The 240,888-nt window shown below is 37.9% G+C and overlaps 18 protein-coding genes, 5 long non-coding RNA genes, 2 other non-coding genes and 3 pseudogenes across 30 annotated transcripts; 16 read left to right on the top strand and 12 right to left on the bottom strand.

Annotated features, from left to right (window-relative positions):
• The first annotated feature begins 7,546 nt into the window (after nt 1-7,546).
• LOC131002900 (small nucleolar RNA R71) lies at nt 7,547-7,653 on the top strand. The gene has a single exon (XR_009094444.1). It is a non-coding gene; the product is annotated as a small nucleolar RNA R71 (small nucleolar RNA).
• Nucleotides 7,654-17,483: 9,830 nt separating this feature from the next.
• Nucleotides 17,484-21,421, top strand: LOC131002891 (mitochondrial carrier protein CoAc1-like). The gene is made up of 7 exons (XM_057929386.1): nt 17,484-18,369; nt 19,390-19,475; nt 19,582-19,789; nt 19,997-20,129; nt 20,310-20,494; nt 20,730-20,858; nt 21,148-21,421. Exons 1-7 carry the CDS (start codon nt 18,163-18,165, stop codon nt 21,247-21,249), a joined length of 1,050 nt encoding a protein of 349 aa, XP_057785369.1. The 5' UTR covers nt 17,484-18,162; the 3' UTR covers nt 21,250-21,421.
• Nucleotides 21,422-31,071: 9,650 nt separating this feature from the next.
• LOC131002898 (U5 spliceosomal RNA) lies at nt 31,072-31,192 on the top strand. The gene has a single exon (XR_009094443.1). It is a non-coding gene; the product is annotated as a U5 spliceosomal RNA (small nuclear RNA).
• Nucleotides 31,193-34,090: 2,898 nt separating this feature from the next.
• On the top strand, nt 34,091-52,832 carry LOC131002895 (uncharacterized). Its single transcript, XM_057929389.1, has 3 exons — nt 34,091-34,770; nt 51,922-52,173; nt 52,804-52,832. Exons 1-3 carry the CDS (start codon nt 34,170-34,172, stop codon nt 52,830-52,832), a joined length of 882 nt encoding a protein of 293 aa, XP_057785372.1. The 5' UTR covers nt 34,091-34,169.
• Nucleotides 52,113-52,752, top strand: LOC131002889 (uncharacterized). The gene is made up of 2 exons (XR_009094441.1): nt 52,113-52,173; nt 52,463-52,752. It is a non-coding gene; the product is annotated as an uncharacterized LOC131002889 (long non-coding RNA).
• Nucleotides 52,833-63,150: 10,318 nt separating the features above from the next.
• On the top strand, nt 63,151-63,868 carry LOC131002888 (uncharacterized). Its single transcript, XR_009094440.1, has 4 exons — nt 63,151-63,290; nt 63,342-63,543; nt 63,626-63,717; nt 63,800-63,868. It is a non-coding gene; the product is annotated as an uncharacterized LOC131002888 (long non-coding RNA).
• Nucleotides 63,869-70,194: 6,326 nt separating this feature from the next.
• LOC131002887 (uncharacterized) lies at nt 70,195-70,996 on the top strand. The gene is made up of 2 exons (XR_009094439.1): nt 70,195-70,468; nt 70,753-70,996. It is a non-coding gene; the product is annotated as an uncharacterized LOC131002887 (long non-coding RNA).
• An 8,130-nt stretch (nt 70,997-79,126) lies between these two features.
• On the top strand, nt 79,127-79,236 carry LOC131002899 (U5 spliceosomal RNA; annotated as a pseudogene).
• A 2,567-nt stretch (nt 79,237-81,803) lies between these two features.
• Nucleotides 81,804-84,883, top strand: LOC131002886 (putative late blight resistance protein homolog R1B-16). The gene is made up of 2 exons (XM_057929385.1): nt 81,804-84,481; nt 84,585-84,883. The coding sequence occupies exon 1, from the start codon at nt 81,889-81,891 to the stop codon at nt 84,478-84,480; it is 2,592 nt and encodes an 863-aa protein (XP_057785368.1). The 5' UTR covers nt 81,804-81,888; the 3' UTR covers nt 84,481; nt 84,585-84,883.
• Nucleotides 84,884-97,344: 12,461 nt separating this feature from the next.
• Nucleotides 97,345-99,646, top strand: LOC131002885 (uncharacterized). The gene is made up of 2 exons (XM_057929384.1): nt 97,345-97,831; nt 97,998-99,646. Exons 1-2 carry the CDS (start codon nt 97,760-97,762, stop codon nt 98,655-98,657), a joined length of 732 nt encoding a protein of 243 aa, XP_057785367.1. The 5' UTR covers nt 97,345-97,759; the 3' UTR covers nt 98,658-99,646.
• Nucleotides 99,647-104,656: 5,010 nt separating this feature from the next.
• LOC131002884 (probable disease resistance protein At1g58390) lies at nt 104,657-106,430 on the bottom strand. Of its 2 annotated transcripts, none has more exons than XM_057929382.1 (2): nt 105,909-106,430; nt 104,657-105,755 (listed from the first exon to the last, which is right to left on the bottom strand). In XM_057929382.1, exons 1-2 carry the CDS (start codon nt 106,366-106,368, stop codon nt 104,824-104,826), a joined length of 1,392 nt encoding a protein of 463 aa, XP_057785365.1. In that variant the 5' UTR covers nt 106,369-106,430; the 3' UTR covers nt 104,657-104,823. The 2 variants fall into 2 exon arrangements, with proteins under 2 accessions (XP_057785365.1, XP_057785366.1); XM_057929383.1 differs by having other exon boundaries at nt 104,658-105,710.
• A 1,230-nt stretch (nt 106,431-107,660) lies between these two features.
• On the bottom strand, nt 107,661-110,127 carry LOC131002883 (6,7,8-trihydroxycoumarin synthase-like). Its single transcript, XM_057929381.1, has 2 exons — nt 109,172-110,127; nt 107,661-108,453 (listed from the first exon to the last, which is right to left on the bottom strand). Exons 1-2 carry the CDS (start codon nt 110,066-110,068, stop codon nt 107,842-107,844), a joined length of 1,509 nt encoding a protein of 502 aa, XP_057785364.1. The 5' UTR covers nt 110,069-110,127; the 3' UTR covers nt 107,661-107,841.
• A 743-nt stretch (nt 110,128-110,870) lies between these two features.
• On the top strand, nt 110,871-112,362 carry LOC131002882 (disease susceptibility protein LOV1-like). Of its 2 annotated transcripts, none has more exons than XM_057929378.1 (3): nt 110,871-111,180; nt 111,258-111,392; nt 111,552-112,362. In XM_057929378.1, the coding sequence occupies exon 3, from the start codon at nt 111,570-111,572 to the stop codon at nt 112,302-112,304; it is 735 nt and encodes a 244-aa protein (XP_057785361.1). In that variant the 5' UTR covers nt 110,871-111,180; nt 111,258-111,392; nt 111,552-111,569; the 3' UTR covers nt 112,305-112,362. The 2 variants fall into 2 exon arrangements, with proteins under 2 accessions (XP_057785361.1, XP_057785360.1); XM_057929377.1 differs by having other exon boundaries at nt 110,871-111,184.
• Nucleotides 112,363-117,832: 5,470 nt separating this feature from the next.
• On the bottom strand, nt 117,833-120,268 carry LOC131002881 (6,7,8-trihydroxycoumarin synthase-like). Its single transcript, XM_057929376.1, has 2 exons — nt 119,368-120,268; nt 117,833-118,577 (listed from the first exon to the last, which is right to left on the bottom strand). The coding sequence occupies exons 1-2, from the start codon at nt 120,244-120,246 to the stop codon at nt 117,975-117,977; spliced, it is 1,482 nt and encodes a 493-aa protein (XP_057785359.1). The 5' UTR covers nt 120,247-120,268; the 3' UTR covers nt 117,833-117,974.
• A 6,391-nt stretch (nt 120,269-126,659) lies between these two features.
• Nucleotides 126,660-138,347, bottom strand: LOC131002880 (probable disease resistance protein At1g58602). Of its 2 annotated transcripts, XM_057929375.1 has the most exons (3): nt 137,052-138,347; nt 128,046-128,706; nt 127,802-127,929 (listed from the first exon to the last, which is right to left on the bottom strand). In XM_057929375.1, the coding sequence occupies exons 1-3, from the start codon at nt 138,097-138,099 to the stop codon at nt 127,926-127,928; spliced, it is 1,713 nt and encodes a 570-aa protein (XP_057785358.1). In that variant the 5' UTR covers nt 138,100-138,347; the 3' UTR covers nt 127,802-127,925. The 2 variants fall into 2 exon arrangements, with proteins under 2 accessions (XP_057785357.1, XP_057785358.1); XM_057929374.1 differs by having other exon boundaries at nt 126,660-128,706; nt 137,052-138,325.
• An 851-nt stretch (nt 138,348-139,198) lies between these two features.
• LOC131002894 (NDR1/HIN1-like protein 10) lies at nt 139,199-140,370 on the bottom strand (annotated as a pseudogene).
• A 2,517-nt stretch (nt 140,371-142,887) lies between these two features.
• Nucleotides 142,888-146,048, bottom strand: LOC131002879 (late blight resistance protein R1-A-like). The gene has a single exon (XM_057929373.1). It carries the CDS (start codon nt 145,831-145,833, stop codon nt 143,098-143,100), a length of 2,736 nt encoding a protein of 911 aa, XP_057785356.1. The 5' UTR covers nt 145,834-146,048; the 3' UTR covers nt 142,888-143,097.
• A 3,676-nt stretch (nt 146,049-149,724) lies between these two features.
• Nucleotides 149,725-151,404, top strand: LOC131002893 (uncharacterized). The gene is made up of 2 exons (XM_057929388.1): nt 149,725-150,091; nt 150,247-151,404. Exons 1-2 carry the CDS (start codon nt 149,993-149,995, stop codon nt 151,402-151,404), a joined length of 1,257 nt encoding a protein of 418 aa, XP_057785371.1. The 5' UTR covers nt 149,725-149,992.
• Nucleotides 151,405-153,110: 1,706 nt separating this feature from the next.
• Nucleotides 153,111-156,267, top strand: LOC131002878 (uncharacterized). The gene is made up of 2 exons (XM_057929372.1): nt 153,111-153,756; nt 156,111-156,267. The coding sequence occupies exons 1-2, from the start codon at nt 153,439-153,441 to the stop codon at nt 156,126-156,128; spliced, it is 336 nt and encodes a 111-aa protein (XP_057785355.1). The 5' UTR covers nt 153,111-153,438; the 3' UTR covers nt 156,129-156,267.
• LOC131002877 (uncharacterized) lies at nt 154,076-156,098 on the bottom strand. Its single transcript, XM_057929371.1, has 2 exons — nt 155,461-156,098; nt 154,076-154,913 (listed from the first exon to the last, which is right to left on the bottom strand). Exons 1-2 carry the CDS (start codon nt 156,067-156,069, stop codon nt 154,308-154,310), a joined length of 1,215 nt encoding a protein of 404 aa, XP_057785354.1. The 5' UTR covers nt 156,070-156,098; the 3' UTR covers nt 154,076-154,307.
• An 883-nt stretch (nt 156,268-157,150) lies between the features above and the next one.
• Nucleotides 157,151-158,095, bottom strand: LOC131002876 (uncharacterized). The gene is made up of 2 exons (XR_009094438.1): nt 157,793-158,095; nt 157,151-157,373 (listed from the first exon to the last, which is right to left on the bottom strand). It is a non-coding gene; the product is annotated as an uncharacterized LOC131002876 (long non-coding RNA).
• A 1,553-nt stretch (nt 158,096-159,648) lies between these two features.
• On the top strand, nt 159,649-200,530 carry LOC131002874 (uncharacterized). 3 transcript variants are annotated; one of them, XM_057929367.1, is made up of 3 exons: nt 159,649-159,909; nt 195,725-196,440; nt 199,303-200,530. In XM_057929367.1, the coding sequence occupies exon 3, from the start codon at nt 199,303-199,305 to the stop codon at nt 200,419-200,421; it is 1,119 nt and encodes a 372-aa protein (XP_057785350.1). In that variant the 5' UTR covers nt 159,649-159,909; nt 195,725-196,440; the 3' UTR covers nt 200,422-200,530. The 3 variants fall into 3 exon arrangements, with proteins under 3 accessions (XP_057785350.1, XP_057785351.1, XP_057785349.1); XM_057929368.1 differs by lacking the exon at nt 159,649-159,909 and adding an exon at nt 190,798-190,818; XM_057929366.1 differs by lacking the exon at nt 159,649-159,909 and having other exon boundaries at nt 195,625-196,440.
• On the top strand, nt 165,747-166,846 carry LOC131002875 (putative F-box protein At3g52320). Its single transcript, XM_057929369.1, has 2 exons — nt 165,747-165,807; nt 166,210-166,846. The coding sequence occupies exon 2, from the start codon at nt 166,210-166,212 to the stop codon at nt 166,810-166,812; it is 603 nt and encodes a 200-aa protein (XP_057785352.1). The 5' UTR covers nt 165,747-165,807; the 3' UTR covers nt 166,813-166,846.
• Nucleotides 169,693-171,714, bottom strand: LOC131002873 (F-box only protein 8-like). The gene is made up of 2 exons (XM_057929365.1): nt 171,093-171,714; nt 169,693-170,922 (listed from the first exon to the last, which is right to left on the bottom strand). Exons 1-2 carry the CDS (start codon nt 171,183-171,185, stop codon nt 169,801-169,803), a joined length of 1,215 nt encoding a protein of 404 aa, XP_057785348.1. The 5' UTR covers nt 171,186-171,714; the 3' UTR covers nt 169,693-169,800.
• Nucleotides 200,531-206,607: 6,077 nt separating the features above from the next.
• Nucleotides 206,608-207,819, bottom strand: LOC131002892 (heat shock factor protein HSF30-like; annotated as a pseudogene).
• A 218-nt stretch (nt 207,820-208,037) lies between these two features.
• Nucleotides 208,038-209,796, top strand: LOC131002896 (uncharacterized). The gene is made up of 2 exons (XM_057929390.1): nt 208,038-208,188; nt 208,546-209,796. Exons 1-2 carry the CDS (start codon nt 208,084-208,086, stop codon nt 209,704-209,706), a joined length of 1,266 nt encoding a protein of 421 aa, XP_057785373.1. The 5' UTR covers nt 208,038-208,083; the 3' UTR covers nt 209,707-209,796.
• Nucleotides 209,797-223,162: 13,366 nt separating this feature from the next.
• On the bottom strand, nt 223,163-225,000 carry LOC131002897 (uncharacterized). Its single transcript, XR_009094442.1, has 3 exons — nt 224,729-225,000; nt 223,850-223,916; nt 223,163-223,434 (listed from the first exon to the last, which is right to left on the bottom strand). It is a non-coding gene; the product is annotated as an uncharacterized LOC131002897 (long non-coding RNA).
• A 13,849-nt stretch (nt 225,001-238,849) lies between these two features.
• Nucleotides 238,850-239,357, bottom strand: LOC131002872 (uncharacterized). The gene is made up of 2 exons (XM_057929364.1): nt 239,202-239,357; nt 238,850-239,122 (listed from the first exon to the last, which is right to left on the bottom strand). The coding sequence occupies exons 1-2, from the start codon at nt 239,355-239,357 to the stop codon at nt 238,850-238,852; spliced, it is 429 nt and encodes a 142-aa protein (XP_057785347.1).
• Nucleotides 239,358-240,888: the final 1,531 nt, after the last annotated feature.

Here is a 240,888-nt window from a genome sequence, read left to right as displayed (position 1 = left end):
TGTTGGGGATATAGAACAGGGAGTTCAAGGACATTTTGAACTAGGTATGACCTTTGCAGGGGCAAAGGAGGTTAGAGATGCTCTTAACACTTATTCTGTGAATTTTGGCTATAAGCTTAAGTTCTAAAAGAATGAATCTAAGAGGTGAGGGTGAGGGTGGTTTGTATTGGTGACAGTACTTGTCCATTTCTTTTCTTGCATCAAAAGATGGGAATACAGAGGGTCTTATTGTTAAGACATTGGTGGCAGAGCACACATGTTGTAGGCAAAGACAAGTGCTTAGTGCTTCTCAGGCCTATCTTGCAAATTTTTTCAAAGATGCAATCTATAGAAATCCTAGGTTTACATCTAAGGATATACAGGGGCATGTGAAAGATCACCTAAAACTCCATGTCAGTCTTGGCAAATGCAAAAGAGCAAAGAGGACTATCCTCACTGCACTGCAGGGAAGCTATGTAGAGGAGTTCAAAAGCCTTGTTGGCTATATTGACAAGGTGAATGAGATCCAGGGAGCAAAGTGGAACTCCAACTATCCAAGGATGAGTTGTCTAATGGCAGGAGGGTGTTCAAGAGGATCTTTGTCATGCTTGATGCATGTAAGAAAATTGGCTAGGTGGGTGTAGGCCTTTGATCTCCCTGGATGGATGTCATTTTGAAAGGGGTTACTTCGGTTGCCTTCTCACAGCAGTTGGCAAAGATGGAAATGAAGGGATTGTTCCTATTGCTTGGGCAGTAGTGAACAAGGAGAATAAACAAAACTGGAATTGGTTCCTTAACTGGCTCAAGCATGAACTACAGCTTGGTGATGGATCAAGGGTGACTCTAATATCAGACATGCAAAAGGTTATGCACTGCTCCTATTCTTTTTGCATTTTCAGTGTTTTTTGATGGCATGATAGCATTAACATGTAAACAAACAGATAGTGTTTCCAGTATGCATTCTGCATTTTTTTGAGTGCAAATATGTATGATATGTACTCCAAAGATACTGCATTTCATTTCCAAAAAAGGGTGATCAAACAAATTACAATGGGCATTATGCTATTGCTAAATAGGCAAACACCAACCAAGAAGCAAGAAACAGAAATGAAACTAATCTAATTTTCTTCATCATTTTGTTTGAATCTTCCTTCATTTCTTGCACAACATCCCAAAGCATTCCAATTTCACACTCCATATCAATAGTTGCAGTTTTGGAGCTTTCATTCTTGGTCTTCATCAACTTCACATTCTCATTCTTCAAGTCATTGAACCTCCTTAGCTCTTTCAGTTATCGGTTCGTCAATCCAATCAAAATAGCCACAATTCTTCGACTGGGAAAAAGGAAAATTTCAAGCCAACAAATTCAAAAACAAAACAATAGAAAGTTATAAATATACCTTCCAATTCCTACATCCATAGAATCTCCGACCCGGATTCTCCTCCGTCCATGAGGTCATTATCGAAGCCTTCAACCTTTTACCTTCAAATTCGCAAGTACAAAACTTTGGATTGTCTGAACCCTCAAACTGCCGGCGACTACGCCACGAGCTCGACCCAGATGCTGAGCCGGAATTGAAACTCATGTCTCCACTCGAAAGATGATAACAAACGAAAACCCTACGCTAATTTGCAGAAACAACGAAAGAAGCTCTCAATTTTTTCGCCCCTGTTCGCGGTTTAGGGTTCTTGTGATTTGGAAATTTCCCAATTAAAAGGGGAATTTGAGCTTGCATATAAGGTGGGGCCCACCGCCGATTAAAAAAAGAAAAAGAAAAAAAAGACGGACGACGTTTACCAGCCGTTAGGGCTAGGGGCCCAATTATTCGATTTTTTGGACTACAGGGGTTTATTTGGCCCAACTTAGACTATAGGGAGCCCAACGTGAAAAGGGCCACTATGATAGGGGCCTATTTGATACTTAACCCTATATTATATAGACAAGAAGTGTTTTTAATATTGAAATATACGAACAATGTGTCAAACATATCTTAAAATGGAATGTAATATACTCTTTGTAAATGTCAAATAAATTAATTATTATATAACAAATAAAGCAGTATATACAATTACAAGTGTATCAACATTATTTGTAAGGGTATGTTCTCTTTGACTCATAAATTTATCATGAGAAGATGCCGTAAATAAAAGAGGTGTTTAAAGGAAAAAAATTTGTTAGCTTTTGTTTTGCTATATATATATATATATATATATTATATATATATATAGGGTGTGGTTCTAGAGAGAACTACATTATTTGTAGAGACGGGAGAACCATCAAATCTAATGCATCCACTGTAAAAATTAATGCATTCGCGACTGTTAAAATTAATGCATTAAAAATTTTTTTAAAAAAATGCTCCCTTCAGGATTCGAACCTAGGATCTGCATTCATCCAACAAGATGATGCATCCACCGTAGATCTTGATGATCGAATGGCTGAAAATGGTTCTCCGGTCTTCTTTTATTTATGGTTCTTTCTTGAACCTCTCTCTCTCTCTATATATATATATAGGGTGCGATTATAGTGAGAACCACACTTGTTGTGAGAACATAAGAACCATTAAAATCAATGCATCTATATAAATTAATGCATTCGCTATTGTTCGCTATTATTTTCACCACGCCGCAAGTATACGGTGTATTTGCAACATAGGGAAGCAAGGTCGTATTCCACAAGGATTAGTAGTCAAATTCTAGTGATTACCTTAAGTCATTATGCTAGAGCTATTTAGACTAAACAAGGAGGTGAGTGGTTTGATTAACTAACAAATTCAAAGACAAAATAAGAACAATCAAATAAAGTGGATTAATTAAGTGATGAAGGTGGTTTAGGGATTAGGCAACGGATGGATTAGCAATGGACTTCAATTAGCTCAATATTAGTTTGATATTCCTATTTATCTAGAGTGATCTCCCCACTAGTTCTAGCCCCCTCCCGGACGACTAAAACTGTAGATTACGGGTCATAGTTGCCGTCCCGTCAACTTCTAACCTAGTAACTCCCAAGAGCACAAATGATCGGTAAACTCTCACCCAACTCTCAACCTCCCGGTTATTGAGTCAATATGTTTCAAGCTCCTAATCTATTATGATTATCCTCTCCCGATTCAAATCACAAATTAGAAATGCATAGAAAGTGGCCAACAATCCATACAAGAATTAAAGCTAGGGCTTGAAAAGATAATAACAAGGAAATAATCAATACATATATTAAGCATAATAATCAATCCATCACATCATCCATGAGCCTAATCCCCAAACCAATGGGGGATTTTATCCAAACATGTTCACAAACAACAAACCAAAATCAAAGAAATACATAAATGAAAGAGAGAGTAAGAAGTGACAAATCCTATTAATGAGCTTCTTCAATCTTCTCTCCTCTTCAATGCCTTCAATCTTGGTAAAAAGATGTGGTAATGGAGGCTAGGGTTTGGTGTGAATGAATTGGGGAAGATGGAAATGGGTGAGTATGAGGTTGGGGAAGATGAATAATGTGAGGAAAAGGGGGAGAAAGGGGTTTAAGGGCTGAAAAACGCGACTCCGCTCTTTTCCCGCGGTCATGGCCCGCGCCCGTGGTGCTCAAACGTGGGCAAAACTCAGGGAACCCCGCGGTCCCGCCCCGCGGCCGCGGGTGGTGACCGCGGTACACCCCTGGAATTGGGAACAGCTGACCCGCGGGTCCCACCCCGCGGCCGCGGGTGGTGACCGCGGGGTACTGGGCGTTTTGCACAGTCCGCTCGTTTTGCTCCGTTCTCCCTCGTCCGGACTCGGATTTGGTCGCCGTTTGCGCTCACGGATTCCTCTCGAGACGTACTTCAATCTCATATCTTCAAAATGCTCCAATTAATCCTTTATTTTTCCTGAAATTACTCCAAAACTACACCAAGATATCAAATCTTCATAAAACTAAATATTCGGGCACAAACAAGCATTCACAAGCAAAACATGAAGGGAAATGACAACAAAACATGTGGAATTGAGGTATGAAAACCATGTTTGTCAACCCCCCAAACTTAAAGTGTTGTTTGTCCCCAAACGACGAAGAGAAGAGAAATAAAAGTAAACAAACATGTGAGCATGAATTGGTGTCATTTCAAGGGCTTCAACAATTTTATAAAAAATCTTTCAAAAGTGCATCACAAGTAGAAATGCATTCCAAGAAGTCACAAGTGATAATGAGTTCAATATTATAACCTCCAAGCTTGAATCCTAACAAAGTGGATGTTCAATGACGCACTCAACTCTCAAGTGTTTAGAATGGACGTGTTTGCACTCAAATTGAAACAAGTATGCAATCTACCATAAGCTTGCCATTTATCCTAACTCTCTATACTTCAATGTGTTACAAATAAAGATCAAAAAGGGCTTCTATTTAGGTTGCAATGAGAGCTCTTTGGTGAGGTGAGGTGTTTATAGGCAAAGTGACTCATATCCCATACAATTCCCAAATTGAATATGTCATATTCACCATTGTTCTTTTCTAATCAATCAACCAATATCCCCACTTTTCTTCCTTTTCACCCTATGAATACTTATCAAGACCATGATTCAAAAGGCAAATCACTCCCCTTTGTACTATTTTATTCACATGTCTCTTCATTTTTCTTTCTTTTTCTTTTTGAGCTTATAGGAGACTAGTGATTTTCACTCAATCGAAGTTTGACAAGCAATTTCAATCATTTTCCAACCATTTTCATCAAAGCAACCACTAACACTCTAAGTTCTACCCCTTTATCATTGGTTCATTAAAAGAAAGGCTACAAGGCACGAAAGGGGTAAACTAGGATCAAATGAGAATTTGGACACAATTTGAGTTAAGTGGCTAACAAAGATGGCCTTAAATCACTTCAATATTAACAACACATCTACTTTTATTTTCAAGAAAGGACTCATGGCAAGTTCTAGAGATCAACACACATGCTCAAATGATTTACACTCAAGAACAAAATGAGATTGTAAATGTATGACAATCAAAGGCTCAATTCTTACAAGCTCATTTTCAAGTTCTTGGAGGCAAAACATTTAACTCACTTGTCACAAGTTCAAACTTTTCATGCATAATCCACAAGTGATACACACAATTTTTCCAAGAAACGATTCATATCATAAGCCCAATGACATTCAATCAACATCACAAAGTTTGATACAATTATCCCAAGCAAAACAAAAACAAAAATATCAACCCAACTAACTCTCAAGCTTTCATTTATTCAACAATAACAAAAACAAGACAACAATACTAAAACAAACAAAAACAAGTAAAGCTTAAGATAGATGAGACAACTAATCCATCTCTCCCCTCCCCCCAAACTTATTTCACACAAAGTGAAAATGAGTTTGGAAGAAAAGAGAAGGAGAAGTTGTCTCGGACTCACAAAAAAAACTAACATATAAAAAAAAAAATAAAAATAAATAAACCATACAAAAATTAAAGGGTACCTTGTTGGGGTGCCTCCCAACTAGCGCTTAGTTTAACGTCATGAGCTAGACGTCTCCATGATGGTGTTATGGCTCGGGGGTGGTTCCAACGAACACTTCAACTTTTGGTTTCAAAGGCAAAAATGCCTTGATTCTTTCCTTCTCAACCACAAAGGTTCTTTCATCCTTCTTTCTCAATTCAATTGCTCCATTGTTGAAAACCTTGTTGATTTTGAAAGGACCCGTCCATTTTGATCTTGGCTTTTCCGGAGGTAGTGATTGACGAAAGGTGAGGAGAAGGACTTCATCATCGGGTGCAAACTCCCGTTTTTGCATCATCTCGTCATTAGCACTTGTTATCCTCTCCTTGTAGAGGCTTGACTTCTCAAATGCGTGATACTCATCTAACTCTTTGAGTTGGAGTACACGGTCTTGCCCCATTGGATGTATCTCATTCTCACCAAAGAATGCATACTTCAAGTGTGTGGGGAGAAGCTTCAACTCCAAGCCTTGGGCTTCCTCCTCTTTCCTTTCTCCCTTCAATTTTTCTTTCATGTTGATGCAAGGTTCAATCACTTGCATCAATTTGCATTCCTCCACTCTCATTCTTTCTTCCCCATCTTTGTGCTTGGGAGCTTTGTGGATTGAGAAGGTAACACTCTCATCATTCACTCTCAATGTGAGCTTGCCCTTTGCAACATCAATTAGGGCCCTCCCCGTCGCCAAGAATGGACGTCCAAGGATGAAAGGTACATCCTTGTCCTCAACCATATCCAACACCACAAAATCCACCGGAAAAATGAATTTGTCAACCTTCACCAAGACATCCTCCACTATCCCTTTTGGATATGAAACGGAACGGTCCGCCATTTGCAAAGCAATCGTGGTTGGCTTAATGGTTCCTATTTCAAGCTTGTTGAAGATGGAGAGAGGCATCAAATTTATGCTTGCTCCCAAATCACACAAGGCCTTTCCAAAACGACCATTTCCAACATCACATGGGATAGTAAAGCTCCCGGGATCCTTGATCTTGATGGGTAGCTTCTTTTGAAGAATGGCACAACATTCTTCGGTGAGGTTGACCGTCTCAAATTCTTCTAATTTCTTCTTCTTGGATAGAACTTCCTTGAGAAATTTTGCATACTTGGGCATTTGTTGCAAAGCTTCAACAAGGGGGATGTTGATGTGTACCTTCCGAAAGATCTCAAGGAATTTAGAGAACTCACTCTCCACATTTTTCTTTTGAAGTCTTTGAGGGAATGGAATTGGTGGGCAATAAGGTGGTGGTGCCTTGTACACATCTTTCTCCTTCTCCTTATCGCCTTGCATTTTTGAGGAAATGTTCTCATCATTGTTCTTGACTTCCGGAGGTATCTTGGACTCTTCAAGTATCTTCCCACTTCTTATAGTGATAGCCTTGCAATGTTCTTTTGGATTCACAACGGTGTTACTCGGAAATTGCCCCTTTTGATGTTGGTTGCTTAAGGATTCAGCAATTTGTCCCACTTTCATCTCAAGCATTTTCAATTGGGTTGCTTGAGCCTCTAACCTTTCGTCGGTTCTTGTCATGTGGGCTTGAGTGGCCGTCATGAATTTCATTAAGATCTCTTCAAGGTTGAGCTTCTTCTCTTCCTTGATCATGCCATCACTCACCGCAAATCCGGGCGGTGGTTGCAAGAAGTTATTGGGATTACCATAGGCAAGATTTGGGTGGCGATTTGTTTGAAATCCTTGATTGTATTGCCCTTGCCCTTGGCCTTGATAACCACCTTGATGTGAAGGCCGGAAATTCCCTTGGCCTCGGTTGTTGTTGTTGTTGATGTAGTTCACATCCTCGAAGCTAGTTTGTTCTTCAACCACGGGCTCTACCCTTGATATTGACATAGCATCAATCTTGTTATTCATGGCGGTCAATTGAGCTGTCAAAAGAGCTATCGGATCCGAGCTTGTTGTAGCCGCCACCTTCTTCAAAATAGTCCTCTCCCCCGGAAATTGGTAGCTATTGGCGGCCAAGTTCTCTATGATGTGGGTGGCCTCCTCGTGGCTCTTCTCCAACAATGCTCCATTGGCCGATGCATTCATGTCTCTTTGCATCTCACCACTACACCCGGTATAGAATGAGCAAATAATGGTGTTTTGATCCAAACCATGGTTGGGACACTTCCTTATCATCTCTTTGAATCTCTCCCAAGCTTCATAGAAGGTCTCTCCATCGAATTGATGAAATTGGACAATGTCCTTCTTCATCTTCATTGTCTTACTTGGAGGGAAGAACTTGATAAGGAACCTTTGAGCCATTTTCTCCCATGTAGTGATGGAACCAATCTCTAAAGATTGATACCATGTCTTGGCCATGCCCCTTAGTGAGAAGGGAAAGAGTCGGAGTCGAATGGCATCCTCCGGAACTCCATTTATCTTGATAGTATCGCATATCTCCAAGAAATTGCCGAGATGTCCATTCGGGTCATCTTGAGAAAGACCGGCGAATTGATTTTGTTGCACCATGTTGATGAGGGCCGGCTTGAGCTCAAAATTATTGGCATTGATTCTCGTGGCATGCACTCCCACTTGTTGGACCACGGGTTGGAACATATTGCTAATAGGTGGTGGTGGTGGTGCATTCCTTTGAGCCTCTTGCTCATTGATTTGCCCTTGCATGTCCTCCAATTGCCTTTGGAGTTGACGGATTAAATCGAAATTTTCCGCCATAGCTTCCTCCAACTCTCTATCTCTTCTTGTTCTTGCTTTGTTGTGTCGGCAAAAAGCTTCAACCTCAAGGTCTATAGGTATAAGAGGTGCACCTTTAGACCTTGTATTCATACACTACCTATCAACCAACAAGAACAAAGAGTCAAATCACAATCTTAAAATAGAAAACAAAAATTAAAGCAAGTAAAATGTCTAAAGTAGTTAAGCACAATGAAGCAAAATATCACAAGCAAAGAAACTAAACTAATCCCCGGCAACGGCGCCAAAAACTTGTTCGCTATTATTTTCACCACGCCGCAAGTATACGGTGTAGTTGCAACATAGGGAAGCAAGGTCGTATTCCACAAGGATTAGTAGTCAAATTCTAGTGATTACCTTAAGTCATTATGCTAGAGCTATTTAGACTAAACAAGGAGGTGAGTGGTTTGATTAACTAACAAATTCAAAGACAAAATAAGAACAATCAAATAAAGTGGATTAATTAAGTGATGAAGGTGGTTTAGGGATTAGGCAACGATGGATTAGCAATGGACTTCAATTAGCTCAATATTAGTTTTGATATTCCTATTTATCTAGAGTGATCTCCCCACTAGTTCTAGCCCCCTCCCGGACGACTAAAACTGTAGATTACGGGTCATAGTTGCCGTCCCCGGTCAACTTCTAACCTATAACTCCCAAGAGCACAAATGATCGGTAAACTCTCACCCAACTCTCAACCTCCCGGTTTATTGAGTCAATATGTTTCAAGCTCCTAATCTATTATGATTATCCTCTCCCGATTCAAATCACAAATTAGAAATGCATAGAAAGTGGCCAACAATCCATACAAGAATTAAAGCTATGGCTTGAAAAGATAATAACAAGGAAATAATCAATACATATATTAAGCATAATAATCAATCCATCACATCATCCATGAGCCTAATCCCCAAACCAATGGGGGATTTTATCCAAACATGTTCACAAACAACAAACCAAAATCAAAGAAATACATAAATGAAAGAGAGAGTAAGAAGTGACAAATCCTATTAATGAGCTTTCTTCAATCTTCTCTCCTCTTCAATGCCTTCAATCTTGGTAAAAAGATGTGGTAATGGAGGCTAGGGTTTGGTGTGAATGAATTGGGGAAGATGGAAATGGGTGAGTATGAGGTTGGGGAAGATGAATAATGTGAGGAAAAGGGGGAAGAAAGGGGTTTACGGGCTGAAAAACGCGACTCCGCTCTTTTCCCGCGGTCATGGCCCGCGCCCGTGGTGCTCAAACGTGGGCAAAACTCAGGGAACCCGCGGTCCCGCCCCGCGGCCGCGGGTGGTGACCGCGGTACACCCCTGGAATTGGGAACAGCTGACCCGCGGTCCCACCCCGCGGCCGCGGGTGGTGACCGCGGGGTACTGGGCGTTTTGCACAGTCCGCTCGTTTTGCTCCGTTCTCCCCTCGTCCGGACTCGGATTTGGTCGCCGTTTGCGCTCACGGATTCCTCTCGAGACGTACTTCAATCTCATATCTTCAAAATGCTCCAATTAATCCTTTATTTTTCCTGAAATACTCCAAACTACACCAAGATATCAAATCTTCATAAAACTAATATTCGGGCACAAACAAGCATTCACAAGCAAAACATGAAGGGAAATGACAACAAAACATGTGGAATTGAGGTATGAAAACCATGTTTGTCAGCTATTAAATTAATGCATCAGAAAATAATAAATTTTTTTGCTCCCTTCAGGATTCGAACCCAGGATCTGCATGACTGCATTCATCCACCAAGATGATGCATCCACCGTAAATCTTGATGATCGAATGGCTTAAAATGGTTCTCTGTTCTAATTTTATTAGTGGTTCTTATTTGAACCTCTCCCTATATATATATATAAATTTTTTGAGAATACGATGATAAATTTATAATTTTTTTTTTAAATTATAAGATATATCTGAATACAATCAATTATGCAACCCGCATGTGACACCAAATCTAATTAAAATTTATATGTATATTTGTGCGAAAAAACTATGAATATAAATAAATTTTAATGAGAAAATCATGAAATAAATTTTTATTTTAAAATACTTTACTCAAAATAACATCTTTAGGTAAAGCTAAATATAAATTATTTGATTCGCCATTCGACCTTCCACGCGCCTCCGACCTTGGAAACCTGGAAATGTTAAATATGAGATGAGCATACAGAGTACACTCAGTGTGGGAACATGCAATCATTGTCCACGTTAATAAAATGGTAACACATATGATCCAATATGATCCACTGTAACATTCATAACTGTAAGTCGCACGGTGGCATACCAAGGACCTTTCCGTCCTGGACCAATTATGCTGGCCCCTGACGACTAGTTGCAACCATAACTTTAACATGTATAATCGCATTGTGGTATACCAAGGACTTTTACCGTCATGGACCAATTATGCTGGCCCCTAGCAATATTTAATTTAACTCACATATTGTAAACACATAATATTAAAATGAACAATAATTAATCACAACATGCATTTAAATAAATCTCACACATTTAAATAAATCTCACACCTGAAACTTGAACTTGAAGGTTAACTTGAGAATTTCAATCGAAAGTTACGTCCTAGTCGCGCCACACCTAATTATATAGAATAGAACAATAGTTTATTAAGAATAATATAAAACTTAAATATAATTATTATATAATATATGATTTTAAAAAATATTTATATATACATACGTATGTGCGCGAAATTATATAATATGTGTATAAAATCTGTAACTACTTATCTTAATACAATCAGTTTGAATTGTTGTTGCAATTTATTTAATTAATTAAAATTTCAAACCCAAATCTATTTATACTTGTTTTTGAATCTGATGAATCATCTATCCTAGGTCGCTCTTTTTTTTTTTAGGCATGATGAATCATTCAAAAATTTGATTACTTGCCCTTTAAAAATAAATCCAGATGATAGATGATTAATCGAATTGATTTCTCGCCTTTTTCGAGCAAAAACAATTTTTTAATTCTTTAAAATTTAGTGGATTTATGTGTTTTTTACGTGATTTGACTGATTGTGACTAAAGAAGTTGGTATCTTTCATGTTAATTTCTTCCACTAGATTTTGTTTTTGCATGAATCTTAGTCCAACTCCAAGTCAGCCAAACTCTCTTTTCACCCAATAAAAGATAAGGTTTCACATTAAATTCATGGATTTAGGAAGTACGATTGCTGTCTCCAATTTAATTCGGTAGATATTGGAAATTGATTCGATAAAGAAATTACTCATCGTCCACAATTTAAAGCCCTACTTGCTCTTAATTTTTGTTCACAAACTAAAGCCCTACTCTATTTTGTATACTATTTTACTCTTCTTTTTTTTCCTATATTTACTTACCCTTTGCCACTAATAAACCCCACCTTAGACACCTTTATCATTTTTATCTTCTATATTTACTATGCACTTTAGTGATAATGGACTCACTCACAACACCTTTATCACTTTAGTCAACTATCATTATTACTTTAGTCAACTACCCTTATATTTCATCCACATCACCTTTTTTAGCTTTCTTAGTCTCCGTGCTCACATCAAAGTGGGGCTTTAAATTGTGGACGGAGGGAAGTAGAATATATGGAGTTTCCAATTTAAAATCAATTTTTAAATTAATTTCAAAACTGGGTGGGTAATTTTGTAATTATAATAAAATTGAAGGTTTATGTTTAAACTATATATTTTTCTTTTTATTTTCATTTTTCTTAACTTCTTATTTGTTGTTACATTTCTTTCCAAAATTATGAAATTCGATTAATTATAAAATATTTAATATGTATATCAAATTAAAGATCACGATAAAAGCTTTAATACGATATATTTTATGAAAATATTTGATTTAAAATTTAACAATTAAATTCGTTTAAATATTAAAGTTCTATAAATTTATCTCTCCTCTCTCATCTTTTTTGAATAAATAAAATTTTAATTCTTTTTAATTAGTATTTTATTTTTAATTTTTAAACTTATTTTTACTTTTTGTTTTTCATAATATCAAATTTTTAATTGTGAATTCTTTTTTATTTTTTAATATTCAATTCAAAATATTCAATTAAAATTAATTTTTTTATTATATATATAAGTATAATAATTGAATTAGTATTAATTTTATATAAATATAAAATTAAAAATATTTTTCCGTGCATTGCACGGGATGCAAATATTAGTAAACTTATAAACAAGGGGTTGAATGTCACATTTCCCAATGCGTTTGTTAACAACAACATGCCGACTCAAAATATGAATATGATGCTGCTTAATGTCGATTTGAGTCCATTTTCATGCAATTATTTTTAAATTTAATTATTTATTACTATATATGGGTGTATTTTAGTGAGATTGCTATTTTTCGTGAGATCATAAGTAAAATGAATAAGACAATATTTAGTGTTGAATGAGACAATATTAAAAAAATTAGTAAAATTTTCGCACTCTCCAAGATTCGAACCCTGATAAAAAATTTCGCCCTCCAGTATATATGTATGTGGTGAAATTTTAGATTGATTTGTACGTGTTGATTTAATGTATCTTACGGTTGATATTTTATTTGAAGGCAGAAAAATTTTTATGGGATTCGAATTTGAGAGGGAGTCGAAATTTTACTAATTTTTTTAATATCGTTATTTAACACTACATACTTCAGTATTCATCACTATATACTAGCTTATTCATTAGTCTCACAAAAAATATCAATCTCACTAAAATCAACTCCTATATATATAAACACACACACACAGAGAGAAGGAGAGATAAAGAGAGAGAGAGAGAGATAAAGAGAGATAAAGGGACTAAAATAAAATATTTTTTTAGCATATAATATAGAATTCAACAACATCATTTGAATTTAATTTATAGGATCTGATGGCTATCATTAATCCTAAAATTAAACTACAAAATAGATGACACTTTATAGTAGGATATGATTAAGGCCGATAAATCGGTTCAATTATCCAGTTAAAACTGTAACCGAACCGAAAATCGGTTAATCAATTAATCGATAACCGATTTTTACTGATTCGGTTTTGATTATCGATTATAGTATTTTCCGTTAATCGGTTAATCAGTTTAACCGATCGATTAATCGATTTAACACTATTAATTAATTTATTTATATTTTATTATATTAGAACTTAGAAAATAATCAAAATACCCAAAATCCCAAATTACTGTCTAGGGCAGATTTCAATTTTATTCACCGCAAATTCACAGCCTCCTGCCTCCCTCGCGTCGCGCCCCTCCCATATCGTCGCTATCGGCGACCGACGCCTCTTCCCACCGACCACCGGGGCGCTGCCTCTCCCCCCCCGTGCTCAGCCAGTAGAGCCTGCTGACCGCATTCATCTCTCCCAGCACCGCAAGCACGCTGCACGCACCTCGCAGGACCAGCTCTGCCCTGCGCTGCACCGGCGTCGCGCCTGACCCCGCCCTCACTCACAGACGCAGTATATTCTCGGACTTAGGTAGGTAGAATGAGATCTGCCATTGTTTAGTTGCCTGTAGCAGTTGTCGACTAAATTACTTGGTATGCTCTCTTAAATAAGTTTCGATGCAAGTTTGGATGAGACTTTTTTTTTTTCATCTTTAGCTTTTTGTTGGTTACCTGTAAGGATGTCAATCGGGCCAATCCACTCGGTTTCGGGCCAGCCCATTCGGTCTCGGGTTATTTTAGGTTCGGACTAGTCGATTTTTTTATTTTTCGGGCTAAAGTTTTTTGACCCTAACCCTAACCCACTCGGTTTCGGGCTAGCCCGTTCGGGCCCGCAAGTTTATGATTTTTTTATATGTTTTTTTTATAGATAATCATATTTTTGTAATAAAAATATGTCGTGTTTTTTAAATCGAGATTTTTTCACCTTATTTTAAATACAAAAATTAGTATATATATATATATATTTTTTTATCAAGAAAAAGGGAGTTTTATTAAAAGAAAAATAGCAAGGCACCAGAAGTACCCGAAAGGGGGATACATGCACGCCCCAAAGCCATGCAAAAGGAGAAAAAAAACTGAGAAAAGCAGTCACCCTAAGTGAAGATCAGGTTCAAGAGCTTTCTTGTAGCTAGATATTTTTCATCCAAGATTTGAAGTCCGAAGAAGGAACCTCTGTTTAACAGACATGCTTCCAACACCAAAGTCTTGTTTAATCTCAGCAACTAGCTTTCCTTTGTTCCACAAAAATTAGTATTATTTTAACGTAAGTTTACATAATATCTAAGTTTAACTTCGTTTTCGATAAAAATTGTATATAAATTTAACATAAATGACTATCTTTCTTTGACTTTTATATCATAAATGTTTGTTATTAATTGTTGAAAAAAATCAAAATATATTTTACAAGTATCAAAATGTTATTATTGAATTAAAAAGTAAAGTATTAAAGTTTGAAAACTAATTATTAAGAAACTGTTCGGTTAATAGGGCCAACCCACTCGGTTTTTCGGGCCAACCCTATTGGGCTCGGGCTATTTTCGGTTCGGTCCATTCGGGCTAAATTTTTTCCGGGCTAAAAATTTTCTACCCTAACCCTCTTTTTTTATCGATCTATTCGGGTCGACCCGTCGGTTTCGGACTTTTTTGACATCCTTAGTTACCTGCTATCAATTGTTTTTGGGTGTTTGCTCCTGATTTGTGTAGGTGGCTCGTTGGTTACCTATAGGTTATAAATAATTTTTTTGGGGTGTTTGCTCCTGATTTAATGGAGTGGATAAACATAAGTCATGTGTTGGTGGAGTGGATATGACCTCACCCTTTTTTTCATAGGGCAAGAGTTCGAATCCTATTGCTCACATCTCAAAAAAATTGAATTTTTTTGAATTTGATAATCTGCCTATTAACCGGATTTCTGAGTGCATTAGATATCTGTCTGATTAATCGGTTAATCAGTTAACCAGACCGAAAATTGATTCGGTTTTCACTTTTCAGTTATTACTTTGGCTCTTAATCGGTACCGTAAATCGATTCGATTATAACCGAACTGAATTGATTACCAGTCCTAGATATGATTATCATTTCAACATTTAAACAAATCGTGATTCCTCATTTATGGTGATTCCTCATTTTGGATACTTAAATCGAGTAGGCCTCAACATAAACGAGATAAATCTAAAAATCTTGTTTTATGAGAAAAAAGAAAAAACTTGAATTTGGTCATGTTCATACAAATACAACTAGTATTTTGCCCGTGCGATGCACGGGTATTATATTTTTTTAGATATTATAATTTTTATTTTTTCTTTAAAAAAAATTATTATATTTTTATTTTATATTAGTATTAAATTATATATTATATAAAAATAATGTGATTGTGATGAGTTAATATTATTTTTTGAAGTGGTATAAATTTAGGAATATATCTTTGTAAGTGACATGAAATCACCAATCATATACTATATCAATAGTTTGAAGTGAAATTGTCTAAAAAAAGTTTAAAGTGAAATTAACTAAACGATGAGTTGCGATCATATTTATTGAGCTTCACTATTATGTACACAACATTTATTTTATACACTTGTTTTAAAATTTAATAATAATTATGCAAACGATAATTTATTATTGAAATCCATAAAATTAAACATATTTTGTTGTTGATTTTATCATAGCCATTAAAAATAATGTATTTACAATTTTTTCAATGAACACATGATCTGCTTTTATATATAAATGTATCTTTCTGATTAGACGGTTGCACTCGCGTTCAAACTCTGACCCCGCGCTCAAATACAAACCCGCTTCCTGATTCGATCCTTGTAAATGACACTATTCAGTTATACAAATGACACTGTCTGTAATTGACTCTATTCTGTTATACAAATGACACCACGTATAATTGACATTATAATATTGTAAATGACACTTCCTGTCATTGACATCATAAAATTGTAAATGACACTATAATGTTTCAAAATGTTATAGTGTAATTTGTATAACTGAATAATGTCAATTATAGGCAGTGACATTTATATAACTAAATAGTGTCATTTACATGATTTAAATCAAAATGCAGGTTAAGGTCTGAGTGCGGGTATAACCCGATTCTACAGTGCACCCAATAACATCTAAGTTTTTGTGTTCTGTTTAATTGTTTACCTATTTTTATAAACGAAAAATTAGTGTTGCTGATTAATTAAGGTTAAAATTAATGCTACACTTTGGGCGGGAAAATAGTATAGGCATATTGGTTCCACTTTTATATATATATAGATTAATCAATTTACACAATTATATTCTTTAAACAAAATAATCAGCAACACTAATTTTTCGTTTATAAAAATAGGGTAAACAATTAAACAGAACACAAAAACTTAGGTGCTATTGGGTGCACTGTAGAATCGGGTTATACCCGCACTCAGACCTTAACCTGCATTTTGATTTAAATCATGTAAATGACACTATTTAGTTATATAAATGTCACTGCCTATAATTGACATTATTCAGTTATACAAATTACACTATAACATTTTGAAACATTATAGTGTCATTTACAATTTTATGATGTCAATGACAGGAAGTGTCATTTATAATATTATAATGTCAATTATACGTGGTGTCATTTGTATAACAGAATAGAGTCAATTACAGACAATGTCATTTGTATAACTGAATAGTGTCATTTACAAGGTTCGAATCAGGAAGCGGGTTTGTATTTGAGCGCGGGGTCAGAGTTTGAACGCGGAGTGCAACCGTCTAATCAGAAAGCTACATTTATATATAAAAGCAGATCATGTGTTCATTGAAAAAATTGTAAATACATTATTTTTAATGGCTATGATAAAATCAACAACAAAATATGTTTAATTTTATGGATTTCAATAATAAATTATCGTTTGCATAATTATTATTAAATTTTAAAACAAGTGTATAAATAAATGTTGTGTACATAATAGTGAAGCTCAATAAATATGATCGCAACTCATCGTTTAGTTAATTTCACTTTAAACTTTTTTTAGACAATTTCACTTCAAACTATTGATATAGTATATGATTGGTGATTTCATGTCACTTACAAAGATATATTCCTAAATTTATACCACTTCAAAAAATAATATTAACTCATCACAATCACATTATTTTTATATAATATATAATTTAATACTAATATAAAATAAAAAATATAATAATTTTTTTTAAAGAAAAAATAAAATTATAATATCTAAAAAAATATAATACCCGTGCATCGCACGGGCAAAATACTAGTTAAGGTTAAAATTAATGCTACACTTTGGGCGGGAAAATAGTATAGGCATATTGGTTCCACTTTTATATATATATAGATATAGATATAGATTCATTCTCATTCCTAAAATCGAAATCTAAATAATTAAAAAAAAAAAACCTTTTTATTTTGAATCACATGTCTCTTGTTTCGGCGGTTTGTTAGGCCTCAATTTTTCCGCCACCAATTTCAATTATTTTCTTTTACCAGTATTTCGCCTAAAATCTCTCTAGTCAAGCCAACGATACCTTCCAGGAACCGAGGAAATAGGAGGAAAATTAGAAATTCAATTTGTCATAAACAATTCCATTTTTGGAAGACCAATTCAAATTGGGTTTTTTATCTTTTCAAGAAAAGCCTCTTCATTCTCATCCCTTTCTTATAATTTGGAGGCTTTTCTTGATCTAGATTCTAGAGACTCAAATTTAGCTGGAGATTAGGATTTGTTTTTTTGTTTGAGAAAAAAAAGATTCGTTTTTGATTGAAACCCTATTGTGATTTGATGGCGGTTGTGTTTGAATCGTGAAGGGCGTCGATCGTTTCTCTGAATCTTGCTGTGAAATTTTGATGAATCTTGATTTTAGCGAAGAAGACTGGCTTGTGAACATAGATTTTGTTCCCAGGCCTTTGATTCTGCCTGTTGGGAATAAATCGTTTTGCTTCTCTATTCCAAGAGATAGATGGGATAAGGAGTTCTATAAATTGAAGGGTGGATAAATAATTTGTTCTTTGTTTTTTTCGATTTTGGTTGAAAATTGGGTGAAAAAGATTGGATCTTTGGGATTGAATTGTTGAAATTAGATTTCGAAGATGATGAATTCATCACAGGGTTCTACTCTGTCATCAAATGTGACTGGATTTGCAGGAGCAGCCTCTGCTCACAGGGAGGCTCACAGAGAGGCCAAATATATAGATACAGTTCCTGTGTATGTAAAGGAGCTGATTGCTGGTGGTGCAGCTGGTGGATTTGCTAAGACGGCCGTTGCCCCGTTGGAACGAACTAAGATACTTCTGCAGGTTGTTATTTGTTTGTTGATGCTGCTTTATGTGATGGAAAGTAGTTGATTGAATGTTTGTTTTGTGCATATTGAGTTGTGATTTCACGATTTAGCCAAGAGGTCTTTTCATTTGTGTTGTTGGATTTTGTTAATTTGTTTGTTTGTATGGTTGGGATCGAGTCTCTTGTGACCGCATTAAGTATTTTTGCCATTCTTAGAGAAATCAAAGGGTTGAAGGTTCATGTTGTTCTGTTTGTATGGTTGGGATCAATCTCGTGCGATTGCGTTAGGTAATTTTCTCCCATTCTTAGAGAGCTCAAAGGATTGAATGATCATGCCAATGAAAAGTTGTTGATGCAACATTGCCTTGTGATGTGTGTGACATCGTTTCATGTGCGTATAATCCCGAATCGTGGTGGTGAATTGAAACTTTTGTAGGGTTGAGAGCAAGTGTCATATGGTTGCATTATATACAAGTGTCGTTCTTAGAGGGTCTGAAGGATTGAATTGTTAATGTCTGCTTGTTAAAATTGAGCATTTGGGATTATCCTATAATTCAAGGATTCTTGACTGTACTTATAGTGCTCGAAATCGTGGTTGCTCCCCTTTTGGTTGATCGTTTCTTGCTTGTAGTCACTCAGTGGCACCATCTTCGTGACTCCCTCGTCCTTTTCTTGTCTTCTGGCCACTAGGTCTACTAATCTTGTTAATTATTTCGGAACATAAACTAGTCACGTTTGTCTGAAGCATTTATGCCCGAATACTTTCTCTTGTAAATAGAGAGAAAGCTTAAATATCTAATACTATTATGTAAAGAAAAAATAAGGGAAGCTTCACTACGATACCTGAATTGTGGCAATATTTTTGAACTTGGTTTGACTAATGTACAACGTCTCTTATTGTTTAATTTGACTGTTTTTCTAGATAGAGTTTATTGAATTATTAGATGAAGCTACATCTATTTTAGCTTCAGATTCAAATTGGAAATGTTGCTTGGATTATTATGCGTTTCTGATTTTGTTACTCGTTGCTTTTCTAGACTAGAACGCAAGGTTTTCAGTCTCTAGGGGTTTACCCCTCTTTGAAGAAGCTACTGAAGCATGAAGGTGTAGCAGGATTTTACAAGTAAGCTTCAAACCATTCATTTCGAGTCATTATCTATTTATCATCACCCAGATTGCCCGGTTGGCTTATTCTTCTTTGTTATTTTTCTATTTTTTCTGCGATCCAGAGGGAATGGAGCAAGTGTACTTCGGATTGTACCCTATGCAGCATTACATTTCATGGCCTACGAGCAGTACCGTTCACGAATCTTGGATAACTACTCGGCTTTGGGAACGGGTCCCGTTGTGGATCTCTTAGCCGGCTCGGCTGCTGGTGGTACTGCAGTTTTATGCACTTATCCACTAGATTTGGCTCGCACCAAACTCGCGTACCAGGTATGCATTTGGATTTCTCGCTTAAGAAGTTATACGAGATTCAAGAAAAACCCATTTTTCACAGTAGTCCTCATGTTTTTAACTGGAATCCTACCAAAAAATGATTGTCCAAATCTAATAAGCAGTGACACACATAAATACACAGAATTCTCTTGCCTAGTTATACTATATGTGGTTGAATTTTCGTTTGCTATTCCGATTTTTCAGGTTGTAGACACCAGAAGCAATTTGCAGCATGGAGCGAGACAATTTAATGCCAATCCTTCTTACAATGGAATTGGAGATGTATTCAAGAGAGTCTACAAAGAAGGGGGAGTCCGCGGTCTCTACCGTGGCATAGGTACACTTGAAATTCGATTAATCTATTTGATCGTATGTTATATTATTTCAGCGTCGTTTTGAAATTTTTAGAGGCATCTTGAAGCCAATGCATGGATTTGTACTACTTTGCTAATAATAATAACCTGAAGTTGCAAAATTTTACTATCAAAATTGATATTGACGATATTTCTTTGCGCAGGTCCGACACTTATAGGTATTCTTCCGTATGCTGGCCTGAAGTTTTATGTCTACGAGGAACTCAAGAGGCACGTCCCCGAAGAACACCAGAAGTCGATTGTAATGCGGCTATCCTGTGGAGCCATAGCCGGTGTACTTGGACAGACTTTGACGTACCCGTTAGATGTTGTGAGGAGGCAGATGCAGGTATTGCACTGTCGCTTACTTCTGTTGAGGGTGTTTACTTTGATCGATAGCTTAGATAGATAAAAATAATATCAGCTAATCCACCACATACATTGATGGATCGATCATTTCTTGTTTAATCGTCTCCCTTCAAAGCGGCCTTTCCTTCGATAATTTGTACATGTTACTTGGGAAATCTTGATGAACTTTTTCTGGGCCGACGTGTCTTTAAATTACTAATACCGAGTTATTCCAGGTCGAGCATTTGCAACCTTCATCGCAAGGTGGTCAAGTGTATAAGAGCACGTGGGAGGGGCTCGCTTTCATCGTCCGTAATCACGGTTGGAGACAGTTGTTCGCTGGCCTAAGCATCAATTACATCAAGGTAACTTACCATCTCGAGTCAATTCACTCGTCTCTTCCTTTATCGAATCACAACGCGTTAGTGAAACGAGGTAGACTTCCCGATAGGCACAAATATTGAAATTTGCACATTTTGATCGAACATGAGCCGTAAGTATTATAGCTTTCTAGTATATTTCACCTTTCTACGATGAATGATCGTGGTCCGACCCTAACTTCTTTGGGCATGAAGAGACGAGCTAATTTTATTTCTGCCATCGAAGAATTGTCAAGAATCCGTGATGCTTATGCTGTTTGATCCTTTCCTTCAGGTTGTACCTTCTGTTGCGATTGGATTCACGGTTTATGACGCGATGAAGGTTCAGTTGCGAATTCCTCCTCGTCAAAAATCGAACGCAACGGCATCCGCATAATGTATAGAGAGAGCAGAGCTCGACTTGATAGTAAACGAGTTATAGCTAAAATTCTTTTTATGAATAGTGCGATGAATGACTGTTGTGTGTAGGTTGTTAATTTAGGAATTCATTGGACGTTGAATTCATCATAAACGATCACTAATTAAGTTTTTGGTTTCAAAGATATCAATCTGGAATTTTGTTTTTATTTTTGTTTTTGTGTCTTGTTTTTATCTCATCTTCATATATATGCGTTGATAAACAGATGACATGGAAGATGGATTCAAGTTCTTTCTTGAAAAGATATATATTTATAATTTAATTTTGATATAGTTCATTCAATATATATGTAAGCAACAAGGTTAAAAACAAGGTTAAAAAAATACCTTAATCAAGAATGAATCCAATACATTGAGCAAAACAATCTACAAAACATTCAAAAGGGGAACATTTTTATTTACGCAAAAATTTGGGTACAATATACTCGTACAATCGGATTGATCCACACTTGTAATAATGTTATTTATATGATCCGGGTCAAAATGCGGGTTCAGGGTCTAGATGTGATTGCTATCCAATTATACGGTACACCTAATTATACCCAAGGCCACCTCTTTTATTAATATAAGGTCAACTAATTATTTGTTGTAGCCTATTGTTCGAATTAATTTTATACTTGACGATTTAATTACTAATAGTTAGTTTAGCAGTCTACTGTTAATTTAATGTAACATTTAGTTTTAGAGGTGATTTTGTGTACAACTAGGTGTATTGTACAATCGGGTTACACCTGCACTCAGACCCTGATTCACATCCTGATTCGTATCAGCATTTTGACCCGAACCGTGTAAATGACATTATTCTGAATGCGAATCAACTCGATTGTACGATACATCTGCCTGTACCTAAGTTTTTGTGTTAGTTTTATTTAGTAATCTTAAAAAGGTGGATTATGTTTTATACAAATTACTTATATTCATTAATTGTGAAGATGAGAGGAATTATTTGTTTGCGTTCACTACTATGGACTCCTCCTATCACCCATAAAGCTTAAAGCTATGCTACTTTATGTAAATCAGTGAGAATAGCTACTCCGAGTAGTTTGCGAGTAGCTATGTTTGTTTACAGCCCTACAGTTGATATAACATTAGAAGTCGACCTTATTATTTTCGGAGGTGTAAAAAGGAGAGGCCAACAAATATAGAGTCCCTCCCTCGAAAACTCCTCCGTTTGCCGGACGATCATCTCTACGACGGAGCGAGGCTCGTTTGCTGGCGGTGGTACCACATTATCCACTTCTCATGCCTTCGTCAACGCACAGATGCACGGGATCCTCCTATCACCCATAGAAATTAAAGCTCTGCCACTTTATGTAATAGCCAACACAGACGGCGAAATACACATATCTAAGTTAACTCACCTCTCCAAATCTCACGATAAGATCTTTAATTTGATATATGTAAATATTTGATTTGAAATGTAAAAATTATCCTTATTTAAAGACTAAAAATTAAAAAAAAATCTCTCTTCTGTCTCATTTTTTTCGAGCTTGCAATTTGTAAATGTAGGACAAATTATTTCGAACTTGCAATTACAGGACAAATTATTTTTTCAGACTTATTTTGTCATACTCATGTTGAATTTTCAAAAATTTGCCCTATAATTACGAACCCAAAAAAATTTGTCCTATAAAAAAACTTTGGCTCCATGTTCTACTATGACTTATCAATATTGCTATTGCCTGCAGCTTTTTTTCAGTACAACTTCTCAAAAAAAAAAATCATACATACTGCTTTGCTTAGCTGAATAATAAGATTAATGCGAATCTTAGCTAAAAGTATTTGCTTCTCATGTTTGTTGGATTGAGGCAAAGGAATTTGAAAAGCTTTGTGATTGAATTCTCTAGTAAATGATATGTTTAAATAAATAAATATAAATCTTAAATATAGGTAAATGCAAAAACTAAAATAGAATTAATTCATTTAAATTTCAGAATTAATTCATCCAAATCACTTTTAATTTAATCAAAAATAGAATTTGTATTAAAATTACCCTGATCAATAAGTTGTTGTATTTTTTGACACTTTTTAAAATTTGATGTATTAAAAATCAGAATTGCTTCAAAATTTATATATTTATCCATCAATAATCCAAAAAAAAAAAAAGAACTCGTATTGTTATTTGGGTTTGGGCGGGAAACTGCCGCATTTATTTGGGTCCACCGCTTGTAATTTATTTACTCTGCCGCCGCGTTTTAGACACTTCACCGGAAATAGAAAAGCTGAAATGCTTCGTTTGAAACCAGCCTTCCGCAAGCCACCGCCTCCGCGCCGCTGCTGCACCGACGGCGGCGTTTCGGATCCTCATTCCGACATTCTTAGTAGAGAATCGGTAAGCACTCTCCCTTGTTTGATATGCTGATGGCTGTCTTTCAAAATTACGTTAGACCCGAAATTCCGTTTGCATATATGTTTCATAAGAAAAAGGTTTTTAATTTGAAAATTAGGTTAGAGCTGAAATTTCTTATAAATATATGTTTCATAAGAAAAAGTTTTTTATTTGAAATTTAGGTTAGAGCTGAAATTCCTTATGAATATATGTTTCATAAGAAAAAGTTTTTTATTTGAAATTTAGGTCAGAGCTGAAATTCCGTATGCATATATGTTTCAAAAGAAAAGGTTTTTTTATTTGAAATTTAGGTTAGAGCTGAAATTCCTTATGAATATATGTTTCATAAGAAAAAGTTTTTTATTTGAAATTTAGGTCAGAGCTGAAATTCCGTATGCATATATGTTTCAAAAGAAAAGGTTTTTTTATTTGAAATTTAGGTTAGAGCTGAAATTCCTTATGAATATATGTTTCATAAGAAAAAGTTTTTTATTTGAAATTTAGGTTAGAGCTGAAATTCCTTATGAATATATGTTTCATAAGAAAAGGTTTTTTTATTTTAAATTTAGGTTAGAGCTGAAATTCCGTATGATATGTTTCATAAGAAAGGGTTTTTTATTTGAAATTTAGGGGTGTATTGGATTGAGCTTCTTTAGGATTTTAAAGGACTTTAAAAAGTCCATGAATTTTTAAGGACTTTAAAAAGTCATAGACTCCGCGTGGAATCACGTGAAATTTAGATGAATCAATCGAAATCTCAAGTCTGAAGCTCGGATTTCGTCCTTTGTATTTTTTTTAATAAATCCATTAGAATTCATGGATTGTTAAAATCCATGAAATGTTAAATACCACCTGATTTTAATAGACTTTAAAAAGTCTGGTTTGAATACCTCTAAATTTTAAAAGACTTTAAAGAATCTGGATTGAATATTTTGGATTTTAAAGAACTTTTAAAAGTCTGAATTGAATACACCTAAACTTTCGAAATCCTTTAATAATAGAAGACATTGGTATTGATATGCATATGGCTTTCTTATTCTCAGCATCTAAGGTTTGGGCAGATAAAGCACTTGTATAAAGATTAGTGAATTGGTTAGTCGATTGATTAGTAGAGTGATGACTGATGATGCTATTCCAAAACAAAAATTTGTAGATGATACACATTAGAAGTCGGGCTTATTATTCCCGGAGGTGTAAAGAGGGGATGCCAACAAACATAGAGTCCCTCCCCAAAGAGCTATTGTTCGAAATCCTCCTCCGTTTGCCGGCCGATCATCTCTACGAGAGAGCGAGGCTCGTGTGCCGGCGGTGGTACCGCATTATCCATTCTCATGCCTTCATCAACGAGAAGATGCACGGTGCTACCTATGGACTCCTCCTATCACCCGTAAAGGGTAATACACTGCCACTTTATGTAACAGCTGACGCAGATGGTGGAATCCTCAAATCTGAGCTAAATCACATCTCCAAATTGGGAGTTCTTGCTACCTGCAACGGTTTGGTTCTGGAGTTGGACGACAAACGCTTCCCTCGTCTTGCGAATCCTGCAACGAGGCAGTCATTCCTCCTCCCACCGTATCCTAAAGGGCGCATGTATTGCCAGTTCCACTGTGGTTTAGCATGCTCTGCAGCAGGCCCGGCCCTGGGCATAGGCGAGGGGTGCGACCGCCTAGGGCCCAGGGCAGAATGGGGCCCCAATTTTTTTATTTTTATTGCTATTATTATATGAAAATAATTTTTTTTAGTTGTACAATGGGCCTCAATCAGTAAAAAATACATACAAACCCAAAAGCTCCAATCTTATTCTATTAAAAAAAAGGGCCCACAAGCACACAAGCATATTCAATTAAAAGGGCCATTTTTTCTCATTTCGCCTAGGGCCCATGAAATCTCCGGAACGGGGCTGCTCTGCAGCTTCCTTGGCATATAAAGTGATTGCACCATCCGCTGTTTTCCACTCGGCACCACTCCGACAAATTGACGACGATCTTTCCGTGTTCACTGTTGGAGTCGATGATCTTTTCGTGTTCACTGTTGGAGTCGATGAGTCCTGGAGGCACGTCGAGGTTCACCACCTCCCCGACCATGTCAGGCCAATTTTCTTCGACAAGGCTCCCTTGACTAGTGAAGGTTTCGTGCACTGGGGAAAGGGGAGATACTGCATGACGTTGGATGTGGAGACGGAGATCATTACACTGAGTGAAGCCCCTTATGAGTACCATGAACGCGACTATAAATATCTGTCGACTGGGAGGTGTGTGTCGCTCCTGGTTGCGTGTGGGGATCTGTCGTGGGAGGTTTGGGAGATGAAGGCAGAGACGGGCGAGTGGAGGAAGGCGCTGCCCAACGTCGACTTGGGAGCTGAGAAATGGAGGATTCAACAGTTAGCTCCTGAAGATGGTGCAGTTCTTGAACCACTTGGTTGGGTTAAATATCCACATGTTTTAGCCTTCTATTTTGCCGCCTTCTATGGGAAGCAATGCCGGCATTGCATTTTGTACAATCTTGATACGCATCAACTCCACTCCATAAAGCTACCGCAAAACTATGCTAAAGCTTATGCGGCTTTTCCGCATAAGAATAGTCTGATGTGGTTAAGTTAAAAGAGTATTAGAATCGGTATTGTTTATCATCACTTTGCATGGACAGATTATGACCTCACAATTGCTATTCCATTGCAAATCAGCCTGTATTATGTTTGAGAATATTTTGAATGGAATTATTTTATTCCATTGCACTACTACATGGCCATCCAGAATCTACGTGGTGGGAGGAGAATACGTGAGCACCCCGACCACAGCTATCATCGAGTACGTCGGGAACTACACGGTGCCCTCGCCGCCGCCGCTCCCATCCTTCCCCGAATACAACGACACCGCGGCATCGGCCGATTTCACAAGCAGACTGAGAAGCCTCGCGGACAACGTGGACGTCCCAAAAAACGTGATGAAGAATCTATTCTTCACGCTCTCGGTGAATCTATCGCCCTGCACGAAGAGCGCGTGCGTGGGGACCACGAGGCTGATGGCCAGCATGAACAACCTGACGATGCTGCTGCCCATCACCACCGACATCCTTCACGCTTACTACGCAGGAATCGATGGAGTTTACGATTCCAATTTCCCCGAGTTTCCGCCTCTCGTTTTCAACTACACGGAAGATAGCATAGCCAAGAATGAGTCGGCGTCGGAGATGGCGACGGCGGTGAGTGTTTCAAATACAAATTCATTACTCCTTTGAGCGTTTGTAGATTCTCCATGATAACCATCTCACTCGGAGGATCTGGGAGACTCAATCCTGCTTGCACAAACTCGAGATGTTATTTTATTTGATAAAAATTAATCACTTTTTAATTTATAGAATGTTTTCTTAATTTTAAATCAAGTTAAAACATGTAAAAACAAATGAGAAATATTGGAGCTTCAACGATAGGCGCTCAGATTTTGCCAAAAGACCTTCTGTTATAGTCCCTCCGTCCCATTTGTATTGGCTTCTTTGCCATTTTGGGCTGTCCCAATTGTATTGATCCCCTTTTTAAAATAGCAAAAATAAGGAATGAGATTTAGTGTACCACACTTTATGTTCCACTTTGTGTTCCACTTTCAATTTTATTTATTTTCTTATATATATATTTTTTCAATTTCAACTTTATATGCTTTAGTTTAATTTTGTGACTATTAACTAGGGTTTATTCCATCAATCTAGGGTATATAATTATTTTTTCTCATTTAATTTCACTTTTATTAGTTCATAATAGGTTGATAAATTCAAAGTCATGGTATATATTTTTTAAAAATTTTAATTTTTTACATAAAAATTAAATATAATTCATAGTATCATAATAAATTTTATTTTAATAAAAAATATTTTTAAAATAATAGATATAAGAATGGGACACAGTGACACACATAAAATTATGGGACATTGGATCTCATCCCCAAAAATAAGGGCTCCTAAGTGGGCAAAAGTAAAGCACTCCACCTACTTAACTCATAAATAAAGATTTTCTTAATCTCCGTGTCCAAAAGTAAGAGGCCAATACAAATGGGACGAAGGGAATAGTAATTTATAAAGGAAGCCCTTTACAATTTGCTACAATATTCTTTTCAATATCCTCCAACTCATCAGCTCAATCTTATAGAGTTGAAGTAGCATGATTCCTCTACTATCTCTTTCGCACACATTTATAAAGTATTTCAACTGTGTGCCAAACTTGCTTATGAAAGTTGAAATGATGAATTAATTAATATAGCATACGTGATTGATGCTGATTTTCATTTTCCAGTTCATGCATCGGTGAATATACTATGATTAGTTGATTACTGATGATCAAGTTGGTCCCATTTCCTCAGAAAAAGAAATGATTAATTCAAGAAGAAACCTTTTTACAAGAATAATTAATTCTACTGGATTTGAAGGATGAACTATGTTCCAGCAACCCAACCCACTCCTCCTCGGCCCAATGTGCCCAACTAGGGATGGCAGTGGATCTTGGACCCGGTCCAGATCCGTGGATCAAGATCCGTTTTTACGGATCTGGATCTCAATTTTTTAGACCCGATGGATCTGGATCTGGATCTCAGTTTTGAAAACGGATCTGGATCTTGAAATTTTAGATCCGGATCCGGCCCAGATCCGACCCGTGGATCCGTTTTATTTTATATATATTTTTTATATTTTATATTTAGTTTACTAATAATATTAACTAAATTAAAAATAATAAATAAATTATATTCAAAAGAATAAAAACTAAAAGTAATTAGATAAAAGTATTTTGTGTTATATTTTTTATGATGAAAATTAGATGTTGTTGATTTTGTGAAATTTTTTTAATTTAATTTAAAAATAGTAGATCCATGGATCTGGACCCGTGGACCCGCGGATCTGGATCTGGATCCAAAATTTTCAGATCAACGGATACGGATCTGGATCTGGATCTGGATCTGGTATATGAAAACGGATCTGGATCTGGTATTGGCCAGACCCGGTCCAGATCCGGCCCGTTGCCATCCCTATGCCCAACCCATTTATACAAAAATACTTTTCAACATCGAAATTTCCCGGATACATCTATGCACGAAATTATATATTACTCCATCCGTCCCACTTATATTGGCACTTTTGAGTTGGGCACGAAAATTAAGAATAAATGGTTAAGAGTGTAAAGTAGGTATGGTCCAATTATTTTATGTGTGTAGAGAAAGTAGAGACCATAGAAAATTGCCAATTTAAGTGGGACAGACAAAAAATGCAAGTATGTCAATTTAAGTGGGACGGATGGAGTACATGTTATTTTCTTAATGTGAATTTAAAAATAGCTTTTTTTTTTTAATTTAGTATTGACTATTTGTATTTATACACATGTGCAATTTTTTTTTGTCTTTTTTTAATTTAATTTTTATAAATAATTACAAATTTTATATTGATAGATTTATTGAAAATTGTGTGATTAGTGAAAAATAAACGTGACATTAGAAAATAAGTTTTATTATATACAGATTTTAAGGTAGAACCACAATTGGGTATATTCATTATGCAATTTTGTAGTGTTGTTTAAAATGATGTACATATGTCTTTATGTATATGTGCACAGTGCACAGTGCACAGTGCACATATATGCAATTTATTTTTATATTTTCAACTAGTGGGAGATATGTTTTGGGGTAGTAGTCCACACGTGGACCCCGTTACCTACAACTTTAAGTTATTTATTTATTTTCCTTCAAAAAAAAAGTTATTTATTTATTTATTTATTTTTGAAAATTTCTTCAATTCTTCCATTTCCATCCTTTGTTCTTTTCGATCGTTTCTTATTCTTTTTTGTTTTTTCGTCTTCTTCTTCTTCTTCTTTTTTTGGCCCAAGTTTTTTTTTTTAATTTTCTTCCAATTCCTTTTTTTTGCCTTTATTTTTTGTGTCCCAAATTGTATGTATTTTTATTTTTAGTTGTGTGTTGTATCAATTTGCTTTTCAATATATGCACGTTTAAATTTTAAATTATATTTTATTATTTAAAAAAATTAATTTGATTCATGTTATTATATTAATTTTATTGAAGTAAAATATAATATAGAAATTAAAATACATTAATAACAGTGTTAATACTTGGAAACAACCATTTTAATTAACAAAAGGTTAATGTTAACCATGTAAATAAAAAATATTAAATCTAATCAATTTTTGAGTAAATAGACTATTATATCCTTAATGAAATTATAATAAAAATATAATTAAAAAAAAAAATGATACTCCCCACCACCCTTCCCACCCAAACCCTTTCTGTACCCAGGGGCGGATCCAAGATTTGTCGATAGGGGTGCTGAACTTGAAGGTATTGAATGGGGGTTTGGGGCGGTAGCCCCCGAGCCAAATTTTTCGGGCAGTATATACAATTCATTTTTATGTGTAAGTAGAATTTTGATGGATTTAGGATTGAAATTCGATCACCGACTAGAATAAATAATTATTCTCTTTCTATTGATTCAATAATATACTAGTGCTATCCCTACAAATTGTACCATTATAGTTGAAAAAATATAAAAAATTACATCTTTATATTTGTTTTTTAAAAAATAATTTATTTTTTAAAAGAATAAATTAATTTTATTCTTTTTTTAAAAGTTGGACTGAGCTACTCCGACTCCTCCTATCACCCATAAAGCTTAAAGCTCTGCCACTTTATGTAAATCAATGAGAGTAGCTACCCCGAGTAGTTCTGTTCGTTTACAGCCCTACAAATGATATACATTAGCCACCACGCCTACAAATTGACCTCGGTCTTGACGTGCTCACTGTTGGAGTCGATGAGTCCTGGAGGCACGTCGAGGTTCACCACCTCCCCCACCATGTAAGGCCATTCTTCTTCGATAAGGCTCCCTTGACTAGTGAAGGTTTCCTGCACTGGGGAAGGGGGAGGTACTGCGCAACAATGGATGTGGAGACGGAGATCATTACACTTAGTGAAGCCCGTTATCAGTACAATGAACGTGACTATAAATATGTGTCGACTGGGAGGCGTGTGTCGCCTCCTGGTTGCGTGTGGGGATCTGTCGTGGGAGATTTGGGAGATGAAGGCAGAGGAGAGAGAGAGGCGAAGAGAAGAGAAGAGAAGAGAAGCGGTTGTGAGATATATATGTTGTAGAATGCTGAGGCTCCAGAGAGAGAGAGGAAGAAGATGAGAGGGAGAGAGAGAGAGTATGTTGAAGCTCTTCAATGGCGAAACCGATATGAGATGCAACAAGAATGATGGCGATGATGCATGAGCTGTTGAAGCTTCTTGCTAGATGAAGAAAATTGCAGTTGGTTATAGTTTCATCGCATTTATGGATGAAAACCGCCGGTTGTGATTTGGTTTCAAGTAAAAAAGCTAAATATCCCACATCGACAATCAGAGAGATACGGTCTAACTATGTGCTACTATAAAACAATGGCCGACTACACTTGTGAAACCACGCAGCCGCGCGTTGAGCACATAGCGAACTATTCTTTCGCCTTTTACTAAAGAATACCGTGTGCTCGTCGCAACTTAAGCGGCATACACCATTTTTTGGATGGGTGTTTCCCTATAAGGAAGCCCCCCAACAATACATAATAATGTTAAATTTGTTTTATATGTTTTATGGTAGCTTTTCTTTCATCTTTTTTGATCTAGGTAAAATTTTATTTGTATAAGTTTTTTGGATTGATTAGCATCTTCAGGTGAAGTAGGTTAATGTAAAGGGATATTTGCCGTAAAATACACGAAGATTTAGTAAATTCTGATTTTTTAACCTTTAAAATTTGAAAAAAAATACACCACCTTTCGATTTTTTTTTATTTTTCCTTTATACCCCAAAATAAAAGTTGATTTTAAGACTTTTAACTTAGATTTTTTGATATATAAGCATGACGGATAATAAATGTGGCATAATAAAGTCGATGCATCGGTTTAGATATCAACAAATCTAAGCCAAAAGTTCTAAAATCAACTTCTACTTGGGGTTATATTTCATAATGATGGAAAAAATCAGAAAAAATTGAAAGGTTGTGTATTTTTTTTTTCAAATTTTAAAGGTTATGGGAAAAACTAGGATTTACTGAAAGTTCATGTATTTTACGACAAATATCCCTAATGTAAAATTGAGAATAATTTGCGTAATAAATTGTGTCGCTCCTGATTGTGTGTGGGGATATGTCATGGGAGGTTTGGGAGATGAAGGCCAAGTTACAAGAGTATTATTGTCTATACCCTTTGTATTTTTACTCTTATTCACACATAATATTTACAAAAAATACATCTCACGGACCATTTATTAATACCTAAAAAAATCAATTTTAGTGAATCCCTTCATTCACTTTATACATATCTCTCAATATTTTCTTAGAAATCGTGCCCTCTCCTCTTTACCATACTTATCGTAGACGGAGGGAGTACTATTCATCATTTTTCTTAAAATCTGTGTCGTCCACAATATGGAAGCGATATCGTGGACGGAGAGAGTATTTATTTTACACTACAAACTTATTTTACACCTCATCTTTACATGTTGTTTCTACTTATTTTACACTCTAAAATGCACATCTTTAATTCTCGTGCCCATATCAATAGGATAAAAGGAGTATTAGTATCGTTTTCTTGACAACTCAATTCTAAAAAGTATGTTTTCAAACATCATACCGTATGTAGTTCAGCATTTGGTAACTCATGCTCCAGTCCGTTCCAAAGTAAGAAATTATGTGGATAGTCCCCTTGGGATGGCCTAGTGGTTGGGGTGGTTGCCTGTTGTCCAAGAGGTCACAGGTTCGAGTACTCTCGGCCACAATAAGCACTAGGTGGGGTGTGTGTGTGAGATTTGTATTATTTATAATGTAATTTCATCAAAAAAAAAAAAAGAAATCATGTGGATAATCTAAGTTAATATATAACACAAATTTCTATTTATTTACATGGATGTGATTTTTACATTTATTAAGTTTCACACCAAATAATTAAATGAATGCTATTTGATATTCAATTACTTTTTTAAATCTATTATTTATGTTGACAGTTTAATCTCGTTGGAAAACATTACTCATCTAAGAGACTCTAAAAGTGAGAATAAACCACGAGAGAGTAAACGATACGTAACATAGAAACACTTTCTCTGAAATAAATGTTCCGATTAATTTTATTCCATCCAGTTAGAGTACATAAATACTATTTTTATTGATTAATAATCCATTATTATGATTTATAAATCCAAAATTTGGGTATATAAAAATTTAAAAATAATAAATAATTAAATACTAATTTATAATATTATAATAAAATATATTTGTATAAAAAAATTAAAATAATAAATGTTTATAGTACTCCCTCTATCCCGCTTCAAATGACCTTAGGGTGCCTCCAACAGTCCCAATTTCCAGTTTCCACTTTTTGGAACTACCGTTGGAGTGTGAAGGAACCAGTTTCAATTTGGAAACCAAGAAACTAGGCGCAAAATTGCACCCATCTTCACACACATGCGGGTCCCCCCTTGACCCTTTCCCTTTTTATATTCTTTTTCCTTTTTGTTTTGCGGCTAATTTGGAGCTTTTCACCATTTGTTGATTATTTTTTCTTTTCATTTATTTAATGTCTTCGGTGATTGTTTTTTATTATTTGTTACTCCCTCTCCGTCCACCAAAGATATGTCACTTCACTTTCATCACGGGTTTTAATAAAATGTGAGTGAAGTTGGTAGTGGAGTAAGAGTCCCACTTTAAATATGAGTGGAATGGTGTGGACCCTACTACTAATTAAAAATGGATGTGGCATATTTTTTGTGGACGGACGAAAAAAAATATTATAGCATATCTCTGGTGAACAGAGGGAGTACTTTTCATTTATTTGTTTTGCTTTGAAATAAAAGGCTAAACAATTAATTTCAATTGCTTTAATTGTGTAAATTGCTTTAATTTTTGTAATGTAATTTTAATTATTATTTATATTATAAAGCTGATGTAATTTATTATTTGGATAGTTAAAATATAGAATTTTAAATTAAAAATAAAATAAAAATATATAAATATTATATTAATAATAATGCAAATAAAATTACTTAGGAAACACATATATAGATATACAAAAAGAGTGTGTTCTATGGTGGAACCCTCAAAAAATAAGAAACTGATTTATTGTTGGAGGCACCCTTATTTCTATTTTGGGTTGTTCCGCATTAAATGCCAACTCAAATTTAGAAATATTTAACACTATTTTTTGGATGGTCCCACTATCATACACCTTTATCACGCATTCCTTAATCTTCGTGTCGAAAAATTTAGAGCCATTTGAAGCGGGACGGAGAGATTATATACAAAATTGAACGATAATTTGAATAGGAAAGAAAAAAATTGACAAAATTATTTGGAGATGATAATATAAGTGATTAAGTGAATGTCCAGTCGCTATCTTCCAGTCTGTAAAAAGAGAAATTAAAGTTATCAATAATTGAGGTAGATTGGAAACAATATGTGGCCAGACTTTGAGAATTCAGAATCATTAAGTCTCATCTTCATTCATACTGCTTCTGTCTGCAACTCCAAATCAACCATGGCGGCTTATGCAACTCTAGTTTCTGCTATGCATATCATTGATAACCTTCAGCTTCATCCTTGCCCTCCTATTCCTCTCCATATTAAACAAGTTGAGTCTCTCACTCAAAAAATCAGTTTCTTGCTAGAATTGCTCCAATCCTATAATCCTCATCGTGTCTACTCCAATGAAGCGGATCCCTTAGAGATTCGCATTGCAGATGCAGCTTATGCAGCCGAATACGCCATTGAATCTCATATTTTCGATGAGGAATGCTCCATTGTATCTCATATTTTTGATGAGGTAAAAAATGATGGAGAAAATATGAGCTTTGATGGCTTGTATAAAGCTCTCGAGAAGGTGATACAAGACATGGCTTCTGTCGAAGAGGAGGCCAAGCAAATTCAAGGGAGAGTTGGAGTCCAACATCAGCTGCTCAGAAACTCAACTCCTCCTCATTCCTTGAGATCTTCTTCGATTTTGCAGAAGAGATCTTCTTCGCTTACGCCTCAGAGTAGCATGGTGGGTGCTGATGATGTCAAGCTTCAAATGATGGATAAGCTCACTTCACATTGCCGTGATCTACTAATCATTCCCGTTGTAGGGATGGGCGGCTCGGGTAAGACCACTCTTGCTAGAACTGTTTATGAAGAACGTCTTATTAAGGAACATTTTGATATTTGTGCTTGGGCTACCATCTCTCAAGAATATAGCATTAGAGAAATTTTTGGAGTAGTTCTTCGTCAATTACATTATGAAATTGATGATAATTTGAGTGAGGATGAAGTAGGAGAAATATTGTATCAACACTTGTTTGGTAGAAGATACTTAATTGTAATGGATGATATGTGGAGCATTGATGCATGGTATAGGGTCAAGAATTATTTTTCGGGTAATAAAAATGGTAGCAGAATAGTGGTAACAACAAGACTCTCAGATTTGGCTTCTACATTGTCCAAGTCTGATAGCCTTGAGATGAAACTTTTGGATGAGGCTAATAGTTGGAAGCTTCTCTCCAAAATTGTGTTTGGAGAAGAAGGTTGTTGCCCTCTTGAATTGGAGGAAGTCGGAAAAGAGATTGGAAAAGGTTGCAGAGGACTTCCACTGTCAATAGTCGTGGTGGGAGGACTTTTGGCCAAGTCCAAACATACAAGAGAATTTTGGGAATACATAGAGAAAACTTGACTGCAAGTGTTAATTTAGAGGATGATGAGCGTTGCTTGAAAATATTATATGAGCTACATGCAATTGCCAGAATATTTGAAACCATGTTTTCTGTATATGGGAGTTTTCCCAGAAGATGTGGAGATTGACATTTCAAGGCTTGTTATATATTGGGTTATTGAAGGATTTTTAAAACCAGAAAGTGGGAAAAATTTGGAAGAGATAGCAAAAGAGTATTTGGAAGACCTTATTGGTAGAAATCTTGTTTTAAGGAATAATGCAAACAAGAAGTACTGTAAAATTCATGACTTGTTGAGAGATTTGTGTTGGAGAGAAGCTCAAAAAGAAAGATTTTATTATACCGCATCTGATAATGAAGCCATAAGCGCCTTGCCGTCTATGTCTCGAGCTCGTTCTTTGACGTGGCGTGTTCGACTAGAACTGTCAGCACTCAGTATGAGTCTGTTGGGGATACTGAAAATAGTTAGATTCCAACCGTTTGAAGATTTCACTAAAAACATGGATCAATTAGTGAACTCACGGTTCCTTGAAATCTTTGCTAAATGGGAGAATTTCCCTTATTCTATTTGGCGATTTTGGAATCTACAAACACTAATTGTTCATAACTACGGTGTGGTTACTGCGCCAACTGATTTTTGGTACATGCCTCACATCAGGCATGTTGAGTTCACAAAGCTTCGTCTCCCAAATCCTCCTAACGACCGAGATGACATTGTTTTAGGAAATCTGCAAAGGTTGGGGAACGTGTTAGATTTCAAGTGCAGCAAAGAAGTGGTCAAAAAAATTCCCAATATAAAAAAATTGGTTTTTTCTAACCGGGGAGAGCGTGACGATGACATGTATTGTCTCAGCAATCTTGATGCTCTAACTAAACTTAAGTCCTTGAATTGCTCTTTCTTAGCAACGGGTGCAATCAACTTTCCCCAATCGCTCAAGAGTTTGGTTCTTCGTAGTGAAGGATCGAGTTATTGCTGGCAAGACATATTGGATAAGGTAGGTGTGTTGCCCCATCTTCGGAAGCTCACACTCAACAATGGGAGATTCAACCAAGGGAAGTGGGAAACAACTGAAGGCCAATTCAGCAGTCTCATATTCTTGACTGTTAAGTGCTGTGATGGTATAGAAATATGGAATACTCAAAGCTCCCACTTTCCATGCCTTGAGTCCCTTCATCTTGTTGCAGTATGTAAGTTGGTGGAGATCCCTTTAGATTTCGCAGAAATATCCACACTTAGAGAAATTGATGTGAACCGTTGTAACTAAGCGGTTGTGGAATCTGCTAATAGAATATCAGAGGAACACGAGGTCTATTATGGGGAAGGAGCCCTTCAAGTTCGTATTGAGCTTGCTAGTCCTCACTCCGAGCTTGCTAGTCCTAACTTCGAACTTGCTAGTCCTCACTCCGAGCTTGCTAGTCCTAACTCCGAGCTTGCTAGTTCTAACTCCGAGGAGGAAGACGACTAAGGTAAGTAGGAATTGTAGATTTGGTTTAAATTGATTCCTTTCCTACTTTTTCTTTTGATTTCTTATTAATTCTATTCACAGTGGTTTTTCATTTTCATTGGCAGCATAACTGAAAAACAAGTGGGAGATAAAGAGAGACACCCATTGTTGTACTGAAAGACTATCCAAGAACTATATATTTCTGCAAAAAATTATATATTTCACAAAATCTTGGGTACACCTGGGTGTACCGTACAACCGGGTTGACCCGTATTCAGAATAAGATTATTTATATGGGTTGGATCATGATATGAGTTCAAATCAGGGTGCGAGCCAAAGTTTAAGTGAAGGTATAACCCGGTTGTGCGGCTATAACTTGAATTGTGGCAATATTTTTGAACTTGGTTTGACTAATGTACAACATCTCTTACTGTTTAATTTGACTGTTTTTCTAGATAGAGTTTATTGAATTATTAGATGAAGCTACATCTATTTTAGCTTCAGATTCAAATTGGAAATGTTGCTTGGATTATTATGCGTTTCTGATTTTGTTCCTCGTTGCTGTTCTAGACTAGAACGCAAGGTTTTCAGTCTCTAGGGGTTTACCCCTCGTTGAAGAAGCTACTGAAGCATGAAGGTGTAGCAGGATTTTACAAGTAAGCTTCAAACCATTCATTTCGAGTCATTATCTATTTATCATCACCCAGATTGCCCGGTTGGCTTATTCTTCTTCGTTATTTTTCTATTTTTTCTGTGATCCAGAGGGAATGGAGCAAGTGTACTTCGGATTGTACCCTATGCAGCATTACATTTCATGGCCTACGAGCAATACCGTTCACGAATCAGGTATGCATTTGAATTTCTCGATTAAGAAGTTATACGAGATTCAAGAAAAACCCATTTGAATCCTACCAAAAAATGATTGTCCAAATCTAATAAGCAGTGACACACATAAATACACAGAATTCTCTTGCCTAGTTATACTATATGTGGTTGAATTTTCATTTGCTATTCCGATTTTTCAGGTTGTAGATATTGGAAATATGGTTTTATGCCATATCTGAAAATTATTATTTAATTAAATATTTATTATTTAATTAAAATAATTATTGGATGTTAATCTACATCCCGAGTAGATCAACGTGATATACTTGAAGTTTCAAAACCGATTTCCGGTGAGTGAGATATTGCATGTCAAAGTTTGGATGTTGAAGAGGGAAAATAACATTTACTATGCTATGTTATTTATCCCACATTGGAAAACATAGAGATGTTTTTCATGTATAAGAATAGCAAAGCACATGGAGTTGATAAATTGACTTGTGGGCTTGCTAGTGGGCTTGATCTAAGTACTAGCCTCGCGCACACACACGCGCGACGACGACGACACCGGACGGGCTCGGACTTGGATCTTGGCAATTGGTGCTTTGGGGTGGTGTTTGGGACCCAAACTATTCTTTTGGACCAACTCCATTGGGCTTTTATTTTAGCCCAACAGAATTAATTCTAGGCCCAACACTTCAGCCCATCACCTACCTCACCTTCCAGAAGCTCTGCAGCAGCAGCAGAAACACTTCAGTTTCAAATTTTGCGTGCCACACTTGACAGCTTCAACCTTCAACGATTGAGGCCACCTACCGCCGCCGCCGGACCGGACTCCGCCGGAGTTGACTGCCGTCCGTTCACACCTTCCGTTCACACTTGGTTTAACACCTATAAATATGGGTGTGTTGTGAGCTTCAGAATACACTCACAACTCACAACATATTCTGCATTCTGCATTCCACCTCATCCTATACAACCTCTAGCTCAGTTTTCGATCCTTATTCAGTTCGCCGGAGCTCGCCGGATTGTGGTGCTACATCCGACGAGACGAAGTCGTTTTACCTTTGGGGAAGATACGCCTAAACAAAATAGCACTACCGGGGCGATAATCTTCTTGCGGGAAGAGATTCATCTCGACTCGACTTATTTTATACGTATAATTTATTTATACAGTATATTTCAGTTGTATAAAATTATTTGAGTTGTAATTTCTCAAATTATTTTCTTTTGTAATATTTTCAATTATTTTGAGTTGTAATATCTCAAAATATTTATTTTGTAATATCTCGATCGTGTACCCGGTAGTAACAATCGCAAGAAGATTATTTCTCTGCCGTTGATCGTTCGAGAAATGGCTCACACCGACATCAATATGGACGGCTCCACCACCTCTGCAACCATCGGTTCAACTACGTCATCAATGTTTTCCTCGTTTGCATCAATGAGGGCTTCTTCTTCAACCATGGCCCCATTGCAAACATCTAGAACTAATGGTCTTGCCGAGAAACCATCAACGTTCTCGGGCAAGAATTTCAAATATTGGCAAGAAAAGATGCTATTCTACCTCACAACCGTGGGGTTTGCCGGATTCTTGATGGAGGATAAACCTCCAACCCCGAGTGAAGGGGAGACGAGCCAAGAAATTCGTGCCGGATATTTGAACTGGTGCCACGGCAACTACTTGTGCCGTAACACCGTTCTCATGTCTCTGGACGAACGGCTCTACCGTGTTTTCAAGGTTCATGAAACCGCGAAACAATTGTGGGAGGCCCTTGATCTAAAGTATCAAGTGGACAAGGCGAATACTACCAAGTATGTCGTCGCCAAATGGTTGGAATATAAAATGGTCGACTCCCGGCCATTGATGGACCAAGTGGAAGAGTTCCAAAATCTTTCACATGAGGTTCAAGCCGAAGGGATGCCCTTGGCGGATGCATTGCTCGTTGCAATCATCATAGAGAAATTACCTCCTAGTTGGAGAAAATTTCAAAACCTTTTGAAGCATGAGCGCTCGGAGATGTCCGTGCCGATATTGATATCCAAGCTTCAAATGGAGGATCACGTGAGAAGCCGTGATCAAAAGGGAAAAGCTCCGATGGAGGCAAAGGCCAATCTCACCGAGAAAGGCGGTCCCTCCAACAAACGTGGTCGCCCTAACCCTAATAATAAGGGTAAAGGGAAGCAAGGCGGTAGTCAACCATCAAAGTTTGATGGTGTATGTTTTAATTGTGACAAACAAGGTCACATGGCTAAGGATTGCCGCAAGCCAAAGCGGAAGAAGGCAAAGAGCAACGTGAACAACGTCGAGAAGGACTTCGACGATTGGAACCAAGATGACTTTGCTGCCATGATCTCTGAGGTGAATCTTGTGGACAACCCTAACGCTTGGTTCGTCGACACCGGCGCTACCGTCCATATATGCATAAATCGTGAGTTGTTCCACAACTACAAGGAAGTGGAAAACAAAACGATAATGGAGGCTAGCGAGCGGACATCCCAAGTCCTTGGCATGGGAGATGTGATTCTTCAACTCACGTCGGGCGTGGAGATCACATTGAAAGATGTATTACACGTTCCAACTATCCGAAAGAATTTAATTTCGGGCTTTAGGCTTACGAAAAAGGATTTTGAATTGTTTTTCAAATCTGACTATGTTGTAATACGCAAGTGGGGAAAATTCCTAGGGAAAGGCTATGCCTCCGAAGGACTTTTCAAACTTGGAGTAAGAGCTTGTAAGCCTGCCAAGGCTAAAATCAATAAAGATGCATCAACTTCTTCTGCTTACTTGATTGAGTGTTCTGATTTATGGCATTGTAGACTTGGACATGTTAATCTAAATGCTATAAAGAGATTAGTAAAAATGAATTTACTAAAAGTTGATGAATACAACTCACAAGAAAAATGTGAAGTTTGTGTTGAAGCCAAAATGGCTAAGTTACCGTTTACATCGGTAGAAAGGAGCACTCAACCATTGGAACTTATTCACACCGATGTTTGTGATTTAAAGTTCGTGCAAACTAGAGGTGGCAAGAAGTACTTTATCACCTTTATAGACGATTGCACAAAGTATTGTTACCTTTACTTATTGAAAAGTAAAGATGAGGCTATTGAAACTTTTAGAAACTTCAAAAATGAAGCCGAGAATCAACTTGGATGTCGAATTAAGATGGTTCGAAGTGATAGAGGTGGAGAATATGTAGCTCTGTTTGCTGAATTATGCAACGAAAGTGGTATAATACATCAAATTACGGCACCTTATTCACCACAATCTAACGGCGTTGCTGAATGCAAGAACCGAACTCTTAAGGAGATGATGAACGCCTTGTTGATTAGTTTAGGATTACCCCAAAACATGTGGGGAGAAGCTGTATTAACAGCCAATTATATCTTGAACAAAATTCCTCTCAAAGGGAAAGATGTAACTCCCTATGAGCTATGGAAAGGAAGAAAACCATCGTATAAATACCTCAAAGTGTGGGGGTGTTTAGCCAAGGTAGAAGTGCCTTTACCAAAGCAAGTTACAATAGGACCTAAAACGGTGGATTGTATCTTCATTGGTTATGCACTTAATAGCAGTGCCTATCGTTTTATAGTGCACAGATCGGAGATACATGATATACATGTTGGGACAACGAAAGAATCAAGGAATGCTATATTCTTTGAAAATATCTATCCTAACAAGGATAAAGTTACATCGAACTCTAATGATGGAGTTGATGGTGATGCTACAGGTTCTAAACCTATGGAAGTAGTTAGTAATTCTACTCAAGTAGATGATGCCACGGGTTCTAATCCTGTACCACCTAATAGGAAAAGACCAAGGTCTAAACCTATGGATGTAGAACCGAGACGTGGGGAACGAGTTAGAAAAGCTAATGTCTATGGACCAGATTATGTTGTCTTGATGCTAGATGGCGAACCGGTGACGATTAAAGAAGCTATGTCTGGCTCAGATGCAGCTCTTTGGAAAGAAGCCATCGATATTGAGATTGAGTCCATTACACAGAATCATACTTGGGTGCTGGTAGATCTACCACCTGGTGCTAAAGCTTTAGCCATGTGACCTTGTTTGTCACAATTAAAACATACACCATCAAACTTTGATGGTTGACTACCGCCTTGCTTCCCTTTACCCTTATTATTAGGGTTAGGGCGACCACGTTTGTTGGAGGGACCGCCTTTCTCGGTGAGATTGGCCTTTGCCTCCATCGGAGCATTTCCCTTTTGATCACGACTTCTCACGTGATCCTCCATTTGAAGCTTGGATATCAATATCGGCACGGACATCTCCGAGCGCTCATGCTTCAAAAGGTTTTGAAATTTTCTCCAACTAGGAGGTAATTTCTCTATGATGATTGCAACGAGCAATGCATCCGCCAAGGGCATCCCTTCGGCTTGAACCTCATGTGAAAGATTTTGGAACTCTTCCACTTGGTCCATCAATGGCCGGGAGTCGACCATTTTATATTCCAACCATTTGGCGACGACATACTTGGTAGTATTCGCCTTGTCCACTTGATACTTTAGATCAAGGGCCTCCCACAATTGTTTCGCGGTTTCATGAACCTTGAAAATACGGTAGAGCCGTTCGTCCAGAGACATGAGAACGGTGTTACGGCACAAGTAGTCGCCGTGGCACCAGTTCAAATATCCGGCACGAATTTCTTGGCTCGTCTCCCCTTCACTCGGGGTTGGAGGTTTATCCTCCATCAAGAATCCGGCAAACCCCACGGTTGTGAGGTAGAATAGCATCTTTTCTTGCCAATATTTGAAATTCTTGCCCGAGAACGTTGATGGTTTCTCGGCAAGACCATTAGTTCTAGATGTTTGCAATGGGGCCATGGTTGAAGATGAAGCCCCCATTGATGCAAACGAGGAAAACATTGATGACGTAGTTGAACCGATGGTTGCAGAGGTGGTGGAGCCGTCCATATTGATGTCGGTGTGAGCCATTTCTCGAACGTGTATCAACGGCAGAGAAATAATCTTCTTGCGATTGTTACTACCGGGTACACGATCGAGATATTACAAAATAAATATTTTGAGATATTACAACTCAAAATAATTGAAAATATTACAAAAGAAAATAATTTGAGAAATTACAACTCAAATAATTTTATACAACTGAAATATACTGTATAAATAAATTATACGTATAAAATAAGTCGAGTCGAGATGAATCTCTTCCCGCAAGAAGATTATCGCCCCGGTAGTGCTCTTTTGTTTAGGCGTATCTTCCCCAAAGGTAAAACGACTTCGTCTCGTCGGATGTAGCACCACAATCCGGCGAGCTCCGGCGAACTGAATAAGGATCGAAAACTGAGCTAGAGGTTGTATAGGATGAGGTGGAATGCAGAATGCAGAATATGTTGTGAGTTGTGAGTGTATTCTGAAGCTCACAACACACCCATATTTATAGGTGTTAAACCAAGTGTGAACGGCCGGTGTGAACGGACGGCAGTCAACTCCGGCGGAGTTCGGTCCGGCGGCGGCGGTAGGTGGCCTCAATCGTTGAAGGTTGAAGCTGTCAAGTGTGGCACGCAGAAGTTGAAACTGGAGTGTTTCTGCTGCTGTTGCAGAGCTTCTGGAAGGTGAGGTAGGTGATGGGCTGAAGTGTTGGGCCTAGAATTAATTCTGTTGGGCCAAAATAATTAAATCCTGTTGGGCTAAAATAAAAGCCCAATGGTGTTGGTCCAAAAGAATAGTTTGGGCCCCAAACACCACCCCAAAGCACCAATTGCCAAGATCTGAGTCCGAGTCCGAGTCCGAGTCCGAGTCCGAGCCCAGCCCGTCCGACTCCGGCGTCGTCGCGCGCGCGTGTGTGTGTGTGCGCGAGGCTAGTACTTAGATCAAGCCCACTAGCAAGCCCACAAGTCAATTTATCAACTCCATGTGCTTTGCTATTCTTATACATGAAAAACATCTCTATGTTTTCCAATGTGGGATAAATAACATAGCATAATAAATGTTATTTTCCCTCTTCAACATCCAAACTTTGACATACAATATCTCACTCACCGGAAATCGGTTTTGAGACTTCAAGTATATCACGTTGATCTACTCGAGATGTAGATTATCTCAAAATATTTATTTTGTAATATCTCGATCGTGTACCCGGTAGTAACAATCGCAAGAAGATTATTTCTCTGCCGTTGATACACGTTCGAGAAATGGCTCACACCGACATCAATATGGACGGCTCCACCACCTCTGCAACCATCGGTTCAACTACGTCATCAATGTTTTCCTCGTTTGCATCAATGGGGGCTTCATCTTCAACCATGGCCCCATTGCAAACATCTAGAACTAATGGTCTTGCCGAGAAACCATCAACGTTCTCGGGCAAGAATTTCAAATATTGGCAAGAAAAGATGCTATTCTACCTCACAACCGTGGGGTTTGCCGGATTCTTGATGGAGGATAAACCTCCAACCCCGAGTGAAGGGGAGACGAGCCAAGAAATTCGTGCCGGATATTTGAACTGGTGCCACGGCGACTACTTGTGCCGTAACACCGTTCTCATGTCTCTGGACGAACGGCTCTACCGTGTTTTCAAGGTTCATGAAACCGCGAAACAATTGTGGGAGGCCCTTGATCTAAAGTATCAAGTGGACAAGGCGAATACTACCAAGTATGTCGTCGCCAAATGGTTGGAATATAAAATGATCGACTCCCGGCCATTGATGGACCAAGTGGAAGAGTTCCAAAATCTTTTACATGAGGTTCAAGCCGAAGGGATGCCCTTGGCGGATGCATTGCTCGTTGCAATCATCATAGAGAAATTACCTCCTAGTTGGAGAAAATTTCAAAACCTTTTGAAGCATGAGCGCTCGGAGATGTCCGTGCCGATATTGATATCCAAGTTTCAAATGGAGGATCACGTGAGAAGCCGTGATCAAAAGGGAAAAGCTCCGATGGAGGCAAAGGCCAATCTCACCGAGAAAGGCGGTCCCTCCAACAAACGTGGTCGCCCTAACCCTAATAATAAGGGTAAAGGGAAGCAAGGCGGGACTACCCATCAAAGTTTGATGGTGTATGTTTTAATTGTGACAAACAAGGTCACATGGCTAAGGATTGCCGCAAGCCAAAGCGGAAGAAGGCAAAGAGCAACGTGAACAACGTCGAGAAGGACTTCGACGATTGGAACCAAGATGACTTTGCTGCCATGATCTCCGAGGTGAATCATGTGGACAACCCTAACGCTTGGTTCGTCGACACCGGCGCTACCGTCCATATATGCATAAATCGTGAGTTGTTCCACAACTACAAGGAAGTGGAAAACAAAACGATAATGGAGGCTAGCGAGCGGACATCCCAAGTCCTTGGCATGGGAGATGTGATTCTTCAACTCACGTCGGGCGTGGAGATCACATTGAAAGACGTATTACACGTTCCAACTGTCCGAAAGAATTTAATTTCGGGCTTTAGGCTTACGAAAAAGGATTTTGAATTGTTTTTCAAATCTGACTATGTTGTAATACGCAAGTGGGGAAAGTTCCTAGGGAAAGGCTATGCCTCCGAAGGACTTTTCAAACTTGGAGTAAGAGCTTGTAAGCCTGCCAGGGCAAAAATCAATAAAGATGCATCAACTTCTTCTACTTACTTGATTGAGTGTTCTGATTTATGGCATTGTAGACTTGGACATGTTAATCTAAATGCTATAAAGAGATTAGTAAAAATGAATTTACTAAAAGTTGATGAATACAACTCACAAGAAAAATGTGAAGTTTGTGTTGAAGCCAAAATGGCTAAGTTACCGTTTAAATCGGTAGAAAGGAGCACTCAACCATTGGAACTTATTCACACCGATGTTTGTGATTTAAAGTTTGTGCAAACTAGAGGTGGCAAGAAGTACTTTATCACCTTTATAGACGATTGCACAAAGTATTGTTACCTTTACTTATTGAAAAGTAAAGATGAGGCTATTGAAGCTTTTAGAAACTTCAAAAATGAAGCCGAGAATCAACTTGGATGTCGAATTAAGATGGTTCGAAGTGATAGAGATGGAGAATATGTAGCTCCGTTTGCTAAATTATGCAACGAAAGTGGTATAATACATCAAATTACGGCACCTTATTCACCACAATCTAACGGCGTTGCTGAACGCAAGAACCGAACTCTTAAGGAGATGACGAACGCCTTGTTGATTAGTTCAGGATTACCCCAAAACATGTGGGGAGAAGCTGTATTAACGACCAATTATATGTTGAACAAAATTCCTCTCAAAGGGAAAGATGTAACTCCCTATGAGCTATGGAAAGGAAGAAAACCTTCGTATAAATACCTCAAAGTGTGGGGGTGTTTAGCCAAGGTAGAAGTGCCTTTACCAAAGCAAGTTACAATAGGACCTAAAACGGTGGATTGTATCTTCATTGGTTATGCACTTAATAGCAGTGCCTATCGTTTTATAGTGCATAGATCGGAGATACCTGATATACATGTTGGGACAACGATAGAATCAAGGAATGATATATTCTTTGAAAATATCTATCATAACAAGGATAAAGTTACATCGAACTCTAATGATGGAGTTGATGGTGATGCTACAGGTTCTAAACCTATGGAAGTAGCTAGTAATTCTACTCAAGTAGATGATGCCACGGGTTCTAATCCTGTACCACCTAATAGGAAAAGACCAAGGTCTAAACCTATGGATGTAGAACCGAGACGTGGGGAACGAGTTAGAAAAGCTAATGTCTATGGACCGGATTATGTTGTCTTGATGCTAGATGGCGAACCGGTGACGATTAAAGAAGCTATGTCTGGCTCAGATGCAGCTCTCTGGAAAGAAGCCATCGATATTGGGATTGAGTCCATTATGCAGAATCATACTTGGGTGCTAGTAGATCTACCACCTGGTGCTAAAGCTTTAGGATGCAAATGGATCCTAAAGAAGAAGTACAAATCTGATGGTACTATAGATAAGTACAAAGCCCGACTTGTCGTTCAAGGTTTCAGGCAGAAAGAAGGGTACGATTTCTTCGATACCTATTCACCTGTGACTAGACTAACATCTATTCGGATGCTTCTCGCTATTGCTGCCTTGCACAATCTCGAGATTCACCAAATGGATGTGAAAACTGCATTCTTGTATGGCGAGTTGGAAGATGAAATATATATGAAGCAACCTGAAGGGTTTGTAGTACCTGGGCAAGAACACAAAGTATGCAAACTTCAAAGGTCTTTATATGGGTTGAAGCAAGCACCGCTTCAATGGCATTTAAAATTTGACAGTGTAATGTTGTCAAATGGATTCAGAATCAATGAGTGCGATAAATGTATCTACATTAAGAATTCTAATAACGGATATGTTATTGTTTGTCTTTATGTAGATGACATGCTCATCATAGGAAGTAATTCCCGAGTGATTCAAGAAACCAAAGGCATGCTAAGTAAAAATTTTAGCATGAAAGATATGGGCTTAGCTGATGTTATCATTGGAAATAAAATTCTAAGAATACCTGATGGTATTGCTATAACACAATCTCACTACGTTGAGAAAGTGTTAAAGAAATTCAACGCTTTTGACAAGCCAATAGCTAAGACACCATGGAAACCTAGTGTGCATTTGAGTGTACACAAGGGAGAACCTGTTGACGCGATAGAATATGCGAAGATTATTGGGAGCTTGATGTATCTAACAAATTGCACTCGTCCCGATATAGCATGCTCGGTCAACAAGTTGAGCAGCTTTACAGCTAACCCTAGTAATGAACATTGGAAAGCTCTTGAAAGGGTTTTGAGATATTTGAAATATACTCAAAACTATGCGATTCATTATACTAGGGAGCCCTCTGTACTTGAAGGGTACTGTGATGCAAATTGGATATCTGATGCAAAAGACTCGTTTTCAACGAGCGGTTATGTATTCACTGTGGGGGGTGGTGCTGTGTCTTGGAAATCCAAGAAGCAAACATGTATTGCTAGATCGACCATGGAATCAGAATTCATAGCTTTGGATAAAGCTGGTGAAGAGGCCGAGTGGCTTAAAAATTTTCTCGAGGATATTCCATGTTGGTCGAAACCTGTGTCGTCCGTAATAATTCATTGTGATAGTCAAGCTGCTATCGGACGAGCACAAAACCATTTGTATAACGGTAAGTCGAGACATATTCGTCGACGTCATAATACCGTGAGACATCTGATCACTAGTGGAGTTATCAAAATTGATTATATAAGATCAATTGATAACATAGCGGATCCTTTAACAAAAAGTATCCATCGAGATCAGATGTATAAACTGTTAGGGGGAATGGGTTTGAAGTCCACAAATTAAGGATAATCATAGTGGAAACCCAACCATGATGACTGGAGGATCCCAAGAACTTGGTTCAATGGGACGACTAAGCTATGAAAATCCGTGTGTTGAACACTCGAATTGCCTATTCCTTGTAGAACAGTGAGTGTTCAGAAACCTGCACGTGGTGAGGTTAAGTCTTTGACTTTTAATGACTCTAGAACTCCTCGAAGAGGACAAGTATAGCAGGATACTTGAGTTAAGAGTCACCTATGTAAGTGTGAAGTGGGGCCGTTTCGATTGAAACACTTATGAATCCAAAGAGGTGTTCCAAGGCCTGTAATGGACACAAACGTGAGAACGAATAAGGATTGAAGCAATATTGTGTCAATATTGTTGACTCAGTATACACCGAGGAGGACTAGTTCAAGGAACACAATCCACTAGGCCGCCGATATACTCGATAACATTGACTATGGCAGGTTCAAAGCCACAAGCTACCTTTCCAAATGCAATGTTGTTTCTTAAGAGGACTGAGCTAAATGTCTGCATACATTCGCATACTGATTTCTCACTCATGTGGGGGATTGTTGAAAATATGGTTTTATGCCATATCTGAAAATTATTATTTAATTAAATATTTATTATTTAATTAAAATAATTATTGGATGTTAATCTACATCTCGAGTAGATCAACGTGATATACTTGAAGTCTCAAAACCGATTTCCGGTGAGTGAGATATTGTATGTCAAAGTTTGGATGTTGAAGAGGGAAAATAACATTTAGTATGCTATGTTATTTATCCCACATTGGAAAACATAGAGATGTTTTTCATGTATAAGAATAACAAAGCACATGGAGTTGATAAATTGACTTGTGGGCTTGCTAGTGGGCTTGATCTAAGTACTAGCCTCGCGCGCACACACACACACGCGCTCGGACTCGGACTTGGATCTTGGCAATTGGCAATTGGTGCTTTGGGGTGGTGTTTGGGGCCCAAACTATTCTTTTGGACCAACTCCATTGGGCTTTTATTTTAGCCCAACAGGATTTAATTATTTTGGCCCAACAGAATTAATTCTAGGCCCAACACTTCAGCCCATTACCTACCTCACCTTCCAGAAGCTCTGCAGCAGCAGCAGAAACACTTTAGTTTCAACTTTTGCGTGCCACACTTGACAGCTTCAACCTTCAACGATTGAGGCCACCTACCGCCGCCGCCGGATCGGACTCCGCCGGAGTTGACTGCCGTCCGTTCACACCGGCCGTTCACACCTTCCGTTCACACTTGGTTTAACACCTATAAATATGGGTGTGTTGTGCGCTTCAGAATACACTCACAACTCACAACATATTCTGCATTCTGCATTCCACCTCATCCTATACAACCTCTAGCTCAGTTTTCGATCCTTATTCAGTTCGCCGGAGCTCGCCGGATTGTGGTGCTACATCCGACGAGACGAAGTCGTTTTACCTTTGGGGAAGAAACGCCTAAACCAAATAGCACTACCGGGGCGATAATCTTCTTGCGGGAAGAGATTCATCTCGACTCGACTTATTTTATACGTATAATTTATTTATACAGTATATTTCAGTTGTATAAAATTATTTGAGTTGTAATTTCTCATATTATTTTCTTTTGTAATATTTTCAATTATTTTGAGTTGTAATATCTCAAAATATTTATTTTGTAATATCTCGATCATGTACCCGGTAGTAACAGTAGACACTTTAATGCCAATCCTTCTTACAATGGAATTGGAGATGTATTCAAGAGAGTCTACAAAGAAGGGGGAGTCCGCGGTCTCTACCGTGGCATAGGTGCACTTGAAATTCGATTAATCTATTTGATCTTGAGTTAGTCTTCTGTGCGGCGGTCGCATAGGATGCGACGGGTCGGATCCAACCCGACCCGCATCAAAGATTTATATTTTAAATTTCGTAAATAAGTTCAAAACTGTCCTGTGGTGTAGTGGTTGATGACTTCAAATGCGCACCTCTATTCAATAGGTCAAGGGTTCGAAACCACTTTTTACCATTTTCTTACTTTTTCGATTTTTTTGCTTATTTTTGGGTTTCTCTTTTTTTTCCTCAGTTTTTTGCTTTTGTTGTTTCTTTTTCGATATAACTTTTTTCCAGTTTTTTTTTCCAACTTTTCTGTCTTTTTTAATTTTCGCTTTTTGTTAGCTTACTTATTTTCTTCTATTTTTTTCAATCTTTTTCATATTACCTTTACTCATATCAATGGTTATTTTTTTTACAACCATAATTATTTAACCAAATAATTATAATTATAAGTTTTCGTGAGTAAAATTAACAATTTTCGTGAAAAAAGTAATAATTTTGAAATATTACATTTATTCTTATGAATAATAGTAACTTTTTTTATTAAGATTATGGTTACTTTTAATAAGTATAAAATGTACTTTTCTTAGCACAAATGTATACTTATGTTAATATAAGTATTTATCTTCATTCAATACAAAGTATTATATAAACTAAATCCTAAACCATAAAAACTAAACCCTAAACCTTGAAAACTAAACCCTAAATCCTGAATATTGAACCCTAATAGGAATATTTACTTTTCATAAGCATAAGATATACATTTGTTCGCACAAATGTATACTTATGATAATATAATTATTTACTTTTGTTCAATATAAGTATTACATTTTCTAGATGTAATTTTTACTTTTATTGAAAATAAGTATTACTTTTTCTATTATTAATTAAATATTTACTTTCAATCAGTATAAGATGTACATTTGTTAGCACAAATGTATATTCATATTAATATAAGGATTTAATTTCATTTGATATAAAGTATTATGTTTTCTAAACCCTAAACACTAAATTCTAAACCCTAAACCTTGAAAACTAAACCCTAAACACTTGATTGATTAAATATAATTAAATATTATTAATTAAATATTTTCTAGATATAAATATTTACTTTCAATCAGTATAAAATGTACACTTGTTAGCACAAATGTATATTCATATTAATATAAGGATTTAATTTCATTTGATATAAAGTATTATATTTTCTAAACCCTAAACACTTGATTGATTGAGTTTAGAGTATCAGATAAATGACTATTTTCATACATTATAACTAAAAGTAACAGTTTTTATGAATAAAAATAAACATTATTGTGAAAAAATGTAATGTTTCAAAAATATTACTCCACATTTCTTCATAATAATAATTAATTTTCTTTTTATCAATCAATATTTTTTTCTTACTAAAATAATTACTTGACCAAATAATTAAAAGAACAAGTTCCAATAAATAAAAGTAACAATTATAATAAACAAATATAATAATTTTGAAACATTTGTTTACGATAATTTCTATTTTTACTCACGAGAACCTATACTTTTAGTTATTTGTTCAAGTAATTATTGTCGTCAGAAAAAGTAATTAATGATATGAAGAAATATAATATTTTAAAAGTATTACATTTTTCACGAGAATATATAAAAAAGCAAAAGAAAAACAGTAAATACAAAAACAAACGAAAAATAAAGAAAATACTGAAAAGAAAAAAAAACCAAAATATATAAAAAAATATGTAAAAGAAAAACAGTAAAAAGAAATGCCAAAAAGAAAAAATAAAAAAAAAATGCAAAGAAAAAAAAAATAATAAAGAAAACATGAAAAAAAAAACGTAAAAACAAAACAAAAAAACTAAACAAAACCGCAAAAAGAAACAAAATAGAAAAAGAAAACAAAAAAATGTGAAGAAAAAGGAAAAAGAACATGGCAATTGCATGTAATGGGTTTCGTACCCTCGCCACCAAGGAGAAATGGCGTGCTATGGCCATTGCACCAAAGGCTCAATCTGTATTTATTTGTTTAAACATTTTATATAATATGTTGACGCGGGTCGGGTCAAAACAGATTTGACCCGTCGCATGCAAGATTTTGCGTTTGATCTTATATTATTTCAGCGTCGTTTTGAAATATTTAGAGGCATCAATGCATGCATTTGTACTTTCTTTGCTAATAATAATAACCTGAAGTTGCAAAATTTTACTATCAAAATTGATATCGAAGATGTTTCTTTGCGCAGGTCCGACACTTATAGGTATTCTTCCGTATGCTGGCCTGAAGTTTTACGTCTACGAGGAACTCAAGAGGCACGTCCCCGAAGAACACCAGAAGTCGATTGTAATGCGGCTATCCTGTGGAGCCATAGCCGGTGTACTTGGACAGACTTTGACGTACCCGTTAGATGTTGTGAGGAGGCAGATGCAGGTATTGCACCGTCTCGAGTCACGGTTGGAGACAGTTGTTCGCTGGCCTAAGCATCAATTACATCAAGGTAACTTACCATCTCGAGTCAATTCACTCGTCTCTTCTTTTATCGAATCACAACGCGTTAGTGAAATGAGGTAGACTTCCCGATAGGCACAAATATTGAAATCTGCACATTTTGATCGAACATGAGCCGTAAGTATTATAGCTTTCTAGTATATTTCACCTTTCTACGATGAATGATCGTGGTCCGACCCTAACTTCTTTGGGCATGAAGAGACGAGCTAATTTTATTTCTGCCATCGAAGAATTGTCAAGAATCCGTGATGCTTATACTGTTTGATCCTTTCCTTCAGGTTGTACCTTCTGTTGCGATTGGATTCACGGTTTATGACGCGATAAGGTTCAGTTGCGAATTCCTCCTCGTCAAAAATCGAACGCAACGGCATCCGCATAATGTATAGAGCGAGCAGAGCTCGACTTGATAGTAAACGAGTTATAGCTAAAATTCTTTTGATGAATAGTGCGATGAATGACTGTTGTGTGTAGGTTGTTAATTTAGGAATTCATTGAACGTTGAATTCATCATAAACGATCACTAATTAAGTTTTTGGTTTCAAAGATATCAATCTGGAATTTGTTTTTATTTTTGTGTCTTGTTTTTATCTCATTTTCATATATATGCGTTGATAAACAGATGAAATGGAAGATGGATTCAAGTTCTGATCTTGAAAAGATATATATTTATAATTTAATTTTGATATAGTTCATTCAATATATATGTATATAGTTTATTAGACCCGGTTTAAAGATCTAAGCAACAAGGTTAAAAAAATACCTTAATCAAGAATGAATCCAATACGTTGAGCAAAACAATCTAGAAAACATTCAAAAGGGAAACATTATTCTGATTTTGGGTACAACTAGGTGTATCGTACAATCGGGTTACACCTGCACTCAGACCCTGATCCACATCCTGATTTGAATCTGCATTTTGACCCGAATCGTGTAAATGACATTATTCTGAATGCGAATCAATTCGATTGTACGATACATCCGCCTGTACCTAAGTTTTTGTGTTAGTTTTATTTAGTAATCTTAAAAAGGTCGATTATGTTTTATACAAATTATTCATTATATTCATTAATTGTGAAGATGAGAGGAATTATTTGTTTGCGTTCACTACTATGGACTCCTCCTATCTCCCATAAAGCTTAAAGCTGTGCTACTTTATGTAAATCAATGAGAGTAGCTACTCCGAGTAGTTTGCGAGTAGCTATGTTTGTTTACAGTCCTACAAATGATATAACATTAGAAGTCGACCTCATTATTTTCGGAGGTGTAAAAAGGAGAGGCTGACAAATATAGAGTCCTCCCCACAGACTTATTGTTCGAAAACTCCTCCGTTTGACGGACGATCATCTCTACGACGGAGCGAGGCTCGTCTGCTGGCGGTGGTACCACATTATCCACTTCTCATGCCTTCATCAACGCACAGATGCACGAGATCCTCTTATCACCCATAGATATTAAAGCTCTGCCACTTTATGTAATAGCCAACGCAGACGGCGAAATCCACACATCTAAGTTAACTCACCTCTCCAAATCTCACGATACGATCTTTAATTTGATATATGTAAATATTTGATTTGAAATGTAAAAACTATATTTATTTAAAGACTAAAAATTAAAAAAAATCTCTCTTCTGTCTCATTTTTTTCGAGCTTGCAATTTGTAAATGTAGGACAAATTTTTTTGAACTTTCAATTACAGGACAAATTATTTTTTCAGACTTATTTTGTCCTACTCATGTTGAATTTTCAAAAATTTGCCCTATAATTACAAACCCGAAAAAATTTGTCCTATAAAAAAAACTTTGGCTCCATGTTCTACTGTGACTGATCAATATTGCTATTGCCTGCAGCTTTTTTTCAGTACAACTTCTCAACAAAAAAACATACATACTGCTTAGCTGAATAATAAGATTAATGCGAATCTTAGCCAAAAGTATTTACTTCTCATGTTTGTTGGATTGAGGCAAAGGAATTTGAAAAGCTTTGTGATTGAATTCTCTAGTAAATGATATGTTTAAATAAATAAATATGAATATTAAATATAGGTAAATGTAAAAACTAAAATAGAATTAATTCATTTAAATTTCAGAATTAATCAATATATAATACGATTAGCGATTCCTGGCCTCTCCTTAATTCACTCTCCTATGTGGCATATCTAAGAATTCACCATTCAAAATCCCTGCAATTCTAGAGCTTCTAGCTTTAAAATTTAAATCCCACGTGGCAATACACATCCACGTCATTTATTTTATTTCATTTACAGCAAACCCTAAGTCCCCAATCTTTGGACCTCTTTCACACTTTCACACACACAGCCGCCCAAGCCGTCCTCTGCCTCTGCGTGAATCCAGTCGCCCACCTCCCCGCCAAACACCGCTAGACGCCGTTCTGCCGCCACGATTCGGACGCCGTCTCCGCCTTATGCACGGATCCAGCCGCGCCGTCCTCCGCCCTGCCCGCCCAAAGCTCTACCTCTCCGCCAACCACCGCCAGCCGCTGTCCTGTCGCCGTGATTCAGATGTGGTCCACCGTCCCACGATTCAGACGTCATCTTGGCTTTCTATGCGAATCCAGCTGCGCCGTCCTCCGCCCAGCCCAACCCAAAGCTCAGCTGTCCGGCGCCGTCCTCCTTCCCCACCGCAATCCATCGAGCCTGGAGTGCCTCTCCTCTCTCTTTCCCTTGCCGCGATTCGCCGCACCCCATCGTTTCTCTAACCTTCCTCTCCCCACCGCTCCCCACCGCGTTCAGTCATGGTAAGAATTATATTAGGAAAAAAATTGAATGCGCTTGACTATTGTAAATATAGAATGATTGTTTTCATAGAATGAAAAGATTTACTGGAAAGTTTTGATCTTTTGCTTTTATTTTATTCTTTCGGATTAGTGTTCATATGGTGGTTGGAGGTAAAGTCTACCCTGCACTCAACTCATTACACTCCCATACTAAGATCTTGACAAGTGTCCACTATCTTTTTCCCCAATTTCATTTAATTTTGGTTTGACCTATTCAAAAATTTTATTTACACTTTGAACCCCTTACTTCGCAAAAAGGGCACAGAAAATCCAATTGTAACTCTGAAAATTTTGTAAAATCTTTTGCATCCCCGCGCTTGCCTAAAATGGTATCAGAGCGGGTTTTAATTGAGGAATTATATTATATTTATTTTATTTTATGATTTTACCTTTGGGATTAACCTATATGGAGGGAGACTTCATAAAAGTATATGGATCTGGACGAATGTCCGAGATGTCTTGTTTACAGGATTTCTCTCCAATCCATGGAGAGAGAAAACGGACGCCTACTAGGTGCATTACGAGTGTATTGTCGAGCCTTAGCGGTTCACATTAACGAAGACGAGGAAACTGTTCGTGAGTTAATCACGTACATCCAGGGATACCTTGATGCCCTATTGGAGAATGCCGAGGCCATATCGGCAAACCGACGAGCGAGAGACAACCTCCATCAACAATATCATACTTGATGGAACCAAAAAACAAGGCAGGAGTAGCTTATCCAAGCTACCACAAGATCGAGCCAGACTCTTCCGAGAATGTCAACCTACGGGAGATTCAAAAGACGGTGGAGTATTACGGCAACAAGCTGTATGAGCTACCGATGGAGATGAGCAAAATATCACTCAAACAAGAGGAAATACTAACCCTCTTGCGTGATATCCAGAAAAGAATGGAGGAGATCGAAAGGCGAAAACCATGTTCCGGAAAAATTCGGAATCAATGGTCTAAAGACCCAACGAATCTATCTCTATTTGATGCAACACCCAAGGAGTTGCAGCCGAAGGACATAATCCGAATCATGAAAGGCAAATATCATGAATAGCCTTGACAGAATCGGATTAGAAGATCTACAAGAGTTAGCAGAATCTTTTGCTAACCTCAATATGGTGGATCTAAAGATGAACCAAGGAGATGAGGTCCCCAAAACCGAGTCTCAAGAAGGAGAACCGTCGAAGAAGGGGTCAGCTCAAGACGATGCAGGCCAGTTCCAACGAACCAGACGACGGAGGCCCCAGATGCAGGATACTCCTGTAGGAAAGGTCACACTGGAACCAGTTCATCCATATGGATTGATTCTCAACCTCGACGAAGCCAGTTTCAAAGAATGGGAGGGTCTCATCGACGAATGGGCTTCATCATTAAAAGTTGTGATTGCCACAATTGATTACGACAAAAAAGAATTTGCCAGAGTCTTCGAAGCTAGCTTGGCAGGCATGGCAAAACAATACTGGGAAAAATTGGAAGTCATGACAAAGGAGGAGTTGTTTAGTAATCCGTCAATGTATGAAATCATTAAGGATACTACTAAGCAGATTAAAATCCATTTCTTGGGAATGAGTTTTTTCGAAGGATCCGCAGAGGAGAAGCGCAAGAAATATCAACAGGCACTTTACAATCTAAGATTGATGGTGCTAGAGCCAAAAGCTCTCGATGAATTTCTGCGCTTATACACCCTATATGTCCATATGGGGGATGTTGAAGATCAGAAGGCCATGGACCTTTTCTTCCCAAAGTTTCCAAGTCCATGGAGGGAAATGCTCATCAATGAGTATGTTTCACCAGGAGGATATCCACTTGATAGCGCTTCAAGGAGGATGTCTTATGTCCACAAGAAGCTGTCCGAATGGTGCCAGAAGGCGGCGGACCAGAGAAATCTCAAGAGATTGAGGAGACTCAACAAGAAATCCCCATTGATGTGCGACAACATTGATCTTCCAATAGAAATTGGTGCTGAGTTGCTGTATCAAAGGAGGAGCAGAAAGAAACATAGGTACCAACCCTATGAAAGAAGGTCTAGAAGAAGTTCTTGGAAGCCAAGAACTATGTGGACCAGACAGAAGGCACGCTCCTACAAATCAGGCCAACGGAGCGGACCATCAAGAAACCGATTCTCAAATCAAAAGAGAATCCCGGCGAGAAAAACTTTCAGGCGTACTCAAGCCAAAACAAATGAAAGTTTTAAAGATTGCAACTGCTGGACGTGCGGAGCAAAGGGGCATATTTCCACCAATTGTCCATACAACAAGATTAGGAAATTCGAATCCACACCGGATATCGAGGACGCCATCTACCACCAGGAACTGATACCCGTATATCAGTTCAAAGATATATCCTCTGATGAGAGTATATATGAGCAGGAAGAAGTCTTTAGTTCTGAAGATTCGGAGATGACCGATGGATCAACCGGAGACGAGTCAGACTAAAGAAGAACACGAGGTCCACCACATCCAGAAGGAGGATCAAAATGGATTCACTAGCCATTTTCTGATTCCACAAGAAGAAGTGGTGAAGAAGCTCGTGAAGAAACTCAATAGGGAAACTGGAGAGGTACATACATACCAAGGGTTTTCCAATGGAAGATTGAATCGAGTTTTAAATAGCTTGATTCCATCCAAGAGGAAGCATCATGTCTATTTTGGTGTCACAAACCGAGAAATGGCGCTTCCAATTGAGATCACAAGTAATCAGGTGGAGATCCAGCTGGTTCCTGCCGAAGATATTATGCAGGATCTTAAGAAAATAAAGCCAGAAGTCGCAAGCACGATGAAATGGATTCATATTGGAGCAATTCAATTGGTGATCAAATCCTCCCTTTCCCCAGGGACAGACCAACCAATTGATGTCGCACTTTGCGACAAAAGGATCAGAGATACTAGAGCATCAGTTCTGGGAGCCTTTTCGGGCAATCTCTATGCCAAGAGGATTATAACCGAGTTCTACCCACAAATCGCTTATAATCTGCAGGATTCATCCTTCAGCCGAGCCCTGACCCTCTATCAGGACTACAAAAAGAAGGAGCTTATGACAGGAGGAAATAGGCCATACTCACTGACTTATCAAGTCTCGTATGCCTTATCAAATTCCCATCACACAGAGTTATTTCTGGGAAAAGAATTTATTGAAATTCCAGAAATATTCAAAGAGGTAGCCAAAGCAGTCAATCCAAACCGAGTGGAGATTCCTCAGATCGGAGAAATCGACATCGATATTGGAGACAAGCAGGTGCTCAACCATACCCAGAGTCTCAGACTGGGAGCACCAAGGCTATCATTCCAAGGAAATAGGCTAACTTCAGGGCCTATTACAAGAAGTTTCTCTCATTCATATGAGAGAAGGGCGATCCAGGAAACACCAGTTCCGGACATGAAAATCAAACTTAAATGTCCCGAAGGATGGAGACAAGTTTTCACAAGATTTGATACAACAAGCAGGGAAAACAAGTTTCCTTGTAGCTCGTTGTATTATTTGGCAAATCCAGGAGACAACCGATACATCGGAACTCTGGAGGTCGGAGGCTTTGAAATTCAAACCGAAGGCCAAGCCGGACAAGAAGCAGACGTCCTTATATTAGGATGTGATTTCCTTGACAAATATAAACCATAGTCATGGAAATCAGGAGGAATGGAGATCACAATTAGACGCCAAAGAGTGATGATCCAATGACAAGTCCATTCTCGATTTACATCTCTGTAGGGATGTTATACGAGAAATACAAAGCAGAATATTTTGCTGCTTATGTGGATTCAGGAGCAGGAATCTGTACAGCAAAACGAGGAGTCTTTCCAGCAGAAGTGGAAGAAGATCTACCTCGAATTGCAGGAAGGGATTTTTCCAAAAAGATTTTACTTCTATCAAAAGGAGTAAAACAAACGGAAATATTGATCGGCGGAGCAGGACAGACACCTTAGTACAAGGTCAAGACTCCACCAATTTATTTCCATGATACCGGAGCAGATATATTATTCGGAAATAATTTTCTGCAAAGTTTCAAGCGGTATATACAAGACAATGAAGCCAGGAGGCTAGTGTTCACAACCAATTGTGATCACAAGATCATTGTGCAAAGGCTCAAAGGAGCTTTTCATCGCTCAATGCCAATCAAATTCCGCAGCAAGCGTGGTGATGATGGCAGACTCCGGAGACCCCAAATGAAGGATCAAAGGAGATTCAGAGAAGTTTTGCTTAAATGCAGAACTGAGGGATTCCCAGATCTCTCCGAGGAAGAAACTCAAATCCTCAAAGTATCCCTGATATCACACAAAGATATCAAGGAAGAAGAACAGGTGTCCATTGCCGACGTCAAAAGGAGAATCCAGAAGTGTTACCACGAGGATCCTTTGGCATGGTGGGACAAAAACCAGCTCAGAGCAACCTTGAAAGTTAAAACTGGAAAGGAGCATGAGTTTGTTAGGTTCAGACCTATCCTGATGAACATTCAAGATCAACAGGATATGAGGAGTATAATCAAGGAACACCTTGATTTGAAGTTGATCGAACCAGGGAAGTCGCCTTACAGCAGTCCTGGATTTCTAGTAAGAAATCATGGGGAGATCAAGCGAGGAAAGCCAAGATTGGTCATTAATTATAAAGGGATTAATGACATTCTTGAGTTCGATGGATATTTCATCCCGAGCAGAGAACACCTTATCAACTGCATCAGAAGTGCAAGGGTATTCTCAAAGTTCGATTGCAAATCAGGTTTCTACCAGATTCGCATGGAGGAAGGGAGTAAGAAGTTCACAGCCTTCTCAACTCCACAAGGACATTATGTCTGGAATGTCATGCCAATGGGGTTAGCCAACGCGCCTCAGATATTCCAAAGGAAGATGGATAATCTCTTCAAAGATTATTCTTCGTTTATGTTTGTTTATATTGATGATATTCTCATTGCATCAAAGAACATTCATGAACATGTCATGCATCTGGAGATCTTTGCGGATGTTTGTCAACAAGAAGGACTAGTGCTGTCTGAAAAGAAGGCAGTCATTGCTACCCAGAAGATGGAGTTTCTGGGGATTGAGATCGATGAAACTGGGATAATTCTACAAGATCATATTGTGGAAAAAGTCCAGGGATTTCCGGAGGATCTCAAGGAGAAGAAGCAGCTCCAAAGTTTTCTTGGGGTTGTCAATTTTGCAGGGATGTTTATCAAAAACCTTGCAGAACACAGAAAGGTCTTCAGTCCACTACTGAAGAAAGATGTTCCATTCATATGGAAGGAGGAACATCAGGAGGGTATGAAGAAGTTGAAAGAGATTTGCAAAAATCTCCCGAAACTTTCAATACCACAAGACGAGGATGACTTGGTCCTCTACACCGACGCGAGTGATTTCTGGTGGGCAGCTGTGCTTACAAAGATCACCCCTTATGGAGAAGAACCTTGCAGATATTGTAGCGGTCTTTTCTCCGACAACGAAGCTGTGCGGTGGCACATCAACGAGAAAGAATTCTTTGCAGTGCGAAAGGCGTTTAAAAAATGGCCGCTTTTCTTACTTGCTAAAAAATTCGTTTTGAAAGTTGATAACACTAACGTTAAAGCTTTCTTAACAAAAAAGATAGAATCTAAACCTGAAAAGGCTAGATTGCTTAGATGGCAAGCAGAATGCCAATATTATGATTATGATATTGTCATCTTGAAATCTGATCAAAATGTTCTTGCAGATTTCCTAACAAGGGATGGAGCTCCCTGAGGTGGAGGCCATCGAGGCAAAACAGGCGCAGCTCTTTGAAAGTCTAGAGCTGCTACAACAAGAATGGCAAAAGTGTGTTCTACACACTAAACAAGCAGGGAAGATACAAGCAGCTGACGAAGCTCAAGTATCTAACCAAATCGATGCATGCTTCATGAAGATGTTCAATCTTCAAGAAGCAATCAACAAGCCGCTCTTGCGCGTTATCCGAGATAATCGGATTAAAGCAACGCTTTCCGTACAAGGCGGATTACCTGTAGCAGGGGATTCAAGTACCCCTAGCACAAGTCCTGAGGCGATGGTTTCACAGCCAGACCCTCGAGGAAAAGATGTTGTTAAGGGGTCACACCCTGAATCAACATGTCAACCCTCCACCTCTGGGGTAAAAGAGGGAGAGATCAATCTTAGGCCCATGACAGGCCAAGTTAAGGTTGATACTGACTTTATTGAGATTTCTCCTTCTTGGCAGATGTACCAGGACAGGTGGGAGAAACTTCTTACAAGAAAAGGCATTAATCCGGGAAATTGCCGGGTTGATGTTGCCGAAAAATATCCAAGGGTTTGGACGACTCCAGGAGCCAATCCAAACGATGTCAAGGAATGGTATGAGTTAGGGGCTTTGGCCTCAGTTTATACCACCTCTCCAGCCTTCACCGAGATCAAGGGTCTACCCAAATGGATCCAGAAAACGGTGTTTGATACATGGGAGAACAACGAGTCCCTCAAAAGGGGAGATGTTCTGGAATTGTACTGTTTCAGTGCAGCACCAGAGCCAGTTGGAAAAGGAATCTGTGAAGCTTTCCACTTCATCAAGCTTCGGAGACCTGATACGGGAGCCCTTAACCGGATCAAAGTTCCCGACTTCCAGGCTGCAATCGTCTCAACATTCACGGAGGATCAAATCTCCACTAGACGAGCATGGGGTCTATGGGTCTGTCTCATAGAGATGGACAAAATGAAGTCCAGATTCAAGTTCTACCAAAGCTCGGATCTGGGAACGTTCCTAGTTAATACCATGACAGGAACAACGACTCCTTTTGCCGAACAATCCTTCGAGAATAAACGGCAAATGTTGTGGGAGAACAGGATAGCGGGGAGCAAGGAGACTCGTCGCAAGTTTTGCAATATGGCTCATCTGGGCCATTGGATCGAGAAAGTCTGCGATCAATGCTCATCGCAGAAGGAGCCGGAATTCGGCAAAGGATTCTTTCCAAAGCCGGACAAAAGGAGGTTCCGGTCTGATGAACATGATAAACATCAGACTCCAAAGGGAAGAACACCTCGGGCACCAAAAAATTAAGGTGGCCGACAAATCAAAGTGAATCATGTGATTCACAGCAAGGATCGCACCCACAAAAGAAACGACAAAAGTGGGTGGAATAACAGAAGGACCACTCACCAAACGCTCCAGGACAAACGTGAGTGGAAGGAAAAGCAGCCGGCCCCTACCAGCATTATCAAAACAATAAAGCAAGGGTCCAGCACCATGTGATGACACTAACAAATATTGGCAATCAAGGCCGACAAAAGAAGGTGGATGTCATATTCAAGAAAAGCTGGCCACAAAGATGGAATCCGAGGCCACCAACCGAGCAATGATAGAGGGGATCAAACCTCTATATAAACACAAGTGCTGGAGAGAAGAGATCATCCGGAAAAATCACAACACATTTTCACACACCACTTCCTCTCTCTAGAAAAATTATCTTTGTAACTTTTAAATTTTGTTTTCAAAGTTTTTTCGTTTTTAGTTTTAGTTCCTTTTTATTTTATGTACACAAGTATTAGCTACTATGAGTAGCTAAACAAGTTAGTCTCCTCCCTTAGGGAGATTATTATGAAATAAAATAAATATTTTATAATTCCTCTTTTAACGATTTGCTTTTAGCCCAATTTCCGGTTGAGTAAAAATATTTTCTTTTCATTTATCTACAAATATATTTGACGACGGAACACAGTGAAGGAGGAAGGTTGCAACCATCTCTTGCGAGTGCGTGGTTGGACAAGAACCTAGAGGGTGGAAGGTCCGTAAAACGCGACAAAGACTGACTCTTGAAGGTGACCATTCGTCGAAAGGTATACTGTTGATTTATGTTTTGAATTATTTTGAAGTGTTACGGAAGCATGTTGGGCCATATTTTGTTAATTGCATGATTTTACAGTTATAATGAAAAAAATGATTATTCTGCCTGAAATCGAAACATATATGGGGTTCTCGTGTTATTTGTTTTTAAGAAGGGCCAATTTGATATTTCATGAAAAAGGGTATTAAGAATGGACACTTGTCATCATCTTAACATGTGAAGTGTAATGAGTTGAGTGTAGGATATACTGAGCCGTGGTTGGATTAATTTTGTTGATCTGAAAAAATAGAGCATCTGATTATCATGGTTTTACTTCAAAAGTTGTGAATTGGGATTGAGATAACTTTGTTTATCTTTTTCTCCATTAAATCTTTTTTGTTGTTTTTGGATGGTTGTGTATCTGCTTAAAATTGGGATTGAGATAACTTTGCTGGGAAAATTAGCAGCTGTGAGTAGTAATCTTGATGAATCTTTGGTCATTTTGTGGTTGTGGGGTGTGTCAAGATTGAATAATCAGCCAATTTTTTTAGGGTTTAGGTTTAGGATTTGCATCTCGATCAATAATCAGCCAATTTTTGTAGGGTTTAGGTTTAGGATTTACCTCTCATTGAATTTGTCTGTATAAAAATTGAGTTGGACCAAGTTTTGAGCCTAAATTAACTCAGTTTCTGTGGCCTGTTGCAGATATATGCCATTCCAGTTTTTGACATGATGGAAAGTGTCCTTGTGAAGAAGATGAAGCTAAATCCAAGTTTGGGTTTGCGTATTATTACAAGGAATAGTTATGTTGGTATGATTCATGAACAATGGCCATTCATTTTGTCCAAGTTTAATCATCAATTTATGAATATAATTTGTTTTTGTTTTTGCAGCTTTTACAATGTTTATTGCCATCACATTCCCTTTCTTTGATGGTCTTCTTAGTTTTTTTGGAGGATTCGGTTTCGCCCCTACCACATACTTCGTAAGCAATTTGCAATTCCATACATGAAAATGCATATTAATTTGTTTCACTTCTCTAAATGAGTATATAATGCTTTCTGCAGCTTCCCTGTATCTTATGGCTCGCCATCTGCAAACGGAAGCGGTTCAACTCCTCTTGGTTTGCGAATTGGGTATATATATTTAGCCTACAAACACTACAAGAAAAATGAGTATACATGACACTGCATACATGACGGTTTTTCATAAAAAGCGTCATGTATGAGCGCATTTTCAGTATATATGACGTTCAAAAAAAGAAGCGTCATCTATGCAGTGTCATGTATATAATACATGACACTGTGCTGACACTTTTAGAAAAACGTCATGTATGAGCGTCATTTATTCATAGCATACATGACATTAACTACAAAGCGTCATCTATGTGCGTTATTTTAAATGCTATACATGACATTTATTCAAATTGTCATGTATGTGGTTAAACAAACTGTCATTAATCGTAATATTTTATTTCTTTTTAATTTTATACTATAATTTAAACTAGCATTCTAAACCAGAATATCAAATCCCTAAGTTCCTAACTCTCTCTCGATCGACCACCTCCTCCGCCCCCAGTCCGCTGCGCCGCCTCCCTCGGTCCGACTCACCTCCGGCAGCCTCCCTCTGGTCCGGCCGTCCCCCGATCTGAATCCGTCTGCCCCACCCCGTAATCCGCCTCTACCTCCCATCAAATCCTCCGCCCCATCAAATGGAGACTTAAATCGAGCCCTAATCTCCCAACCCTCTGCAATCGACCGTGGTCCGAGCATCCACCAATGCTGCCAGAAGCTGACGCCGTCGACCCCGTTGCACGTGCCGTCCGATGACTAAGTTGCATAGCTGCTGCCCTTATCCTTGGCAAATATACTGAAAATTCGAGGAGAATAGTTGTTTTGTGGTAGTAGTATTTGTGAGCTCTTTTTGTTCTTTTACTCCATACACCGTTGAGATTTTATTGTGTTGTTAATTTTTGTATTCTGTGTCTAAAGCGGTTGCTGAGAAATCTGCATGGCAATTTGCGGAGGAAAATAGCGTGGACATAGTCGTGCTGAATCCAGGAGTGGTGGCTGGTCCTATTATGGTGCAGCTTTTTAGATGTTGTAGGATTGTCATATGAAAAATACTATTATGGTGTAGCTTTTTAGATATTCATTATGGTGTTGGGACATGTTGTAAAACAATGGATCTTGTTTTGTGGATGTTGGATTATTAGTTGTTATCAATGTTTAAATGAGCATTTTCAGTATGTGTTAGTTTGTTATTTAATAGTACAATGTATTCATATTTATAAATATAAAAACAGGAAAAAGTAAATATAATAGGAAATATTATATTTAAATTTTGAAAAAGCATAGATGACGGTTTTCAACTGTCATATATATACCTAAATTGTCGTATATGTCAATATACATGACGCTTATAAAGTGTCAAGTATGACAAACATACTGTCATGTTTTTGATTTTACATGACGGTCAGAAAGCGTCAAGAAAAAAATATGAGTGTCATGTATTGTACAATACTTGACGGTTTCAAACCGTCAAGTATAGATACAGAACCGTCAAGCAAAGTGATCATACATGACGGTTATTAACCGTCATCTATACTAGGGACTATTCTTGACACCACCAGTCTTGACGGTTCTGGAAGGGCATAGATGACGGTTTTTAGCCGTCATGTATGAGCGTTTTTCTTGTAGTGAAATCAACAATTGAAACTAAAATAATGCTAGATTTTTTTATCTATAAATTCATTAGCTTGAATTATTAACACCACATCCTGTTTTTACAGTTACATAACTTTGCTTTGTATATATGATGCTCAACATTGCTAATTGTTTTTCAATTCACAGGTAAGCAAGAATTTTTTTTCCAGAGTTAGCTATTGGTTTTGAGGATCCTCGCGTGCACCTTCATGTTGGTGATGGTATGATTCTAAGTTCTACATCACATATTCATATGCTGTGCCTTTTCAAGTGTATGTTGAATTTAAAATACATTTACAAACTACGACCTGGACATGTTATTAAAAAAATTTTATTTCTTTTTCTGTTTCACTTTCCGATATTCAATTTGAATTTTATTTACAAATCTGAATGTGCAAATTGTTAATTGAGTTTCTCATTCTTGAATTTTAATTTGATTAATTATTGTATTCCAGTATTTGGAATTGCGTTGATTAATTTCTCTGCACTCCTTCCCGTTTCCGTCATCATTTTGGTATTTACTTTTCATCTTTGAGGTAATTTTGTTTTTTTATTGATTTGTGTGAAATTTTTGGCTATAGGAATTTGGTAGAGGGATCTGATGTATTTGGAGGTTTGTAGGTGAAGGGTATTTAAATTTTAAGATGATTAGGAAGATGGAGCGGAATTTGTCATCAGAATTTGGATATCTTCCTTTCGGGTTTTTACCTCTTCTTTTTGAATGGTGAGTTGTGATTGCTTTTGCTAAGGCTGATTCACACAACAACTTTGACTGTACGTAGCTGGTTATGATTCTGCATTCAATTAATCACAGTTATGATTCTGGATGCAGGATCTCATCAATTCAAGCCTTCAGGGCATAGTTTCTTAAGAACTAAGAAAACTTAAGGGATTATCACTGGATGAAAGTTCAACTCCAACGTGTTGTAATGCTACTGATGACATGATGGTCTTAAGACAACTTATACAGGCTACTGCGAAGAGATTCTATTAGAAATGCAAAACATAGTTTATTAGGATCTTGGGAGAAGAGAAAACGCAATTATTCTTTTCTATTATATTGTGTAAAAATAAATAAGCTCACACTACGACAAAATCTGGATAGGAGGACATTTATTTGAGGACTCTTACATTATGAGCGTTGCATTACTATTATAATAGGACTCTCTCTTTAATTTGTCAGGTATAATAAATTTAAAGCATCACATTTAATTGAAATTATTTAAATTTTATAACTAAATTACCGAAATCCCCAAAATCATACCTAAAACCCAAAAATCTATTACTCCTCACTCTTGTTACTCCTCACACTCTCTCACTTCGTCATTTCCATTTTCTCTCACTTCTCTCCTCGATTCATCAATTCACATCCCAAAATCCCTCTCTCACAAATTCACAAATTCACTTCTCTCACAAATCTGTCGCTCGTTGCTGCTGCTCTCTCCCTGGAGTTGCTCTCTCACAAATCATTGTACTTGAATCCAGGTAAATTCAATTCCTTGATTTTTGATAAATAGAAATAGCAAAGCAACTGATTATTATGCGGATGATTATAGATGCGAATTATAGAAAATTCCTCTGATTGCAGCAAAACGCGAGCTCCTCGATGCAGTACAACTGCTATAGATGCGAATTTGAGAAATTTTGATTATTATGCAGATGATTAAATGAGATAATTTCTGATTTTTTTTTATAACCTCTGGTGTGTGGTTTCTAAAACTATTGCACATGAGCATAGATTTCCCCAAATTAGTTACATAATTTACAGATAATTAATGGGGGGTTTCATTTTAGATAGATAATTAAGAAACAAAATATGAGGAATATGAGACTACCTATATATTTCACAAAGGCTGTTAGTTATATGTATTCATTGCACTTTGGTGTAACCTCTTGAGAAATGTTAGAGCCTTTCGGAAATACAGGAGAGAATTTTGGGGGTCTTTGGCATATGTGCACAGTAGCATTTATGTATTCAAATTTCTCATTTTAGTTTTATTAATTCTCTTATCTTAATATTTTAGTTGATAAAAAGTTGATGTAAAGGCATCATTATCTAGCTATCAAGTTCAGCAAAGTAATGGATACATGCATGACCGTTTAAAATGGGCATTATTATTCTTGTTTGGCAACTGTAATCCTTGCTGACTATGATCAATGATAGTGGTAGTGCAGGATAAGAACAATGACAGGTTCACTCCAGTAAAATTCTTATATACTCTGCTCATTGGTAACTGTCATCCTTGCTGATCTCTGCGCATAGCTAATATGCTCTGTTTTCACTTTCTTATATACCATAAGATGCCTACCTGTATCATACTGTCATCCTTGCTGATCTCTGCGCATAGCTAATATACTCTGTTTTCACTTTCTTATATACCATAAGATGCCTACCTGTATCATAATTCATATTTCTACAGACTTGATGGATCCTTGTTATTGCTGCAGACTTATCTTCAATTTCTGCAGACATAACTTATATTTGTATTTTTTTTTTCTTATGCAGAGCAGGGGAAAGATTTAGAAGAGATTTTTTAGTCAATTGCAGGTGCGCCCTATATCTTAACCACTAGCTGTTTTTAGTAATGATAATAACTGTGCAAATTTTATTATAAAATTTAATATGGATGCTTGCTTACATGTCGTAAAATAATTTATTTTATTCCAATTTGAAGGTAATAAGCATGGATAAGACTTGGATGAAATTTCCTAGGAATAGCAAAACGTATTTGGATGGACTGAAAATGTTCCTTGATTTTGCTTTCTCCAAAGAAAACACAAGTGTTAATGGAATGATATTGTGCCCTTGTAAGACATGTAAAAATGGGATTTGCCTACCAAGGGAAGATGTAGAAGTTCATTTAAGGTGTTTAGGATTTATTAGGGGCTACACTCAATGGATAGCTCAAGGTGAAACCTCTAATTTTACAACTCCCAATTCATTTTTTAATGAGCCTAGTGATGGGGACAATATGCAAGAAATGCTTAATGATGCATTTGGAGTACCATACGATGATGTTGAAATAGGTGAGAATGAGGCTGATGAAATTGAAGAACCAAACTCAGAAGCTAAGTCATTTTACAAGTTAGTTGATGATTCCCAGCAAGAATTGTGGCCGGGGTGTAAGAAGTTTTCAAAATTATCATTTCTGGTACGATTGTATCATATCAAGTGTCTAGGGAAAATTTCTAATAAGGCATTCACCATGTTGTTGGAGCTATTGAATGAGGCATTCCCCGAAGGTGTGAAATTACCTAAATCTAACTATGCAGCGAGAAGAGTCATCGAAGAATTAGGCCTAGGTTATAAAAAATATGATGCATGTCCAAATGATTGCACTCTTTTCTGGGGCAAAGATAAAAATAGTATACAATGTGAGACATGTAGCTCCACTAGATGGGTAGTTTCAGATGGAGATCCTACTGGTGAAAAAAGAAAAGTTCCACATAAGGTATTATGGCACTTTCCTCTAAAGGGAAGATTGCAGCGTTTATTCATGTCTTCGAAAACTGCATCTTTCATGAGATGGCATGCTGAAAATCGTACCAAAGATGGCAATATGAGACATCCAGCTGATTCTCCAGCATGGCAGTGCTTTGACTATAGGAATCCAGAGTCAAAGGTGGGTCTTTTGTTCCTACATTAGCGATCGAGAATCAGGCCCACAATAGACCTATTCGGGTACATGAAGATCAGTGGAAGAATTTGTTATCATATTGGGCAAAAGAAGATGTACAGGTATATAAATTTTGACGCATTAGTTTATTCACATATTATTCAACTAACTTCTAGTTTTCAGGAAATAAGTGATAAAAATAGAGATCATAGAAAGTGTTCTTCTATGCAACAAACTACTGGAAAGATAAGTTTTGCCGAAGTTGAGGAAGAGTTGGTATGATTTTATTTCTTTATTGTTGAGCTATTTTACATTACCAACAAATGAACGTATTGGCATGTTAATTTCTTTTTGCAGAAAGAAAAATTGGGTCGATCCCCATCACGTGTCGAGATGTTTGAAGCTTGTTACACTGATCTCAGTGGTAACCCATCATCCGATGAAGTTGGAGTTGCACTGGTAAGATTAAATTTTAAAGATAGTCATAAAAAGTCAAGTTTTATATGTTTTATAAGTTTTATATGTTAAAACTTACCAGTTAAATGTTTTTTATAAACTGACATGACAGGGAGAAATGAAAGAAATTCAATCTAAATTTTCAACTGATTTCCAAGATTCAGTTGGACCAAGTGACACATTTTCTAGAGTTATGGGCAAAGAACCCCGTGGTAGAGTACGAATGATTGGTTTAGGTGTTAACCCTTCTGACATATCAGGTGGTGTTCCTAGTCGTAGTGAGTGTTATCGAATGTTTTTGGAAAATCAAGAAGCACTGGTAAGAATGGAAGAAAAAGTAAACGCAGCGACAACTCTGATTGCAAGTTTAACAAAAAAAATGCAGCAGAATACTAGTTTTTCTACAGGACAGCAACCTACATCTCCGAGTCAATCGTCTAACTCAGTAAATATAGGACACTCTTTTCAGGTATATTCTTTTTATTTTGAGCCTGATTAATTTAGTCATCAATAATCAGTCGTTATATTATGGAAGAGAGTTGTGTGCCTGCTTTTATCATTATTTGCTCTCCTACCTCTGTCTTTGCTTTTACTGATTTTGTTTCCTCCTAAAACTGAGTTTCAGCCCAATATATTGTAGTGTTGGTTGTTGTAAAAGTCATGTAGCTATTGAGATAAAATAAACATTCTATTAGTGGCTAATTTAGGATATGCATTTCAGGTTGGGGATGAGGTGCTTTTGAAAAGCTTATTCAATTCTAGAAAAGCTGTGGCAAAAGGTCGTATTCGTAGTGTTGATCCAAATCAAGAAGTTGGAGGAAAACGACTTGGACTACAATGGTGTGAAGTTCAAGTTTCAGTTCCAATAGAATGGGATGAAGAACTGATTAGGCCGTATTCGAATTTGTCTACAATTGGAGACGCAATCGGAACATGCGTTGCATGGCCTCACCACTTGGTAATCATCTTTATTTGTCTATGTTGTTGATTATGTTGGTATGCTTGTTCTATTTTAAAATATAATTGATAGCATTGCCAAGAAAATGCACCTGTATTTTTTGTTGCAGCAGGTAGCAGTTAACATATTTCAACACCACAAAATTGACATTTAATATTTCAGTTTATACACCTCATCATCGACAGTCGATTGCATAACCATATCTCTGTCTCCTTCATCACAGCCACATACACTTCTCCCAATTTGTCTACAATTCTAATGATTTTTTCTCTTGCAAATTTTAGGTGAAAGCCGATGATTTGGATTGATGAGATGCTGAAATAGCTTTAAAAGTGAAGCCTAGCTAGAGGTCTCATTCTAAAAGAAAGTGAACTGATGAGCAGAAACTCATTCTAAAACAGTTGATATCAATATAGACAATATGTAATAAGTTTTTTACTCATGATTGAGTAGTTATTCCTTCAACAGAATATTCATTAGTGATGTTTGAAATTTTAGATTTGAAATAAAGCATTTTATATTGGGATTGATCTCATATTTTAAAAGCATTAGTTATAACATTATTTCCATATTATAATTGTATTTTAAAAGCCTCCTAGCATCCTAAAATAAGGGACTGCAATCATCCCAGAATAGGACAGAAAAAAAATGTCCTATTATGCATTTTGTGGTAAACCTTTAATAGGACTCTCCTGAGTGTCCTAAACTAAGTGTCCCAGAATAGGACATGCGCATGCGTCCTATTACACATATTGTGACTAGCGCAGATAGGACTCATTTCGGGAGAGTCCTATACAAGGGAAAGTCCTATTATATTGCATAATAGGACACTTATGAGAGTCCTATAAAGAGATTTTTGTTGTAGTGTCATTGTTTAGACAGAATAAATGAGTGGAATAAATATTGAGGTTCTACTTCCACCAATAGGTTCTTTATTTTTATTTTGACATGAGTGCAATGTTTTTATTTTGCCAAATATTTTTTTTTGCTATATTATTCCATCATTTAATAGGTGCAGTATATATATATATATATATATATATATATATATATATATATATATATATATATATATATATATAGGGAAGGGCTAAAATAAGAGCATTTCTTAACATATAAAATAAGAATCATTTTCAGCCTTTTAATCATCAAGATCTACGGTTGATTCGTAATCCTGTTAGATGGATTTATGGTCCTGAGTTCGAATCCCAAATGTAGCAAAAATTTATTTTTCACAATTCATACCTTTATACAGCGAATTCATACGTGTTCTACATAAAATTCATACATTAAAAATTGCTCTTATTTCTTATTTTAAGATGTGCTCTCACGGTAGCCCACCCCTATATATATATATATATATATATATTCATTTTTAAGTTTGCGGGTGGCGGATATCCGACGAATAGTGGATTGGCGGATACCTAACGGGTGACGGGTATCTGCGAGTGACGGGTGTGGGTGGCAGAGTGTACCCGTCGCGGTTCACGGGTCGAGTGACGGGTGTGGGTGGCAGAGAGTACCCATCGCGGATCACGGGTCTGGTGGCGGATATGAAGCGGATATCCAACGGATGGCGGGTATATTCATCAATTATAAATATATTATTTATGTTAATTTTTATATTTTTTTATAAATTATAACATCAAATGATACCCGTCGAAATTCGACGGGTTACACACTAGTTAATCTAAATCAGTTTTAATTTAATCAAAAATAGAATTTGTATTAAAATTACCCTCATCAATAAGTTGTTGTATTTTTTGACACTTTTTTAAATTTGTTAAAAATCAGAATTGCTTCAAAATTTATATATTTATCCATCAATAATAATCCAAAAAAAAGAACTCGTATTGTTATTTGGGTTTGGGCGGGAAACTGCCGCATTTATTTCGGTCCACCGCTTGTAATTCATTAACTCTGCCGCCGTGTTTTACACACTTCACCGGAAATAGAAAAGCTGAAATGCTTCGTTTGAAACCAGCCTTCCGCAAGCCACCGCCTCCGCGCCGCTGCTGCACCGACGGCGGCGTTTCGGATTCTCATTCCGACATTCTTAGTAGAGAATCGGTAAGCACTCTCCCTCGTATTTTCCCTTGTTTCATATGCTGATGGCTGTCTTTCAAAATTACGTGAGACCCGAAATTCCGTTTGCATATATGTTTCATAAGAAAAAGGTTTTTTATTTGAAAATTAGGCTAGAGCTCAAATTTCTTATAAATATATGTTTCATAAGAAAAAGTTTTTTATTTGAAATTTAGGTTAGAGCTGAAATTCCTTATGAATATATGTTTCATAAGAAAAGGTTTTTTTATTTTAAATTTAGGTTAGAGCTGAAATTCCGTATGCATATATGTTTCATAAGAAAGTGTTTTTTATTTGAAATTTAGGGTGTATTGGATTGAGATTCTGTAGGATTTTAAAGAATTTTAAAAAGTCCATGAATTTTAAAGGACTTTAAAAAGTCATAGACTCCGTGTGGAATCACGTGAAATTTAGATGAATCCATCGAAAATCTCAAGTCTGAAGCTCGGATTTCGTCCTTTGTATTTTTTTTAATAAATCCATCAGAATTCATGGATTGTTAAAATCGTTGAAATGTTGAATACCACCTGATTTTAAAAGACTTTAAAAAGTCTGGTTTGAATACCTCGGAATTTTAAAAGACTTTAAAGAATCTGGATTGAATATCTTTGGATTTTAAAGAACTTTTAAAAGTCTGAATTGAATACACCTAAACTTTCGAAATCCTTTGATAATAAAAGACATTGGTATTGATATGGAGTTAGAGGGTTTTTTAGGACAATAACTTAGATTGATTTGGAAATTAGGACAATAACTTTCGGACTTGTAAAAATAGGACACTAATTTTTTTTAGAGTAAAAATAGGACACTAATTAATAAATGTTGCATCCGCAAGACATTTTTCGGCCAATTATCGACTGAAAAATGTCCTATTTTTACGATGCTTATTAATTAGTGTCCTATTTTTACTCTAAAAAAAGTTATTGTCCTATTTTTACAAGTCCGAAAGTTATTGTCCTAATTTCCAAATCAATCTAAGTTACTGTCCTAAAAAATCCTCTGACTCTATTGATATGCATATGGCTTTCTTATTCTCAGCATTTAAGGTTTGAGCAGATAAAGCAGTTGTATACAAATTAGTGAATTGGTTAGTCGATGGTTTAGTAATTTAGTAGAGCGATGATGCTCTTCTGTTCCAAAAAAAAAAATTAATTGTTCAATAGCTGTCTTATTCAAATATTTGGCTTAAATTTTGTGCAGATAAAACACTTGTATAAAAATTAGTGAATTGGTTAGTCGATTGATTAGTAGAGTGATGACTGATGATGCTATTCCAAAACAAAAATTTGTAGATGATACACATTAGAAGTCGGGCTTATTATTCCCGGAGGTGTAAAGAGGGGATGCCAACAAACATAGAGTCCTTCCCCAAAGAGCTATTGTTCGAAATCCTCCTCCGTTTGCCGGCCGATCATCGAGGCTCGTGTGCCGGCGGTGGTACCACATTATCCATTCTCATGCCTTCATCAACGCGCAGATGCACGGTGCTACCTATGGACTCCTCCTATCACCCGTAAAGGGTAATACACTGCCACTTTATGTAACAGCCGATGCAAACGGTGGAATCCACAAATCTGAGCTAAATCACATCTCCAAATTGGGAGTTCTTGCTACCTGCAACGGTTTGGTTCTGGAGTTGGACGACAAACGCTTCCCTCGTCTTGCGAATCCTGCAACGAGGCAGTCATTCCTCCTCCCACCGTATCCAGTTCCACTGTGGTTTAGCATGCTCTGCAGCTTCCTTGGCATATAAAGTGATTGCACCATCCGGTTTTTTCCACTCGGCACCACTCCGACAAATTGACGACAATCTTTTCGTGTTCACTGTTGGAGTCGATGAATCCTGGAGGCACGTCGAGGTTCACCACCTCCCCGACCATGTCAGGTCATTTTTCTTGTGTAAGGCTCCCTTGACTAGTGAAGGGTTCTTGCATTGGGGAGGGGGGAGATACTGTGTGACGTTGGATGTGGAGACGGAGATCATTACACTGAGTGAAGCCCCTTATGAGTACAATGAAGGCGACTATTATTATCTGTCGACTGGGAGGTGTGTGTCGCTCCTGGTTGCATGTGGGGATCTGTCGTGGGAGGTTTGGGAGATGAAGGCAGAGACGGGCGAGTGGAGGAAGGCGCTGCCCAACGTCGACTTGGGAGCTGAGAAATGCAGGATTCAACAGTTAGCTCCTGAAGATGGTGCAGTTCTTGAGCCACTTGGTTGGGTTAAATATCCACATGTTTTGGCCTTCTATTTTGTCGCCTTCTATGGGTTAAAGATGGTGCATTGCATTTTCTACAATCTTGATACGCATCAACTCCACTCCATAAAGCTACCGCAAAACTATACTAGACGTTATGCGGCTTTTCCGCATAAGAATAGTCTGATGTGGTTAAGTTAAAAGAGTATTAGAATCGGTATTGTTTATCATCACTTTGCATGGACAGATTATGACCTCACAATTGCTATTCCATTGCAAATCAGCGTGTATTCTGTTTGAGAATATTTTGAATGGAATTATGTAATACAAGCTTGAAAAGTAAGGCAAAATCAGTATCTCATCCAACTCCACATTATTAAGAAAAAACTTTAACTTCTTGAGGGAGTGTGGGAAACTAATCCTCTGCAAATTATGTACTCCTCTGAGCGTTTGTAGATTCTCCATGATAACCATCTCACTCGGAGGATCTGGTAGAATCAATCCTGCTGTATCCTCAAACTCGAGATGTTATTTTATTTGATAAAAATTAATCACTTTTTAATTTATAGAATGTTTTCTTAATTTTAAATCAAGTTATAATGTGTAAAAACAAATGAGAAATATTGGAGCTTCAACGATAGGCGCTTAGATTTTCAAACACTATCGATAGGCGCTCAGATTTTGCCAAAAGACCTTCTGTTATACTCCCTCCGTCCCATTTGTATTGGCTTCCTTGCCATTTTGGGCTGTTCCAATTGTATTGGCCCCTTTTTTAAAATAGCAAAAATAAGGGCTCCTAAGTGGGCAAAAGTAAAACACTTCACCTACTTAACTCATAAATAAAGACTTTCTTAATCTTCGTGCCCAAAATAAGGGGCCAATACAAATGGGACGGAAAGCAGGGGCGTAGCCGGGGGAGGGGGGGGGGGGACTGAAGCCCCCTCCCAAATTTTGAGTTATTATTATTATTATTATTATTATTATTATTATTATTATTATTATTATTATTATTATTATTATTATTATTATAGATATATGTTTATATTATAAAAGAAATTTGTTTTACAAAAGTTGATTAGCTTGTTAAATTCTTTCATTTATAATTAATTTAAAGATAATTGTGTTATTTAAAACTATATAATCTATAAATATATTATACATTATTATCACTATTATGCTTGTCTTTTAATAGAAAATGCCTAAAATGGATGGAATGCCCAAAAAAAATTTGTTTGCTATTATTACTATGCTTGTCTATTATTATTATTATTGATTCAAGCTTGTAATTTATTGAAAATATACTAATTTATGAAAATATTGTTCGTTATTATTATTAGAGTCAGGGGATTTTTTAGGGCATTAACTTAGATTGATTTGAAAATTAGGACAATAACTTTTGGACTTGTAAAAATAGGACACTAATTATTTTTTTAGAGTAAAATAGGACACTAATTAATAAGCGTCGTAAAAATAGGACATTTCTCAGCCAATAATTGGTTAAAAAATGTCCTGCGGATGCAACACTTATTAATTAGTGTCCTATTTTATTCTAAAAAAGAATTAGTGTCCTATTTTTACAAGTTCGAAAGTTATTGTCCTAATTTCCAAATCAATCTAAGTTATTGTCCTAAAAAACCCTCAAACTCTTATTATTATTATGCTTGTCTATTAATAAAAAATGCCTAAAATGTACGAAATGACAAAAAAAAAGTTTGTAATGTATTGAAATTAATTTGTAATATATTAAAACTATATAGTATATGAAAATGTTGTTCTTTATAATTACTATTATGCTCGTCTTTTAATAAAAAACGCTTTAAAAATATAGAATGTCTCAAAAAAATTTGTAATGTATTGAAACTAATTTGTTATATATTTAAATTATATAATCTATGAAAATGTTGTTCTTTATTATTACTATTATGCTTGTCTTTTAATAAAATAATGCCTTAAATATACGGAATGTCCAAAAAAATATTCTCGGGTTCAAATTAATTCCTGGCTCCGCCACTGACGGAGAGAGTAGTAATTTATAAAGGAAGCCCTTTACAATTTGCTACGTGATTGATGCTGATTTTCATTTTCCAGTTCATGCATCGGTGAATATACTATGATTAGTTGATTACTGATGATCAAGTTGGTCCCATTTGCTCAGAAAAAGAAATGATTAATTCAAGAAGAAACCTTGAACATATTTTTACAACAATAATTAATTCTATTTTCCAGCAACCCAACCCACTCCTCCTCGGCCCAATGTGCCCAACCCATTTATACAACAATACTTTTCAACATCGAAATTTCACCGGATGCATATATGCACGAAATTATATATTAGTACGTGTTATTTTCTTAATGTGAATTTAAAAATAGCTTTTTTTTTTTTTTGAATTTAGTATTGAATATTTGAATTTATACACACGTGCAATTTTTTTTTGTCTTTTTATAATTTATTTTTTATAAATAATTACAAATTTTATATTGATAGATTTATTGAAAATTGTGTGATTAGTGAAAAATAAACGTGACATTAGAAAATAAGTTTTATTATATACAGATATTAAGGTAGAACCACAATTGGGTATATTCATTATGCAATTTTGTAGTGTTGTTTAAAATGATGTACATATGATCCCTAAAAAAAATGATGTACATATGTCTTTATATATATGTGCACATATATATGCAATTTATTTTTATATTTTCAACTAGTGGGAGATATGTTTTGGGGTAGTAGTCCAAACGTGAACCCCGCTACCTACAACTTTAAGTTATTTATTTTTTTGAAAATTTCTTCAATTCTTCCATTTTCCATCCTTTGCTCTTTTCGATCGTTTCTTATTCTTTTTTGTTTTTTCGTCTTCTTCTTCTTTTTTTTTGTCTTCCAATTCTTTTTTTTTTTGCCTTTATTTTTTGTTTCCCAAGTTGTATGTATTTTCAATATATGCACGTTTAAATTTTAAAGTATATTTTATTATTTAAAAAAATTAATTTGATTCATGCTATTATATTAATTTTATTGAAATAAAATATAATATAGAAACTAAAATACATTAACAACAGTGTTAATACTTGGAAATAACCATTTTAATTAACAAAAGGTTAATGTTAACCATGAAAATAAAAAAATATTAAATCTAATCAATTTTTGAGTGAATAGACTATTATATCCTTAATGAAATTATAATACAAATAATTAAATTACAAAATATAATTAAAAAAAATAACGGTACTCCCCACCCAAACCCCTTTTGTACCCAGGGGTGGATCCAAGATTTGTCGATGCGAGGAAGGGAGACTGAATTTGAAGGTATTGAATGGGGGCCCCGAGCCAAATTTTTCGAGCAGTCTATACAATTCATTTTTATGTGTAAGTAGAATTTTAATGAATTTAGGATTAAAATTCGATCACCGACTATAATAAATAATTATTCTCTTTCTATTGATTTAATAATATATTAGTGTTATCCCTGCAAATTGTACCATTATAGTTGAAAGAATATAAAAAATTACATCTTTATATTTGTTTTTTAAAAAATAATTTATTTTTTAAAAGAATAAATTAATTTGATTCTTTTTTTAAAAGTTGGACTGAGCTACTTCGACTCCTATCAACCATAAAGCTAAAAGCTCTGCCACTTTATGTAAATCAATGAGAGTAGCTACTCCGAGTAGTTCTGTTCGTTTACAGCCCTGCAAATGATATACATTAGCCACCACGCCTACAAATTGACCTCGGTCTTGACGTGCTCACTGTTGGAGTCGATGAGTCCTGGAGGCACATCGAGGTTCACCACCTCCCCCACCATGTAAGGCCATTCTTCTTCGATAAGGCTCCCTTGACTAGTGAAGGTTTCCTGCACTGGGGAAGGGGGAGGTACTGCGCAACGATGGATGTGGAGACGGAGATCATTACACTGAGTGAAGCCCCTTATCAGTACAATGAACGCGACTATAAATATGTGTCGACTGGGAGGCGCGTGTCGCCTCCTGGTTGCGTGTGGGGATTTGTCGTGGGAGGTTTGGGAGATGAAGGCAGAGGAGAGAGAGGCGAAGAGAAGAGAAGAGAAGCGGTTGTGAGATATATATGTTGTAGAATGCTGAGGCTCCAGAGAGAGAGAGAGTATGTTGAAGCTCTTCAATGGCGAAACCGATATGAGATGCAACAAGAATGATGGCGATGATGCATGAGCTGTTGAAGCTTCTTGCTAGATGAAGAAAATTGCAGTTGGTTAGTTTCATCGCATTTATGGATGAAAACCGCCGGTTGTGATTTGATTTCAAGTAAAAAAGCTAAATATCCCACATCGACAATCAGAGAGATACGGTCTAACTATGTGCTACTATAAAACAATGGCCGACTACACTTATGAAATCACGCAGCCGCCCGTTGAGCACATAGCGAACTATTCTTTCGCCTTTTACTAAAGAATACCGTGTGCTCGTCGCAACTTAAGCGGCATACGCCATTTTTTGGAGGGGTAAGCCCCCAACAATGCATAATAATGTTAAATTTGTTTTATACATGTTTTATTGTAGCATTTCTTTCATCTATTTTGTTCTAGGTAAAATTGTATTTGTATAAGTTTTCTGCATAATAATGTTAAATTTGTTTTATATGTTTTATGGTAGCATTTCTTTCATCTATTTTGATCTAGGTAAAATTGTATTTGTACAAGTTTTCTTGATTGATTAGCATCTTCAGGTGAAGTAGGTTAATGTAAAATTGAGAATAATTTGCGTAATAAATTGTGTCGCTCATGATTGTGTGTGGGGATATGTCGTGGGAGGTTTGGGAGATGAAGGCCAAGTTACAAGAGTATTATTGTAATATTGTCTATACCCTTTGTATTTTTACTCTTATTCACACACAATATTTACAAAAAATACATCTCACGGACCATTTATTAATACCTAAAAAAATCAATTTTAGTGAATCCCTTCATTCACTTTATACATATCTCCCAATATTTTGTTAGAACTCGTGCCCTCTCCTCTATACCATACTTATCGTGGACGGAGGGAGTACTATTAGTCATTTTTCTTAAAATCTGTGTCGTCCACAATATGGAAACGATACCATGGACGGAGGGAGTACTATTCGTCATTTTTCTTAAAATCTGTGTCGTCCACAATATGGAAACGATATCGTGGACAGAGAGAGTATTTATTTTACACTACAAACTTATTTTACACCTCATCTTTACATGTTGTTTCTACTTATTTTACACTCTAAAATGCACATCTTTAATTCTCGTGCCCATATCAATAGGATAAAAGGAGTATTAGTATCGTTTTCTTGACAACTCAATTCTAAAAAGTATGTTTTCAAACATCATACCGTATGTAGTTCAGCACTTGGTAACTCATGCTCCAGTCCGTTCCAAAGTAAGAAATCATGTGGATAATCTAAGTTAATAACACAAATTTCTATTTATTTACATCGATGTGATTTTACATTTATTAAGTTTCACACCAAATAATTAAATGAATACTATTTGATATTCAATTACTTTTTTAAATCTATTATTTACGTTGACAGTTTAATCTCGTTGGAAAACATTACTCATCTAAGAGACTCTAAAAGTGAGAATAAACCACGAGAGAGTAAACGATACGTAACATAGAAACACTTTCTCTGAAATAAATGTTCCGATTAATTTTATTCCATCCAGTTAGAGTACATAAATACTATTTTTATTGATTAATAATCCATTATTATGATTTATAAATCCAAAATTTGGGTATATAAAAATTTAAAAATAATATAAATAATTAAATACTAATTTATAATATTATAATAAAATATATTTGTATAAAAAAATATTAAAATAATAAATGTAAATAGTACTCTCTCTATCCCGCTTCAAATGACCTTAGAGTGCCTTCAACGGTCCCAATTTCCAGTTTCCGCTTTTTGGAACTACCGTTGGAGTGTTAAGGAACCAGTTTCAATTTGGAAACCAAGAAACTAGGCGCAAAATTGCACCCATCTTCACACACATGCGGGTCCCCCCTTGACCTTTTCTCTTTTTATTTTCTTTTTCCTTTTTGTTTTGCAGCTAATTTGGAGCTTTTCACCATTTGTTGATTATTTTTTATTTTCATTTATCTAATGTCTTTGGTGATTGTTTTTTATTTGTTACTCCCTCCGTCCACCAAAGATATGTCACTTCACGGGTTTTAATAAAATGTGAGTGAAGTTGGTAGTGGAGTAATGATTCCACTTTAAATGTGAGTGGAATAGTGTGAACCCTACTACTAAAAATAGATGTGGCATATTTTTTGTGGACGGACGAAAAAAGAAATTGTGGCATATCTTTGATGGACGGAGGCAGTGCTTTTCATTTATTTGTTTTGCTTTGAAATAAAAGGCTAAACAATTAATTTCAATTGCTTTAATTGTATAAATTGCTTTAATTTTTGTAATATAATTTTAATTATTATTTATATTATAAAGCTGATGTAATTTATTATTTAGGTAATTAAAATATAGAATTTTAAATTTAAAATAAAATAAAAATATATAAATATTATAATAATAATAATGCAAATAAAATTACTTAGGAAACATATATATAGATATACAAAAAGAGTGTGTTTTATGGTGGAACCTCAAAAAATAAGAAATTGATTTATTGTTGGAGCATGGAGGAGATGTTAGATAAAAAAGTAGGTGGGTTTCTAAAGTTGACGTGTCAATTTGAAAGCTATAAATTGGGATCATTGTTGGAGGCACCCTTATTTCTATTTTGGGTTGTTCCACATTAAATGCCAACTCAAATTTAGAAATATTTAACACTACTTTTTAAATGATCCCACTATCACTTTACACCTTTATCACGCATTCCTTAATCTTCGTGTCGAAATATTTAGGGTCATTTGAAGCGGGACGGAGGGATTATATACAAAATTGAACGATAATTTGAATAGGAAAGAAAAAAATTGACAAAATTATTTGGAGATGATAATATAAGTGATGAAGTGAATGTCCAGTCGCTATCTTCCAGTCTGTAAAAAGAGAAATTAAAGTCATCAATAATTGAGGTAGATTGGAAACAATATGTGGCCAGACTTTGAGAATTCAGAATCATTAGTCTCATCTTCATTCATACTGCTTCTGTCTGCAACTCCAAATCAACCATGGCGGCTTATGCAACTCTAGTTTCTGCTATGCATATCATTGATAACCTTCAACTTCATCCTTGCCCTCCTATTCCTCTCCATATTAAACAAGTTGAGTCTCTCACTCAAAAAATCAGTTTCTTGCTAGAATTTCTCCAATCCTATAATCCTCATCGTGTCTACTCCAATGAAGCGGATCCCTTAGAGATTCGCATTGCAGATGCAGCTTATGCAGCCGAATACGCCATTGAATCTCATATTTTCGATGAGGAATGCTCCATTGTATCTCATATTTTTGATGAGGTAAAAAATGATGGAGAAAATATGATCTTTGATGGCTTGTATAAAGCTCTCGAGAAGGTGATACAAGATATGGCTTCTGTCGAAGAGGAGGCCAAGCAAATTCAAGGGAGAGTTGGAGTCCAACATCAGCTGCTCAGAAACTCAACTCCTCCTCATTCCTTGAGATCTTCTTCGATTTTGCAGAAGAGATCTTCTTCGCTTACGCCTCAGAGTAGCATGGTGGGTGCTGATGATGTCAAGCTTCAAATGAAGGATAAGCTCACTTCTCGTTGCAGTGATCTACTAATCATTCCCGTTGTAGGGATGGGCGGCTCGGGTAAGACCACTCTTGCTAGAACTGTTTATGAAGAACGTCTTATTAAGGAGCATTTTGATATTTGTGCTTGGGCTACCATCTCTCAAGAATATAGCATTAGAGAAATTTTTGGAGTAGTTCTTCGTCAATTACATTATGCAATTGATGATAATTTGAGTGAGGATGAAGTAGGAGAAATATTGTATAAACACTTGTTTGGTAGAAGATACTTAATTGTAATGGATGATATGTGGAGCATTGATGCATGGTATAGGGTCAAGAATTATTTTCCGGATAATAAAATGGGTAGCAGAATAGTGGTAACAACAAGGCTCTCAGATTTGGCTTCTACATTGTCCAAGTCTGATAACCTTGAGATGAAACTTTTGAATGAGGCTGATAGTTGGGAGCTTCTCTCCGAAACAGTGTTTGGGGAAGAAGGTTGCCCTCTTGAATTGAAGGAAATTGGAAAAAAGATTGGAAAAGGTTGCAAAGGACTTCCATTGTCAATTGTCGTGGTGGGAGGACTTTTGGCCAAGTCCAAACATACAAGAGAATTTTGGGAATACATAGAGAAAAACTTGAATGCTGCAAGTGTTAATTTAGAGGATGATGAGCGTTGCTTGAAAATATTATACATGAGCTACAAGCAATTGCCAGTATATTTGAAACCATGTTTTCTGTATATGGGAGTTTTCCCGGAAGATGTGGAGATTGACATTTCAAGGCTTGTTATATATTGGGGTGTTGAAGGATTTTTAAAACCAGAAAGTGGGAAAAGCTTGGAAGAGATAGCAAAAAAGTATTTGGAAGACCTTATTGGTAGAAATCTTGTTATAAGGAATAATGGAACCAAGAAGTACTGTAAAATTCATGACTTGTTGAGAGACTTGTGCCGGAGAGAAGCTCAAAAAGAAAGGTTTTATGATACCGCATCTGATAATGAAGCCATAAGCGCCTTGTCGTCTATGTCTCAAGCTCGTTCATTGACGTGGCGTGTTCGACTAAAACTGTCAGCGCTCAGTACGAGTTTGTTGAGGATACTGAAAATAGTTAGATTCCAACCATTTGAAGATTTCACTGAAAACATGGATCAATTAGTGAACTCACGGTTCCTTGAAATCTTTGCTAAAGGGGGGAATTTCCCTTATTCTATTTGGCGATTTTGGAATCTACAAACACTAATTGTTCATAACTACAATGTGGTTACTGCGCCAACTGATTTTTGGTGCATGCCTCACATCAGGCATGTTGAGTTCTTCACTCTTCGTCTCGTAGATCCTCCTAACGACCGAGATGACATTGTTTTGGGAAATCTGCAAAGGTTGGGGAAAGTGTTAGATTTCAAGTGCAGCAAAGAAGTGGTCAAAAAAATTCCCAATATAAAAAAATTGGCTTTTTCTAACGGGGGAGAGGGTGACGATGACATGTATTGTCTCAGCAATCTTGATGCTCTAACTAAACTTAAGTCCTTGAATTGCTCTTTTTTAGCAACGGGTGCAATCAACTTTCCCCAATCGCTCAAGAGTTTGGTTCTTCGTAGCGAAGGATCGAGTTATTGCTGGCAAGACATATTGGATAAGGTAGGTGTGTTGCCCCATCTTCGGAAGCTCACACTCAACAATGGGAGATTCAACCAAGGGAAGTGGGAAACAACTGAAGGCCAATTTTGCAGTCTCAGATTCTTAAGTGTAAAGTGGTGTGATGGTATAGAAATATGGAAAACTCAAAGCTCCCACTTTCCATGCCTTGAGTCCCTTCATCTTGTTGAAGTATGTAAGTTGGTGGAGATCCCTTTAGATTTCGCAGAAATATCCACACTTAGAGAAATTGATGTGAAACGTTGTAGCGATGCGGTTGTGGAATCTGCTAAAAGAATATCAGAGGAACACGAGGACTATTATGGGGAAGGAGCCCTTCAAGTTCGTATTGAGCTTGCTAGTCCTAACTCCGAGCTTGCTAGTCCTCACTCCGAGCTTGCTAGTTCTAACTCCGAGGAGGAAGACGACTAAGGTACATAGGAATTGTAGATTTGGTTTAAATTGATTCCTTTCCTACTTTTTCTTTTGATTTCTTATTAATTCTATTCAAAGTGGTTTTTCATTTTCATTGGCAGCATAGCTGAAAAACAAGTGGGAGATAAAGAGAGACACCCATTGTTGAGCTGAAAGAGACTATCCAAGAACTATATATTTCTGAAAAAATTTATATATTTCACAAAATCTTGGGTACACCTGGGTGTACCGTACAACCGGGTTGACCCGTATTCAGAATAGTATTATTTAAATGGGTTGGATCAGGATATGAGTTTAAATCAGGGTGCGGGTCAAAGTTGAAATGAAGGTATAACCCGATTGTACGACTATATATTTTCATTCACAATTATCAATGATATGTTTTTGAGTTATGGTTAAATATTTTGAGTGAGATGTTATTGTACTGGGAGGCAGATTCGGCCTTGCATTTTCTACAATCTTGATACGTATCAACTCCACTCCATAGAGCTACCACAATCCTATAATTGTGGTTATTGTGAAGCTTTTCCGCATAAGATTAATAATCTGATAGGGCTAAGTTAAAAGAGTATTAGAATCGTTATTGTTTACCTTGTTTCTTAGTGTTATTGTTGAGTTGTGTGATACACTTTCGAGAATGCTTTGTGCTTTTTCGTGCCGTGTTATTCTTGTCCGAGTGCTGTTTGCTGCTTTTTCTTGTGGGTGCAGGATTCCGGAGTTTGGGAAGTCTTTCGTGAAGCTTTGAGCATTTCTGGATAAAGAAGCAGATGCCGCTGCCAGACTAGGCCACCGCCTCCGGGTAGGCGGCCGCCTACTCTTGCGGCCACCGCCTACTTCTAGGCCACCGCCTACTTCTAGGCGGCCGCCTACCGCGTGTTCTGGCAGTTACGAATTTTTTAGTTTAAAACCCATCTTTAGGGTTTCACTTTATCATTCTCGTCTCCAGCAGCCTCCATAGGCGATTTTCACCTCTTTCTTAAGGTTTTTAGAGTTTCACAACACTTACTTTCGATCTTGGATTCATTGGATTGCTTTGGATGTCAATTAACATTTCATCCGATTGGATTTCCTTGGATTGCTACGTTTTGTAAGAACTCTTTTGATTCTCTTTGTTTTATGAATCCTTTGGTTATTTGAGTTTTTGTTGCTTGTCTTTAATGAATATGATGATTGAAGATCATTGTTGTTGATTCTATATTCTCTTGGTTATATGAATCTTTTGATTAATTGAGTTTTATGTTTTATGCTTTGATGAATGTGATGATTGGAGATTATTATTGTTGAGTTTAGATAATCTTGATTTTATGAATCCTTTGGTTAATTGAATCTTTGTTTTATGCCTTTGATGGATGTAATGATTAGAGATTATTGTCGTTGAGTTTAGATAATCTACGTGATTCATAGTTCGTTGCTATTGCTTACGTTTTTCCCTTCTTGTTGGTGAAGGTTTAGAGATTTCTTTTTATGGAGATTAAGATTTTCTTTGCATTAGAATCTTATGCTTGATTTAGTTTATTGCCTAGGTAGTAATTAATCTTTGATGTTTATGAGTTTATGATTGTTTGGTTTAGTGTTTGAGTTTGAAACTCTAGTTGATTTCATTAATGTTCAAATGTCATGTTTTAGTCCTTATATGTTTTCTACCTTAGTTAATGTTTATTGTTCCTTTCTGTTTATGCCTTGGTGATTAGAGAGCGAGTTAGTGACAGACCCAATTACCTGATTAGAGTGTTTAGGTTTATTTCTTGTTTTCTGTGCGTAGCATGATCAAAGCCCTGTTTAGCCTTCCTTGAGAGACGACTTGGGTTAGCTTATTACACTAGGACGACCTCGTACGATTGCGAGTCAATCCATTAGGTGTTTTGGGTTGAGTCAAATTTTGGCGCCGTTGCCGGGGAACGCTTTAGGCATTTGATTGTGTTGCATTGTTTTCTGTGTTTATTTTTGTTTATTTCTTTTGACTCGGTTATTTTCTCCCTCCGGTGCGTTTGATTTGTTTGTTCGTGTTGTGTATGCAAGGACGTAGAAGCTTGAAGAGAAAGCTTGCACCTTACTACGACAACATTCATCGACCTCGGGAGGTTCTTTCAAGCCTGGAGAAGGAGTCCGAGTCCAGTTCGAGAAGTTTTGTGGAATCACAGTTTCGAGAGAAAAATTGTGAAGAGAGAATTGCTTCCAATCCCATTCTGGAAGCTTTTGAGGAGACACTTTCAGTGCATTCTGAAAAAGAAGAAGAAGCTTGGCCCAATCTTGACCAAGAAGCAATGGCGGAGCAGAATGTCCAGTACATGGGAGATTTTTCCAGGCCAGTCATTGGAACCACCAGCACGTCAGCGATAGTGCTCCCCACGGCAGTCCGGAATTACAATCTGAAGCCCAACGATTCAAACCTGTTGCCGCTCTTTTATGGGATGCCGAGTGAGGACGCCTTACAGTTCATCCGTGACTTCTGCACTCAAGTGCAAACCTTCCCACTACTGGAGCTCACCGAGGATCAGTTGAGACTCAAGTGCTTACCTTATGCACTCAAGGACCGGGCTAGAACGTGGTTACTATCCTTGCCACCAAACTCCATCACCACATGGGCAGAGGCGAGTGAGAAGTTCATGCTCAAATACTACCCTAATCACAAGACGCAAGAGATTAGGACACAGATAATGAACTTCATGCAAGGAGCTGACGAGCCCCTTCACGAGGCTTGGGAGAGATTCCAAGAGCTTCTCCGCCAGTGCCCGCAGCACCAGTTGGCCCCCGTCATGTTGATGCAGTTCTTCTATGACGGATTGATTCAGACGGCACAGTTTATGGTGGATAGTACCGCTGGGGGCAACATTGCCCGAAAGACAGCTGATCAGCTCAAGGAGATCTTCAACACTCTTGCCGCGAGTTCTCAACAAAAATCAGTCAGAGGAAGGAGGATCGAAGCCAATGCTGTAGCCCCAAACAATGAGCTGCAGAAGCAAGTAGCGGACCTGATGAGGCAAGTTCAGCATTTAAGAATGAATCAGGTGGAGCCTCAAACCGTTCAACCACCGCCAGCTCAAGCACCACCAGCTCAGGCGCCGCCAGCAGAAGGATGTGGCATATGTGGCGATTTTAGCCACGGAACCAACGAGTGCCACCGAATGGGGGAGTTCACACCTGAAGGGGAAGCAGAGGTCTATGCTGCCCAGGGATACCAGGGGAGACCTCAATTTGAACAGAGGCCCATGTTTAATCAAGGGCAACAGAATCCCAACTCGGGGTGGAGAACTCAGCAGAATTCTGGATGGAGGAACCAAGCGCCTGGCCAAGGGTCGGGACCAAATCAAGGCAATCAATTCCGCCGCCCTCCTCAGCAATTTGGGTATCAGAATCAGCAGCAGTTTTACCCACTTCAGCAGCAGTTCCCCTTTCCTCAGCAGCAGAACTACCCGCAAGCTTATCAGCAGCAGCAGCAGCCCCTGTAGTATCAGCAGTATCAACAGTTCCCTATGCAGCAAGGGAACTTCCAGCAGCAGCAGCAAGGGAACTTTCAGCAGCAGCAGCAATACCAGAATGCGCCCCAGCAGTTTCAGAAGCAAGCCCAACCATAGAAACCGTCTCTCGAGGACACCATGCAATCATTTATGGAGATGACAAAGCAGAGCATAGAGTCCCAGTCGGCTACAATCAAGCATCTCGAGACAACCGTTGGGCAACTCTCTGGGACATTGAATCAGATGCAGCAGCAGCAACAACCAGGGAAGCTACATGGACAAGGATTGCAGCCCCACCAAGCCCAAGCAGTTACTGTTTTACGCAATGGGAAGGTGGTGAACAACAAAGTGGAAGCCCCTGTAGAAGAACCCCCCAAAGAAGCTCACATGGAAGAGCAAGTAAAGGAGCCGCTGCAGCCAAGAGAGGAGGAGAAGGAGAAAGAGAAAGAGCCCGAAGTGAAGCTCCACAAGGCCGCCCAGCCATACAAGCCACCGGTTCCTTACCCAAGCCGGTTGAAGAATGAAAAGCTAGACCAACAGTTCACCGATTTCTACAACATGTTGGCAAAGGTGAACGTGAACCTGCCACTTCTGGACGTGATCAGAAATGTCCCGGCTTACGTGAAGTTCTTCAAGGAGCTGGCGTCCAAGAAGAGGAAGTTTGTTGACAACGAGAAGATCCTTGTGTCCGAGGTTGCCCATTCCATCATGCAACAACCCTTGCCACCCAAGCAACGAGATCCAGGTAGTTTTGTTATCAATATTGCGTTGGGGAATGGTAAGGAGGCCTCGGGTATGCTTGACTTGGGGGCAGGGATTAATTTGATGCCGTACTCTATTTTTAAACAACTAGAGTTAGGCGACTTAAAACCCACTCGAATGTGCTTACAATTGGCAGATAGATCAGTTAGATACCCTCGCGGGGTTATTGAGGATATCCTAGTTAAAGTGGGTGGTTTGATTGTGCCTGTCGATTTTGTTGTGCTTGAGATAGGAGAAGTTCATGAGAATGGCAAGGAACACACTTTACTGCTAGGAAGACCATTCATGGCCACCACTAACACGTTGATTGATGTGAAAAATGGAACAATAAAAATGACCGTGTTAGGAGAGTCCATGTCTTCTTTCACTAATGAATGCTCTTATATAGATGCTATTGATGGCCTCGCCGAGATGGTTTATGTGCAGGAACAAGAGATAGTGGAGGTCTTTGCAGGATCGGCGGACATGGAGGAGTTTGCTCGGGAAGCCGAGGAAAGAGAGAGAGAACGAAGAGACAAACTCCCCATTGATGAGCCTGTGGTGCTTGAAGATGCCACGAAATGCAAAAAGCCCAAATTGGAACTGAAGGATCTCCCAAAGCATCTCAAATACGTGTACCTGGAAGAAGGAGAGGAGAAGCCCGTGATAATATCCGCCGAGCTCACGCATGAGCAAGAAATGGCGTTGATGGAGGTGCTAAGGAGCAACAAGTTGGCATTTGGTTGGGGTCTTGCTGATATCTGTGGCATTAGCCCCGCCACATGCATGCATCGGATTTACCTCGAGGATGGAGCAACACCAAAGAGGGATGGTCAACGACGATTAAACCCCGTCCTCATGGAGGTAGTACGAAAGGAGATACTCAAACTATTAGCAGAAGGTATCATTTACCCTATCGCCGATAGTGAGTGGGTAAGCCCGGTGCATGTGGTGCCTAAGAAGGGAGGAATCACGGTTATCCTCAATGACAACAAGGAGTTGGTGCCGACCCGTCCGGTTACGGGTTGGCGTATGTGTATTGACTACAGGAAACTAAATGCCGTAACAAAAAAGGATCATTTTCCTCTTCCTTTCATTGATCAAATGTTGGATCGTTTAGCTGGACATGATTTTTACTGTTTCCTTGATGGTTTGTCAGGATATTACCAAATAGCAATCGCGCCGGAGGACCAGGATAAGACGGCGTTCACCACCCCATTTGGTACCTTTGCGTGGAAGAGGATGCCATTTGGGTTGTGTAATGCACCGGGGACTTTCCAACGGTGCATGATGTCGATCTTCGCGGAAATGATAGGTGATTTTGTTGAAATTTTCATGGATGACTTTTCCGTGTTTGGAAATTCGTTTAATGATTGCTTGGGTAAAATTAACTTGGTTTTAAAAAGGTGTATAGAGAATGGGCTAACTCTTAGTTGGGAGAAGAGTCATTTCATGGTAACTAGTGGCATCGTTCTTGGCCACGTTGTGTCAAAAGATGGTATAGAGGTTGATAAGGCTAAGGTGGAAGTGATTGAAAAATTACCTCCACCAAACGATGTGAAAGGCATTAGGAGTTTCCTAGGTCATGCCGGGTTTTACCGGCGTTTCATTAAGGATTTCTCTAAGATTACCCAACCTTTATGTCGTCTGCTTGCTCAAGATGTGGATTTTGATTTTAATGAAACTTGTATGCATGCTTTTGAATTGCTGAAGCTCAAGTTAAGCACTGCACCCATTGTTGTTACACCTGATTGGTCTTTACCTTTTGAGATTATGTGTGATGCTTCAAATTCCGCTGTGGGGGCCGTTCTTGGTCAACGTGTTGACAAAATGTTGCGTGTGATTTACTATGCTAGCTTGACCTTGAACAGTGCACAAGTGAATTACACCACCACTGAAAAAGAGTTGCTTGCTGTGGTTTTTGCTTTAGATAAGTTTCGTGCGTATATTATTGGGTCTAAAGTAATTGTCCATAGTGATCATGTGGCACTAAGGTATCTGTTGACTAAGTCCCAAGCTAAGCCACGCCTTATCCGTTGGATTTTATTATTGCAAGAGTTTGATCTTGAGATTAAGGATAGAAAGGGGAGTGAAAACTCCGTTGTAGATCATTTATCTAGACTTGAGCATAATGTGGTTGAATCGAGTCAAGATGCCATACATGAGTCATTCCCGTTTGAACATACTTATGAAATTGCCTCTGTGCCTTGGTTTACTGATATTGTCAATTACCTTGCTTGTGGGGAATTAAGACCCGATCTAACATCCCAAGAGAGGAAAAGGTTTTTGGCTACTTGCAGGCAATATTATTGGGAAGATCCTTACCTTTTCAAGTTGGGAAAAGACGAGGTGATTCGGAGATGCATCCCGGATGTGGAGCAACAACAAGTGTTGAGGTTTTGCCATGAAGCCCATTGTGGTGGGCATTTTGGTGGACAAAAGACGGCTCATAAGGTCCTCCAATCCGGTTTGTTTTGGCCAACTCTTTTCAAAGATGCTCATTCTTTTTATCTTGCTTGTGATAAGTGCCAAAGAGTTGGTAACATTGGGCGCAGGAATGAAATGCCTCTCACGAGCATTCTTGTGGTTGAGATTTTTGATGTGTGGGGGATCGATTTCATGGGCCCCTTTCCTATGTCTTACGGTTTTGAGTATATCTTACTCGCCGTCGACTATGTGTCCAAGTGGGTTGAAGCCATCCCCACAAGGACATGTGATGCTAATGTCGTCTTGAAGTTTGTGCAGGAGAACATACTTTGTAGGTTTGGATTTCCCAAGGCCATCATCAGTGATGGAGGCAAACACTTCTGCAACAAGCTTTTTGAGAAGCTTATGAAGAAAAACGGCATCACTCACAAGGTGGCCACACCCTACCATCCTCAGACCTCAGGGCAAGCCGAAACCAGTAATCGGCAAATCAAGGGCATACTGGAAAAGACAGTCCAACCTTCACGTAAGGATTGGTCACTTAAGCTTAATGATGCCTTGTGGGCGTATCGTACTGCCTTCAAAGGAGTCCTGGGAATGAGTCCCTACCGCCTTGTCTACGGGAAATCATGCCACTTACCGGTAGAGGTTGAGCACCGAGCTTATTGGGCAATCAAGGCCACAAATTGCGACCTTACAACTGCAGGGAAGCATAGAGCCTTGCAAATGGAAGAACTTGATGAATTGCGCAACGAAGCGTACGAGAATGCAAGGATCTATAAAGATAAAGTCAAGAGGTTGCATGATAGCCGTATTGTGCCCAAGAACCTCCAACCCGGAATGAAGGTTCTTTTGTTCAATTCAAGGTTGAAACTTTTTCCGGGCAAGCTCAAATCTCGTTGGAGTGGTCCTTTCATCCTTAAAGAAATTCTCCCTCATGGCGTCGTAATTTTAAGCAAGGAGAACGCCGATGAACAATTCACGGTGAATGGACATAGGGTGAAGCCCTACTTAGAGCATGGTTCTTCTCCAGTCATGGTGGAGTCCCAAGCACTCCATGATCCCGTTTCTTAAACGACCTATCTCGAGTCAAGCTCTCGACCTTAACTAGAGCGCTTTGTGGGAGGCAACCCACACTTGCTTTCCCTTTCCTTTCCTCTTGTTTATTTTCTTTTTATCTTGGTGTTGTTGGTTGTTTAGTTTATTTAATGTTTTACCCGTTGTTTGTGTCGGTTTGATCTTATTCGTGATGTTGTCTTTATGGCGTGTTGTAGGAAATCAGCTTGGTGGACCCTGAACGAGCGAAAAATGGCGCGAAAAATGATCAAGGATGAGCAAAAAAAAAAAAAAAAAAAAAAAAAAGGGTCTGCACGCCCAGGGGTAGGCCGCCGCCTACCCACGGCGCCCGCCTACCGCGGCGTCCGCCTACACACGGCGCCCGCCTTGTTCCATTTTGCGAAGGGGCCTGTAGGCGGCCGCCTACCTACGGCGCCGCCTACCCCTGCGTCCGCCTCCAACTAGGCGCCCGCCCACCCCCCAGCCCGGTCAGCCAAAAAAAACGCCCAGCCCGCCCACCCCCCAGCCCGGTCAGCCAAGCCCACCCAGCCCGCCAGCCCAGCCCAGCCCGACCCCTCCCAATCAAACTAAACCCTATTTCCTCTTCCCCCCATCAGCCCCCCCCCCCCGCGCCGCACCATCCCTCTTCCCCCCTCCCAAACTACTCAGCTCGCCACCACCGCCAACAGCCACCTCCACCACCGAAGCCACCAATTCACGCCACCAAACCACCACTCACCTCGCCACCACCGCGCCGCGACCAGCCGCCTCCCAATTCCAGCCACCTCACCACCACCACTCCATCCAACGCCACCATTTCACGCCACCACCCCACCACTCAGCTCGCCACCACCGCGACCAACCACCTGCCTCAAGAACCCACCGCGCCCAGCCACCACCTCAAGACCCCACCGCGACCAGCCACCACCTCTCTCCACCACCGCAACCACCATCTCTCTCCACCAACGAACCAGCCACCATCTTCCTCAATCTCCATCACCGCCAACCACCAACGGCCGCCGCCTACCCACGGCGCCCGCCTATTCCACGGCCACTGCCTACTTCTAGGCGGCCGCCTCCTTCCACCGCCTGTTCACGCCGCAGCCTGCTACCATGAGTCGCCGCACCCATCGTCGTACTGTTGTTTCCGACCATGACGACACTATGGAGGACGTCCCAAGTCCTCGTGCCTCCCCTAGGCCACAGCCCCGTCGCTTGCCACCACCGGAGCCACCGAAGGATGAACGGGCCCTCTATGGCGCCCCCTTTTCAATCCTGGAGTCCGTTGAGGGGGCTCGTTTCTTGAAGCTCACTGACAAGGCCATCTCGCCGCCCCGTTTCCTTCAGTGGCCCCTCCTTCGCGCCCTCAACATTGACAAAGACGTGGAAAGCTATTTGACTAATCTAGGCGTTCTCAAATACGCCGCAATGTCGCATCCGGGACTCACTCCCCTCTTGTATGAGTTTCTCTGCACCATGGCTTTCACCCCGGACAATCAGGAACTTCATTGTCGCCTCTGCGATCGCCCTGTTGTCGTCACCTATAACGTCATGAAGGAGTGTTTTGGTTTTCATTATAAACCTCTACGTGGCCGCCCGTTTGACTTTGATACTGCAGCAGCTTGGACAGAGCTCACCGGTTTTAACAACTGGACATCCCAGGGCGCCCGCAGTGGTTTCCTTAGCGACCCGGCATTGGGTATTGTCCACAAGTTCTTGGGGTTTTGTATATTTGGAAAGGAGCAAGCAAACAAGGTAAATTCCTCAGAGGTATACATACTCCATTGTGCCAAAAACAAGAAGAAGATCGATGCCACCTCCTATATTTGGACTCAGATGCAGAACATGGCAATGAAGGATGGTTACATGCCGTCCTTGAGCTCTGTCGTCACGGCCTTGGCACTGCACTTCAATATATTTACTGCCCAGGCCATTCCTCAGGGGCAGACTACCATTCGTCCTCGGCCTATCGACAGTTCTGAGCTCAAGGTCTTCATCACCCGAGACAACACCATCATTCCCTTTAAGCAGCGAGCTTGTGTGCGCTCTTATCTTCAAAAGCGCAATCTGGGTGCACCATCATCCTCCCGTGTTGTACGTGATGAGGACGAGGATGAAGACGCCGATGATGCAGCGGAAGTCCATACAGAGGTTCCTACATATTCATATGAAACCCGATCCGACATCTCCACCCAAATTGCCCGCTTGCAGGACCACTTCGACCAGTCTTTTGGTCAGTTTCGAGAGGATGTCTACCAGCGATTTGATTTTGTCCAGGATACTATGACTGGCATTTACAGCAGGATGGACGATTTCTACGGGCATCTCGACTCATTGGATGGACGTGTCCACCCGATGCAGCAGCAAATGGGCCACATTTACGGCCAGGTCAACACAATGGCTGGAGATATGACGCGCCTGCGTGAGCAAGTGTCGGCGTATGATGCTCGCCTTGCCTCTTACAACCACCATCTCGCCAACAATGACACCAGTCTTCAGGCCCTCCAGGCACAGTGGGCCGCTTTCTCCTTGCAGCATCGTGACCAATTCGCCTCACCCCCGCCCCCACCTCCGGGACCACAGTGAGCTATTCCTTTTCTTTCTCTTTTTCTTTTTTTTGTCTTTTTCTGTTTTTTCCTTTTTATTTATGTCTGCCTTGTTTTCTTTTTGTTTTCTTGTGTTTGCTGTTATTGCCCTGAGGACAGTGCTCGTTTTTGTGTGGGGAGGGGTGTGTGTGTTTTTGTTGGGATGCTTGTTTTGAAATGTATGCTGTTGGGTTCTGGATTGTTGGTTTTGGGCAAATGATCTCCTTGCGCTGATTAATTACTTGTCTTTGAGTTCACCCTTGGTCTTGACATTGGGTTGCCAGTGATTCTGGAACTGCGTTGGTTTTGGTTGTTGTCCTTGTTTGTCGCGATTGACATTTACCTAAGTAGTGTTATGGATTTAATATCTTAGATGCAACAACTTTATGAGCAATTCTTGACGTGATTTGTCCGGTAGATGCTAGGGGGAGTGTTTTCATTGTAATTGCCTAATTTCTTATCTCTTGTTGAAACGTGGTTTGTTTTTTGAGTTTTTATGGCTCTGGGTCTCTGCTCCTCTGATGGTGACATTATGAGCATGGGAAACCACGCGGGAACATTTTGGTTTTCCTCCAAAAATTGCAAATCTCGTGAATTTCGACCTATTTGTCATAAAAAAAAAATATATATATATATATAATAATGAGATTTGATTGTAAAGGCGGTTACATTAGGAAATTCACCCCTAGCGGAGAACTGGGTTTGATCGGATTGAGTTGTATCATTTTGTTGTTACCTCTTAAGACCTTAGCCTAAGACACTTCGTGGGAAAGTGGACTTCTAGACGGACTTGGATGGGTTTGAGATCTGATGGCGAGCAGGATCACTTGTAAACCCTCTTGAGATATTGTAGGTGTTGCTTGAGGACAAGCAATGGATTAAGTGTGGGGGGGTTGTTTACCTTGTTTCTTAGTGTTATTGTTGAGTTGTGTGATACACTTTCGAGAATGCTTTGTGCTTTTTCGTGCCGTGTTATTCTTGTCCGAGTGCTGTTTGCTGCTTTTTCTTGTGGGTGCAGGATTCCGGAGTTTGGGAAGTCTTTCGTGAAGCTTTGAGCATTTCTGGATAAAGAAGCAGATGCCGCTGCCAGACTAGGCCACCGCCTCCGGGTAGGCGGCCGCCTACTCTTGCGGCCACCGCCTACTTCTAGGCCACCGCCTACTTCTAGGCGGCCGCCTACTTCTAGGCGGCCGCCTACCGCGTGTTCTGGCAGTTACGAATTTTTTAGTTTAAAACCCATCTTTAGGGTTTCACTTTATCATTCTCGTCTCCAGCAGCCTCCATAGGCGATTTTCACCTCTTTCTTAAGGTTTTTAGAGTTTCACAACACTTACTTTCGATCTTGGATTCATTGGATTGCTTTGGATGTCAATTAACATTTCATCCGATTGGATTTCCTTGGATTGCTACGTTTTGTAAGAACTCTTTTGATTCTCTTTGTTTTATGAATCCTTTGGTTATTTGAGTTTTTGTTGCTTGTCTTTAATGAATATGATGATTGAAGATCATTGTTGTTGATTCTATATTCTCTTGGTTATATGAATCTTTTGATTAATTGAGTTTTATGTTTTATGCTTTGATGAATGTGATGATTGGAGATTATTATTGTTGAGTTTAGATAATCTTGATTTTATGAATCCTTTGGTTAATTGAATCTTTGTTTTATGCCTTTGATGGATGTAATTATTAGAGATTATTGTCGTTGAGTTTAGATAATCTACGTGATTCGTAGTTCGTTGCTATTGCTTACGTTTTTCCCTTCTTGTTGGTGAAGGTTTAGAGATTTCTTTTTATGGAGATTAAGATTTTCTTTGCATTAGAATCTTATGCTTGATTTAGTTTATTGCCTAGGTAGTAATTAATCTTTGATGTTTATGAGTTTATGATTGTTTGGTTTAGTGTTTGAGTTTGAAACTCTAGTTGATTTCATTAATGTTCAAATGTCATGTTTTAGTCCTTATATGTTTTCTACCTTAGTTAATGTTTATTGTTCCTTTCTGTTTATGCCTTGGTGATTAGAGAGCGAGTTAGTGACAGACCCAATTACCTGATTAGAGTGTTTAGGTTTATTTCTTGTTTTCTGTGCGTAGCATGATCAAAGCCCTGTTTAGCCTTCCTTGAGAGACGACTTGGGTTAGCTTATTACACTAGGACGACCTCGTACGATTGCGAGTCAATCCATTAGGTGTTTTGGGTTGAGTCAGTTATTGTTTATGTTTGGTTTAGTTAAAAGAGTTTTTATATCATATATATATAAATAAATTTAATTATAAAAATTACTCCATTTTTTGAAATAAAAAAACAAAGATTAAAAGAGAAGAAACAATGACAAAGATGTTAAGCATATAAATTAAATCTTTTTTGGGATGCGACATTGTAAATGGGACGTTATTATTGAGACGGAGGTAGTAATATATTTCTCTTGAGGATATAATATTTGGACAAAATAAATACACGCATAAATATGTAATATTTCAACATCGACTTACATAACTTAATATGCCAGTCTTAGAGATATAAAGATGCAATTTTTTTTATTAAATAAGTATCAATTTTTAATTTTTACATCTGAATATTTTATGTTAAGTATTGGATTAAAAAGTATAACTTTTTAATATTAAATTTCTAACATTGAATCAAAATATATTTCACAAACTTTTGAAAAAAATAATCTTATTATACTAATTTTCATAAGTAAAGTAATGAAGTTGAAAATCAAATAACGAGAAAAATTTCATAGAAACCAACTAACACATTATTTTCGAGCAGCCACATAAAATTCCGGGTTCATTTTGGGCCGACTCTAACGGGTGTCGGGCTATTCTGGTTGTAATTTTTATTAAAATTGACGAGGCAATTGGGTGAGCCCATGGATTTCGGACCGGATTGAGATGCATTTCGGTTTGGGCGGGAAACTGCTACATTTATTTGGGCCCACCGCCTGTAATTCATTCATTTACTTGGCCGTCGCCGCGTTTTACACAATTCACAGAAAATAGAAAAACTGAAATGCCTCGGCGGCGCTGCTGCAACGATGGCAACGTTTCGGATCCCCATTCCGATATTCTTAGTAGAGAATCGGTAAGCACTCTCCCTCGTATTTTCTCTTCTCTTGTTTGATACGCTGATGGCTGTCTTTCAAAATTAGGTTTTCGTATGCATACATGTTTCATAAGACAAGATTTTTGTCATTGAAAAAAAATTGTAGATAAGAAATGTTTATGACAATATGTTATTCAATAAGCAGATGACATACATTCGAAGTCGGCCTTATTATTCCCGGAGGTGTAAAAAGGAGATGCCAACAAATATAGAGTCCCTCCCCACAGACCTATTGTTCGAAATCCTCCTCCGTTTGCCGGCCAATCATCTCTACGAGAGAGCGAGGCTCGTGTGCCGGCGGTGGTACCACATTATCCATTCTCATGCCTTCATCAACGCCCAGATGCACGGTGCTACCTATGGACTCCTCCTATCACCCATATATGATAATACTCCACTTTATGTAACAGCCGACGCAGAGGGTGGAATCCACATATATGAGCTGACTTACATCTTCAAATTGGGAGTTCTTGCTACCTGCAACGGTTTGGTTCTAGAGTTGGAAGACACATGTTTCCGCCTCCCTCGTCTTGTGATTGTGAATCCTGCAACGAAGAAGTCATTGTTCCTCCCACCATTCCCCAGAGGCGTACGCTATCGCTTCTTCTGTAGTTTAGCATACTCTGCAGCTTCCTTGGCGTATAAAGTGATTGCACCGTACACTGTTCGCGACTGTGCACCGTACACTTTTCCCGACTGGCCACTACGCTTAGATACTGACTACGGTCTTGACGTGCTCACTGTTGGAGTCGATGAGTCCTGGAGGCACGTGGAGGTTCACCACCTCCCCGACCATGTCAGGTGATTTGTCTTCGACAAGGCTCCCTTGACTAGTGAAGGTTTCTTGCATTGGGGAAGGGGGAAGTGCTGCGCGACGCTGGATGTGGAGACAGAGATCATTACATTGAGTGAAGCCCCTTATGAGTACAATGAACACGACTATATATATCTGTCGACTGGGAGGTGTCTGTCGCTCCTGGTTGCGTGTGGGGATCTGTCGTGGGAGGTTTGGGAGATGAAGGCAGAGACGGGCGAGTGGAGGAAGGCGCTGCCCAACGTCGACTTGGGGGCTGAGAAATACAGGATTCGACAGTTTTCTTATCGAGCTCTTGAGCCACTTGGTTGGGTTAAATATCCACAGGTTTTGGCCTTTTATTTTGGCAATTATTATTCTGAGAAGCCAAAATGTCATTGCATTTTGTACAATCTTGATACGCATCAACTCGGCCCCATAGAGCTACCACAATCCTATGCTTGCCCGCATAAGAATAATCTGACATGGCTAAGTTAAAGGAGTATTTATTGTTTATATTTGGCTTAGTTAAGATCGTTGTGAATGAGTAACGTGAGAGAGCAAGCGCGGTGCTGGTCTGGATTGTAGAGTCACCGGCGGCGGAGGTTTTGATCCACCGGAGGAATCGCAGAGTAAAGGCGGCGGGCAAGGGTTTTGTAGATCATCAACATCCTCACCCCAATCCGGTGTCTTAGCTACCAACTCTTCCACCTCTACATCTGACAAGTGATCAGCTGCAAGGACTTCTTCTTCTGCCTCGTCTCCAACAATGAGATCATCCTCCATCAAAGAAGAGAAAAGACGACCTTTGGCCTTATCATTAATCACTCGACTTTGTGCTTGATATTTCCTTGATATTTGTGCTTACTCGACTTTATCAATTCTATTTGGAGGAAATTTACTGTTTATTTCATTATCTCGTGACTACTAGCTGGTATCTATACTATATTAAAATGAGAGTTTTCAATTTAAAATCGATTTCAAATCAATTTCAAAATTGAGTGACAATTTTGTAGTTATAATAAAATTAAAGGTTTATTTATAAGTTACACATATTTTTTTTCTTTTTCTTTAACTTCTTATTTTTCTATTTTATTTCTTTTCTAAAATTATGAAATTCAACTAATTATAAAATATTTTATATGCATATCAAATTAAAGATCATGACAAAAGCTTATGTAAATATTAGATTTAAAATATAAAAAATATATTTATTTAAAGATTAAAACTTAAGAAAATTCTCTCTCCTCTCTCCTTTTTTTTGAATAAATCTATTTTTTTTTTCAATTGTCTTTTAACTTATATTGTTTTCTTTTTTCACAATATCATTTTTATTAATATGAATTATTCTTTATTATTTTAATATTAAACTAAAATATATTTATCTTAAATTATAGTATTTTTAATTATATTTAGAATTTTTATATAATATCAAATGATAATTAATTTTTATATAATAAAATATAAAAATATTTTTCGTGCGTTGCACGAGTGCAAATGCTAGTTGATTATTAATTCATGAGATTATCTAATTGGAGGAGCGGCTTGTTGATCCTAATCTGTAATTTGTATTGATGATATATTCCTGTTCATGAGTTTTTTTACATGATATGTTCTTTTTCCTTGTTTTTGTTTAAAGTTTATCAAATTAATTAATTGAAAAAATCAAATCTGTAAATGTATTATACGTAGTTGCTCGACTCAAATTCAAAGTAGGTTATGGAGTGGGGTTGGTCTCTTGTGCGGTTGACCCCATGGCATGCTGAGGGTTTGTTTTGGTGTTTGTTTTCCTCCCCCTAATTGAAAATGGCAACAACTGAAATAGAAAGTGTGGAGTGTGTGTATGCATCAGATGGAGTTGAAGATGAAGAGATTTCAATTTCATCAATTGAAATTGAAATAGTACAAATGTGTATGCCTAAAAAAAAAATAATACAAATGTGTAATTGCAAAAAAGTGTAACAGTGTAAAATACACTATTACACACTTTTTAGAACTGTTACACATTAAAAGAGTATTTTGGTCAGAAATATTATTATTTCCATATTTTTATTTGTATAACTAAAAGGTTTTGGCTTTAAAATTCATATTAAAAATAACATGCACAAACAAAAATAGTATATTTTTATACTCCATCCGTCCACGAAAAAGAGTCCTGTTTGCCCTCTTTTTTTGTTCACAAAAAAGAGTCCTGTTTCACTTTTTTGACAAAATTACCCTTATTTTATTTCACTATTTACTTTAGTTGCCATAGATGGCCCCACCATTAATATTTTTAAACACCTCAATTATGGAGACAATTATTCCTTAATTAAACCATTTTTCAGATTAATTAATCCTGCCACCTACCTAATTATATTTGCTGAACTTTATCTTCCATTTCATCAAAACCCTAGAAATTTCCTAAGGTTGCGCCGCTCTTTGCGTCTCCTATCTCGGCCCACTTTTCTCCGGCGATTACCACTCCTGCCTCCGATTACTCACCGTCGCTCACTCCTACACGATGGATGATGTGCCATTTCTCAGTTCTCTCTGTAAATCCGGTGCTTCTACCGAAGAATCACCGGATCTGTTGCCATCTCCGATGAATCTCTGTAAATCCGGTGATTCTTCGTCTGAAAGCGCCGTCTCGCCCCTTCTTCTTCACCCTAAAGCGTCGCCTCCCTCAAAGCAAACCTCCCTCAAATCGCAGCCTCCCGCATCCCTCTGAGCCCGAAACCCCAAATCGTTGCTTCCCTCTGAGCCTGAAACCCAAAATCGCCGCTTGCCTTAAATCGGCGCCTCCTTCTTAAGGTGAGGAGCCACATGCCGGCGAAGGTGACAACAGCGAGGGCTGCGGCCGCCGTGGTTCCCTATCCGGCGAAGCCGCGCCTGAGCGCCGCTCCCCTGGCTTCATCTCTCTCTCTCCCCCGGTGCGATTCCCTGCCTCCACTGCCTCTGAGTTCAGCGTCGTCGTCCCCTCCACCTCCACCATAGCGCCATCGACCGCCCCCTCGAGTTCCGGATTCTCTCTGGGTTTGGGATGATTAATTTTGGGTTTGTGAGAAATTTTAATTTTTGTTTTGTTAATTTGATTTTAGAAATTTTGAATTTCGATCTTGCTTGGAATTTGGTTGTGGAATCTTATTTAGTGAATTTAGTTCTTGAATTTCGTTCTTGGATATCTGAATCTGGTTCTTGAATTTGTTGATTTTAATGAATTTGTTCTTGAATTTTGTTCTGAAATTTGTTGATTTTTGTTGAATTGTGGTTCTGTAATTTTCGTTGAATTTAGTTCTGGAATGTTGGTTTTAAATTATGAATTGTCATCAAAAGTTAATTGAGAATTAGGGACTTTAAAAGTCATATTAACACTAGGGCTGGTAAACCGGTGCCGATTTTTCGGTTAAAACCGTAACCGAACCGGAAAAACCGGTTATCGGTTAACCGAAAACCGGTTTTTGTCGGTCCGGTTCGGTTACCGGTTAGCATTCTCACAGTAAACCGGTTAATCGGTTTAACCGGTCCGTTAATCGGTTAAACCGATTAACCAGTTTTTTTTAAATTAATTAATTAATTAATTAAACATTAGTTAGTCATTTAGGGTATCCACAGCCACTTCCAATTTCCAAACCGTTCCATCCACAGCCGCTCTCAGCCTCTCGCCTCCCTTCCTATCCTGTTCGGCTGTTCCCATCCCCGCCTCCCACCGGCACCGGCGCCGGCGCCGCTGCCTCTCCCACCGGCAGGCGGCAGACCCAGACTCCCAGCAGCGCTCGACCAGCAGCAGCAGCTCGTCCCAGCAGCAGTAGCGCTCGAGCTCGTCCGGTCGTCCCAGCAGCAGCAGCGCTCGAGCTCGAGCCGCCTGAGCTCAGTTCAAGTTCCGGCGTCTCGCCTCCAGATCAGATCTGGCGTCTCGCCTCCGCCCCTCAGATCAGATCAGCTCTCGCCCTCTCTCACACCAACAGCCTTTCTCCCTCTCTGTCTCCTTGCCGTCGCATATGCAGCCGCGACCCCGCCGCCGCCGCTGCCACTTTTCAGTCCCGGCGTCGGCTCGTGAACAGCCACCGGCCCTTCTTCAACAGTCATCAAAAACCCCAAAATTCCTCCAATTTCAGAAAACCCCTCTCCCTAAATCAAATCCCTAATTTACTTCTTCTTCTACCCTCACTGTGAACAGCCAGCGGCCCTTCTTCTCTCGGCGAACGGTGAGAATCGCCGGCGCCTTCTCCTCTCCTCCCCACGGCCGTCGCCTTCTTCCATCTTCTCTCTTTCCCCACCTACCAACTCCCGCTCCCTTCCCCCACTTTCTTGGCAGATAACCCACAACAGCATGTAATTAACCGGTTAATTCGGTTAACCGATTAACCGGTCCGATTAACCGGACCGGTTAATCGGTTAACCGAATCAAAAATCGGTTTGGTTTTCGGTTAGTAATTTTGATGTTAATCGGTTCCGGTTAACCGGTAAACCGGTTCGGTTAAAACCGAACCGACCGGTTTACCAGCCCTAATTAACACTACCCCTATAACTATAAATTTATTTCTCTCTCCACTTACACCTACTTTAACAATTTTCTTCAAACCCGTGCCGAGTCCCAAATGGGACTCTTTTTCATGGACGGAGGGAGTATATTTTTTAAAATTCATATTAAAAATTAGAATGTATTTATGCACAAACATAGAGTCCCTCCCCACAGACCTATTGTTTGAAATCCTCCTCCGTTTGCCGGCCGATCATCTCTACGAGAGAGCGAGGCTCGTGTGCCGGCGGTGGTACCTCATTATCCATTCTCATGCCTTCATCAACGCGCAGATGCACGGTGCTACCTGTGGACTCCTCCTATCACCCCTAAATCATAATACTCTGCCACTTTATGTAACAACCGATGCAGACGGTCGAATCCACACATCTCCAAATCGCGAGTTCTTGCTACCTGCAACGGTTTGACTCTGGAGATGGCTCCATCTCCTCCGGCAGACTCCCTTGACTAGTGAAGGTTTCGTGCACTGGGGAAGGGGGAGATACTGCATGACGATGGATGTGGAGACGGAGATCATTTCACTGAGTGAAGCCCCTTATGAGTATCATGAACGCAACTATAAATATCTGTCAGCTGGGAGGTGTCTGTCGCTCCTGGTTGCGTGTGGGGATCTGTCGTGGGACTCAGGGGCGGAGCCAGGGGGGCTAGAGCCCCCCCCCAAATTTTGAATTTTTTTTTTTTTTTTTTTTTTTTATATGTCTAAAAATGTTGTTATTATTGTTATTATATTTGTATTTTAGTAAAAAAATATCTAAAATGTATTGAATGCCCCAAAAAAAAATTTAGTAAATGTTGAACTATATTATCTATGAAAATGTTATTATTATTATTATTATATTTGTATTTTAGTAAAAAATGCCTAAATGTATTGAATGCCCCCAAAAAAAAATTTAGTAAATGTTTTGAACTATATTATCTATGAAAATGTTGTTGTTATTATTATTATTATTATTATTATTATTATTATTATTATTATTATTATTATTATTATTATTATTATTATTATATTTGTATTTTAGTAAAAAATGTCTAAAATGTATTGAATGCCCCCAAAAAAAATTTTAGTAAATGTTTTGAACTATATTATCTTTGAAAATGTTGTTATTATTATTATTATTATTATATTTGTATTTTAGTAAAAAAATGTCTAAAATGTATTGAATGCCCCCAAAAATAATTTTAGTAAATGTTTTGAACTATATTATCTATGAAAATGTTGTTATTATTATTATTATATTTGAATTTTAGTAAAAAAATGTCTAAAATGTATTGAATGCCCTCAAAAAAAATTTTAGTAAATGTTTTGAACTATAATATCTATGAAAATGTTGTTATTATTATTATTATATTTGTAATTTAGTAAAAAATGTCTAAAATGTATTGAATGCCCCCAAAAAAAAATATTCGGGGGCTACCGCCCCCGAACCCCCGTAACAGTTCAGCCCCCCCCCCCCAAAAAAAATCCTGGCTCCGCCACTGCGTGGGAGGTTTGGGTGATGAAGGCAGAGACGGGCGAGTGGAGGAAGGCGCTGCCCAACGTCGACTTGAGAGCTGAGAAATGCAGGATTCAACAGTTTGCTCCTGATGCTGGTCGAGTTCTTGAGCCACTTGGTTGGGTTAAATATCCACAGGTTTTGGCCTTCTATTTTGGCGCCTTTACTTCTGGGTATCCATGTATACCAAATTCCTTATGGACGATGGTAGCTTATCAAAATCACATCTTTTTAAATACAAACGTCTAAGGTGAACAAGACTAGCGATTCCTTTCGATAGCTTTCTTCCTTCAAATTTGAATCCCACCATAACTAGATCTCTCGGCAATTTGAATTTATGAAAATCAACGATACCTTGCGGGGGAAACTCAAAAATAACACCCGAACCTATGTGATTGAACATTTGAAGAGACCTTAAATGTTCGCTACTATCTTTTCCCCAAGTGACTGTAAGCTTGTCAGGTTCCACTTGAACTTCTTTCCTGAAATGTATAGCCAAATGCCGTATTTTCCTATGCGAGGAAGCTTTCCCACTTTGATACTCCAAACTCTGCACACCATAATCCTCACTTCTCCCCAATTTCAAACATAGTTCTCTTACTACATCATGAAGTTTGCAGCTCGAATATCTTCTTCCAGGTGTGACACCATCGAGAATTTTGACTTGGACGATGGACCTGGAGGCCAACTCACCCAAGTAGAGCTCTGCAATTTCAATCAAAGTTTTGTCCTTGTCTCCAATAGAAATCATGCCTTGTGCTATCCACATCATATATAGATCGTCAGCATATATATCTTCATCCTCTTGAAATATACCCATATAGAGAAAGCATGACTTCAAATAATAGGGTAGACTTTCATAGCTTAAATTTAGCACTCCATCAATCTCCTTTCCATCTCTATTAATGAATTCTTTGACTAACTTCCACTCCATCATCGAATTTGTCTTTCTCAAGACCCCACCGAGTAAACAAATTGCCAACGGCAAATACCCACATTTCTTCACCATTTCTTTCCCAATTTTCTCAACATTTTCTTCCAATGCAAACTCTGCATCTTTCCCAATTTTCTCAACATTTTCTTCCAATGCAAACTCTGCATTGAAAAACAAATGACAATTACTTGAATAGTAACTTTATAACTTAATCATATCCTCTCATCTAATTTGGGACCGATGATGCAAAAAAGAAACTACAAGCAGGTAAATCTAGAATATTATTTGTAGACTAGAAGTCAAATCCAACTAACCTGGAATGTTGGTGTGGGGAAATGCTTTCTTCTTGAGTAGTTCCAAAGCATCTTCCTCTTTTAGAAACCCAAGTTTGACAGGGCATCCAATCTCCGCGACTTCCTGTTCGCGCGTGGTGATCAAGATTTTGCTCTGCAAATCTTGGACAAGGAAGGGATGCCTGAAGCCATCCCAATGAGAAGTTTCCCAAAGATCGTCAAAAACAATGAGGCATCGCTTCTCTCTTTGTATCTTGCATAGTCGCTCCTTCAACTCCCACTCGCTCAAACTTGTAACATCCTCCCTTATTTTTGGCCCATCCTTCGTGTTTTGATGTTGTAGCTGCATGAGAACATCATTCCAAACTGATTGAAAACTCTGACATTGCTGACTAATGCAAACCCATGCGCAAAGATCAAAGCTGGTGTTGTTATCGTTGTAGAGCTTTTTGGCAATGGTGGTCTTGCCTGATCCCCCCATTCCCCACACTGAAATTACTCGATGCTTTTCGTCTTCCACTAGGAGATGGCAGCTTCGGCTCTGTACACAAGATCTTTGATCTCTGAGATCCAATTCAAAATGGTTTCGCTTCCATGTCGTCTTCTGTCGGCATCTTTGAGAAGACACTTCATCTCTTTGAGCTGGATCTCGAGCTCCTTCACTTCATCGCCCACACCATATAAAAACTTTGCCTCTTCCAACAACAAATCGCGCAAGGTTTCTAGAGCAGTCGACACCACTGCTTCTGCCATCGCCACAATTCAAAGCTTTGATGGTTTGGTCTAATTGATTGGCGAATACTCTGATTTGATACTGGTGGGAAAGGACAGATATTTGTCAAAAAAGAAAAAGGAAAGAAAAGATAATAATGGTTGCCCCACTAATACAAATTTTTCTAAATTTCATGATTACTTACCGCGTAGCCAAACAATGGCCATATTTTAAGAAAAACGTTTATCTTTAAATAAATATTATTCCTTCGGTCACATAAACCGTCCACGAATTAAGTACGTATTTGATGTTCGGAACAAAAATTAAGAAACCAAAAAAATGTGTTGTGAATGAAAAAAAAAGGGAGGTGGTCTCCTGTACACCTGGGTGTACTGTACACCCGAATATAAATAACATTAACACTAACAGTCTAACACTAAATGACACTAACACTATCTTAGAATGCCACTAATACTATTTTATTTTACAAATGATGCTATCATGTTTTATAAATATCACATCTTGAAATGACACTAACACTAAATGACACTATCATGTTATCGAAATGACACAGTACACCCAGGTGTACCGGAGATTTTGTGATAAAATGGTAACTGACCAAAATGATAAAGGTGTTGTGTGGTAGATCCATTAGAGGTAATTAAAGTGTAATTAAAGTGGTAGATCCATTAGAGGTAACAACCATGTGTATCGTGTTGACCCGCATCCGGATTCAAACCTGCATCCTGACATAAATTGTGTAAATAATACTATTTGATTATACAAATGACACTGCCTATATTTAACATTATTCAGTTATATAAATGACACCGTGACATTTTAAAATGTTATAGTATCATTAAAATATTACAGTCATTTACAATCTTATACTATTATCAATTACAGGAAGTGTCGTTTAGGTGTTTCACAATATATCACTTGAGCTAGATTTCGTTGGCTACATGAATTATATCCTTAAGTACTCACTTCGTTTTCGAATAAGTGTCTCCTGTCGTTAAAAATGTATATCAAGAAAGTAGACAAATATACTCATTTTACCCTAATAATTTTTATTTTTATATAAATATTATAAATTGATAAATCAATGATAGGACACAACAACACATAAAAATTGTAGGACATAGCATCCGAACTAATATCCTTCTTATTGTTTACAAGAACATTACCCACACACTAATTAATTAAACACCATAAACTTTACAAAACACGTACACACAATAATTAAAAACCATAAATTTTAGGCACAAGTAGTAGGGCATTTTTCTTATGCACTGCAAGTCCAAGCGTTGGATTTGTATCCACATCTTCTACATGAATTCCTTTAGGCAATTCCCAATCAAAACTGTAGAGCAAATTTGCAACCATAAGCTCCATCGACAAATGTCCTATATTCATGCCGGGGCACATTCTTCGCCCCGACCCGAATGGAATGAGCCCGAAATCTTGCCCTTTGAAGTCAATATTACTATTCAAGAATCTCTCGGGAATAAACTCATCTGGATTTTTCCAGTACTCGGGATCTCTCCCTACAGCGTACGCGTTAACATAAACCATCGTTTTGGGCGCAATTTCGTAGCCGTCTAGAATGCTTGTCTCCATTGATTCTCTTGGTAGGAGCAATGGCCCTGGAGGGTACATTCTAAAACTCTCATTTATTACTGCTTTTAGATATGGAAGTTTGGGCAAATCATCTTCATCTACTTTGCCCTTTTCTCCTACCAAACTTCTGATTTCATTTTGCAGTTTCTTCATGACTTTGGGAGCTTTGATTAGAGCTGTCATCGTCCAAATAGTTGAAGCTGGAATTGTTTCTGATGAAGCTGAAATCATATCCTACAAAATGTTTACCAATATCAGAAATTTTCACGTGTGTTGCAATTAAAACACCATCGATCTTCCAATTATTTACTACAATATTTTTAATTTATTTTTCCATCAAAGTTCGTCCTTTGTGATCTGTGGCGGATCTAGAATTTTTATTTTACCAGCGGTATGAAAAATATCTGATAAACATATATAAATATAAAAAAATACTTTAATGTTAAAATAATATATTCCAAAATATTGTTAAAAAATACATAAGAAAATCAGTTAGAATATGTTTCCAACAATTTAAAAATAGTGTAATATTATCATTTTCCAGATTAAGATTAACACAAGAAATCGTCTATTAATTAAAAAATATGCTACATACCTTATGAAAGCAGTACTGTTCATGTTTGGCCTATGTTAGTTTGCTTTATTTTATTTTATATTATTCTAGTGTGTCATAAATTGCTACCGAGATCATTGATTTTATAAACTACATAAAAATTGATTTCATTTTTAACTTTTTCCCTATAACTTCAAATAATTAATAAAAAAATACCTCGAGCTCAGATTTTTCATGAAATTAATAATCGCAAAAATAATTCATGATGTATTAGAATCAAAATAAATTTGTAAAACAAAAGGATAGCCCTAATTAACATCTAGATTAACCGTAAGCTGTGCTCACATAAAGTATGTAACATAACCGTTTCATGAATCAATTAAGTGAAACAAAGCTCACCGTTAGAAGGGCTTTGATGTTATCCCAAGTGAGATGATTGGAAGAAGACTTGTCTTCTATAAGCTTTATCAACACACTAAGCATATCCTTCTTCTCCTCCTCCTCCACCTCCGCCCTCGCCCTCGAATCGAGGCGCTCGTCGATGAGCTCTTGATAGAAAGAATCCATGTCCTTGCACATCCTATCAGCATCTCTCATTTTCCCACTGATTTTATCCACCCAACTCAACGCAGGAAAGTAATCGGAAACAAAGAAAGCCGTTGTGAGCGCGTCGAATCCTCTCACAATCCGGCGACATCTCCTCGTCTCCGATCCGCCCTCCTCGTACCTCTTCCCAAAACAAATTGCGCTTGTCAAGCGGCTGGCGGCGGCCATGGTCGCCTCGCTCAAATTCACGGCTTGATTTTGGGAGCAAGAGCTTCGAATCTTGTTGATCATGCGAGAGATCTCCTCTTCTCGAAGGGGGCGAAAGGATTGGACTTTTTTAGGGCTTAAGAGGTGAATGTGTGTCACCTTCTTCATCTCCCTCCACCTCTCGTTGTATGGTGTGAAGGCTAAATCGGAGCTGTTGTAGGAAAGCTTCTGCAGCCCTAGTAATTTGGGCCTGCTGCAAAATGATGAATCTTGAATTTTCAAGACTTGTTTAGCTAGTTTTGATGAGGAGATTACTAGGAGAGGAGCGGAGCCGAGTTTCATGTGGATTATCGGGCCGTATTTTCTTGAGAGCTCGTGGAGATAGATGTGTGGGTCCGCCGCCCCCGCGAGCTGGTGGAGGTTTCCGATCAGCGGTAGCGGGGGTGGGCCCGGTGGTAGAGTGGTTTTTGGCTGATGTTTGGTTTTGAGGAGGATGTAAAGGAGCAAGATTATTGGGAGAGTTATTGAGAGTATAAGTATCATTGTGAGTGAATTTTTGAAGGATAATTGGATGTGTTTGGATTTGATGCTTGTTTTCTTGATCCAACATTTATAGTGTTTTTTTTAGCTACTATGTAGTATACTAGTACTTAATAATTGCATTACAAGTAATTATATATAGTGTGATAGATAGTAATTTGTTACATATGTTTCATGCATGGGACATAATTAACTTGTCCATGCACATATAATTGAATAATGGAAACTTCTTTCACCGTATTTACTTTAATTTGGCATATCGTGTAGAAGCATTAATGGGCAACATTAATTTATTGATCATGAAAACGACCACGAAAGGTTACCTAAGAACTACCATTTTTGTGAGCACACTATATTGAGTATAAAAAATTACTCCCTCCGTCCGCCAAAATTATGTAAAATTGCTTGGGCACGAGATTTAATAAAATTGGTGATGATTTTGATGTAGTGGAGAAAAGGTCCCACCACTTTATGAAATGTGTGGTTGAGATTGAATTTTGAGTGAGTTTTTTGTAAATAAATAGTGTTAGTAAGGATAAAATATTAAAGAGGATGGTGGGACCATTTCCATAAAAGGAAAGTGACATAATCTTGGCGAACGCCAAATATAGTAATTTTTACATAATCTTGGCGGACGGAGGGAGTATTACATTCGTCGTCAAATTAACTGCATTAAAAAAAATACTAGAAATTTTCACCCTTTATGTGATCCAACAGAGGTGACGCGTTCACCAAAGATCTATATATAGAGAGAGAGAGTGAATCATATATTATCCAAACAAAGGTAGTATACTAGTATATTTAACAATCTTAATAAGAGAGAACTTGGCTACTATTGATAGGAATAGTACTGTAGAAAAAATAGTGCCCATGGTATTTTCGTAATTGTTGTTTCATTTGTGGGTTTTTGCAAAAAAAAAAAAATATATGTTTTATCTTTAACACCTCTGCAAATTTTTCTTCTTCACTTTCACTTTTTACTTTCTATGTTTTCAGTTTCGCAACAAAAAAAAAAACGAGATTTCCTGTCAATCTTTGCCCGGTGAAAGTGGATAATCTGATCATAATCCAACAAAAAAATCACACTAGACTAATCCACTACATCAACAACGCAAGTAGGTGAGTTTGATTTCTGCACCCTGCTTTTTATCATTAATTTTGTAAATAACCCTAGAATTTTTACAAAAAACAGAGCTCAGCATAACACAATCGAATTAGAGTCTTGTGGTTGGGTTTCTTGCATTGTTGTTTGCTTTGAGGGCGCCGATCGGGAACAGAGAGTCTTGGCTGAGTTTCTTGTGTCGTTGGTCCATCGCCAGAAGCACAGGTATGTTATCTTAATTCTGGTTTACGGAATCCAATACGTCTATTCTCTTTCTTGTGGAATACAGATTTACAATTTTTGCTATTGTCAAAATAGAATCAGAATTAGTTGTATCAATTGAAAATATCACAAGATAAATAACAAAACTTGCTATTAGGGCAGTTTGGTCGAAGCAGAAACATGTCGGAGGCCCTCCTCTTATCACTGATACAGAAGCTCGACACTAATTATCGAAGGCATGAACCAAATGACGAAAAGGTAATTAAAGAGATGCGAGAGATTGTGGATATTGTGAGGGATAAGAAATTGGTAGAGGGGAGAATCCTAAATTTTTTGGTATGTGACCTTGTCGACGTGGATGATGATGCTCTCTACCTTTTCAAACAAGACGTAACCTATCCTTGGAACTTTGACTCCGTGCATAGTTGGATGGGAGAGGTAAAAAAACGCATGCTTAAACTGGGATATGATGGGGCAGAGACAGAGTCCAACATGAGATCATCACAAAAGGTTGAAGATGATGTAGATGTGGTTGGCTTGGACGAAGATGTGGAAATGCTGCTTCGCAAAAGGATTTTTGGTGAGGGAGAACACCGCCCGCCTGTTCTTATCAAAGGGATGGGTGGTAGTGGAAAGACAACTCTTGCCAGAGAGATATACAACCATCCAACCGTCGTTGAGCGATTCGAGCTTCGTCTTTGGGTATCTAATTCTATTGACCTCACTATGAAAGAGCTACTCATCAAACTCGTACAACAAGTAGTTCCTGAGAATCTCCATATATATATCTTCCTTATTGGAGAATATGGACAACCGAAGCCTCCGAGATATGCTTCGCCAACACCTGCAAGGAAAGAGATATCTTATAGTTCTCGACGACATGCCCAAACAAATGCCCTTGAGGTCTTTAGGTGAAGCTCTTCCAGCAGGATGTATGTACTTCATCTTTCTGCTTATAAACAAGTCGTGTTGCTCTAACTTAGATTTTAACATGACACTGGTTCAAAATTTTAAACTAATTTTGTGATTAAACTTAAAATAATTCCAAAGATTATTAGTTTGAGGGTCAAGTTCAACTGAGAATTATCTTTTTCGAGAGAATGAACAAATCTATATATTTTACGAACATATCAACATAATTAATGAACAGACGTATTTAGTAAAAACAGAGAAAAACTCGCCACCATCATCCAAGGCAAAATGCTATTCAGGCGGTACATTGATTTGTTCATCAAAATTGATATGTTCATTTTTGTTTCACGAAATATAGGGTCGCATTCAATGGAGACCATTTCTTATATAGAAAATGAAGACCAAATCAAGGCCATTCATCTCAATCCAATCAATGATCCAGATTATTTCATGATTTGATTTTTCATGTAATTAAATAATGGTTAATTACATTTATTTAATCCAGAAAGGGCAAAAACGTCCACTCAAATCTACTGAAATATGGGATCCCATTGAACAAATCCCAAAAATTCATCTTTTTCCATTCTGGTACCTAATCCGTCAATGAACATAATAGATGAACATTAGTATGTTCATTGTTTTCCTACGAACATTTCGACGAACATCAGTATGTTCATTGGTTTTTCTACGAACATATCGACGAATATCAGTATGTTCATTGGTTTTCTACGAACACTTCATTGACGATATGCAGATCTGAAAATCCGGCGACGGCGCGGCACGGCGGTCGCCACTACGAGCGTTCTACTATTGTCGTCTTCATCGGCTTCACCCTGACGACGCCGGGGCAGCACAGCCTCGAGAATCCTCCGCCTGCGACGCCGACGGAGCAGCAGAAGGAGGAGGAGATGGAGGCGATAGGGGAGGAAGGCGGTGGAAGGGAGAATGGAGGGGATGGCAGTGGAGCAGAAGCGGCGGAACAGCAGAGATGGGGAGGCGGCGGAGCAACAGGGGATTGGGGGAGGCGGCGGGAGAGGGGGGAGAGTGATTGAGAGAGAGAGATAGAGAGAGAGCGTGAATGAGAGAGAGTGAGTGAGATTAGGGTTAAATAGAAAATGACATGCTTAACCTTTTGATTATAAAATAAATTAAAATTAATAAATTTAATCAATTAAATTACCACCATTAGATTAAGTTAGATCAAGGAACCAGATTTGGTCTTCATTCTCTATATAGGGGAGTGGTCTCCATTGAACTCTCCCCTATATATATATATATATATATATATATATAGGGTGCGGTTATAGTGAGAACCACACTTATCGTGAGAACATAAGAACCATTAAAATCAATGCATCTACTATATAAATTAATGCATTCGCTATTAAATTTAATGCATCCGAAAATAATAAATTTTTTGCTCCCTTCAGGATTCGAACCCAGGATCTGCATTCATCCACCAAGATGATGCATCCACCGTAGATCTTGATGATCGAATGATCTAATTTTATTTAGTGGTTCTTATTTGAACCTCTCCCTATATATATATATATATATATATATATATATATATATTCTTTTAATATATAACTGAATCAAGTAATCTAACCATTCAAATTTCCAGACTGAATAAGCTTCCTTTTTGTATTGTTCTTACGCAAGCAGACAAGGAAAGTACATTGCTGCTCACAAGTCACACGACACGTCCCGACTTAGGTGTACGCGATGAAGATGTTCATAAGATGAAACTTTTGGATTCTAAGCAGAGTTGGCAATTGTTTCTGAAACAATAAATCATGGCAATAAATTGACGGGTGAGCACAAATTCCCTATGTCCTTGAAGCATATGGCAGAACAAATGTTGAGAAAATGTGGCGGTCTGCCATTAGGTATAAAAGAGGTAGGAAAGCAGTTAGCGGAAAAGAAAGTCTCGAGAGGGAGTGAATGGGAACAACTTCTTGAATTAGTTGACTTTGGTTCAACGTTGAAGTTATTAGAACCATTTTATCATAAGTTGGATCCCAAACTGGGCTCATGTTTCTTGTCTATGGCCTTCTTTAAGGAAAATATAACTTTGAGGAAAGAAAAGTTGATACAGATTTGGGTTGCTGGAGGAGTAGTAGTACAGGCTTCAGAATATGACCGTGGACTATATTTAGATGGTTTAGTCAATGAATCCTTAATTGAAGTTGGGGACAAGAGCACGGAGTATCACTTGAATGCTCTACTACACATGCTATCCATTCAAAAAGCAGAGCAGAAACTATGTTTTGAGATCCTAAGGAACAACGGAAATAATCGACCCTCTGAGAGTCCTCGTCATCACCGTGTTATCATTTGTAGCAGAGATAAGTTCAACTAGTCCACGGATCAAGATAAGTATATATGGATTACTATTATGATATACTCAAAACTCAATCGATGATGGCTTTAACTAATATTGTACATTTCTTATGTAATCATGTATTTTGGTCCAATCTCAAGTTCATTAATATTTTTTTAACTTTCAATTTTCTAAATTAATTCATTGGTTTGAGAAAATCTTTTGTGTGGAGTTATACATTCATTTTTAGCCTTCACACTTTAGTATTTCTGAATAATTATAAGCTCTTGGATGATTCGTTTTGAAGATTTATTACATATGTGTAATGGATTTAGTGAGTATGAATAAGTAGGAGTTTTCTAAATTTTACGTTCAGGAGACCCTTGCTACCTTATAGCTTCGCCAAGTTACAGGAATATATATGCATAACATTTGTTAGGAATAAGACAATTCATAAAAATATTCATGACAATGGTTGGAAAGAAGACATTAATGCATAGTTCTACTTCTAAGGGTGCGTTCTTTTTGTAAATTTATCATGGGAGAAGGAGGGATAAACAAAATTTAACCCTTTAAATCATTCCTTTCTTTTCCCTCATTTCCTACAAAATAGAATTTGACCCTTACTCATTCCTCATTTTCACTACAAAGAAGAGATTATATTATCACACTAAAAATGGAGGGATAATATTATTCCTCCTTTGTAGTGAAAATGAAGAATCTTGAATATCATTCAAAAAAATTTCAGATGTAAAGGTCAAATTCTATTTTGTAGGAAATGAGGGAAAAGAAAAGAATGATTTAAATGGTGAAATTTTGTTTATCCCTCATTTTCCCATAAAAAATTTACAACCAAAGAGAACGCACTCTAGAATTGAAACATAGATTAATTCATTGTTTATTAAGATGGATTGAAACTTTGGAATATCCCCCAAGGTTTTTGATAATTAATTTCTATAGTTTGAGCTAATTTGCTTGATTCTTATCCAATTGAAAGGTGAAAGATTGGAGAAATCCTAATAGTGAGGATTACTAAATATACTCAATCGTGTATATTATCAATATGAAAAGTAAATGTTCTTAATTATATATTATACTTTTATTCACATAATTTTTTAAGGTAGACTAACATCAGTTCATTATTTTGCGACTTCATGAAATATTATCAAGATAAGTCATGACAATTAATTAATCCACGTTGTACATGTAGCTAGATTTGCTTGAGTTGTTTTCTATTCAATAGATGCTTTTATGCCCTGAAACTCAAATTTGAAGATTACCCCAAGAGATCTTTAAAAAACTTAACATTATATATGCAAAAATAGCGATCTATCCATCCATTGAAATTTATCTTTTACATATAACAGAATCCATCATAAGTTATTATTGTTGTTTCTTTAGATGATTCTTGTCATAAATATTTGGGTTAAAGCGTAATAACAAAGGTCTTAGAGATGAAAGTAGGAAAACTAAAAATGCAAGAAAAAAAAACTATTCTTTTATTGTAGGATGGAAAAAAGCTTGACATAAGATAAAAGTTGAAAATAAATTTGACAAAAAGGACCACTTGTTGTGGAACTCATGTTGAGCAAAATAATTGATATTAATTTTAATATTTGTATAATTTCATCTTGGTGGATAGACCGGTGTAAGATACTTAAGATTTGACATGTGATATGAGAATAGAATGATATCGTGTGTCTAAAATACAATATAGTGTAAAAAATAAAATTATTTAGGTTTAAGTATGAGACTTAGTCAATAGCTTTAGGACACAATCAATGTAAATGTGGAAATGAGCGAAGAATACAATAAGAAGAATCTAATGTTAAAAAGGCGTACAAAGGTGTTCTCTCTAATTTTACTGATTTGACTACATTATTGATTATGTTGTTTGTTTACTTACGAAAAGACATTGAGGTCTATAGTGCAATTGAGTGGAAAGTAATGAATAACAATATACAAGAGAATCAAGAATTGAATTCTAAAAAAGACTTTCCTAATAATATTATTCCTCTTCACTTCTGAAGAAGGAACGACATATAATGAACTCTCTTTTTGGATGATATGCAACTATAATAATTGTAGCTAGCCATAATAACAATCAGCTTTATGATTTAGAATTTTTTTTAAAGAATTAGTAAGGCTATATAAGATGAGAGCAATGTGTCTTTGGTTATTCTTATCTTTCTCAAGCAGATTAGTTATATATAATGAGTATCGTACATATATAATTTTGAGGGTCCTAATTGTACATATGTTAACTTTTGTTTCATTTTTTTTGTATACTTTCTTATACGTACTTGCAAATATTTATTAAAATCAATTATTAACAATTAATAGTGTTATCATTTTTTTTTTCAAATATATTACTGTTTAGATGCTAAATAAGAGATTATACGTGCAACACACGTAATCTCAGCTAGTATTCATTAAAAGTATTTTTTCAACACTTTATGTCAGGCACATATATATAAAAAATGAAATTGAAGTACTGTTGGGCCTGATTTATTGGATCTTTTAATTTAATTGGGTTAATTTGATGAATGCATAGAAGAAGTGAAAGAGAGGGACAAATTGAGTTGGGCTCATTTTTACAATTAAAGTAATCGGGCTTCGGCTTCATTAATGCATTAATGGTCCGAGAAGATCATCACCCAAATTAAACGGACTAATAATACAATACAACCATGAAAGGTTCAACAAGAATTACCATTTTCGTGAGAATGAAAGAACACTGTATTAAAATCATAGAAATTTCACCCTTCATGCGATCCAACCGAGGTGATGCGTTCACCATAGATCTATGTGTATATATATATATAGAGAGAATCATATAGTTTCCAAACATAGGTAGTATATATATGTATACATTAGAAATGTATGCTATATATTAAACACAATAATGAATATATACGTTGAACAAAAAAAAATTCATAAAACTCGTATTTTTTCTTCTTTTTGGCAATATTCTAGAACTCACTTAATTATAACCCTCAATATATTACCAATATTGTTATTATTGGACCCGTCACTTAACTAAATTAATCAATTTGAAACTACCATAAAAGCTGTGTGATCTTTAATTCCACTCACAACACACTAAATCAATTTATTAAAACCCGTGTCATTCTCAAATGTATGAGAATTTTGTGGATGAATGGAACTATATATATTTTTTATTTTTGAATAATTATAAAATAGTGAATTAATTAATAATGAAAAATCGGTGTTATGCAATAAAATATGGGGCATGAGATCTCATCTGTAACATCATATATACATGACGTAAGCACCCTAGTGAGCAACCCTCGTATCAAAATCAACACCATTAATAACATTATTCCAAACTAAACATCATAATTTTTAGGCACAACAAGAAGCGGAGTTTTCTTCTGCATGGCCAGGCCAGGCGAAGGAGTCGTATCCACATCATCTACCTGAACTCCGATGGGCAATCCCCAGTCGAAATTGTAGAGCAAATTTGCAAGTGTGAGCTCCACATTTAGAAGCCCCATAGCCATTCCGGGGCACATTCTTCGCCCCGCTCCAAATGGAAGAAACTCAAAATCTTTCCCTTTTACACTGTTCAAGAACCTCTCAGGCACGAACTTATCTGGATTCTCCCAGTACTCGGGATCTCTTGCAATTGCCCACGCGTTCACAAAAACCATTGTTTTTGGTTGAATTTGGTAGCCCTCTAAGGTGCATCTTTCTATTGTTTGTCTAGGTACAAGCAGTGGACCTGGAGGATACAATCTCATGCTTTCATTTACTACTGCTCTTAGATATTCAAGTTTGGGCAAATCATCTTCATATACTCTACCTTTTTTGCCTATCAAACTTCTGATTTCATTTTGCAATTTCTCCATAATGTTGGGTGATTTCATTAGAGCTGTCATCGTCCAAATAATTACGGATGAACTTGTTTCTGCTCCAGCTATAAATATATCCTACAAAGGGATAATCAAACCAAATTATTATTTAATTATGAGAGTGTCTAAGCTCACAAATTTTTCACTATAAGGTTTAATATAAAATAAGAATTAATATAGTGTCCGTCTCAAAAATAAAAAGAATTGATAATTATGTAACAATTTAAAAAGAAATTTACAAGTTAAATACAAATTTAATTGGTGTATAGTAATAAAACTACATTGAAGCATGCATGCATGTTATGTTACTCGTACTCCTCATGCTTTGAAATACTTGACTCCTAAATAGCAATCATAAAAATTTCTCACTCTCCAAATAAAATACAATATTAATTAACTAGAAATATGTGCTAAAGATCCCTCAAATAAAAAATAAAAAATTATGTGCTTGCTAGAAACAAACAATATATATAATATACTCTCTCCGATTCGAATTCACGGACTAAATCTAGGCAGAATCACAACCTGAAAAATCAAAATCCAGATTCGAATTCCAAATCTAAGGTAAGGCTCTAGATTCAACCTGCCAAAATTTTGAAAATCAAAATCCTAACAACTAGATTTTTTAAATTTTTTAAAAAGAGAATTAATAATTAATGATTTAATTCTCCCTTTACTACATCATCAATTTATTATACAATATCTCCTATATTGCATTTATGGATCATCTCCACAATATTAATAAAAAAAACAAAAAAAAAATAACAAATTTTGTTAATGAAAATTCAAGAAAGTGGTAAAAAAATTCACATATATATAGAAAGTAATAATAATAAAAATCTATGAGCAAAAGTAAATTCAATCATACCATTAGCATGGCTTTAATGTTATCCCATCCAAAATCAATGGTAGGAAGCTTGTGTTGCAGTTTGAGCTGAATCAACACATCAAGAACATCACCATCCTCTTCTTCCACCTCCTTCACTCTTTTCCGATCAAGATGCTCGTCGATGAGCTCCTGATAAAAAGAATCCATCTTCTTCACCGCCGAATCCAGCCTTCCTATCATTCCGGTGAGCTTATCCACCCAGCCGAAGGCTGGAAAATAATCCGACACGTAGAAAGCCACGGCCACGGCCTGAACTTCTTCTAGAAGCTCATCGAACCTTCTAGAACATTCCTTGCCGAAGGCAATCTTGCATATCAAGTTAATGCCGAGTGAGACAGCCATCTCACTCATATTCACAGCTAGATTTTCATCGGAAGCTTCCCGAATCTTCGAGATCATACGAGAGATCTCGCCTTCGCGGATGGGGTGAAAGGATTGGACTTTTTTAGGGCTTAGGAGATGAATGGTCGTGATTTTTCTCATCTCCTTGCAATACTCATTGTACGGAGAGAAGATTATGTCGGAGTTGTTGTAGGAAATTTTTTGCTGCCCTAGAGATTTTGGGCGGCTGCAAAATGTTGAATCTTGATTTTTCAACACTTCTTTGGCTAATTTTGGTGAGGAAACTACTAGGAGAGGAATTGGACCTAATTTCATGTGGATAATGGGACCGTATTTTTTGGTGAGTTGGTGGAGGTAGAGGTGTAGGTTTGGGGCGGCGGCGAGGTGGTGGAGGTTTCCGATCAACGGCAGGGGAGGCGGGCCCGGTGGGAGAGGGGTTTTTGGTGGGGTTTTGGTTTTGTGGAGAAGATAAAAGATCAAGATTATTGGGAGAATTATTGAGAATAGGAGTATCATTGTGAATGAATGCTGTGATAAATGTTGAAGAATTAGGTTGTGGTAATTGATAGTTGAAAGTCTAGATATATATGGTGAGAATGAAATTGTTATAGGTGCTTTATTTTTTTAGTTTGAGGAATCGAGCTTAACTAATAATAAATCATACACTAATGGGTGTGAGTTGTATTTGATGAATTGTATCATTATTTTATTTGGAAATAATTTTATTTAAACTAATTCAGCTATTGTATGATTTGTTAAAACTCTAATATTATTATTAAAATTTACAATTTCATATATATATCGTATAATAAAAATATTATTACACGCGCACGCAGAAAGAGAAATATTTAATACACTCGTCATTTTGTCTTTAATCAATTTAAATCTATTGTTTTTTAGAGGGATTTACATCTATTATTATTATTATTATTATTATTATTATTATTATTATTATTATTATTATTATTATTATTATTATTATTATTATTATTATTATTTATAATTTATATTTATTTTTATTGTTTAATTAAGTTATAGCCCCAAGAAAAAAAATTGGACATATGTCAGATCAAATGTACAGATGAACGAAACTCACGTGGCAAGAATTTAATCAAATGATAAATCAAATGCCCAGATGTCGGTTGATAAGACACTTCTCCTCCAATCAATAGGTCGAGAGTTCGAGTCACCTAAAAGGCTAGAGTGTGTATTTTTCTTTTCTTTCAGTATAATAATTTTTTTTTTTTAAATGGCCATATGTCTAGCTAGATATATAGAATGCAGTCAAATGATCAACTTCAATTTGTCCGAAATATTTGATTCAAATTATAAACTCAATAACTGAGATAAGTATATAGTATCAACTATATTTTTAATAATTATAAATTTGGACAAAAAAAAATCATACACTATTAAACAATATACCGTGATATGCGGGCATATAATAGATCCAATTGTCGATAAAAATTTCAATAGTTAATTAAAGGTGCCACAGGGTTTAAATTTCAAATAAATATGTTTTTCGAGATACTAACATGGCCTACCTACTTTTACCTGTTTTAATGAACCAGATCCCTAATCTAAATTTTAAAATACAATCTCTGCTTGTTTTACTATTATGTAATACCAGTTATAGTGGCATAAAATATTTAACTTTTTTTGTTTTATTATTGAGCTCGACAAATTAATCACGTGATTTCTTTTTCTGGAGAGAGTAAGGACAAAATTTTAATTAACTCTGCCATCTCCCTCGAATTAAGGATTAATTATATTTTTAATTACGCTTTCCGTTGTATATAGAATAAAGAGATAATAGGGCCGAATGGCCCTACTGGGCATACAAAATCAAATTTTAGCCTCAAATCTTAAAACATCAAATTTTAGCCATTAATTAGGCGGAATGCCTAATTTGCCCTTTCTACCCATCGCACTGCAGCTCTTCGATCTGGCCCAATCGCTCTGGCGCTCCTCGATTTGTTCCGGCGTAGTTTCGCAGACACAGACGGAGGGCACTCACATAGAGCGGCCGTGGCTGCTAGCGCGGTGGAGAAAGCGAGCTGCGTCGCGGAGGCCGAGGAAGCGGGAGCGATTGCTGGGGCTCTGGTCGCCAAGCAAAGGCGTAGTGTTGACGGTGGCTGCCGCCGTGGGCGACGATGGGCTGTCGTTGTTCGACGACATCGTTTCGATTGGGGGAATTTCGAGTTTCTGATTTTTTTCTAATTTTTTTGGGCGTGTCTGTGATGATTTTTTGGATCTGATTTGATGAGGCGGCGGCGGTGGATCTGATTTGATCGTTGCGCCGCCTCCTCCATCGGCAGATCTGATCTCCGCCTCCTTCGATTTCAGCCATCGACAGATCTGATCTGATCTGATCTGATCTGATCTGTGTTGCACGTATGGCACTTATGGCACTTTTTTTTGATCGGGCACTTATGGCACTATTAGTGCCATAAGTGCCATAAGTGCACACTTTCCCCTAGGGTTTAGATATTCCATTTAGAGTTTAGATTATCCATTTAGGGTTTAGATGTTCCATTTAGGGTTTAAATGATGTTGTTGTTTCTGTATTTGTGCTGCACGTATGACACTTATGGCACTATTAGTGCCATAAGTGCCCAAATGACCATTTTACTTAGTTTTATTTTGAATTTGCGTTGGCACTTTTGGCACTATTAGTGCCATAAGTGCCAAAATGACTATTTTACTTGATTTTATTTTGGATTTCCGATGGCACTTATGGCACTAATAGTGCCTAACCCGACCCGGCACGCGACCCGCGTGCCTGATCCTACCCAGTCCGCCTCATTAAGGGCAAAAACGTCCAAATCAATAAAAATGGCCAAAATTTGTGTTTTTTCAATGTGTGGCCATAAATTGTGTTTTATGCTTCATTTTGGCTACTTCAAAATTTTACTCTAGAATAAAATACTTCAAACCTAATAGTGCTCTCGTGAACAAACTAGCAATATATTCATAAAATTGTTCAGTGTAGACTGCTTTATTTTATCAATGATTTAGACCTATTTTATTATTTATTTGTGGTATGAATGACCACTTTTTTTCACTTGGGATCCTCTATTTCGATTTTTTTTTTTGCTTTCCACTATTAATTTTTTAAAATTATTCTTCATTTTTTTAATTTTAATAAATTTTGATTTTTACAATTAATGCAATTAAAATTTATAATTAAAAATAATAATTATTGATGTTGATTATTCCAAAATTGTGGTATATAATTTTAAAAAAAAATCAATTTTTACAATAATAATTAGGATTCCTTATATAATATTTGTGGTTTTGTAATAAATATTATTAAATTAATGAATTTAATAGTGAATCACAGATGATAGATGAACATAACCTAATCCATACATTCTTGAACAGAGAATCTCATCTGATATTTTGGACATGCATGCATGTCTCTTTTACAATCCCAAATCTGAGTAGTTGAACATAACCTAATCCATACTTATTTTTTTTATTTTTTTTAAATTGATTTATATAAAATCTGATCTACCTTATTGTAACCGTCCCCTGCGGTGGATTCTCCATATACATACTTCACTTATTTAAGTACATACATTAGAATTTTAATTGTTTTGATTTTTCATACGATTTTGCCCTCAAAATTAATGTTGAGGTGAAGGCCTAAAATATCTGCAAAGTTTAAATAAACCGATAAACTAAACGACTTAGTTGGACGTCAACATCACTTCAACTAATTATGATTTACATTAATTTGTCACTTCAGCTAGCCATGATTCGCCGAAAATTAACAAACGTGTGAAAAATTAGAACACTTGAAAATTTATATATTTGAAGGCCGCGTTTGTAGTTCATGTGCAAAATCAAAACTTGGTGAAAGTTAATATAATTAGACACAATTACCCCTAAATTAAAACTAGTGTTGATATGATCAGTAGGAAAGGAGACCAACTGTATGCAGCTGGTGCTGCAGCTTCAATTCCTTCAATTATATATTCAACATAAACTAATCAGCGGTAAATTAAACCATCTACAAATACTTGAGATAGAAGTGAAGTCGAATAATTTTGAGCTAAGAATTACGTGTACCAATCGTGATTTTAAATCCATCAATTCAAACCACAACACTATCATGATTATAGTATATTCATATTCAACCAACGCAAATTTCAGTTTATTGGATTCTAATCAATCAAGCAACACAAATCACAATTCAAGAAGATAAATAAAGCTTAAAATCTCCAGAAATTACAAACAGAGCTTTTGGGGCCAAATCACATCAAAACAACTCCATATGGAGAAATCCCTAAGGGTGTGCGTTATCTTTGGTTGTAAATTTACTATGAGAAAAAGAGGGATAAACAAAATTTCACCCTTTAAATCATTCATTTTTTTTCCCACATTTCCTACTTGACCATTACTCATTACTCATTCCTCATTTATACTACAAAGGAGAGATAATATTATCACACCATTTTTGGAGAGATAATATTATCCCTCATTTGTAGTGTAAATGAGGAATGAGTAATGGTCAAGTAGGAAATATGGGAAAAGAAAAGAAGAATTTAAATGGTGAAATTTTGTTTATCCTTCATTTTCCCATGATAAATTTACAACCAAAGAGAACGCACCCTAATAGAAAAAAGAGTGCCCAATACAACTATTGCATTAATCAAATTTTAGAACAAATATCCAGAATCATCAAATTCTACCAGATTAAAATACAAGGAATGGAATATGGCCACCACCCCAATGTCAGGCTTCCAAATAATTAAAGAGGAACGCTTACCTGCAGCAAAAACAAGGGTCGAGCTTTATTAAAACCTTATTGAAGTACCTACTTTTAGAGAAAAACTACAATTCATGATAGCTGACAAGCTTTCATTGTCGTATATGTATGCTGAGAAACGTTGCAGATTCTTCATTCTATCCATAAATTTTAATTCATGCACTCTACTATCCAACCTTTTTAGGCTTTCCAAATCAACCACTCCCTCGTCCAATGTTAATCGATAACTTCCAATTTTTTCTTCATCATAACAGGGAAGAGTCAAGTGTTTTAAACGTAGCATCTCCTTAAAAACATTTGGAACTTCCACATTATTCGAAACAGCTAAATTAAGGATATCCATGTAGACCAAATTCCTTATGGACGACGGAAGCTTATCAAATTCACAACTTTGTATACGCAAACACCTCAGGTGAATAAGATTAGTGATTCCTCTCGGTAACTTTCTTCCAACGAATTTGAATCCCAAGATAGTTAGATCTCTCAGTAATTTGAATTTCTGAAAATCAACAAAACTTTGTGGGGGAAACTCATCAGAATTACTGCTATTGAACATTTGAAGAGACCTTAATTGTTTGCTACTATCTTCTCCACAAGTGATTGTAAGCTCGTCAAGTTCCACTTGGACTTCTTTTCTCAAATAGATAATCGTATTTTCATATGCCGTAGTAAGGTAGTAAGTTTCCCAGTTTGATACTGCAAACTCAGCACACCAAAATCCTCCATTTTCCCCATTTTCAAACATAGTTCTCTTACTACGTCGTGAAGTTTGCAGCTCGAATATTTTCCTGTAGGTATGACAGCATCGTCAATTTGAACTTGGACGATGGATCTGGAGGCCAACTCACCCAAGTAGAGCTCCTCGTTTTCAATCAAAGTTTTGTCCTTGTCTCCAATATTCTCATATGAAATCATGCCTTGTGCTATCCACGTCCTATATAGATAATCAACAGGTATATCTTCGTCCTCTTCAAATATACCCATATAGAGAAAGCAAGGCTTCAAATAATAGGGTAGACTTTCATAGCTTAAATTTAGCACTCCATCAATCTCACTTTCATCTTTATATATGAATTCTTTGATATCCCTATTTACTAACTCCCACTCTTTTATCGAATTTTTCTTTCTCAAGACCCCACCGAGTAAAGAAATTGCCAACGGCAAACACCCACATTTCTGCACCATTTCTTTCCCAATTTTCTCAAAATTTTCATCTAATGCAAACTCTGCATTAAATTGAAATAATGAGCATATATTTTATTTATCAGGTGGTCCCCTATGAAACCGGTTTCACGGTGAAATCGGGTTTCAAATGACACTACTTCGACACGTTAAAGTGTCATTTGTATGTTGAAATAGTGTCATTTAAAATCCGGTTTCACAGGAGTTTTTGTGTTTACTTAGTATAGTCCATTTTTAAAATGAGTATATGTATACAAAAGTATATTTTCTGGGATGTCACATAAATGCTTATTTTTCTTGCTTCAACATAAGCCAATTTTTCTTGCTTAATCAGCAGTATTAAAACCATCTCCAGACACCAAATACTTGGGATACAGATGTTTGTAGTCGAACAACTTTGAGCTAAGAATTATATATACATCAATCATGATTTTAAACCCATCATTTTCTTGCTTAATCGGCAGTGAATCAATCTCCTCCAATAGTTCTATTCATAGCACTTGTTTTACTTATTTCGCTAACATAATTATAAGTAGTTGAAAAAACTAATTATGAGTACTTACTGAAAAAACTTTTAATATATAAAATTCGATTCGCCGTATTATATAAATTACACAAATAAATACAGAAATTTTTAAATACCGCACTACGGTGGACTCGAACCCAAGACCTCAGGCCTTGACATTAACTACCTACCCTTAAACCAACTCACACACACAAATTCGCCATATTAACCATCCCCCGCCGTGGATTCTCAATACATCACTTATTTAAGTAGATACATTTCATTTCAATTTTATACAAATGAACTTGAACTAAATTCTAATTTTGCTTATTAACATTAGTATACTATATTCATATTAAGCAACTCAGGTTTCGATTTATTGGATTCTAAACAATCAAGCAACAAAAATCACAATTCAAGAACAGAAGTAAAGCTATGTGGCCCGAATCTTACCAAAATAACTCCATATGGAACTAAGCAAGTCTAGAATAAATTGTCTAGATTAATAATACAAGGAATGGAATATGGCCACCATGTCGACGTTAGGTTTGGAGCTACGTACAAAAGAAATATACACATTTATTTCAAAAAAGGTGAATTATGCGAAGCAAGGTTGCAGAGAAAAGAATGCAAATAATTAAAGAGAAACACTTGGGACATGGAACAACAAGAATGTAGCTCTCTTTTAGAGAAAAACTAGAATTGAAACAAAATAAAAATTGGGAATTGAGAATGGGATTGTTGCAAGCATTACCTGGGTGGAGACTAGACTAGTCTTGGATGATAATTTCAGGGACATGGGTGACTTTGTGGAAATCCTCTCCTAATGCCGATACCCTCTTCCCCATTTCTGGCATTCTATTAATCCACAGTTCCCGAAGAGTAGAAATGCCTCTCAATCCATCTGGAAGCATCTCCAGACTAGAACAATCATGGATCACTAATTGACAGAGAAGGGGCATAGCTCCCGCCTCCACTCTCCACTCTCTCAGGTTCGGTAATTTAGATAGAAAAAGCATCTTGAGGCGAGGAAAACTGTTTGATGGACACGTCATCTTTTTCCCAACAAATGATTCTGTGAATAAACTCAAATATGTCAAGCAAGGAAGCTTCCCCAATATCCCCATTGGATCATCCTCAATCTCACATTTCAACAAGATCAAACTTGTAAGTTTAGAGCTGATGAAGGCACTCCCGCACTCTGATATCACATTCCCCAACTTAACTGCAATCCACAAGGAATGAAGATTGGGACATGTGAATGCCTTTTTCAACACACCCTCATTTGTTCCTAACTCGCAACCCGAATTGATTTCAACCATACAACGCACTAACTTGTTCCAGTTTGTAGCAATGGCATTCATGATAGCTGACAAGCTTTCATTATCGTGTATGCTTGCTGAAAAACGTCGCAAATTCTTCATTTTGTTCAGACATTTTAATTCATGCACTCTACTATCCAATCCCACCAGACTCTCCAAGTCAACCACTCCCTCGTCCAATGTTAATCGATAACTTCCAATTTTTGCCTCCTTATACTTCGGAAGAAACAAGTGCTTTAAACATAGCATCTCCTTAAAAACATTTGGGACTTCGATATTCCTCGAACCATTTAAATCAAGGGTATCCATGTATACCAAATTCCTTATGGACGACGGTACCTTATCAAATTCACATTCTTCTAAACGTAAATATCTAAGGTGAACAAGATTAGTGATTCCTTTCGGTAACTTTCTACCTGCAAATTTGAATCCGATGATAACAAGATCTCTGAGCAATTTGAATTTCTGAAAATCAAAGATGCTTTGCGAGGGAAACTCAAGGCTACTGAAGTGATTGAATATATGAAGAGACCTTAAGTGTTTGCTAGCATCTTCTCCAAGTTCGACAGGTTCCAGTTCGACTTCACTTGTTCTGATATGGATAGCCAAATGTCGTAGTATTTTCATATGCGAGGAAGCTTGTTGCAGTAAAGTACTAAGTTTCCCACTTTTATACTCCAAACATAGCACACCAAAATCCTCCTTTTCCCCCATTTTCAGACATAGTTCTCTTACTACATCATGAAGTTTGCAGCTCCCATATTTTCTTCCAGTTTTGCCATCATTGTAAATTTCAACATCGACGATGGACCTTGAGGCCAACTCACCCAAGTAGAGCTCCGCAATTTCAGTCAAAGTTTTGTCTTTGTCTTTAATATTCTCATACGAAATCGTGCCTTGTGCAATCCACATCCAATACAGATAGTCAACATCTATCTCTTCATCCTCTTCAAATAAACCCATATGGAGAAAGCAAGGCTTCAAATAATAGGGTAGACTTTCATAGCTTAAATATAGTACTCCATCAATTTCACTTTCATCTCTATATATTATTTCTTTTACTAACTCCCACTCCATCATTAAATTTTTCTTTCTCAAGACCCCACCGAGTAAAGAAATTGCCAGCGGCAAATACCCACATTTCTGCACCATTTCTTTCCCAATTTTCTCAAAATTTCCTTCCAATGCAAAGTCTGTATTGAAATAACAAATGACTATATATTAATTGAATAGTACTACAACTTTATAACTTAATTAGACCCTCTCATCTAATATAGAAACTAAAGCACCATATTATACATACTGATGTGTGTATTTTAGCTACCTAGTTTAGTGTGCGTTTTGCCGTGGTTTCATGTGATATTACATGTTTTGTTATGTTTTGGCGCAGGAATGAGAAGAATTGGAGATGGAGCTGCTAATTGGAAGAAAGTGGAGAAAGACGAATTTGCAATGGGATTTGACGTGAAGATGGAATAAAATAGAGATTGGGCTTTTAATTTAATTGTTATATTTTTATAAAGCTCAAAACTCTTAGTTTTATTTTATTTTGGGTTTAATATTATGTAAGGGCCGAAAGCCCAATTATTTGGAGTAGGCGGCTACTTAAGGGATAATCCCTTAAGTTTATTTGATTCCCACTCAGCCGCATAGTTAGAATTCTAATTAGGTTATAATTCTTATTCTATTACTATTAGATAGAGCCGCGTAGATAGTTAGTTTAAATTAGGTCATCTTCTTATTTTTATTATCATTGATACAGCCGCACTTTATAATTTTTGATAGCCAGTTGACTTTGTTAGAAACAATTTAGAATTCCTTTCAATTTAGTACATCACGTTTTGATTGCTTAGCTTGATTAGGTGGATTTTATTTTGTTTAGCTTTTGCTTGATTGGAGAAGTTGGCGGCTGGAACCAAACTGTGGCAGAAGAATTGTTTTCGATTTTGGTTTCATTGATATTTCAATTTCATTTAATTTGCTTAGCATAATTTTCGTTGTTTTCTTTTATTGCAATTCATTCGTTAATTTTGTGTTTGGTTACTTCATGTTTGATTTTATTTATTTTATTGTTCTTAATTTAAGCATGAGTAGCTAATTCTTTTAATTCGGCGAGAATAATGAAACTCTAATTTAATGATCTGTGAGACCTAATTGGTTTAAAATTGATTCCTATTGATTCCGATTAATTCCTAGGTTCCAAGATAATTCTGATTTTATTTAAGCCTGATCAACTTAGATTAAATTGGATTACAGTCAATTAGTTCCTGCCAATCCGTAATTGTTGGAATTGGACTAATTAGTGATACAACTACCGTGTTCGTAGGGGGAATTAATTGGTATATTAATTATTACTAGCGTCTCTAGGATAATTGATATAAATTGGGTTCCTTTATCTTAATGCTATTAGAATATTAAATCTAGGTCTGGCGTCTCCAGCTAGGTTATATTTTAATAAGGGAAATAAGCAGGTCTGGCGTCTCCAGCTGTTTATCGACACAGTAAGTAGGAATTGGGGTACGTCCGTTGCGTTTCACGGTATCCTATAACTGGTTGGTTGGTAGGGATTAATTAATTATTGCGTCGAGGATCAGAGTTGAATTAGAGTGGATTTATTTGAGCCGAATTACCTCTTTAATTGATTTAATTCAAAAGTATTTTATTTGATTTAATTTGCTTTTCTTAGTTAATTAATCTTTTCTCCAAGTTAAGGCGTGGTGGCATCACCAAAATTTAATAGATTTAGGGAATTGAATGATTTTATCTGCTCTCTGTGGGATCGACCCTGCTTATCACGATACTAATATATTTTGATAATTCTGCAGGAATTATTTTGGTGGGATACGACGTCCACCAAATTGGCGCCGTTGCCGGGGAGCGGTGTTAATTAATTCTTTTCCCTTTGTCTATTTTTTTTTTCTTTGTTTATGAGCAGATCGTCCCAGCCGAACCTCCTCTTCGATAGTGAAATTGAGAAGACCGCGAAGAAGCTAAGGAAGGAGGCAAAGGCAAGGAAGCTACTGGATCTGCTGAATTCGCAGTCTGACCTTCCCGTTCGACCAGAACAGTTCGTCGAGGAGAAGCCCAGTACTGTTGCTGCTACAGAGGTTCTGTTTGCCCAAACAGACCACGACTCAGAGACAGAATCAGACTGTGAAGAAGAAACCGACTCAATTTCGGTTGCAAGTACAGAGAGCGACATGGCTGACGATCCTAGATTGTGTGATCTCTCCAGCCACGAGGCCGATGACCCACCCACTCCCATTCAGATGCCGGCAGCTGCTACCGGTATTGAGATCAAGCTTGGACTGCTTAATGTTCTCCCGAAATACTATGGCAAGAAGGGAGAAGATCCGTACAATTTTTTGAGCGAATTCATCAAGATTTGCAAAGTCCAGAAACGCCCCACAGGGATTACGGAGGAGTACTTTAGATTGGCGGCATTCCCCTTCACCATGACAGCAGAGGCGAACTCTTGGTTCGCGAGTCTTCCTCCCAATTCTATCACTACGTGGGCAGAGATGAAAAAGTTATTCTTGGAACATTTTTTTCCTCCCACCAAGACGAATGCGCTGAAGAAAGAAATTAGTGGAGTGAAGCAGGAGTACGACGAGTCATTGAGCACCTACTGGACTCGATTCAGGAAATTGGTGGACAGTTGCCCCAACCATAAGTTTTCGGATGGGGATTTGCTGCAGTACTTCTATCAGGGGATGACCGTGGATACTAAAAACCTTGTGAATTCATCGAGTGGATGAGGGTTTTCCCAGAATACTGTGAGTGAAGCCAAACGATTGATTCAGCACTTGGTGGATGCAACGAGGGAGTATGATGAGCCACGCATTCAAATGCTCAAGAAAGCTGCGCAAGCAAGCTCCTCAAAATTGGATGACAAGTTCGAAGAAAGATTGGGAAGGATAGAGAGAATGCTAAGCACTGTGGTGGAGAAAGTGGCGAGCGCTGGACAACCGACGGAAAAACCATGTGGAGCGTGTGGAAACTTTGGCCATACGAGCTTGCAGTGCACAGGGGGTGAAGAAGAATATCAAGCTCAAGCGAATTCTTCCCATAATTTTTACAGCTGTGACGCGCCACTGCCCCATTTGCCCAAACGGGACCAGTACGCGAACAATCATAATGCTCCATGGAGAAACCATCCCAATTTCCGATGGAGAGATCCCGAGCCGAAGCAGCCGCCAGCGATGCAGCAGCCACAGCAGCAAAACTACCGTCCTCCACATCAAAGGACGGGGTATCAAGCTCCACAAGCTCAGCAACATCCTCCCGAGAAGCAAGGCAAGTCGCTTGAGGAGATGATGGCGGATTTGATCGGCAACCAGCAATTTCTGCAAAATAATGTGCAACAGCTTCAACAATCCCAAGCCGAGCAAAAGGTGCAGATTGAGGGGCTAGCCCGTCAGATGTCTCAGCTTGCGACATCCGTGAACCAACTCAAGGGCTATCAAGGTAAATTACCATCACAAGTCCAATTGAATCCAATGGAGAACGTTAGCATGATTACTTTGAGGAGTGGAAAGGAGTTGAGTGAGCCCACAACCCAGAATTCAAAGGGGTGTCCGAGCAAGGATTCTGGAGTCGAATTCAGCTTGGAAAAATTCGAAAATTCTGGAGCCGAGGTGGATTCTGCAATCCAGAATGCAGAACAGTCCGGTTTGGCCAAACAGAAGCAATTGAATCCAACGAAGAGGAGCAGACCAAGGTCTCTAAACCGTTGAGCTTACATGATCCCAATGTTGCAACATCATTCCCTTTTCCAGGAAGATTGGCGAGGAAGAAGCCGGAAGAGGAACTCATCGATTTTGTGAAGATCTTCGGCAAACTTGAAGTGAATCTTCCATTCTTGCAAGCACTGAAAATTCCTCCCTTTGGGAAATTTGTGAAGGACTTCATAGCTGGAAAGTCCAAGGCAACTGGAAAGATTGTGATGGGCGAGAACGTTTCAGCTGCACTCAAGAAGGAGTTACCAGCCAAGTGCAAAGATCCTGGTATGTTTTCTTTTCCCATTTACATTGGTGATACTAGGATCGAGCATGCTATGTGTGACTTAGGAGCGTCTATCAATGTTATGCCTCTCACTGTTTATAATAGATTGTCGGGTGTAGAATTGGTAGACACTAGAGTGGTCATTCAGTTAGCTGATGGGTCATATGTTCATCCCGTGGGTCTTCTAGAGAACGTTCTTGTAAAGGTGCATGATTTTGTTTATCCTGCTGACTTTTATGTGGTGAAGATGAGTGGTATGCAATCGAAAGAGTCAGCTGGTGTTCTGTTAGGCCGTCCTTTCTTAAGGACCACTAGGGCACTCATTGATGTTTATAGTGGTACTATTTGTTTGGATTATCATGGAGAGAAGTTCACTTTCAATATTGATGATACCATGAAAAATCCTCTTGTTGTTAAAACTGTTTGTGCCACTAACATTACTGACCCTTCTGTCCAAGAACATCTTGAGACTAAATCTGTGCAGGACAAGTTGGAACCGACCTTGATCAAAAGAGCAACTGGTCTTGATGCTCGTGGGATGAACAATGAAGAAGTCAAAGAATCTACCAAGTCTCTTCATGCTCACTCGAAATTGGCAGATTCTGGAAATACGTTCTGTTTGCCCAAACAGGACAAAATTCTTCATGATGACCCGAAATTCACAGGTTCTGGACATACGGTTCGTTTGCCCAGACGGAAGCCACGTTACAGAACTCTGCATTTTAATGTGGAACCACCCGACTTAAAAGATAAGTGTGAGGAGGAGCTCCGTTTGGAAGCCTATAATACCAACATGGGGTATGCAGATCTAATAGCGATAGCTTATCACAAGCATCGATTCTGGAGAACATTTGAAGTTGGTGAAAAGGTTCGATTCATGCTTGGAAGGCAATGGATAGGTCCTTTTGAGATACAGTCTGTTTGGCCAGGTGGACCAGTGGAGATTAAGAGTTTGGCTACGGCAAGACGTTTGTAGTCAACTATCACAAGTTGGAGCCATATTGCGATGCATCTCATATGACAACAGTGGAAGAAATTCCATTGTCACCTCAGACGAGATTCTGATTGCATCAACAGTCGAGCCGACGACGTTAAATAATGGCGCTTATCGGGAGGCAACCCGATTTTCTTTCACTATGTTTCTCCCGTTTTGTTTTTCTTTTTCTTTATTTCCGTTTCGTTCAGTTTTAATTCCCTTTCTTTAGATTTAATTTTTGTTTCAGTTTATTAAAAAAAAAAAAAAAAAAAAAAAACAGATCAACGGGAACGTGGATGCACTACAGGAAAGCCTCACGAATTTGAACGCCACGATCAGACAGGAGCTACGGTGGCAGCGCGCACGGTGATTCCCTTCCTTTTTCTTGCTTTGTTTTGCTTGTTCTTGCGTTGTTTTTGCTGTTTTGTGTTTTGTTGTGTTTCCTCGTTGTCCCTTTCTTATACTTTATTTTGTTTGCTTGAGGGCAAGCAAAATTTAAGTGTGAGGGGGGCGTCTTTGAGTTTGTTTTTTGTTGAGTCAGTTTATGTTGAGTTTTGTGAGTCTTCTGGCCAAGTAATTGATAAGTTCAGTTGTTGGAGCATGCTATTAGATTTGAATATGTGTGATAACTTGATCTTTCCCTACTTAAGAATTGAGAGTTTGTGATTGACAGTGTGTGTTTTGATTACATGATGTCTGGAATGACAAAATAAGGGCGATGAGTGAATCTAAACTACACATAAGTGAGGTATTGAGCCTAATAGAGTAGAGCACTCTCTACTATTTTTTGTTTTGAGAGATTTGATGATCCATGAAGTCGTGATATTAAGTGTGTCATATGTGGTGAATGATAAGAGGCACTAGGGTAGCCGTTTGGCCTGCTTTTGAATTCCTACCCGTACACTAACCCCTAGTGAGCCATGTTTGAGCCTTGCCGTGATTGTTCATATTAGTCACTATATATATATATAGCCAAGGCCTGTTTTTTGTGAACCTTCTCTTTGGTCCCATTGTGCATGTTAGAATTGAATTACATCTTAAGTGAATTTTGAGGAATGTGCATAAGGATGTTTGTTTGCCCAAACAGAACCAAGCCGAAATTGCATTCTGAATCTAGGACAGATGTTCTGTTTGGCCAAACAGAGGAAGATGTTGACAGTTGGGTAGATTGTTTTTGATGTACTCTTTGCATGATTGTGTTGTCTTAATGAAGTGGTGCAGCAAAAAATTGAAAAAAAAAAAAATCGAAAAAGAAAAAAAAAAAGAAAAAAAAAAGAACAGAAAAAAGAAAAAAAAAAGAGAGAAAATAAAGGTTGCACCAAGGTTGAATGAGTATATATGCATTGAGTTGTTTGATGGTTGTTGCCCATAGTTGAGTTGGAAGTTGCTTTTCATATGTTCAGAATTCTTTTGGTGTGATTTGATTCAAGCATGCACGATATTTGATCTTCAATGTTTGAGCTTAGGACCCCTAGGATCTTGCCTACATCATTGATAGTCCTCAGCCCCATTACAACCAAAGAAGAAAGACCTTTTTGAGCCATAATGTGACTGCGAAATATCATGACTAATTGGAGTTTCTTCTTGTGTGAGAATTACCTTATCTTATGGAGAGATTGAATGAGCGTGAGAGTTGCACTCATTGTTGCCTAATTTGGACTAGATTGATAATGAAAACACACTTTGGAGGTTCATGTTTTTAGTTCGAGAGTTGGGAAGTGATGGTGAATTGCATGATTCGATTTGATAGACTGTTGCATTCCTGATGCTTTGATGTTGCTTGGCTAGTCGTTTGGTTAGTTCGTGTCTTGTCTCGTTTCCCTTTCTACTTTCCTGTTCTTTGCGTGTGTTGTTGTGTCTGTTTTCAGTTCGTTCGTTTCTAGAGTCTTCGTGTCAAGGAAGGGAGTTGCTTCTAGGGGCTGAATTTCACCATTAATTCTTCTCTTATTTCATACTTGAGGACAAGTATGATCTAAGTGTGAGGGGATTTGATGTGTGTATTTTAGCTACCTAGTTTAGTGTGCGTTTTGCCGTGGTTTCATGTGATATTACATGTTTTGTTATGTTTTGGCGCAGGAATGAGAAGAATTGGAGATGGAGCTGCTAATTGGAAGAAAGTGGAGAAAGACGAATTTGCAATGGGATTTGACGTGAAGATGGAAGAAAATAGAGATTGGGCTTTTAATTTAATTGTTATATTTTTATAAAGCTCAAAACTCTTAGTTTTATTTTATTTTGGGTTTAATATTATGTAAGGGCCGAAAGCCCAATTATTTGGAGTAGGCGGCTACTTAAGGGATAATCCCTTAAGTTTATTTGATTCCCACTCAGCCGCATAGTTAGAATTCTAATTAGGTTATAATTCTTATTCTATTACTATTAGATAGAGCCGCGTAGATAGTTAGTTTAAATTAGGTCATCTTCTTATTTTTATTATCATTGATACAGCCGCACTTTATAATTTTTGATAGCCAGTTGACTTTGTTAGAAACAATTTAGAATTCCTTTCAATTTAGTACATCACGTTTTGATTGCTTAGCTTGATTAGGTGGATTTTATTTTGTTTAGCTTTTGCTTGATTGGAGAAGTTGGCGGCTGGAACCAAACTGTGGCAGAAGAATTGTTTTCGATTTTGGTTTCATTGATATTTCAATTTCATTTAATTTGCTTAGCATAATTTTCGTTGTTTTCTTTTATTGCAATTCATTCGTTAATTTTGTGTTTGGTTACTTCATGTTTGATTTTATTTATTTTATTGTTCTTAATTTAAGCATGAGTAGCTAATTCTTTTAATTCGGCGAGAATAATGAAACTCTAATTTAATGATCTGTGAGACCTAATTGGTTTAAAATTGATTCCTATTGATTCCGATTAATTCCTAGGTTCCAAGATAATTCTGATTTTATTTAAGCCTGATCAACTTAGATTAAATTGGATTACAGTCAATTAGTTCCTGCCAATCCGTAATTGTTGGAATTGGACTAATTAGTGATACAACTACCGTGTTCGTAGGGGGAATTAATTGGTATATTAATTATTACTAGCGTCTCTAGGATAATTGATATAAATTGGGTTCCTTTATCTTAATGCTATTAGAATATTAAATCTAGGTCTGACGTCTCCAGCTAGGTTATATTTTAATAAGGGAAATAAGCAGGTCTGGCGTCTCCAGCTGTTTATCGACACAGTAAGTAGGAATTGGGGTACGTCCGTTGCGTTTCACGGTATCCTATAACTGGTTGGTTGGTAGGGATTAATTAATTATTGCGTCGAGGATCAGAGTTGAATTAGAGTGGATTTATTTGAGCCGAATTACCTCTTTAATTGATTTAATTCAAAAGTATTTTATTTGATTTAATTTGCTTTTCTTAGTTAATTAATCTTTTCTCCAAGTTAAGGCGTGGTGGCATCACCAAAATTTAATAGATTTAGGGAATTGAATGATTTTATCTGCTCTCTGTGGGATCGACCCTGCTTATCACGATACTAATATATTTTGATAATTCTGCAGGAATTATTTTGGTGGGATACGACGTCCACCACATACACACAACTGACCTGGAATGTTGGTATGTGGAAAGGCTTTCATCTTGAGTAGTTCCAAAGCATCTCCCTCTTTTAGAAGCCCAACTTTTACCGGGCATCCAATCTCTGCAACTTCCTCCTCGCGCGTGGTGATCAATATTTTGCTTTTCAAATCATGAACAAGGAAGGGATGCTTCAATTCATTCCAATCAGCAACTTTCCAAAGATCGTCCAAAACAATGAGGCAACGCTTGTCCCTTTGTATCTTGCATAGTCGCTCCTTCAACTCCCAGTCGCTTACATTTGGAACAACGTCCTCCCTTATTTTTTGTGGCTCATCGCTTACACCCTTCCTGCTTTGATGCTCTAGCTGCTTGAGAACATCATTCCAAACTGATTGAAAACTCTGACATTGCTGAGTGATGCAAACCCATGCGCAAAGATCAAAGCTGGTTTTGGTCTCGTTGTAGAGCTTTTTGGCAATGGTAGTCTTGCCTGATCCCCCCATTCCCCACACTGATATAACTCGTTCCTCGTTGTCTTGCCTGAGGAGATTACCAACCTGCATCAACTCTTCCTCCATCCCCACAAAACACTCTCCGATCTCGAATTCAGGGAAGCTCTTCCGTGCCCTGTCATTGGTGGACGAGCTCTCCCCGCGATCGATGATGTTCTTTATTCCGTAGGCTCGCATGGCTTCGGTGACTCTTCCAAGATCGGATTTGATTTGTGAAATCTCGGAGCCTAGTTGGTGGAGAGAGTAGCCTTCTTCCAAAATACAAGAATATCTGCGGATGAGCTGCCTGAGACCTCGTCTTCTCCTTGCCAACACTTGATAAGCTGCGTGTCTTTCAATGGCAGCTTCGGCTCTGTACACAAGATCTTTGATCTCTGAGATCCAATTCAAAATGGTTTTGCTTCCATGTCGTCTTCTATCAGCATCTTTGAGAAGACACTTCATCTCTTTGAGCTGCATCTCGAGCTCCCTCACTTTGTCACCCACGCCATACAAAAACATTGCTTCTTCCACCAACAAATTGCGCAAGGTTGCTAGAGCAGTCGACACCACTGCTTCTGCCATCGCAACAATTCCAAACTCGATCGATTTACTATTGGTGAGAGTATATAAAGAGAGGAATAAGGAACTCGTTGTGGTGAATACAAATTCTTCAATCGAGATTGCGAAGAATTTGGATTCTGGAAGAGAGAAATTAGGATTTGGAGATTTCTATGAGAAAAGAGTAACTTTCTGAGAAAGCACATAATCTTGATTCATTCGATAATTCTAATTTTGTTTGTTTGTTATTATTCTAATTCTTCATTCAATAATTCAACCTTGTCATAAGCGTGTGTTTGTTTCTACTTTGTCTCCTTCTTCTTCACCCAATAATTCTCGCTCGTCAATCAAAGGGAATATGCATTAAAAATACTTATTCAGACAATTTCTCAACCACGAAAACTGAATAATATAGTTTAAAAAATGATAAGGTGATTCATCATTAGCCGCATGATGAATTTGATACTATCCGTATCAATGGTGGAGCATTTCAAGCAGCTCAAACTCCAGAAATCAAGATAGAAGAGAGAGATTTGATAAACATCAACCAAAATATTCATTTCATAAAGAGTAAGCTTAGAGATTATATTATTTATATCTAATAATGAAAACCTAATGGGTTAATGGGCTGGAGCATAATTGAGCCATGCTAGAGATTGGACTGGGCGTATCAGAATGGTAGTGAGTAATTAAGTCCAGCCCAATTCATACTTTCATTTTAGAACCTATTTTATTTAGTATAGTCCATTTTTAAAATATATGTTTACAGAGGTATATTTGGGGCATTTTCGTTAATCTTTTGGACCTTAAATCTGATTCCAGTGCTCAAATATGTCCTTAATATTCTGAGCTTATTACAGCATAATATTTATTTTGTTTTATAATAAATATTAAATCTGATTCTCTTCTGTGGATTCTCAATACATTCTCCACTTATTTAAGTTGCTAGATACATTTCAACGGTAAAATCATTAACCTAAGCCAATTTTTCTTGCTTAATCAACGGGGATTACGTATACATGCACCAATCGTGATTTTAAATCCATTAATTCAAACCACAAACTAACATTATTATAGGTGAAACGGGCGTTTTAACGCCGTTCACTTAATATTTTTTTAAAATTTATAGTGGGCTCCACCCCCAACCAGCAACAGAACGGACCGGAGCAGATCTGCAGCGGCGGCTTTTTTTTGCCGACCGCTGCCGGAAACGCGAGAGAGGGATGAGGGGGAGGCGCTCCATCCTTGGCCGTCTGCTATCGGAGATGCGAGAGAGAGAGAGGGAGGACAGATGGGAGGCGGTGGCGAGAGCGGAGGGATGTGAGGGGTACGACGGATGGCAATTCTCACCGGAGAAGTGAGCAATGGCGGAGAGAGAGAGAGAGAGCGGTGAGAAACAGAGAGAGATGAGCGATGAGAGTGGAGAGAATGGGGAGGGGAATCGATTTTGATGATTGAGTGAGAGAGCGAAGGCCTCGACGCGGCACTGCCTCGGTCCGCCGGTTAACACCCCCGATCTCCCACTAGTCGGCAGTCCAAGAACTAGATCCCCACAGAACACCTTCAGAAACCTCCTTCGAGTCCTCCACACCTTGGCCTCAAACCTAACCCTAGAAAGCATCCTCAAATTGAAATTCACAATATCATTCTTCCCCCTCTCGCCAGTAATCTCGTCCACCGCCACCTTCTCCAGAAAACTCCCCGCCGCAGCGAATCTCGCCGTCAGAGAGGTCTCGTTCTTCGTGCCTTGATAGAAGGGCGCGACGGTGGTCTCGGAGAGGGAATACGATTGGTAGTAAATCGCGGTCTCAATGTGATCGTAGCCGAGCTTCATCTTCTTGTTAGGGTTTTTGGCGGTTGATCTCGGAGGTGAAGGAGATGAGCAAGTCGTTGCCGAGCGTGAAATTGGAGATAGACAAGGAGTCGACTCGAAGCTCGGGGAGCTGGGGTGGAGGATGAGCCAGACGATGAAGGTGACTGCGCCGAAGATGACGATGAGGCCGATCACGAAAGCGAAGATGCGGCGGAGGCAGGTGGCGCGGCGGACGGACTCAGCGTCGTATTGGTAGTTCTGCTGCTGGTTGGGGATGGAGCCCACTAGAAAATTAAAAAAAAATTAAGTTAACGGCGTGTAACAGCCGTTTAACGCAGGGGGCAATCTGCACCCTTCTTCCGAGACTTTGGGGAGGTCAACGCGCCTTGACCGAGAATGGGGGGCTAAAAGCTCTAGGGGGTGTAGTTCAGGGGGCAATCTGCACCTTTGCCCTTAAATTTATAGACCCTTTCTCCACTCATTAAATAAACAATACAAGTTTTCTGAAAACTTGTGTCATCGTCCTTTAGGCCATATTTTCGTTGACGGAGGGAGTAATTTTTAAATGATTTGTTAGATAATTTTTTTTAAAAATATTAAGTGTGAAAGAGATTGATAATATCAGAAAAGATTGATAATATCAGAAAATAATGTGTACAAAAATATAAACACCACATCCATATTAATCTATATCTATACTAACAGAAAAAGTGTTTTGGGCACAAAATTTAGATTGTCTATTTTACCCCATTACATAATTTATTTCAAGGATATTTTCCATATTACATATTGCATATTTACAAAAAAAAATATATAAATTTATCTGATATATACATATTGATGTTTGAATTGAATTAGGAATATCCTCGCATGTATAAACAATTATAAAAAAATATTTCAATCATAAGAAATCAGATCATACTATACATTGCTTATAAACGAATCAAAATTACAAAAATACCATATTTTTGGGCGAGGGGAGTACTAGTACTTGATGGTGCAATATATGTGTTTTTTTTTAATTATTATTTTAATATATGTGACCAAATATAAACCTCTTTATTAGGTGCAGTCATGATATTTCGAGGGCCTTAAGTGAAAAAGAAAAGGTTTGCTCTTTAACACCGTTGATATTGAGCACATATCAACGGTGTAACACCAAGACCAAACATGCCCCATCCTTAATCAGTAATGAACTCTAGATACTATAACTTTGATGAGGTATGTTTTGTTTGGCTTTTTAGCTTAGAGATGGATATTTGGGGATTAAACTACATCTCTCAATAACACACAAGTCACTTGATATTAAAGTGGATCATCAATATTCTCGACATTGTCTTCCTCGACTATATTTAATTTCTCGATATCATCATATTATGTGATTTTTTTCAAATGGATTAAATTTGCATAAGCTAAGTTAATCAGATTGGGGCTTTTGAGTTTGATTATGTAACATGAAATTAAAGTGGTGTTAAGCCTTGTAATTTGTGGGCCGAATTTATGTTTGTTGGATCTCTTAATTAAAGAATGGGTCCATTTTAGAGGGAGTGGAAGAGAGGGAATGAAATTGGGCTGGACTCATCTTTGCTATTGGGCTGATAAATGAAAGTATGACTAATTCTGTAGCACCTATTTTACTTAGGGTACGTTTATTTCGGTTGTAAAAGACGAAAAAATATTATATTTTTCTCCTATTTTTTATTATATGTTTATTAGATATGAAAAGATAAAAAAAAAAGTTAAAAAATATTTTCACACCCCTATTATAGGATAATATAATCCAACATTAAAGTATAAAGGAGTTAAAAGAAGCCGCCCGAAAAAATATTCCACCATACTAAACATGTGAAAAATGATAGAAAATGGGTGAAAATATATTTTCTCTCTCATTTTCCATCAACGTAAACGCAGCTTAAGTACTATGTTTACAGAAGTATATTCTCTGGGATGTGTCGTATAAACATCGAGTACTGATACAATATTTGGGGCATTTTCGTTAATCTTTTGGACCTTAACTTTCTCATTCCATTGCTCAAATAATGGTGAAGGTATATGCTGAATTGGCATTATTAAGAATTTTATGTTTCTTTTTATTAGCAGTCTTGAGAAACACTTAATTTGTTGACATGGAAAATTGAGTCTATTGTTCGCCCTCTCTCTCTTCAACTGCAATTCCCTATATGTTGACCGGAAAAGAGTCCAACTAAAGCAGCTTCAAATCCTTCAACAATAGCTTCAACATATATAACCCAATTTTTCTTGCTTAATCAATGGTAAATTAAACCATCAACAACCAAGCAACAAAAATCACAATTCAAGAACAGAATTATATAGCTTAAATCTTCAGAGTCGAATCTCACCAAAACGGCTACATGAAGATGGTGCAGTTCTTGAGCCACTTGGTTGGGTTAAATATCCACAGGTTTTGGCCTTCTATTTTGGCGAGATTCATTTTTGGAGGCATTGCATTTTGTACAATCTTGAAACGCATCAACTCCACTCCATAGAGCTACCGTAATCCTATGAATCTTTTTCCGCATAAGAATAGTCTAATATGGCTAAGTTAAAAGAGTATTAATTAGTAACGTTATTGTTTCTATTTAGAAAATCATACTCTTAACAATAAGAATATTCAATTACTCATCTTATCAATCATGTAAAGTAAATGCTCAAAATAGTGGTAGTTCGAAGGATAACTCATGTACACCATAACATTACAAGCTTAAAAGTAAGACGCTCATTTTTCCAATAACTCATGTACACCATAACATTATCAAACAAGCAAAATATTGGCTTAGATCAATGAAGAGGGTAAACAAACACCAATCATATAATCAGTTGAGCTATGCACATATATAACTCAATCATGAAGTAATATACAAAGAAGATTGTTTGAGGTCTCCAACAATTGGTTCCTCGTTAACGACTGGTTGGCTTTCAAACAGAGATTATACCATGAAATGCGATGAAAGGTCTAGTTCTAGCATGTTCTACTCAAATTTGGAATAAGAGAACTTTTTTTTTTTAAATACTTGGAATAGGAGTTGATAAAGCAAATTATATCAAAACAAAAAACAATTGTTTGTTTAAGCACATGCCTTTCCCAACGTGTACTCATTGTTTGTGGTCAACAAGGGGCAATTGGTGATCTAATGTAAGAAAGTTTAAGCACATGACTTTCCCAAAGGATCCAACAGAAACTAAACGAGTTATTCAAATAGAAAGACTTGTGGATACTGTATACTGGATGATTCTAATAACTTGGCATTGAAAATCCCTGTAACTTCAAAGTTGGGACTTGCCAACCTCTGCAGTCTTCTATTCCAAACTTCAGCTCGAACACGAAGCTCTAGTTGGTCTCCTTGCAATTCCTCTTGTTCTTCTACTATCTTTTTCGCTGACACTACCGCTGATTCACTGCAATATTTCAAAGTAATTGATTTCAGCGTCGCTATTTCTCCAACTTCTGAAGGGATCTCCTCCAATTCATCTAATCCTAGAAGACGAAGCTCCTGGAGAAGTGGAAAGTGGGAGCTCTCTGCCATCGTCCAATTTTTTAGACCATTACAATAGTCCAATTGTAGTAGCTTGAGGCTCCGGAATTGGCCCTCAATAGTGTCCCACTTGCCTCTTTTGAATGTACCACCCCATAATTCTAACTTCTGAAGAAGGGGCAACCACCCTATCTTTTGTAGTATCTCATCCAACTCCACACTATTGAGAATTAACTTCAACTTCTTGAGGGAGTGTGGGAAACTAATCCTCTGCAAATACTCATCATATCCGCGATAGATGCTGCAGTAGAAGTTTTCCAATTTACTCAGACACTCAAGATTGCTTAAACAGTTTGCTCTCTCCATATATTCGGAATTGTAAATTAGATGCAATTTCTGGACATTGGGAATTCTTTGAACAACCTCCTCATTCAAATACAAATTATGTACTCCTCTGAGCGTTTGTAGATTCTCCATGATAACCATCTCACTCGGAGGATCTGGTAGAATCAATCCTCCTCTGTCCGTTTGTAAACTCATACACTCGAGATGCCTAAGTTGATGCAATTTCCAAATCTCAATCGGTGCAACAACTTCATGCCGAGGCTCAACATGAACAATTAACGTAGATAGATTCCAAAGCAAATTGATTGAAGACGGGAATGATTGGTACTCAGAATGAAGTCTAACAGCAATGTGCCGTGAGTTCACCAATTGAAAAACATTGCCTAGGAAATGAACACCACCTTCGATAGTCTTATCTCGTCGATGTGTATCTCTATCATATGCTTTGACTGTTCTCAACAATCTAAGGTTGTGAGGCCTTTCAAAGTTTATCCCCTCATAACATATTATAGAACGAACATGTGACAAGGATCTCGAGACTTCACGTATTACCCTTCTTCCAGCATTTTGAAAAACAACCCGACGTTCGTTATCTTTGACTAAAGGAAACTCTCCTATGATACCATAAAACCTCTCCTTTTCAACTTCTTTCAAGCACACGTCCCTCAACAAATCATGAAGCTTACAAAACTTTACATTTCCACTCAACCCCAACTCATCAACCAAAATCAGATTTCTATCTACCAACTCCTTCAAGTACTCTTCTGCCATTGTTTCCAAACATTTTCCACTCACGGGTTTCAAAAATCCTTCAGAAACCCATAGCTTCTTCAACATTGAGGCACGGATTGAACGATCTTCCTCAAAAACACCCATATACAAAAAACATGGCTTCAAATAGTTGGGCAGATACGTATAGCTCATTCGCAATATTTTCAAGCAAAATTCATCATTATTCGTAATGACTATTGAATTTAAATTTTGCTCTATGCGCACCCAATATTCTCTAGTGCGCTCAGATTTTGCCAAAAGACCTCCAATTGTAGCAATTGATAAAGGAAGCCCTTTACAATTTGCTACAATTTTCTTTCCAATATCTTCCAACTCAGGAGGAAAACTTTCTCCCCCAAACACAGTGTTGGTGAACAAATCCCAACAACTAGCCTCATCTAGAAATTTCATACCAACGCCATAAGACTCACCCAACTGCAAATTCAAGTTTGACATCCTAGTTGTTACTATTATTCGACTCCCATCATTGCAATCAGGAAAGGAAGACCTGATCTTGTCCCACACCTCTATACTCCACATATCATCCATAATTATGAGATACCTCCTACCCCATAAATACTGGTATAGTTTTAATCCCAATTCTCCCTCACTCAGATCATCACTACCTGAATTTCCACTTACTTGGGAAAGAAATTCTCTAAGGGCTTCTCTAACATTATAAGTTTGAGAAATTGTAGTCCAAGCACAAATATCAAAATGCTCTTTAACAAGCGCATGCTGGAATACATGTCGGGCAAGAGTGGTCTTACCAATCCCGCCCATCCCCATAATTGGGATGATTTGGCGACTGAGTTGACCTCCGGTGAGCTTATCCAGCACTTCAAGTAACACCTCATCGAAGCCCACCATCATGCTTTCCTTCACAGTGGAAGAGGAACCAGCATGAGTTGAGGAGACCTTTCTCTGCATTTGATCAGCTCCGGTTGCAATCTCCATGGCTTCCTTCTTGATCAAATTCATTTCTTCTATCACTTGTTGTAAATCGTGATAGAAGTCCTCCTCAATAGTTGCAACCCCCAGCGTGATGATTATATCTCCAATAATTGTGTATCGGTTATGAATTTGAAGCACAATTTGGGATTCGATGACATCCTCAGCTGCATAAACTGCATCAGCAATGCGACACTCCAATGGATCCGCCTCATGGTCATCGACAGCTGGGGGAATATAAGCATCAAGAAAATCCTGCAAGAAGGTAACGTTTTCAGTGAGAGATTCAAGTTGCTGTTTGTAGATAGAGATTGGAGGGGAAGGATGTTTTTCAAGGCGATCTATGATATGCATAAGAGAAACCAGAGCTCCATAAGCCGCCATGATTAACACTTTGAATAATGTATATATCTATGGGAAGTGTGAATGAAAATATCTGATACTAATATTTGAGAGGTGAAAGAAGGCAATTAGCTAATCAGGTATTATGATTCCACAATTGAGATTTGAAACTTTTGATAGCAGATACAGATGAACAAGTCATGTGCAACATTATTGAAATCAATAAAATAAGCTGCAGTTGTTGGATTCAAAATTTTTTATATGTGCACCTAACGTGGCTTGCTTATAATTATAGAGGTTAAGTCAACATGGAATATTTAAATGTGCTGCAGTTGTCTGAATAAGCACGTCGCTCTTAAAATATAACCACTGCCATTAATTAATTCAATTAATTACATGTTTGCTGCTAATCAAACTTATTGCTGGTGTTTGATGTTGACTTTCACCAGCATCGATGAAAAATCGATGATTGAATTAGTTTATGATGCGAAGCAGTCCTAGCATTGATGAAATAATGGAAAGATTAAGATATTTTGATAAACTAGCAGAAAGAAATATAAATATAGATACAATATTAGCATATTTAAATTTTTTATTATCAATTGGTCTACTTGCGATTGTTTACTTGCCATTTTCTAGCTTATTATAATGGAAAATTAAGATATTTTGATCAACTTGGATGAGAGCTTATATTGTACGCATTCATAGACTATACTAAGGATATGTTTGATAACCCTAGATAAAATAAGATAGATAAATAATCATGTCTTATCTAAACATTTGATAGCAATATTGGTTAATAAGAAGATCGGCGCGCATTAAGCAAGAGATCCGCTCTTATATCACTGTTCCACTGAAAACTTTAATATCTCTCCTCTCCCCTGCTATTATTTATCTAAGTTTTATTTATCACTCTTTATCTCAATTTATATATCAAACACATCAAGGGTATCCACTATAGAGAGCCAAGGTGGGCTCTTAAAAGTGCTCCCCACCATTTAAGAGCCCACCTTCCACTATGGGATAACCAACACTCACCACTTAAATTTTGTATTTAATTTTAGTGTTGTTTATAATTAAAATTAATATTAAATTTAACAACTTAAATTCATTAAAATAAAAATTTAAAACTACATTTATTGAAAAATAAAAATGCATTACAATAAAAATAATAATGAAAAATTACAATGAAAATTAATTCAACAGGATCGATGATGACTAAACTTTTAAATCAAATATAAAGTTGTGAAAGAAAGAAGCTTTAAATTAGCTTTACTTATTATATCCCCTCTAAATACTTGTTTTAACGGAGATGTGTAATTATAAAGATATTCGTTTAATAATTTGATTTTTCTTGATAATTATCTTAGTAGAAATACTTAATTTAACCATATAGTAATTTATGCAATTATAATATTTGTAGTCTCTAACTTTGATCCAAATTAATTTGATCAGCTTTAAAGCATTATGTCACTTAAAAATAAATCGAAAAATATGAAAAAACAATTAGAATTTTTTTTTGAAAGGCCAAGATAAAATTATATACTCTCTCCGTCCCACGAATCTTGACACGTATTCCATTTTGGGCCGTCCCACGAATCTTGACATGCTTCTAAATATAGTAACAACTATTACATCATCTCTCCTACTTTATCACATTCTCTCTTCTACTTTATCACTTTATTACATTTTCTCTCATACTTAATAATTTTTTCTCTCCTACTTTATCACTTGTATTTTTTATTACCTACACACTTAAAACACTAATAATCTACAACTTTTTAATTTTTGTGCCAAAACCAAACGTGTCAAGATTTTTGGGACGGAGGGAGTATAAATGAAGAGTACAAGGGCTACTCAATCCTATTTATCAATTCTATTTGGAGGATCTACTGTTAATTTCATGATCTATAGTATTGATTATTAATTCATGAGATTATCTAATTGGAGGAGCGGCTTGTTTTAAGAGAGAGTATTAGGTTAGTGGTGAATAATTATTCATGAAATTGTGTTGGAGATGATAAAATTGTTGATCCTAATCTGCAATTTGTTTTGATGATATATTCCTGTTGATGATTTTTTTTCTTCTTCCATGATATCTTCTTTTTTCTTGTTTTTGTTTAAAGTTTATCGAATTAATTAATTGAAAAAATCAAATATGTAATTGTATTATACGCAGTTGCTCGACTCAGATTCAAAGTGGGTTGAAGGTGTAAGAAATGAAACTATAAACATTATACCAAAAAATGTTGCAACCTACTCAAATTCGAAGTAGGTCGAAGGAGTATTATAATTTATACATGATACGAATTAGGAAGCACACTAGTTCTACTTATTACGCTCAAGTTATAAATAGAGGGTTTCTTTTTCAAATTAGAGAAAGAAGAAAAAGAGAGCATATATAAAAATATACATGATTAGGAGATGATAAGATTGTTCATATATATACTACAGTAAATACTCAATAAACATATACTACCTCTTTGATCTTTCAAACAACCAACCAATGAATCGATCGAATAATGCACCAAACAGAAACAAAACTCTCAAGAAGAAGCACATATAAAAGGTAATTTAAAGAATCCAACCACTTATTTTGATTTTGAACCATGATCCTATATATATGGTACTCTTAAACAATCCATCTCATAAAAAGTTGAGAATCATCCTTGAAAATGGTTTCAAACTCTAAGTGGACTGTTTAACCTAGGGTTATAGGCGTGTATTATTCCTATAAGAATAGGAATATATTTCTTTTGTCTACCAGACGTATCACACGAAAACCCACAAAAACACAAGAGAGAAAACACTATAGAATTCAATCGAAGATTTCCTAGCTTTCGATGATTGAATGGTGCATCGGGAATTATTCCTGCATTGAATCTACAATATACGTAGATACCATAGTAGTGGATTCAACTGCATCGAATCTGCAATATACGTGAATACTATAGTAGTGAATTCAACTGCAGGATTGCCTAGAAGAATTGCTACAAGAGTAACAAGATACATGCACTATATATGATAAACATTCTACACCAAATAATCTAATCTTAACCTAAGCATACCAGGCTATTCTTATGCACAAACCCAATGTACCATGAAGAGGAGTATGGTAATTCAGTGGAGTTGATTTCATGTGTATCAAGATTGTAGAAAATACAAGTGCGACTCTCACCACGAAAACGCAAGGCCAGAACCTCAGGGTATATAACCCAACCAATAGGCTCCAAGATTTGATTTTTACCTGCTGAAGCAAGCTGTTGAAGCCTGCACTTTTGAGATCCCATCTTAATGTTGGGAAGCACCTTCCTCCATTCACCAGTTTCCGATTTCATCCCCCAAACATCCCACGAGAAATCTTTGTTGTCGCGATCGAGCCAACATTGATAGGAACGTCCCCGTTGACAGATTAAGCTGTAGAAAAGGAACTATACTCTTTGTAAGGATCTCAGTCTCAATTAATATCCAATGTCAAGACGATTCTTCGATATTCACACATCCAATTAATGTATGAAACCTTCTGTAACGAACGGACGTGTAGACAAAAGAAATTCCACATTACATCCATGCACGCTGTCAATCGCAACATGTCTCCAAGAGTTATCGACTCCAAAAGTCAGTATGCCGATCGAGATGAATCTGTTTGAACTTCCAAAATGGTGAAGTCAATTTATACTTCATGGAACGTGGAGCAATGAAGGGGGATAATGAATGATTGCTTTGTTGCGGGATTTATAATGTATGGATATTTAAGAATGTCGTGTACCTCTAAGCACAAACTAATCACTACAACATAAAATGCAGGAATCAAATGGAAAGGAACAGCATTTGTTATACTTCATCCATCCCCAAATAACTTCATAACTTTAATTTTTGAATAATGTGGCTAATATGTAAAAAATGCGATTGGTAAAAGAAGATACAAAAAAATTTCCTTGTTCGTCTTCACTAAGCAAGCTTCCATCGCTGCAGCGGCGGGGAGGCGGCGGGCCGATTCCTGAAAAAAACGAGTTTTATGTATAAGGGGCGCCATTTTCCGGTGAGTTGGCGGCGTGAATGATGGAGAATAGGGCTATAGTTATTAATTAAAATTGAATGGGCCATTTTTGGATTTTAGGTTTATTTCGGTTTGGGCCATTTATTTAGGTTTACTCCGCCGCCGCGTTCTAGACATTTCACCGGAAATAGAAAAGCTGAAATGCTTCGTTCGAAACCCGCCTTCCGCAAGCCACCGCCTCCGCCGGTGCGTCGCTGCTGCGTTTCGGATCCCTATTCCGACATTCTTAGTAGAGAATCGGTAAGCACTCACTCTCCCTCATATTTTGCGTTGTTTCATATGCACATGCCTCTCTTTCAAAATTCCATATGCATATATGTTTCACCAGAAAATATATTGTCTTTGAAATTTAGGTAAGAGTATAACACATGTTTCTGACAATGACATATCTGTAGGAGAGGCCAACAAACATAGAGTCCCTCCCCACAGACCTACTGTTGGAAATTCTCCTCCGATTGCCGGCCGATCATCTCTACGAGAGAGCGAGGCTCGTCTGCCGGCAGTGGTACCACATTATCCATTCTCATGCCTTCATCAACGCGCAGATGCACGGTGCTACCTATGGACTCCTTTTGTCATTCCTAGACAATAATGCTCTGCCACTTTATGTAACAGCCGACAAAGACGGTGGAATCCACACATCTGAGATAAATCACACCTCCAAATCGGGAGTTCTTGCTACCTGCAACGGTTTGGTTCTGGAGTTGGAAGCCAAAGGTTACTACTTCCCTCGTCTTGTGGTTGTGAATCCTGCAACGAAGCAATCATTCCTCCTCCCACCATTCCCTCTTCTTGAGGTTGTGAATCCTGCAACGAAGCAGTCATTCTTCCTCCCACCATTCCCTCGAGGCGTAGCCTATGACCGGCTCCTGTATGGTTTTGCATACTCTGCAGCTTCCTTGGCGTATAAAGCGATTGCACCGTGCACTGTTCGCCAATCGCCACGACGCCTAGAAACTGACTACGGTCTTCACGTGCTCACTGTTGGAATCGATGAATCGTGGAGGGACGTCGAGGTTCACCACCTCCCCGACCATGTCAGGTCATTTTTCTTCCATCAGTCTCCCTTGACTAGTGAAGGTTTCTTGCATTGGGGAAGCGGGAGGTACTGCGTGACGATGGATGTGGAGACGGAGATCATTACACTGAGTGAAGCCCCTCATCAGTACCATGAAAACGACTATTATTATTATCTGTCAACTGGGAGGTGTGTGTCGCTCCTGGTTGCGTGTGGGGATCTGTCGTGGGAGGTTTGGGAGATGAAGGCAGAGACGGGCGAGTGGAGGAAGGCGCTGCCCAACGTCGAGTTGGGGGCTGAGAAATGCAGGATTCAACAGTTTTCTGATGGAGCTCTTGAGCCACTTGGTTGGGTTAAATATCCACAGGTTTTGGCCTTTTATTTTGGCGCTTATTATTGTCATGAGAAGCAAATATGTCATTGCATTTTGTACAATCTTGATACGCATCAACTCGACTCCATAGAACTACCACATTCCTATAGTAGAGATCATGATGTTTTTCCTCATAAGAATAATCTGATATGGCTAAGTTAAAAGAGTATATTTTAATTGTTAATGTTTATATTTGGTTTAGTTAAAAGAGTTTGTTTATAAATTATTTGCAGATATTTGATTTTGGCCAAATATTTTGACTTGTCATGTTACCCTTTTGTGTATTGAAGGATGATATAACACTTTGTGAGAGAGAATATTTATGATCACTTTGAATGGACAGATTGTGACCTCACAAATGAGCGTGTATTTTGTTTGAGAATATTTTGAATGGAATTATGTAATACAAGCTCAAAAGCAAAGCAAAACTCAATTTTGTTTGTTCCTTTATATGCTATAACAAAATTTTCATGGAATATATGTCAAGCTAGATTGCACGGGTGCGAGGGGCGGGTGCGGGAGCGATACGATTCGGGTGCAGGGATACGGATTTTTAAAAATTATAGGGTGCGATTCGTGAAGGATACGTCTATTATATTATATATTTTTATTATATATAACCAATCAAATATATATATATATATATATATATATATATATATATATATATATATTTGTAATAAGAAGGTGCTTAAATCCTCATTTTCATTTAATCTCATTTATACGATTCTATTTTAAATTTTTTAAAAAAAAGAAACAAAAATTTAAATAAAAATACTTTAAAAATCAAAACCAAAAAAAAAATTAAAACCCTACCTACCCCACCCCCACTCAGCCGACAAACTCTCTCTCTCCCTCCCCCCTTCTTTCTTTTTCTTCTTTCTTCCTTACCCAACCCCACCGACTCCCCCACCCCCCTCTTTTCTTTCTTTTTCTTCCTTCTTTCTCTTCCAGGCGCTCCACCAACTCCCTCCCCCCCCCCCCCTTTTCTTTCCCCAATCACGGTGGATGAGCTGGGGCAGGCGCTCCACCGCTCCCTCGACGACTTCCAGGCGCTCCAACTCCGGGCTGAGCTTCGACGACTTCCAGACGCTCCCTCGACGAAGTCCATCTTCAGACGCCGCCGCGCTCCAGACGCCGCCGCGCTCAACCTCCATCTTCAGACACAGTCGCGCTCCCTCGCCACCGCCGGATTCGTGAGATTGGCGCACCGGATTCGCGCACCCATTTTTTTTTTTTTTTTTTTTTTTTGAGGGATTCGCCATGTGGCGAATCCCGTGCGTATCCCACGCGAATCGCACGCGAATCGCACCCTTGAGCGAATCGGATACTGCAATGTGGTGATTTCCGGCGAATCCGTGCATTATAGATGTCAAGTTAGCACACTGTCACAGATGATACCAACATGATACATTAATCACAACCTACCTTATCTATAATATACTATTTGTTATTAAATAAAGTTGAGATATTAGATTTATCTATAAATATCTATTGGGTAGAGATTTTAATAAGTAAGTTTCTATAGAATTAATTGACTAGATAAGGTATATAAAGTTTTTCTTTTTATACTATAGAGCCCAATAATAATGTTGTTGGGCCAGTGATTTTATTGGGTAATCAAAGCCCAAATTTTTAATTTGAGATTATAGGGTAAAATAGTACATATATAAATATTTTTTATTATTTATTATTATATACTCCCTCCGTCCCATTATTCATGACACGTATTCCTTTTTGGGTTGTCCCAACCTATATGACACATTTCCTTTTTTGGAAAAAATCAGGGGTCATTTAAGTATTAAAAAAATTGCTAATTACAGATTTACACTTAAAACACACCCTTAATTATTTGTACTTTTTCGGACCTCAAAGAATTTTATTCCATTTTTGCTCCCTCTTCACTTCCGCCGCATCGTGAACCCTAATTTTACCTCCTCTCTCTCTCTCTCGAATGTTCCGCCTGAAACCTCAACTCTTCATCATCCTCCTCTCCCTCGTCGGCTTTCTTGGGTTCCGGCAGCCGACCTCTCTGCATTCGTCTCTCACCGTGCCCGAAAATACCTTCGCCATATCCCCCCAAATCCCTATGATTTAAACCATTCGTCTCTCACCGTGCCCTAGTTCTTTTCTGAAAATATTATCTGAGGGATTTGGGTTTCTTTTGGCCGTGATTTGTTTGATTTCGCCGGTTAAATGTCGAGATTTTACCCTGATCTGTTCGATTTTGACTGGATGGCGTCTTTGCAAACGTGGGTTGAATTGACGGTGATAGAAGATAGATGCAGAGAAGAGGCGGCTCGCCGAGCTTCAACCCAAGAAGGTAAACGGTCGATTTCTCCATCTTCTCCCTGTCCTTTGACGAATTCCGGTGAACAGCCGGTGTCCGCTTCAAGTTTCATTTCTGATGCTTACCCTGATTCATTCTTCTTTTGTGAGGAAAATTGGGAGCATCGAAACATGAGCGATGCTGTTGAATCTATGATGCGGATCCTGCTTCCTGCGTTCTTTTTGGTGAGATCTGCCCTATTTTGGATCTTTTCTTTATGGTGATCTGTGATATGTGGGATTATGTTGCAATTGTACTGTGGGAAGTGATAATCTGTGGCTGAAATGATAGTATTATGCTCATTCTATAAATGTATTCTGTCCGAAAATTTGTAACATCGATGATTACAATTTCAGATTGTATGAGATGATCTGAAAACTTGATCTTGCATGTTCCCTTGTTGATTATGGTTTGGTTTTCTATGGTCTAGTTGATTTGGATGGCATTCTTAAATGTTGGATCTGCTTGAAGCAGTGTGCATTTCATTCCCTGTGTTGGATCTGCTTGAAGCAGTGTGCATTTCACTCCCTGTGTTGGATCTGCTTGAAGCAGTGTGCATTTGTGCATTTCAAACTTGTGCATCTGAATTTCATTAGAACTTTGCAAGCATAACATACATTACAAAAACAACAAAAAGTGTGCAGCTGTGCATCTGTGCATATGTGCATCTGTGCATTACAAAAATATGTGCATTCACTTTACAAAAACAACAAAAAGTTTGAAATCCTTGAAATCTTCAATATCCACTTGTGCCCCCTTGAATTTGTAGCTGCTGCATGCTACAAGCCAGCCCATCTGTTGTGCCTCCAATCATGCCTATAGGCAGATGCCTTAAGAAACCTTCACTCCCATTAATATTCCCCTGCTCAATTAGGTAAGCTATGCATTCCCTAACAAGCCTTGAATCAACTTCAAGGTTTGAAGGAAGCATATCCTGCCTAATCAAGGCATCCTTCTTCAAATGGGGAATTTTGTAACAGTTTTGACCTTTTACCTTGAAAATTTCAATCATGCAACTTTGTAGGCTAAGAAAAACCTTATTCAAGGTTTGTGCACTTAACTGTTCAAATGAATTTTTAACAGCCATAAGTAAGTCACTGACATTGTTGCAAACTGATTCAGTTTGTAGCGATTGTATCGCCCTGAACCACCCCAAATCATTTATGTTGGTGTCGGGTGAGTTTGGTGGTTGATGCACCAGGTGTATGTCAAAGCCATCACTAGAGGCAGCTGCCCTGAAATCAGGGTCGTTGTCTTTAATGTGTGGCCGCGCATTATCCTGCTGTATGTAGATGACTTTGCTAGCAAAACTAGGCCACTTTGCCTTTATAGCAGGAATAATCTGAAATTACAATAAAACATGTATACTAAGCATCTCACATTACATGAAAATATGGATTATAAGCAACTGAAATTACATGTATACTGAAATTACATGAAAATATGGATTCAAATCATCTGAAATTACATGAAATTATGGATTATAAGCAACTGAAATTCCATGTATACTGAAATTACATGAAAATATGGATTATAAGCAACTGAAATTCCATGTATACTGAAATTACATGAAAATATGGATTCAAATCATCTGAAATTACATGAAATTATGGATTATAAGCAACTGAAATTCCATGTATACTGAAATTACATGGGAATATGGATTCAAATCATCTGAAATTACATGAAATTATGGATTATAAGCAACTGAAATTCCATGTATACTGAAATTACATGAAAATATGGATTCAAATCATCTGAAATTACATGCAAGCATGGATTATGAGCAACTGAAATTACATGTATACATACTACTCATAAACTGAAATGATTTGGACCCCAAGCATTTTATTTGAACATTCCTTGCATAAATCATTCACTTGCCATACCTTGTTAATTAGGCAATCCTTCACCACTTCTTTGGTGATACTTTGAATGGGTTTCCACTCCATTGTGCCTGCTGCCCTGTTCTTACTCTTCCTCTTTGCTGGAACCAGTTCAGTAAATGGAAAAATGCCTATTTTTCCATCAAATATGCATTCTCCATCAGGGCCAAAGATAGGCCTACACACTGCACACATAAACATCACCTTCGTGATGAATTTTTTGCTTTTACAGGTTCTATGAGGCTCACTCTCTGCAGGGGTTAAGTAAAACCTTTGGTTGGTTTTGGTTATGTAGAACCATTTTTCATCAATGTGGATTGTGTTGTGCATGTTTTTAAATGTCACACTCCTCATAATCCTATCATACTCTAGGGCCTCTAATGAAAACCGTAGCCTAAGCAACTTGTTAGGAGCCGTAAGATCGGGTTTAATAGCATTGGAATGAGCTTTGATCAGCCCTAGCTTAATCCATCTTCCTACGGTACTTTTGCTACATTGAATCCCACATGCAAGCCTTCGAATGGTAGATCTTTTGGACAAATCTAAGTTGGCAATTAACTGTAAATCTAATTGCACTCTCTTTTGTCTTGGTCTTTGTATTTTTCGACTCATGGAACATATTACCTCACCCTTCTGTATTTGCTTTTTTGCAGCTGCCCATACCCGATTGATAGTGCTTCGTGAGCTGCTCCATTTTGTAATAGCTGCTGCAATCTTCCCCCTAGAAGGCTTCCCCTTCTTGCTGTCTTCAAGGAGAAACTGGATTATGGCTGCTCTCTCAAATGTAGAGAGATCTTTTCTCCTAGCCATTCTGCCGTTTTGTAGTTTTTGTGCCTTTGTGGCTGTTAATTTTGTGTCTTTGAAACTGAATCTGTCCTTATTTATAAAGGGGAGGAAGATGTAAAGTGTGGGAAATTTGAAGATTTCCCAAAATTTCAATGAAAAGGGCAGTCTGCCGCCATTTTTTGATCCACTGAAAGTGCACAACTTTTATTCATTTTTTACTCAGTTTATGCTCCATTACATTAGGTAAATGAATGTTTAATTGAAATTGCAATGAATTTAAATGAAATGGCAGGTTGTATTCCTTTTTACAGGTTTTATTTTATTTATTGAAATTGATTTCGAAAATTAAATTCTGAAATAAATTATGGTAATTAATTTAAATTTCAGAATTTAAATTAATTAAATAAAGATTTCGAAAATTAAATTAAATTACAGTAATTTAAATTAAATTACAAAATTTAAATAACTTTAATAAAGAATATCTACACACAAACCTAATCAAGTGGACCACACACCTTTACTCCTTAATCTACTACTCCTTAATCTCCGTGCCCAAAAGTTTTGTCCCATAAATAGTGGGACGGAGGGAGTAGTAGGCTATAAAGAACAAAAAGAGGGCTATGAATAGAATCTCCCTTTGATATGAATTTAGTTTTAAATGAGCCCAATAACTGTAGTTGGGCCAGAAGAGTAGGAAGCCCAATTCATCAAGTCTATTATTACTATTAGTAACCCTATTAACCTCTAATTATCTGTAATTAGATTCATACCACAGAAGAGCACGTATCTCTCAACTTTACACTCAGCTACTTCACTCAACCGACTCAAACCTCTATAAATTTAGGCAGCTCTCATTCTGCAAATTCCAAACAACAAAGCAAATATCCATCCAATATATAGCCAGCAGTTATCACACCACGCAATGCAGGTACTATTCTTCCTACTACTCAATAATCCACTCATACATAGTAATCAAGATAACATCAATTTTCTTTAACATCTACAGTATACATCTATTCACAGAGTTTATAAATCAGAAAATTCAATAATAGAAGGCTGAGTCTTTAAAAAAAATGGAGTCTTGGGTTGCCACGATGAAACCATTTCAAACCTTCTCGAATCACCGATTCCTGGAGCAGAAAATAGTTTGAGATCTATTAGTTTGTGATGTTAAGATTGGAAGTTTGTTAGAATAAGATTTTGAATTGGGAAATACAGAAGAGGGAAGGAAGAAGGAGGAGAGGGAATTAGCAGTAGCAGCCGCAGCCGCAGCCGAGAGCCACCGCAGCGGAGGCATGGCTGGCGGCCGCGGTGGCTACTGACAGCAGAGAGAGAGGGAGGTTGAGCGAGAGATTAAACAAGGGAGATAGAGAGTGAAATAGAGAGAGACGGACAGAACGAGATGGAGGGAGAGAGGGGCGAGCAGGGCGGCGGCGACCACCGGCGCTGCATGCGCCGTCGCAGCTCGCAGCGGCCGCCGCGGCCTGACCAGAAGAGAGAGAGAGAGAGAGAGAGAGAGGGATTTCGAGGGAGAGAGACAGGGGCTTACCTGAGTCAGAGGAGGCCGCGGTGCGACGGGGACGACGGCGGTGGCGGCAGGCTTCGTCGGAGAGATGAATTCCAGAGGGGAAGAAGGGCGGTAGAAACCCTAGGAATTAGATTCTATAATTTGGGGATTTAGACATAGGGAAGTGGGAAGAGAAAAGAAGGAGAGAGAAGAGATAGAGCCGGCCTCGCCGCACCGGAGGCGGCGAGAACCGGCGATGAGAGACGACTAAGAGAGAGAGAGAGCGAAGAGAGGGAGAAATTGAGCGTGTCTGCGTTTCAGGACAAGAAGAGGAGAGAGATTAGTGTAAAAGAAAATTCTAGATTTTAATATAACTTTAATTTATTAAAATAGAAAATGGGTAATTGGGCTTAATTTAGTATTTGGGCCTATTAATTTCTTATGGGCCTATTTATTTCCTAATAGCTTAAGTATAATAGAATATTGTTGGGCTTTGAGTTAGTTAGCCTAATAAAGGTTTTATTCTAAAGTTATTAATTATTAGATTAAGCCCTTAATTTATTTAATTTAACTGAGTTTATTTTAAATTAAACTTATAATTATATATAAAGGATTATTAGTTACAACTAATAATTAAGTTGATTTATTATATGGCCTAGATAATTATATATTAACCTTACTACTTGGATCTAGTTAATTTTAATGGGTTTAGATATAATAAAATTATTATTGAGCATTTTAGTTATTTAATTAGGCTAAATTATTAAATTAGAGCCTAATAGTTATATAAAGAATTATTAGCTATTAGCTAATAATTAGAATGGTTAATTAGATTGCCTAAACATATAGAATTATTTTAATCTATTAATAATTTATTATCCTAATTAGTTATGCATAAATTAGATACTAGATTATTAGGGAATTAAGTTCAATAGAGAGAGTAAAAGATGAATTATATCATTTCTGAGTTCATATTTATTTATTAAATTAGTGTGAGTTGAGTTATGATTAACGTCAGAGTTATGATTACCGCAATTTAAGTCTATGTTGGTATTTATTGATAAGTTTGCCAAATAGCAGTTAGCCTTCATTCTATAAATTCCTATAAGAATATCACCTTAAAACCAACATAAGTATTCTTTTAGTTAAATCCATATTATTTTCTCGTTATTTATTTAGTTAGTTAATCTACACTGAAGGTCATATACAAGAGAAGGTGAAGCCATAGTTCATAATCACCTAGATCATCGGACCACGATCAGGTAGGCTTTCTTATATAAAAATCAAATTTTAAATTATGCCGCAGTTAAATAAAATCTTGTGAACTATTATCATTGCCTATCAATTTTAAGATTTATGTATAATACCTATTTGGCATCAGTAGTTAATCGAATTCGGATCCTGCTCTATCTAGATGTTAGATCAGACGAACTTTTATACAAGTACATGACTAGTGGGTGCAGACTTTTACTAAAATCTCTGTACGTCATGAGAAAAGGCATGATAATTTACAGTTTTAGTATGCATGTATATAGCTTTGGCTCGTGCCCACTGAGTATTTTATACTCAGCCATGTATGTATTTATAAACGTGCAGGTTGAGCAGAGATGGTGTTGAGATGGTGTCGAGCGGTCTTTTGTTTTGTTTGAATGTATATAGCGAGACGCGTGTCTTGAACATGCCTCTCAACACAAATTGTATAACTGTTGTTGTGTTTATACAAGTTTTTGTAAATTCTTCTTGTTCTAATGCAATGCAACCTAATTAGAGGTGTTCAAAAGAATTTGAAAAACTTTGTGATTGAATTCTATAGTAAATGACATATTTAAATAAATAAATAAAAATAATAAATATAGGGTAATGCAATTAACTTAAAATAGAATTAATTCATAAAAATTTCAGAATTAATTCATCTAAATCAGTGTTAATTAAAAGAGTATTTGTCTAATCTTATTTTAAAGAGCTTATAAGCTCTTGGAGCTGAAATGCTGAAATGCTTCGTTTACTCTGCCGCCGCGTTCTACACAGTTCACCGGATATAGAAAAGCTGAAACGCTTCGTTCGAAACCCGCCTTCCGCAAGCCACAGCCTCCGTCGGTGCGTCGCTGCGTCGCTGCTGCGTTTCGGATCCCCATTCCGACATTCTTAGTAGAGAATCGGTAAGCACTCTCCCTCATATTTTCCCATTTTGATATGCAGATCGCTGTCTTTCAAAATTATGTTAGAGCTGAAATTCCATATGCATATATGTTTCATAAGGAAAGGTTTTTTATTTGAAATTTAGGTTAGAGCTTAAATTTCGTATGCATATATGTTTCATAAGAAAAGGCTTTTTATTTGAAATTTAGGTTAGAGATTAATATAAAAAGACTTTGATATTGATATGCATATGGCTGTCTTATTCTCAGCATTTAAGTTTTGGGCAGATAAAGCACTTGTATACAAATTAGTGAATTGGTTAGTCGATGGATTAGTAATTTAGTAGAGTGATGATTCTGTTCTGTTCCAAATTAAAAGAAAAAATTGTTCAATAGCTGTCTTACTCCAAAACAAAAATTTGTAGATAAGACATGTTTATGACAATATCTGTATTCAATAAGCAGATGATACACATTAGAAGTCGGCCTTATTATTTCCGGAGGTGTAAAAAGGAGAGGCCAACAAATATAGAGGCCCTCCCCACAGACCTATTGTTCGAAATCCTCCTCCGTCTCCCTGCCGATCATCTCTACGACAGAGCGATGCACGTCTGCCAGCGGTGGTACCACATGATCCATTCTCATGCCTTCATCTACTCGCAGATGCACGGTTCTACCTATGGACTCCTCCTATCACCCATAAAGGCTAAAGCTCTGCCACTTTATGTAACAGCCGACGCAGACGGCGGAATCCACACATCTGAGCTAAATCACATCCCCAGATTGGGAGTTCTTGCTACCTGCAACGGTTTAGTTCTGGAGTTGGATGACAAACGCTACCCTCGTCTTGCGAATCCTGCAACGAAGCAGTCATTCCTCCTCCCACCGTATCCTAAAGGGTGTATGTATTACCAGTTCTACTGTGGTTTAGCATGCTCTGCAGCTTCCTTAGCGTATAAAGTGATTGTACCATCCCCTGTTTACCACTCGGCACCACCCCGACAAATTGACCACGGTCTTGTCGTGCTCACTGTTGGAGTCAATGAATCCTGGAGGAATGTCGAGGTTCACCACCTCCCCGACCATGTCAGGCGATTTTTCTTGGACAAGGCTCCCTTGACTAGTGAAGGTTTCTTGCATTGGGGAAGGGGGAGATACTGCGCGACGATGGATGTGGAGATGAAGGTCATTACACTGAGTGAAGCCCCTTATCAGTACCATGAAAGCAACTATTATTATCTGTCGACTGGGAGGTGTGTGTCGCTCCTGGTAGCGTATGGGGATCTGTCGTGGGAGGTTTGGGAGATGAAGGCAGAGACAGGCGAGTGGAGGAAGGCGCTGCCCAACGTCGACTTGAGAGCTGAGAAATGCAGGATTCAACAGTTAGCTCCTGAAGATGGTGCAGTTCTTGAGCCACTTGGTTGGGTTAAATATCCACATGTTTTGGCCTTCTATTTTGTTGCCTTTTATGGGAAGCAATGCCGGCATTGCATTTTGTATAATCTTGATACGCATCAACTCCACTCCATAGAGCTACCGCAAAACTATACTAAACGTTATGCGGCTTTTCCGCATAAGAATAGTCTGATGTGGTTACGTTAAAAGAGTATTAGAATCGGTATTGTTTATCATCACTTTGTATGGACAGATTATGACCTCACAATTGCTATTCCATTGCAAATCAGCGTGTATTCTGTTTGAGAATAGTTTGAATGGAATTATATATGTAATATACTAAGGCAAAATCAATTTGAGTTGAGCTATATATATATACTAGAAATTTCACACCACGTAGGACGCGGTGTTTTTATAATTGCTCCGTGAAATATAGGATTAATAATGATGCTAGTCCAATCATTTCCAAGTGCAGCCATATTATACTATGACTTGTAAGAGAATTTCTATAAGTCACTAACTCATAAAAATTGCAGCAATCCACAAGTATATTTTATATACAAACTACTTAAATATTTTAAGACATTATGCATCATATATACACTGTGCATTCAATCGGAAGCTACATTGAGGCATATACACACAAAAGACAACCTCAAAATGTTAATAAAATATCATCGACATGGTGTAATAGACCAAAAGTCATAGATAGAATTGTACAAGTACATTTGAAGAAGATTTGATTTCTTGGAGTAGAATTTCAAAAGAGAAACCATAGAAAGTAGAAAGGGAGAAAAAGAAAGCTGATCTCTCATCGGCTATGAGGAGAAATAGGTGAGATAAATCAATAGTTTCAAAAATCAGCCTCCAAATAACAGAAAATTACAAAAATATCAGCACATCACTATTCTTTCTACAGTACTATTCCTCTTCCCACTTCTCTCTTATTAAGATTGTTAAATATATAACTCAATCATGAAGTAATATACAAAGAATGTGATAAAATATGAGATGATGCATGATCTTGTGTGTGAGTTTGGTTTTAGTGCAAGGTATGGTGATTTAAGTGCCAAATAGCAATGGCAATCATGAAGTGACATACTACAATAAATCAAAGAAGACTGTTTGGGGTCTGCAGCAATTGGTCACTAAAGTGATGAAAGTACTTCTAGCATATCACTCCCTCTGTTTGATTTATTAATTAATTTAAATTTATTAATTAATTTAATATAAGGTTATTATGGTAATTTGATTACTTAATTTAGATTTTTAATTTGAACTATCAAACAATTAATTCATAGTATCTTTGTTTTAATCTTGGTCTACCAAACACTAAGATACACCAAATAAAAATACTTGGTTTAAACTCCACTACAAAAAAAATCGCATTTCTCGACGGAAATTTCCGTCGGCAAAATTAAAAATGCCGTCGTTAATTTTTTTCTCAACGGATTGCCGACGGAAAACGAGAGCCACTAAATTAATCGTGAGGAAATAATTCTCGACGGAAATTCCCGTCGAGAAAATATTTATTTACCGTCGTTAATGCGTGGGAAAATTCTGCCGAATTTCACAGATTTACGACGGATTCTCGACGGAAAATTCAGTCGTTAATTTCTCGACGGAAATTTCTGTCGAGAATTTGTTTTTCACCCTGAAAGTGGATTCCGTCGAGAATTTGATAATTTTTCATTTCCGTCGACAATTATTATTATTATTATTATTATTATTATTATTATTATTATTATTATTATTATTATTATTATTATTATTATTATTATTATTTTTGAAAATTTAATATCCTGTAAAAATCAATCTAAAATATTCAAATTCAAATATACTTATAATAAAGATCCAAATTCAAACATACTTAATGTAATAAACATCCAAATTCAATATACCTACAAATTTAAATTAAGTTAAATATCAAGTATCATAAATCCTAACTCCATAGTAACTACATAAATCCAAACTCAACACAACATAAATTCAAACGACATAACTGCTGTGGTCACATGGGATTCGCCATGATCCAGCAGCTTTGCAAGCCCGAAATCACCCACAATGGCCTCATAGTGCTCATCTAGCAGCACGTTTGCAGCCTTCACATTCCTGTGGATTATCTTGGGAACACAGTGCTCATGGAGATACAGCAGCCCCCTTGCAGCTCCCACTGCAATCTTCTTCCTCGTCGTCCAATCTAGAGTCGGTTCCCCTGTATCAAAAATGATAAACAATTCTTCAACACATCAAGTTTCAAACAACAATCTTACATATGATCCTTTAAAAATCTCAAAAGTCTGATTTACATGACCAATCCATTACATCATATTAAAGAAGATAATATGATATCATGAAACAGATTCACTGCACTTGAAATGGGCCCTATAAAGATCACAGATGATGATTTTCTTCTGTCATATCACAGCCAAAAACCGTTTATTTCCTTTGCAATTCTTATTTGAAAATTATTAAAGTTTCCAGTTATTAATATATATATATATATATAGGGTTGGGTTCATGTCGATCCCTATGCTTATAATAGATCCGTAGATCCAAATCTAGATCACACATTTATAACATGTGGCGCATCAAGATGGTGACACGTGGCAAGGCATTTCAAGGCAAAATCTGGAGAGGGGTAAAATTGGAATGTAATTTTCGAAATTAAAAAAAAAATTAGATTTTCTCAAAATAGGTATATTTTAGATGCATAAAGTTTCATACGAGAATGCATGAACTTTCATATAAAAATGCATAAAGTTTCATATAAAAATGCATAAGATTTCACCCCACCCCAACCCCACCCCCCACACCCCAGAACCCCCACCCCACCCCCCAATTTTTTTTTTTTTTTTTTGAAAAACTGATTTTTACATGCATAAAAAAATTACATGTTTTACATGCATATACTTTCGCACAGAAATACATATACTTTCACACAAAAATGCATTACATTTTTTGAAAAAATATAATTTTTTTTTTCAAAAATTGATTTTCGACCACCGAAATGCATACACTAAAACACTACACACTAAAACCTAAAAACTAAACCCTAAACACGAAAACACTAAAATCTAAACATCATTAAACCCTAAATACTAAAATTCAAACCCTAAAATAAATACTAAACACTAAAACCTATACACTAATACTAAACCCTAAAAACTAAACCCTAAACCCTAAAAACTAAACCCTAAACACTAAACCCTAAACACTAAAACACTAAACCCTAAACCCTAAACCCTATACCCTAAACCCTAAAAACTAAACCCTAAACACTAAAACACTACACACTAAACCCTAAAAACTAAATTCTAAACACTAAAAACCTAAACACTAAACCCTAACCCTATACCCTAAAATAAAATATTATAAAACATGTGTATATAAAAAAGAAAAATGCATAATCAAGAACAATAAAATGCATATATTATTACATGAAAATGCATAAAACATTAACTACAAATAAATTTTTGAAAAAAAAAACATTTTTTTGGGGGGGGGGGGTGGGGGGGGGGGGTGGTGGGTCAGCAATCAGAAAATCAGTTTTTGAAAAAAAAAAAAAAAATTTTTTGGGGGGTTGGTGGGGGTCAGTGGTCAGAAAATCAGTTTAAAAAAAAAAAAAAATTTGGGTGGGGGGGGGGTGGGGGGTGGGGTGGAGGTGGGGCAGGGGTGGGGTGGCGAAACTACCAGATTTATTAAAATGAAATGCATTTTTTGTATAATTTAATGCATTGTTATGTGAAAACTTTATGCATTTTTATTTGATTTTATATGCATATGAAACATGCCTATTTTTGGGGGTGGTAATGGGGAGGGTTAATTGGGGGGTGGTGTGGGCTGGATTAGGGGTGTGTGTCGCTCCTAGTTGCGTGTGGGGCTTCACTCAGTGTAATGATCACCGTCTCCACATCCATCATCCCGCAGTATCTCCACGTTCCCCAATGCATTAAACCTTCACTACTCTTTAAAATAAGCTTAGCCAAACACCCAAGACAGCCATATGCATACCAATGCTTCTTTATATTAAACTGTTACCTAACTTTCAAAGACAATATATTTTGTTATGAAACATATATGCATAGGGAATTTGAGGTGTAACCTAATTTTGAAAGAGAGGCATCTGCATATCAAACAAGGGAAAATATGAGGGAGAGTGCTTACCGATGCTCTACTAAGATTGTCGGAATGGGGATCCGAATCGCTGCAGAAGCGGCGGCTTGCAGAAGACTGGTTTCGTACGGTGCATTTCAGCTTTTCTATTTCCGGTGAAGTGTGTAGAATGCCGCGGCGGAGTAAACCTAAATAAATACAGCAGTTTCCCGCCCTAACCGAAATAAACCTAAAACCCAAAACATGGCCCATTCTATTCTAATTAGATAACTATAGCCCTATTCTCCATCATTCACGCCGCCACACACTCTGCCCATTTCCTAGAAACTCACCTGAAAATGGCCTTCCCGCCGCTGCAGCGATGGAAGCTTGCTTAGTGTAGACGAACAAGGAAATTCAAATAGATTGGTATGCGAACCCTTCTTTATATTTTTTCTTCAATTTGCCCATTTGAAACAAATGCAGATGAAGATCTGAAAGTTATTGCTTCTTCTTTGCTTGTGTTTTTAAGTTTTGATCTGTGGATTGTAACCGCTTCATTTCTCCAATTGAGATATCTAACCTTAATTTTCTGTATCTACTTTTACCAATCGCATTTTTTACATATTAGCCACATTATTCGAAAATAAAAGTTATGAAGTTAACAAATGTTGTTCCTGCATTTAAAAACGCCGATTTGCGTATAACTCTATGCTTTGTAGTGAAATAATGAACTCAAAAAATCCTTTCCATTTGATTCCTGCATTTTATGTTGTAGTGATTAGTTTTGCTAAACCTACAATCTCACATCCATGTTTTTTTCATATGCAGATGGTCGTGTACAAAAACTCTAGAAGTCGGCCTTATTATTTGAGGAGGTGTAAAAGGGTGAGGCCGACGAACATAGAGTCCCTCCCCAGCGAGCTCTTATCCGACATCCTCGTGCGTCTGCCGGCTGATCATCTCTACGACAGAGTAAGGCTTGCGTGCCGCAGATGGTACCACATTATCCATTCTTATGATTTTGTCGACACACAAATTCAGCATTCTACATATGGACTTCTTCTCTACTGCATCTGTGTGTGGGGCGGCCATCATCCAATTCTCATCACTGCAACGCAAGGCGGCCGAATTGAGACATCTGAGTACACTTACTTATACAGAGGCAAGTTAATAAACTGTTGCAATGGTTTGTGCATAGAGGCATACTGCCGTAGTGGATATCCATACATTATAAATCCCTCAACAAAGCAATCATTCATTATCCCTTCATTGCCTCAAACTCCATATCGTCTTGATCTATTTGGTATGGTATTTGCTCCACGTTCCATGAAGTATAAATTGACTTCACCATTTTGGAAGTTCAAACAGATTCATCTCGGCATACTGACTTTTGGAGTCGATAACTCGTGGAGACATGCATGTTGCGATTGACAGTGTGCATGGATGTAATGTGGAATCTCTTTTGTCTACGCTTCCGTTGGTTACAAAAGGTTTCATACATTGGATGTGTGATTATCGAAGAATCGTCTTGACATTGGATATTGAGACTGAAATCCTTACAAAGAGTATAATTCCAATTTCTACAGCTTATTTAGGGGGAAAGAGACGGTATTTTCTGTCAATGGGGACGTTCCTATCAATGTTGGCTGGCGACAACAATGATTTCTCATGGGATATTTGGGGGATGAAATCGGAAACTGGTGAATGGAGGAAGGTGCTTCCCAACATTAAGATGGGATCTCAAAAGTGCAGGCTTCAACAGCTTGCTTCAGCAGGTAAAAATCAAATCTTGGAGCCTATTGGTTGGGTTAAATACCCTGAGGTTCTGGCCTTGTGTTTTCGTGGTGAGATTCGCACTTGTATTTTCTACAATCTTGATACACATGAAATCAACTCCACTGAATTACCATACTCCTCTTCATGGTACATTGGGTTTGTGCATAAGAATAGCTTGGTATGGTTAAGTTAAGATTAGATTATTTGGTGTAGAATGTTTATCATAGTCATGTTGCTTTTCCTAGTATATATGCACAAATATGGAGTTTAAAATTATTTAAGGCCATTATCTTAGGTCTATTTGCAAAAATAGGCCACTATTTTTCGGACTTGCAAAAATAGGCCAATTATTTTAATTTTTGGCATTTTTAGGCCACATTTGAGCTCAATTCAGCATTTATAGGCCATTTTTTGGGGTCAAAATGTGGTCCAAAATAGCCTGATTGGGTACACATGTGGCCTAAAAATACCAAAAACTAAAATAATTGGCCTATTTTTGCAAGTCCGAAAAATAGTGGCCTATTTTTGCATATAGCCCTAAGATAATGACCTTAAATAAATTTAAACTCCTCAAATATGTGTATTTGAGAGATTTTTTATTTGTGAAAGAGTTGTACTACTAGCTTAGAGTTTAAACCGTTTTCAAGGATGCATGATTCAATTTTTTATTACATGGATTGTTTAAGACCATATATAGGATCATGGGTTCAAAGTTTCAAAATAAGTGATTGGATTCTTTGAAATACCTTTTATATGTGCTTCTTCTTGAGAGTTTTGTTTCTGTTTGGTGCATTATTAATTCGATTCTTTGGTTGATTGTTTGAAAGATCAAGAGGTAGCTAGTATGTTATATTGAGTATTTACTGTAGTATATGAACAATCTTATCATCTCTTGATCATGTATATTTTTATATATGCTCTCTTTTTCTTCTTTCTCTAATTTGAAAAAGAAACCCTCTATTTATAACTTGAGTGTGGTGAGTAGAACAAGTACGCCTTCCCAAGCCATGCATGAGTGATATACATTTATATCTTTTTAAAATTTTAAAATACATACGAAAAATTAAAATATCATCATTTATGAGTTGGTTAATTGATAAATAAAAACTATTTTCAATTGAATTAAATTATTTAAATATTATTTAATTTAAAATAGTATTAGATCAATATCTATTTTAAATGTTTTAACTTTTAAAGTATTTGTTAAAACTATTTTTATAATATACTAGCAGTAAGAACGTGTGATGCACATTTAACGCATGTGATTTTATACTATGAAGATAAAATACATAAATATTATTATATAACTTTGAATATTTTTATTAATTAATAATTATATTTATTAAATTGACTTATTCATTTGATTATAATTGAAATTTAAAAAATGAATTGATGAAACTATTAATGAATAAATTTAAATATAAGAAAGTAATATTCATAATATATGTCAAAATAAAAAAGCAAAAAGACCTATGAAAAATATCCTAAATTATCTAAGTACAGAGCATGACGAATTTTAAATCTTTTCTTGTTTGATTTTGACGATTGGGGATTTTTCTTCTTTTATCTTTCTCCTTTCTTTGCAACTTACCCAATTAGTGTTCCCAACGAGTTTCACCAAATCAAAGTGGAGATCTCAAAATTCATACTAATTTATAAAATTAAATCTTTTTTTGTCTTACATAGTAGTAATGATTCGAGAAATATATATATAAGAACGTTACTCCTTCGGTTTACAAGCAAAATTGATGGATAAAATGAAATTAAAAAATCATCTATTTTTTGGTGTTAAATTGATGCATAAATAAAGCAACAATGGTTGCTTGATTCTCTTACTTGTGAATTTGGATAGTTTCAACTGCTTCGCAAACTACGAGAGAAGAGAGTAGTACACAAAGAATTCAAGCATCTCATTATTAATTTTCGTCAATATTAATTCATGTTTAATTTAAAATCCAAGTAAAAAATGAAATGATCTGAATTCACGTAGAGAGGTCCGATGGAGAGACAATTGGGAGCAAGGAAACAAAAATCAAGAAGAAGAAAAAGAGAGTTGGGAAAAACAATTGAGGTAAGTTGCAGTAAAGGAGAAAAGAGAGAGGAGAAAGATAAGAGAATGAAAAAAAATAATTAAAAGGTGGATTAGATTAGGGCTTTCATCATTACATGGTATAATCTCTGTTTGAAAATCAACTCGTCAACGAGGAACCAATTGTTGCAGACCTCAAACAATCTTCTTTGTATGTTACTTCATGATTGAGTTATATATATAAACCATTAATGATATGATTGGTGTTTGTTTACACTCTTCTTTGATCTAAGCCAATTTTTGGCTCGTTTGATAACGTGTAATGTGCATGAGTTATTGGAAAAATAATTGACTTACTGTTAAGCTTGTATTTGCAATCGAATAACAATGTGACTGTTAAGGTAACATGATAAAAAATATTGGGCCAACATAAACTGATGTGTCTTGAAAAAGCAATATCATATATCTGTAGATAATCTGAAACGCTATAAACAATAATGTATCTATAATATATAAACTCTTTTAACTAAACCAAACAATAATGTATCTCTATATATGATATATAAGCTATTTCAACTAAACCAAATAGAAACAATAACGATTCTAATACTCTTTTAGCTTAGCCATATCAGATTATTTTTATGCGGAAAAGCACGATAGTGCATACTATAGGATTTTGGTAGCTCTATGGAGTGGAGTTGATGCGTATCAAGATTGTAGAAAATGCAATGCCGCCATTCCTCCCCATAAAAGGCGGTAAAATAGAAGGCCAAAACATGTGGATATTTAACCCAACCAAGTGGCTCAAGAACTCGACCAAACGGTTGAATCCTGCATTTCTCAGCTCCCAAGTCGACGTTGGGCAGCGCCTTCCTCCACTCGCCCGTCTCTGCCTTCATCTCCCAAACCTCCCACGACAGATCCCCACACACAACCAGGAGCGACACACACCTCCCAGTTGACAGATATCTATACTTGCTTTCATGGTACTCATAAGGGGCTTCACTCAGTGTAATGATCTCCGTCTCCACATCCATCGTCGCACAGTACCTCCCCCTTGCCCAATGCAAGAAACCTTCACTATTCATCGGAGTCTGGGGGAGGAGACATCGCCTGACATGGTCGGGGAGGTGGTGAACCTCGACGTTCCTCCAGGATTCATCGACTCCAACAGTGAGCACGACAAGACCGTGGTCAATTTGTCGGAGTGGCGCCGGGTAAACAGGGGATGGTGCAATCACTTTATACGCTAAGGAAGCTGCAGAGCATGCTAAACCATAGTAGAGCGGGTAATACATACCCCCTTTAGGATACGGTGGGAGGAGGAATGACTGCTTCGTTGCAGGATTCGCAAGACGAGGGAAGCGTTTGTTATCCAACTCCAGAACTAAACCGTTGCAGGTAGCAAGAACTCCCCATTTGGAGATGTGATTTAGCTCAGATGTGTGGATTCCGCCGTCTGCGTCGGCTGTTACATAAAGTGGCAGAGCTTTAGCCTTTCTGGGTGATAGGAGGAGTCCATAGGTAGAACCGTGCATCTGCGAGTTGATGAAGGCATGAGAATGGATAATGTGGTACCACCGCCGGCACACGAGCCTCACTCTCTCGTAGAGATGATCGGTCGGCAAACGGAGGAGGATTTCGAACAATAGGTCTTTGGGGAGGCACTCTATGTTTGCTGGCATCTCCTTTTTACACCTCCGGAAATAATAAGCCCGACTTCTAATGTGTCTCATCTGCAAATTTTTGTATATGTGTTTTATCAATGTTTCTTTATATTAATCTCTAACCTAAATTTCCAAGACAAATTCTTTACTTATGAAATGTATACGCATAAGGAATTTCAGCTCTAACCTAATTTTGAAAGACATCCATCTGCACATGAAACAAGGGAAAATCTGCTTACCGATTGTCTACTAAGAATGTCGGAAACGCTGTCGTCGGTGCAGCAGCGGCGCGGAGGTGGCGGCTTGCGGATGACTGGTTTCGTACAAGGCATTTCAGCTTTTCTATTTCCGGGCACAAAGTGTGGCGGAGTAAACCTAAATAAATACAGCAGTTTCCCGCCCAAACCGAAACAAACCTAAAACCCAACAATGGCCCATTCTAATTCTAATTAAATAATTCTCCCTCATTCACGCCGCCACACACTCTGCCCAATCATTCATTATCCCTTCAACGCCTCAATCTCCATCGCCTGCTGATCGATTTGGTATAAATTGACTTCATCATATCGGAAGCTTCATCTCGCCATACTCATCTCTCTATGAATGTACAAACAAATTAGTTGATTGAACCCTAATTTGCAAACAGAACCACGTTGCCTAAACTCAGTTTTTTTGTAGCGGATGGATAATGTGTAATGCACATGAGTTATTTGATTTTCTTTCTAATAGAAAATCAAATAAAATTAGTTTCTTCGTTCTGCACCCCGTGTGTTCGACGAATTTTCTGAGAGATAATTTTTTCATTCTTCAAGCAATTTCTTTGATTTCACGTGTTTCTTCTTTTTCTCCAAGCTATCAAGTGTCAACCAAGCTTTATTTTTTTGTTTTGCAGAGTTATTTGATCATTTGATCAGAATAAGAGCTTTATTTTCTATTCGGACTCGAGGAGGCTATTGAGATGGTTGGCGAAGCTGCTATTAAACTCGTAAGCAACATTCTTAGGATCACAGCCTCCCCAAAGGAAAAGAATGTCATAAAACTTCATCATAAGAATACACATAAAAATCTCGCAGCAACCCAAGTTAATACCAAGCGAGATACCAAATCACGGTGATAGAACACCTACGTCTGGGGCCTTGCCCAGGGAAACGATTCACTATGGGAGATTAAATTACAGTAGGACTTACACAAGACTTGATCTTCAACGCCTCTATAATTTCCCAAAACCTCAACACTAGTAATCGTTGAAAGCTAGATAACATTAACCTTCTAAGTGTGAAATACCTTGCTATCAACAATAGTAAAAGCAAAGTAAAAGAAACAAGAACATGAACTCGACCAACAATGTTCTCTCACAGACTAGTGCTGCGCTTATAAACTGCTTGAAAGAATGCACGAAAAAACCAAACCCTCGACCAACAATGTTCTCTCACAGACTAGTGCTGCGCTTATAAACTGCTTGAAAGAATGCACGAAAAAACCAAACCCTAACTCCAGGAAGATATCGGCTTTTATATGGGCGAAACCAAAGTTTCCTTCTATGATGAAGACTCTTCTATGAAAGCTTGCAAGAAAATCCAAAATATACACAAGGATCTTCTACGAAAATCACACAAAACCGAAAACAAAATCTTCAAGATTTGTGCTTATCTGCAAGGGGATCTCCAAAGAATATTTTGATGCAGTCGTGGTAACAACTCTGGTAACATAGATAGTATTTAATGACCGTAAATAAAGCAATGGGGTAATTTGTTTTAAATCCATAAACTTTACACAATTTTTGGTTTTTCCCAAAACAAATAAAATATATTCTAAATACACAAACTTTCACACTTTTCTTTCACATTTTTTGGAATTTCCCATGAAAGTCAATTCTGATATAATTAAATCTGTCGTAGAGTCGGATTTTGTTGTCGTGCAATATCTTAAGGCCGTGTTTGCTGCTATGTATTATGCAGTATTAGCATAATAATATAGCCTATTATTGGAGTTTGGTGGTCTTGATACAGACGGCCCGGACCATGCAAAGGCCCGGACCAGAATTACTACCAATTATGTGTTGATATGCATATGGCTGTCTTATTCTCAGCATTTAAGTTTTGGGCTGTTAAAACACATATATGTATACAAAACAAAAATTTGTAGAAAAGATACATGTTTCTGACAATATATATGACATATCTGTATTCAATAAAAGCAGATGATATACAATAGAAGTCGTCCTTATTATTTCCGGAGGTGTAAAAAGGAGAGGCCAACAAGCATAGAGTAGTAGTCATTGCCTACAGGCATAGCCTATAGGCTCAAGTATGGTTTTGCATACTCTGCAGCTTCCTTGGTGTATAAAGTGTTTGCATCGTACACTTTTTGCCACTCGCCACCACGCCAACAAACTGACTTCGGTCTTCACGTGCTCACTGTTGGAGTCGATGAATCCTGGAGGCACATCGAGATGCGCCACTTCCCCGACCATCTCAGGGAATTTCTCCTCGGCAAGACTCCGTTGACTAGTGAAGGTTTCGTGCACTGGGGAAGGGGGAGGTACTGTGTGACGATGGATGTGGAGACGGAGATCATTACGCTGAGTGAAGCCCCTTGTGAGTACCATGAACGCGACTATTATTATCTGTCAGCAGGGAGGTGTCTGTCGCTCCTGGTTGCGTGTGGGGATCTGTCGTGGGAGGTTTGGGAGATGAAGGCAGAATCGGGCGAGTGGGGGAAAGCGCTGCCCAACGTCGATTTGGGAGCTCAGAAATGCAGGATTCAACAGTTTTCCCGTGATGCTGGTCGAGTTCTTGAGCCACTTGGTTGGGTTAAATATCCACATGTTTTGGCCTTCTATTTTGTACAATCTTGAAACGCATCAACTCGACTCCATAGAGCTATCACAATCATATAGCAGTGGTTATGAAGCTTTTCCGCATAAGAATAGTCTGATATGGCTAAGTTAAAAGAGTATTAGTAACGTTATTGTTTCTATTTGGTCAAGTTCAAAGAGTTGATATATCATATAGATTCAGTATTGCTTATAATATTTTAGATTACTTGCAGATATATGATGTTTATTTTCCCAAAATTCATCAGCTTATATTGCCCGACTCTTATTTACTTTGATGGATGAAAATTTGGAATATATGAAGACCCTTAATTATTTATATAATTTGAGTTGGTTATGATTGATTCTTATCTCATCAAAAACATGAGATTGAAAAATCATACTCTTGAGAATAAAAATATTCAATTACTCATCTTATCAATCTTGTAAAGTAAATGCTCAAAAGAGTAGTAGCATGGAAGGATGATATAAGATGAATATTTATGCTCATTTTGAATGGACAGATTGTGACCACACAATCACATTGCTATTCGATTGCAAATCAACATATATTCTGTCTGAATATTTTGAATGAAATTACAATTAAAAGTAAGACGATTATTTTTCCAATAACTCATGTACACCATAACATTATCAAACGAGCCAAAAATTGGCTTAGATCAATGAAGAGGGTAAACAAACACCAATCATATCATTAGTTGAGCTATGAACATATATATAACTCAATCGTGAAGTAATATACAAAGAAGATTGTTTGAGGTCTGCTACAATTGGTTCCTCGTTAACGACTGGTTGGCTTTCAAACATAGATTATACCATGAAATGTGATGAAAGCCCTAGTTCTAGCAAGTTATACATAATAAGCAAACTCAAATTTGGAGTAAGAGAACTTTTTTTTTAAAATACTTGGAATAGGAGTTGATGATAAAGCAAATTATATCAAAACAAAAAACAATTGTATGATATATAGGAAAACTCAAATTTGTCTTTTTTTTTTCTTCGGGTTTTCAATATGGTTCGATTTTTATTCTAAAAACAAGATACCTGGATTAATTTGTGTCTATGAACTCATCAAGTATTTGGTTGCTGAGGGATTTTTAAACCAAATAAATCTGCAAGTTTGGAAGAGGTTGCTGAAGATTATCTTAATGATCTGATTGACAAGAATCTCATCATAGTTCGTCAAAGAAGGTGGAATGGAAAAGTTTTACACAAAATCTTGTGTACACCCGGGTCGTACCCGACCCGGATCCTGACCCAACAAGATTATCCTATCCGAATGTCAAGTGTTAGTGTTATTTCGATATAGTGTTAGTGTAATTTTACAAGTAGTGTTAGTGTTATTTCAGTATAGTGTTAGTGTCATTTGTAAAATAAAATAGTGTTAATGTTGTTTTTGAAATAGTATCATTTGTAAAACAAATTAGTGTTAGTGTTAGTGTCATTTGGACTGGTATTAGTGTTAGTGTCATTTCAAGAAAAAATTGGTCAGGATATTCTAATTGGATCAGGATCCGGGTCGGGTACAACCCGGGTGTACGGTACACCCGGGTGCACGGAGATCACCTCAACGTTTTATATGTGTGCGTTAAACACATATGGAGTTGTGGAATCCGGATCGTGCCTAGAGTGATCCGTGTACGCATTGCACACAAGAGAAACGACGATGAAGATGCCAAAGAGGAGCTCTACACTTTGGTCACTGTTGCAGAAATTTTAGATAAAGGATTGAAGGGATTGGGAAATATTTTGCAAATTTTATTAACGTCAGTTTTGTTGTTACTTTTTTTTAGGGGAAATTTTGTTGTTACTTGTGAGGTCTTGAGTGTTGGAAATTCAAAACAAAACGGATGCATTTTTGATTTATTTTAATTTGTATATTAAGTATTATTTTTTTATAGATATTTTTTATTATAACAATTTATAGACTTATCAAATTTATAAAAATAGAGATTTATCAAATTTATAATAATAGAGGTAAATCAATTTAACAGAATTTGCTAAACTCCATGTTGAATTAAGACAATTCATGAAATTAGCATAATCCTGAATTATTGAAAATCTATCAAAATCTTTTAAATTCTTAATTGAATACACCCACATCATCTACATTAATTTGTTTGAAATGGGCAAATTGAAGAAAAAATAGAAAGGAGGGTTGGGTCACCAATCTATTTGAATTTCCTTGTTCGTCTTCAATCAGCAAGCTTCCATCGACTGCCGCGGTGGGGAGGAGGCGGCAGGCCGATTCTGGAAATAAACGAGTTTTAAGCATAATGCCCTTCATTTTCAGGTGAGTTTCTCTGTAGGAAATGGGCACAGTGCGTGGCCGCGCGAATGAGGGAGAATAGTTATTTAGAATTAGAATAGAATGGGCCATTTTTGGGTTTTAGGTTTATTTGTTGGCTAAGTTATAAATTGAATTTCTAGAGTCATAAGTTACATGGGTGAATATGAATCATCTACCTAGTATTGAATGTATTTATGAGTTTTCATTTACTCTTAGATGCTTCGTATGCCTAGCTTACTAGTATAAATAAAGTCTAGTTGCAAGTCCATGTAACTAATGAAAGATATTGTGGACTAGATTAGGATATATTTGATATATTCTAATACTAAGTAAGACAGTTCAAGTGTGAATTACTTAGTCGTAATTGTTGACTCAAGTGTGAATTCCTTAGTCGTAATTGTTGACTAAGGAAGACAAGACAATTTAGAATTGTCTTCTTCGCTTATAAATAAGGAAGCTTGGTCTTACGAATTACATACGAAAACATTAGCTTAGAGCTTTTGGTTTGCAAACACTAAGAGAGCACTATAGTTTCAATCGGAGATTTCCTAGCTGTCAACGATTGAATCGTGCACTTGGAATAGTTCCTGCATCGAATCGACATACACGTGGATACCTTAGTAGTGGATTCACGGCACGAATCTAGACGCACGTTTACCACATAACAAGTAAGTTATTCTTATTGTTGTGTGTCTATCTCTACACATGATGCATTTGTAAATCTAGATCTAATCCTTGAATATATATTCCGCTGCATATCATTAGATGATGTCAAGGATAACCAACAGTGGTATCAGAGCCCGAGGCTCGATTTACAATTGCTATTGTGTTCTAATTGTTTATGGGTTAAGAGTATGTGATTTTAGAAATCTGAAACTGAAAATTTGGGATTGAAATGTTCGAAACCATTTTCTGAATTTGGGTGAAAATTGCTGGGCTATATTCGAACCTACTTTGCTGGTTCACTGCTGCTGCCATCGATCACCGCCGATGCAGAGGGCGTAGGTGATTGACGAGGCGGCGCAGGTGGGTCGGGGCTCGCCGGTGCGCCGCGCCCGACCACTCGCCACCGTTTGCGTCGCACCTCGATTCAGAGAGGCCGCTGTCCCTCTGCAACGCGTCCATATCGCGGGCTTGGAGTCCGGAAATGGAGGGTGACTGATGGTGGAGGTCTTGCACGCCTCCGGGCGGTGAACGGCGACAAAGGAGCTTCGAGCTCCTGCCGGAATGGCCGAGAAACCGTGAGGACGCAGGGAGGCGTCTGGAGAAGTCGCCGCCTTCCTCCGACGCAGCTTTGAGTTACGGCCGACGAGGGTACGTCCGGCGAGGCCGAGCGACGTCGTCTGCGTCGTTGCTTCGCGCGCGGCGGCGGCGGGCTGACTGGCGAAAAGGCGGCAGCAGGGCTCCGATCGCGGCTGACGGGAATCGAAAGGGGGCGCTGCTGTTGCAGCTGTAAACCCTTATTTCTGGTCTGGAACATGGAATTTGGGCTTTGGTCTGGGCCTGGGGCTGCTGGGCTGAGGTCTCTAAGGTGTTTGGGCCCGGTCTGGGTCTGATTCTATGGGCTGCTGTTATTGACCATTTGTGGGCTGCAATATGATTTATTAAAGGGGCTGGGCTTGTTTTAATAAATGGCCCAAATTAGGCGGTAACAGTTTATATATAAAAAAAAAATCTTTTATTAATTTAGAATTAATAATTGAACCCCAATTTCAGAATTAATTTATTAATTGGATTAATAGATTTAAATTATTGTTATTAATTTTGAATTAATAATAATATAAATAAATTTATATTAATTTAGAATTAATATAAATTGATTAACCCATATTTAATTAGAGAATAAAATATTAATTTGATTAATGATTTTATTCGTAGAGTTTTATGTCTTTATGTGATAAGCATGTTATTTGATTTTATGCTTATTATTTAACTATAGTAGTTAAAGACCGCTTTTATCTTGGGTAGGCGGCGCCCAATATATGTAGTCCGCTTTGCTATGTATGGGTAGGCGGCGCCCAATATGTGTGGTCCGCATTTTATATGCCTGGGTAGGCGGCACCCAGTAATTGTTTTGCTATTTAATATTAGATATTAAATATAAGCAATTAGTATCACATGCTAAATCCCCATTAAATATAAGTCTTTGTGTAAGCACAAAACGCGTCGTCCATCATAATTGTCTGAGCAACCCATCCTTTTCGATCAAGAGTATTTACACCCAAGTGTTTGCTCTAGTCTACAAGGCCAAGGCTCATTCATAGGTTGGCACCGTGTGATGGGGTTGACTTGCTTGATCATTTGTGGCGTGAAACTCGACCAAAGTGATTTAAGGACGCAGATTAATTAGATTAATCAACCGAGAGTTGCAAAATTGTTGTTGCAATTGGCTTAGAGGCCTATTAAGTAATATTATTGCAGTCATCAGCCCAAGCAGAGGCTGCATAATATTGACTTGGATCTCGGACCACTAAGATTTATATAACATATAAATCCGTATTTTACGTTGGGGGCGTAAAATATGTCAAAAATTAGTGGGAGCTAATCAATACGATAGCCCATTGTTTGATTAGTGATACAATGTGATCATAGTTTATTCTTTCTAATTTGCTTTTCTTTATTTATTGATCAGATAATATGTCGAATTTGTCATTGAAAAGGGGCACTGGAAGAGAGACTGCCCGAAATACAAGGCACAAGGTGCATCGGGTATGAGCTCGGGTATGTTTGTCATTGAGATAAACATGTCTATTGATAATTCACAATCTTGGGTATTAGATACAGCTTGTGGCTCACACATTTGCAATAATGTGCAGGGCCTAAGTGAAACCAAGAAAGTGATGCCTGGGGAAGTCGATCTACGCGTGGGAAATGGAGCAAGAGTTGCTGCTGAACGCGTGGGGACTTATAGATTAGATCTTCCTTCGGGAAATAGACTTGTTTTAAGTAATTGTTACTTCGTTCCTTCTATTTCTAAGAATATTATTTCCATTCCGATGTTGGACATTGAAGGTTTTTCCTTCCATTTTGGAAACAGTCGATGCTCGTTTTCCCTTAATGGATTGTTTTATAGAAGTGCCTCTCTTTTGAATGGTTTATATTATCTTGAATGTGAAAGGAGTATTCTCAATGTACAAAACAAACGACCTAAGCTGAGTAATGCGAATAATACTACCTATCTTTGGCATTGTAGACTTGGTCATATCAATGAGAACATGATAGCAAGATTGAGAAAGTTAGACTATCTCAAATCATTTGACCTTGAGTCATATGGTGCTTGTGAATCCTGTCTCAAAGGTAAGATGACTAAGAAACCTTTTTCTGGGAAGGGGTTACGAGCCAAAGACTTGCTAGAATTGATTCACACAGATGTGTGTGGACCGTTTCCAACAGAAGCAAGAGGTGGATATTCGTACTTCATAACTTTTACTGATGATTTTTCGAGGTATGGATATGTGTATCTCATGAAGCACAAATCTGAGGCCTTTGAGAAATTTAAGGAGTTCAAGTTAGAAGTCGAGAAACAACTTGGAAAAAGTATAAAGGCTCTTCGATCAGATCGAGGAGGAGAATACTTAAGCCATGAGTTTCTTGATTACTTAAAATCACATGGAATTCGGTCAGACTGGACTCCTCCGGGGACACCTCAAATGAATGGGGTATCCGAAAGGAGGAATCGGACTTTATTAGATATGGTTCGATCCATGATGAGTTTTGCAAGTCTCCCTTTATTTCTTTGGGGTCATGCCTTACAGACCGCTGTTTATATTCTGAATAGAGTTTCTTCGAAATCAGTCGAGAAAACACCATATGAGTTATGGTGTGGCCAAAAGGCGATTCTTAAACATATACGGACCTGGGGTTGTCCTGCGTATGTTAAAAAGATGATGACTGATAAATTGGAATCTAAAAGTGAGAAATGTTATCTTGTGGGATATCCTAAGGAAACAAGAGGGTATTATTTATACGTTCCCGGTGATCACAAGGTGATCGTTTCACGGAATGTGACGTTCCTAGAAGACATTTATGTCTCTAAAGAACAAGGTCACAATACGATAGAACTTGAAGAAATTCAAGAACCACAAAATAACATAGAGGATGAAAACTTGTCTAATGGTGTGGACAAGAATTCAGTGGGAGTATTTGATGATCTATTGGGAAGGGGAATATCTCTTAGAGAGACACCTCAAAACAATGAGATGCATCAAAGACATGATGATACAATAGTTGTATTACCACCACCTCAAGAAAATCTTGAGGAAATCCCTGAAAATTCTGAAACTGTTGAAACATTCAACACAGAGGAACCTCCTCACGATCAGAATGTACAACCTGAACAAACGCAAGAACAACTCCATAGGCCTCGTAGGAATCGTCGAGCACCTGAAAGACTTAATCTATTGGTTGAGAACCAAGATGATGAAGTTGATCTGGATGATGATGAACCTAAGACCTATACTGAAGCGGTGTCGGGCACCGACTCGGAGAAGTGGCTTGAAGCCTTAATTTCCGAAATGGACTCGATGTACTTCAATCTAGTCTGGGAACTAGTTGATTTGCCAGATGGGAAATATCCCATAGGCTGCAAATGGATCTTCAAAAAGAAGAGAGATGCAGATGGCATAGTACGAACCTACAAGGCTAGGTTGGTGGCAAAAGGTTATAGTCAACGCGAGGGCATTGATTATGACGAAACCTTTTCACCAGTCGCAAAGATCAAGTCCATTAGGATTTTACTTGCTATAGCTGCATACTATAACTTTGACATTTGGCAAATGGATGTCAAAACCGCATTTCTCAATGGAGAACTTGAAGAGGAAGTCTATATGACTCAACCTGAAGGTTTTGTATCCAAAGAAAGGCCGAATGCAGTATGTAGGCTAAAGAAGTCCATTTATGGACTTAAGCAAGCTTCTAGGAGTTGGAATATTTGCTTTGACAGAGCTATCAAATCGTTTGATTTTGTCAGAAGCAAAGAGGATCCATGTGTTTATAGTAAACGCAAAGATGGGAACATTGTCTACCTTATCATATATGTTGATGACATTTTGATTATGGGTAGTGATCGTTCTATAATGCAATCCGTGAAAGATTGGTTGGCTAGTTCCTTCATGATGAAGGACCTGGGTGATGCTTCCTATATCCTTGGGATAAAGATCTATCGGGATAGACCTAATAGATTGTTGGGATTATCACAATCCACCTACATAGACAAATTGCTAAAGCGCTTCTCAATGGAAAATTCTAAGAAAGGATTTCTTCCTATGGGACATGGTATAATCTTGTCTAAGAAGGGTTGCCCTTCTAGTGACCAAGAGATTGAATACATGAAAAGGATCCCATATGCTTCTGCTATAGGATCGATAATGTATGCCATGACATCTACTAGGCCAGATGTGGCATATGCGCTTAGCATGACAGGCAGATTTCAGCAAAATCCCGGTGAGGTACATTGGAGAACTGTCAAGACTATTCTAAAGTACCTTAGAAGGACTAAAGAATACTTCTTAGTCTATGGTGGACAGCCAGAGTTATCAGTTACTGGGTATACTGATGCTAGCTTCCAAACAGACCATGATGACTATAAGTCACAGTCTGGCTATGTCTTCATCCTCAATGGTGGAGCAGTTAGTTGGAATAGTTCCAAACAAAGCACTACTGCCGACTCCACCACCGAAGCCGAGTATATTGCTGCATCTGAAGCTGCCAAGGAGGTTGTGGCTCTGTTAGAATTCGTGAAAGAACTGGGTGTCATTCCAAGTACCAATTGTGCAATACCATTGTATTGTGACAACACTGGTGCAGTTGCGCAAGCAAAGGAACCAAGACCCACGAATAGAAACAAGCACATTCCTCGAAGATATCATCTGATCAGAGAAATAATTGAAAGAGGCGATGTGAAATTAGAAAGAGTACCCACTGATGATAACTTAGCTGATCCTTTCACCAAGCCATTGTGTATAGCAAAACACAACAAACATTTTGAGAGCTTGGGTGTTAGACATGTTGGAAGTTGGCTTTAATTTAGTGGGAGTTTTGTTTGAATGTCTTAGAAACAATTTATAATGAGACATCCTTACTTGATCACATTTATATATATGTTATTTGATTTCATGGGCTTGTGCATTTATTGGAATAATTTGTTTTATTGTTTGACATTATTCTTTTATCTGTTCCCTTGAATTATCACTGTTATTAATGATGTGAGACATTAATGATATAAGTGTAATTCTAAAAGTGCCCTAACCAATGGTCATCAAGAATGGGATATTGATGACATGCGATAGGTTAGCATGTGGTTTGCATCATATTCTTAGAGAATGTAGTTGATCTCACAACTACGAGTAATTTGATTCTCGTGATGGACACATGGATATTTTGGAGAATATTGGTATACCCTGCTATTAAATCATTTGTTCTAGTGTCTATGATTTAATAGTGTATGGAGTATGTAATAGTCCTTTGACTTGAGGTCAATACTCATTTTGTTTGTTGAGTGGTGTGCTTTGACCAAGTACAATGCTTGCACTCCATCAAAGGGGTAGATACGGCTTGTGTTGGGTACATCATGAGGCAAATGGAAATGGTAGTTGAGCCAAGAATAGGATTCATTCCTCGATTTGAATTTCGAGAGAACACTTCAAATTCTCTATATTATTTGACCGTTAGTCATTGGCCAATGCAAAGATATATTCAATTAGAATAATTGAATATGATCGGAATGAGATAAAATGATTGAGCTATTGGGATAGACACATGGCAGATCCTAGGCTCAATCGAGTGGTTCGTGAATGAAGGGATATTACATAAACTTCATATAAAGGTTTGTTTACAGAATCCACGTAAACGTTCTTCATATATCGAGTTCGCTACACAACGCAGTCTAGGAGTTTTGTGTAGACTTTAATTTGATTATCGTCGATAATGGAGGCCTAAAGGGTCACACTTTATGTGTATTGTTGATTCGCTTAAGAGTGCAAAGTTAGTGCTTGGTGTTTAATCTAATGCTAGTCCAAGTGGGAGATTGAAAGATATTGTGGACTAGATTAGGATATATTTGATATATTCTAATACTAAGTAAGACAGTTCAAGTGTGAATTACTTAGTCGTAATTGTTGACTCAAGTGTGAATTCCTTAGTCGTAATTGTTGACTAAGGAAGACAAGACAATTTAGAATTGTCTTCTTCGCTTATAAATAAGGAAGCTTGGTCTTACGAATTACATACGAAAACATACGAAAACATTAGCTTAGAGCTTTTGGTTTGCAAACACTAAGAGAGCACTATAGTTTCAATCGGAGATTTCCTAGCTGTCAACGATTGAATCGTGCACTTGGAATAGTTCCTGCATCGAATCGACATACACGTGGATACCTTAGTAGTGGATTCACGGCACGAATCGATACGTTTACCACATAACAAGTAAGTTATTCTTATTGTTGTGTGTCTATCTCTACACATGATGCATTTGTAAATCTAGATCTAATCCTTGAATATATATTCCGCTGCATATCATTAGATGATGTCAAGGATAACCAACAACTAACTCCAAAAATAATACAATCATCTCTTTCTCCAAAATATTCTCTCTCTCATTTTCCTACACTATTTCGGTTTGGGCGGGAAACTGCTGTATTTATTAGGGCACACACTGCTTGTAATTCAGTTACTCCGCCGCGGCATTCTACACACTTCACCGGAAATAGAAAAGCCGAAATGCTTCGTATGAAACCAGTCTACCGCAAGCCGCCGCCTCCTCCGCGCCGCTGCTGCACCGACGGCAGCGTTTTGGATCCCCATTCCGACATTCTTAGTAGAGAATCGGTAAGTCATATTTTCCCTTGTTTCATATGCACATGCCTCTCTTTCAAAATTAGGTTACACCTCAAAATTCCGTATGCATATATGTTTCATAACAAAATATTTTTATCTTTGAAATTTAGGATAGTCATTGATATGCATATGGCTGTCTTATTCTCAGCATTTAAGTTTTGGGCTGATAAAACACATATATGTATACAAAACAAAAATTTGTAGATAAGATACATGTTTCTGACAATATATATGACATATCTGTATTCAATAAAAGCAGATGATATACAATAGAAGTCGGCCTTATTATTTCCGGAGGTGTAAAAAGGAGAGGCCAATGCCACCAAGCATAGAGTCCCTCCCCACGGACCTATTGTTCGAAATCCTCCTCTGTTTGCCGGCCGATCATCTCTACGAGAGAGCGAGGCTCGTGTGCCGGCGGTGGTACCACATTATCCATTCTCATGCCTTCATCAACGCGCAGATGCACGGTGCTATCTATGGACTCCTCCTATCACCCCAAAGTTATAATCATACTGTGCCACTTTATGTAACAACCGACGCATACGGTGGAATCCACACATCTGAGATAACTCACGTCTCCAAATTGGGAACTCTTGCTACCTGCAACGGTTTAGTTCTGCAGATGGCTCGGCTGTTGGATGCCAAAGGTTACCTCCTCCCTTGTCATGTGAATCCTGCAACGAAGCAGTCGTTCCTCCTCCCACCATTGCCTACAGGCATAGCCTATATGCTCAAGTATGGTTTTGCATACTCTGCAGCTTCCTTGGTGTATAAAGTGTTTGCACCGTACACTTTTTGCCACTCGCCACCACGCCAACAAACTGACCTCGGTCTTTACGTGCTCACTGTTGGAGTCGATGAATCCTGGAGGCACATCGAGATGCACCACTTCCCCGACCATCTCAGGGAATTTCTCCTCGGCAAGACTCCGTTGACTAGTGAAGGTTTCGTGCATTGGGGAAGGGCGAGATACTGCATGACAATGGATGTGGAGACGGAGATCATTACACTGAGTGAAGCCCCTTATGAGTACAATGAATGCGACTATAAATATCTGTCAACTGGGAGGTGTGTGTCGCTCCTGGTTGTGTGTGGGGATCTGTCGTGGGAGGTTTGGGAGATGAAGGCAGAGACGGGCGAGTGGAGGAAGGCGCTGCCCAACGTCGACTTGGGAGCTCAGAAATGCAGGATTCAACAGTTCGATGATGGAGCTCTTGAGCCACTTGGTTGGGTTAAATATCCACAGGTTTTGGCCTTTCATTTTGGCGCTTTTAAGAGGCATTGCATTTTGTACAATCTTGATACGCATCATCTCCACTACACAAAGCTACCACAATCCTGTACATGTGGTTATCAAGCTTTTCCGCATAAGAATAGTCTGATATGGCTAAATTAAAAGAGTATTAGTGTTATTGTTTATATTTGGTCAAGTTAAAAGAGTATTAGTATCGTTATTGTTTATATTTGGTCAAGTTAAAAGAGTTGATATATCATATAGATTCAGTAGTGCTTATAACGTTTTGGATTATTTGCACATATATGATCTTTATTTTCTTAAGATACATTAGCTTATGTTGGCCGAATATTTTGACTTGTCATGTTACCTTTTATTAGTGAAAGGGGTATTTATTATAAAAGATTAGCCTAGATAAGAGTCTTGTTTACTTTGATAGACTACCAGTAAGAACGTGCGATGCAAGTTGAACACGTGTGTTTTTTACTATGTAAATAAAATTCATAGATATTTTTATATAGTTTTGAATATTTGTATTAATTAATTTTTTTTATTAAATTGATTTATTCATTTGACTATAATTGTAATTTAAAAAAGGAACCAATGCAACTATTAATGAATAAGTTTAAATGTAATAAAGTAATATCCATAATATACCTCTAAATAAAAATGCAAAAAAATCTATGAAATATCCTAAATTATCTAAGTACGGAGCAAGACGAATTTTAAATCTTTTCTTGTTTGATTTTGACGATTGAGGATCTTTTGTTCTTATTTTTGGTTTGCAACAGAATGTTGTTCAGCGTCAGATCGTCGTCACTTGTAATCTCAATGTAGTCATCAAACTTTTTCTTGGTTACCCTTATTTTTTTCTCTGTGGGCTGCAACTCCATCGTAGATTTTTCTAGACGAGAATTTTTTTTATTTCTCGGGTGAATGTTTCTTTTCTTCCACTTGAGTCGGCTCTTCTTTAATATCTCCAACATCGATGCTTTCCATTGGTTGTGTTTTTTGGATTGCATTTTCTACGATATTGAGATTTCCTCGTTGATCGAATTTTATAGACTTGAGCATCATCATGAAGCACATTTATGTGTACACTTGTGTGCTTAATCCTCTATAGTATGTGGAGTCTGTTTCACCCTGTGAAAGTATATAATTGTTATAATTACGTAATATCGAATTTTGTAATATTAACAATTTAAATTATAGTAAGTATTTAAGTAAGAAATCTTAATTTACCTCTTTGATTGAAGAAAAATATTCATCCACATAGCATCCTACTTACTTTTTGTTTATGAGAGTTATGTTTCTCACAACCTTGATCACATAGTAAGAAAAATTGTCTTTTAGACATAAGGGTCAGAACGAAGAAACCCTCAACTCATATAGCTGCAACATGATCTGCATGTGGAGAATTATATACCCGTTGATCTAAGTTGATATCTTTGGAAATATGAACCCAATTAACCCAGCCCCAACTCGCTCTAACTCAACCAAGACTCGCCGTTCCCCATCGTCTACCATCCTTCTCCGATAACCAGAAGCCAAGAAAGCCACCTCCGATCGGCACCATCAACACCAGAAACCTAGCCGCAGGTCACTCAAACTCTAGTCAAGACATGATTTTCTGTAAAACAGGGAGCACCCTTTCCTCTTTGATTTCTCTTTGATTTCTTAAAATCATTCATTATAATTTGATTTCTCTTTGACTTCTTAAAATTATACTCGTTTCAAGCTTTCGTGATCACTATATAGTTCTAGGGTTAATCAAAAAAAGTAATCATAAAAGTAGGTCTACGAAGATAAGCTCACCTTTGGTTTTGTTGCTGTAATGGCTTTCTGTGGGTTGATTTTGATTTGACTTTGCACCGATCATTTGAAGAAGATTTTAATAAAATATCATCGACATGGTGTAATAGACCAAAAGTCATAGATAGAATTGTACAAGTACATTTGAATAAGATTTGATTTCTTGGAGTAGAATTTCAAAAGAGAGAAACCATAGAAAGTAGAAAGGGAGAAAAAGAAAGCTGATCTCTCATCGGCTATGAGGAGAAAGAGGTGAGATAAATCAATAGTTTCAAAAATCAGCCTCCAAATAACAGAAAACTACATAAATGCCAGCACATCACTATTCTTTTTACAGTACTATTCCTCTTCCTGCTTCTCTTTTATTAAGATTGTTAAATATATGCTAGAATTAGGGCTTTCATCATTTCATGGTATAATCTCTGTTTGAAAGCCAACCAGTCATCAACGAGGAACCAATTGTTGGAGACCTCGAGCAGACTTCTTTGTATGTTATTTCATGATTAAGTTATATATATAAACCATTAATGATATGATTGGTGTTTGTTTACGATCTTTGATATAAGCCAGTTTTTGGCTCGTTAATTTGATAATGTGTAGTGTGCATGAGTTATTGGAAAAATAGTTGTCTTACTTATAAGCTTGTATTTGCAATCTAATAACATGTGACTGTTAAGGTAACATGATCAAAAATATTCGACCAACATAAACTGATGTGTCTTGAAAAAATAAATATCGTATATCTGTAAATAATACTCTTTTAACTTAGCCATATCAGATTATTCTTATGCGGAAAAGCATCATAATCTCTACAATAGGATTGTGGTAGTTCTATGGAGTGGAGTTGATGCGTATCAAGATTGTAGAAAATGCAATGCCTCCCAGAAGTAAAGGGGCCAAAATAAAAGGCCAAAACCTTTGGATATTTAACCCAACCAAGTGGCTCAAGAAATCGATCAGAAAACTGTTGAATCCTGCATTTCTGAGCTCCCATGTCGACGTTGGGCAGCGCCTTCCTCCACTCGCCCGTCTCTGCCTTCATCTCCCAAACCTCCCACGACAGATCCCCACACGCAACCAGGAGCAACAGACACCTCCCAGTCGACAGATAATAATAGTCGCAGTAGCATTCAAGGTACTGGTAAGGGACTTCACTCAGTGTAATGATCTCCGTCTCCACATCCATCGTAGCGCAGCACTTCCCCCATCCCCAGTGCAAGAAACCTTCAGTAGTCAAGGGAGCCTTGTTGAAGAAAAATAGCCTGAGATGGTCGGGGAGGTGGTGAACCTCGACGTGCCTCCAGGATTCATCGACTCCAACAGTGAGCACATCAAGACTGTAGTCAGTTTGTGGGCGTGGTGCGGAGGGGCAAACAGTGTACTGTGCAATCACTTTATACGCCGAGGAAGCTGCAGAGTATGCAAAACCATGTCCGCGCAGGCCATAGGATAGGCCTCGAGGGAATGGTGGGAGGTGGAATAACTGCTTCGTTGCAGGATTCACAAGATGAAGGAGGCAGTCATATCCCCAATCCTTCCCAAGAGCCACCTCCAGAGCCAAACCGTTGCTGGTAGCAAGAACTCCCATATCGGAGCGGTAAGCTAGCACAGATGTGTGGATTCCGCCGTCAGCGGTGGCTGTTATATAAATAGGCCGAGCTTTTTCATATGGGGCTGATAGGAGGAGTCCATAGGTAGCACCGTGCATCTGCACGTGCACGTTGATGAAGGTACGAGAATGGATAATGTGGTACCACCGCCGGCAGACGAGCATCGCTCTGTCGTAGAGATGATTGGCCGGAAAACGGAGGAGGATTTCGAACAATAGGTCTGTGGGGAGGCAATCTATGTTTGTTGGCATCCCTTTTTACACCTCCGGAAATAATAAGGCTGACTTATCATCTGCTTTTACTGAATGCAGAAACGCTGTCGTTTGTGCAGCAGCGGCGCGGAGGCGGCTGCTTGCGGATGACTGGTTTCGTACGCTGCGGCGGAGTAAACCTAAATAAATACAGCAGTTTCCCACCCAAACCCAAATAAACCTAAAACCCAAAAATTGGCCCATTCTAATTCTAATTAAATAAGTATAGCCCTATTCTCCTTCATTCACGCCGCCACAATCATTCATTATCCCTTCAACGCTCCATCGCGTGCTGAACGATTTGGTATGGCATTTGCTCCACATTCCATGAGGTATAAATTGACTTCATCATATCAGAAGTTCAAGCAGCTTCCTCTCGCCATACTGATCTCTCTATGAATGTACAAAGAAATTAGTTGATTGAACCCTAATTTGCGAACAAAACCACGTTGCTTAAACTCAGTTTTTGTAGCGGATAGATAATGTGTAATGCACATGAGTTATTTGATTTTCTTTCTAATAGAAAATCAAATAAAATTAGTTTCTTCGTTCTGCACCCCGTGTGTTCGACTAATTTTCTGAGATACAATTTTTCTCCTCTTCAAGCAATTTCTTTGATTTCACGTGTTTCTTCTTTTTCTCCAAGATATCAAGTGTCAGCCAAGCTTTATTTTGTTGATTTGCAGAGTTATTTGATCAGAATAAGAGCTTTGTTTTCCATTCGATTTGAGGAGGCTGTTGAGGAACATAACATTGTTAGGATCACAGCCTCCCCAACGATATTTCTTCGTTTGTTCGGACAAAGAATGTCAGCATGTAATCTGATGTAGCTACATGTGAGTGTGGGAGATCCTTGAACAGAAAAATAAGCGGTGGGGAATGTCTATATGGAGCTTTCGTAACCAATCCTTCGTCTATCTTCGTCACCGATGATCTGATATATATGAGATATACTCTTGAGTTCCATCTCTTAATTATTTAACATTTGTTCTATATTGATGTGCTAAAATTTAGTATTACAAATTTTTGCTGCTCTTTGGAGTAACTGCAAGATTAATAATTTAATCTAATCCTTCAAATCGAACATCCCCTTACTATACTTTGAACAATTTATAATATAAAATAAATATTACGTAATTTTAACAAATTTATATATTTTCACAAGGTGAAACAGATTCCATATAGAGAATTAAGAACACAAACGTATACAGAAATATGCTTTAGACAATGCTCAAGTCTGTAAAATTCGAACAGAATAAAAGTACAATAACATCTCACTCAAAATATTTAACCATAACTCAAAACATATCAATGATATTTGTGAATGAAAAACTAAAATTTTGCAGAAATATATAGTTCTTGGATTGTCTCTTTCAGCTCAACAATGGCTGTTTCTCTTTATCTCCCACTTGTTTTTCAGTTGTGCTGCCAATGAAAAATGAAAAACCACTGTGAATAGTAGTAATACAATTCCTACCTTACTCGTTGTCCTACTCCTCCTTCTTGACGTTCCTCCTTCTTGACGTGAAAGTTAGGACTAGCCATGCTCTACTGTCCTCGTGTTTCTCTAATATTCTTTTAGTAGATTCCACAACCACATCACTGCAACGGTTCACATCAATTTCTCTAAGTGTGGATGTTTTTGCGAAATCTAAAGGGATCTCAACCAACTCAAGTACTTCAATAAGATGAAGGGACTCAAGGCATGGAAAGTGGGAGCTTTGTGTTTTCCAGATTTCTATACCATCACACCACTTAACACTCAAGAATCTGAGAGTACTGCAGAATTGGCCTTCAGTTGTTTCCCACTGTGAATCTCCCATTGTTGAGTGCGAGCTTCCGAAGATGGGGCAACACACCTACCTTATCCAATATGTCTTGCCAGCAATAACTCGATGTAAGTATTTATTTCGGCTAGGGCGGGAAACTGCTGCAGGTATTTGGATCCACCCCCACTGCTTGTAATTCATTTAATTACTTCGCCGCCGCGTTTTACACAATTCACAGAAAATAGAAAAGCTGAAATGCCTCCGCGCCACTACTGCACCGACGGCAGCGTTTCGGATCCCCATTCTGACATTCTTAGTAGAGAATCGGTAAGCACTCTCCCTCGTATTTTCCCTTGTTTGATATGCTGATTTACGTATGCATATATGTTTCATAAGACAAGATTTTTGTCTTTGAAATTTAGGTTAGATTAATATAAAAAGACATTGATATCAACGATATGCATATGGCTGTCTTATTCTCTGCATATAAGTTTTGACAAAACACATGTATACAAATTAATGAATTGGTTAGTTCGATTGATTAGTAGAGTGATGATGCTGTTTCAAAACAAAAAATTGTAGATAAGACATGTTTATGACAATATCTGTATTCAATAAGCAGATAATAAACATTAGAAGTCGGCCTTATTATTTCCGGGGGTGCAAAAAGGAGAGGCAAGCATATATAGAGTCCCTCCCCACAGACCTATTATGACATCGAGATGCACCACTACCCAGACCATCTCAAGCGATGTCTCCTCAAAGGCGCAGCCCAACATCGAGTTGGGTGCTGAGAAATGTAGGATTCAACAGTTTGCTCCTGAAGCTGGTGGAGTTCTTGAGCCACTTGGTTGGGTTAAATATCCACACGTTTTGGCACGCGTTTCGTTTTGACATCTATTTTCATAGGAAGCAATGGCGGCCTTGCATTTTGTACAATCTTGATACGCATCAACTCCACTCCATAGAGCTACCGCAAAACTATACTGGTGGTTATCAAGCTTTTCCGCATAAGAATAATCTGATATGGCTCAGTTAAATTAAAGAGTATTAGTATCGTTATTGTTTATATTTGGTCAAATTAAAAGAGTTTATATATCATATAGATTCAGCAGTCCTTATAACGTTAACGTTTTAGTGCTCCTTTGGTTCAAGTGGAGGAATGGAAAGAGAATGAAATCAAATAAAGGAGTGGAATGGTAATATTAACCATTACTTTTATTGAGTGTTTGGTTAAATAATGGAAATGAATCATTAGTAAGGGATTCTCTTTCTTTTGTTTCCCCTCTATTTTGAAGGGTAATAAATTGGATTCAATTAATTGAATCCATTTCCAACCTCTAAAAACACTCAATCAAACGTGGGCTTAAATTATTTGCAGATGTACGATGTTTATTTTGTCAAGATACATTAGCTTATGTTGCCCGAATATTTTGACTTGTCATGTTACCTTTTATTAGTGAAAGCTGCGTTTGTTTTGAAAGAATACATCAACTTATGTTTTGACTTGTCATGTTACCTTGATAGATAAAAATCTTATCTATCAATAGGTTTGTGGGGAGGGACTCTAGGTTTGTTGGCATCTCTTTTTCACTCCTCCGGAAATAATCAGGCTGACTTATATCTACAAATTTTTGGGAATTTGAGGTGTAACCTAATTTGGGGTCTGCAGCAATTGGTCACTAAAGTGATGAAAGCACTTCTAGCATATCACTCTCTCTCTCCTGCGAAATATGAGTCGTTTTCAGGGCCAGCTGGTTTGGGATGATGAGAAGTGGAACGACCTTCATTTGAAAACGTGAGATTGTAGCAAAAACAAAACAAAAAAAAAAAACTCATAAAAAACATGAGATTGTAAATGCAGGATTCTAAATATAAAATAAATTTGATTTGATTTGATTTTAGCAAAAGTCAAATGCATATCCCTATTTACAAATCACAATAATAATTCTACTGGATTCGAATGATGGGCTATTTTTTTTTTTAAGCGACTCAACCCACTCCCTTTTTATTGTTGCAAGGGCTTTGGGCCCCCCTGCCCAACCTGATTTTACAACAATACTTTTGAAAATCGAAATTTCAAAATTATTTTTTTAATATTTATAATTGCTACTCCCTCCGTCTCATTCAAAGTGGCGGGTTGCTTTATTACACACCCATTCTAGTTTTATATCAAAGAAACAGGAATTAGAAAACATCATTTGATAAAAGCATTTACGTTTGCCAAGGTGTTATTGTTTGTGGTCAATAATATAGATCTAATGTAAGAAAGTAAACGAGTTATTTAAATAGAAAGACTTGTGGAGCTAGCTAGCTAGCTTACAGTAATGAAGCAACAAAAGCTCAAAGTTTTATAAGCTTACAAAACAAAAGGTCTAAACTCGTAACTAACAATCTTGGACTGTAACTTCAAAGTTGGGACTTGCCAACCTCTGCAATCTTTCGTGTGCTTTTAGAACTTGAGCTCGAACATGAAGGTCTAGTTGGTCTCCTTGTAAATCCACTTGTTCTTCTACTATCTCTTTAGCTGACACTACCGCCAGTGGTGGAGCCAGGATTTTTTTGGGGGGGAGGGGTTGAACTGTTACGGGGGTTCGGGGGCAGTAGCCCCCAGAATTTTTTTTTGGGGACATTCAATACATTTTAGACATTTTTTACTAAAATACAAATATAATAATAATAATAACAACATTTTCATAGATAATATAGTTCTAATACATTCCAAATAACATAACTAAAAAAGTTTGAATACATTACAAATAACCTAAGAATAAATACTTGGTGAACTACTTGATTCTGTTTGAGAAAGTGATGACAACTGATTGCGACGAGTACTCATCGATTAAAAACGTTGCAATATCTTCTCTTTATCAATCGTTGAGAAAATATTCTTTTCAATGTATACGATCAAACTGTCATTCATCCACTCGTCCTGCATACGATTTCGCAAATCACTTTTGACAATCTTCATTGCAGAAAATGCTCTCTCAACAGAAGCAGTGGCTACAGGTAATACTAATGTCAACTCAATCATGCGATAAACCAATTGAAAAATTAAATGATTGCCACTTTGAACCATTTCTTGAGCAAAACTTCCCAAATCAGTGATCATAGCCAAGCCAAGGGTTTACTTCTAATTTCTTTTTTTCGATTCAACGGTCTATCCCCAGTTATGTGTCCTTTAAAATATAAATAATATATGTATATTATATAAAATTAATATTTTTTTTTCAAAATTGGGGGGGGCTTTAGCCCCCCCGGCTACGCCCCTGACTACCGCTGATTCACTGCAATTTTCCAAATTAATTAATTTCAGCGTTGCTATTTCTCCGACTTCGGAAGGGATCTCCTCCAATTCCGTAGCTCGAGGCTACGGAATTGGCCCTCGATAGTGTCCCACTTGCCTGTTTGGAAGGTACCACGATGTAATACTAACTTGTGAAGAAGGGGCAACCACCCTAACTTTTCCAATATCTCTTCCAACTCCACATGATGAAAGGTATTAAGAGATAACTTCAACTTCTTGGGGGAGTGTGGGAAACTAATCCTCTGCAAATACTCATCATATGATGATGAGGTTGTACGCTCTGTCATACAAGTTTCCGAGCAGGTGCGAAGCAGTCCTTGCATCGATGAAATATTATAATTGAAAGATTAAGATATTTTGATAAACTAGCATAAAGAAGTATAAATATAAATATAATATTATTATATTTAAATTTTTAATTTGCAATTGGTCTACTTGCTATTTTCCCGGCATATTATAATGGAAAAATTAAGATATTTTGATCAACAAGCATCAGTGCGTACGTATGTTGTACGCATTAATAGACTATACAAAAACCACTCTAAAATAATACTTAAATAAATTAATAGACTCTGCAAATTAATAAATTTCTTTGTCCCTATTTAAATAAATTTAAAAAATTATCAATTTTAACAAAATATTAAAATAATACTCCAATAATATTATATAGGTCTTGTTAATATTACAAATTAGGGTTAAATTTCTTTTTCATTTTTTGATTTTTTTTCCCATGACAAATTTTTTTTACCAGATAATACATGAATTGGAAATTAAATTAAAAGGAAATTTCCCCGTCCACATTCCCCCCCCCCCCAAAATTAAATTCGAGCTGGCAGTCGGAAAGTCAGCGTGGCTATATCGTTTGATGACTTAAACGACGCCGTTTCACATAAACATAAAACGACATCGTTTTACTAGTCGAAGTTCAGAAACTGGAATTTAGTTGAAAATTAGGGTTTACTGCATTTTACCCTCTTTATTCGAGATTTAGGGTTCTTCCTTCCTATAAATACATATCGGAAGCGGCGCGGAGGCGGCGGCTTGCGGATGACTGGTTTCGTACGCTGCGGCGGAGTAAACCTAAATAAATACAGCAGTTTCCCGCCCACCGAAATAAACCTAAAACCCAACAATGGCCCATTCTAATTCAAATTAAATAACTATAGCCCTATTCTCCATCATTCACGCCGCCACACACTCTGCCCAATCATTCATTATCCCTTCAACGTCTCAATCTCCATCGCCTGCTGATCGATTTGGTATAAATTGACTTCATCATATCGGAAGCTTCATCTCGCCATACTCATCTCTCTATGAATGTACAAACAAATTAGTTGATTGAACCCTAATTTGCAAACAGAACCACGTTGCCTAAACTCAGTTTTTTTGTAGCGGATGGATAATGTGTAATGCACATGACTTATTTGATTTTCTTTCTAATAGAAAATCAAATAAAATTAGTTTCTTCGTTCCGCACCCTGTGTGTTCGACGAATTTTCTGAGAGACAATTTTTCCCCTCTTCACGCAATTTCTTTGATTTCACGTGTTTCTTTTTTTTTTTTTTCTCCGCCGCAGAGTTCTACATAGTTCATCGGAAATAGAAAAGCTGAAAAGCTTCGTATGAAACCAGTCTTCCACAAGAAGCTGCCTCTGCGCCGCTGCCAGTGATCCGGATCCCCATTCCGACATTCTTAGTAGAGAATCCGTAAGCACTCTCCCTCATATTGTCCCTTGTTTCATATGCACATGCCTCTCTTTCAAAATTAGGTCACACCTCAAATTCCGTATGCATGTAAGTTTCATAACAAAATATTGTTATATTTGAAATTAGGGCTGATAAAACACATGTATACAGAACAAAAATTTGTAGATAAGATACATGTTTCTGACAATACATATGACATATCTGTATTCAATAAAAGCAGATGATATACGTTGGAAAGGAGAGGCCAACAACATAGAGTCCCTCCCCAAAGAGCTATTGTTTGAAATTCTCCTACGTCTTCCGGCCGATCATCTCTACGAGAGAGCGAGGCTCGTGTGCCGGTGGTGGTGCCACATTATCCATTCTCATGCCTTCATCAACGCGCAGATACACGGTGCTACCTATGGACTCCTTTTATGCCCCCTAAAGCGTTATACTCTGCCACTTCATCCACTTTATGTAACAGCCGACGCAGATGGTGGAATCCACTCATCTGAGCTAAATCACTTCTCCAAATGGGGAGTTCGTGCTACCTGCAACGGTTTGGTTCTGGATGCCAAAGATTACTGGCCCCTTCGCCTCGTGAATCCTGCAACGAAGCAGTCATTCCTCCTCCCAGCATTACCTAGACACCTATCCTATGCCCGGTTCGAGTATGGTTTTGCATATTCTGCAGCTTCCTCGGCATATAAAGTGATTCAACTGTGCGCTCTTTTCCATTCGCCACCACGCTTAGCAGCTGACGTGCTCACTGTTGGAGTCGATGAATCCTGGAGGCACGTCGAGGTTCACCACCTCCCCGACCATGTCAGGTCATTCTTTTTCTGTAAGGCTCCCTTGACTAGTGAAGGGTTCTTGCATTGGGGAGGGGGGGAGATACTGCGCAACGATGGATGTGGAGACGGAGATCATTACACTGAGTGAAGCCCCTTATGAGTACAATGCATGCGACTATTATTATCTGTCGACTGGTAGGTGTCTGTCGCTCATGGTTGCGTGTGGTGATCTGTCGTGGGAGGTTTGGGAGATGAAGGCAGAGATGGGCGAGTGGAGGAAGGCGCTGCCCAATGTCGATTTAAGAGCTGAGAAATGCAGGATTCAACAGTTAGCTCCTAAAGATGGTGCAGTTCTTGAGCCACTTGGTTGGGTTAAATATCCACATGTTTTGGCGTTTTATTTTGACGGATATTATTATTATGGGAGCCAATGGCGGCATTGCATTTTGTACAATCTTGATACGCATCAACTCCACTCCATAGAGCTACCAAAATCCTATACTACTGGTGGTTATCAAGCTCTTCCGCATAAGAATAATCTGATATGGCTAAGTTAAAAGTGTATTATTGTTATTATTGTTTATATTTGGTTTAAGTTAAGAGAGTTTAGAAACATTATTATTTATAACATTCTTCTTAAATTATCGTGTTCATATTTGTTGTTTATTTGATAGCTTGAGTTATTTTCTTGGGGCAATTTAAATGGGATTTCGGTTGTTTTTTTTGGCATTTGTAACACCCTAAAATTTACTAACTAAAATAAGAGTTTCAACCAATCAAAACATCAAATAAGCAAAAATAGGTTCATTTTCCGAAAAATTCACCATTTCAGAAAAATCATCTACCAAACTTTAAAAGTACAATAACATCTCACTCAAAATATTTAACCATAACTCAAAACATATCAGTGATATTTGTGAATGGAAAATAGTTCTTGAATTGTCTCTTTCAGCTCAACAATGGTTGTCTCTCTTTATCTCCTCCTTCTTGACGCGAAAGTTAGGACTGGCCAAGCTCTCCAGTCGTGCTTCGTTCTCATCCCCAAGTTCAACATTAACTTGAAATCCCCAAGCTCAACATTAACTTGAAGGGTACCTTTGGGGATTTCCCAAAACAATGTCATCTTGGTCGTTAGGAGGGTCTGGGAGATGAAGCTTTGTGAACTCAACATGCCTCCAGTCGTGCTTCGTTCTCATCCCCAAGCTCAACATTAACTTGAAGGAGATGAAGCTTTGTGAACTCAACATGCCTCCAGTCGTGCTTCGTTCTCATCCCCAAGCTCAACATTAACTTGAAGGGTACCTTTGGGGATTTCCCAAAACAATGTCATCTTGGTCGTTAGGAGGATATGGGAGATGAAGCTTTGTGAACTCAACATGCCTGATGTTAGGCATGTACCAAAAATCAGTTGGCGCAGTAACTACATTGTAGTTGTGAACAATTAGAGTTTGCTACTTCTCCCAAAAAAATACTCCGTACAAAGGAGGGTTCGCTCACCAATATATTTGAATTTCATTGTTCGTATTCACTAAGCAAGCTTCCATCGCTGCAGCTGCGGCGGGCCGACTTTGCAGAAAAAACGAGTTTAAAGTAGAATGAACTTCATTTTCAGGTGAGTTTCTCAATAGGAAATGGGCACAACGTGCGGTGGCGTGAGTAGGGATGTCAATTTAACCTGAAATTCGTGGGTTAGCCCAATTAATCTGTCAATTCGAGAGGGTTCGGCTCAAAATTTTAAACCCAATAAAAATTAAAACCTGATTAGCTCGTAACCGAATAGCTCAACACCCGATAGGGTCGGCCCGAAATCATGTAGGGCTTACCCGAAAATAATGTGTTCGCTTGATTATATTGCAAATTTTCTCGTTATTTGATTTTCAACTTCATTACTTTGCTTATGAAAATTTGTATAATAAGATATTTTTTCCAATAGTTTGGGAAATATATTTTGATTCAATAATAGAAATTCAATATCAGATGTTATACTCATCATTTCACTTCTATGTATTTTTTATCCAATACTTAACATAAAAAGTTTAGATGTAAAAAATTAAAAAATGATACTTATCTAATAAAAATATTGCATTTTTATGTATCCAAGACTTACATATATCTAATGACCACTTCTAAATAAATACACAGTTTCCGCCCTATTCTCCCTCATTCACGCCGCCACCATTCTGCCCAATCATTCATTATCCCTTCAACGCCTCAATCTCCATCGCCTGCTGATCGATTTGGTATAAATTGACTTCATCATATCGGAAGCTCAAGCAGCTTCATCTCGCAATACTAATCTCTCTATGAATGTATAAAGAAATTAGTTGATTGAACCCTAATTTGCGAACAAAACCACGTTTCCTAAACTCATTTTTTGTAGCGGATGAATAATGTGTAATGCACATGAGTTATTTGATTTTCTTTCTAATAGAAAATCAAATAAAATTAGTTTCTTCGTTCTGCACCCCGTGTGTTCGACGAATTTTCTGAGAGACAATTTTTTCCCGCTTCAAGCAATTTCTTTGATTTCACGTGTTTCTTCTTTTTCTCCAAGCTATCAAGTGTCAACCAAGCTGCTTGTAATTCATTTACGCCGCCGCGGTGTTCTACACAGTTCACCGGAAATAGAAAAGCTGAAATGCTTCGTACGAAACCAGTCTTCCACAAGAAGCCGGTAAGCACTCTCCCTCGTATTTTCTCTTCTCTGCATTTAAGTTTTGATATAAAAAGACATTGATATCAACGATATGTATATGGCTGTCTTATTCTCTGTATTTAAGTTTGGATAAAACACATTTATTCATAAGCACTCTCTCCCTCATATTTTGCCTTGTTTCATATGCACATGCCGGTCTTTCAAAATTAGGTTACACCTCAAATTCCGTAAGCATATATGTTTTATAACAAAATATTTTTATATTTGAAATTTGGGCTGATAAAACACATGTATACACAGCAAAAATTTGTAGATAAGACATGTTTCTGAAAATATATATGACATATCCGTATTCAATAAAAGCAGATGATATACGTTGGAAAAGAGAGGCCAACAAACATAGAGACCCTCCCCACAGACCTACTGTTCGAAATTCTCCTCCGATTGCCGGCCGATCATCTCTACGAGAGAGCGAGGCTCGTGTGCCGGCGGTGGTACCACATTATCCATTCTCATGCCTTCATCAACGCGCAGATGCATGGTGCTATCTATGGACTCCTTTTATGGCCCCTAAATGATAATACTCTGCCACTTCATCTGCCACTTTATGTAACAGCCGACACAGACGGTGGAATCCACACATCTGAGCTAAATCACACCCCCAAATTGGGATTTCCTGCTACCTGCAACGGTTTGGTTCTGGAGATGGCTCTGGTGATGGATACCAAACATGACTGCCCCCTTCGCCTTGTGAATCCTGCAACGAAGCAGTCATTCCTCCTCCCGGCATTACCTAGACGCATATCCTATGGCCAGCTCGTGTATGGTTTTGCATACTCTGCAGCTTCCTTGGCGTATAAAGTGATTCAAAAGTACACTGTTTGCACCTCGCCACCACGCCTACCAGCTGCTGACTACGGTCTTGACGTGCTCACTGTTGGAGTCGATGAATCCTGGAGGCACGTCGAGGTTCACCACCTCTCCGACCATGTCAGGTCATTTTTCTTCAGTAAGGCTCCCTTGACTAGTGAAGGTTTCTTGCATTGGGGAAGGGGGAGACACTGCGCGACGATGGATGTGGAGACGGAGATCATTACACTGAGTGAAGCCCCTTACCAATACAAGTATTATTATTATCTGTCAACTGGGAGGTGTCTGTCGCTCCTGGTTGGGTGTGGGGATCTGTCGTGGGAGGTTTGGGAGTTGAAGGCAGAAACGGGCGAGTGGAGGAAGGCGCTGCCCAACATCGAGTTGGGAGCTGAGAGATGCAGGATTCAACAGTTCTCTGATCGATTTCTTGAGCCACTTGGTTGGGTTAAATATCCACAGGTTTTGGCCTTTTATTTTGGCGCCTATACTTCTGGGAGGCATTGCATTTTCTACAATCTTGATACGCATCAACTCGATTCCATAGAGCTACCACAATCCTATATTGGTGGTTATCAAGCTTTTCCGCATAAGAATAATCTGATATGGCTATGTTAAAAGAGTATTAGAATTGTTATTGTTTATATTTGGTTTAGTTAAAACAGTTCGTATATAGATTATTTGCAGATATTTTGATGTTGGTTTAGTATATTGAAGGATGATATAACTTTTTGTGAGAGAATATTTATGATCACTTTGAATGGACAGATTGTGACCTCACAATCACATTGCTATTCCATTGCAGATTGTGACCTCACAATCACATTGCTATTCCATTGCAAATCAGTTTGAGAATATTTTGAATGGAATTATGTAATACAAGCTCAAAAGCAAGGCAAAATCATTTTTCCTATTGTTTGTTCCTTTATTTGTTATAACAAAATTTTCATGGAGTGTATGTCAAGTCAGCACACTACAAAATTTTCATGGAGTGTATGTCAAGTCAGCACACTGTCACAGATGATACCAGCATGATACATTCAAAACCTATATATATTTTCATGGAGTAATATATAATTTGTCATTGAATGAGAAATCTATGCAAGTGCTAAAGATATAGATTGATAAAACAAATTAAGATTTGTGAAACTTGAAGAAGATATGTTGATGCTTCAGTGGCATCTGGTTTGGGATGATGAGAAGTGGTCTAAACTATGCTTTGCTGCTCTGAGAGAAAAGATTGAGTGAAACGGCCTTCATTTGAAAACTGATGAACTGCTCTTTGGAGTAAGTGCAAGATGGGATTTTTTTGCATCTCTTGTTCTTAACTACCACATTACTTTTGGTTAAATTTTCTATGCGAGTATGCATGTGTTGGCCAAGTGATAAGATGTTAATGCCTAAGCCGCGGCCTTTAAATTTCTTTATTCAATACAATTAATTTATCAAAAAGAAATATAACTTTCCTATGCGATGATGTTGTCCAGCTCATCAAGAATTATTTTGTAGGGAATAGTTGGCTGATGACTTTAAATGACTTTAGGGAATAATTTTAATTTTATAGTGTCATTTATACGCAGTGTCATTTACAATATTATAGTGTCAATTATAAGCAGTGTCATTTAAAATGTTATAGTGTCATTTGTATAATAAAATAGTGTCAGATTCAATCTTATAGTGTCATTTTTCAACATTTATAGTGTCATTTAAAATGTTATAGTGTTAATTTCAATCTTGTAGTGTTCATTTATAATAAATTGTTTTTAATTATAAAAATTACTCCATTTTTAGAAATAAAGAAACAAAGATTAAAAGAGAAGAAACAAAAAATGACAAAGATGTTAAGAATATATCAAATTAAAGGCACAAACTTTCGAGTATTTTGGTTTAAAATTCTTATCGAAATTGTGTCAAAATTTATGTACTTATTTATCACTAACCAAGAAAAACTCTATTCTTTTTTTTAGGGTTAAGGTGTAGATAGGTCCCTCAAGTGGAGGCCCTTAGAGCGTTTCAGTCCCCTTACTAACTGTGTGTGCAAATTGGCCCCCGAACTCAAAAAAATGGTGCAGATCGGCCCCTCTGACTTAACACCGTTATGGGCCGTTAGTCAAGGGGGCGATCTGCACCGTTTTTTCGGAGTTTAGGGGCTAATCTGCACCTTTTAACTTTTTAATTAATTCATCTCTCTCGCTCAAAATTTGATCGTCGTTGTCGCTGATTCAAGCTTCGGCGAGGCCGGCTGAGGGCGCCGCCCCTTTCATTTTCTCTTGGGCCCTAAACCTCGGAGCTCGCTCGACTGCACACGCTTAGCGTCAAGGACGAGCCATAATTCTCCCATTCTGTCGGAAATCGCCGCCGCAATATCCGGTGAACCCGCCGCCTGGCTTTTCTCGATGAGGAGTCGCCTAGCTTTTCTCGATAAGGAGTCGCCTCTCTCTCTCAAATCCGGCGAAATCCGGTGATAAAGGCCGACGATGCCCGTCGCCATCTACACTATCGGCGTGCTGTTGAAGAAGGACGCCTTCAAATCAGAGACTATCGGCGAGGCGAAGTTCGATTCGTTGGGGGTGATTCTGCAATTGGGGGCAGTGACATTCGTGGGAGAATTCGAGTTTCCATTTCGATTATATGATTTTCGGGAGCAATGACGCCGATTTGAAATTCCCGATTTGGGGCTTAAGAACTTAATTTCGTGATTTTCCTCATCTGACGGCGATTGACGCCGGAAAAGTTGGTCGGAGAAGATGAGATGTGATTTTTTTTAATAAACGGTGTGCAGATTAGCCCCCGAACTCCAAAAAGGGAAAAGGTGCATGTTAGCCCCTGAACTCCGAAAAAACGGTGCAGATCGCCCCCTCTGACTAACGACCCATAACGGTGTTAAGTCAGAGGGGGCGATCTGCACCATTTTTTTGAGTTCGAGGGCCAATCTGCACACACAGTTAGTAAGAGGACTGAAATGCTCTAAGGGCCTTCATTTGAGGGGCCTATCTGCACCTTAACCTTTTTTTTATAGTAAGGACGTCAATCGAGCCAACCCACCATATTTTAAGCTAGTTCTATTGAGTTACGGGTTCAGGTGCGGCCTAATCAGGTTAAAACAAATTTCGGGTTAGAAATTTCAATCACAACCCAAATTATTCGGATTTCGGGTTAACTCATCGGGCCAGTTGGACTCAAAAAGTTATTTTCAAAAAATTAACTAATATATTTTTCTTGATAATATTATATTTATAATAAATAAATATACGCATAAATAAGTAACATTACATCGACTTACATAACTTAATATGCAAGTCTTTGAGATATAAAGATACAATATTTTTATTAAATAAGTATCATTTTTTAATTTTTAAATCTAAATATTTCATGTTAAATACTGGACTAAAAATACAGAGAAGTGAAATGATGAATATAATTTTCTAATATTGAATTTCTAACATTGAATCAACATACATTTCACAAACTATTGAAGAAAAATATCTTATTATACTAATTTTCATAAGTAAATTAATGAAGTTGAAAATCAAATAACAAGAAAATTCTTATATAGTATAGGGAACACATTATTTTCGAGTCAGACTTATATAATTTCGGGTCGGCGCTATCGGATGTCGGGCTATTCGAACGGTAATTTTTGTTGGATTGAAAATTTTTAATTTTAACTCTTTGGAATTGATGGTTTAATTGGGCCACCCCACACATTTTTGCTTGGATTGAAGCCCTACTAATAAGTATATATTTGTGCCGACCGCTTTGTAATTCATTTACTTCGCCGCCGCATTTTACACCGTTGACAGATAATAGAAAAGCTGAAATGCCTCGGCGGCGCTGCTGCAACGACGGCACCGTTTCGGATCCCCATTCCGCGACATTCTTAGTAGAGAATCGGTAAGCACTCTCCCTCGATCATATTTTGCCTTGTTTGATATGCACATGCCTAAATTAGGTTACACCTCAAATTCCCTATGCATATATGTTTCATAACAAAATGTTTTTATCTTTGAAATTTAGGTAAGAGTATAATATAAAGAAGCATTGATATGTATATGGCTGTCTTATTCTCAGCATTTAAATTTTGGAATGATAAAACACATGTATACAAAACAAAAATTTGTAGACATGTTTATATGACATATCTTTATTCAATAAAAGCAGATGATATACAATAGAAGTCGGGCTTATTATTTCCGGAGGTGTAAAAAGGAGAGGCCAACAAATATAGAGTCCCTCCCCACAGACCTATTGTTCCAAATCCTCCTCCGTTTGCCGGCCGATCATCTCTACGAGAGAGCGAGGCTCGTGTGCCGGCGGTGGTACCACATTATCCATTCTCATGCCTTCATCAACGCGCAGATGCACGGTGCTACCTATGGACTCCTCCTATCACGCCTATATGATAATACTATTCTGCCACTTTATGTAACAGCCGACGCAGATGGTGGAATCCACACATCTGAGCTAAATCGCATCTCCATATTGAGAGTTGTTGCTACCTGCAACGGTTTAGTTCTGGAGTTGAAAGCCAAAGGTTGCTGCTTCCCTCGTCTTGTGATTGTGAATCCTGCAACGAAGCAGTCATTCCGCCTCCCACCATTCCCTAGAGGCGTATACTATCTCCAGCGCTACTGTAGTTTAGCATACTCTGCAGCTTCCTTGGCGTATAAAGTGATTGCACCGTACACTGTTCACCACTCGCCACCACACCTAGAATACTACGGTCTTGACGTGCTCACTGTTGGAGTCGATGAATCCTGGAGGCACGTCCAGGTACAGCACTTACCCGACCTTCTCAGGCCACGTCTCCTCGCCAAGACTCCATTGACTAGTGAAGGTTTCCTGCACTGGGGACGGGGGAGATACTGCGCGACCATGGATGTGGAGACGGAGATCATTACACTGAGTGAAGCCCCTTATCAGTACAATGAAAGCAAGTATAAATATCTGTCAACTGGGAGGTGTGTGTCGCTCCTGGTTGCGTGTGGGGATCTGTCGTGGGAGGTTTGGGAGATGAAGGCAGAGACGGGCGAGTGGAGGAAGGTGCTGCCCAACGTCGACTTGGGAGCTCACAAAGGCAGGATTCAACAGTTTGCTCCTAAAGATGCTCGTCGTGTTCTTGCGCCACTTGGCTGGGTTAAATATCCACAGGTTTTGGCCTTTCATTTTGGGATGCATTGGCGGCATTGCATTTTCTACAATCTTGACACGCATCAACTCGACTCCATAGAGCTACCAGAATTCTATACTAGTGGTTATTATGAAGCTTTTCCGCATAAGAATAATCTGATATGGCTAAGTTAAAAGAGTATTAGAAACGTTATTGTTTCTATTTGGTCAAGTTCAAAGAGTTGATATATCATATAGATTCTTAAAACGTATCAACGTTTAAGATTATTTGCAGATATATGATGCTTATTTTCTCAAGAGACTCTTTCAAAGAGTAGTAGTATTGAAGGATGATATAACATGGAATATTTATGATCACTTTGAATGGACAAATTGTGACCTCACAGTCACGTTGCTATTGGATTGCAAATCAACGTATATTCTATTCAAGAATATTTTTAATGAAATTAAGTACTCCCTCCGCCCACAAAGTATTGCCCCATTTACTGTATAAGTTGTTGTATGGTGGGTCCATTAGTGGTAATTGAAGTATTGCCCCATTTGCCCCATTTACTGTATAAGTTGTTGTATGGTGGGTCCATTAGTGGTAATTGAAGTATTGCCCCATTTACTGTTTGGCACAGGTTTTAATAAGTACTGCCCGTTGACTAAAGTATAGTACTGCCCGTTGACTAAAGTATTAAAGGCGTTGTGTGGTGGGTCCACTAGTAATAAAGTGTAATAAAGTAAAATATAAAAATAAAATAAGTTGTTGTATGGTGGGTCCATTAGTGACAATTGATGATAAATAAATGAAAGAATAACTCATATACACAACAACATTATCAAACGAGCTAGCAAAAAATTGGCTTAGATCAAAGAAGCTTAGATCAAAGAAGAGTGTAAACAAACACCAATCATATCATTAGTTGAGCTATGAACATATGTATAACTCAATCATGAAGTAATATACAAAGAAGATTGTTTGAGGTCTCCAACAATTGGTTCCTCTCCAGCAGCACAACTCGAGCTCCAACACTTATCCTTCCTTCCTTAACGACTGGTTGGCTTTTAAACAGAGGATATGCCATGAAATGAAATGAAAGCACTAATTCTAGCATATTATATAATAAACAAAATCAAATTTGGAATAAGAAGTGACAAAGAATATTATATCAGAATAACTCAATTTTGTTTGTTCCTTCATTTGGTATAATAGAAGCTTCATTGAATATATGTTAAGTCAGCTCCAAAACTAGGATTAATATGTGACAGATGATTCCAACATGATACATTCAAACCTATCTTTCATACAAATATAGACTCTATATCTACATATATAATAAAAATAATGAAAAGGGTAGACGTTGCGAACACACCACATTCTAAGACTGAAAGGAGGGTTAAACCCCTTCTGATACGTCTTCAGCTTAATCCATTCCATCTGCAGATAATAAGCAAAGAAATGATTGTGAAAAGAGAGGTGAAGCTAAGACACATGCAATTCATTGTACTCCACCAAGAATACATAACAGTACGCTTTAACTCTTGGCCTCCAACTAAACTGGCGTAAGAACAAGACTGGCTTCAACATAAATGAATCGAATCAAATCAAATAAGAAAAGATTATGCAAGAAGGTGAATACGAGGAGGCCAAGAAGACGAGGAATTCAGTTAGGATTGTTATGGGCACGCCTAAAGGATTCCTAACTGGTGTACAATGTCTTGTAGATAGATCCTCACCCCAATCCGGTGTCTTAGCCACCAACTCTTCGACTTCTATATCCGACAAGTGATCAGCTGCAATACATCTTCTGCTACCTCATCTCCAATAATGAGATCATTGCTGAGGAACTCCTCCCACAAGTTAGTCATATCACTCAAATTGGTGTAACCAACAGAGGTGTCAGGGTCTGTCTCAGTCGAGAGGCCCTTCAAATCCGTGCTCGATCCATCCTCCATCACACAAGAGAAAAGACTCTCCACCTTCAGTTGGGCTCATATTTATTCTCCTCTTCTGACCTATTTCAATGTTCTTCTTCTCATTCGAGTATTTATCCACATACTGCTGAACAAAACTCGGGCTCTTGAAAGCCTTAGCAAGGAAACTCAGCATCTGCTGCTGCTTCCTCTCTGTATGTAGAAGCCTATTGTCAGTATGTTAGAAGAAATTAGGTTATTGTGTATGAAGAGGATTACAGATAGGAAATCTGCATTGTTGGCTTGGAAGAGTGAATCGGCTCCAAATGCTATAAAGTTGTTTGAGGCCAACAAATCTGATTCAATGGAATGTAAAGTTGTCTGGAATGGTGAGTATGGGTATGAAGTGACTGAGGGAGAAGATAGACATATTGTATTTATAGATACAAAGAAGTGTACCTGTAGAGTTTGGGATCTTACTGGTGTCCCCTGTTGTCATGCTATTGCTGCGTTTCATTCAAGCTCAATTGATCCAATGCTTGTTATTAGTAAGTGGTACCATAAGGAACCATGCATCTGCCAAGGATTATGAACATGTTATTCATCATTCCCTAGAGGCGATGTTTGGTGGCGGCGAACGCTGGCGGAACTGCAGTGATGTTATAGAGATGCGAAAAGGCTTTCGGGGGCGGCGGTGGCCGCGGAGGGGTGGAATGTGGCGGAAGTGCAGTGATGTTCTCTCCCCCATTTCTTTTCTAGTTAAAAAATGGCATCGTTTTTAACTAAGTAAAACGACCGTGTTTAACTATTATTCCGACGTGTTCACGTAAGATTTCGATCCAGTTGTCCATGTCATCAATTTTTCGCCGAAAAATTGGCCGGAGTATCTAAATCAGACAAATTGAAAGTTTACTATTATTCATTACAGACCTTGAAATTGGGTACCCAAACCAGAACTTGGAAATAGTTGGGTAATTTAGGCACCATTAACCCTAAAAATTACTCCATTTCTAGAAATAAAAGAGAATAAACAAAAAATGACAAAGATGTTAAGCATATATCAAATTAAAGGCACAAACTTTTGAGTATTTAGGTTTAAAATTCTAATTAAAACTGTTCCAAAATTTATTATTTATGCATCGATTTAACAAAAAAAAAAGAGTATTTAGTAGTACTTCAGTTTGGGCGAGAAACTGAGCATTTATTGGGGCCCGCCGCTCGTAATTCATTTGCATCGATAGAGAAGTTGGAATGCTTCGTCCCAAACTAGCCTCCCAGAAGCCGCCACCTCCACGGCGCTGCTGCACCGACGGCAGCGTTTCGGATCCCCATTCCCACATTCTTAGTAGAGAATCCGTAAGCACTCTCCCTCATATTTTGCCTTTTTGATATGCAAATGCCTCTCTTTCAAAATTAGGTTATATATACTTCAAATTCCCATATGCATATATGTTTCACAAGAAAAGGTTTTCTTTTTCAAAATTTATGTTTTGGGCTTATAAAGCAGTTGTATACAAATTTAGTGAATTGGTTAGTCGATGGATTAGTAATTTAGTAGAGTGATGATGCTCTTCTGTTCCAAACAAAAATTAATTGTTCAATTGCTGTCTTACTCTCTGCATTTCAATTATTTGGCTCAAATTAGTGAATTGGTTAGTCGATTGATTAGTAGAGTGATGACTGATGATGCTATTTCAAAACAAAAATTTGTAGATGATATGCATTAGAAGTCGGCCTTATTATTCCCGGAGGTGTAAAAAGGAGAGGCCAACAAACATAGAGTCCCTCCCCACAGACCTATTGTTTGAAATCCTCCTCCGATTGCCGGCCGATCATCTCTACGAGAGAGCGAGGCTCGTCTGCCGGAGGTGGTACCACATTGTCCATTCTCATGCCTTCATCAACGCGCAGATGCACGGTGCTACCTATGGACTCCTCCTATCACCACCCACAGAGAATAAGTCTCTGCCAATTTATGTAACAGCCGATGCAGACGGTGGAATCCACACATCTGAGCTAACTTACCTCTTCGAAATTGGAATTCTTGCTACCTGCAACGGTTTGATTCTGGAGATGAAAGACAACCCTTACGACCTCCGTCGTCTTGTGATTGTGAATCGTGTAACGAAGCAGTCATTCCTCCTCCCACCATTCCCCAAAGACGTATCCTATCACCAGTACTACAGTAGTTTAGCATACTCTGCAGCTTCCTTGGCGTATAAAGTGATTGCACCAGCCACTAATCGCCTCGGGTTTCCACGCCTACAAACTGACTACGATCTTGACGTGTTCACTGTTGGCGTCGATGAATCCTGGAGGCATGTCGAGGTTCACCACCTCCCTGATCATGTCTGGCGATTTTGCTTTGACGACAAGGCTCCCTTGACTAGTGAAGGTTTCTTGCATTGGGCAAGGGGGAGGTACTGTGCGACGATGGATGTGGAGACGGAGATCATTACACTGAGTGAAGCCCCTTATGAGTACCATGAAAGCAAGTATAAATATCTGTCAACTGGGAGGTGTCTGTCGCTCCTGGTTGCGTGTGGGGATCTGTCGTGGGAGGTTTGGGAGATGAAGGCAGAGACGGGCGAGTGGAGGAAGGCGCTGCCCAACGTCGACTTGGGAGCTGAGAAATTCAGGATTCAACAGTTTGCTCCTCCTGAAGCTGGTGGAGTTCTCGAGCCACTTGGTTGGGTTAAATATCCACAGGTTTTGGCCTTCTATTTTGACGACTTTTATTGGGATAAAAAACGGCATTGCATTTTGTACAATCTTGTTACGCATCAACTCGACACCATAGAGCTACCGCGAAACTATACTAGAGGGTATTGGGCTTTTGTGCATAAGAATGCATCTCTGATGTGGTTAAGTTAGAAGGGTATTAGAATCGGTATTAATTGTTTATATTTGATCAAGTTAAAACAGTTGATATATTATTGCTTATAACGTTTCAGATTTTGTGCAGATATATATATCTGATGTTTATTTTCTCAAGATACATGATCAGCTTATGTTGGCAGAATATTTTGACTTGTCATGTTACCTTTTATTAGTGAAAGAGTAGTAGTATAGTGAAGGATGGTATAACTTTTTGTGAGAGAGAATATTCATTTTGACTGGTCATGTTACACCAATCATATAATTAGTTGAGCTATGAACATATATATAACTCAATCATGAAGTAATAAACAAAGAAGATTGATTGTTTGAGGTATGCAACAATTGGTTCAACATATCCAATTAGAATTGTTGTGGCTACACCTAAAGGAATCCTAACTGGTCTACCTGCAACGGTATGGCTCTGGGAGATGACTACGTACCTTCTTCAACTTGCGAATCCTGCAACGAAGCAGTTATTCCGACAGCCACGACCCCGTAAAGGCGTATGCTATCACATGTTCCGCTGTGGTTTAGCATACTCTGCACCTTCATTGGCGTATAAAGCGATTGCACCGTACACTGTCTGCCACTTGTCACCACGCCTACAACATGACTACGGTCTTGATGTTCTCACTGTAGGAGTCGATGAATCCTGGAGGCACGTGGAGGTATGCCACTTACCCGACCTTCTCAGGCGACGTCTCCTCCGGAAGGCTCCCTTGACTAGTGAAGGTTTCCAGCGCTGGGAATGGGGGAAGTACTGCGCAACGCTGGATGTGGAGACGGAGATCATTTCACTGAGTGAAGCCCCTTATAATTCATATTATCGCAACTATAAATATCTGTCAGCTGGGAGGTGTCTGTCGCTCCTGGTTGCGTGTGGGGATCTCTCGTGGGAGGTTTGGGTGATGAAGGCAGAGACGGGCGAGTGGAGGAAGGCGCTGCCCAACGTCGACTTGAGAGCTGAGAAATGCAGGATTCAACAGTTAGCTCCTGAAGATGGTGCAGTTCTTGAGCCACTTGGTTGGGTTAAATATCCACATGTATTGGCCTTCTATTTTGTCGCCTTTTATGGGAAGCAATGCCTTCTATTTAAATCTTCTCCTTTCTCCTTTGTAGTATCCGAAAAAAAAGAGATATTAATTCTGTTATTAAGTCAACTACTGAAGAAGATAAAATCAAAAATTTATTCAAAAATATGAATAAATATAGTTATTAGAGTTAAAATACATATCCTATTTTAGCATCATATTCAAAATGGAAATTTGGTTGAAATTTTGTTTGTTTTTCCGATCAATTTGAGTTGAGCTATGCATATATATATACTAGATTAATAATAATAATAATAATAATAAATTAAAAAATAAATATTTTTTCGACATAAAAATAAGGGCGGAAACAAGACCGATCCGTAATTAACATCACTTGGATATCATTTCGTCATATTCTAATGTTATGAATATATGATATATATTGTATATTGAAATAGACTTTAAATGAATTAATAGGTAATAGATATATCAACAATACGAGTGTTCTCTACTGGTGACCATTCGAAAGAAACTTCAGGGTTAAGCGTGCTTGACTTAGAGCACAACTAAGATGGGTGACCGACGTGTGTATATGTTGGCCTAGCGGTAGGAAGTTAATGTCCAAGACCTAAGGTCATGGGTTCGAGTTCTCCGTCTTGCGGTCTTTGAATTTCTTTATTTATTTATGTAATTCATCAAAAAAAAAAAGATGGGTGACCGATTGGGAAGTTCGTCTAAGATTTGAAATACTGTATAAATACAGAAATACTTGTGGATATAAATAAACAAATAAATAAAATAAATAAATAAATAAAAATGAAATTAAAAAATTAGCGGCGACAGAAGCCGTCGGTAATCACTGGCGGCGGCCGCCGCCAGTAACCGTCCGGCATCGGCAAGCCATCGCAGGCCGATCAGGTTATCGGCGGCACAAACAATGCCGCTAATTGTCGGCAGCATCGGTGGATTGCCTGCAGCGTCCGCAGTCGGTAAAAGTCCGGCCAACCACCAACTTCGCCGACAATGTTTACCGGCGGTTAGTGCCGCTGGCATATACCGGCGGCCTCATTTTGCCGTCGCGGATCAGATCTTCGACGATAGGATCGCTGGCGGCAAGTTGCTGCCGGTAACGCCGCCGCTAATCCTATCGCTGGAAGCCGCCTCTTTTTAGCAACGGGAATTGCCGCCGGCAATTCTTATTATTATTTTTTTGTAGTGGAAATTGGTGATGCAATGACAAATTGGACGAAAATATAAGAAAAGATAACATTTCTTAGGATCATATATCGAATAATGTTTTATTATCATAATAGTTAAGAGTTCTCATTTGAATCCTTCCCTGTGTATATGCGAAACAAAGGTCCATTCTATTATTTTTTGATAAAAATATTTAAATCATTAAATCAATTGGCGTAAGCCTTTGACCGCCGGGATGTCAGGTGGCGGCGCATTAATGCGGTTCTCAACCCGATGACAGTAGTCTTCACAGGCTATTCCACATTCAGTGCCTCCACAATTGTCTCTACATCCAAAGATACAACTATTATAATAATCGAGATCATATGCAACTGCATAATTAGCAGCAAATATTAGGACCATCAAAATTGCACCCACAACTCCGATTCTTGAGGATTTCATGTCTAGTAACTATTAGTATTTGATTTCCTATGAAAAAAGAGAAAAATTTGAGGGTAGATTTTATCATCAAGGGGTACTACACTATTTATAGTTTCAATTTTACATATACTTGTCTACATTTATTGGAGTTAACGTAAGTAATTAATTCGGAAGGTTGCAAACAAGTCTGTTAATTAATGGTCTTATAATGACTGAAAATATTACAACTCTACTTAAAGACAAATAATTATCATCTTATTTAACAGTTTTTTTTAATTGGATTTATATCTAGGAAACCACGTTTGTTGTCGTGCGATTTATATATTAGAAACCGAAAGAACTACTCCCTTCGTCCCACTTCAATAGACTCATTTTTCTTTTTGGGATGTCTCACTCTAATAGGCTCATTTTCTTTTTTGGGTAAAAAAATTGTACTTAATTGGTGTGGACCACACCACTTTACTATCATTTTCCTACTAAAAAGTAAGTTTTCTTAATCTCCGTGCCCAAAAGAAGTGAGCCTATTGGAGTGGGACGGAGGGAGTAATGTATATCATAAATAATTATTTATGATATATATTAGAAACCGAAATAAACTTCAAGGTTAAGCGTGCTTGGCTTTGAATAATTCCAGGAGCAATTCCAGGATGGATGACCCCCTAGAAAGTTTCTCAGGGAACGTATGAGCGAGGGCAAAATGTTGGAAATTGGTTGTGAGTAACCAATGTTTGATATTTTTTCGAGTACCGAAAACATTTAATTTAGCATAATTAAATGGGACAAGATCGATCTACGTTCCGAGTAGATGATCGTAGTATATTTATTTACTCAAAACCGATTTCTGGTGAGTGAGAAATAATTGTTTAAAGTTGGGTACTTGAAACATTGAGCTGTGAGAAAAGATAAGCATTAAATAAGGTTTAATGCTTATCCCACATCGGAATGTGGATAACATTTATTACAGTATAAAAGTTATTACATCACAGGATGTAATAAAACTGTGTGCACACGTGACGGGTTGCACAGCCCACACGCGCGCGCCGCCGCCGCCGCCCGCCCGGCCCGGCCCCGGCCCCGGCCCCGTCGCCCGACGCCCGACGCCCGGCCCCATCCCCGTCACCCGACGCGCGGCCGTGGACTTGGATCTTGGCAATTGGTCTTTGGGCGGTCTTTGGGCTGGCCTTTGGGCCTACCCTTACGTCCGTTTCTGTCTGTAACTCCCGACACCCTTGAATTCCATCAATGGAATTAACTCCCCCTATTGATGTGGACTATTGATGTGGACTGCAGCCTCCATGCATCATAATACACCTGAAAATCATCACAAGCAACATCACTCTGATACTCTGCATACTGCATCTGTCGAGTTCTGTTCTCGCCTCGTTCCAGTTCGCCGGAGCTCGTTGGTGTGCGGTGCTGCTACCTACGAGACGAAGCCGTTTCATCTTTGGGGACGACACGCCAAACCGAGAGCACTACCGGGGCGTATCTCGTCTTGCGGACAGAGGACCCTCCTCGACTCGGCTATTTTCTAGTTCTGTTAAATTGTATTTTCAATTCAGTTTTCACCTTGTAATCTCATCTCCTACATTTCTGGTTTCATTGTAACTACGCCCGCAATCGCAAGACGAGATAAGCTTGCAACGTGGGAGTTTTGAACTTGTAAACTGAACTTAAAACTTTTGAAACCTAATCACCTTTGCTGGAGATGTCGACCGGTCCTACGAACTCCACCGAGGCTGCCAACGCCGTTGCCGCTGCTTCTGCTGCCGCCGCCTCCGCCGCGGCCGCATCAACCGTGGCACCCGCCACCTCTGCCGCTGTTGCCTCCACTTTTAGTGGTGGTCCTTTTGGTGGTTCAACACCACTTCCGTTCATGTTTGGTGCTAACCAAACAACTTTTGGAGGAGATAGTTCCGTGCAAGGAACGGTTGGCCAAACTTTGTTTGGGTCAACGATTGGTTCCACTTCGAGTGGTTCCGTGGGGTCCACTTTTGGACGAACGGTTGGGGCCTTCGGGACCAACGTGGTGAGCTATGGCAACATAGCGGGTTCGGTGCCAATGCAGCCCCCGAGGGCGAATGCAATAGCCGAAAAGCCACCTAAGTTTGGTGGGTCACACTTCAAAATGTGGCAGCACAAGATGATGTTCTACATCACGACTTTGGGCTTAGTCGATTTCATGTGGGAAGACGAGCCACCTGCGCCGACGGACAACGAGACCAATTTCTGGGTGCATGCCGCGTATGACGATTGGCGCTATGGTGACTATCTTTGTAAACATTTCATTTTAGAAGGTTTAGAAGATAGTTTATACAATGTATACGCCAATGTAAAGACCTCCAAACCACTTTGGGAGGCACTAGAGAACAAGTATCGTAGTGATGATGTAATAGCTAAGTTCTTAGACTTTAAGATGATCGATGGTAGATCGATCATGAATCAAGTGCAAGAATTCCAACTTATCTTGCATGAGTTGGAATCCGAAGGGATGAAAATGCCCTAAGCTTTCATCACTGCGGCGGTCATCGAGATGCTACCGCCAAGCTGGATTGACTTCAAGAGCTACCTTATGCAAAACAAAGAGGAGATGACTCTTGAAGATCTCATGGTTAAGCTGCGCCTAGAATTTGACGTGAGGGAATGTATGACCAAGGTCGAAAACTCACCTCAAATCAAAGGCAACTTGTTGGAGAAAGGCGGTCCCTCCAACAACAAGCGTGCTCGCTCAAATACCAAGGACAAGGGCAAGGCAAAAATGAAGGATTGCTACAACTGTGGCGAACCGGGTCACTTGGCAAAGGATTGCTACAAGCTCAAAAAGAAGAAGGTGAGACGTGATATCATTATCATTGAGTAGAAGTTGATCAAGACAACTTGGCGGCTTAGACTAGAGTTTGAGTCCAAGTTGCTATAATCATTGTTTAGATAGCACTTTGGTAGAGCATAGCCAATGAGCTTATCTAACTCAATAATAATAAGAATGAGTTTATTTCTTATCTATTTGAGTGTTGTGATTTATAGCATTGTAGACATGTGAATCTAAATGCGATAAAAAGATTAGTAAATATGAATTTACTAAAAATAAACGAGTTTAACACTCAAAACAAATGTCAAATTTGTGTTGAAGGAAAAATGACGAAGTCTCCGTTTCATTCTGTGGAAAGGAGCACTAAACCTTTAGAACTAATTCACACCGATGTGTGTGATCTAAAGTTTGTGCAAACTCGAGGTGGTAAGAAGTACTTTATCACTTTTATCGATGATTGCACAAGGTATTGCTATCTTTTATCTTCTAAGAAGTAAAGATGAGGCTATTGAAGCTTTCAAGAACTTCAAAACAGAAGCCGAGAATCAACTTGGTAGTCGAATTAAGATGGTTCGAAGTGATAGAGGAGGAGAATATGTTGCTCCGTTTGAGGAATTATGCAACGCTAGTGGTATAATACATCAAACAACTGCTCCATATTCACCTCAATCTAATGGTGTTGCTGAACGCAAGAATCGAACTCTTAAAGAGATGATGAATGCCATGTTGATTAGTTCTAGATTACCCCAGAACATGTGGGGGGAGGCTGTTCTATCAGCCAACTATATCCTCAATAAAATACCACTCAAGGGAAGGGACGTCACTCCCTATGAGTTGTGGAAAGGCAGAAAGCCCTCATACAAATACCTTAAAGTGTGGGGGTGTTTAGCCAAGGTGCAAGTGCCTCCACCCAAACAAGTCACAATCGGTCCTAAAACAATTGATTGTATCTTTATTGGGTATGCACTAAACAGCAATGCACATCGCTTTTTGGTTCACAAGTCAGACATTCCAACGATGACTGTAGGAATGACGATGGAATCAAATAACGCTGTCTACTTTGAGAATATCTTTTCTTGTAAAGACAAGGAAAAAGAAGAAGCTAGTACAAGCAACAATATTAGAGAAGAAGCTACTAGTTCTGGCCCTGTTGAGATAGTGCCCGAATCGCAAAAGCGACCAGGCTCTGACCTTGAAGTGTCAGAACCAAGACGTAGTAAACGAGGCAGGATAGCCAAGGACTTTGGTCCAGAATATATCGCCTTCATGCTAGATGAAGAACCTTCATCTATCAAAGTGGCATTCTCTAGACCAGACGGACTACTCTGGAGGGAAGCAGTCCAGAGTGAAATTGATTCAATCATGCAAAACCATACTTGGGTGTTGGTTGATTTACCTGAAGGTTGTAAACCCTTAGGATGTAAATGGATCCTAAAAAGGAAATATAAAGCTGATGGATCAATAGACAAGTATAAAGCGCGCTTAGTCGTTAAAGGATTTAAGCAGCGTGAGGGGTACGATTTTTTCGATACCTATTCACCAGTGACGAGGATTACATCTATTCGAGTGCTTCTCGCGATTGCTGCTCTGCACAATCTTGAGATTCATCAAATGGATGTTAAAACTGCGTTCTTAAACGGTGATCTAGAAGAAGAAGAAGTCTATATGGAACAACCTGAAGGGTTTGTAGTACCTGGACAAGAGAAAAAGGTATGCAAACTAGTAAAGTCTCTTTATGGACTAAAACAAGCGCCACTGCAATGGCACTTGAAATTTGACAATGTCATGTTGTCAAATGGCTTCAAAATCAACGAATGTGACAAATGTGTCTACATCAAGAGCACTAGTAATGGGTACGTTATGGTGTGTCTCTATGTAGACGACATGTTGATTATGGGAAGCAACAATCGTATCATTGTTGATACAAAGAACATGTTAAAAATGAATTTTGACATGAAAGACATGGGGTTAGCTGACGTGATCCTTGGAATGAAAATTCTCAGGACCACCGATGGAATAACTTTGACACAATCTCATTACATTGAGAAAGTGCTCAAAAGGTTTAATGCGTTTGACAAATCGCCTGTAAAATCCCCATTAGAACTCAACGTTCACATGAAGAAGAACACAGGTGAACCTGTTGCACAGGAAGAATATGCAAGAATCATCGGGTGCCTTATGTATATTACAAATTGCACTCGACCTGATCTTGCATGCCCAGTGAACAAATTGAGTCGCTATACAAGCAATCCAAGTAAAGAACATTGGAAAGCACTTGAGAGAGTTTTGAGATACTTAAAGTATACTCTAAACTTTGGAATACACTACACGAGATACCCCCGGTACTTGAAGGGTACTGTGATGCTAACTGGAAATCCGACGCGAAAGATTCGTTATCAACGAGTGGTTACGTGTTCACTATAGAGGGAGGAGCAATCTCGTGGAGATCTACAAAACAAACATGTATTGCTAGATCCACCATGGAATCAGAATTCATCGCTTTAAACAAAGCAGGTGAAGAAGCCGAGTGGCTTCGAAACTTTTTGGAAGACATTCCATGTTGGTCAAAACCCGTGCCGCCTGTCATGATAAACTGCGACAACCAAGCAGCTATTGGGAGGGCGAAAAGTGGGTTGTATAACGGTAAGTCTCGACACATACGTCGATGACATAATACCGTAAGACATTTGATCGAAAGTGGAGTTATCTCAATTGACTACATAAAGTCAATAGATAATCTGGCCGATCCGCTCACTAAAGCTTTGAATCGAGATCAAATGTATAAATTGCTAGAGGGAATGGGTGTAAAATCCACAAAATAAGGATGATTATAGTGGTAACCCAACCATGATGACTGGAGATCCCAAGAACGTGGTTCAATGGGAAAACTAAGCTATAAGATTCCAAGTAGAACATTCAACTACTTGCATTCCCTAGAGAGCAACTGAGTGTTGAAACCTGCTTAGTGGTAAGGTTAAGTCTTTGACTTTTAATGATTCCTAAACACCTCGGGGAGGTTGAGTATAGCAGGATATTCGGGAAAGAATCACCTATATAAGTGAGATGTGGGGGCCGCATCGACCTAACACTTATGAATCCAAAGAGCTGTCCAAGGCCCGCAAAGGACAAAAACGTGAGAACGAAATGAGGTTGAGGCGTTAGTGTGTTAATACTGTTGTCTCGGTATACACGAAGGAGAAATGGTTCAAAGACATCAAGTTCTACCAATTCACCAGTATATCCGATAGTATTAACTAAGGATGGTTCAAGGCCGCATTTGGCTATTTCCACTCATGTGGGGGATTGTTGGAAATTGGTTGTGAGTAACCAATGTTTGATATTTTTTCGAGTACCGAAAATATTTAATTTAGCATAATTAAATGGGACAGGATCGATCTACGTTCCGAGTAGATGATCGTAGTATATTTATTTACTCAAAACCGATTTCCGGTGAGTTAGAAATAATTGTTTAAAGTTGGGTACTTGAAACATTGAGCTATGGGAAAAGATAAGCATTAAATAAGGTTTAATGCTTATCCCACATCGGAATGTGGATAACATTTATTACAGTATAAAAGCTATTACATCACAGGATGTAATAAAACTGTGTCCACACGTGACGGGTTGCACAGCCCACACGCGCGCGCCGCCGCAGCCGCCGCCCGCCCGGCCCAGCCCCGGCCCCGTCGCCCGGCGCTCGGCCCCGGCCCCGTCGCCCGACGCCCGATGCCCGGCCCCGGCCCCGTCCCCGTCACCCGACGCGCGGCCGTGGACTTGGATCTTGGCAATTGGTCTTTGGGTGGTCTTTGGGCTGGCCTTTGGGCCTACCTTTACGTCCGTTTCTGTCTGTAACTCCCGACACCCTTGAATTCCATCAATGGAATTAACTCCCCCTATTGATGTGGACTGCAGCCTCCATGCATCATAATACACCTGAAAATCATCACAAGCAACATCACTCTGATACTCTGCATACTGCATCTGTTGAGTTCTGTTCTCGCCTCGTTCCAGTTCACCGGAGCTCGTTGGTGTGCGGTGCTGCTACCTACGAGATGAAGCCGTTTCATCTTTGGGGACGACACGCCAAACCGAGAGCACTACCGGGGCGTATCTCGTCTTGCGGACAGAGGACCCTCCTCGACTCGACTATTTTCTGGTTTTGTTAAATTGTATTTTCAATTCAGTTTTCACCTTGTAATCTCATCTCCTACATTTCTGGTTTCATTGTAACTACGCCCGCGAGCTTATATTCCAACACAAAACACGCTAGAAAAGACTCGTGTTGTTCTGTGGGATCAGCCGTCAACTCTAGAGCCGAGCTGTTACATCCCCATCAACAACATTATCACAGAGTGTCTCCCAATTTACCCAATGGATCTTTCTCGCCTCCGAAACCCCCCCTCCCCAAAGGAAATTACTCATCAACGATCTCATATCTGACAAGACGCACTTAGGTAAAATGGAAAAGGACAGTTGGTAAATCGGGATAGAGAGAAGTACCGAGCGAAGCAATGTGGTTCTACCGGTGAAAGATAGCTTACGGTTGGTCCACCTAGTGATTCTCCTCTTGATTTTTTCCACCACATACTTCCACTCATTCGCCCGAGACATCCGAGCCCCAATCATAATTCCCAGATATTTTGTTAGAAAAACACCGACTTGACAATTGAGAATTGTCGCAAGCTGAACTCTAGTGTGGTCTTGGATGCCTACCCCGAAAATGTTGCTTTTATCGAAGTTGACCTTCTAACCCGAAAGTGCTTCGAAAAGTTTAAGGATACTTTTTAGTGCCCATGCGTTTTCACTTTTTTCGGAGGCAACGAACACTGTGTCATTGGCATATTGTAGATGAGAGATTCTTGTTCCATTTCTCCCAACTTCGGCCGGTTCGAGAAGTCTTTTGTGGATAGCTCTCTCGGTGAGTAGGTTAAGACCCTCTGCCACAATAAGAAAAAGGAACGGAGATAGGGGATCTCCTTGCCTTAGTCCTCTTTTCAACAGATTAAGTTGCTTAGCTTAACTGATCAATGTCTTTGTTGAGAGGAATTTGTGGAACTCGCAACTTGGAGTTGTTCTAAAACTTAGTCCACCAGCAAGTATCGAATCATTTGGTTCTTCATTCACCAAAGTATCTTTTCTGAATGTCCATTGGTAATTACACGTCACAATTGGATTCATGTATTGCTTTGGATCAGAAACATAGGCTCCTTTCACCATGTAAACATTACCCTCTTGAAGCACATGTTTGAACCTAACTATATTATCATGGAATATCACAGCATCAAGAGTGTGGCCCTGAAAAGAACAAAAAAATTAATATATGTCACCTTTTGAAGGTAAGAAAAACTCACAACAACAGCTTAAATGTAAGGGATGCTCATTAACTTACCAAGCCAGCTTAAACAAAGTACAACTGTTAATAAATTAATAAGGTAATCAACAGACATAAACACATACCTTTTGAGCGCCTCTGTCCACAAGAAGCTTTACATAAACGTTTAGACCGTGAAACACTAGCATTATTATACAAAGGCAGTTGCGTCACATCGAAACCCAACCGGCGCAAGCAGCCTGCGAACCATCAAAATGCAAGAGTAGTAACATAGTCAAGATGAGTAAATAAACAATAACACTAAATAAAATTAATTATAACAATACATTTTGACAATATGGAATTAGGGATCACATTTGTTGGGCCAAGGTAAACTTGACCATTTTTAGAAGAAGAGCCGAGCAAATGAAAACAAAAGGATTGTTAATATAAAAGAAATCAGTTATTCAAGTATATGCTAAATTCTTAAAAGCTCTAAAGAAATTTAAAACAAAACCAAGAGAAATCATAACCTGTCACATGTGAGATTGGAGCATTCACCGGTGTCAACAATGAGAACATGCCTCTTTCTATTTTTTGAAGTCTTTATCTGAAAATTACAAACCATAGTCAATAAAAAAAATAATAGCAGCATAACTTGCTAAGCGGTCCCACATAATGTTAAATTAAATTGTGCAAATCTAGACACAATTCAACAAATATTATGCACCTCGCGAACTTCTCGACTAAGCAGTTAGAGCATGTGAACACTCAGGGCCAAAGATAATTGGCATAGCCATATCATATGCAGACGGAGGAGGTAAACTAAAAAATAAACGTCTTGAAGTTGTCACAGGGCTGTCTGAGCCATCTAAACACAAAAATAATATAAAATTTGCATCAAAACAAATAAAAGCAACATAGAATTGGAAAGTAAATAGTAGGTGTGACTACACAGCTAGCAACATGCATTATATAATAATTAAAATTCTCATACACCATACTTTAAAACAAAAACACAAAATAAATAAAGGTAAATGTGCAAGTGATACAAATGAGTTAAAAAATAAAATAAAATAAAAATACAGAAAGCTCATCAGTAAGTAACCTTCCGTTGAAAGCACACATCTTTTTGCCATCATAAAATATCTGAAAAATGCGGTCAAAGTCCCGACACATAAAAAGTCAGTAATTTAGCTGGTGATATAATAACATATGAAAAGAAAATGAAACTCGAAAATACTATTATGAGATCAAAGTAGGGCAGCGACTCACCGAAGCTGCAATAAACGAATGAAAGTGTTCCAGCAAAGAAATCAATGGGAGCAAAGACAAGTGGACCCTGAGGGCGCCCGTCGAAAAATAGAAACCAAAAATAATAATTCCGTATAACACAAACCAACGAATCCTTAAAAAACCTACAGTCTAAAGGCAATAACCCAATCTGCTCCTAGTCCTAGAATAATGAACCTCATTCACTTCAAAACAATAACAATAACGAAGAAACATTGCGACATGACTTTTAAATACAATGAAAGAGCCAAAACACATGAAGAGAAAGATCACAACACAAATAAAAAATAGAACAAAAGCAAACGCACCATTGAATTTGGAGAGGCGGAATAGCTTTCTTGGAGTAGAAACACAAAGGGAGAAAAAAAAAAACAAAATTAAAAAGTAAAAAAATGTTGGAGATCATAAGAAAGCAAAAAACCAAACAAAATATATGAACAAGTCACCTAATAGGAATCAGCTATCGTACTCCTTATTTAATGATGAAGGTCTTGATAGTATACATTTAATTCTCAAGAGCTATAGTTCTATATTTATGATGGTGCATTAGTACATAATATGTGGGTGCGTTGGAAAAAATGATGTTTCATAGGCAAGCTCAAGTTGTTTATACTTTTTAACATTGAGCCTGAAAACTAATACATTTTAATTTACAGGGATTTGAACACATAAGAGAGAAAATCCATGTTGTGGAGATTTACTCAAGTGCCAGACAATACTCACTACTCTTGAAGAAGTGAATGTCAATAAACAAGCATGTGACCGAGAATAATTTAGAGAGAAAAAAAATAGAATGAATAGTTAAATTACACACACGAGAAAACAAAATAAATCATATTAATACTATTCTATATAAAAATTAGTCCATGACAAAAAATGAATGTAAAAGTTTAATCAAAATCCTACTTATTTACTGTATTTAAATTTAAATTTTCAAATAAGACACAACAAATTAAATCGAAATTCAAATTAGTTTGAAAAAAAAATGCATTGAAGCTTGCCTAAAAATCATAATGTTATTCTAAATATATGGCATCGTAAAAAAAATAAAGCTAAACCAAACCATCTCATAAAATTGATCTTTTTTATAAATTTCATATTTTGAAGTTGTTGCATTATATCTTCATCAGTGACAATAATATACTACAAGATTAGTGAAATATCAATATATGTAGAGGCCTCAAAATAAAATAAAAGTACCTAACTTACATATAGAATAGAACAATTAATACTGACTATACATAATTATATTAAATCAGTTATATTCAATTAATCAATTAATGTAACACCCTAAATATAAACTTTGATCTAATTAAATATCGTATAGTATTTTCGTAAAAATATTGAAAACTCAAATAATCTAATTTCAAAACCCTGTAGAGAACCTAATAATCGAAGGTAAAACAACCAAATATCATTTTTAGAAAAATACCATACACACTAGATTGAAAACATAACACTAATTTATCAAAGTACCTAACATTATATAAGAAAGTCAAATATGATTCACTAGAAATTCTTAAACTTTACCATCAAAATAAACTTACTTCAAATCCTAAATTTTTCTTAACCAACAAAGAGTCTTTAATAATACTATAGAAAGCATGATTAAAATATCCTAAGCACCACACACATCCATCACGCATCTCCCTGCTCCTCGCCTGAAAAGGTTTTAAACAAATTGGGGTGAGTATTTTAAATATACTCAGTGAGGGGGAATTCATAACTAACTTTTACTTTGTCCAAACGTGAAACATAGCATATGAAATATAAAATCATAACTTCAACCATAAACCAACAACTTGCTCAAATAACAAGAGAGGAAATATGGGACATAACTTCAACCACATTTCAATACAACACTTAAGGAAGTATGAACACATGGGACATATCACTTCAACTGTGCACAGGAACATAAACTTGGCATATTGCTATATGCTCACATCATAATCTCATTCATAAATCATAGCATATGTAATCACGTTGGACATAAAATAACTTTCTCAATAAATAACTTTAACATTTTCTTGCGGAATTTAAACTTGAAATAAAGGAATTTTCATTATTTTTACCCACCTCAAATCCTTGGTAGTAAACTTGACTAATGCTTAACTCGGGGATAGAGATCCTAATTGCGCCGCACCTAGTCACATAAATACGATTATTTTAATATAGGTCTTACTAAAACTTTAACTAAAATTCTATAGAACAATCAAACTAATATAATTACTTCAATATCTTTGAGCAAAACTAATACAGTAACTAACCATTACTCTAATCAGAATAGTTATGAAATTAAATCAATTCTGAAACAATAAATCTAACGTACTGAGTTCTTTAAAAAAAACATGAAGTCTGCTATGCAATAAATTAAAAGAATTATAACTTGTTAACAAATAAAATTTTTAATCATTTCTTTTTTAAAAAAAAAAAACGATAATGAAAATTATAAAGTAAAATAAAAATAAAAATATAGAAACACAAGGAATAATTTTCTTTTTAGATCATCCAGTACAATCACCTTTAATCAATCTTTCAAAACCTTAAAAAAATAATCTTAACAATCATAGAGAATAAAGAAAATAACCTTAAAAGCAAGAATTTCATGTACTGTTTTGACTTTTGTTTTATAAAAGCAACAACTTCAACTAACGACAACTTTATTGCATATATAAAACTTTTCAAACAATTCAAACCAATATGGCTATTCCCAAAACAAAAATATCCGAACTCAAAATTTTAACATAACTAAAATCTTTTGACAGCCGCAATTTTGAAACAGAAACAGATCAATCATTCACGATATTCGAACTTAAACTTAAAATCTGTACTCAACGATTTGATATATATAAATACGCTAAATCAAAACCTATAATTCGAAATAATAAATAAACTTAAAATCGTACTAAATCCGAGAAAACTCACAAACTAAATAAAGTTAGAATTTAATCTTACAAGAATTCTTGATTTCTTGGCAGCAACTAAAACTTGAATACTTGAAGAACTTTAACAGAGAAGGTTTTTAGAGTTTTTTTGAATGGTTGTGAAACGAAAGGAGAAAATAGCAGAATATAAAGTTTGAGAATGAGAATTTTCAGATGATCAGTTCCTGAAAACCGTCTGTGCAAGTCTTCAGAAAAGAAGAGGGAATAGCGGAACGGTTTCTACACGTTTCATTCGTAGAAACCGCTAGGTTGGACGAATTTTATAAAAGATTTTCGGAACTGTTTCTGTGAACACGCTACTATAGTTATTTATCAGATAAGTTAAATAGATCTTATACCTAGCCCTCTAACACATACTTAAGCCCAATATTTTAAATACTGCAAATTAATACATCCTAAGGCCCAAATAAAAATAATACGTAAATATTTATTATCAACTCAATTATAAAAATCTGATCTAGGCGCAATTTCAAACTTCCTGAAATCCCCTACACATAAAATCAAGAATAAATATAAAGAGACTATTTTCTCGAATTTTTATTAAATCATTAAATCACAAAATAGTAATAATAATAAAATGTGGGATGTTACAATTAAAACTCTAGCCCATTCGTCCAATCATATTTCATTACCATCACGTGCACTCATGAGCAAGCCCAACCATATTATCAATTAAAAATAGAGCCCTAGTCAAAATCCACACAATTAATATACTCCATCTGCGTTCTCTCTTATGCACACTTGCACCCACAATTTCCTCTCTCTACCCTGTAACTCTTTCTCTTTCTCGCTACTCTCTCTCACACCTTCATCTCTCTCTTTACTTCACATTTGCAATAAAGAGTAAATCTCAACCCCAAATCCCTCTTCTTCTTCTTCCCCTTTTTTCTTAATTTCCAATGAATAACTAGCAAACACAGCTTGTTCTCTCGTAGACCTCACTGTCATTCCCCATCGTCGACCCACTCTTCTCACCTCGGCCCGACTATGAGCAGCTAAGAAAGCTGCTGCTGATGCCGATGCCGATGCCGATGCCGACTCCAGCCAGTACTCTCAACGCAGACAACGACACAAGAAGCTGATGCCGACGCCGAGAGCGGCCAGTACTCTCAATGCAGACAACGACACAAGATAGTGAGCCACAAGTCAGCTAAAACTCAGCCAAGACTCTTTGTTCCTGATCGACGCCCTCAAAGCAAACAACAAAGCAAGAAATCCAACCACAAGACTCTAATTCGATTGTGTTATGCTGAGCACTGTTTTTTGTAAAAATTCTAGGGTTATTTAAAAAATTAATGATAAAAAGCAGGGTGCAAAAATCAAACTCGCCTCCTTGCTTTGTTGATGTAGTGGATTTGTCTAGCGTGATTTTTTTATTGGATTATGATCAGATTCACCGGGCAAAGATTGACAGGAAATCTCTTTCTTTTTTTGTTGTGAAACTATAAACATAGAAAGTAAAAATTGAAAATGTAAAAGAAAAATCTGCAGAGCAGTTAAAGATAAAACAGATAATTTTATTTTTGCAAAAACCCACAAATGAAACAAAAATTACCAAAATACCATAGGCACTATTTTTTTCTACAGTACTATTCCTATCAATAGTAGTCAAGTTCTCTCTTATTAAGATTGTTAAATATATATATATATATATATATATATATATATATATATAGGGGTGGGCTAGAATAAAAACACTCTTAAGTGTATAAAATATAAACGTTTATTAATGTACGAATTGTATGTAGAACACGTATGAATTTATCCAACAGAGTTACGAATTGCGAAAAATAAATTTTTGTTACCTTTGAGATTCGAACTCAGGACCACAAATTCATCAAACAGGGTTACGAATCAACAGTAGATCTTGTTGATCTAAGGGCTGAAAATCATTTATATTTTATACACTTAAGAGTGTTTTTATTCTAGCCCTCTCACATATATATATATATATATATATATATATATATAACTCAATCATGAAGTAATATACAAAGAAGATTGTTTGAGGTCTCCAACAGTGGTAGTCGTTAGCTGGGGCAGACATATGACCACTATAAAAAATAATGTACAATAATAATTACAAAAGTGATTTTTCATTGAATTTCGACGGATTACACACTAGTCTCAGCTAAAAGTATTTGCTTCCCATGTTTGTTGGATTGAGGCAAAGGAATTTGAAAAACTTTGTGATTGAATTCTCTAGTAAATGACACTATCTCCGTCCCACTCCAATAGGCTCACTTCTTTTGGGTGCGGAGATTAAGAAAAAAGAAAGTGGTAGTAAAGTGGTGTGATCCACACCAATTAAGTACAATTTTTTTACCCAAAAAGAAAAATGAGCTTATTGGAGTGGGACATCCCAAAAAGAAAAATGAGTCTATTGGAGTGAGACGGAGGGAGTATGTTTAAATAAATAGATACAAATTTATACTATATAAAAAATGGAACTCTTAATTTCAAATTGATTCAAATCAATTTTAAAATTGAATAATAAAATTGAAGGTTTATTTTAAAATTATATTTTAAAATATAAAAAACCACCGCCTCCGTATTGTTCCCTTGTAAGTATTTAGGAGGTGATTGGTATGATGGAATGGAGGTGGGAATGGAATGGTGATTCCTACCTCCATTCCATTCCTATGCTTGGTATAGTTTTATTTTAGGAATCATCATTCTTAAAGGAATCATCATTCCTTTACATACAGGAATCACCATTCCTTCCCTCCCACATGGTATTACCCATTCCATTCCATTTCTAATTCACCTAAATTTAGGTTTTGACAAAATTATCCTTATATATTTTGCACCCCCACCCCACCCCACCCCTACTTACACCCCTTCCACCCAACCCCACCCCACCCAAAAAAAATATTTTTATTTTTTTTTATTTTTCTCGTCATCCCACCCTCCAATTTTATTTTATTTTTTTATTTTTTTTTAAGTTTTCTCGCCACCCCCACACCTCACCTACCTTTCCCTCTCCCCCCAATTTTTTTTTTGTTTTTCTCCCCACCCCACCCCACCTGCCACCCACCCACCCCCACCCTCCAAAATTTTATTTTTTTATTTTTAAAAAAAAAATTCTCCCCAGCCCCACAATTTTTTTTTAATTTTACTCGCCACCCACACCCACACCCACACCCATCAATCATAATGCAAAAATGCCACAAAGACACATGTCCCATTGGTATTCCAACTCAAGATCCAGTTATTAGGGAAAAGTTTGCTGGTGAACGTGAACATGTAATAAAAAAATGGTAAATTTGGTATAAAATCATAATAAATTTCTAAATTTTGATTTTTTCCGCAATCTTTCATTCTTGTTTCAAAATTCATAATAAATCATTTTTTTGGAATTTCCCACGATGACAGATTTTGATCAAAAATTTAAATGATGTGGCAATACAATGTAATTACATGGAAATTATGTGACATGACAATCTAATTACCCCTACGTTTTAACGGTGATTGATCCCGTTAGAGCTGCGCTTGGGGTGGCCGTTAAAACATGGAGGCATTTTGCTTTAATTTTGAAACGCTGAGGTAGTAAACAACGTCAACCCTGACGTTAGGGTGTTAAAGGCGATAGGGGTGTCAAAGTTGAGGGGGAAAGTGGTACCTAACCCTTAAATATGCCACATCATTCAAGTTCGGCGTCACGTCATTTAAAAAATTCGCCAAAAAATCACACTATGGGAAATTTCGAAAAAAGTGATTTATTATGTATTTTGAAACAAGAATGAAAGTTTGTGGGTAGGGGTGAGCAAAAAACCGAACCGAACCAAAAAAACCGACCGAACCAATGATTTTCTATTCGGTTCGATCTAGGAAAAAATGGTTTGATTTTCGGTTCTCTGCCAATGGGTCGGTCGGGAACCAAACCGAACCGACCCATATATATATATATATATATATATATTATTTAAATATTTTATATATAATATATTTTATAAAATTTAAAACTAAATGCATGTATTTCAAACAAAATAAAAGATTTCAAACTCAAACCCTAGAGAACTACCGCTGCGCCGCACACCCATATTCTAGAATCTGAACTTTCAAAGTGAAACCCTAGAGAACTACTCCTTCTCCGCTCCGGCCTCCCCTCCGTCGCCAGGCCAGAAGACCTGCGCCATCTCGCCAGATCCACGCAACAGCAGTAGCCCAGTGTTAGGTCCGAAGGGTCTCGAATAGCCCTGTTCAAAGACTCGGTGTATGAGAGTCCACCATGACTAGCTAGAGTCATCCGAATCTCGTGCCTCAGACCAGCACAAAATTTCTCCGCCATTTTCTCATCAGTATCCACCTGTTGCGGAGCATAACGCGATAGATCGCAGAACTCTCTGTCATATTCTGTCACCGTCTTCTTCCCTTGTTTCAGGCTATAGAACTCAGCCTCCTTCTTCTTTCTGTAGCTTTTGGGAATATACTTATCATATAATCCCGTCTTAAAGTCTTCCCAAGTGTATGCTGCCCATTGTTCGGGAGTCAGAGTCTTTCGGCGGGCTTCCCACCAAAAGTCAGCCGATCCGGCTAGTTAGAAAGACATACACGAGAGTCGCTCCTCTTCTGTGCAGTGTAGGAAAGTGAAGATACGCTCCAAGGCGCGTATCCAAGCTTCGGCCTCGGCTGGGTCGCCTGTCCCAGTAAATGTGGGCGGATTCTGTCGAAGAAATAGTTCTTCAGTCCTTCTAGCAGGGGGTGGAGGGGGTGGGGTAGGTTCCCTGTCGTTTCGTCGTCCTTCAGGTATTTCATCGCGATTTCCATCATTGTTAACGTTTCTCCTAGCGGGGCGACCTCGTTTAGGCGGCATTCTGTACAATACAAACACCCATTTTAACGCATTCTATACAGGAGTCTCTAAGGCAATTAATAAAGAACTGTTTGTCAAATTTAACTTATCATAACTCCAAAACTAAAATATAACAGGAACCGTTGCATGCACAAGTCACATTTTTTTTTAAAATTACTATATTCTTAATTGACTCGTGAAGAATAAAACCCGTAGAGAAACATAAAACATATACGAGATCGTCGCAGAAAGCCCATGCTAGGGTCATATATATATCATGGAAAATTGTCTCATCGAGGCTTTTACATCGTCAACCAAAATGTAAGTAAGGTCTATCCAGTACTTCCTATGATGTACCGGCTTATTAGCTAAGCAATCACAAAAGGGTACTTATTCACGGAACGTCCTAGAGACCAACGTTTCCGTACTAATGCTAGCTAGAGACAACATAAATAAAATCATAGTCATTGGAACGAATCATCGTTTCCGGAGTACATTCACAAGCTAAAAACTATCAAATCTGTGAATCCTGAGTTGCGGTACGACTGCTCCTCGGTGACGCCAGGGGGTCCTCCTCCGGATCCTCCTCGGGGTCCTCCTCCTCATCCTCGCCCGGCTCCCAGCTGGGCAACGGAGTCTCTCCATGGCCCTCGCCTGTCTCCTGCATGATCTGGGCTGAGCGGAAGATATCGTCCACAATCTCACGGATCGGATCGTCTCTGGTGCTGATCCTGGCCGTGGCACGAGGCTTGATCGGAGCTGGAGTTGGCACGGGCTCGGGACGAGTAATTCTCATCGTACCATACTGTGCTGTATCGTCATCCTCCTGCATAGGGTATTTGCCCCTATCTAGAAACTCCCTCATGTTGGCCATGACCCTGTCGACATCTGCCATGGCAGCCTCAAACCTTGCGTCTATCGTAGGTGTCAGTGGTGGTGGAGTAGCAGTAGCTCGGATCGCTGAATCAGGAGGCGATGGGAAATCCCTACGAGCCCGTGGACGAGAAGGGCCTGTCTCGTCATCGTGCCTACCACGGCGCCCTAGAACTGAGGCACGTGGTGGAGAATCTCGTGGCAAGGCCATCGGAGACTCAGGGGCAGTAGCGGGTGTCTCCGCTGGCAAAGGCGTCCCCACTTGTATGTAGTCTCCCGGAAGGATGTAGGGCCCTAGAGGGGCGCGGCCCCACAAAGTGAAACAGATCTGAAGCTCCGCAATAAAGCTAGGGAAGTCTCCCATGAGGTCGTGGTAATCTTCTCGGCGAAAGATGTAGTGGGCAGAGATCTGCCTAGCCCATCCCTGCCACTCGGAAGGTAATAGTAAGATCAACCTCTGGATACCGTCATACCCTGATACTCCATGTGCACTCGCCTCGACCCAGTGTCTGTGAAAACCTGCGAGGAACTGTCCGAGGTTATCCCCGTGACATGGAGCATAGGTGCGGTAGGACCGCTCGACCTCCTCTGGACTAGCCCATGGGGGCAGTGGTCGTCGTCGGGTGAAAACAGTCCTCGCCATCTAACAAAGGAAATTCTATCGTCAAAAGTAGCACACGACAAGTAACTTAAGGCGATAAGGTTCTAAATATCTAAAATCGGAAAACAAGTTCGGTTCAATAACCATAACGTGCAAAAACACCTCATCATCTAAATCTAGCATTTACACAAGCCATACAGGTTCTTAATACTTAATCACAGATTACCAATTCGACTATCATATAGTTCTAGTGTCGTTGTTTTCCGAACTTAGGGCTTGTTATGTGATGATGATATTTTCTTAAATCTAGCAACGAGCACTAAAAGTTTCAACAAAATAAGTTCAAAAGGCCAAGCTAATTCGAGATCTCATCGTAGAAAAACACTCGAATATTTACGTTATGCCCATGCCATCAACGTACTATTGGCGTTCGTTACGCTGCTCAATCTTCATGCTCGTGGTTTCATCATGCGACCCTTCGTGTAATTCTTCTTTCTCTATTTCGACCATCATTGTCGATGTTATCGTAACATGAAGAAAAAAAAAATTAAGGCATCTCCCTAAGTTCTCTTCTATGTTCCGTCGTGAGAGTGAGCATATATAACTTAACAGTTCTAAGTTCTTGTGATTCATACCATAGTCATACTTATTCATGCTTCATACATTTCAAGAAATTAACTTAATTAAAACTTGAAAGTACTTACCATAACCTCCGTTGAGCGTGACGAGATGTAGTGCCAAGCTTTTGTCAACTAGTTCAAAGTGTATTTACTTACTTAATCTAGACTCAACTTAGAAGGAATGAGTAGTACTCAGAGCAAAAGAAATGCTCTGATACCATTCTGTCACGACCGCACTTGCTAAGGATAGCAAATTCGGGAAAAACCGCGACTAGGGAGGGGAAATTAGGAGCGGGATTAGAAAAGGGGCATGTTTAGCTTCTTGATGACTCGACTTGTATAAGGAAATCAATCGAAATATCTAGATATCAACGAAGGCCACAAGGGGACCGTACATAATATTATCCCAAAATGGGGTACTCAATGGTTTTAGTACATTATTAAATAATACATATTGTTTGACAAATGACATAATATCTTAACATAATCAGTGTTCGCAGCGGAATAACAATTTGAGTATATGTATGAAGACATATACTCTACTCTGAGGTAATCATCCTAGATCGACAAAAGCTCCGCTTGCACACTACATCCTCGATCACAGCTCAACCTGCACATTTATAAATACATACAGGGCTAAGTACAAGAGTACTTAGTGGACACTTGCCGAAATTTACATACATGCATAATATTTTATTGTCAAGCCTTTCAACAGTAGTAAGATACGAGGGTTTTCCTTTAAAGACTCGTATTTACCAAACATAATATCATTTCTTTCATCAATAACCCGCGCAGGTATTTTATATCATTAATCACCATATCAGTAACTCGTGCCGAGAGGGAGGCCTCCCTCTACGGACACTATGATCGGCCAACCCGCTAGATGACTCACGATCACAAGGTGTACACTAATTCCGAAGGGATTTGCGGTCCCATCCAGAATCCGAATTCGATTAACATCAGATAGGCAATTAATAATAAAACATAAAGCATTTAGGCATTGACAATATCATTTAAATTCATAAGCATAAAGTCTTAACAATTCTAATATATAATTTTAGTTTATACGTAGGAAGCCCACCTGGTAGTAGAGACTCACGACTAAGCCTTAAACTCTTGTGCTTGACCTTTAATACGATAAAATAAAATAAGATTTTAATTCAAGGAAATTCTCAAATAAATGAGGATGCGTAATGTAATTATGCATGGCTCATATTCCTTTAATTATTAATCCAACTATTGGATTAAAACTCGTCTTATGAAACAAGATTATTAATCTTAATTAATCCTCTTATCTTAGCGTTTACTAGCCCGCTTACTAGTTAAATTAATCATCTTTGTTTAATCTATTTAAGGGAAAAGCTAACTCCAATTAATCAATAATTGAATTAATTAAAATTAATCCATAATTAGAATAATCAAGTCCAATAGGTCACTTAATAAATCTAGCACTAGTTCTCAATTGGGCTTAAAAAAAATTAGGAGAAAGCACTGTTGTAAGTTTAAATAATTAAAAAGGCTCGACATAAGGCCGCCTAATAAATAAATTAAGTAGAAGTGGGCTTGAATAATTTATATGGAAGGCCCAATTAAAATAATTTATTGGCTTAAGTAATTAAATAAATCTTGACCCCACGAATATATAATTGATTGGTTTGGGCTCAAATAAATAAATCAAACGAGGCCCAGCTAATATAATACAATAGTCCAATTAATTAGAATGAGTAAGGCCCAATCCGTTAATAATCCTTAGCCCAATAGAAGATAATAAGGACCCAATTAATCAATGCAGCTGGGCTTTTTAATTTATTAACACTTAGCCCATCTCAAATAAATAAGCAAGGCCCGATTAAAATAAAAACAAGCCCAAAAAAAATCGGCCCAAACCCGGCCCAATTGAGGAAGGCCCACTCCTCTCTTCGACTATTATCTCTCACGCCTCTCTATCTCTCTCTCTCTCTCTCTCTCTCTTTCTACATTCACAACTCTGTCTCACACAGCTCGGTTTTCTCCCCCTTATCTCCGACTCCGACGAAGTCCAACATCGCCGCCGCCGCTTGGGTCGACGGGAGCCGCTGGAGCCCCCACATGTCTCCTCCTCCCTTCAATCACAAAATCGGTGATCTCTCCCTCTTCTCACTCGATCCAGCCATCGCCGAGGAGTCCGCCGCCGCTGCAACTGGATTCCGGCGAGCACCGTCGACTGGGAGCCATCGCCGCCGTCTGGAGCGGCTGCTGCTTCTCCTGGAGTCGCCGCCGACTGCTGCTATTCGCCAGAGTCGCGGCCTTCTGCTGTCACAATTCTGCCGTCGTCGCAGCGAGACCGGCGAGCAGCACCATCATCCTCGCGTCCCTCTGACGCCGGCGTAGTTCTGCAATTCGGTAGGAGCCTAGCCGTCGTCCACTAGAGTTCTTCCTCGTTCTGAATTTGCTGACGGAAACGAAGAGGAGCCCAAATTCTTCTCTCTCGATTTGGGTCTCGATCCGCCGCTGTCTCTACTCCGGTGGGTCGCCGTTCGTTCTCCTCCATCTCTAGTCGTCTCTCTCACTCTTTAACAGATCGTGGAGCACCAAGGCGAGCTTCTCGCCTGAAACTGCTGCCGCCGTGGTTCTGTAAATCCGGCGACTTACAGTCGTTGTTCGTCACCCCAGCCCCCCGACCTCTCTCTCTCTTGGTTCGAGTCGCGGTTCTCTTTGGTTCCGACATCGCCCACCGCGGCTGTAGGCTGTTATCGAAGCCGGATTCTGCCCGTTTGTCCGGCGACTGGCCTCGTTCGCTCGCTGCCGCTGACTCGAAGCCACGTTGAGCAGAGCAGTCAGCTGCTTCCTCCCTTTTCAGAAGCTAAGTCCTACTTTTTTATTTCTTCTATTTGTTCGAATCAAAGGTGTTGTGCGTGCTAAGTAGATGGCTGTGTTTGTTCTATAAGTTCTGGTGTTCCTTTCTCTATTCGCTTGTGAAATTTAAAGATGTTACAGAGTGCCATGTAACTAATTAATCATGCTCATTATCTACTGCATTTCTAATATATGAAGCATGCTCTACTGGGATGTGATATATGTATATGAAGAGAGTGAACTGAGATAGCATGAAATACCTTGAATGGTGCTTGGTTGGATTGCAGTTGAATTAAACTGAAACTTGTGAATACTTTGGCAGAGATGGATGAAGAGCAGTACAAGTGTGGAATGGGAATGAAATGAGGAGGTTATATGCTTGAAATCTGAAACCAAATGAAGGTGTTCGGGTGTGAAATGCACACTTGTGCTAGTAAAAAATTGTGCAAATATGCTGCTGGAGCTGGAGTCAAAAAGAGTATTACATAGGCGTGGAGCTGGAGTCAAAAAAATGTCCAGAATAGATGGCTGAGCATGCTTAAGGAATAGCTGCAGATTTTTGCACACACATACACTATTCCTTTTTTTTTAAGTGTTGGTAGATAGATAGAAAAATAGGGGTTTGTAAAGTGAAGTATAAACAGAAGCAATAATTCTTATCTTGGAATTTCTATATCTGTAATATTGTATTGCATTTTTTTTTTTTAAATAAAATCCAACTACCGGGTTTTGTTAATATCGCGTGTTTATGAAACTACTCGATATCTGCTTCCTTTCTTAGCTAGAATAAATTCTAAATTAAATCCGTAGATTTAATTCTTCATAAACCGGAATAAATTCACGACTTAAGAAATAATAATAAAAATAGAAAAATAATTCTATTGTGATTAATAAATAACATGACTTAGCTAAATCAGTTTTGAATCTGAAATGAATAATTGTTGGCTTACTCAATAATTTTCATCGCGATTTTATTTACGCGAAACTACTGACTTGGTAATAAAATAATAATCCTGCTTAATTGAATATAATCCAGTGTCATAAGTTGAATTTAAATCATAAATAATTACTAGGCTTGATTTACTGAAATATGAAATAATAATTATCATATTACTGGATTTAAATATAATAAAAGAGCGGGTTGTTACAGCATATCTCCAAATTTACTCAATTGATTGGAGCATCGTGCTGATAACGTGTTATAAACTAGAGTGAAACGAGAGAATAGAGAAGAGAATATGTATTGAGCGTATTCAATATGAGGGCCAAAGGCCTCTATTTATACAAGTAGGAAGCTAGGGTTTTAGGGAGATTTCTTGGTCAGCACACATAAAATATATCTAGAAGATATATTTACAACAAAATCAAAGATTTTTTTTTTATTGAAAAATGTAAGTGAAAATGGCATTCCACTTCTAATATTGACTTTATGTCGCAATTTTTTTTTTGTGGAGAAAAAAAAAGGCCAAATAATGTAGGCCACCAATTAGTGTTGACTCCTTTCATCCAAATTTAATGGAATATTTCTTTATTTGGACGACTCATTTTAATAAATTATTTTCTAAAATGGTAAGTTAATACATAATAAATAATCTTACACAATTCATTATTTACACCATATGTAATTGTAGCTCACACATAATTATCTCTCTTTCCATTTAAAAAATAAGTACATTTATTTCTCTTTCTTATTTTGTTGACAAATATATCATTAAAAAAAGTTAATTTTCTTCTCAGCTTTTATTACAAAGTGCTTCATTTGTCCATCAATTCTTGAATCATTCCATTTTTAGTAAATTTTCAACTCATAAGAAAGTGGGTTTCTCATGCCACTCACAATATACTCCATCAATTTTTTAAAATTCGTGTCATTATGAAATGGGTCAAAAAATAATAGACCAAGGTAGTTTTTGTTTTTTTTATGAAAATACATAAATTAAATAAATAAATAAATCAAAAATTACAAACTGACTCCTTAGGCACATCCAAGAGGGAAAACAACCACACACACCTAAAGGTAGGTGAGGACAGGGGAGGATCGAGGTTTTCTTAAAAAACCCGAAAAAAGCTAAGACGGCAGATAACACTAACAAACTCAAAAACACTTGGACATTCCCAAGAGAGTATTTGTTTCTTAATACATGTGCTCAGCTCTTATGATCTTTTTTTTTTTTTTGATTTGGGGGAGTTGGGGAGCGGGAGCAGTGGGGTTTAAACCCGCGACCTCACTGTTCACAGACAGGAGGTCGCACCGCTTGATGTCCTCTTGGGGACAACTCTTGTGATCTATTAAATTAAGATTGGTGGAATATTTAATTATTTTTTCAAATTATTTCTTTCTCAAATTGATTATAAAATTGGAGAAACTTTTGCTATATAATATAATTGTAATCAATATTATATCATTTAAATGAAGATGGGTTTATTTTAGGGTTAATTACGCCAAAAATCATGAACTTTGGGCCCATTTCCAAATTTTCCATGAACTTTGATTTTTATCAAATTTTCCCTGAACTTAAAGGCGGGAACAATTTTTCCATGAATTTCAGCTCCGGTAATACTCCGGTCTGACCTAGCTCCTACGTGGCAGAAACTGATCTTACGTGGTAGCTGCTGAAAGGACGTCGTTTCATTTCTTATCATCTATTGTCAATGTTAGGGTTAAATCTTAGGCCATTTTCACCGTCCCATTTTCACACCCACCATTTTCACACTCACTATTTTCACTATATTGACTGAATCTGTGGAGAGAAGTTGACCTGCGGAGAAGACGACATATTGCGCGTGAAGAAGCCACGAGATATTGGCGACGAGATTTTGCAAAAATGGGGGACAGGTATATCGCTTTACCACTGTTTTCGAGTTTTCGCCCATGGGTTTTTGGCGCCCTAAGCTTCACTAAAAATTTTCCCGTTCTAGGGTTCAGACATTAGTAGTTCTTTTGCGCCTAAAAATTTCATTTTCTTTGAACATTGCATTGAATTTTGGTACTTCATTCGTTTGCAGCGACGAATTTGGGTTGTACATACACCATGGAGGTAAGTTCGTCAATTTTGGTGCTTTGAATCAGATGATTCACTAAGGGATAAAGAGTTAGGATCAGGAGATGAAGAGTATGAAGAGGCAAGAACTAACATAAGGGAGAGCTTAGGTGTTATAGGTGACATGGAAGTGGGGAAGGAGACTGTAGAAGATAGATTATCTGAATATGGTGAGAGGTTGTGGCCAAAGGCTGAGGGATATCCAGTTCAACCCCCACAGGTGAGGATCATGCCCGGCAGACCAAAGAAGAAGAGAAGAAGAGACACAGATGAGAAGGACCCTAAACAGCCTTCAAGGCTGAGAAAGACTGGTTGTAAGATGACATGCCAACGATGTTTACAACAGGGTCATAATTCCAGAGGATGTATGAATGATGAAGTACAGAAACCTGATGGTGAGAAGAGGAAGCCTGGACGCCCTCGAAAGTACCCAATCCCTGAACCAACAGAAGCAACAATCCCAACAAACCCTACTGATACCACAGAGGCTACATCAAGAGGAAGGGGCAGAGGCAGGCCCAAGGGAAGTGGCAGTGGCAGGGGTAAGGGTAGGGCTATGGATATTGCAATGGAGAGGCAAGAGGTATATCCCAAAACTATTTGTGCTGATAATATTTGATCATTTTAGTTTCTTATTCCATTTGCATTTGAGCTATGTTAAATGATATTCATTGTAGGCAAGCAAAGGAATAAGACTTTACTGTGGAGAGCAAACAGGCAATTCATATATTGCATCTGGGAGTGGAGTGCAGCAAATCCTAAGGGGAGAAGAGATCTGCCTGACGGGCCCCACACAAGAATCTCAATCCAATCCTTGAAGAAAATCTGTTGTTGTTTTGATGTTGCTCTGTTAGCATACTGGTGTTCTTTTGATGTAGTTTTTGCAAGCATTTTGCTGAGATGTAAAGTGATTAACACTTAAACAAGTTATGTATATGTTATTGATCTACTTTGCATATTGATTTATGCGGAACCAAGTCAGAGCAGAGAAATCAACATAAGTGCCAGAGGAATCATAAGCGCCAGAGAAATCAACATATGGCTGCAGAGGAATCACTCGCCAGAGGAATCAATAGTCAGAGAAGTGAAAAATCAGAGCAGCGAAGTCATCACCAGAGCAGCGAAAGTCAGACAATTTCATTGTAAAAATCAATCCTTTTGCCTCATTATAATCCATAGAAATTCATTGTCATCATGATTGTAAATGAGATTACAATGACACTACAAAATAGATCTCATTATAACACCCTAACAAACAAACACCAAGAACACCTAACAAACAAAGGCTTGAATCACCAACCAAACAACACCCAGAACACCTACGAAACAAAAGCTTGAATCACCAAACAAACAACACCCGGAACACCTATGAAACAAAAACTTGAATCACCAAACAAACAACACCCAGAACACAAGCACATGCAACCATCTTTTTCATCGAACACTTGCTGCTCTCGACGTTCTCCATTCTGAGGAGTCTCACTTCATTCTCCAACAATCTAATTCGCTTCATATCTTCCTCCACATATTTCCCTAGGCGATAGCATTCTCCAATCCAGAAGTTCAATTTTTCATCTTCGTCATCTTCAATTTTAGGCTTTACTTCAGGATCTACCCACTCAAAGAAGCCACATTGTTTCTGCAAAAACAAAGATTGCTGCTTTAGGGAAAAAGACAGCACAGAGAAAAAACTCAAACGAAAATAACGTCAAAATTACCTCTTTGTTGGAGCATCTCAAGAATCTTCGCCCAGGATTGAGCTGTTTTCGCGACGTTTTCATCTCTACTTGAAGTTTGCACGCGCATTCAGGGAAGAAATCGGGTGTAGTCATGGACGAGGCGCCATAAGAGGAGGCAGATGTCGTGAACTTCATTTCTCCCTTCTGAAACCCTAACCGACGAAATGGCGATGCAATTTCTTAAATTCCAGATTTGGGGAACAAAATTTTAATCAAACGATGTAGTATTACGGGTATAGGACGACGTTGTTTCTTCATATCGTCGCCGGTGCCAAGTCAGCTTTCAGGCGACTTAAATGGTGCCAAGTCAGCAGGCAAATTGGGGATTTTCGAAATTCATGGAAAATTGTTCCCGCCTTTAAGTTCAGGGAACATTTGATAAAAATCAAAGTTCATGAAAAATTTGGAAATGGGCCCAAAGTTCATGGTTTTTGGCGTAATTAACCCTTTATTTTATAATAGGAGATGTGTTCGAAACATGGACGTGAACTAGACACATTTTATATCCAATGACCAATATATATGTGTGTAAAATAACAATCAAAATATTTAATATTTTAAGTTGTTCTCCCATGAGATCAAATGTATGAAAGAGATGGATTGGGGCGGGCTGACCGAGGGTCTTGAAAAATACTATATAACAATTCTTTTTCTAAAAGATTAATTACGCCAAAACTCATGAACTATACCCCAATATTCAAACTTTTTTTTTAATCAGGAATTCCCTGAATTTAAGGGGTTGAACAATTTTTTCATGCTTTCTAAAAATCCTCAATTTCATAGTTGACATAGCATTTTTAAGTGACTTGAAATATGGCATGGCATCGCCGAACGGGAACCAAAACGACGTCGTTTAGTTGGGGGATAAAACAACGTCGTTTTGAGCCCAAACCTCTCTTTCTCAGTTGAGGGACGAGCTCGCCTGAAGTCAAACAGCAGCAGTCGAGCCCAAACCCCACTACTCCATCTGGTGGCAGCGGATCTGGTGATGGTGGTGGGGGAGGGCGGTGGGCGGTGGAGTGAGTCGAGAAAATTCATCCCTCCGGCAATTTCTTCTACACCATCCTAACTGTCATTGCCGTTCTACATCATCGATTCCTTTTCTCTGCTTCCGCTTCAGTCCCGAGTCGTCGCCGGACGAAGATAGTGCAATAAGGGTCGCCGAAGGGGTCATCTGCAAGATTGCGGAGCGCGATTTAAATTGGACAACATAGGGTAAATTTGATTACATAGAGCTGCTTTGGACCAAAGTAGAGCTTTGTGGACGCCGTTGTCGTGGGGAAGAATGTCGGTTTTGTCGATGCTTCCACCGGACATGGAGGAAGGGGAAGAGAAAGAGAATGATTTTTTGATTTTTTTGTTTATCTTTTTTCCAAGTGTTAATTTTTTAGTTCAAGTAGGCGCCATGTCAGCTTGGTATTACCATGTAGGCTACAAGTCAGCTCGGAGCTTCACCAGATAAAAAAGTATGAAAAAATTATTCAACCCCTTAAATTCTCAAAATTCCTGATATAAAAAAAAAGTTTATGGAAAGTTTGGAATTAAATTGGGATATAGTTCATGGGTTTTGGCGTAATTAACCATTTCCTTAAACAAAATGAGGTTTTGGTGTAATGATTAAGTATCACTCTCTCCTTACATTCACCTGGGTTTAAACTTACGAACT

This window comes from Salvia miltiorrhiza, unplaced genomic scaffold (assembly GCF_028751815.1).
Source record: "Salvia miltiorrhiza cultivar Shanhuang (shh) unplaced genomic scaffold, IMPLAD_Smil_shh fragScaff_scaffold_2_2:::fragment_3, whole genome shotgun sequence".
Lineage (NCBI taxonomy): Eukaryota > Viridiplantae > Streptophyta > Magnoliopsida > Lamiales > Lamiaceae > Salvia > Salvia miltiorrhiza.
Note: the sequence above shows the minus strand (reverse complement) of the source record. Positions and strands in the feature narration are given on the sequence as shown.

What these genes read in the sequence shown, in the direction of transcription:
- LOC131002891 (XM_057929386.1), top strand. Translation starts at nt 18,163, where the DNA reads ATGATGAATTCATCACAGGGTTCTACTCTGTCATCAAATGTGACTGGA. An exon ending in GAACTAAGATACTTCTGCAG is followed by an intron (nt 18,370 to 19,389) that starts GTTGTTATTTGT and finishes TTGCTTTTCTAG; the next exon opens with ACTAGAACGCAAGGTTTTCA. An exon ending in TTGTGAGGAGGCAGATGCAG is followed by an intron (nt 20,495 to 20,729) that starts GTATTGCACTGT and finishes GAGTTATTCCAG; the next exon opens with GTCGAGCATTTGCAACCTTC.
- LOC131002895 (XM_057929389.1), top strand. Translation starts at nt 34,170, where the DNA reads ATGGCGGCTTATGCAACTCTAGTTTCTGCTATGCATATCATTGATAAC. An exon ending in TGTAGGGATGGGCGGCTCGG is followed by an intron (nt 34,771 to 51,921) that starts GTAAGACCACTC and finishes TTCTTTGCGCAG; the next exon opens with GTCCGACACTTATAGGTATT. An exon ending in TAAGCATCAATTACATCAAG is followed by an intron (nt 52,174 to 52,803) that starts GTAACTTACCAT and finishes GTTGATAAACAG; the next exon opens with ATGAAATGGAAGATGGATTC.
- LOC131002886 (XM_057929385.1), top strand. Translation starts at nt 81,889, where the DNA reads ATGGCGGCTTATGCAACTCTAGTTTCTGCTATGCATATCATTGATAAC.
- LOC131002885 (XM_057929384.1), top strand. Translation starts at nt 97,760, where the DNA reads ATGCCTCGGCGGCGCTGCTGCAACGATGGCAACGTTTCGGATCCCCAT. An exon ending in ATATTCTTAGTAGAGAATCG is followed by an intron (nt 97,832 to 97,997) that starts GTAAGCACTCTC and finishes TTCAATAAGCAG; the next exon opens with ATGACATACATTCGAAGTCG.
- LOC131002884 (XM_057929382.1), bottom strand. Translation starts at nt 106,368, where the DNA reads ATGGGGGGATCAGGCAAGACCACCATTGCCAAAAAGCTCTACAACGAT. An exon ending in TCCCCACACCAACATTCCAG is followed by an intron (nt 105,756 to 105,908) that starts GTTAGTTGGATT and finishes TTTTCAATGCAG; the next exon opens with AGTTTGCATTGGAAGAAAAT.
- LOC131002883 (XM_057929381.1), bottom strand. Translation starts at nt 110,068, where the DNA reads ATGATACTTATACTCTCAATAACTCTCCCAATAATCTTGCTCCTTTAC. An exon ending in ACATCAAAGCCCTTCTAACG is followed by an intron (nt 108,454 to 109,171) that starts GTGAGCTTTGTT and finishes AACATTTTGTAG; the next exon opens with GATATGATTTCAGCTTCATC.
- LOC131002882 (XM_057929378.1), top strand. Translation starts at nt 111,570, where the DNA reads ATGTCGGAGGCCCTCCTCTTATCACTGATACAGAAGCTCGACACTAAT.
- LOC131002881 (XM_057929376.1), bottom strand. Translation starts at nt 120,246, where the DNA reads ATGATACTCCTATTCTCAATAATTCTCCCAATAATCTTGATCTTTTAT. An exon ending in ACATTAAAGCCATGCTAATG is followed by an intron (nt 118,578 to 119,367) that starts GTATGATTGAAT and finishes ATCCCTTTGTAG; the next exon opens with GATATATTTATAGCTGGAGC.
- LOC131002880 (XM_057929374.1), bottom strand. Translation starts at nt 138,099, where the DNA reads ATGGCAGAAGCAGTGGTGTCGACTGCTCTAGCAACCTTGCGCAATTTG. An exon ending in TCCACATACCAACATTCCAG is followed by an intron (nt 128,707 to 137,051) that starts GTCAGTTGTGTG and finishes ATTTCAATACAG; the next exon opens with ACTTTGCATTGGAAGGAAAT.
- LOC131002879 (XM_057929373.1), bottom strand. Translation starts at nt 145,833, where the DNA reads ATGGCGGCTTATGGAGCTCTGGTTTCTCTTATGCATATCATAGATCGC.
- LOC131002893 (XM_057929388.1), top strand. Translation starts at nt 149,993, where the DNA reads ATGCTTCGTTCGAAACCCGCCTTCCGCAAGCCACCGCCTCCGCCGGTG. An exon ending in ACATTCTTAGTAGAGAATCG is followed by an intron (nt 150,092 to 150,246) that starts GTAAGCACTCAC and finishes ACATATCTGTAG; the next exon opens with GAGAGGCCAACAAACATAGA.
- LOC131002878 (XM_057929372.1), top strand. Translation starts at nt 153,439, where the DNA reads ATGTCGAGATTTTACCCTGATCTGTTCGATTTTGACTGGATGGCGTCT.
- LOC131002877 (XM_057929371.1), bottom strand. Translation starts at nt 156,069, where the DNA reads ATGAGTCGAAAAATACAAAGACCAAGACAAAAGAGAGTGCAATTAGAT. An exon ending in AGGATTGCCTAATTAACAAG is followed by an intron (nt 154,914 to 155,460) that starts GTATGGCAAGTG and finishes TTGTAATTTCAG; the next exon opens with ATTATTCCTGCTATAAAGGC.
- LOC131002875 (XM_057929369.1), top strand. Translation starts at nt 166,210, where the DNA reads ATGGTCGTGTACAAAAACTCTAGAAGTCGGCCTTATTATTTGAGGAGG.
- LOC131002873 (XM_057929365.1), bottom strand. Translation starts at nt 171,185, where the DNA reads ATGCCTTGTACGAAACCAGTCATCCGCAAGCCGCCACCTCCGCGCCGC. An exon ending in ACATTCTTAGTAGACAATCG is followed by an intron (nt 170,923 to 171,092) that starts GTAAGCAGATTT and finishes AAAAATTTGCAG; the next exon opens with ATGAGACACATTAGAAGTCG.
- LOC131002874 (XM_057929367.1), top strand. Translation starts at nt 199,303, where the DNA reads ATGATATACGTTGGAAAAGAGAGGCCAACAAACATAGAGACCCTCCCC.
- LOC131002896 (XM_057929390.1), top strand. Translation starts at nt 208,084, where the DNA reads ATGCTTCGTCCCAAACTAGCCTCCCAGAAGCCGCCACCTCCACGGCGC. An exon ending in ACATTCTTAGTAGAGAATCC is followed by an intron (nt 208,189 to 208,545) that starts GTAAGCACTCTC and finishes AAAAATTTGTAG; the next exon opens with ATGATATGCATTAGAAGTCG.
- LOC131002872 (XM_057929364.1), bottom strand. Translation starts at nt 239,357, where the DNA reads ATGAAGTTCACGACATCTGCCTCCTCTTATGGCGCCTCGTCCATGACT. An exon ending in TGAGATGCTCCAACAAAGAG is followed by an intron (nt 239,123 to 239,201) that starts GTAATTTTGACG and finishes TTGTTTTTGCAG; the next exon opens with AAACAATGTGGCTTCTTTGA.